Genomic DNA, 288358 nt, shown 5'->3' with positions numbered 1-288358 from the left:
CTTCCGTGCCACAGTTCCTGCAACTGTAGCACCCCTTTGGCTGAAATATAGAAGACTGGACAGAGTATATTGCACAATTCAGGGCACACCTAGCAGCCCACCAAATATCAGGTACTGTACACAAGTTTATTTCCTTTCCGTCTATGGTGTATCAGTGTATAGGATTTTTACAAAACTCTTCCCTACATTATGGACACCGAGCGAGGTGGCGCAGTGGTTAGCACACTGGACTCGCATTTGGGAGGACGATGGTTCAATCCCGCATCCAGCCATTCTGATTTAGGTTTTCCGTGATTTCCCTAAATCACTCCAGGCAAATGCCGGGATGGTTCCTTTGAAAGGGCATGGCCAGCTTCCTTCCCTAATCCAATGAGACTGATGACCTCGCAGTTTGGTGTCTTTCCCCCAAATAACCCAACAACAACAACAACCTACATTATGGACTGAAGACATCCCTTTTTGAGACATTAGTAAGTGCATTAAATAAATACTACGACGACGGTGGCAACATTGTGGCTGCCGGGTTTAAGTTTTTTTCGTTTAAAGAAGCAGCCAGGACAAACATACTTTCAGTGGGTGACTGAATTACAAGGCTTAAAGCGGAAATGCTAGTTTCATTGTCAATATGGAAAATAATACAGTGACTATATGATCAGGGACGCAATCACACAGAATGTGTCACACAATAGGATCAGAGAACAGATTCTGAAATATTACGATCCTATTCTTGAGCAGGTATTGCAGATTATCGATTACCAAGACTCTTATGATTTTGCTATAGACAGTTTTGAGCAGTTTGGTACTGTAACACTTGTGCTGTAGAACAGAAACCAGAAAATGGCTCTAGTGCTGTGCAGTTCTGTAAACAGCCACACAAACAGCCTCACAGACAGAAAAAATGGCTCTGAGCACTATGGGACTTAACTTCTGATGTCATCAGTCCCCTAGAACTTAGAACTACTTATACCTAACTAACCTAAGGACAGCAGACACATCCATGCCCGAGGCAGGATTCGAACCTGCGACCGTAGCGGTCTCGCGGTTCCAGACTGTAGCGCCTAGAACCGCTCGGCCACTCCGGCCGGCTCACGGACAGAACGCCATAACACGTTAATCGCTTAAGTGCAAGCTGTGCTTCGCTCACCAACAGCATGGTGCAAAATCTTGCCCCCAATGCTATACAGCACATAAACGTGAACATTGCTCGTCACGCCATGCCACTTGCTAGTCCTGCCACTGAAGTGGACATGTACAATGTGTGTGCTTAAAAAGATTAAATTCCCCAGATCACAATGTGAAACAATTGTGCCCTGCTATGGAAGTGCATGTCGTAGCTTCCGACCAGGTGCTCCAACAGAGCAATCTTGTGCAGTTATTCAGAACACTATTTCCCCTGTGGAAAGTCTCCCTAATAAACTGTATGTACCTTTAGTGTTTGCAGGAAATACAGTAAAACTTCAATTAGATACAGGTGCATGAGTGTACTTCTTGAACTATGAAACTTAAGAACTGTTATGGAAACCAAAACTTTGTAATCTACAGATATGTTTAGCCAGAACATTCCAGTAATAGGAAGACTTAACATTATGACCACGTATCAGTATCTGCAGAACACAATTTCTTATCAAGTCCTATGAAGCCGACAAACCGTTAATGTTTTTGGTCTCGACTTATTCGATTTGTTTAAACTAAACATTGTGGCCAATGTGCTAGCTTGTCTCGTTTCAATTCAAGTAACAGCATTGCTAAGTTCTGTGACGAATTTCAAGAATTGTTTGCTCCTGGCCTAGGTAAAGCCAATAACTTTGTAGCGCACGTTATGCTTAAAGACAACACACAGCCGCGCTTTTTCAAAGCACATGCGGTTCTATTGTGCTTCGTGAACAGGTTGCAAAAGAGCTGCCTCACTAGCAAGAAAATGGCATAATCACGCCAATCACTGAAAATCAGTGCTCTACCCCAGTAGTTAATGTTAGAAAACCATCCGGAAAAATTAGGATTTGTGCTGATTTCAAAGCCACCGTCAATCCTCAGACAGTTGTGGATACTTATCCATTGCCTCGACTTGAGTAACTCTCATGGATCGCTTAGGCGGAGGTCGCTATTTTTCCAAAACTGACCTTCGTGATGCCACCCTCCAGATTCCTGTTGATGAATCTTCGCAAAAATCTTTGTCATCAATACACATTTAAGACTTTTGAAGGTCCTTCGTTTGCCTTTCGGTAGCGCATCAGCACCTGCCATTTTTCAACACTACCTAGAACAGCAGACTACTTCTGTACCTTCATGGACAAATTACCTGGACGATATTGCAATTGCTGGCCTCACAGCAGAAGAACATCTCGTCAACTTGTGCACTTTGTTTCAAGATTTGTCAGCGGCCAGACTCAAGTGTATAAAGAAAAATCTGTCCTTTTCCAGATGGAAAAAGAATATTTAGGGCACATTATCAGTTCTCGGGGTTTCATGAGACACAGGCACATTTGCAAGCAATAAGTGATCTCAAACCGCTTCAGAATGTCAAAGGATTGCAATCTGTCTGAGGTAAACGCTGCGCTTCGCGATAAAAACAATCTCGATCTGATAGCAGGCACTTTATCAGATACTGTAACGGCAGCAGTATTGGCCAAAATGCGTGAAACTGTTGAGGCCAATACTGCCGAAATTACAGCACTAAAAAAGTCTGTGTCTGAATACGAGAAAAAGGCACGAGAGTTGGAAGTCAATATTTCTGTTTTCTACAGATGTGTTTGCGAAACAAAAACTAGAAATAACGATTAAAAATTATTTCCTTTTTATACTAATTTATTTGAGAAACCAAGAAACAGGAGAACATTTTATGATTATCTGCCGCAACTGACGAAAAGTACCAAAGGCGAAATAGTCTACGACTGTTTGGAGTAGTAGAAAATAAGGAAGAAGACACGGACAACCTGCTTATACAGGTTGCGCGTGAAAAATTAGGCGTTGAAGTGACCAAGGCAGACATTGACAGGAGCCATCGGGTGGGACGAAAATTACCAGGTGCCACCAAACCTCGTCCAATAATAATTAAATTTGTCTCGTACCGAAAAAGGGGAGAGATCTTTACCCAGAAGAAGAAGTTAGCAAGGACAGGGCTTACAATAAGGGAAGATCTGACACACGAACGGCTAAAGATTTTAAACAGTGCCATATCCCATTTCGGTCTTCAGAATGCGTGGACTCAGGATGGCAGAGTAATCATTAAGACAGCAGCTGGAAAGAAGACAGTCACAAACATGACAGAACTGAATAGTATTAAGTGAAGCTACTCGAGCCAAAAGTGCAAACTTAACACCATTTGCAATTGTAACAGCTCCAATACTCAGATATAGTCTTGTAATTTTATTAATTTTTTAATTATACCCATATTTGTACCTTCAACTAATTGTTTTTGTAACTGTATTAACTTTTCACTATTTTTTTGTGTCTGTAGCTCTAACCATTACTTAATTTTAGTTACTGCTAATTCTTTTTTCATTTTCTCAGTTTATTCTCTTCCATTCTGAAATAGTTCTATTGCAATTATTAGTCTCTCCTTTAGTTCATTAATCACCCATCTCTTTGGTTTAAATTGTTCATAACAAAAATCACTATCAGTATCACTTTAGCAAATTTCAATCTAATTGTAGCTTCCCACGATAATCACTACCAGTATCACTTTAGTAAATTTCAATTTAATTCTAGCTTCCTACGATAATCTATTAATTACTAAGCTTACTTCTCTCTGCTGGCAGCATCGGCCTCTTAAATCACTCCCTTCTCCCTTATTTCCACCCTAAGCTGTTTCAAATATGCTAATTACATTCCTCCTCGTACGACAGAGGATACACAGTGACACACAGCCGTCACTATTTTGGTCATATTCTCCTTGCACAGAATACCACTAATCCATTTTCTATACTCCCGCAACCTCAGGAAATCTTTAGCAGGCGCCTTTCTTTCGGCACTCGCGGTGTCACAAACAGGGCGTGCAAGATCTCGGACACCCCTGTGTTATGTCACTTGGCGGAAGCAGCGGCCAGTGCCCCTCGCGGCAGGTAGTGCCTAACAAAGGGACAAACCAGTCTGCCACCCTACTCCAGGCTGCTCGGCGGAACGCGTCAGAGCTTTTAGCAGCTCACTGCAACATCCAGTCTTTACCTGCGCATTACGAAGAACTTAGCCTCCTCTTAAACCAACTAAACTACCACGTAATCCTCTTATCCGAAACGTAGTTGAAACCACACATATCCTCTGCATCTTTTCATCTCCCAGGGTACACATTTCTTAGGGCAGACAGATCAAAAAAGCGAGGTGGCGGGGTCGGCGCGTATATACGAACAGATCTCAAAGCGAAAGTCTTATGTACGTCAAATCCTGCTGAAGAAAAAGAGGCTGAATTCATGTTTATTGAAATAAATATACAAAGTCGGAAATTCTTGACTGGCGTCGTGTACAAGCCGCCAAAAAAAGGTTAATGAGTTCCTTCCAGTCGGAATTACATTCACTTCAGTGTCAATACGAACATGTCATCGTAATGGGTGACTTGAACATAGACCTGCTAAGAGACACTCCCTCCGCAATAAACCTAAGAAGACTGTTTAGTTGCAATAGCATGAACATTCTTCCATTACAACCTACACACCATACGGCGCACAGTCATACTCTTATAGACGTAATCGCGACGAAACAGACTGACAAAGTAAGAGATGTTGGTCAAACATCGGCCCCTGGCCTCTCAGCACATGATGTAATATTCCTGGCCTACTCTGTGCAGCCCCCAAGGATCAAATCGCGTTACATAACTTGTAGGAACATGAAACGTATTGACCTTGACGCTCTAACAGCTGATTGCTCAGAAATCTCATGGCATCAAATAATCAGAAAACCCACAATCGACGGCAAAATTAATGAACTTGGTGATAAACTCACTGCCCTCTATGACAAACATGCACCTGTGCGCACAATCCGTGTAAGAAAATCTCCTGCTCCATGGCTGACAGCTGAATTACGTCAAATGATGACTAATAGGGATGCTGCCCACAGGCGTTTCAAGGCAGATCCGAAACCCGAGCGTTTCGAAGAATATAGAAAGCTACGGAACAGAGTGAAACAATGCATTCGCAATGCTAAAATCAGGCACGCTCGCTCCCTTGTATGCAGCGATCTGAAGCCCACGACTCTATGGAAGAATCTCCGTAGCTTGGGGGTCGGAAAGACAAAATCGGAAACTACTTTTCATGTGTCAGCTAACGAATTAAATGAATTCTTCTCTGCACCTCTGAATACCAGCACAGCTGATAATTACCGTCCACAAGAATCCCCAAACAGGATAACTAACAACGATACCTTCCATCTAAAACATGTAACAACAAATACGGCAAGAAAAGCAATAATGAGAAACTCTTCTGATGCAATAGGCAACGACAGTATCGGTATAACCATGATTAAGAATGTTGGCGATATCTTAGTACCTGTCTTAACTGACATATTTAATTTTTCCCTCGTGTACGGAATATATCCCACTGCCTGGAAAAGAAGCCTAATTCGACCCATCCCTAAGATCGAAAACCCGCAACTGCCTAGTGATTACCGACCAATTAACATACTGCCTGCTGTTTCCAAAGCACTTGAATATATTGTTCATGACCAAATCACTGAACACTTGCATGAATTCAGCCTATATGACAAATTTCAATCCGGTTTCCGTAAACATCACAGCACAAACACTGCTCTAATTAAAGTAACTGATGACCTGAAATATGCCATCGACAATCGAAAGGCAACAATATTGACGCTACTGGACTTCAGCAAAGCTTTTGACACTGTTAACTTTGACATATTGCTCAGAAAAATGCAACAGCTTAATTTCTCTGATAGTGCAATGAGATGGTTTGAAAGCTACTTAAAAGACAGACAGCAATGTGTTGTCTGCGTAAATGAAAAATCTTCCTGGAAACATGTTTCCTCGGGAGTGCCACAAGGATCAGTCTTAGGACGACTTTTGTTTTCTTTATATGTCAACGATATTTCGTCGGTTCTGTCCTCCTGTAAATATCATTTCTATGCCGACGACCTCCAGCTCTACCTAAGCGTCAGACCTGAAGATGTAAACACTGCAATCGCTCAGATGAATGATGATCTGTCTTCAGTAGTGAGATGGGCGAAAAACCTGGGGTTTAAACTAAATGCAAAAAAGACGCAAGTAATCTTAATAGCCCATCAGAAATTAATAAGTTCAGATTTCCGCGAGCGGCTACCTCCTATTCTGCTCGACGGTACTCCAATACCATATCAGAAAACAGTGAAGAACTTGGGTGTAACTTTGGGTGAGCATCTCAACTGGGCGGAGAATACAATCGCAGTGTGCCGAAAGACGTCTGCTTGTCTCTATGCTCTCAAAAAGTTTCGGAACATATTTCCACAGGACTTGAAACGCCAGCTCGTGCAAGCACTCGTTCTACCGAACCTCCACTATTGTGATGTGATTCAACAAGGCATGAGTAGTGAAAACAAAAGACGGCTAGAGCTAACCATGAATGCCTGTGTGCGTTACACCTGCAACATTCGCCGATATGATCATGTTAGTGCTTCATACTCCGAGCTAGGGTGGCTGCGGCCGGACAAATTGCGTGACTACCACATTCTATGTCTACTCCACCGACTCCTCATCGCGCAAGCACCCCAGTACCTTGCTTCAGAGATTAAAAACCTGTCATGTCATCATAATCGAAACACGAGGTCACTCTTATTTGGCATCCTAACTGTGCCCACTCACAAAACAAAAACTTTTGCAAACTCCTTCTCAGTTGCCGCTGTCCGCCTCTGGAACAAACTGCCCCTTACCTTGCGCAAAATTCGATCTCCTGCTGCTTTTAAGAAGAAGTTGAAGCATTTCCTACTATCATCCTCACAAAGTTCTCCACAAAATTAATGTACAAGGACAATCCCCTCATCTGTCAAATAGCAAAGCTAGCGTCTCCTAACTTGCTCCTGAGATGCCTTCCTCTTCATCTTTCTCTATTAGCCACGCAATCTTCTTTTCCTTTATATTTCCTCAATTATGTTTCATCATGTCTCTATTCTTCGCCTCCCTTCACCATGAGTCTCCCTCATACTCCCTGCTGCCGGCACTCCTATCTAAAATCTGTCTCTTCAATAATCTCTAATTATAACAGTACTTGTGACCTAAGAATATAAACTCTATATGTATGTATTTTTCCAGGTGTACCTTTCAAATTGTTTATTTCACTTTTTGTGCTAGATATAGTTTAACATGCCTACTAAAACATATGAATGTAAAATAAGTAGAATGCCTGGTTAGAGGTAAGAGAGGGCCTGATGGCCCTAATCTTGCCAGGTTAAATAAATCAATAAATAAAATAAAAATAAAATAAAAATCTGTCCTAGAGAAACTCAGTTATTACATTCGCTAAATCCCTAACGCAGCTCATATAGCGGCTCTCTTGCATCGCCGTCGCCACAAAAACGTTTCTTTTGTTTGGTCCTAAGATTGTGAAATAGCCATTCAGAACTTGAAAGCAGTTGCTCAGTGATCGATGCTTGGTTCCTTTTGATCCAAGCAAACATGTCATTTTGGCCACAGACACAGCATCCTATGAAACTGCTGCTGTTTTGCCCTTGCTTCCAAGTTTCTGAACAAAGCTCAGCAGAACTATTCCCAAATGGAAACGGAAGCTCTTGTCATCATTTTCGGAGTGACTGAATTTCACCAGTACTTATATGGTCGAAAATTCTATTTGGTCATGGACCACAAGCTATTTCAGTCATTCTTCAATCCCGCCAAACCGATTACTATTCGTACTGCTCAGAAATTGCAATGTTGGGCTCTTCTTCTCTCCCACTACCAGTGTGAGATCATTTATCGTCCCACTCCTAAGCATGCAGATACTCTCTCACATCTCCCTATGGGATCTGATGCTGTGTTCAACACTTCTGAAAAAGCATGTTTCAAACTGATGCATAAGAAACTAACACTGTCGAGCAGTTTCCCCTGGATTTTTGCAAACTAGTGCAAGCCACTTCTTCTGATCTCGATTTGCGAATTTTGCTCTGACACATTCGTACCGGATGGCCACCTTCTATTAAGCACACCGTTATCCCCAGCCGGCCGGGGTGGCCGAGCGGTTCTAGGTGCTACAGTCAGGAACCGCGCGACTGCTACGGTCGCAGGTTCGAATCCTGCCTCGGGCATGGATGTGTGTGATGTCCTTAGGTTAGTTAGGTTTAAGTAGTTCTAAGTTCTAGGGGTCTGATGACCTCATAAGTTAAGTCCCATAGTGCTCAGAGCCATTTTTCGTTATCCCGATTGTTCATTGATAGCAGATTCCCCTTTGTTGTTCCCATGACATCAACAACATCTCGCTCCTCTTTGCAAGCCCTTTTGCATCGAAGGTCTCATCATGGACAACAGACTTCAATTTGTCTCTGCAGAATCTGAAGATTTCTGCGCTGCAAACTGCATACACCATCTCACCGCAGCAGCATTCCACCCACAGTGGAATGGTAGGCTGAACGTTTTGTTCACACATTCAAACAGCAAATGGGCAAACTTTGCTTGCTTCATCCACATGAACAAGCAACAAGCCTTGCTTCACTTCTTGTCCACTTATCGTTCCCAGCCCCACAATGGCCCATCACCTGCAATATTGCTACATGGCGGACGCCACCACATGCCCTTGCACTTGCTCGATCCCCCGCTACAATCGGCGCCTACAGACTCCAGCCAGCCAACATATCAGATTAGCCAACCTGTTTTTTACAGTTGAAGGACGTCATGAGAGCACAGCATAATTACTAATTCAATTGGTTTGCATATGTTTCAAATTCGAGGTCCCGGTGGATTGCAGAAGAAGAACCTAAATGAAATTCGCCCTTGTCGCTTCCAGAGTTCTGCCACTTCTCGTATGTTCACAGATTCCTGGCCTTCCCAGCCTACACAACCCAAGCGCCATCCACCAGAGTGGGGTCACACGACACTGCTTCCGGACCTAGAGCAGATAGACCTCGATCCAACGCCACATCCATCCACTAGCAGACATCTGGCAGCACATGCCACGAGACCCCTGCTGGATCAAGCCCGCGCTGAGCCTACTGAGAGGCCTCCAGTAAACGAGATGCTGTTGCGGCAGCACGCCATCAACAAGATGTCCTGCTGATGGGTGCTGCGACGCACACTCTGCGTCATTTTTTGGCCAGTGTTGCCTAGCAGTCTCAAGATGGATGATGGGGTGTGAGCAGCAACTCGGTATTGGATAAAGCAGCAGCCGCCACTCCAACAAAGGCTCCAACAGCCACGCCTCCTCCTCACCATCGGTATGGTGCTCGGCCGTAAGTGACGACGATGTAGCGGTTTGGGGGTGGGGGAAGAGTGCTTTGTCGTCCAAACAAGACACAGACAAGGATAATGCACCACAGTTGCAAAGATACGAGCTGGTGCCAGAGCCATGGAGAATCGCCACTTGTGCGAGTTCCACCAACACCACAGGTGGCACTGAGGATGAGGATATCGACTTCGCATTGACCAATTGCCTATGACTGGACGACATTGGACGGAAGTCTACTTGGAAGATAGAAGAGCAGCTCTCGCCCACTTGGTTGTAGGTCACCATCCAGGTCTGATTTAGACAGGGAACATCGTTTAGTGAACTCTTAGAAGTTAACAGATACTTGTAAATTGCAGTTACTATGAAATGTAATGTTTACATATGATTATTTGCACTAAGCCATTGAGAGCCTTTTTTGTGTTATATTACATGTAGTGTTGCAGACTTCATTATTCAACAAGTCACAAAGGAAAGTAGACCTTTTAACTCTTATGTGTGATTTTGTTAGTAATTTATTGGAATGTTGCAGAACCTTTGTTCTCCTATCCTGTTACCTAACCCCGTGGCATAGCTGTGAAATAGATGCAGAGAGAAATTGTTTTAGCAATGTACAGCACCAGAAACCATTCCACAAACTCGGTCTACACAGCAGTAGTGATGAGACATTTACAAAACTAGCGACGAGGGTTTGGCAAAATATTCATTTACACATTGTCTACACATTGTCTACACATTGTCCTATAACAATCTTTTGTGTATTTTTGCTAGGTAAAATTATCAATTGACATCGCCTTGTTACAATATTTACAAAAATTGGATTTGACACAACACTTCTCTTGTTGTTGTTGAACCTGCTCCATTTACATAAAAAAATTCAATAAAAATGATTTCTGTTAAACAGAGTAGATTATAGGTCTATTCAACAATAAGCTTACACATAATAACAAGCAAGTGTTTATGATTATTGATGCAAATAATAAGCCAAAAAATATTTGTGATGTTTTAGAATATTCTAATTCTAGTGGTGCAATTATCTGAAGTGTTGATATGGGAGATATGCGAAATGCTAAAGATTAGTTAGATGTTGTTGAAAGTGACATCCGTAATATTAATAATCCACAATATGGCCTTTATGATTTAATTATGAGTTCAAAGCTATCAGTTGCAAAGCAATTCAAAAATGTGTTACTTATGAAGTTTACCTTCAGTGAGAAAATGTACAGAATATAAAATAAAAAAATAAAAGAGATGTATAAAGGTCAAATAAATCACTTAATAAATTTAAATAGAACTCGAGATCACATTCAAAATTTAACAGAATAGCTGACAGATCTATAAAATCTTTGTATGAAAGAAATGAAGAAATAAATAGTTTATTACCTCATCTTGTTCCTCATACTGCTAATGAAAATTTAAGACCAAACTTTATTCTTTTAAAATTATTTAATGAAAACTATGAACATATTTACTATGTCATTAGAACACTATGAAAAAATTTACAAGTATAGAACTGAAAATAGACATCCAAATTGTGCAGGGATGCTAAGATTGAAGTATAAACCTAATTCAATAAATTTATAGCAATGAATGAAAGAAACATTAAGAATCATTTGTTGGCACAATTATTTCAATATTTTAAATGATTACACACAAGAACAATTGATTGATGAAATAAATGCACTTTATCAAAACATTTTATACTTTCTAATAATTTTTCTACAATAAGACAAGTTTCTTGATCTGCTAAATATTTATCAACACACTCTTTATGAAAAAATTGATTACAGGCTGTTTTTATAAATTAATAATTTTCATTATTGAAGTTTATAGAACATTCGCAATCTTCTGTTCCAAAATTTCATAAGGTTTAAATATTTTTTTTCATGAAAGATTCAGATATATTCCCAATTAAATTTAACTTTAAATTATACTATAAAATCTTCAGATAATACTTGAGCACTTGATACACAATCTCAGTCAATTTTATCCTGAAATTGTCCAATAAAATCTGCTGACAATTTTTGATAATAGCAAATTTAACACAATCAACTTTATATTGAGGTCCTCTAATGAAATCTTCAGATAATTCGTGTTCACCTACAACTTGCATAACTAACCTGTTTCTGTGGGTTACTACATTAAGATTAGGGTCACCACCCACTATAGCCATACAACTAATCAAAGGTTTGGCCAAGTTCGAAAATAAATTAATCTGATCACAGACCAAAAACTAATAAAAATGCATACATTGTGATGTCGCTCATAGGGGATGCGATATAATTAATAGTACTGCCTGTGCACTCTTCACGAGAATCAAACATTTAAAACAAAATAGAAAATGTATGAACACTGTGCATAAGATCAGCAACACACCTGAAATAAGACTTAATCTAAAGCGTTTGTTTTAAAATAAAAGGGGAAACAAATCACTGGACCTGTGTGTAAGGAAACACGTTGGATGTGCTAACGGGAAAGGAATGAGGTGAGTGGCTTAGGTGCAAAAACATAACCTTGGAACACAAGAGAAAGTTGTGGATAAAATCGTTTATGTCTAAGATATGGATGTGGGGATGTACACAATTCCTACCGGACTAATGAAAGGTGGCTACAGGACCCTTTCATCACCCCAAACGTCCCAGAGAAGACTGTGGCGCGAATTTTCTCGCCATGCTAGGAGGTTCGCCAATAGTCTTCGAAACAAATATACCCTAATGAGCAACAATTGCATCAGGCAAACAGCAGCACAAAAGAATTGATTAATCTCTTATATCCAAATGAGTTTTATCTGTCCTTAGTCAATAATCGTGACCTCATGCAATCTGAAAGGCAAACAGAACAAATTCAATTAAGCATGATATTGTATGCTAACATCATGTCATCTGACCTACTATGACAACAAACATGAGATATTATTTTAAAACTGCTTTAACCACTTATCAAAAGTTAACATGGAGACATAGATGGTGAAAGTGCAAAAAATAATGTGCACAACAGTTACAGTGATACAAAATCATTAATTAACCCAATGGAATGATAGCTGCCAGCCGAAGTGGCCGTGCGGTTAAAGGCGCTGCAGTCTGGAACCGCAAGACCGCTACGGTCGCAGGTTCGAAACCTACCTCGGGCATGGATGTTTGTGATGTCCTTAGGTTAGTTAGGTTTAACTAGTTCTAAGTTCTAGGGGACTAATGACCTCAGCAGTTGAGTCCCATAGTGCTCAGAGCCATTTGCACCATTTGGAATGATAGCTGGTAAATAACCACCTATGGAAAATAAGACATGAATACAAAAACACATACAGAAACCAGCTCGTTGACACGCTGTCATTTTGCAATTTCGTCACAAGTAATGTCACTGGATATTCTCTTCAGGTGCTGGGTCAGCCGTCTCTAGAAGAGACTTAGAGGACTTAGAGGATAACCTACTAGGGGACAACAACACTGAACTGGGAGTTCGTGGCGGCGTTGATTGTAACGTCCGTTGTGACCCATGTTGTTCATCTAGACAGCACCCTGAGAAGTCGCCTCGTGCCCGCTTCCACCCTCTTGTGTCCATACTGTGGGATGGTTCGACGGTGCAGATTTGCAGGACATCGCTGCTTGTCGGCCCTGCAGGACATCGAGAAGGCAGCTTGGCGGTCGGCGTCCGCGTTTTGCGGAGGAATGTGTTTTACGATACACGTCCCCATCTCCTGTCATGTCAATGGAGAGACACGCACTCTTCTGCATCTCATCGAGGTCAACGTAAACTCGTGTGACACCCGCTTATCACCTCTTTGCACCATCTCAGCTGATGCGTCTGGGTGTTACCTCACTGCAGCGGCCATCTGGACTAGAGTCGCTCAGGGATCGGCGGCCTCGCCTGGTGTGCGTTATAGTTTCCCTTTCGCTTTTCATATGACTACCGCTTGGAGGGGAATGCCAGCCATCAGCTGGTGCTGCCGTGGTGACACATCTGCGGTGAGCCCCGGTGTAAACCTGGGGTTGGGGGAAGACCAGCATCCCCTCCCCTCTGATTGGGAAACAGCTGTGACCGCTCGTCACACCACTGCCTCGCCATTGATAGCAGGGTTCTGCAACGCCTGCCGGTGGACCGCGCTCTGTGCTTTCTGACGCGGAGGCTCCCTAGGTGGCGTTGCGCCCACCTAAGAACTGCGCTCACAGAGATCGTTGCAAAATATCGTGTGTACAGATTACCACAAAATCAGCGGAGTTTCTTATCCCTGATCAATACATGGCATATTGCCCAAAATTAACTTGACAAAATGGGCCTGCTTAACAATACTAATAAAACAAAACAATGCGGAAAATTATATAACCAATATTCAAACAAAAAAAAATACTTTTTATAGAATATAGGTCGATCATTATGTCTACTGTCAATCATTCAAGGTAGATCTTGTAAAACATTTGGTCGGTATTTGGATAGGATTTGGTACTGCTGCTAACTACAGACACAAAACTCTACCTACTCCTAACTACGCCCTCACACACAATCTACACAGCACATACTAGTCACCATCACAATATAGCCTGACTACAATTCCCACATACAAACAAAATATTCGTTTCAACACCAATACCCATATTGTTGTTCATTGACTGCTCCTCCAAGGTTTGCAGCACATGTTTGCTGATGTGTGAAAAATTTCCGAGACTTCTTTTCTATGGACATTTCATAATAAAAGTTATGATTAATGAGACACAGAAGGTTCATTCAAGTCACATCTGGAATGGTAAATGTTTCAACATCCATTCATCAGACTAAAGCAAAAGGTCAGTGGGCATAAAAATGGAAATAAAAATCATTCTATCCTATTAGCAAAGACATAAACACTTCGTCCTATAAGTACATACAAAAGACTGTCAAAAGAAATCCATTGTCCAGGGCCATGAGTACCCAACTTACTGCTGTCATGAGATACTCATAATAATTACATGATTACTCACCACATGTTCCCAGAGATCCTCACATACCATCATGTTACTTCAGCTTGGAGGTAGTCGCATTGATTCTCTATTAAATATCAAGTTGCTTGAGTTTATAAGCTGTTTCCATATATGTCTTCTGAGGTTCCACATTCTGGCGGCAAGTTACGCTTTCCAAACATCTTATAAGATGGCATCTCTGAAAATTAAACACTATTAATCTCTTTTCATACACAATCCTTCACCTACAAGTTACCAAGTCGCTTCATCATCATCGCATTACAGTTGCAAAATCTCACTGAATCATGCTCACCTAGGGAGAATAAGAACACTACAACCGCAATTTATCATCAAGAATTACCTTACGACCATTGACTTGCCACACCAACACACTCAATACCTTTTTAGTCATCAAGAAACAAAAGCAAACGCTTCATCTGAGCCTCATAATCATTCACATTCAGATGTTATAAAGCTGCACAACACTACTCTTTTCTGCTCAGAAGAAGAAATAACTACACATATATAGGGGGACCCTTTACAATTCATAGAAAATATACGCTTTAATTTTAATCACACCAGAGTGAATCAAAACATTGGAAAATATAAACTGTAATTTTACTCACAAAAGAATGAATGCAAACAAACAAAAAAATGGGCAATACGTCATTCTGACCACCGAGGGGCAAGATCTTCTGCTTCTTATTCAATATAAGGTTTTAAGTTGGAGATGTGGTGCAGGCCCTTCGACTTGCGAGAGCGGAGCTTTCTACTTCAAGCGGATTCGGATGTGGAATCCACTTGATTCTGTACGGCCCGTTGAATAAGAAGTAGAACTTCTTTGAGAACCCAACCCGTTTATTAGAGAGCTTGTGCGAGCGTACAAGTACTTTTTGGCCTACATGAAAAGTTACGCTCCGCACTTTCTTTTTGTAGGCTTTTATCCGAGACTCGGCGGCACTCTTTATATTTTTCAGGGCAAGCTCCACAATTGAAGATCTCCATAACCTGGCTTCTGCAGGCCAGAGAACCAATTCTTTTATTTTACTCGGAGGCTCCTTGTTTTTCAGGACCAGAATCGGTGGCAACATCATTGAGGCATTTGGCAACTCATTTAATATGTTCTGGAAACTGGTCAGTTTCGTGTCCCACGTCCGGTGGTCACGGTGGCAGTATAACCTACACAGTTTTCCAATCTCCTTCATCCACCTTTCACAAGGATTTGCTGAAGGGCAGAAAAGGGAGATAACGATAGGTTTCACTCGCTTTCTCCGAAGCATTTGCTCCCAGTGATGTGACCTGAATTGTGGCCGGTTGTCCGAAATCACACGCTTCACAGTGCCAACATTGTAACCTCCCCACAAAAATATTTAAATTTATATTATGAACCATGAGCCAAGTGCAAACTCCCCACAAGAAAATATTTTATAAGAGAAACCAAAAACCAAGTGTAACCTCTGCACAAAAATTAGTTTTAATATAACCTCTGAACAAAATTAATTTTAATATAATCTCTGAACAAAATTGGCTCCCATTTATGATCTCTATGCTGAAATGCATTCACATTTAATGTAACCACAAAATTCAATTCCTAAACGCGGAAATAAAAAATTCAGTAACCTGGTAAATTTTATGACGACAGCAGCGCTGCGCCTCGGCCCTGTATTCTGAATAAAAAAGGAAAAAATTCTTATCTCAATAAAAACTGCGAATATATATCTGCTCTTATGTAGAAATTTTTTGGCACAGCTTCGTGCAATGCTGGCGTATATTTTTTTCTGATTCTTGGAAGGAATGATCATGCATTGGAAATACTCTTTAAACTGAAATGAACGCTTTTCTTTAAAAAATTACTTTATATTATGAAAATTATTATTGGGGGCATTTTTTAAAGAAATTAATGACAGTTAATATACATTACTAGATATTCGCAAGGCTGCTTCTTTACCTTCTACAATAATACTCATCGTCCAGAGTCCTGACCAGAGCAAACTGCCGACACGCGCAGGCACGTGCCGACTACTACCGACTACTGCATACTAGCACGGACTGAAGACTACTGCTGACTCACGCAGCCTAGCCCGGACTGACTACTAATACAGACTACTACTACTGCCGACTGTCGCCGACTCGCGACAAGCAACAACTAACTACATACTGCTCTCTGGTCAGAGACTCTCCTATGCCTTGCCCATTGCCGGCAACACATATGTCTTACATAACCCTCCACTGGGGGGGGGGGGGGGCAAAAATTTGGCAGCAATGGTGAGTCAATTGGACTTGCCATGAGCAACAATTTTTTTCTTAATCAACTAAGTTTACAATCACAGAATATACACATATATGTGCAGAACATGAAATAAAATATAGTGCACATGCACTGAGTACATAACATATCAAGCAAAGACAAAATGTATACACAATGAGTACAAAACATATTAACAAATGGCAAAAGTGCACACGCACTGTAGAAGTCTTAAGCAATGAGTACAAATCATATTAACAAATGGCATAAAGTGCACACGCACTGTAGTTCAAAACATATCAGGAAATCACAAAGTATACGGAATGAGTACAAATCATATTAACACATGACATAAAGTGCACATGCACTGTAGAAGTCTTAAACATTTTATACAACAAATAAACATATCAAGGAGTGAAATAAAGTGTACACGGACTGTAAAAGTCTTTAGCATATTTTAGGACAACTGATCTTGTTAACAAATGAAATGAAGTGCACACACACTGTATATGTCTTTATCATTTTACAAGAACTAGGAAAGGAATGGGAAGGATTGCGTCATGGTTGTAGCACATTAGGTTGCACGCAGCTGCACTGAAAGTCCATATCTTTCTGCAGAAGCACAACACCAAGTGAGACAATCTGAAGTTCTCTTCCCTGAAGTATTAATCAGTGTCGTATTAATATTCCGTGTTATCATTTTGGTAGTACATTAGGTACACCAAACAGTTGGACCATAATAACATTTCCATCGCTCAAGGTGGTGGACAGCATGTCGTGTCAACACCACGTTCTTGTAAGGTACACCAACATAGAATTAGTGCAGAAAACCAAATATAGTGCTCCATGATCATGAGGATAGACAGGACAAACGGATATTGGAGTAATTTCTGGTAATTAGGTCAGAAGGTGAAGGACATTAAGTCACATACTAGTCGTCATTGAGAATTACACTAGTCTAACAACTGATTTTTAAGTAATTGGTGGCACTCATCGCCCAGTTACTGAACATTTCTGTACCATGCATGAATTATTACAGAATAATGTTCATAAATCATCTGATTACAGTGAACATTGGCACTCACTGACCAGTTATAAACCATCAGAAGTCATCATTCAGAACAAGAGCTAATGAGTGGCATAGTATTAACATAATTCACTTAGTTATAGTAATCATTGGCACTCATTGGCCAGTTACAAAGTATTCTTATATTTTTATAAAACTTTATTCAGTATTATTCAGAAGTTATCATTCAAAATGAGAGTCAATTATTGGCATAGCATTTATAGAGTATAACAAAATATTATTTACAGAAATTATTGGCATAGTATTTATGCATTATTACAAAGCATCATTCAGTATTACTCAGAACTGATCATGCCACTGACATAGGACATATTGAAAATGTATCATACTGTAACTATTATTCAAGGTCTGTGACTAAAAAACATTACTCAGTATTACTCATAATTCATCATTCAAGTGACATACTACTCAGAACTGATCAGTATTACTCAGAACTCTCTTAAACTGGTAGCATTATTTGGGACTGTTAATACATTTTTTTTATACTAACAATGCATTGCGTTGGGATCGATAATTAATTGCTGGGGCATAACAGTATTTACTCTTGACTTATTGCTGCAAATGAGGATAGGTAATGTCATTCGTCATGAGTCAGCTGTAGCAAGGTTACGAAACAAGTGGAGTATATGTGATCACATTTATGAATGACACACACAATTGGGTAAGAAAAAATGCAAGTACTAAAACAGGTTTAATGACCAACTGCTTATAGCACATTAATTTCATGAATAGCTTCTCCTGGAAAAATATACAAAATGGACTATTAAGCTGAAAGAAGAAACGCATATTATGCTGAAAAGTAGTGAATTTCGAATTAACAGGTAATGAAATGTGTATTAAATATATATGTTCTCTAGCTGTCCTTTCTAAAACCTACAGTCATCATAGCATGCGACATAAGACATACTGTCAAAACGAACTGCAACAAATACCTATATAACTACATAGCATTTCTTAACTAACAGTAAATATATAAACTTCACCATTATTTTCATCTGCAAAGAAAAACTTCATTATCCATATCATCATAACTCCATTATTATCATCATCTGTAAAGAAAAACTTCATTAACCATAGTAGCATACTCTTCATCACTATTCATCATCATTCATTATCATCTGCAAAAAAGTCACTTCATTATTCATTATACAACTATTCCTTATTTCTAGCATATTTCATCACTAAAACTAAGATGTGTAGTTCTGTCTGACAGTCTGCATCAATTGCCTCGTATTCTGAAAGAAAAAATTAGTTAAGACTGCTATTCTACGATGTGTATAGTATATTCTTGTTAATGCTTGTTAATTCTGATCCATTTACTCTTTGTGACGAAGTATTGCATCTTTTTTCGTTCATTCCGAAGGTGAAATTCCCATTTCTGTTTAATTTATTTCTTTTACATGTTATTTCTTTCTGAAAATGATGAACAAAGATTTATGTCTTGCATTTAAATTATATACCCATTAAATAAAAACTGGTTTCTAGTGATATAATTAAGCATACAGCATAACATGACAGAAAACGTAATATGTCAAAAAAAAACATAGACAGTGTTCAGATGCAAAAAATGTACACAGAGTATCACAATGTAGCAGCAAAAAAAAATGTAAAATAGTCACGATATTGAGATATCATAAGGCAAATGTGAAAGTCAACTGGTGTTTGTTATATCTTAAATATTTCATAGTCCATACAAACAAAACAGGAAAACAATCATACATACACGAAGAATAGAAAATGTGCACAGTCTGATGTGTAACGACAAGAAAAGCGACTTGCTAACCTTACCTTGCCAGGCACTTGCCAAGAAAAAATACGATAATCATCAGTAAGTAGTCACATAAATATAATTGCATAAGTGGTCATAAAAAAATTAGGAAATGGCATTACAGTGTGATAAATCATAAAGTATGTTCATTCAATTAACGGTTTGCTGTTGGAGATATGGTGATTCCCTTTGGTTTTTCTGGTTCTCAAAGTTTCGACGTGTACTACATTGGGGTGAGGAATGCTGCGAATTCGATATGGACCTGCATATAGGAGCTCAAATTTACTACACCTATTTTTTCCTTTGTTAGATAAATAATGTGTGCGTTCTAATATCTTCTGTCCAATGTGAAAATCACGGCGTGTACAAACCTGTTTTTGCTGTCTTTTCCGGCGCTCTGCGGCACGTTTGATGTTGTTCAGCGCAATGTCAATTTTTTCATGGTGTCGTAGTCGACGAGATGTAGGAAAGGTTACTAATTCTTTAATTTTGTTAGGTGGTTCAACATTTTTCAGTATAACAGTCAGAGATAGCATAGTAGATTCATTTGGTATGGAATTAATTACATCCTGGAATGAGGGTATGTGTGTGTCCCAATCAATATGTTTTTTATGGCAGTATATTCTGCACAGTTTACCAATTTCTTTCATTAGTCGTTCACAAGGGTTTGTAGAAGCATGGTACCTGGATATATAGATCGGAGAATGTTTCTAGCTCGTAACATACGTGTCCATATAGCAGATCGAAACTGTGGTCCATTGTCGGAAATTCCTTTCAATACATGCCCTACATGAAATAGAAAATGTTTTACAAATGCTTTCGAAACAGTTTTAGCAGTAGCTTTGCGTAACGGAGTGAAGGTAACAAATTTTGAAGTGAATTCAATAGCGACAAAGATGTAACAAAAACCTGGTAGTGAGATCGGACGTGTTCTTTTGTGTACCGATTCTACTTTGTTAGTATCCATAATAGTTTGCACATGTGAAAATTAATCATTTGCTGAAAAACATTTGTGTTGTGTTTTGTGAGTGTCGTAAATTGGTAGTGACAGCAAAACACAACACAGCTGACGGACAGAGGCATTAGCTCGCGCAGCTGACCAAAGCATGTGAAAGAAAATAAATAATACTATGTCTCGTAATGACGACGAAATGAAATTTTCAAATGCAACTTGTTGAATGTACATGACGCTGAAATTTGCTTTGCAGAAGTTGGTTGCGATGTCTTGCTGATTGTTGCTGAGAGAACGGGATAGTGCGTCTGCTACAATATCTTGTGTGCCGGGAATGTGAACAATTGTAAAATTAAATTCTTGTAAATAAAGTTTCCATCTACTTAATCTGTCGTGTGTAAATTAGGCCGAAAGTAGAAACTGTATCGCTCTATGATCTGTGTAAACGATCGTATGTCTTCCATAAAGGAAATGTCGAAATCTCATAAATGCCCATACAACATATAATGTTTCAAGTTCTGTAACAGAATAATTGCGTTCAGCAGGTGACAGAATGCGACTCGCAAAGGCTATGTTTTTAATTACTGTAATCCCATCTTCTTCAATTTCCTGAAAAATGTGTACGCTTAAAGCGGTGTTAGAACTGTCGGAGGCAATGGAAAAATTTCTAGTAAGATCTGGGTGCGATAAAAGTGGTGCATTCAACAAAGCTTGTTTCAGGTTCACAAATTCAGAATGTGCTTGCTTATCCCAGGACCAAATAGTGTTTTTACCTGTCAATTGACATAATCTAGGGGTGTCTAAAGCAGAATAATGAATAAATTTACGAAAAAAGTTAATTAAACCCAAAAAACTGCGTAGTTGTTTCTTCGTCGTAGGAACAGTAATGTCACGTAAAGCTTGAAGTTTTTCCGGGTCAGGCACAATGCCCTCTGCTGAAATTACATGTCCAAGAAATTTTATAGAAGTTTTGCCAAAGTGCAATTTACTGAGATTAACTGTGATTCCTTTTGCACGAAAAGTTCATAACAGTTGTTCAAGAATCAAATTGTGTTCAGACCAGTTAGCTTCTGCAATAAGAATGTCGTCTACGTACGTTGTGATTCTGTCTTTAAGTTCTGTCGGAAGTATTGTATTCAAACCGCGAATAAATGCTGCTGAAGAAATAGTTAAACTGAACGGTAATTTACAAAATTGATAACAGTCACCAATACAGAGAAAAGCTGTGTACTTTCTGCAGTCCAGATGGAGTTGAATTTGCCAAAATCCCGATTTCAAATCTAATGTGGAATAAATAGCAGTACCATGAAATTTTTGTAGAAGTTCTTCTAGTGTCTGTGGGCGATCTGTTTCACTAATAATAATGTCATTGATGTGACACGAATCAAGTACGAGGCGAAGTGAACCATCCTTTTTCTTAACAATATGGAGTGGGTTTATGTACGGCTAACTGCCGGTTCAATAATTCCTTGGTCAAGCATAGCTTGCAATTCTTTCTTAACTTGTTCTCTATGAATATATGGAATGGGATAATGCTTGGCTTTAAATGTGTCGTGCTGTTTAACATACTACCAGGAACATTGTCAAAAACTGGAGCTTGCTGTAAAAGAATTTTGTGTAGTTGTGTGCGTTCGTCGTCTGTATTTGCACTGCTCTGTTTAACTTTATCAGAAATCATCTGTATAACGTCATAGTCGGCTTCGTATGGAGTATTATAGTTGTGTATGTACGTATCTGTTGACAATGTGGAATGACAGTCTATGTTACGTAATGCGGAAATGACCTCTGTACGATTAATTGTTTGTTCTTCTGCAGATAAAGAGTGCTGAAATTCTAAAGCCAGTTGTACATTTTCATCCTTTAACATTAAATAGGAGTTTTCAAAGTCAATAATTGCGTCGTGTTGTACCAGAAAATTTGTACCTAAAATCACGTCTGTCGTCAATAAGGGAACAATCCAAAAATTTGAGTGAAATGTATGACCTGCAATACAAAATGATAAATGTGTCTGTAATTTTACATCTACTCCTTTACCAGATACTGCTCCTTTTACTTTCGTTTTGCCTAATGGTAACGTAGGATAAGTATTCTCTTTGTTACATTCGTTGAAAGTTTCCTCATTTATAACTGACATAGGTGATCCAGAATCGATTACTGCTGAAAATTTGGATAATCCAATTTTTACTTCGATGACAGGGTGTGAAATGGTTTTTTGAATGACTGGTCTTTCCTGCAAAAGAGTGTCTCGGATATCGTCAAAAGTAATAACATTTTGGTGAACAAGATTCTGCGTGTCAAAAGCATTGCTTGCGTTGCTGGAAGAAGCAACCAGTACTGTATTTAGTCAAATTCTATCTGATGTGCTATTATTTTCGGGAGGATGCTGTGGCATTTCCACTATTTGTACTGTTCTGTTATTTCTTCCTGACGTATTACGTTCGGGATGATATCTACTGTCTGGTTCATTCATGATAATATGTTGTTGCGGATGATTTTGCTGTTGGTAAGACCGACTGTTATTAAACGTACGCTGAAAATTGTGCTCATTACTTCTACGTCTGTCATGATGGTCATTTCTATACGGTGCATTGCGATAGGAATTGAAATAGTGTGTTTTCTGTACGTACTGATTTCCTTGTTGCTGTGAGTTTCTATTTGTTGGGGCCGACGCTATACGTGTACGCGGCGAAACATTAAAGCTTGGTTGACCTTGTGCATTACATTGTTGGTTAGGTATGCTAACCGGCTGGCTTTCATGCTGTTGCGGTGAAAAACGTCTATTGTTACCAAAATGTGGTTCCTGTTGCTGATAATTTTGTCGATACTGACAATTAAAATTTTGTCTGTTATTAAAGTTCTGGTAGTTGTCGTTCCTGAAGCGTCTATTAGATTTGCTATTGAAATTGCGTGGCTGATCGTAATTGCTGTATGTTTGTTGACCTATAACAGATCTCTGAATGCCGAAATATTTTCTTTCTGCTGACCCGTTAAAAGTGACACTCTTAATGATTGTGGTAATTTAGAAATACATAATTGAATAAGTGCAGATTCACTGTATGGTTCACTTAAGTAATGGTTTTGTTGGACCATGTGTTCAAAAAATTGCGTGACACTGGGAAAATTCGAGTTCTCATAATTCGGTAAACTAAGTAATTGATCCTTAATTCCGCGCTGTGTCGTCTTCGACCAATACGCTGACAGAAAAGCATTCTGAAATTCTTCTACTGAGTAGCATTGTCTCGTGATCGGTCTCATACGAGTTGCCGGTTCGCCTTCCAAAAAACTGCAAATAAATTCAAGTTTATGTGTTACGGGCCAAGTCGGTGGAAAAGCAAAGCTAAATTGTTGTATCCAATCCAAGGGGTGAATCTGTGTTCTGTCATTTTTAAATACTTTAAATTTTCTCACTGATAGAAAATGTTTGTAATAAAAATTATCGTCTCTGTATGTCTGAACAGGTTCACGATTGTATGAGAATCTATTTGTCTGTGACTGTTCGGAATCTAACTCACGTACTCTCTGTAAATTACCTAAATTATACTGGCTGTGTGAGTCTGACAAATGTTCGCAAAGTGGCGTCTGCTGTGATGTGTTAAACGCTGAAACATTTTTCATCTCTGTTACCTCTTGCTGTAAAGTTGACAATTTTCTACGTAATGTATTATTAGACGAATCTATCTCACTGATTGTCTGCTGTAAATTTTGGAATTCAGGTGTTTGATTAAGCGAAATCGGTGAAGTATTGTCTGATCTGCTGTCATTATTGCTTTCAATAACGTCAATACGACTGGCCAATTCATCATATTTTTCAGTCAGTATTTTTACCTGATCATCGTTTCTAGTGTCACAAGCATTAATCTGTTTTTGTATCTTACGTGTGGTTTCGTTCAATTTTTTAACGTCTGCTTTGATGACATCGGAATCCTGTATTAGTTCTAATTGTTCGAGTCTGTCGGTCACTGTCTGAAAGTCTACTGTGTGTGTACCGGTTTTTGATTTAAGATCGGAAATTTCATCACGCAATTCGGTGTTCAACTGTTTGATTGTATTAATTTCGTCTGATACTGTACCAATATTGTTGTCTACGTATGTTTTTGCTTTCGTAAACAATTTACGTTTATCTTCCTGTCTCTGTGCGGTAATTGTTTCCATGACTTGTCGTTTTACTTTATTTTGTTCCTGTATGAACGTACGGTAACGTGTTTCACTGTTTTGTAGGTGGTGATTAAAACGTTCGTCAATTTGACTGTTCTGTTGGTCGAATTTCTCGTCTACTTTTGCATCCAGTGTGCGCGAAAGTTCTGCTGACATTAATTTAAACTCGTCGCGTAACTGTGTTGCGTTTTCAGAGCATTGTTTACCGACTGCACTAATTTCTTCTCCAAGTGATTCTGTTGCAGCTGTTTGCATATTCCTTAATTCTTGTGCAACAGATCTAATTTCTTCACTACTTTCCCTAGCACAAGCCTTAATTTCCTCACGTAATTGTTCTTTTGTATCATGACACTGCTCGGCAACGGCTGTAATCTGTTCACTAAGCTGTCTGGAAGTTTTGTCTAGTTTTTCATTAAGGTTGTCATGTTTTTCATTCAACTGTTTGTAATTGTTGTCTAGTTTTTCATTAAGTTGTTTGTGATTGTTGTCTTGCTTTTCAATCGACTGTAGCAATAATGCCATAATTTGATCCAAGCCAAGAGCTTTTCAATCGACTGTAGCAATACTGCCATAATTTGATCCAAGCCAAAATTAGCAACTCTATTCTCTGTGCTGTGTGTTGGTGTATCTGCATTTGTCACGTTTTCTGTAACCATTTGGTCATTCTGTAATTCTTGAAAGGGTTTGCCAAACGGATATGCACTGTTAGTCACTACCTCGGAATAAAATAAATCTGTCGTACTTTGAGTACACTGTTCATTTTCATTAGAAAAATTTGTCTGTTCGTCACGTAAATTTTGCAAACCGGGTGTGTCAAACTGGGCAGCGTTCATTGTAACACAATGTCCCGCGTCATCAATTGTCATTAAGTTAACAGAGGACACAATTGAATTTATTTGCTCATCATTAGCATTAAAATCATTACTAGTGGTCAGTACGCACTGACCGTCTACAATTAGCGGATTATCATTAAGATACTGAATGTCGCAAGTATTATCGGTCAAATTATTAGAGTCGGCTATTTCACTCATTTCACATCACGATGTACTGTTAACAGTTTTTCGCGGCATTTTTCACAAATCAAAATTAAACACAAAATGAAACAAAGACAATGCAAAATGCAACAAACACAATTACAACAGAGAGCAACAAATTGCCGATGATCTGTGAAAGAAAGAGTGACAAATTAGTAAATGCGTTCCGCCAGATGCAAACTACGTTTAAGTAAATAAGAGCAGATATATGACTACTTCTCAGAAGATTCACAAAGAAATACGATCCTGGCCGGATGTCGCCAAGTGTAACCTCCCCACAAAAATATTTAAATTTATATTATGAAACATGAGCCAAGTGTAAACTCCCCACAAGAAAATATTTTATAAGAGAAACCAAAAACCAAGTGTAACCTCCGCACAAAAATTAGTTTTAATATAACCTCTGAACAAAATTAATTTTAATGTAATCTCTGAACAAAATTGGCTCCCATTTATGATCTCTATGCTGAAATGCATTCACATTTAATGTAACCACAAAATTCAATTCCTAAACGCGGAAATAAAAAATTCAGTAACCTGGTAAATTTTATGATGACAGCAGCGCTGCGCCTCGGCCCTGTATTCTGAATAAAAAAGGAAAAAATTCTTATCTCAATAAAAACTGCGAATATATATCTGCTCTTATGTAGAAATTTTTTGGCACAGCTTCGTGCAATGCTGGCGTATATTTTTTTCTGATTCTTGGAAGGAATGATCATGCATTGGAAATACTCTTTAAATTGAAATGAATGCTTTTCTTTAAAAAATTACTTTATATTAAGAAAATTATTATTGGGGGCATTTTTTTAAAGAAATTAATGACAATATACATTACTAGATATGCGCAAGGCTGCTTCTTTACCTTCTACAATAATACTCATCGTCCAGAGTCCCGACCAGAGCAAACTGCCGACACGCGCAGGCACGCGCCGACTACTACCGACTACTGCATACTAGCACGGACTGAAGACTACTGCCGACTCACGCAGCCTAGCCCGGACTGACTACTGATACAGACTACTACTACTGCCGACTGTCGCCGACTCGCGACAAGCAACAACTAACTACATACTGCTCTCTGGTCAGAGACTCTCCTATGCCTTGCCCATCGCCGGCAAGACATACGTCTTACAACCTCCCATAAGTGATTTGCGAACGCGGCAGCTACTGCCTTCCCGGAGGCCCTATGCAGCGGGGTGAGGCAGACGAATTTTGACGTCAGCTCTACTGCCACAAAAATGTACGCAAATACGTTCCTAGAACGCACTAGCGGACCGAATAGATCTACTGCAGCGAGATCCCTGAGTTTACTGGGCACGATCGGGTGTATTGGTGCGGCAATCGACACAGTGGGCGGCTTGGCTTGCGGACAGGGCATGCATACCCTAATTGCTTTACGTATACATCGAAGCATATTATTAAAGTAACAGGTTTCCCGCAGTTTCTCCAAGCATTTCCGCGCACCAAAGTGACCGTAGCACAGATGCACGTACCACACGAGCTTGTTCACCAGTTCCTCCGGAATCGCTAACAGCCGCCTGGAGTCATCCAGAGCTCGCCTCTTAAATAGGATGCCATTCCGTATAATATAATACTGCCTGATGGCCGCGTTGGATTTATCATGCCATTTATCTTTGATATCACGCAAGACTTCGTCCTTGTCTTGCTCCACCCCGATATTGCCTAGTGATGTAGTGACATAATTCTCGAATGCCACATTTTGAAGGTATAACACACTAAAATTATTTTCATCCATAGTGTTATTCTCAGCATGGGTGAGCCCGATAGGCATCCGAGATAGAGCATCAGCAACGATGTTCTTGTGCTCCGGCATTCCTGGAGGAGCACCGTCCAATGTCCGACTCTACTGTGATTGATTTTGGCGCTCATTAGGAATTGTAGTGCCCCGTGGCCGTTGTGCACCCTAGTCGTGTTCCCGAACAAATAGTAGCGGAATTTCTTGAACGCCCAGACAATCGCCAGGGCTTCAAGCTCCGTGACAGAGTAGTTCCGTTCACTCCGCGAGAGCACACGACTGTCGAACGAGATAGTTTTCCAGGTGGGCGGATCCTTTCCACCATCCGTCTGGAACAACACCACTCCCATCCCTGTCAGTGAACTATCTGCCATCAGGCAAAACTGCTGATTCAAATCCGGATGCGTGAGCAATGGAGCGTTAACCAATGCATTCTTTAATTCGTCAAATTCGCTCTGTGCTTGTTTGTCCCACATCCAAACGGTGTTCTCATCCGTCAGTGCACATAAACGAGGGGTGGACAAAACATTGCGATTTATAAATCTGTTGTAGAAATTGCAAAGCCACAAATAACCCCTGAGCTGACGCTTGGATGTGGGCGTCGCGCACTCCGCAATCGCTGAAAATTTTTCGGGATCCGGATGAATCTCATCCGCCGTCACAATATGACCCAGAAATTTTATGCTTTCACGCCCGAACTCGGATTTGTTCTGATTCACGGTCAGCCCTGCTTTCTCGAATACTTCGAGCAATCGATTTAGAACCCGGTTGTGTTTCTCCCACGACTTTTCTGCAATGAGAATGTCGTCCACATACATAGTTACGCGCGTTTTTAGGTCGTCAGGTAGTATGGTATTCAGGCCTCTTATGAAGGCTGCTGAAGAAACATTCAACCTGAAAGGGAGGCGTTTAAACTGGTAGCAACTCCCATAGCAGAGGAACGCCTGCAAGACGAATTGAGCATAATTTGCCAATAGCTGATTTGGAGGTCCACGGATGACAAAACTTTCACGCCATGAAACCTTTGGAGCAGTTCCTCCAGTCCTTCTGGCCTGTCTCGGACATGATGACCATATTTATTTGCCGCGAGTCCAACACCAAACGCACGGACTCGTCCCGCATTGGCACAACGAGTAATGGCGAGTTATAGGAACTCCTAGCTCGCTCTATTATACCATGCTACAGAATCCTACTTATTTCGGCTTCCGCACTGCTCTTGTGCACCAGTGGGATGGGGTAAGGCTTAACAAGGAACGGAAGGTGCTCGCGCACCGTAAAGCGGTACGGAAATCCATCAATTGCCTCCAGTGAATCCGAAAATACTCGGGCACGGCTTCTCAGAAGGCGACACAGTCCCATATGATTCGTTTCCGTGGCTCCCACACCAGCAATACACCTATCCACAGCGCTCGTGAAAATATCGTTCCTACCATGCTCATTAGGTTGTGAATCTAGGTCACTAATCAGATTGACCAAAACCTCCTGCCCAGGTCCTAAAGTGAAATTTCAGACAGCTCACCTCAGATTCCTTGCGCAAAACACATTCCTCGAAAATTAGACAGGGTTGCTCCCGGCAACGATAGTCATAACACAGCCAGACACGTCGATTACGGCGCGGTTGGCATTCATAAAGTCAGTCCCCAATATCATCGCCACACTCATTAGCGGCTGTTGTTGTTGTTGTGGTCTTCAGTCCTGAGACTCGTTTGATGCCGCTCTCCATGCTACTCTATCCTGTGCAAGCTTCTTCATCTCTCAGTACCTTCTGCAGCCTACATCCCTCTGAATCTGCTTAGTGCATTTATCTCTTGTCATTAGCGGCATCACAAAAAAATTGAATTCAAACTCATGAACTTGACAGACGAAGTTTACTCGAGTCTGTACTTTAATTTTAACACCTTTTCCATATATTGCACCCCTGACTGTGGTTCCTCTCACCTGGAAAGTGATCCCTTTGATTAGGGGCGTTTGGCGGATTGTACCGCGGGTTTGCGGGACGAATTTCAACACCCACTGTCGGACCACCCGTACTGTTTACGGCACCATTGTTGCTGCTTGTTCGATAATTATTCTGTGGTCGACCACGACTACCATTCCTAGGTCCGCTATAATTGCGCCTAAATCTCTGCTGATTGCCATATCTTCTAAACTCCCTGGGGTTTCTTTGATTTCCTCTCGGCGAATGATGACCATTGGCATCGTTTGTTTTGCCAGCGTTCCGTGAGGAGTCGCGACGCTGCCAACGCTCGCGCGCTCTGTAACTCACAGGCGACCCGTTACATCTGGATTGCCACCTGTCTCTACGGCTGCGGCTTCGCTCGCGCGGCCGCTGCTCGTAGGCGCTCTGACCGATGTCTGTGCGGTGCCATTCGCATCGCACTCAAGCTCTAAAAGGAGATTGCGAAAGCCCTCTATGTCATCCTTACATCGTCCTGCAAGGATAACGTGCCACAACTGCATTGGAAACTTTCCCAGGCAAGTAAGAATAATTTCCGCAGGTCCATAAGGTTCGTCAAGATGTTCATTCGCCTGCAGCATGTGTTCGAACATCTGCACAGGGCTGGAGAATTTCGACCGGTTTAACTCTGGTAGCATAATGAGTCCGTGTTTTACACGACTCTGCGCTGCCACTGATCAATAGATCGACAGGAAGTGTTGTCGAAAATCCCCGACAGTGTAGCAATTGCGTGCAATTGACCTCATCCGCGTCGCTGGCTCACCTTCGAGGTAGCCGCACATATACTCTATTTTGCGCACACTGGGCCACGTAGGAGGAAGGGAGAACTCGAACAGCTGTAACCAGGCCTGCGGGTGAATCCCAGTAGCCGAGTTAAGGAAAACTTCAAACTTCCTCACCGTCAGAAAATGTTTAAAGTCAAATTTGTGAGTTTCCCTTGGCGAACGTTCCTGAGGGTATCCGCGCCGTTCCCACCTGGTACGAGATCCGTGATCGTGACGATGATCAGATTCGCTATCGTTCCCGGAATCGTCGTTGGAATAATGGCCCTTTCGTTCATTTCTTTCAACTTCATGGCCCGTTAACCCTTTTAGGTGAAGTTCTAAACAGGCCATGCGCTCACAAAGTCCCTCTGTAACCCATCTTTGTTGCATATTTATTTCACACTGTCCACATGGACATTTCGTTATCGACTTTAGTTCGTCTGCATCCGCTGATGACGAGGTAATCGTTTCCCTATTATTATCAGACTTACGGGCTACTGCGTCTGAGATCCTGGATATTTCTTCTCACATCTCTCGGTGGGCCGTGTCTTGTTGTGTTTGCATATGCCCTTGCTCTCCCTCGAGAGCTATTATCGCCTCGTCGAGGGTTTCTACCTGCGCGCTAAGGTGGACCGGGCACTTGGCCGCAGTGTCCTCTATTCGGAACACAAGAGCCACGTGGTCACTCTGGCATTGTTCTGCTAACGCGCAGAGATCCCCAGCGGAACTTTGTACTACTCAGGACTCAAGAGCCACGTGTTCACTCCGCTATTGTTCTGCTAGCATACGTAGATTCCCAGCGAACCTTACTTCTTGCTCCATCACCCGCTTACTAATGAGTAGCTGCCCCTCTTCTAAAGCGGAGATGCGTTGGTCGATGATCGCCAGTTTCTCCCCAACACCCTGTACTATTTCACTACTCAATCTTTTATTTGCTTCCTCGATATCCCTCTTATTACTGTCAAGCAATTGTCATAGCATAGTCTGTAATGAATTCGCATCTATTGACTGATTCAAAATCACTGCAGCGGGCTCGGGATGGACAACACTTGTACTTGCATTTTCCGCGTTTCGTACTTGGTCGGACTCGAAGTTTTGGTCTCGCCCTTGTTCAGGGTTATCGTCTGGCTGGTTTTTCCGATTGCAGCTCCCTGAACAGCTACGCGTCTCCATCATAAGGGTAGTTACTCCATCCTCCAAAATATAAGATTACTTCCAAAGTCTCCTAATGGACTCACAGTCCCCACAAAGCACCCAAGATTTACTATATTACACCGATACACGCCACAGGACAAGAATCAACCCACACTTGTAACACAATGGAATACTAAATCACAATGTCTAGACAGTAATACATAAACAAGATAAAACATGGAAGAAAATGCACACCTATATCATAAATTCACGTAAATTCTGTGTTGCAGAAAGACAATATACCAATTAGCACATCCAACCGAAAATAACTAATCCTCACTGCGCATCAGAAGATCTCTGGTTTACCAACATCCATGAGCAGGATAAGCCAGGTGTAACTAACCTGTTTCTACTGGTTATTACGTTAAGATTAGGGTCACCGCCGACTGTAGCCATACAACTAATCAAAGGTTTGGCCGAGTCGGAAAATAAATTAATTTGATCACAGACCAAAAACTCATAAAAATGCATACGTTGTGATGTCGCTCATAGAGGATGCGATGTAATTAATAGTACTGCCTGTGCACTCTGCACGAGAATCAAATATTTAAAATAAAATAGAAAATGCATGAACACTGTGCATAAGATCAGCTCCCAGCAACACACCTGAAAATAAGACTTAATCTAAAGCATTTGTTTTAAAATAAAAGGGGGAACTAATCACTGGACCTGTGTGTAAGGAAACGCGTTGGATGTGCTAATGGGAAAGCAATGAGGTGAGTGGCTTGGATGCAAAAACGTAACCTCGGAACACAAGAGAAAGTTGTGGATAAAATCATTTATGCCTAAGATATGGATGTGAGGCATGTACACAATTCCTGATAACAAAAAAGAAAAAAAAGTTCAAATATGTGTGAAATCTTATGGGACTTAAATGCCAAGGTCATCAGTCCCTAAGCTTACACACTACTTAACCTAAATTATCCTAAGGACAAACATACACACACCCATGCCTGGGGGAGGACTTGAACCTCCTCTCGGAACAGCCGCACAGTCGACGACTGCAGCGCCCTAGACCGCTCGGCTAATCCTGCATGGCAATAACATTAATATCTAAAACATTAAAGAAAAGCATCAATACATTCACCGTTATAATCTACACCTAAAATCATTGGTGTAAATCATTCATACAACTGCTGTTGCCTGATAACTGATCGCAATAATTCGCGAAGCGGTACACGTTTTGCAGTACACCTGTGTGCCCATGTGGTTTGTGGAGACGCAATTTCTAGGTATCGTGGCCAAGTTGCAACAATATCACATCACACAATCATGAACAGTTAACATTTCGTAAAACAAACATGAGATCGGACAGTTAGTAATGACGGTAGCCCAACAAACTCTACTTTTCAACCACGTGGTTGGTTCCCCACAGACGAAAGATACATAAAACACGGAAAATTTACGAGAAGGCAAAGCTATTAACGTTTAGAAAAATAAAAGCTTATATGGGCACAGCTGAAAGCAAACAGACATTCATACAGAAACTAGTGTTCACTTCTTATCCACACCTTTGTGTGGCGCTCTTCTGGCGGATCCAAGTCTGCTATAGAAATTTACTAAAAGAAAAATCTGCCAAAGTTTTGTATTCCTTACTGTGACAAGGTAAAGCAATCTTTCAGAGTTGGAAAGTGAGACCAAAAGCTAACAGCTCTCCTCTTGCCAACTAACAATGCGCCATGGGGTCAGTCTAACTCACCCTTCTTCGACCGGAGCACAGCTGTGGACGCTTCCCATACTGGTGGCAGACTGCCTCCCTTTTTCTTATCCAGCCTCTTCAAAGCTCTGCATGGCCCGGAAAACCCAAAGATGCTATTTCCGCCATCAACCTAAAGCAGGTGGATTTCTCACAAGTAGTGCAAACCTCTTTGCCTACTTGACCACTATGAGAGTTGGCTATTCTGTACAACTGCTGCTGAATCTGTATGACTATCGAAGACTTTTTGCAGAAGACTACACCATGGTCTAGCAACGTGGCACACAACCACATTCATTCAATCACACCACTATGAGAGTTATCAGAAAAGAGAAACGAGGTAAAGAAAGAGAAAAGCTAGTGAAAATGGGCTCCTGGACTAATGAAACGTGGCTACAGGACCCTTTCACTTGTTCCTAATTAATCTTATCTCCATATTCTGTAATAAAATCTTTAGGTAATTCTTGAGGCATTGAAATACTTTTACAGTTAACTTTATTTTGAAATTCTTTAATAAATTTTTCAGACAATATTTTTTTGTGTGATATATCATTCCAATTTCATTTACCTTGCAATTCTGGCATAAAATCTTCAGATAATTTTTGAAGTGATGATATATAGTCCCAATTTACTTTATCCTGAAATTCTCTTATAAAACGGTCATATTATTTTTTTGGATCACAGATGAGTGATTCCACTTTACTTTATCTAGAAATTCTTTTATAAAATTTTCTGATATATTATAATATATTGAAATCTTATGTTTCCATTCATATTAAGAAAACGGATTTTCATTTTTGATATAGACATCAACTATATTTCCAAACATCACATATATTAAATACAAGTTGTGTAATTCATTAAAATTTAAATTTTTACCCATAAGATGAACTATCTGAATAAGTTGTTCTTCTCTAGTTTTTAGTTCAGTCAGCTCATTGTTATTATTATTGTTATTATTAAATTATTTCTGTTAGTGTTAATAAGGTCAATAATGTGTTTTTTTAGTTTAGAATAAGCTTTAAATCCTAATTCTATTCTTTTTAATTCATTTATTTTGAGACAGTTTAGACTCACTATATATTACAGATAATTTTTATTACATTTAACAAAATTAAAAAAAGTCATTTTCCTTTCAAAAATTTACTCCATTCTCTGAACAAACAAATGTGCTTATTACAGATATTGTATTATAAATATAATTATAAATTAATCCATTAGCTCTAGAGTAAAACTGTATTTATCAATGAATCTAGATCATAGTCTTTAATTAAAAAAATTGTAATAAAAATTATTATAATGATGGCGAATATTGTAATTACTTCTAATTCAGAATCATCTATGGTAAATAATTTTGAATTTATTGAGATAAAGGAATATCAACTAGATTTAGGAAGGATTTTTAAAGATATGTGGCTTCCATTGTTTGAGAAAAAGAATGTTTTGATTACAAATTATATTTTACCTTTTCTGCATGGAATTACTGGGTCAATTATTTGATCCCAGAATATGTTGAGCAAATTAAAAAACATTATGGTAAATTTCTGAAAGATAACAATACACAATGTATACAGAAATTAAGTATGATAATACATTGGCTTTAGAATACAACTACTTTTATGAATGAAATTAAACTATATTCTTTAATATAAAACTAAAAAATCTAATAAAACTTATTTTTAATAAATAGAAACAGCTTCAGTTGTCACATCATTAATGAACATATTTCAGAATAACAACTGAACTGTATATAACAATAAAGAAGTTCTTGTGATAATTGATGAAGAGACTAATCCATGGTTTACAGCAAAAGATGTATGTGATATATTGGAACATGTTAATTTGAGACATGCCCTGAAGAATAATAAAAAAAATATATATGTACAAACTATAAAGAACTGAAGTATAGCAAGCAGCTACACTTACATACAGATACTAATTTTATAAGTGAACCTGGATTCTATTCATTAATCATGAACTCAAAAAGGAACAAGCTGAACAATTCCAAGACTGAGTTTGTGATGAAGTTTTACCATCAATCAGAAAACATGGTGACTACAAAGTACAATCAGGAATTGAAACTTTACAAGAAGAAATTGAAGATTTACAAATTGATATAGAAATAATTATGTGTGTTCTGAAGAAAAGAAGAGACAAAATTTACAACTTAAGAGAACAAATTAGTAACACAGATGAGATAATTAGAGTAATAAAACCAAATGTTCTTGCATCTGAGAATACTGCTACTGTTACAACTGAGAATACTGATTTGAGACATATGTTTTTTATTCTAAAATTATCTTATGATGATTGTGAGGATAATTATTACATCATTAGCATACAAAGAAGAATTTTTACGAAGATAGCTATATGGAATTTTAGATAGACATCTAAACTGTGAAGAACTGTTAAGATTTGAGTAGAATTTTAACTGAACGAATTTATATCAAAGAATGAAAGAAAATTTGAGGATTGTCTGTCAACTAAAGTATTTTAACATTTTGGATATCTATACACAAGTATAATTGATCACTTTTATAATAAATCTTCATGAGACTGAGTGTAATGTCCCCACAGCAAATACCCTCTTCCACGCACCAATTAATCATTTTCAATCGAACCATCCACATTCATTCACTTTGGAAAAGTTATCTGATCTGATTTTCTCGTAATATATGCGGCGCCCCAGCTCGACGACGCCGAAGTATTTTCTAGTGCGTGTATTCTTTAAAATAATAGAGATGCGTATATGAATTCTTCATGGTTGTTGGAGTGGTAACTAGGACAGCTTCTGGAGTATCTGTTGAGGGATTGACATGTTTCTGAGAGATACATATTCTGCTTTTCTTCTCGCTAAAGCGAGCCAATTAACATTTGTGCCACTAGCGGTTTGTTTGAAGAGAAAGAAACTGTAAAAGGAAAATAATTAAGGCGTGGAATCACTGGAGATCCGGATATGTAATGGAGATGGATTTAATACACAGTTTGCTTCATACATAAGATTTGTGACTCTGGAGTGAATGAACGAATGAGTTTTTTCTGAATCATTTGATGATCACATTGGCCCTGTAATTAGTGGGGAAGCTTCAGCTGTGTCGAAGAGAGCTTGCAATCACTGAGTCTGTGTTAAATCGTCCAAAAAGGCTTCGTACACATCTGGAATTCGTAATCTTTCATAAAAGGAACAAATTGTCCACACGATTGATTTGACTTACTGTTAGATAAAACAGAAGTTAGTTTATAATTATTTTCATTAATTTCTATTGGTTTCAATCCAATTTTAATTTGTAGGTCCAATTTTGTCCATATCTTTTGTTTACTTATTCTGTTAAATCTTTCAACCACAAATGCTTTCACTTCAGTAAACGTTGAGTAGTGATTAAGGTTGTATTTATTCATTAATTTTTGAAAATCTTTCTTATGTAATCCTTTAACATTATATGTATGTAAATTTCTCAGAGTTCTCAACATAAATGTTTTTTTCAAAAACATCATCTACATTCTTACCTGTTATATCTTTAGCTGAAATAGCTCACGCAAATATTGAAAAACATCTATAACAGTTAATAAATATTTATATCCTGTATTGCTTTTGAAATTCCATTCAAATTACCTGAATCCATTTCTAATTGATTTGCTTGCCACAAATCTTCAGTAACAAGAGAAATTTCATTTCTTCTTTAAAATTTTTTTGGTCCTTGATTTACGTATTTCATTAATAATTTCTTCACGAATATTGGGAGACGCTAGCGCTTAGCTCAGCCTTCACTTAAAATTTTTTAGTTAAACATACTGTACCTTTGATTCATTGTTTTTCATTTTTAGTTGTTACTCTGCAAGGATTATGTGTACAGTAAATTTTTTACACTTCTCTGCTTAGAACAGGGTTTCCATTTGAGCTCTTGATATTCATGCAAATGGTTCTCTTTGACGATAAATAGTTTGGACAAGAAGAGAATAGAGGCTTTCGGAATGTGGTGCTACAGAAGAATGCTGGAGATTAGATGGGTAGATCACACAACTAATAAGGAGGTACTGAATAGAATTGGGGAGAAGAGGAGATTGTGCCACAACTTGACTAGAAGAAGGGATCGGTTGGTAGGACATGTTCTGAGGCATCAAGGGATCACGAATTTAGTATTGGAGTGCAGTGTGGAGAGTAAAAATCGTAGAGGGAGACCTAGAGATGAATACACTAAGCATATTCAGAAGGATGTAGGCTGCAGTACGTACTGGGAGATGAAGCAGCTTGCACAGGATAGAGTAGCATGGAGAGCTGCATCAAATCAATCTCAGGACTGAAGAACACAACAACAACAAAAAGTATCTGATAAACAAAATAATGAATTTACTTTTATGACAAAAATACATTATTTTTAGGATACATTTACCTTTAGAAAGTTATTGTCATTGGCAAAGGCATAGAAAAAGACGTATTTTTTAATGATTTCGATATTTTGTGGTGTATCTTTGATAATTAGTAAGAAATAACTAATGCTAAGCAATAAATAACAATATTAGACAATAAAATTTTATAACAGTAACATTAATGGATATAGTAAAATTATATTTGGTGGAATGATTTAAATCTTAAATGGAGAATCATTTTTACTGCTTGAAGCGTAAAAAATTTACTGAACATGTAATCCCACTTCTAAGCGAAGAAGGGAAAGCAGAAAGATGGGAGGAGTTTATAAAGTATCTATACAAGGGGGATGCTTCACTTCCATACATGGCTACACTCCATACAAATACTTTCAGAAACGACTTCCTGACACTTAAATCTATACTCGATGTTAACAAATTTCTCTTCTTCGGCAACGCTTTCCTTGAGATTGCCAGTCTACATTTTATATCCTCCCTACTTCGACCGTCATCAGTTATTTTGCTCCCCAAATAGCAAAACTCCTTTACTACTTTCAGTGTCTCATTACCTAATCTAATTCCTAGGCTTCCATCTGAGCTCTTGATATTCATGCAAGTGGTTCTGTTTTCTCCAAAGGTCTCTTTAATTTTCCTATAGGCAGTGTCTGTCTTACCCTAGTGAGATAAGCCTCTACATCCTTACATTTTTCCTCAGCCATCCCTGCTTAGCCATTTGTATTCTGCTTCATTTACTGCATTTTTATATGTTCTTCTTTCATCAATTAAATTCAATATTTCTTCTGTTACCAAAGGATTTCTACTACCCCTCGTCTTTGAACCTACTTCTTCCTATGCTGCTTTCACTACTTCATCCCTCAAAGCTACCCATTCTTCTTCTACTGTATTTCTTTCCCTCATTCCTGTTAATCGTTCCCTTATGATTTCCCTGAAACTCTGTACAACCTCTGGTTCTTTCAGTTTATCCAGGTCCCATTCTCCTTAAATTCCGACCCTTTTGGTAGTTTCTTCATTTTTAATCTACATTTCATAACCAATAGGTTGTGGTCAGAGTCCACATCTGCCCCTGGAAATGTCTGACGATTTAAAACCTGATTCCTAAATCTCTGTCTTACCATTATATAATCTATCTGATACTTTCTAGTATCTCCAGGCTTTTCCCATATATGCAACCTCCTTTCATGATTCTTGAACCAAGTGTTAGCTATGATTACATTATGCTCTGTGCAAAATTCTACCAGGTGGCTTCCTCTTTCATTTCTTCCCCCCAATCCATATTCACCTACTACATTTCCTTCTCTCCCTTTTCCTACGCTCGAATTCTAGTCACCCATGACTATTAATTTTCGTCCCCCTTCACTATCTGAATAATTTCTTTTATCTCATCATATAGTTCATCAATTTCTTCGTAATCTGCAGACCTAGTTGCATATAAACTTGTACTACTGTAGTAGGCGTGGGCTTCGTGTCTATCTTCGCCACAATGATGCGTTCACTATGCTGTTTGTAGTAGCTTACCTGCATTACCCCTATTTGATTTTGTATTTATAACCCTGTATTCATCTGACCAGAAGACTTGTTCCTCCTGCCATCGAAATTCGCTAATTCCCACTATATCTAACTTTAACCTATCCATTTCCCTTTTTAAATTTTCTAACCTACCTGCTCCGATCCACAGAACGCCGGCTTTCTTTCTCCTGATAACAACGTCCTCTTGAGTAATCCCCGCCCGGAGATCCGAATGAGGGACTATTTTACTTCCGGAATATTTTACCCAATAGGACGCCATCATCATTTAACCATACAGTAACGCTGCATGTCCTTGGGAAAAATTATGGCTGTAGTTTCTTCTTGCTTTCAGCCATTCGCAGTACCAGCACAGCAAGGCCATTTTGGTTAGTGTTACAAGGCCAGATCAGTCAATTATCCAGACTGTTGCTAGTGCAACTATAGCAAAGGCTGCTGCCCCTGTTCAGGAACCACACGTTTGTCTGGCCTCACAACAGATACTCCTCCGTTGTGGTTGCACCTGTGGTACAGCTATCTGTATCGCTGAGGGACGCAAGCCTCCTCATCAACGGCAAGGTCTATGGCTCATGGGGGTTATTTAAGGTTATTTATCTTGTTTAACCTTGGAGTTAAATCTCTTTTTGAGATATAATGTGAGAAAGCATGTCCAATTTCATGTTTTGTAAAGTAATTAGTTAAATTAATTTCTTTAAGTATATCAATCTTTCCTTTATAATCTTTTTTTCATAACAAGATTTTTTAATTCCATTACTAGATACTGTTTATTCACATCTTTTTTATAGATTCGATTACTCACACTTACTATACTTTAACCACTAAAAGTAGCTCTACTCTTACTATCATCAATGATTGCTTTTACATCAATGCGAACTTGCTTGATTATATAATTTATTTTTGCAACTACTGATGATTTTGGTTCTGTAACTGTTTTAAAATATTACCTAACTTATTAATAAGCTGACTGGTTAAGTTTGATTTTTAAACTTAATTCAGTCTTATAATTTCATTGTCGCGACAGTTAAATATCTTCAGATTGAGTATTATCTGTAAAATTTAATTTTCCAGAAAATGTTCCTTTATTAGATTAAAAATATTAGTAAATTTATAGTTAATTGAACACAGTTTAAAAAAAAGGACACAAATGACCACAAATTACTTCATCAAAGTTTTGTATTCTCTCAATATTGTATTATAGATAACTTTTTGCCGATAGTTAACTAGATGTTTAGCTATGTTTCCTCCACATGAATCAAAAACAAATTTCACATTTTTCCATTGATAATAACAAGCCCAGTGAGTACCAGCATGATCAGACATATCTAAATTATTATTCCAGATTCAAATTTTTTGATTCTTTACGTAATTCATCACTCATATATACTCAATGAAAAATTATTTGTTTAGCAAGTTTACCTGGGCCAATCGTGTATACGCCATGAAATCTGAATTTTTAATTGTTTAGCAAGTTTTTCAAAATTACTTAATGGATTAATTTATGTCAGGATGGCATTCTTGTAATTTTATTTGTTCCACTTTCTTTCGTTTCCATTGCTGAATTTTGTTCTTCTAATTCTTTATCAACTCTCTTTTTATTTCGACTGCATTTGCAACAACAACTGCCCAACATCTAATGAACCAATAGTTGTTAGACTGGTAATGCAGCTAATAGTAATGGAACAAATCCACCTGAATCTTCTTTATTTTTTGATAGACATTCTGTCCTTTTTTCCAAAACAGATTTTCTTAACATTATGAATTAACTGTTATTAACTTATTTTTTTCTCTTTTCTGCATCAGTTAAAAATTGACCGATACTTTCTGGTATAATACTAGCTTTAACATAAATTTCTTTTTCTTTAGTGTTGCCACTTGGTAGCAAAGTATAATCAAAGCCAAAATTACTAATTTCTACTGATAAAAATTTTATAAGGATTAATAATTTTACAGACCCCATCCATTTTCGTCTAGTTCAATACCCATACCTAAATTTCGTTTTCCATACATTATTGCTGTAATTGCTGTTGCTTCTAATTTTTCTACAGACTAAGTATCCTTAGCATACACTCTGTTTTGAAGTTTTTTATCAGCTCTATGTCTAGATTCTAAATTTTTATGATCTCAAAATGCAATATCCCATGTTGTTTGCATGCTTCATCTAATGTATTTATTTCTGGATCAGCAAGAGCTAGTCTTTCTTCTAGCTTAGTGAAAGGTCTGCAATATGAATATCCTGGTAGTTGCATCTCAGGCACAGGCAAATTATTTACAGCCCAATTTATTAAACTGTTTCCATATTTTTCACTTTTCGAAAATGTATATTATAAATTATTCATAAATCTCATTAAATACTGTATACCTTTTGGGTTTTGATAATGAAGTCAAAAAATTCATCTGTTAACATTTTTTATTGTTGCAACTTTTCATTCGGTAGCTTTTATTTTCGGCTACTTCTTCTCCATGAATTACTAATAATCTGTCCATTAAATCTCTAACATAATTCATCCAAACATATTCGATTTCTTTTTCTGAATATGTCTAGTTAGAAATTTCTTCCATATTCATTTTGATCTTGTTGATTTTCTTATTTTTGATCATATTAGAGTGATTAATGAATTACATTTCTCACTCCTACTTGATTTAGGGAAATAGTACAATGAACTTCAGTTTGAAAAATAGTATTTGGTGACATTAACATGTCTTTATAGTTATTTAAAGCATCCTCATCATATTTATCTTCAACATTAAATCATGAGCTGTTTTGTAATTTTTACCTTTGGTTAAAGTGTTAAATTTAACTTCAGAATCCCCAATATAATGTTTACCATTATCAAAAAGCAAATCAAAAACTTTATCGTTGAAAACAGCAATACAATTAAATTTTATTGCAGCAATATAGGTAGTTTTTAGGTAACATTTGTTTTTCTTTCTCCATTTTTTCTAGATTTTTCATCACTTCTTCAAGTTGTTTTCATACTTGTGGTGATGGGCTTTCAGTATGAAATAAATATTTTCTTCAATGAAGATTCTCGTGGTGTTCACGAAATAGGAAACGTATCAGAATTTTCTTTATGGTGATAAGGAACCATTTGTTTTTCAACCTCTCTGTTTTCTTTAGTATCTTTTAGTACATTATCACCTAAACCTTCGACTCCTTGTTTAACTTGTTCGATTGCTACTATAACAGGTTGATCTACATTTTTATATTTTTCATATTCTGTTCTTGGTTCTTTGAATTCATCAGCTTTCTTTTTATTTCATTTTCCTTTTTTAACAAATTCTCGGTCGTATTTTGTAAACATTTATTGGAGATAAAAAAGCACAAATCAATTATTTTTTAATTAATCGACTGTTTTTAACTTTTAATGTTTTTGTTACCCTTGTTTTGTTGGGAAACTCTATATTTTACTTCTGAACTTAGCTTCATTTGTTTTCTAGTCATGTCTATTGTAAAATATCCAAACTGGTCTTTCCAACATTTAATACATGTTTCTTGAAAACCATCAAAATTTAAATCACTCTTGATAAATGTGACCTAAATTTGTGTCATCTTGTCTGAAAATATTTTTAAAATTTATGTTATCTGTGATGGTTTTGATAACTTCACGTAAGTTTGTGCAAAATAAAAGCAATCTATTCCTTTATGACTATCTCTAGTAAAATATTCTAATGTAAATCTCGATTTTCAACAATGAAATCATCGAAGACTAGTAGGGAATTTTCTTGGCATTGGTTTAGTGGTATAATATCATCATTATTTTCGATAAAATTAGTTATCTTCTAGTTGTCTTCTTTTTTTTCACAATTTATAAATTCTGATAATTTTGGTTGATCGAAACTTTTGGAGTAAACATACAAATTAATAATTTTATCCTAATTCAACCAGCCTGGAACTAGAACACAACTGTCAATCATTAATGTATTTTCCCACAGCCACTTGGTCCTATTATTACACACGAAATGGAACTGGGCAAACTATTACCATGTTTATTTTTTGATTTCTTCTCTGGAATTCTTATATTTGGTTTTCAGTCAGTTTTCATTTATTAATAATTTTTTTGTAGTATTTGGAATGCAGTCAAGACTGCTTCAGCAAAAATAGTAGCCTATATTGCGATGAAGAAATGATAGAAATTCCTGTTGGTCAGTTCAGTTTAAGAAATTAGAAAAATTTATTTGTACTTAAAAGCAGATGAAATTTTAAGTAGAATTACTACTGAATGTGAAGTAAAATTGCATATAGATATAGAAGATAGTATTGGAAGTGTGCTTGGATTAGTGGACAAACTGTTGAAGCCAATAAAAAGACTGATGATAACGGTGTTCCTAAAATTATTCTATTGAAATTAATTAATATAAATTTTGACCTAGTTGATGGAATATTTGTAAAGCATATTGATCGTTTTCATAGAGAAACTAATATTATTGCTTCATTCAAGCCTAATGCAGAATATGGTTCACCAATAATTCATGAACGACATTATCCTGCAAATATTCCTATTTTTAATCCTAGTCAAGATTTGGAAATAACTATAACCAACAAAAATTACAATTTGATTGACGTTAATGATGCTTGTGTAACAGCTGTTTTAGAAATGTCTTAGTAAAATTTATCCTTAATAAATGATGAACAAAATCGAGAGTTATCAGTCTTACTCATTTCCTGTGAATTTGAAAACCAAAAACAATTTTTACTACACCCAACAAGTATACAGAATTTGAAACAAATATTGGTTATCAATGGCTTCATCCTAGTCTTGCACAGTTACACGTGAACCTCAGAACTGTTGTAGCTAATCTTGATGGATCAGAATCAAAGTATCAAACATATGATGGAAAATCCAATAAATAAATTAATCGATAATGATGTGGCAAAACTGTTTGATTTTATAACCATACAGAAGGGAAATAATATTTTATCTAGAAAAGAATTATTTCTTCATCAGTTTTGTTTAATTTGTTTTCTCTTCCTGATAAAATAAACTTGGAAGGACATATTCTTAATAATGGAAAAAGATTGAGGTACTTTATACACTTGGACTGCTTGGTGGATTGTTTAAAGATTATGAAGAGATTATGTGGGAAGGAGATTTAGCAGCAATTTTTACAAGATCTTCTAATTCCTGAGATGCAATTCTAAGATGACCAGATAAAAGTGTTGCTGGATTTGAAATTAAAGATACCCTTCCTAAGAAACGAAATGTTATAGTAGAATCGATGGAAATTCGTGTACCAGTTGTTAAATATAACCCAAATTACGAGCTAGAACAAAGAGAAAATATTCTGTAAAATCCAAAAATTCCAAAATCTTTATATGAACTACGAACTGTTGGATTTGCAGGATTAAGTGGAAAGAAAAATTTTGACTTAGATATCACAAATTATTATACCTCTGCAGATCATGATATGCTATATTTCGTATCTGTTACATTTCAGATAAATTCTAACTATAATCAGTTACATGACTCTTCATTATTCTACCACAATAACATACTCGAAAAATCGAAGAAACGAATTTTTCCCACAGGAGATGTGGGATAGTAATCCTCCCACTAATTCTGTCAAAGTATATGATGCATTTCTTATTATTTAACGAGTTACACTACTAAAATCAGATACTGACATAACTCCATATGATTTCATAACGATCTATCCTATCTGTGTGATTAACATGACATGTAGAAAAAATATTGATGCAAGTAAAAAGACAATTATGAAACTTTGTGCAACTTTTAATGATAAAATTCTGAATGAAAGACTTGCATATATTTGGTGAAAAGAATCTGACTTATGGGACACAGCACAGAATATAAAGGTAAAATTTTAATAATCCATTTTGTATAAATTGTGTTAATATTTTCAGTTTTTAAAATCGTTTGACATTTGGTTAAGAAATTAACATATATCGATCTGTTAGGATACTATGCACTTGTGAATCAGTCACTGCTAGTAAAGCAAGGACAGTGATTTCCTCATTGTGAGAGAGGAAATGAGATAGCCATAACACCAATGCTGGCAATGTGCAGCCACATTAACAGCGACTCACTGTGAATGTGATAAGAAATTAAAGCTTTGTAAATTGCCTAAGGTTGTAGCTCTTCAGGTTAGACGAATGTGATTCAAACCACGTAATGTTTACTAGTGACATTATGTGGTTTGAGTCTTGCAGAATACTGAGTTCATTTAAAAAATCCTGGGTAGTGTCACCCACGGTTTCTCCGTACAAGACAGGGAGTTTTGCTGAAAAAAATTGTGCTTTGAGTGCAAAATTTCAACTCGAAATTGTATTGTGTTTTTATTTATTTCCTAACATTCACCATTTATATAAAAAAAATACATTGAACTCTTGAGGCATAAAATTTTAATGTGAATTATTCTTTGTGAGAATGAGTTAATTTTTTTTTCTTATATTCATATTTCATAAAAATATTAAATTTATTTCCTTTTGTTCACCTTTTGCATGTAAAAATTATTTTTTATAATAGGTGAACGTGACAAGAAAAAATATTAATTTGTATTAATCTTCTATCTATTTTTAATGAAAATAAGTGAGTCCGACCAAAAAAATGGAATATAGTAACTACATTCTATAGGATCTAGGAAAGTTTTTGTGAGTTAGTGAACGAGTAAGTGAAATGAGTGAGTGAGCTTCTGTTGCAAGTGTCTTGATAAAAAATGCTAGCTTGCATCACTTACAGGTGTTATTAGTTGTTCTGATTATAACCTAAAGTGAAAAAAACATATTTAATTCTTACATGACTCTTTAAAGTGATTTTTCCTTATAAATGCGAGAATTTTAGTTTTTTGCTGTAATGCTTTTATTTTTTATTTGGTTTTGTTTCTGTAATTTGACCATAGATTTCCTATCAATGCAGCTCAACAGCACTCTGGTGAAAGTCACGAGGAGGAAATGTTGCAAACCGACCAGGTATGGTAATATATGTTTTCAGCATTTTCAAGAAGAGGGCACGGACGGAAAATTAGATTCGTGATTCCACATTAAGAAATATGCTGAACCACGAAGCAGCCTCTTCATATCACACACTTCACACCTTGGCTTGAAAGGTGTAACAAAAAGAAACTTACATTAAAGAGGCTGAATGCATTGCATTACTGGACCAAATATGCCTTTGAAACCAGAAAAAGTCTTAAAATGCCAGTGTTCTTCACGAAAGCGCTGTAACTTCTGCAGTTTAAAATGACTGATGCATGATGGAAATTAAAAACAAGAAGACATTGTAAGCCACAGTCTGCTACTGTTTAGGGCCTTCTAACATGGGCCTCAAACTAATGTAGGGAATGAAGCAGGGTTTACACAGATGTGAATTTCTTACATGTGCATTCTCTCACCATTACACTTACATGCACCTTATCGTTTCCACAAGTAGAATTAGGAAACAGCACTTACGCGACTATCAAGAAGGCAACAAGCGAAGTTAATTTACAGAAGTTAAGCAACCTTTAGCAGAAGAGCTTATAGTGATGTTCACGAACAAAAGTGGGACACACAAATGTTGCGTATGGGCATTGGAATCTCTTAGGAATGGTTTTAGAACATCCAATAAACCGAATTTCCACAGGAATGAATTTCTTACATGTGCATCCCATCACCACGACATTTACATGCATTTAGCATTTCCGCACCTTGAAGCTGGAAACACTATTTACGCGACTCTCAAAATGGCAACAGATGAAATTATTGGTACTGGAGTTTAGCTGCTTTCAGCTGAAGAGTTTATAGTGACATTAATGAAAAAACAACACACAAGCATTGAGTGCAGAACTGAACACCTTGAAGGCATCATTTAGGAATATCCAACATGCTAGTAAAGGAGTTACCTATCTTGGATGATGTTTCGTTCGAAAATCATTTTCAAATTAGTAAAATCAATTTTGAAGTCTTTTTGAGACTTATTTCTGGCTCTGCAAAAAGTCTAATACAAATGTGCAAGATGTCGCGCCAATTCGCATTAAATTACAAGTAACATTGCAAAGTCTGGCAACTGAAGTCACTTTAGTATATGTATTGCATTCTGAAAAGCAATATTTCTAAATTTTTCTATTATTTACAATACACTGAAGGTGCATCAGAAAACAAGGTTTTTGTCTCAACAGATCTGCTTTGTTTTTATTTTCAGAGCTAGCCATTGTTGTGATAGGTCACAGATGCTGTAGATATTCGTTTGTTTTACTGGTACTGTATTTAATTTCGTAACCAAACATTGCACTACTGTGCATTACTCAATGATAGCATCAATGTGAACAGTGTTATATTTACATATGATTTTAATGAAGGAAAGGAGTAGTTCTGTCTCTGTGTCAGGGATACATTTCCAATTCGCAGAAATATTTACTCTCAAAGACAAAAGCAAACAATTATTATTCCCATACTGAAATAAAAAAGATACCTTAACATTATTTACTACTCTGCAGTAAAACAGCCTCAGCAAGTTCACACTCTCAGTTTCAATATTTTATAATCCATTCTGTAACTTTGTAGGGAAGCAGCATACTCACGCCTTATAAAATTCACTTCAGTCTTTCCACTGTGTGCCAGCCTAGTCCGCTGTAACTAGCTCTGACGTCATAAATATTGCGCAATACTTTAAAATGAAGTAAATAACCTGAAACGTTTCTAGCATGTCAGGAGTAACACAAAATCAATATGTGTTGGATATCAGCTGGATGTTTTTCTGTAAAAATCATTGGCACAACAGAAAAGAGCTAGAAACTTAAAAATTTATATTTAGATTCCTTTTGCATAATAATTTAGTAGAAACAGTATTCTGGATCTCACAAATTAAAATTTTAGTTGAAATTCATGATTTTCTGGTTTTTGTCTTAGAAATTAAGGAAGCAAGATAGATGAAATAGGCGAATAAATAAAGCTAGGATGTTTAAATTTAAGCAGAAGTGAGATCCGCTATAATCATAAAGATGTGAGAAGTTTCAACTGAATAACTATAAAACTATAGTGATAGCGTATCTCCAAAGGGCAAGTTCAGAGCTCGTCTACTGCGTGTAGTGTAATTAAATTCATTATCGCGCCCAAAATATTTGACTTAGCCATGTCAGACTTTTATTATGATTACTTACCTGTGTGATGATTGCACATTTAAATTGAGTGCTTCATCGGCCATCAGCAAAGGAAGCAATGATTTATTCGATAACTTAAAGTGGTGCATTACTAGCCCAGCGGCTAGTCGGGAGAGCAGATTTGATCAGGCGTTCCCTTAGACGTCCGCACCGCGGCTTTATATGTAAGAACGCTGCGCGAGAGGAGAAAGGCCACAGTTCTCTCCAGACGCTGATTAGCGCACTACAAAGCCGGGAGTCGCGTCGCGTCGGTATTGTTGATATAAACAGCCTCGGATGCAGTAATAAGTTACTCGGGATACGTGTAACCATGAAATCGTTTTCGAGTGAAGTGTTAATTTTGGGATGACGTTAATGAGCTATCTTTAGTTTGCATATGTCGTATTTTCACGTGCCGCCGCAGGATAGACATTCTACTATTATTAGCGTGGCGTTGGATGAACATTATCATCAAATTATGGCGAGCATTCACTTAAACATTTAATTTGACAGTTATAGTTGCATCAGCGCATTAGACTCTGAACTGCTCTGGCAGTTGGATTGTGTGGATTCTTTTTAGTCTGTGACTTTCAGAATACAGTGAACATTTTAGAGAGAATGGTTTTTGATTATGAATCCCAGACAATCTCCAAATTCGTCAGAGCTATAAGCTGTAGCTATAAATGCATTTCTCAGATGAAGTGGGCACTAGGAATTCTAATTACAGGCTTCACGTTTTGCTAATCACTTTCTGGTTGCCAATATTGTAGTTAGAGAACCAGTGTTGAGAACGGCAAACAACAGCATTAAATAAATAATAGGAACATTTTAACAATTATTCCACCTTCCGCCCCACAACTTCAAACAATGGTTTGTTACTCTGCTACAAATAAGTGATTATAGGGAATTGCTGAATAATAGAGTGATACTCATGTTGCACTTTTTAAGAAGATTTTACCACTTTAGAAATTGATTATAAACTTAGTTGAAGTCGAAGCCCATTTTTTTGGCGTGACACTGGTTTCTATGTATATAAACAAATTATTTTGGATGTATGTTGTTGAACGAAGTGGAGCAGAATGAAAGCAGATCCATCTATCAACAGTTGCTGAAGCCCGTAGGCAATGTTGTGGGAAGCGCCACTGTGGAAGAGAGTTAAGTGTCTTACAGTTTTCGTAACTTAAATGTAAGTTGGCATCACAGTATGCTAGCAGGGTGTTTTCACATGTTAGTTGACTTCTGCAAGTGGTAGTGGCAGGATGCATGTGTAAGAAATTCTTGCCTGTGGAAACCTGGTTTATGTCTGTAGCGCCAGCTCCCTTTATTACACATCAAATGTGCTTCCACAAGTATGTTGGCTTACTCTAATGGTGGTGGGGGAAAATGCATATGGGTGAGTCATGCATGTCGAAACCTGCCTTAATTTCTAGCAGCACTGAGAGGTTCAATTACTAAACTTTGAAAAAACACAGTACATCCAATTTTCAGCTGCAAAAACTACAGTTCCTTCAATAAATATCAAAGATCAACAGAAGTCAGTAAACAGGGTAGAGCATACTAAGTTTTTGGGTGTACATATAGATGAGAATTTTAATTGGAAAATTTATATTTTGGATTTTCTAAAGCGACTAGATTCAGCAAATTTTGCGATCAGAATAGTTGTCAGTTTTGGAGATGTAGAAATTAGTAATCTAACATACTCTGCATGCGTTCACTCTCTGATGTCATACAGAATAATATTTTGGGGTAACTCAACATTTAAACAAAAAGTATTCACTGCTCAAAAGAAAGTGGTTAGAATAATGTGTGGGGTTCACAGTCGCACATCTTGTAGGCATCTTATTAAAAGATTGGAAATTCTTACAACAACCTCACAGTACGTTTACTCACTAATGAAATTTGTTCTCAACAACTTGGACCAGTTTAAAAACAACAGTGACATTCATGAGTATAATATCAGAAAAAAGAAACTCTTACACTATCCTTTACTGAGCCTATCTTTGGCACAGTAAGGGGAGAAATATGCTCTTTCTAAAAATTTTCGACAAATTACCAGATGAAATAAAATGTCTGACAGACAGCAGTAATAGCTTAAAAAATAAATTGAAATCATACCTCCTTGACAACTCCTTCTATACCATAGATGAATTCTCGAATAGGAATAAATACATCTATAAATATAGTGTATGCATTTATGGGAATGGGATAAATTATAGAAATATTAATCTTTAACTCTGTATATAATGTGCGTATATATATATATATACATATATATGTATGATGTATTAAAAAATCTTGTTTCATATGTGCATATCTTGTGCACTTAGCAAGTTCCAGATCATAACGGCTACCGTACCGCGTGATTGGTCAATGGAACACGCAACCAACTAACTAACTAACTATAATATTGTCAAACAGTCGATATATCTGCTGACCATGGTGCATATTGACGTGTTGTCAGTACCAAAAATATTGATGAGCAGCACTAATGGCCCTCAAAATATTCTCAGTATTGCCAGTACTTGCTGATCGTGTGAGGTCAAATATTGATGATTAGGCAATATTGTTCTTTCAGATACTGGAAAAGCTTCATGAACCACCCACATAGTGTAGTATGCATTGTTTGACCGTTTCCTACCTCATATTGAATATTTAAGTAGTCTTTTAACACAAAAATTTTTAATAGGCCTATGCAAGGGTAATCATTGTATATTCCAATTTATTGTAGTCATCAGAGGATTCTCTGTGAAAGTACTGACTTTATGAATTTGAAAATATAGTAGGCCTATAGGTTGGTTGTTTACATAGCTGTTTGGAAAAAGTCTTCCACTTCTAAAAATGCCTCGTATATCTGCAATGACTAATAAGAGGTCTGCGAAATGAATAATAGTTTTACCAAATTATCACAAAGCGTAAAATATATTTTACATTAGTTACATGAACATATCACTGTCAGGTAAATATAATTGCTTCTCCACTTTCCATACAATTTTATTTAATGTGTTTGTTGATATTACAGAAGTAAACTTTAAGCATTCAATTGACCTCCATGTCGCCAAAAATCTCGGAGTTGCTCCTAAATTCTCGTCGACAGTGATCCAGGACTGGTCCAAAAATAGTTCATGAAATTATTCAGGAACGTGATTCTGATTTCAGTCTGTAAGTTAACACGTGACAAGTTGCTCCTCTTTGTCCGTCATTATCTCACCAATTGCCTCATTTTCGTTATTTTCTGTTCTTACAGCAATATAATTTTGGCACACGCTTTCTTTTGGGTGTTCAACACCTTAGCGTTGTAAAATCGCTTTTCCAGCTGACCATATTGACAATAATATTAATGGTATGTGGCTTGCTTAAATATGTTGAAGCCGGCCGAAGTGGCCGTGCGGTTAAAGGCGCTACAGTCTGGAACCGCAAGACCGCTATGGTCGCAGGTTCGAATCCTGCCTCGGGCATGGATGTTTGTGATGTCCTTAGGTTAGTTAGGTTTAACTAGTTCTAAGTTCTAGGGGACTAATGACCTCAGCAGTCGAGTCCCATAGTGCTCAGAGCCATTTGAACCATTTGAAATATGTTGAAGGTCTGTCAAACTAATGTTGTCAATAAATATTGAAATCGCTTTGGCTGTGTAAAGCCCGGTCCACACGCAACGATCTGTCTGCGCAGACATCGGCGCAGATGTCTGTACGTGCAAAAGATCGCTGCAAATGTGATGTTTTCACACGACTCAAACCCCAATCTACTACTCGCTCGCCATCTGTCGGTGTAGAAATGAAATATCAGTGGCAAGCGACTACACTCCCCGTAAACGTCAAAAATTTAAATCAGTTATTTTGAAATATAGAAATGGAGGAAGTTCTGTTGTGATCTGTGTTCGCAACTTGTGTTGCAAAAAACATTCAGACCAACCGCAGGAAACAGAGAAAGCGGTCAAAATGGTGTAGACAGTGGCTGCTAAAGCGAAAGCAGTTTTCTCACGTAAATTTACTGCGAGAGTTGCAGGGCGAACCTGTTTTGTTTTACATTACCTCGTGTTTCATTTCCTCGCACATTGACACTCCAATTTCATCTTCAATTCTACTCCTGCTTGGTCTTGCGTTTCTTGATCACCAAGAAAGCCAAGCAGATCAAAATAACATAAAGTTGGCTGGTATACTTGATCTACTCCTACACCAGATCTTCTAGATTTCTGAACTTTGGATAACTCTTTTCGGTAAACAGTTCGCTGACAGACTTAATTTACTTGTCTTGCCTCCATGAACCCATCCTTCAGGACAGCGTAAATAGCTTCACATGTGTTGGGTATTATTTCACTCAACGCTTGTTTCGATATTGCAGTTGAAAATTCCAAATCCTTGTAGCTGCTTCCCATGCTAGGAGTCTTAATGTTACCGCCAGCCATTCATGAGGAGAAATTGCCCTTCTCATACAAGATTTTTTCTCATAATATGAGGGGTTACAAGCTTTAAGAGATAATTATAAGTTTCGACATCCATCCGTAAATAATTTCGCCAGTTCGCTACGTAATTATTTTTTTATTACCGTTTCTCTGTTTGCCGAGTCATCAACGGCCCGCAGTTTTTCAATTAGAGCATTGTATGCTGCCACAGATTTGAGAGGTTTTGCTCAAACCTCCAACTCCAACTTCCAGTTTTGCACACACCTCAGATTGGTGCAAATCTTCTGTCCGCCCGCAACGATCTGTCTGCGCAGATGTGATGTGCGCAGACATTAGAGCAGACAGATCGTTGCGTGTGGACGGGCCTTAACCGGACTATTTGAACCATGGAGGTAAGAATAAGGGGAGATGGCGCTACGTATCCCAGCCGTACTACGTTTTGAAGCCATGGGGGAGTGGCTCGCTGCCATGACACACTGACCAAAACATTGTCAGTGTGCTATAGCGCTGCGTGTATTACAGTCGCTAATTGCACCATATACGCATGTAACGTCATCAGATTGGTTGTTTCAAAGTTTTTGTTTAAAATAAAATCTCGGAAAGGCGAAATTCCGCATTTCTTCTGATTAAAAATAGTTTTTAATGTAATATTACGAACAGCTAGCCTTCAATGTAAACGATACAATGTTGTTAATTCAGTAATAAACGTGTATCACAAACTAAATAATAGAAACTGAAAACTAAGTTAGCTATACCTTCCCTCCAAAGCCCCATAAATACATCTTGTTTGTAATACGTACTGGGACATTTCAGTTACGTTACACTACTGGGAAACACTCTTCATTACCACCAATATTTACTGAAATGTGGTACATAGAATGGCAAATCTACACAGTGTCCTATTTAGGCCAGTTAATGTAGTGTTAGCTTTTAATTTGGTACATGATGAAGACAAAGTGAGTTACTCAACACTTCGATTATCGACGATACGTACGTATTATACTGAAACGTGAACTTGAAAACTAAGAATTTAATTCTTTGAATTAACATACCTTTTGCAAATGTTTTGGGTGTGTAGGGAAAACTGATGGTACAGCATTTTCTCGGAGCCTTACTGTTGAAACGGAAGTTCGGTCTATGTGCTCTTCTCGGAAATGCTGAGATCATATAGTGCTCCATTTAGACGCACACCAATTCTTCCTCCTCACGGCATTCTCCCACAGAGCTTTCCGACTTTCATTTTTAGGAAATCTACAGGAGAAAAACACGCTATAGTACAAGTACCGATGTAGCACACGTTCATTCACAATGAAGTTGTAAAATCACACTTAACGAGACAACTTACACATGAAATGTTATTCCCTTCAATTTCGCATCACAATCAGAAAGATTCGTACATCCGAACACCACACAAGTCACCATAATAGCGCAAAATCCTTCCAAAAGTGAGCGACAAGCCTATGCACACAAGCTTAAGCAGCAATGTTTTGGTCGGATTGAGATGGCTACCCTCGGCTTCACCTAGTTTCACAGCTGTGACGTCACGGCGTCTCCCTCTATTCTTAAGCCCGGTCCACACGCAACGATCTGTCTGCGCAGACATCGGCGCAGATGTCTGTACATGCAAAAGATCGCTGCAAATGTGGTGTGTTCACACGACACAAACCCCAATCTACTACTCGCCCGCCATCTGTCGGTGTAGAAAAGAAATATCAGTGGCAAGCGACTACGCTCCCCGAAAACGTCAAAATTTAATTCAGTTATTTTGAAAAATAGAAATGGAGGAAGTTCTGTTGTGGTCTGTGTTCGCAACTTGTGTTGCAAAAAACATTCAGACCAACCGCAGGAAACAGAGAAAGCGGTCAAAATGGTGCAGACAGTGGCTGCTAAAGCGAAAGCAGTTTTGTCACGTAAATTTACTGCGAGAGTTGCAGGGCGAACCTGTTTTGTTTTACATAACCTCGTGTTCCATTTCCTTGCACATTGGCACTCCAATTTCATCTTCAATTGTACTCCTGCTTGGTCTTGGCGTTTCTTGATCACTAAGAAAGCCAAGTAGATCAAAATACCATAATGTTGGCTGGTATACTTGATCTACTCCTACACCAGATCTTCTAGATTTCTGAACTTTGGATAACTCTTTTCGGTAAACAGTTCGCTGACAGACTTATTTACTAGACTTGCCTTCATGAACTCATCTTTCAGGAAAGCGTAAATAGCTTCACATGTGTTGGGTATTATTTCACTCAATGCTTGTTTCGATATTGCAGATGAAAATTCCAAATCATTGTAGCTCCTTCCTGTTGCTAGGAATCTTAATGTTACTGCCAGGCGTTCATAAGGAGAAATTTCCCTTCTCGTACAAGTATTTTTCTCACAATATGAGGGGTTACATGCTTTAAGAGATAATTATAAGTTTCGACATCCATCCGCAAATAATTTCGCCAGTTCGCAACGAAATTATTTTTTTATTACCGTTTCTCTGTTTGCCGAGGCGCCAACTGCCCGCAATTTTTCAATTAGAGCATTGTATGCTGCTGTCTTTTTGTCTCGGTCACTATATTCTTTACCTTTAATCTTCCACAAACATGGGTGGTTTCTGTATATTTCAATGAATTCACTTACAAACTCTCGAGAACACTGACGAGTATCAGCCATTTTAATGCCCTGTGCACACAAATACAAACACTAGACTGAGCAAACAGCTGTTTCGCGCCAGATTTGCGACGATCTCCTGTCCACACGCTCCAACTTGTCTGCGCAGATGTGGTTTGAACCGACAAATTTGAGAGGTTTCGCTCAAACCACCACTCCAACTTCCAGTTTTGCACACACCTCAGGTTGGTGCAAATCTTCTGTTCACACGCAACGATCTTTCTGCGCAGATGTTATGTGCGCAGACATTTGCGCAGACAGATCGTTGCGTGTGGACGGGCCTTTACCTCCATGATTTGAACTGACCGCCTCAATGTCTTTGGTCGTGCCACAGAGCAGGTGAATCTGTGGTATACCTCCTGAACAACGAAACGGGAGGGGGGGACAGTGGTTGTTGCCTTGTTTGAAAAACGGGGAAGATTGACGGCATGAATTGTGGTAAATGCATGTGTTGTAGAGATTGAGGTGATGTGTAACAGAAATTGTGAGCTGTAAGGCGTGGTGGAAGTCCTGTAAAATATTATTTTTTCGTTACACGTTGTTTTTGTGGCGAAGGCAGGTGTGTTTACTGCATAAGTAAGATTGTATAATTTAATATACAGTGTTTTAATATTGCCCCTCTCGTATCTAGAAGACATGGACGACTGGGACCCAATGTCTCATGACTTCACTGATGGCTCTTTCAATACATACATCGATGGACCGGGGGCGAGGATGGACCATAGCCAGCAACCGTGGGCAAGGTGAAAAAACTCAGTATTTAGATTTATGCCTTGTACAACGTGTGAAGAAAGTCCAGTTACTGTTACGGTCGCTTTTGAGCACTCCCGTTTGAGGTTGGCTAATAGTAAGAGATATTTTGACCACTTCGTAATTAGTTTGTTCCTTCACCTATTGTGTCAATGACAATAGAGAAAGATATGAGGGTCAGGGTTAACTTATGTTATAAGTATTACAAGTTATAAGTAGTACTTTTCACAATACATTTAGATACTAGTTTACTACGACTGTGTTGTTGTGACCGCCTGATTTGTAGTATAGCCCAAGGTCTTGATTAGGTTGGAAGTCGAGTTTGGTTGTTATGTAGCAAAACTATTGAATGCTTCATTTAATCCTTGGCTTTATATATGTAGATCTCTGTAGTTCATTTTGCACACTAGACCTATTAGCTGAATTTGTGGCATTTGAATGATGGAGGAAGAGATTAATATTCTAATTTCCAAAATATACTACTGAGAGAATTAAAAAGAATGTACTTAATCTGTTCATAGTTGTTTTACTGTTTCAGAAGTACCCGGAGTAAAGGACCGTTCAAGGTCTATGTTGGCAGTGTACCAGTGGGAATAAATAAGGTATTAATTTTTGTTGTTGACATGTGAACTTTTATTTGTTGTAGTTTCACAAACGGTAGTTATGTCTTTTATTGGCAAGTGTCTCATTGCTGCTAAAATTGGCAACATATAAATACTTGAGGTTTTACAGTAAGAGCTGGAACCAGTCACCTTTTGTTATGATTCGATTCTTATAACAACATAACCTATTTCAAATTGCCTAGTGACTTGTTTTCAAATAATAAACATTTACATTAATTGATTGTAGCATTGTGGAGGCCATTTAAAGTCACTGGTATCCATAAGTTTAATTCAGTCAAATAATACTGTGGGAAACATAATTTGTTTTGTAGTCATGTCACAGCATTAACTAACTTGCCAGCAAGCAGGAACTGTTGCTTGTGGAATTTTGTGTAGTGTTGTGATGTGGCTGGAAAACATGAGTGAATTAGGATTAAACTCATGGATGCCATTAAATTTACATAATCTCTGTAATGCTACAGTCAACCAATAAAACTGTGTACCATGTTAAAATGAGTCACTAGATGATTTGAAACAGGTCCTAATATAATAAAAATTTTGAACCAGCATAAAAGACGACTGCTCGCAGTCCCTGTACCCATCAGGCAGTGTTCCACACTCATAATGTATATAATCTGTTCATCATAAGAATAAACCTCATCTGAACAAACACAAATGCAATGATTGGTCAGAAGCCGTAGCACACATCTGCTGGTGTTATGTTCTAGAAAGTAGGTCCTACTTATGTATTAGTTACCTCATTACTAAGTTACGGTAAATGAAACTTCAAGGTTAATTTTAAATTGACAACTGCCTGAGTTGCTGTTGGAGAGAGTTGCTGACAGAGCCGCGAAATGTTGAAAATATTAAACTTCAAAGTATTCTAGTCACTGTCTCTCCACTGTTGTGCTCAGATTGTTGCACTGTTAATATGCGGTGTGAAAATGGCTGAGGCTGCTTCCTGCTCTGCGGTGAAACACGTGTGTAGAACACGGTTAAAAAGTTACAAGAAGTGGGTTGTTTTTAATGTTTTCATAAATTTACAGAAAAAATTAGTGAGAAAATCGGGTTTGAAGTTTTTTGAAGGACTGTATTGGACACAGTTCAGATTCAAATACACATGGATGTATAGCGGAATTGGTAGCATAGTAGATTGATAATCTGGTGCAGTTCATGGCTCACTGCTTAAAGTCTTGCCTTGGTCATAGTCTTCTTGTTTCTAATTTCATAGGCACACAGAATTCCTGTTTTCATTTCAAATATAATTTCTTCATTATCGATATTTAATGAAAGATTGTTAATAATAGCTGCTTAAATTGAGAAAATGTTCTTGTTGTTGTAAGCTAGGCGGAGTGGCCGAGCGGTTCTAGGCGCTACAGTCTAGAACCACGCAACCGCTACCGTTGCAGGTTCGAATCCTGCCTCGGTCATGGATGTGTGTGTGATGTCCTTAGATTAGTTAGGCTTAAGTAGTTCAAAGTTCTAGAGGATTGATGATCTCAGCAGTAAAGGTCCCATAATGCTCAGATCCATTTGAACCCTTTTTTGTTGTTGTTGTTGTTGTTGTTGTGGTCTTCAGTCCAGAGGCTGGTTTGATGCAGCTCTCCGTGCTACTCTATCCTGTGCAAGCTTCATCATCTCCCAGAACCAACTGCAACCTACATCCTTCTGAATCTGTTTAGTGTTTTCATCCCTTGGTCTCCCTCTATGATTTTTACCTTCTGCACTGCCGGCCAGTGCTAAATTGGTGATCCCTTGATGCCTCGGGTCTAGTGTAGCAGGGGATACAACCCGTCGGCTTTGGACAATGACGTCACAAGTCGCCAGAGAGCAGTTTACCATTTTCGCTTTTGCTGTTATGTTTCAGTTTCGTTTTTTTTTACTGATTGCTTAATAAAGTGGATCTGTTTATTCTATCTCGTGAGATTTTTTTTTTTTAAAAAGCCAAAAAACACTTATCAGCTACTGAAGGGAGCTACAACACTAAGAAGAATCGCTTCTCGTTTGGCGACTTGTGACGTCATTGTCCAAAGCCGACGGGTTGTATCCCCTGCTACACTAGACCCGATGCCTCAGAATATGTCCTACCAATTGATCCCTTCTAGTCAAGTTATGCCACATATTTCTCTTTTCCCCAATTCTATTCAGTACCTCCTCATTAGTTATGGGCTCTACCCATCTAATCTTCAGCATCCTTCCGTAGCACCACATTTCGAAAGCTTCTATTCTCTTCTTGTCCAAACTATTTATCGTCCATGTTTCGCTTCCATACATGGCTACACTCCATACAAATACTTTCAGAATAGACTTCCTGAAATTTAAATCTATACTCGATGTCAACAAATTTCTCTTCTTCAGAAACGCTTTCCTTGCCATTGCCAGTCTACATTTTATATCCTCTCTGCCTCGGCCATCATTAGTTATTTTGCTCCCCAAATAGCAAAACTCATTTACTACTTCAAGCATCTCATTTCCTAATCCAATACCCTCAGCATCACCCGATTTAATTTGACTACATTCCATTATCCTTGTTTTGCGGTTGTTGTTGTTGTTCATATCCTCGTTTCAAGACACTGTCCATTCCGTTCAATTTCTCTTCCAGGTCCTTTGCTGTCTCTGACAATGTCATTGGCGAATCTCAAAGTTTTTATTTCTTCTCCATGGATTTTAATTCCTACTCCGAATTTTTCTTTTGTTTCCTATACTGCTTGCTCAATATACAGATTGAATAACATCAGGGTGAGGCTGCAACCCTGTCTCACTCCCTTCCCAACCACTGCTTCCCTTTCAAGTCCCTCGACTCATATAACTGCCATCTGGTTTCTGTACAAGTTGTAAATGGCCTTTTGCTCCCTGTATTTTACCCCTGCCACCTGCAGGATTTGAAAGAGTGTTCCAGTCAAGATTGTTAAAAGCTTTCTCTAAGTCTACAATTGCTAGAAACATAGGTTTGCCTTTCCTTAATCTATTGTCTAAGATAAGTTGTAGGGTCAGTATTGCCTCACGTGTTCCAACATTTCTACGGAATCCAAACTGATCTTCCCCGAGGTCAGCTTTACCAATTTTTCCAACAATTTCGTTTTTAGAACAAAAGTGAGAAACCTTATACTCTTTCTTTGGACTATGTCCATTATTTTATACAACAGATGTAGTTCCTCTTGAACCAGTGTGATTTCGTATAAAAATGAAAAACAATAATTTTCAAATGGCTCTGAGCACTATGGGACTTAACATTGGAGGTCATCAGTCCCCTAGAACTTAGAACTGCTTAAACCTAACTAACCTAAGGACATCACTCAGATCCATGCCTGAGGCAGGATTCGATCCTGCGACCTTAGCAGTCACGCGGTTCCGGACTGAAGCTCCTAGAACCGCTCGGCCACTGCGGCCGGCAAACAATCATTTTCACAGCATCGAGCATATCAAACAAATACTGCATTTTTACATTTGCCACTGTACCATTATTATATGAATCCAATTGAACTGATCTGGAGTCAAGTTAAGGGATTTGTCGAGAGAAGTAACAAGACTGTTAACCTGCCAGACATTAGAACTAATACATGTAGTTTTTTCACTTGTCACTGCCTAATGCTGGTGGAATATAGAATCACATGTCATAAAAGTAGAGGATAAAATGTGGCACTTGGGTGGCTTCCTGGATTCTGTTGTTGATCGACTCATTATTGATGCAGCAGATGACAGTTCTAGAACTGAAATGTATTTCTTGGATTCAGATAAGGAATGAGCTAAGAGATTACCAGGCAACTTACTGTAATTAATACCTTCTGTGGCGTCAGTATTCACTAATATGGGGAAATGCCTGCGTTATACTTTTGCATCCTACATAGCGCACTCAGAAAAATTACGCTGTGTTTAAGTAGGGAATTTTCATCACTCTTGTTTGCAGTGAGACTGCAATGTGAGGTGGGAACAAGAGCATTTTATGCTTTTCGTCTGGCAACCCAAAAAGCATGCAGTAGTGGTGTTTTGATGAATATTATTTCATTTGTTTTAAAAGTGAAATGATATTCGAAGCTGTATTGTTGCTCTGCTCATCTTTTTTACGCCTGAACTCCCTAACTGCTCACATCATTGCAGGTTAGTGTGTCCAGCTGGCTGGCCAGTGCCGTCAAAGTTAAATGCGCTGGTAAAGCTGTTGGCCTGTATTATCACTGACTGTGTGCATGCAACATAGCATAAAGTATATCCTTATGATTGTAGTTGACTGTACTGGACACAGCTTGGCTATCGCTCCACGTGAAACGAAATCCAATGAGATTCTAGCAAATGCTGAAGAATACGTGATGTAATGTTTACATCAGGTTTATTCTTATGATAAACTTATTATAGTAGTTCCAGATATTGTTCCTGTTAAATGGAAGAAAGTGATATGTTTAAGTTGTGCTTGAAGCAGGATTGATTGTGACAGAAGATTATTTTGCTAGATATGTCAAAAATATACTTCCACTGCTGTTTTGGCAAGACTGTATATAAAACTTACTCCATTTGAATATGTAGAGAAGTCCATGTACAAATGTAGTTCATTTTTTCAGGAGGGGCTAACAAATATTTTCTCCAATTACGGAGATGTACAGAGTGTGTACATTCATGAACCACTCCCTGGTCAGCATGTGACGTGGGCGTTTATAGTTTTCCCTAAACACAGGTATGTTTCACATCTCTGTAGTTCCTTAACATGTGTTACATCTACATAGTATGCACCAGGCCAAAATATGTCTTATAGCTTTGCCTTGTAAATGTGGTGATCTATTGGTTGAGAATATATATTTAGCTGTGGTTTTTATAGGAACTAATGAATACAACCTTGATTAGCGTAACATTGTGACTGTTTAGAAACTAAATTTCATGCCGTGTTCTCTAGCCAAGCTGAAAGAGCCATCAGAGAACTGAACAATAAAAAACCATTGAATTTAAAAGTGCAGTTTGCACTGTCGGATGGTGAAAAGCAACGAATCCGTTCAGCAACGGAAAAGGCTGCTATTTGGGGAACGGTATCTGAATCTTTGGCAGAATCCGATGATTTTGCACTGGAATTGCCATGTAGAAGGTATGTATTTTAAATTAATTTGACGACTCTTTTTCATCCAAATATTTCCCAGGAATTTAGAAGTGTTTCCAAAGTTGAAATTATGAATTTCTCTGAACCAATTTTTATTGCATGGGAGCAAGTTTTACTTAAATGAATCACTTATTAATGATCATGCAAAGTTCAGCTAGGTGTGAAAATTACAAATTTGGAAGGCTTATAAAACTTCATTTACACTGAGAAAACCTAAGACTAGGTATACAGTCTGCGTTATTTTATCATATGGGCATTTTAAAATTTGTCTAAAAGTAAGTACAGAAGAATACGCATATCACAGCAGTGTTAATTTTGTGATTAGGTATAGAAACTTGAGGCATTGGTAACACTTTTATATACTGGTAAAAGAGTTACCTGTAATTCTTTAATATTGTCAGCTGGTCAATAAAGAAAGTGCTATTCGAAGGCTTTGATATTGTAAATAAAATTTGTCAAGTCAAAACTGCTATTATAAAGCAGCCAGACTTCAACATGATAGATAAAATTTCTGCAATTTGTACTTCGAAGTGGATACAAAACATGTTACATTATTTCTTTCTTAGTGACTGATTTTAGGTTATAAGTACGACAGAGCAGTAGATGGGCCATAAAATGAATTCCATAGCTATTTCTGAAGCCAGAGCAGTCTTTTCCAGGCATTCCAGACAAGTAGCCACGCTGTGGTTTTTCTGTGATGTCTCACTTTCAGTTATTAGAAGGTTATGAGAGATATTTTTAAAACTTTAAATTTATGTGGTCTGCCTTCTCAAATTCATTCTTGTATTCTGAGAAGAAAAGATCCCACATTTCTGGTTAGGAAAATTATTATTACAAGAATTAAAGGCTAAACTTCACAAAGGATCACCTGTGCACTATGCTAATTTGAGGTAAATAACAAATGTGGTATCGAGTAGATGTCTGTAATGTCTGGAGCCACCCAGTTGAATAGTATGTTTTAGTCATATGCAACTGTTAACAAGTTTCCTTTCTATGCTGTTAGCATATAAATAACTCGCATTGTGTGGATGACCCTTCCTCATGGCCTACTTTTGTCACTTGCATGCGTTTGTGGTAATGAAGCAGAAAATGAAAGCAGGTCAGTCCACCCAAAGTGAGTAATTCATATCAGTCTGTCACTATTATCAAGATTAACATTTCAGACAAAATTGTTAACAACATACCATGAAATTTCTACAGCCCTACATGTATCATGTATCAGTAGGAAAATAGCGTGTGTGTGTGTGTGTGTGTGTGTGTGTGTGTGTGTGTGTGTGTGTGTTGTATCATCCCATCACTGCATCAAATATTTCTTTTCTCACACAAATTCATTAATAACCATTTTGATATAAAAAGTGTAAATGTGCAGCAATAACAGAAATATCAAAGCTGGCAGAAATAGAAGTGGAGATGTTGAATCGCAGACAGTACTACAAAAAGACTGCTAAACAACTGAGCTTTTGGCCAAAAGCTTTCTTCTAGAACACGCACAGTGTCTCTTGCCTCTGAGGCCAGACTTTGAGCCTTAGCAGGCAGACTGTTGTCACGTGTGTGCGAGTTGTACTTGCATCCGTGCGTGCGTGCTTGCGCCCCCACACTCTTCAGTCTGTTCATTGTGCCTGTCTGCATCTCAACATCCCCACTATATAGTGAGCAGTAATCTATCTTTTTCATTATATTTTAGATTGTTTTTATTTTAAACTCTGTGATATGTGATAGACCGGAAAATGTGGCATCTGTTTTTGGCAGGGTGCATATTTATTGTTTTTATTTTAAACTCTGTGATATGTGATAGACCGGAAAATGTGGCATCTGTTTTTGGCAGGGTGCATATTTATTTTTTTGTTTCATTTTTAAATGATTAGATACACAAATTTAAAGGGTTGTCATTCTACATATGTGAAGACAAAGCCTTGGTGCTTTGAAATTGACTTTTACTGGAATGGTTGCTGCAGAAACTTCAACAGTTTTTTCCAATATGACACTTATTTTCTTCTTTTAGCTGTTTTATACTTTAAACAAATGATTGTTCTGCTAAGAAGCAGCAACATTTTATCGCTGTTGAACTGATTTAAAAAATTTCTCAACATTTTCTTTTCCTGCCCAATTCAATAATTACAAAATATACTGAATATTTTGTCCTTTTGTGGGCCATTCATAGCCATGTGACCCATACTTCCCAGTGCTACAGATAGAACTGTCAAGGTACTTCGAGTAGACTTAGAACTGAAAATAACTCTACTCTCTTGTTTTCTTTTCCATTCTTCAGTGTATTATCCTTGTCAGTAACATGGATGCATGAGATGTTAGGCTGGTTGTGCAATAATTCTCGCATTTATCTAATATTAATATTATAGGAATTGTGGGGATGATACTTTTCTGAAAGTGCGAGAACACCACACCAACTTGTAAAGTCATTTGATTGCAAGTACCCATGATGATGATAGATATACTGAAGGTCATTTGACTGCAAGCCTCCCAAGGTTCTGTCAAACACTGACTACAATACTGTCTCTACATCTACATATATACCCATCAAGCCAGCTTAAGTTGTGTGCCAGAGGGTACTCTGTACCACTAGTAGTCACTTTCTTTCCTGTTCCATGTGCAAGGAGAACCAGGGAAAAGTGACTGTGTCTCCTTATGAGCCCTAATTTCTCACATCTGTTTGGTCCTTACATGAAATGTGTGCTGGTGGCAGTAGAATTGTTCTGCAATCAGCTACAAATGCTGCTTCTCTAAATTTTCTCAGTGGTATTCATCAAAAAGAATGTTCCCTACTGTTAGGGGTTCCCAAAATTTGAGTTCCCGATTCATCCGTATTATTTGTGTGTTGTTTGAACTAGCTGGTAATAAATCAAGCAGCTTACCTGTGAATTGTTTGGTCTTATTTTAATCCAACCTGGTGTGGATCCCAAACACTCGAACAGTACCGTATTTACTCGAATCTAAGCAGCACTCTATTCTAAGCCACACCTGAAATTTGAGACTCGAAATTCAAGGGGAGAGAAAAGTTTTAGGCCTCACCTCCAAATCGAAACAAAGTTGGTCCATTGTAATACGAGACACAGTTTAGGTCGAATGAATGACGATACAGCTACAGTAATTTGGTTTGAGTCGTAAGCTTAGCAGTTAAGCTTTACCAGGTAGCCATTGCTATGTGTCAGGTGCTCCATCTGTATTTATATGGGTACCCTTCCTTTTCCACATGCTTCGTCTGGTTGGAATTGATTGTTTAATTTTCTTTGGTCTGATACAAGCCGTTCTCTTTGTTATAGGTGTTTACGTCACTCTAAGCTGAAAATGCATTATTGTACTGTGTCATCCATTGTTTGTCGCATTCTGATAATGTGTGTCTACGACCTGTCGCTGCTCGCGGCATGGCTTGCTTTTGTTCGCGCTACCGCCACTTACAATATAAAAAGAGAGGAATTGTCTCATAAGTGAAACAATGGCAAGAGACTGCTATTTGTTGTTACTTACACTGCTGCTTTCTTTGATAATGATCAACAAGAACCAAATAATAGACTGCGTATGATACAAGATGTTCTGAACGAGAGTTTAGCAAAAATTTGTCTCCGTTTGAAAATCTTTGCAGACGCCTCTTTAGTACATTACGTTCTGCACAGAAATTAGTCATCTTAGATTTAAAAATCTAGTCAATTGTCATGCTTCATTTCTGACTGTATCACTATTACGCATAAGAATAATACGAATATAAACATGACATGATACGTATATTCTTCCGTGTTTGCTGTTGTCACTCCAGTTTCGTAGTTTATTAGGCAGACAGAATTTAACTGAGATAGCAGCAAACACGAAAGAATACATGGCAAAATGTTTATATTCGTATTATTCTTGTGGTGAAGAGAATACTGCATGTGATTCACAATTCATAAAAGTTCCTATTAGCAACCATCTCTTCTCACAGGTAGGAAAAAATTCAGAACGTAGAGTTGGCCATATTGCCAGTCGGAAACGCTGCAACATTCGAAGATGAACAATACGGAATTTGTATTTACTTCGATGGATAATGTATGAAAATGCAGTGGTCGAAACTCAGAGTGGAGGAAAAAAAGCTCGTCTTCCACCTTTTTTTTTTTTTTTTTATTTATTTACTGACGCAGAGGTTTTGGCGCCAGTATTTATCTTTGTGCCTGCATAGCATGCCTGTGTAGCGCTATATATATTAGACAGCAGAAGTTAGTTGTGGCGGCACCTACCAACATTTTTCAGAACTTTTGCTTACTTTGTACTCGATTCTAAGCCGCAGGCAGTTTTTTGGATTACAAAAACCGGAAAAAAAGTGCGGCTTAGATTCAAGTAAATATGGTACTCAAAAATAGGTGTCACTGGTGTCGTATATGCAGTCTCCTTTGCAGATAAATCACACTGCTAAAATCCTTCAAATAAACTGAATTTGGCCATTCACCTTCCTTACTAGAATCCTTAAATGCTCATTCCATTTCGTATTACTTTGCAATGTTATGTCCTAATATTTAATCAGCATGTGTGTGTTGATCAGCACACTACTAATGCTTTATTCGAAAGTTACGAGATTGTTTTTCCACTCGTATGCATTACCTTGAAATTTTTTTCACACCCACTAGAAATTGTCTGTCATCTTTTATCCTCCTATTTCACTTGATGACGACAGCTTCCCCTTGACGACGACACCTTCCCAAACACCACAGCATCATCAGCAAACAACTACAGACTGCTGCTGACCCAGTCCACCAGACCAAATGTGTATATAGAAAATAAGTGGGCCTATCACGCTTTTCCTAGGGCACTTCTGATGAGACCCTTGTGTATGATGAACACTCCCCATTGAGGACAATGCACTAGATTCCTTTATTTGGAGTCTTTGAGCCACCAATGTAAGTGGGAATGTATTATGTATGCTTGTACTTTCGTCTGCTTTGGGGCACTATCTCAAATGCTTTTCAGAAATCTAGAAATATGGAATCTGCCGCTTGCCCTTCACCCATTGTTCGCAGGATGTCATGTAAAAAAAAGGGCAAGCATAGTTTGGCACAAGCGATGCTTTCTAAAATTCTGCTGATTTGTTGACAGAAGCTATTCTGTCTCAAGGAAATTTGCCCCCAGAGGCTCAGCATTTGGTTGCAGGCTACAGGCTTGCCGACTCCAGGTTCCTGAGCTTGGGGCTGGGCACCATCAGTCCTCTGTTACCGTAAGCACCAGACTTCACTGTGTGGTGCAGCGGTGAAATGTTGTGTGTTTTGGAGAACGGGGGGGGGGGGGGGGGGGGGCCTTGGCTTCACCACCTGGACTGTGGGGAGGTACACCTCTATAAAAAGCCCATCAACCTCAAGTTGTGCTATGTGCTGATGAGGTGAATGGCTGTTGAAATAAAAGTCTGTAGCCAGCAACCTTTGGGGCACCTTTGAGGTCGTCTCCCCTTTCTATATGCAAAAGGGATTGAAGGTATTGTTGGGTCCCTAAAGTGTCAAACGACTTCCTAATGGAACACTTCTAGTTGAAACTGCTAATTCAGACCAAGTATTGAAGCTTCTAGGATGTAAGGCCTTGGGTAACTACCCAATTGAGACTGAACTTCATAACACTCTTAATTTTAGCAAGGGAGTGGTTCCCTGCTTATATAGTGGAGGTGGACATGGCGGAGTTACGTGAGGAATGGAAAATATCAGTGTCACATAAGTGCAGAGCTAACTAAGGAGAGTCAACGGCAAATTGTAAAAATCTGCAACTCCAGAATTACCTGAACATATCCTTGCAGGCTATATACATCTTAAGGTTTACTTGTTCCTCATCCAGTGCAACGCTTCATAAGTCAAAGATTTGGCCAAACTTTATGGGAGGATTACGTGTGGCCATTGCGGAGGCTCAGCTTATGAATCGGGCAATTCTTGTACACATCCTCCGAAACGTATAAACTGTTCTGAGGATAACCCAGTGTGTAGCAGAAAGTGTGAGGTTCGTGAGGAAAGGGAAATTCAGGAGTAGGAAGTCAAGAGATGCATAACCTATGGTGAAGCTAAAAAAAAGCTTTCAAAGCTGTGTAACCTCCGATTTTTGCTGTTTCTTTTGCATCAGCCCTTAAGATACCAATCACCCAGTGTGATGCTTCCACATTAACTCAGATCACAGATTAAAGTAAGAGCACATGCACTTGTTGGTGTACCTGAGGGGGAAACACTACACTTGAAACAGAAGTCATTCAGAAGCTGTCGACAATGGGCTTACCACCAAAGCAACATACCACTGCCCACCATCAGAAGCCTACTAAGCCATCCCGTTAATGCAAGCAATCAACTCCTACCATTAGTAAATAAAAATGTCCTTTGAAAAGTAGTTCCAAGTCGAAGAAAGTGGTAGTTAAACCTTCGGATTGGCAAGCTCTCTCCCTCTATGATGGGGACTATGCTCTTGAGGATATGTACTTCAAAATTGGTGGAACTGGAGAGCCGGGAACTGGCTAACGTTCCCCCTGACCTCTCCTGTAAATCACAGTCTCTGAGGGAGAAAGAAAACAACAACCATCACTAAACTATGGCTCCCACAGGGACTTCTGTGTGTTGCAGTGGAATTTAAATGGGTTATCACTCACATTTGGAAGAATTAGCTGCTGGTGCAGGAGAAACTATTCAGAGCGACTTGTCCATTCTGTGAATATCGGCCTTCTGAATGTGGGTCAGATACCACACTCTTCCACAGCTACAGGGTTTTTTCAGCCATTGACTTTTGTTTTTGTTCCCCAGCTATTGCAGACTGAGTTCAGTGGGAAGTGGCTACAGATTAACGTTCTAGTGACCACTTCACAGTGTTGATCCCTGTGCCACCTAGGACGGTGCCTTGCCAGGAGACCACAAAGGTGGAGGATACAAAGGGCAAATTGGTTGCAGTACAGTAGAGAGTCTGTTTTTGAACAAAAGAATTGTGGACAGGAGACAGTGGCTCACATCTCTTGTGAGATCCCACGGGCTGCCACAGAGTTCATCCCCTGGTCTAGTAACCACCTCAGACGACGGACTATATAATGGTGGAATGATGACTGTAGTCTGGCATTCAGGGCCAGATGAACAGCTGTGCAGAACTTCAAACACCATCCAAATACAGAAAACCATGGCTTCAGATCTGCGAGAGCACATGCAAGGTGAAAAAAGAACGGAAAAGGGCTTCCTGGAAGGAATTAAAGACGTCCATTAATTGTACCACTTCCACTGTGAAAGTTTTGGACTCAATAAGGCGGATTTCAGGCAAGGGCAGTACACGTCCCCTTATGGCCTTGGCAAATAATGGGGTCTTGGTGGACACACCAGAAGACATGGCTCAGATTTTAGCTGAACACTTTTTAACTGTCATTACTTCATCCAGACAGGCTCCTGCTTTTCAGGTGTTTTGTAGGACAGCAAATACGAGGAAGCTCAATTTCTTATCGCATAATGAGGAAGTCTACAATGTTTCATTCTTCATCTGGGAATTGGAATCAGCTTTGTATGCAGCCAGAGACACTGCTTCAGGACCGGTTGAAATCCGTTAATGCTTAGTCATCTGTGCCCTGAAGTGAAAGGACAGCTCCTCTCTTGTTTCATTCAGATCTGATTTGCTGGACAGTACCCCATGACTTGGAAGGAGGCAATATTCATTCAATTCTGGAAACCAGGCAAGGACCCTAGTGCCTCTAACAGTTACCAGAGCGTAGCCCTTACCAGTTGTATGGGTAAGGCTCTTGAACGCATGGTCAACCACTGCCTCGTCTGGCTGCTCGAATCCTGATGTCACCTGAGCCACTCCCAGTGCAGTTTCAGGTGTTACCGTTCTACCCTTGACAACTTAATCCTAATGGAGACGGCAATACAGGAGTCCTCCTTATGCCGAAACCATTTGGTTTGTGTGTTTTTGACATTGAAAAAGCAAATGTCACTACTTCGAGGTACACCCTTTGCCAACTTCATGAAGGGGGACTATGTGCACCCCTGCCACTTCTTATCCAGTCCTTTCTTGAGGACCAGCCTTGTCTGACTGCTATTTTCAAGAAATAGGGTCCCCCAAGGCAGTGTCTTCAGTGCCACATTGTTTGCCATTGTTACCAATGGCAATTCCTGTGCAGTTAGGAGCCCTGTCAGATGCGATCTTCTTCTCTTTGTTTGTAATCTTCTTCTCTTCCTCTGATCTTATGATGATGGGGCAGCTACAGCTGGCCATTAAGAGGCTGCAGGGTTGGGCCAGAACAACTGATTTTCAGTTCTCACCAGAGAAAACTCTGTCAATTTTAACTATGCTCGTCAAAGTTTTAACCAAAATTAACTTGGCTCCCACATCTATGAACAAAGGATTTCCAGTCATTGAATATTTTGAAATGCCATAGTGAAAAGACGAGGAACTGACAGGTCCCACTTCTTGCAGTTTTATAGGGCGTTCGTTCGATAACGTTTAGACTATGGCAGCATGGTCTATGGATCTGCCCGTACTTCCTACCTCATGATGTTAGACGTTGTCCACCATGAGGGTATTATGATATCAACTGAAGCCTTTCGGGGCAGCCCTGTACGGAGTCTGCGTGCAGAGGCTGCTGAACCACCACTCTGGCTTGATAGGCACTGAAAATCTCAGTATCACCTCAGTCATTGGCATTTAGTGCTGTGGTCCAACTGACCTTTGAATGGCTGTTCAGAAATTGGGCCCATGTGACCCAGCCATGTGAGATATGCACTACAGAATGTCTCAAGGATCTGGATCTGTCAGACCTCCAAATACACAGTTTTTAAAGTGTGTTTTCTGCAGCATTTGGCTGTGGAATTAAATGATATTCTGATGGCACTGGAGAGAATTCACAGACATCACTGTAGAGGGTTTCTTGTCTGTTCAGACAAGAAACCCTGTACAGTGTTTTTTGTTTTGTGGTGTGCACAATCTCACATTTCTAAATAGTTAAACGCAATCTTTGCATCACATTGAAGTCTTGTCTTATCTGGCTGAATATTTTACCTTTTCTATATCATTACAAGTAACTGCTTTAAATGGGGTTACTACTAATATTATCTATCTGATCATTAATATAGGACATAAACAGCTTTGAGTCCCAACACACTTCCCTAGGGGACACCTGAAGTTAGAAACAACATTTGTCAATAATTCTTCTTTGAGGATGCCATGGCGTCTCTTTCCAATTTTTAGTTTGTCTCCTACATGAGTGTCTGGGCACTAACTTCAGTGTTATTGACAGCTTTTATTTATGACAAAATATTTTATTGGTTTTGTGAGAGCTCTTTCAATAAGATGTTGCATTTTTGACAGTTAGACAGGTTTCATTTTAGCCATTTTCTACCTTTATTCAAATGCTTGGTTTTACTCCCATTATACAGTTGTTGCTGACACTGAAGTGTTATTACTCAGTGGATGAAGTCATGCAGGACAAACTTGGAAATTTGAGCTGGATACAGTGTGTTACATATTCCAAGAAATATCGTAATGGTGTTGTTATTTATTGTAGTGCTATTATTTATTAATGTAAGAATCATTGTAACTGTGTTGTAGATTTTTGACCTGGCCCCTGTACGCAAACCAAATGGATTGCAAATGTACGTCATGAGATGAATGAAATGCAATTCACAATTTCTTGGAGGTTTCTTTGTAGAGACTTTATACCATGGTGGGTCCTTCTTGTCATGAACTTTTATATTAGATGCAAACGTATCCAGCACTTGGTCAACTACTCTTCTAAACTTCAGCCACAGTTCCTGGGTATGCTCCTGCCCACAGCTGTGTGTTCAAAGGCTTCTTATTGAGGTACGACACAATTGCCTCTTTATGTGGAACATGTAAATCTTTCCTTCTCATCCAATATGGTGAGTCTGCCTTGACCTGGGTCACCTTCCCAAAATCTACCCCTTCTCCTATACCTTTCCAGTCCTTTTGTTTCACCCTTCTGTCTTCCCCTTCAGCCCTTCTGCCTGAAGGAGCCGCTGGCTCCAAAAGCTTGCCAATCCCAACAGTCTTCTATGTGTGTGTTCTGCCACCACTTGGTGAGTAGACTTTTTATTTATCTAACTCAATAATTTTATCAGTAATTGTTTTCATTGTTATATTTCCAATTATTTCTGTTGATCTTTGTGCCCTGTTAATCATTGTAGCTATAATGCATAATGGTCACTAATACCAATTTATGTGGACATTCTGGAAAGAGCTATGTGCATTTGTTGTCATTAAATCCAATATATTTCTGCCATGAAAGGGCTTCAGAAGTATCTGTTCTATGTAGTTTCCACAGCATTTAGTATTGTTTTGCTGTGTGTATTGTTATGCACGCCACATACAGTGTAGTTACCACTATTTATTGTACTATTACTAAAGACTCCTCCAGTGGTGAAATTATGGTATTAGTGAACTTAGCTTTTTTTTGTAAAGGTTTTGGTTACTTGTGGAGAAGAATGTGATGGTCGGTAGAAGGATCCAGTTTTATGCCCAACCTTGATGTGAAATTGTGCCCAAACAATCTCACATTGAACTTTAATTTCTGTCTCTGTCTTTCAGTTCCGCATCTAGTTAGACAGATGCATCATATTTATTTCCCATTAGTTTAGCCTTTTGACATACAGTTTGATTCAAATTTCACTGCTAATAATTTTTGGTTTCAACCAGCTTTATGTACATGGTATTATCTGAGCTTCAATGCACTTTGCTGCTAATGCTTTGGCACTTGAGCACCAAGACTTTAATAATCTTGTGCATCTTTTCTTTGTATCATAAAGTAATACATCACAGTCTCATAAAGTTATCATCATCTGGACCCAGTTGTCAACCCATTGTGGAAGTCTAGGAGGTGCAGCCTAATTTGCCAGAGAATCTTCAAAGTCTCCAGTACAAGCCTTAGACTTAATGCAGAACCAGAGGACCACCATCAGTTATGGGGTCAGTGCTGCAAGTATTAATTTTTGTTGAAATTTTGTGGACGAAGTTTGAGCTCGTAGCCCAGATGACAGGCATCATGTGTTTCATTGCATGCCACAATCTGCAGTCGGTTGCACTATGTTCCCGCAGTAGCGGCCTACAACTATGAACTAAATGCATAAACAGATCCTCCTCATCCCTTGGTGCTATTTCTGCAATGGGTGCTATTACTTGCTATTTGTTCGAACTACCAATATTCAATAGAACCTTTCACTTCTGCATTTGCTTCCCCATGACATGTCAGCAGGTCTCCCAACAGTCAAAGTGTATCTCAGTGGCTCAGTTTCAGTGAAAGATAATGCCTCAAACTTCTTGTTTAGGGATCGATATACACCCTCTCTCCTCCCTGATTTCGCCTCTTACGTATGCCTCTCACAGTTATGTGGATGAGTGGTGATATGTCGCCTACTTCTGGTAGAGAAGACAGTATCTGCAGGATAGGACATTCCTTGAGGTACCTTTGATGTCTGCTCGTTAGCCCTCCCAACACATCCATTCACAGCAGCTTCCATTGTGCGATATGCGGGGAAGACTTGCAGTTGGGTATTGGTGACATCCAGCTCGTCCTGTACTTGATAACAGCATTCACAGTGGAGCATCATTGTGGCTGATGCATTGTTTTATGAAACAGTAAGCAAATAACTTTCATCTACACTTGCTGATCCTCTCTTAATATCTGAAATTGGTAAGCCACAGAGTTTGCAAATTCAACAGAGCCTTGTTATGACTAGAGACAAACTAGTGATAAAGTTTTCTGATTCCTTGAAGCTGTCTGGAACATTTTGCCAAGGCTATGCTCACACACACACTCAAAAAGTCAAGATATTTTTGATACATGCAGACAATATACACTCCCATTGAAAAGGACAACTAAAGTATGACAGTATGATAGTTATACTATATTGCAAAGCCATATTTCCTACAAAATACATTATCCCTGACACATGTAACGTTAATTCATGTCTTGATTTTTATAGCTCATGTTCATTTTCTTCCAAAATTGTTTCATCTGCCTACAAAAGGATATTAACTTATTTATTTCTATTAATCCGTATACCCATATTTACTCCCTGTTTCCAGTTTTTAATAAAATCATTTATGCATACATTAAACTAGGTGACAATGTGCAGCTTTGTTTGTATCATTTATTGGTTGTGATTTCTTCAGTTTTGTAATTACCAACATCGGTTATTTTTGTGGTCATGTATAAGCTCTTTATAACTTCAGTAAGATGTCTAGGATATCCATCTTCAATCACTATCTGCTATAGTTTCTTTCTGTTCACACTGTTAATAGCCTTTTAAAAGTCAATAAAAACTGTATGTCTCTCCAAGTTTAATTCTTGTTGTTTCTCTAAAATTCTTTTTGTGGTAAATACGTTATGACTGCATGAATGGCCTTCCTGGAATTCACGTTGTTCTTCTGATAGGAGAGTCTCTGTTACGATTTTTAAACAATTGATTATTTTTGAAAATGTTTTGAAGGCTGAGCGTAGGAGGCTAATTCTTCTTAAAACTTGGCCTAAAAGAAAATTGCAAAAATAATCAATAATAGAAGAACTGATGCTATAGCATGAAATAAATTTTTGCTGCAATCAACACAATAAGTACACAGTACCACAACACAACTACAAATTTTGGCAAATGAAGTTTAAATTGTATGTAAATTCTTAGCGTATAGGATATTGGAGTGAATTTGAGATGTGTGATGTAACTTGGAAACGTAGTAAATTATTAAGCTCAAATTTTTTTAATCAGTGACCTCTGATACCACAATAGGTTTCAATTACCTTCCTTGCCCCACAGAACTGTATGGTTACAAGTATCCAGAATGTCTTCAGAATGGTGGTAATCTAGTGCACATTCTAAATTGCATGTTATGACCTACAATATTTCCAATATGTCTGAAGACCAAAGTACTCTTGTGTCATTACCAGGAAAGTACAACAGCCAACCTATATGCTATTCGATGTTTTTTTATTTTGCCAGCAATTAAAAGAATTACTTTGAAACAGATTATAAAATAAATAAAATGTAACAATACGAGAGAAGGAAAGTCGCTACTCACCATATAGTGGAGATGCTGAGTCGCGATACGCACAATAAAAAGATTCACACAATCATAGCTTTGGGCCATTAAGGCCTTTGTCAGCAGTAGATATGCACACACACGCACACACTCAAGCAAGCGCAAGCGCAACTTGCGCACGTCTGTAGTCTCAGAGAGCTGAAACTACACTGCGAGCAGCAGCACCAGCACATGATGGGAGTGGCGACTGGGTGGGGGTGAGGAGGAGGCTGGGGCGAGGAGGGGGAGGGATAGTATGGTGGGACTGGAAGACAGTGAAGTGTTGCAGTTTAGATGGAGGGCAGGAGAGATGGTGCGGAGGGGGAGGGGGTAGGTATCGGAAAGGAGAGAAATAAAAATAAATTAAAAGACTGGATGTGGAAGTGAAATGATGGCTGTGTAATGCTGGAATGGGAACAGGGAGGGGGTTGGATGGGTGAGGACAGTGATAAACAAAGGTTGATGCCATGAGGGTTAAGGGAACGCAGGATGTATTTCAGGGAAAGCTCCCACCTGCGCAATTCAGAAAAGCTGGTGTTGGTGGGAAGGATCCATATGGCACAGGCTGTGAAGCAGTCCTTGAGATGAGGGGTATCATGTTTGGCAGCGTGTACAGCTACAGGGTGGTCCACTTGGTTTTTTTGGCCACAGCTTGTTGGTGGCTGTTCGTGCGGACAGACAGCTTGTTGGTTGTCGTGCCTACATAGAATGCAGCACAGTGGTTGCAGCTTAGCTTGTAAATCACATGACTGGTTTCACAGGTAGCCCTGCCTTTGATGGGGTAGGTGATGTTAGTGACCGGACTGGAGTAGGTGGTGGTAGAAGAATGTATGGGACAGGTCTTGCATCTAGGTCTATTACAGGGGTATGAGCCATGAGGTAAGGGATTGGGAGCAGGAGTTCTGTAAGGACGGACGAGTATATTGTGTAGGTTTGGTGTACTGTGGAATAAAACGGTAAGAGGGGTGGGAAGGATAGTGGGTAGGACATTTCTCATTTCAGGGCACGACGAGAAGTAATGGAAACCCTGGAGGAGAATGTAATTCAGTTGCTCCAGTCCCGGATGGTACTGAGTTAAGAGGGTAATGCTCCTTTGTGGCCGGACTGTGGCATTTTGGGAGGTGGTAGGAGACTGGAAAGATTGGCACGGGAGAGTTGCACGGGAGAGTTGTTATTGTACTAGGATGGGAGGATAATTATGGTCAGTGAAGGCTTCAGTGAGACCCGCAGTATATTTAGAGAGGGACTGCTCATCACTGCAGATGGGACGACCACGGGGGGCTAGGCTGAACAGAAGGGACTTCTTGGTATGAAACGGGTGGCAGCTGTCGAAGTGGAGGTATTGCTGGTGTTTAGTATGTTTGATATGGACTGAGGTACTGATGTAGCCATCTCTGATGTGGCGGTCAACATCTATGAAGGTGGCTTGTTGAGTTGAGTAGGACCAGGTGAAGCAAATGGGGGAGAAGTTGTTGAGGTTCTGGAGGAATGTGAATGTGTCCTCACCTCCAATCCGGATAGGAAAGATGTTATCAGTGAATGTGGACCTGGGTTTAGGATTCTGGGTTTGTAGGAAGGATTCCTCTAGATGGCCCATGAATAGGTTAGCATAGGATGGTGCCATGCGGGTGCCAATAGCCATACTGTGGATTTGTTTTTACATAGTTTTTCGGACGTAATTCTACTTTCTTACTTATTTTTTCGCATTTTGCTCCTTCTATCTGCGTCAATACAGAAAAGTTTCCTTATCCTTAGCCAGATCCCAGTCCCACATACTGTTCCTGCATTGTTTCTTGTCTCATGAAATCCCCCCCTAATGGCCTTACCATCAAATTACCCGTCTCTGGTTGCCACCCCTCCTTCCACAATGACCTCCACCTGTTCAGATTCCGCCAAATCTTAGCCCTCACCAACATAGTCCTGCAAAACCATATCAACTAAGCCCAATCCTCCTTGCAGTACCTTCTCTCCATCTGCTAAATTCTCCTGCTATGTAATCCTAAATTCCTGGAACCCATAACACACATTGACACTCTTGCCCTGCAGGAACTTGAGTAACATGCACAACACCACCTCAAAAAGCTCTCCATCCTGCTCACTTCCTACTCCTGCCTCGGAGTACCACTGTCCACCACTTCTACAACCACCTCCAAACCTCCCCCACGCCCCCTCATAGCTGACCAACCCTGTCTCGCAGACCTACTTCACTTACCCCACCCTCCAAAACTCCCTCCCACTGCCACACAGAACTCAAAACCTAACAGACCTGCAACTCAGTCATGTACATTTCTTCCAGAAGCCTTAGTCCCACAGAAATATCAGTCCTTTCCCAAGGCCTCACCTTTTGCCCCACTCCCAAATTCAACCATGCAGGACTAGGTCAAGACCTTCTCTCCTTCTCCCAGTCCATACAGTGGAAACACTTTTGCACCACCAACCCGACCAATCAGACTCAACCACAGACCAATATTGAACCTTGGCTAACTCAGTTCACTCCTCCATCCAACCTTGATCCACCCCCGCTACCTACAGACCACCCCCTGTTAGCCTTCCAGAATTTCTTATCCTTGAACCTTGCCCCACCATCATTCCCCAAATCCCTCAACATGCATACTAACCTTATATCCGCGGAAAGAACCGCAGTCGACCATCTAAAAACTGATCGCGACCTTATAATCCTACCTGCAGACAAAGGCTCCACCACCGTACTTTTGAACTGCAAGGATTACATAGCAGAAGGACTTCATTCCCATTCCACCAATCCAGCAGGATCTCCAATCACTACTCAAATCCTTAGGCCCATCCCAGAACCTCTCCTCTACCACTCCCCGCACTCCCACGTTCTACATGCTTCCTAAAGTCCATAAACCCAACCACACAGGATGCCCCATTGTGGCCGGTTACTGTGCCCCCACTGAGAAAATCTCTGCTCTTGTAGACCAACACCTATTACCCAGAACCTATCCTCCTATATAAAAGATACCAACCATTTCCTTGACCGACTCTCCAGAGTTGCATTCCCTTTACCACATAGTACCCTGCTAGTCACTATTGATGCCACCTTCCTGTACACTAACATTCCTAATGCCCATGGCCTTACTGCTATCGAACACTACCTTTGACGCCCTATGGATTCCAAACCAACAACCTTCTTCCTAGTCGCCATGACCAACTATGTACTCACCCACAATTACTTCTCCTTTGAAGGCATTACCTACAAACAAATCCGTGGTAAGGCTATGGGCACCTGTGTGGCACCATCCTGTGCCTGTGTGGCACCATCCTGTGCTAACCTATTCATGGGCCATCTAGAGGAATCCTTCCTACAAACCCAGAATCCTAAACCCCTCACCTGGTTCACATTCATTGACGACATCTTTGCTACCTGGATTGAAGGTGAGGACACCTTATTCACATTCCTGCAGAACCTCAACAACTTCTCCCCCATTTGCTTCACCTGGACCTACTCAACTCAACAAGCCACCTTCCTAGATGTTGACCTCCACCTCAGAGATGGCTACATCAGTACCTCTGTCCATATCAAACATACTAACCACCAGCAATACCTCCACTTCGACAGCTGCCGCCTGTTTCATACCAAGAAGTCCCTACCATACAGCCTAACCACCTGTGGTCACTTACATGGTTTTTCTGTATGACACAAAAACATTTGAATAACGCAAACTGAATAAAGGTGTAAACTTGCGCTACAAGTGGCCAAAAGGCGAAACACACTAAATATGGTTTGACAGAGGTGTGAAGACGATTATAACAAACACAGAACTGCGCATGCGCTGTAGAGACAGTTTGGAAATGGTTGTGATTGGTAATGATATCTTTATTTGTACGAACCTAGTTATTCGTATCAGCCACCACGCATAGTAGAGATACAGCACAAATTGTTCCGACTTTTACATGTTTACAGTTTTTAATCTGCTGAGTAGAGCAACCTGGTGTCAAGAAACATAAGCACATGATGTTTGTAAACACTACTTGATGGCCAACGTCATGCCAGCATCGTTTTACGTCAGCTTTTTTTTTTCCACAAACATTTTTTCATAAAGGGTGAATCATGGGAAAATTATAAATATGTTGATGCAAAATCGGGTGTGAATTAACATTGTGGTCATAGGAAATTTGACGGGAGTGATAAAAATGCTGTAAACGGTGAGAAAATGTTAATTTCAGGAATGTAAAAGCGGGGTTATACTGTATATGGTAACACAGTGGATTTGGAGTGTGGTTTAATCTTCTCATGACTCTGATTCATTATGTATAATCTGCTTTCATACCTGAATTGTAATGTTGGTGCAAAAACTGCCAGAAGTTATTTGTTTTAACCCTGACGGTTCCATTGTGTGTGTTTTTTTGTTTCCACTACAGATTTGTTGTTACATATGAATTGATTTTGCTGTTAAACTTGAACTTACTGTCAGCCACTTTTTATTTGTGTACTATCCATTGCTTTGATTTTATGTATGTGATACAATAACTTCTAGTTAGATTAGTATCAAAACAATAAGTGAAGTTCATAGCACTGATATTCGTTGAAAGTATTGGCATTAATTTGAAATTTGCATGTAATTGGCAACACTGAGCGAATAATTTATTCATGAATATTCTGCTGCATGTTAGTTCAAACGGTTGTCGTTGTTGCGTGAGGGAATGCTGTCAGCTCAAAAATGGTATCTGGTTAGATCCTGTTGTACACAGACATTTCTGTTGGATTCAAATGAGGAGATATCGTTTACCAGCAAATGGGGCCATCACACACAATACACAAATCTTCTATTTTCTCATTTAAATTATGTTGCACAGCAGCGTCATGATGTAGCAGCAAGACGTCCATTTGGACGTGACATTCCATAACTAGCTTGCATAGATACATTTAGCAGAAATGGAAAGAAAATCGTTTAGGAAAACATTGAATTGAAAGATAGTCAATCAGGAGCCACTCGAAAGCCAATCAAAATTCCAGCCGAAACAATAATACCCTGTTTGATTTTCAGTTTCTCTTTGCATATTTACATCTACTTGGATACTATGCAGGTCGTAATTAAGTGCCTGGCAGAGGGTTCATAGAACCACCTTCACAATAATATAGGATTATTCTAATCTTGAACAGTGTGTGGGGAAATGAACACTTGCACCTTTCTGTGCAAGTTCTGATTTCCCTTATTTTATTATGATGATGGTTTCTCCCTATGTAGGTTGGCATCAACAAAATATTTTCGTATTCTGAGGAGAAAGATTGATTGAAATTTCATGAGAAGATTCAGCCGTAGTGAAAAACACCATTTTTTTGAATGATATAAATCCCAAATCCTGTATCAGTTCAGTGACACTCTCCACCTTATTTTGTGATGATACAAAGCCTGTTGGTCTTCTTTGAACTTTGCCGATGTGCTCCGTTAATCCTGTCTGGTAAGAATCCCAGACTGCGTAGCAGTACTCCAAAACAAGACAGACAGACAGACTGACTGATTCTGTCTTTAGTAGATCTGTTAAATATTCTGAGTGTTCTGCCAATAAAATGCAGTCTTTGGTTTGTCACCTGACAATATTTTCTGTGTGTTCTTTCCAATTTAAATTGTTCTTAATTGTAATTCCTAGGTATTTAGTTGAATTTACAGCCTTTAGATTTGACTGATTTGTTGTCCAACTGAAGTTTAACGGATTCTTTTTAGCAGTCATGTGGGTGACATCACACTTCACATTATTTAGGGTCAATTGCCAATTTTCATATTAGATATATCTTCCAAATCGTTTTGGGATTTTTGATTGATCTCCTGACGACTTTACTAGACTATAAACGACAGAATCAACTGCAAACAACCCAAGACAGCTGCTCAGATTGTCTCCTAAATTCTTTATATAGATAAAGAACAGCAGAGGGGCTATAACACTACTTTGAGGAATGCCAGAAATCACTTCAGTTTTACCCTACAACTTTCCGTCAATTAGTATGAACTGTGGCCTCTGACAATCACAAATCCGGTCACATAACTGAGGTGATATTCCATAATGCAATTTGACTATAAGCCACTTCTGTGGTACAGCATCAAAAGTCTTCTAGAAATCTAGAGATATGGAATCAATTCAAAGTCTCTTGTTAGTAGCACCCAACACTTTGTGTGAGTAGAGAGCGAGTTTTGTTTCACAAGAACAATGTTTTCTAAATCTGTGTTGACTGTGTGTCAGTAGATAGTTCTTCTCTTAGAGGTATTTCATTATGTTCGAAGATCATACATATTCCAAAATCCTGCTGCGTATCGAAGTTAATGATATGGGCTTGTAATTTAGTGGATTACTCCTACTACCTTTCTTAAATATTACTGTGACGTGTGCAACTTTCCAGTATTGGGGTACAGATCTCTCATCAAGCAAATGATTGTATAAGATTGTTAAGTATGGAGCTATTGCATCACCATACTCTGAAGGGAACCTAATTGTTATAGTGTCTGGAACGGAAGACTTGCTTTCATTAACTGAATTAAGTTGCTTCACTAATCCGAGGACATCTGCTTCCAAGTTACTGATGTTGGCAACTGTTCTTGGTTCAAATTCTGGAATGTTTTCTTCTTCTTCTTTGCTGAAGGAATTTCGGAGGGCTGTGTTTAGCAACTCTGCTTCGGCAGCACTGTTATTGATAGTATTTCCATTGCTACCATGCAGAGAAGTGCATCGATTGTGTCTTGCACTAGCATGCGAGTGTATACCTGTCCCTTTTTCCCCCTAAGGTAAGTCTTTCCGCTCCTGGGATTGGAATGAGTCCTTACATCTACATCTGCTCTCCATTGGATCTTCTCTCTCTCTTCTATCAACCCTATCTGGTACAGATCCCACACTGCTGAGCAGTATTCAAGCAGTGGGCAAACAAGCGTGCTGTAACCTACTTCCTTTGTTTTCGGATTGCATTTCCTTAGGATTCTTCCAATGAATCTGTCTGGCATCTGCTTTACTGACGATCAACTTTATATGATCATTCCATTTTAAATCACTCCTAATGTGTACGCCCAGATAATTTATGGAATTAACTGCTTCCAGTTGCTGACCTGCTATTTTGTAGCTAAATGATAGGGATCTATCTTTCTATGTATTCGCAGCACATTACACTTGTCTACATTGAGATTCAATTGCCATTCCTTGCACCATGCGTCAATTCGCTGCAGATCCTCCTGCATTTCAGTACAATTTTCCATTGTTACAACCTCTCGATACACCACAGCATCATCTGCAAAAAGCCTCAGTGAACTTCCGATGTCATCCACAAGGTCATTTATGTATATTGTGAATAGCAACGGTCCTATGACACTCCCCTGCGGCACACCTGAAATCACTCTTACTTTGGAAGACTTCTCTCCATTGAGAATGACATGCTGCGTTCTGTTATCTAGTAACTCCTCAATCCAATCACACAATTGGTCTGATAGTCCATATGCTCTTACTTTGTTCATTAAACGACTGTGGGGAACTGTATCGAACGCCTTGCGGAAGTCAAGAAACACGGCATCTACCTGTGAACCCGTGCCTATGGCCCTCTGAGTCTCGTGGACGAATAGCGCGAGCTTGGTTTCACACGACTGTCTTTTTCGAAACCCATGCTGATTCCTACAGAGTAGTTTTCTAGTCTCCAGAAAAGTCATTATACTTGAACATAATACGTGTTCCAAAATTCTACAACTGATCGACGTTAGAGATATAGGTCTATAGTTCAGCACATTTGTTCGACATCCCTTCTTGAAAACTGGGATGACCTGTGCCCTTTTCCAATCCTTTGGAACGCTACGCTCTTCTAGAGACCTACGGTACACCGCTGCAAGAAGGGGGGCAAGTTCCTTCGCGTGCTCTGTGTAAAATCGAAATGGTATCCCATCAGGTCCAGCGGCCTTTCCTCTTTTGAGCGATTTTAATTGTTTCTCTATCCCTCTGTCGTCTATTTCGATGTCTACCATTTTGTCATCTGTGTGACAATCTAGAGAAGGAACTACAGTGCAGTCTTCCTCTGTGAAACAGCTTTGGAAAAAGACATTTAGTATTTCGGCCTTTAGTCTGTCATCCTCTGTTTCAGTACCATTTTGGTCACAGAGTGTCTGGACATTTTGTTTTGATCCACCTACCGCTTTGACAAAAGACCAAAATTTCTTAGGATTTTCTGCCAAGTCAGTACATAGAACTTTACTTTCGAATTCATTGAACGCCTCTCGCATAGCCCTCCTCACACTACATTTCGCTTCGCGCAATTTTTGTTTTTCTGCAAGGCTTTGGCTATGTTTAGGTTTGCTGTGAAGTTCCCTTTGCTTCTGCAGCAGTTTTCTAACTCGGTTGTTGTACCACGGTGGCTCTTTTCCATCTCTTACTATCTTGCTTGGCACATACTCATCTAACGCATATTGTACGATAGTTTTGAACTTTGTCCGCTGACCCTCAACACTATCTGTACTTGAGACAAAACTTTTGTGTTGAACCGTCAGGTACTCTGTGATCTGTTTTTTGTCACTTTTGCTAAACAGAAAAATCTTCCTACCTTTTTTAACATTTCTATTCATGGCTGAAATCATCGATGCCGTAACAGCTTTATGATCGCTGATTCCCTGTTCGGCGTTAACTCTTTCAAATAGTTCGGGTTTGTTTGTAACCAGAAGGTCTAATATGTTAGCGCCATGAGTCGGTTCTCTGTTTAACTGCTCAAGGTAGTTTTCAGATAAAGCACTTAAAAAAATTTCACTGGATTCTTTGTCCCTGCCACCGGTTATGAACGTTTGAGTCTCCCAGTCTATATCCGGCAAATTAAAATCTCCACCCAGAACTATAACATGGTGGGGAAATCTACTCGAAATATTTTCCAAATTATCCTTCAGGTGCTCAGCCACAACAGCTGCTGAGCCAGGGGGCCGATAGTCATCCAATTACCATGTCTGAGCCTGCTTTAACCGTGACCTTCACCCAAATCATTTCACATTTCGGATCTCCGTCAATTTCCTTCGATACTATTGCACTTCTTATCGCTATAAACACGCCTCCCCCTTCACTGTCCAGTCTGTCTCTGCGGTATACATTCCAATCTGAGTTTAGGATTTCATTACTGTTTACGTCTGGTTTCAGCCAACTTCCTGTCCCTAGACACCCTCTCCCTCTGTACTATATGGGTGTTGTGACCGTTTATTAATGAGAGCAGTTCTGGGACCTTCCTATAGATGCTCCTGCAGTTTACTATTAGCACATTAATATTGTTATTCCCTGTTGCACCGAGCGAGGTGGCGCAGTGTTTAGACACTTGACTCGCATTTGGGAGGACGACGGTTCAATCCCGCGTCCGGCCATCCTGATTTAGGTTTTCCGTGATTTCCCTAAATCGCTCCAGGCAAATGCCGGGATGGTTCCTTTCAAAGGGCACGGCCGACTTCCTTCCCGTCCTTCCCTAATCCGATGAGACCGATGACCTCGCTGTCTGGTCTCCTTCCCCAAAACAACCAACCAACCCTGTTGCATTTTGCCTACTCCTACCTTGCCACGTCTCAGGAGGCGTCTTGTCGGGCCTAGGGAGGGAATTCTCTAACCTAAAAAACCCCCATGTGCATTCCACACATACTCCGCTACCCTTGTAGCCACTTCCAGCGTGTAGTGCACGCCTGACCTATTCAGGGGGACCCTACATTTCTCCACCCGATAGCGGAGGTCGAGAAATTTGCACCCTCTCCCTTAAAACACACATCCTTTCGTCTTTCCCTCTCCTTCTCTCTTTCCTGATGAAGCAACCATGGGTTGTGAAGCTTGAAATGTGTGTGTGTGTGTGTGTGTGTGTGTTTTTTATTGTGTCTATCTACCAGCGCTTTCTCGCTTGGTAAGTCACAGCATCTTTGTTTTTTAATATATTTTTCCCATGTGGAATGTTTCTTTCTATTATATTCATATTATTTTATTCTGGTTGGCAAGAATGACCTCGTCTCATACTAACCCACAGGAACCATGTCCTTCAATTTTGGTATAAGATAAGCTACGTCTAACAGCAACAAACACGCCACCAGAACACTGGTTTTTCACAAAAATTTTAGCTGAACTTATTTATGGCTTCATCCAGCATTTAGTGCCTGTAACGATTTGAGCATCGGTGATTTCTATTAGTGCTAGGAGCTCTGGTACTAAGCCAACACAGCTGCGACAATTCACAACTGTTATACTGATGGTTCCTGGATCTATGTTCTTCCTGTGTTCAACCAGCATCCTTTGAGACTGAAGCCCTTTTTGTGTTTTCCCTAGACCTTCTAACTTAAAGTTCAGTCCTTACTACACAGTCCCTGCTACTAGTGTAGCTGCCTCCTGCATGTAGTGGACTCCTAACCTATTCAGCGGAACCGGAAATCCAACCACTCTATGGCGCAAGTCGACTAATCTGCAACATACGTGATTGCAGAACACTTGAGCATGTGATTCAGACATTCTGTTCGGCTCTACCAGTGGTCTGCAATTGGTGCTGCTGCCTATGCTGCAAATGGTGAGCGCTGGTTTCATCTCGCAAGCAAGACTGGCAGCCTTTACCACTTTTTTAGCTACTCGAAACCCGAGAGGATCTATTTCGATCTAAAGTGACACACATCATTGGTACCAATGTGAGCCACCACCTGCAATTCACTGGACACTGTGCTCTTCATTGCATCCGGAAGGACCCATTTCACATCAGAAATGACTCCACCCGGTGTGCACACGGAGTGCACTTTGGCTTTCTTCCCCCCCTTGGTAGCCACGTCCCGAAGGGGCCCCATAATGCGACTAACATTGGAGCTCCGAATTACCAATAATCCCATATTGCTCGAATCTTGCAGACTGAGAGATTCCCTCAGAAACATGACAAGCAACTGCATCTGGCTGAGGGACAGTGTATACCACAGACAGCACCTGTGACCTGTTTGTCAGACTAACTGAGGAGGCCTTACATGTGGTCCCCTGGGAAGTCTTTTGCCGCCTGCCATGTCCCGAGGTGACCTCCCACTCGATCCTGTTTTGTACAAATGATTCAGAACCAGGGGCTGACTCCTCAGAAACTGTTCCTGGATATTTGCTACAATGTCATTTGTCATCATGTCATTTGTTTTACTTAATGTCTTATGAGAGAAAATACTACCTGTGATGAAAATTGTGGCCATATGTCTTAAAACATGGTGATACACGTATTGTGACTGGGTGAAGTTTCACTATTTGACGTTAATGTGGATGTCTTACTTTAAAATTCAGTATTTAGCTTACTACGTAGCGTTTTTCAGTATAATTTGTGTTTTTGCTGCACATGGGGTCCCATCTTGCAGTTTGCCACATCACTCACTTTACAAGAGGTTTTCGTATAAACTGCGAATCCCATAATATTGTGACAAAGTTACTGTTTTTAAATTCCAGTGGCATTCATAGCTTAGTAAAAAAGTACAGATGAGTTTGAGGCACTCTGTTCATGTCTTGTAAGTATAGTAGTTTTATTTTATTCTCTTGTGCTTTAATCTCATTACTGAAAGTGACTTCCTGCTTGATCACCAACTAGTTTGTGTGTACAAAACAGTATGACTTGTAAATACCTTTTTGTGCTGTACCATCTTATTTCAGTAATTTTTATAATGGTTTTGCTGCCTTAGATGATGAAGTGTTTCTCATTGCAGAAAGAGTGGCATCGGGCTTGGAAGAGGCAGTTTCAGACAGGTGTACCTTCAGGAACACAGGACACCTACTGTGGGCAGAGGCAGTTTTATTGATGATTATTCTGATGATGAATGTTTAGGCTATGATGAAGTTAATGGAGTTATGTTGAAAGGAATTCATTGTAGCCTTCAGTCGGGAGGCAGCAGCAGAACTGTTTCTAAAGGGAGAGGTTTCTACAATGTAAGGTGAGCCATTTAGAAGTTATTCACCTACACTTATCACAATGAGTATTCTCATTCAGCCAAGAGATTTGCAATAGGTTTACTTATTTAAAATACTGCATATCTTGTGTGTGTTCAGTGGTTGTTCTTATCTTTTGCTTTCCAACTCAACTACTCTTCTTTTAGTGGTAAGAGCATAAGTATAAGAAATGTTGTTTGAAGGACCTGAATGTTACAGATGCCAAGAATTATATATTCGGGCAAGACATTTTGTAGTTGCGCACAAAGTTCCTAGACAAAATGCTGACTGCTCCAATTCTGAATGTTGGAAATATTGCAAATATTTTTAAGGTTTTCATTCTCTTCTCCAAATTAAATGTGACTTACGAAATGTGTATGAGAACTACCACCGCTAAATGCTTTATGGCTTAATCTTGTGCACTGGATAAACAATTATAAAGAGAGAATTCTGAGGAGACAGTGTCCTACTGTTAACTTAAGGTGACAACCACAATTTTCTATAGATTATTATTCTTCTCATGCATCCATTTTTAAACCTTCATTTTTCCCACACAGTTATTCCCATTTTTACTGTCATGTACATATGCACCTTTAAGTACTCTGTACATGACCAAACAATTAGTCAAACTTTACTAGGTTTCTCAAATATGTGACCGTGTACAGCAGTCTTCACGTCTCAGAGAGAAACCTGGATCAGTTGTAGAGGATTTTGTTCATGTCTGTTTCATTGCACATTTACTGAACAAGTTTTGTTAAACTTTATCTCACCGTCCTGTGAGTTTCCAGTGCTCTAGAAGCAGTCACCGTGGATAAAAACAAAGTAACCCTGGCAATTACCAAAACGGTAGAGGTGCCGTATTTGCCCAGCTACACACTACACTGAAAGATGTTAAGAAGGAATTCAGTATTCTATGCACAACATAAAACTGCAAGTATAAAAAAAAAGTCAAGCTCTTCGATTCTTCTGCAGATGATGTACAGTGAAGACTTGATTATCCAGATCTCAGTTATGTGGATTCATGTTTATCTAGATTGTGAACCATGAACAAATTTATTCGTAGTCTAGTTCGTGTGGGCACATACACGTCACGCTGGCACTGCCCACCTGCTCTCTTGACATACAAGTTCCATTATTGTTTGAGTTAGACAGCTACCAGTTGTTATGCCGTACTGCGTCTGTCAAAGTGCAAGAGTGTGGTATTATTGCTTAAAGATAAATTTTATTGCTCCTTTAAAAAAGGAGAAACTGCTTGTCAGTCAGTCATTAAGAATGGTGAGAGTTGAGGGTATCTCTGTGATACACACTATTAAAGAGTACTGATTCAGTTTTAAAGTACACCTGCAAACTTGACAGTGAAGGTGGGAGTAAACATAGGAAAGTGATGAAGAAACTGATTAATGAACTTTTGGAAGAAGCCTTACATTGCTCATTTTTACAAAATCAATCACCTAACATTATGTATTAACTGTAGAAAGATAACCATATGACAACTTACTTAAAAGATAATAATAATTTCTAGAGTTAATAATAAAAATGGTTTTTTTTCATACACTTATCTGAATTTTCGATCATCTGAATTACTTAAGACAACAATTATTTCTGGTAATAGTTCCCACTGCATATGTTCCCAAATTTTGGAATTTTAATGAATTTCATTACAGGACCAACTAGAAGAGAACAAATTTTTGCGTGCATGTATCTTCTTTTTCAATATGAGGGTGAAGTAACTGGGTTATTAGAGAGTCACTTGACATTTGGAGGAAGCTGACACAATGATTAGGTCCTGAATTTAATATCCCCTTTATTATGAAAAGGAAATTTGCTACTCACCATGTAGCGGAGATGCTGAGTTGCAGACAGGCACAACAAAAAACTCTGTCAGAAATAAGCTTTTGACCTACAAGGCCTGCCCCCCCCCCTCTCTCTCTCTCTCTCTCTCTCTCTCTCTCTCTCTCCCCCCCCCTCCGCCCTCTCTCTCTCTCTCTCTCTCTCTCTCTCTCTCTCTCTCTCTCTCTCTCCCCCCCCCTCCCTCTCTCCCTCCACCTCTCCCTCCACCTCTCCCTCTCTCCCTCCACCTCTCCCCCCCCTCGCTCTCTCTCTCTCTCTCTCTCTCTCTCTCTCTCTCTCTCTCCTCCCCTCCCCCCCTCCCTCTACCTCTCCCCCCCCTTTCTCTCTCTCTCTCTCTCTCCCCCCCCCTCCTCCCTCTACCTCTCCCCCCCTTTCTCTCTCTCTCTCTCTCCCCCCCCCTCCCCCCTCTCTCTCTCCCTCCACCTCTCCCTCTCTCCCTCCCTCTCCCTCTCTCCCTCCCTCTCCCTCCCACTCCCTCCCTCTCTCCCTCTCTCCCTCCACCTCTCCCTCCACCTCTCCCTCCACCTCTCCCTCCACCTCTCCCTCCACCTCTCCCTCCACCTCTCCCCCCCCACCTCTCCCTCTCCCCTCCCCCACCCACTCCCCCCTACCCACGCCTCTCCCCCTCCCCCACCCACTCCCCCCTACCCACGCCTCTCCCCTCCCCCACGCCTCTCCCCTCCCCCACGCCTCTCCCCTCCCCCACGCCTCTCCCCCTCCCCCACGCCTCTCCCCTCCCCCACGCCTCTCCCCTCCCCCACGCCTCTCCCCTCCCCCACGCCTCTCCCCTCCCCCCACGCCTCTCCCCTCCCCCCACGCCTCTCCCCTCCCCCACGCCTCTCCCCTCCCCCACGCCTCTCCCCTCCCCCACGCCTCTCCCCTCCCCCACGCCTCTCCCCCTCCCCCACGCCTCTCCCCACCCCCACGCCTCTCCCCTACCCCACGCCTCTCCCCTCCCCCACGCCTCTCCCCTCCCCCACGCCTCTCCCCTCCCCCACGCCTCTCCCCTCCCCCACGCCTCTCCCCTCCCCCACGCCTCTCCCCACCCCCACGCCTCTCCCCTACCCCACGCCTCTCCCCTCCCCCACCCCTCTCCCCCTCCCCCACCCCTCTCCCCTCCCCACCCCTCTCCCCTCCCCACCCCCTCTACCCTGCCTCACCCCCTCTACCCTCCCCCACACCCTCTCCCCTTCCCCACCCCCTCTCCCCTTCCCCACCCCCTCTCCCCTTCCCCACCCCCTCTCCCCTTCCCCACCCCCTCTCCCCTTCCCCACCCCCTCTCCCCTTCCCCACCCCCTCTCCCTCCCCCCTTCCCCACCCCTTTCCCCTCTCCCTCTCCTCTCCCCCACCCCCCTCTCTCACCCACTCTCCCTCTCCCCACCCCCACCCCCCCTCTCCACCCACTCTCCCTCTCCCCCACCCCCCACCCCCTCTCTCACCCACTCTCCCTCGCCCCACCCCCACCCCCTCTCTCACCCACTCTCCCTCGCCCCACCCCCACCCCCTCTCCTCCCCTCCACCACTCCCATCTCCCTCCCCACCCCCCTCCCCCTCTCCCTCCCCCTTTCCCTCCCTCACCCCCACACCAACTCCCTCACCCCACACCATCTCCCTCACCCCACACCATCTCCCTCACCCCACACCATCTCCCTCACCCCACACCATCTCCCTCACCCCACACCATCTCCTCACCCCACACCATCTCCCTCACCCCACCCCTCTCCCTCTCCCCCACCCCCCTCTCCCTCTCCCTCACCCCCACCCCCTCTCCCTCTCCCCCACCCCCCTCTCCCTCTCACCCCACCCCCACCCCCTCTCCCTCTCACCCCACCCCCACCCCATTCTCCCTCTCACCCCACCCCTCTTCCCCTTCCCCACCCCCTCTCCCCTCTCCCTCTCCTCCCCCCCACCCCCCTCTCCCCTCTCCCTCTCCTCCCCCCCCACCCCTCTCCCCTCCCCCACCCCCTCTCCCCTCCCCCACCCCCCTCTCTCACCCACTCTCCCTCTCCCCACCCCCACCCCCTCTCTCACCCACCTCTCCCTCTCCCCACCCCCACCCCCCTCTCTCACCCACTCTCCCTCGCCCCACCCCCACCCTCCCTCTCTCTCCCCTCCACCACCCCATCTCCCTCCCCACCCCCCTCCCCCTCTCCCTGCCCCTCTCCCTCCCCTCTCCCTCCCTCACCCCACACCATCTCCCTCACCCCACACCATCTCCCTCTCCCTCACCCCACCCCCTCTCCCTCACCCCACCCCCACCCCCTCTCCCTCACCCCACCCCCCTCTCCCTCTCACCCCACCCCCACCCCCTCTCCCTCTCCCTCACCCCACCCCCCTCTCCCTCTCCCTCACCCCACCCCCTCTCCCTCTCACCCCACCCCCACCCCCTCTCCCTCTCCCCCACCCCCACCCCCTCTCCCTCACCCTCACCCCACCCCCTCTCCCTCACCCCACCCCCTCTCCCTCACCCCACCCCCTCTCCCTCACCCCACCCCCTCTCCCTCACCCCACCCCCTCTCCCTCTCCCTCACCTCACCCCCTCTCCCTCTCACCCCACCCCCTCTCCCTCTCCCTCACCTCACCCCCTCTCCCTCTCACCCCACCCCCACCCCCCTCTCCCTCACCCTCACCCCACCCCCTCTCCCTCACCCCCACCCCCCTCTCACCTCACCCCACCCCCCTCTCCCTCTCCCTCACCCCACCCCCCTCTCCCTCTCCCTCACCCCACCCCCTCTCCCTCTCCCTCACCCCACCCCCTCTCCCTCACCCCACCCCTCTCCCTCACCCCCACCCCCTACGCCCACCCTCACCCCCACTCCCTACCCCCACCCCCTCTCACACCCCCCTCTCCCACTCACCTCCCCCCTCTCTCCCACCTCCCTTATCTACCTGTGACCCAGCATCTCCGCCATACAGTTAGTAGTTGCTTTCCTTATCATAATATTGTAACATTCCATGCAGGATCTTCCATTGTTTGATTTTTGCCTCAAGGCTTTTCTTCAATCCTAACCCAATGCTATTTTCCTTTGTTACTATTTTTGAATGCAGTGAGATGCCCGCTAAACCCGCTGGTCAGAACAGGTGATCAGGATTGTTGAAAGCGGCCAAATAAGGTTGGGGTCAGTTTCACCTTAAACTTGTAATTTATTGTAAGTTAATAACACATTTACAACCAAAGCAGCATATAGCTGAACCTTTACATCTACGAATTGCAAACTCCGAATTTTTCACAGCTGAAGGCCTCCAAACAAGAAGTCTTGACAATCAACAAGATGAAAATGCAGTCAAAATAACCACAGCTAGGCTGAAAGCCTTAAGGCAACGGTGAATAGATATACGTAAATCAGATGCAATACAATAAATTACCATAACCTTTCAAAGGCAGTAGGCTGCAATGTTTAAGCTTGAAAGGTAATTTTCAGAACAAGGTTCCAATGCTGAAGCCCCACAATTAATTTTCGATAATTTAAAAAAAAAATATAACCATTAGCTTTAAATTTTAGTGAGCTGAGACTGGACTAAAGAAAAGACAACATAATAGCAATAATCTTTCAGCAAATATCCACTTGCCAGAATTCAAACTTACTTCTATAAAAGACAGTAAAACCAATATTTTTTTAATCATTGACTATGATAGGTTATAAACAGACATTTAAACACTGGTGAGAAAGACAGTCGACAACAGCACTCAGGAGCTTCCAGGGGGTCTGTCTGCCCTTGTTCACTTAGGTGAGACAGGTGGTGAGCCCAACCTCACTTGATCCTTCGGAACCCAAACAAGGGACAGCCACGGACCGACCGACAAGCGACTTTCTCGCCACCAATCGATACATGAGAATTCAAACACAAAATGACAGGGCATGATTATCCACAAGAAATATGTATTAAGCTGTCAAAACTACACACCATGCTGGATAGTGAAAACAGGTGAGGAAAGGACACTGCCTGAAATTACGTTAGTGGCCAGGGCAGGTAACCAATGCACTAACGGCCACAAGGCAGAAAATTCTGCTGGTCCACTTGAATTGTAGTCAACCAATATGGTTATCAACTTTGACGTCCTGGGTCGGTGAGTTACGTAGCTTGTAGTGATCAGACAGCTCCACACATGCTCAGACACTGCGCAGGGACCGCCAGCGGACCCAGCCAACTGCACTGTGCGGAGATACCTTCCCTGGTCCGCAGCAACCGACTGACTACCTCAGAATGCCAACAACATCTAAAATAGTAGTCAGTGGAAATAAGGCCAACTACACACACAACCTGACAAACACTTGCACGAAGACCCCAACAGTAACTAAGGGCGCACGAAGACAAATCGGGAGTCTATGCGCATGCCTGCCTGCGCGCTTGCCCACACACACACACACACACACACACACACACACACACACACACACCTTACTCATGAATGATCAGCGAGCCATAACGCGTCGTCTGGTAGCATGACCGACCGATGACCCACCAAGACCGTGGCCTGGCTCAAGTGATGTGTGGCAGCAATGGTTGGGCGAGCCATGTTGATGCAGACCTCACTGCTGCTCCAGCCTGACTGCACTAGTGCCGCATTGCAACTCCTTGACTGGCAGGTCCGGACTGCGCTCGAGACGTGTTCCAACTGACTGGCCGCCCGAACTCGCGACCTAAACTCCTTATGACAGACAACAATTGGAAAGTAAATAGCAGTCGAGCAAAGATGCTATGAGATAGGATATATCGATACACGCTGCTAGTGCCGCCCACGGTCAGGCAAAGCAGCAACTCGGTGACAGTAGTAATTTAAATGAACGTAGTGAGGTGGAAGTACGTTAAAATCAGTGTGTAAAATACACGAAGGCAGGAACACGAGCCACACACGGCTCATGCATTTTTATACTCAATATCCATCCTTCTTTCTCTCCTTCCCTGTGTTTCTTTTGTTGCCTTACAAACTGCACTGCACGCTCTATTTTCAAACCACACTCTATCAACCATTGCGGTTGCACACAACAGATGGCTACAAGACCACGCTGATTGTTGGTTCAGTATCTTTAAGTCCCACATTATTCCTGCTGATATCATTAATCATATACCTTCAAATTGATCACTGTCCCTGTGTCACACTCCCGTATTTTCACGTGTTATTTCCAACACTTTTCCGGTGCCACAATATTTTGTATCTCATCCTACAAACCCCTCTCCATCCCCACTCTTTCTCCGTTCTATCCCTGTTCACACCCATTAATTCTGCCTCATCCAGTCACATCTGCTGTTCCCCTTTTTCACACTTACCCACCCTCAGATCTGCTACCCACAGTAATACGCATGTTCTTTGATATCATTGTGACTTCAAGCCAATTTTAGTGAGTTTTCACCTTTTGCCATTGTCAGCTCCTTCAGATTTCAGTGTTTCTCTCTTTTGCATCCATTTCATCCCTCATGTATTTGGGTGTATTTTTGCCAATTTCTGGATGTAATTCTATGTTATTTATATAATTTATTCAATTTTTTCCACCACCATTGATCCTTTCTCCTTCCATCTGCGTCAGTACAGAAAAGTTTCCTTGTCCCTAGATAGAACCAAGTGCCACATACTCTTCTTGTGTTGTTGCTTGGCTCATGGAATCCCCCCAGATGGCCTTACCAGCAAATTAATCATCTCCAGCTGCCACCCCTCTTTCCAAAGTGACCTCTTTGTGTTCAGATTCTGCCAATTCTTAACCCTCACCAGCATAGGCCTGCAGAACCATATCAACCAAGCCCAAATGTTTTGCAGTACCTTCTCGCCATCTGCAAAATTCTCCTGCTGTGCAATTCCAAACCCCTGGAACAGATAACACTTTCAAACTCTTGCCCTCCAGGAACTAGAGCAATATGCACAATACCACCTCAAAAAACTCTCCACCCTGCTCACTTCCTACTCCCTCCTCGGAGAACCACTGTTCACCACCTTCACAACCTCCAAGTCTCTCCCACATCCCCTCATAGCTGATGAACCCTGTCTCTTAAACGTAAAACATTTACCCCACCCTCCAAAACTCCCTTCCACTACCAAACAGATTGCAGTACCTAAACAGACCTGAAACACAGCCGTGAACCTTTACCCCAGAAGCCCTACCCCCACAGAGAGATCAGTCCTTTCCAAATGCCTTCCTTTCGCCCCACTCCCAGATTTAGTCATGCAGGACTAGTTAACAGACCTTCTCTCCTACACCCTGTCCCTACAGTGGAAAAACGTTTTCACCACCAACCCTACCAGTTGGACTCAACCAGAGGCCAATGTTGAACCCTGCTGGACTCAGTTCACTCCTGCATCCAGCTGTGATCCACCCCCAGTGCTCACAAATCACCCCCTCTTAACTTTTCAGAACTTCTTAACCTTGAACCTTGCCTCACCATCTTTCCCCAAATCCCTCAACGTGCAAACTAAAGTTACATCTGCAGAAAGAACTGCAGTCCACCATCTAAAAACTGACCCCGACCTTATAATCCTACCTGCGGACAAAGGCTCTGCCACTGTTGTTTTGAACCGCAAGGATTACATGGTGAGTGGACTCTGCCAGCTGTCAGATGCATCCATCTACAAACTTTGACACCATGATTCCATTCCAGAAATCCAGCAGAATCTCTATTCACTCCTCAAATCCTTAAACCCATCCCAGAACCTCTCCCAGGACTCCATCTCTCTGCTCACCTCTACCACTCTCCACACTGCTATCTTCTACATACTTCCTAAAGTCCTTAAACCCAACCACCCAGGACATCCCATTGTGGCGGGGTACTGTGCCCCCACTGAGAGAATCTCTGGTCTCACATAAAAACACATTCAACCTATTACCTGGAACCTACCCTCCTATATAAAATATACCAACCATTTCTTCCACAGACTCTCAAAGTTCCTGCTCTGCTAATCACTATTGATGCCACCTCCCTTTACACAAAATCCCTAATGCATATGAACACTATTGAGCACTATCTTTCGCAACACCCAACAGATTCCAAACACCGTCCTTCCTAGTCTCCATGACCAACTATATCTTCACCCACAATTACTTCTCCTTTGAAGGCATTACGTACAAACAAATCTGGGGTACGGCTGTGGGCACCCGCATGACACCATCTTATGCCAACCCATTCATGGGCCACCTAGAGGAATCCTTCTTAAAAACACAGATTCCTAAATCCCTTTCCTGGTTCGGATTCATTGATGACATCTTTGCTAACTGGATTGTAGGTGAGGACACCCTGTACACATTCCTCCAGAACCTCAACAACTTCTCCCCCATTTGCTTCACCTGGTCCTACTCAACCCAATAAGCCATCTTCCTAGATGTTAACCACCACCTCAGAGTGCTACGTCAGTACGTCTGTCCATATCAAACCTATTAACCATCAGCAATATCTCCACTTCGACAGTTGCCACTCATTCCATGCTAAGGAGTCCCTTCCATACAGACTAGCCATCTGTGATTGTCACATCTGCAGTGACGAGTGGTCCCTCTCAAAATATACCGAGGGTCGTACTGAAGTCTTCAGACTGTCATTATCCTGCCAACCTTGTAGAAAAACAAATCTCCCATGGCTTATCTTTCCAGTCTCCCACCATCTCCTAAAGTCTCATACTCTGGCTACAGAGGAGCATTCCCTTTGTAACTCGTTACCACCCAGGACTGAAGCAACTGAATTATATTGTCTTCTAGGGATTAGACTACCCCTCGTCGTGCCCTGAAATGAGAAATGTCCTGCCCACTATCCTTTCCACCCTTCCCACAGTGGCATTCTGCCATCCACCAAACTTACATAATGTACTTGTCCATCCCTACACAACCCCTACTCCCAACCCCTTACGTCATGGCTCACATCGCTGTAATAGACTTGGATGCAAGACCTGTCCCATTCATCCTCCCACAATCACCTACACCAGTCCGGTCACTATTATCATCTATCCCATCAAAGGTAGGGCTAACTGTGAATCCAGTCTTGTGGTCTACAAGCTAAGCTGCAACCACTGTGCTGCATTCTATGTAAGCATGACAACCATCAAGCTGTCTGTCCATATGAATGGCCACCAACAAACTGTGGCCAAGAAAAAAGTGGACACCAAGCCCAATGGCTCTCCAGTCCAAACTTCCTTCAGTGAGGAGTATCTGTTTTTACCCAATTGAAACTACCTCATGTTGCTTAGATGAGTTGATTGAAGCTAAAGGTGGAATGCCATAATATGCCAGTTTTTTAAGCAGAGTTGAAGCCTTTGCAGAGATCACAAAGTACAATTGACACTGGATTCTTACTTTCAAATGCAGTTAAAACTTGGTTATAAACTTCAGCATCAGCTGTAGTGGTATTTTTGCTATGTTGGAATCCAAATTGTGTGTTGTGCTTTCTGAAGTAGTTACGTAGCTTGTTGTTCTTTGGAGTCCCAAAAACTGTGAAGATATTTGGGACAGTAAAAATAGATCTACATTTTGGGGGCAGATGCTGATCTCCCTTTCTAAAGACTGGTATCTCTTAAGCAGCTTTGAGTGCATCAGGCAAAACTCTAGGTTCTAAACACACATTAAAAATGAAAGAAAGATGTTGACAGATAAAAATGTGTTGCTGTTTTAATTGTGTATAGGGAAGCAATAACAGTCCATATTTCTGCAGTTTGAGAATCTTGACACAGATTTTATATCCTTGGGGGTGACAAAATTCCAGTAGATGGCATACTTATTATGAGAATCAGCACCAAGATGATCTAAAGCACAAGCACCAGTTTGGTTGATAGTCTTTCAGCTCGTTCATTGATGGTAGAAAGTTCTTTGTGGACCAGCACTGCATCTTGTGTGTGAGTTTCAGACTTTACTTGAATAATTGTGTCCTACACAACTTTGCATTTGTTGGGAGCACCTTTTGTGTGATGTTAACATGAAAGTTTTTTGACCAGAATCAGTTTGTCTTGTAGTTATTTTTACATTGTAAACAAGCTCAGTAAGAAGTGTAATTCAGCTCAGGCCCTCCTCTACAAGAATTCTTATATTTTCTATACAGTCGGAGTATCTCATCCCTAATGAGAGCCACCTCATCTGTATAGTATTTTAGCTGTTTCTTTTTCTATTTATATTTGGGGCTAATTTTGATTAATGGTGCACAGTAGTACCATACTCCAGTGAGTTTTTTAGGAATTTATCAAAATCTGCTTGCCTGGTACCTTTCCCATGTTTCTTTTTTTTTTATACAGACCTCAGACAGGGTGTATACGACCCAGGAGATCCGGGAAAACCCGGGAATTGCTTCATCTGGGAGAAAACAGGGAAATGCCCGGGAATTGTTTAGAATTCCGGGAATTTTTCATTGCTTTAGTTTTCAGTTAAATTTTTGAGATTTTGACTGGTAAGAACCAATACTCCAACAAAGGATATTATTGTATCCTGCTACTGCAGAATAATACTGCAGCAACAAAACATGAACTGGAGAGGGGGGAAAAAAAACAACTTAAGTTCCAAAGGAAATGCGCCATATACAACAACAAAACAGTGCTCATACAAGCGTCTGCCAACAGTAAACCGTGTCAAAGGCTTTAGGAACACTATGCAAGCTTTATAACAAATTGCATCCGATGAGCGTGACGTGACAACTGTTTAAATTAGATTCGATTGAGCAGTTGCGGGCGGGCTCTTGTACATGTGCAGTTGAGTTGCATATGAGTAGTACCTTCTCCCGCTTCTGGTTACGGAAGTGTGGCTGGGCGCCACTACTTAATATTGCCACTGTTCGGAAATATCATAGATCCCGGGCTGATGCACAGAGCAGTCCGAGTTGTGATGGGGAGGTGGGTCATCTCCACGTGACCTTTGTTTATGTTCGGTGATTTTGTTTTTTCCTCTTCGTTTATTGCTCTCACGTTAAATGATAACAAAACGGATTTTTGTGGCCGGGAGCTGTCAAATGAATTAGTTCGCATAATTATAGCAGGCTAAAATATGTTAATAGTTCCAGATTTCATTTCCACCTTTGACAGTCAAGCATTAATCACCTTACAGAACAATGAAGTTATTTTTGCCGGTTTGCTAAAGAGATTTGGCTTTTATTAATTGTTTCTACTGAGGCAGTCAATTTATTTGAAACAAAGTGTTGGCTAGTTTCAACTGTTCACTTCATTTCAAGTGCACATTTTCCATCTTCTAGCTTGCATATTTCTTTCTCAGAGAAGGAAATGAATGGTTTGGGAAGGTTTGAAAATGAGCAGGTAACTCAGATCCCCTACTGAGAGGAACCCACATGTTCAGGAAAAGGAGAGAGGAAAAAAATCTATGCAAAGGCTTTTGTCTTCACAGCGGGTGGACCTCTCTCAGTATGAAGTCTGTGTGGCCTGTTATTCTTTACTGTCCTTCCCAAATCTCCCAGGTCTCCTCCATGAGGTAAGAAAGAGTAGGTCTGAAAGTTTGGCATGATTTTTGAAATGCATGCTGGTAGTCTGGAAATTTCATCTCCAGAAGGCAAGAACTGTCCAGTCACTTTGTTTCCTCATAAGAAAGTTTACAAGTATTTTTTACCAGGTAGTTCTGACTCCGCATTAGTGTGTGTGCTTAAACACAAATCAGTTATGGAAGAAGGCTGTTACTTAGAATTCCGTGGTGATCTGATGTAAGGGACCAGGGATACATGAATTATGTACATTTATTAGTGAGCTTAAAAAAATCGTAGTAGTTGACTGCATTTATAGATATATTTACTATGCACCTTTAGAGGAAATTTGAGCAGGTTATTAATTGTGGCAAAATGATGATTGCATATATGTAATATATTGATTGTATTAAATTATAGTGCGGACAGACCAGGTGTAAAGAGACAATCACTGTTTCACACTCCGGAGCCTGTGGTCAACAGTTCTGATGAGCTTGAAAATACAATCAGAAGACAAAGTGTACGTATGTTTTTATTATTATTATTGTTGTTGTTGTTGTTGTTTGTAAAGGATGGCCTCAATGGGTCATTATGAAGAAACTCTTTGTGTCCATCACTTACAATTAAAAATACAGAAATTAAGTCTTAAATGAAGCTGTGCTCTGCAGTCTAGAATCTGGTAATCTTAAAATGGTGTGCTTAGTATTCTTACTTGATAACTGAGTTGTATGGTAACGTGTCCCTTTGATGATAGCAAAAATGGTATATAAATGTGCACAATTTTTTTTTACAGGATTGGGTACTACTCAATTACAGACAAAAAAGAGAGAGAGAGAGAGAGAGAGAGAGAGAGAGAGAGAGAGAGAGAGAGAGAGAGAGAGAGAGAGAGAGAGAGAGAAAAAAAATAGTGTTACCTTCGGGACTTGTGTAACTATATTAAAAGTTTATAAATAAAAATGTCTTTAGGGAACTATAACTGATTGAAACATGCTTATGATTGGTTTTGAAAAATTACATTTGCTGCCTATCAGGCATACTGTTGAGATTTTGGTGGCCAGGCCTGAGCATAACTTGGGCCATGACACTGCATTTAAAAGACTGTGCCCTAGTATACCTTGGGCTGTGATATTTCAAGATACATGTCACCTATTGTTCAGTAACTGGACAGTTTTTGTATCAAGACAGTGTATAGACATCTCACGACCTGTCCTTTGACAGGTACTGCTCTCATTGTCAGTTTATAGAATTGCTTCAAGAAAATTAGTAATGAATGTAACAGCTCCTGTTGTGATGGAGTGCATTGTTCTAAGATTTGTGTGTGTACTCCTTAGATTTTGATGTTTTCTGTAAGTCTGCTGCAAGCATGCTGTATTTGTTGAGTGAATAAGGAATTTTGGGAACTTTATATGATGAATTGAATGATTCTGGATTGGTGGGAGAAACAGCTGAGTGAAAATAATCTGAAGAAAAGGGCAATTATCAGCAATTGACCTGCGGGGTGACACTTTCCGGGTAAAAGTTTTGTGACAGAGCAGCATCCAACACAGGTTTGAATGATTTGTTTGGAGAAGACGAGACAGTCTGCTGTAAAAACGGTGAGGGGGGGGGTGGGCAGTGAAGTTTGTATTTCCCTGGTGCAACATACCTCTCCGCATGTCTAAATGTTAAAAACTTTTCCTTACAAAAGCCATCAACATGTGAAATTGTCCAAGAACTTGTATCACATCTTTTTTGGAAGGTTAGTTATACTTTCTCATTATGGTAAAATTTGTAATCTATCATAGAGCTACAATAAAGGTAAAGAATAATAAACCTTGGAACTTTGTCTCCAGCGACGATGTGTTGGTAACATTTTAAGTAATGGCATACATGTCAGGATCTCTTAGCCTAAGTTCTTTAAAAGGGGAAGTGATGAATAGATGTATCAAGAGAGTGAACAACATATTGATCATTGGGTGGGAGGAATGCTGTAGGAGAGTAGCCTCCCATCTGCCTCACGCAGTACATAAACCCTCTGCTGACAAAAAGAATTGTGTATCATTTGAGTGATAGGTCAGAAACTGTTCCTTCACTCTCTCTCTAGATTAGAATAAACAGTTTGAATAGGACACTGAAATGAAACATCACATACGGCATTGGCTACTACAGTGCCTCTGCATACTTCGTTGGTTGAAGATTGAAGTTGACTGTGAATGGACAGTATTGGCCAGAAGATTTAAGTCACTTTCATAACCAAGAAATCCATAAGTTCACAGATTATGTCATTCATTAGTCCAATTTGTTTATTTAATGCATTAGTTTTCTAATGTGTGGATGTGTATAAGAGACACAAGTAATTCTCAGTGCAGGCAACTGTGCAGTGTGAATGCTCTTTGTGGTGCAGAAGCGTCTCTCTTCTTTAGTTTCTTTCTGCCAGTCCCACATTCATAATTAATTTTGCCTTTATATTCCTTTCCCTTGTTAAAAATTTCAATATGTAGAGACTGTCACATTTTTGTTGTGTTTTCACATATTTTCTGTTCACTTGTAATTTCTTTTCCACTTCTAATTTCTTTTCCACTTCTAACTGCCCCAAAACCTGATCCATCATTGATGGATGTTGTTTCTATTTATAATCATATGAGTAAAGAGACCTTCATCATCTTTCCCATTTGAATGTATTACTCCTACTAATTCTTAATTTAAGCACACATCTCCCCCCCCCCCCCCCCCCCCAATCCCCTCCCTCCTCCCTCTCGTCGATCCCTCCAGATTACGGAAGTGACCTGCATCTACAGAGATTTAGGAACCAGATTTTAAATTGTAAGACTTTTCCAGGGGCAGATGTGGACTCTCACCACAATCTATTGGTTATGAACTTTACATTAAAGATGAAGAAACTACCAAAAGGTGGGAATTTAAGGAGAATGGGACCTGGATAAACATAAAGAACCACAGGTTGAGCAGAGTTTCAGGGAGAGCATAAGGGAACAATTGACAGGAATGGAGGAAAGAAATACAGTATAAGAAGAATAGGTAGCTTTGAGGGATGAAGTAGTGAAGGCAGCAGAGGATCAAGTAGGTAAAAAGACGAGGGCTAGTAGAAATCCTTGGGTAACAGAAGAAATATTGAATGTAATTGATGAAAGGAGAAAATATAAAAATGCAGTAAATGAAGCAGGCAAAAAGGAATACAAAATTCACAAAAATGAGATCGATAGGAAGTGCAAAATGGCTATGTAGGGATGGCTAGAGGACAAATGTAAGGATGTAGAGGCGCATATCACTAGGGGTAAGATAGATACTGCCTACAGGAAAATTAGAGAGACCTTTGGAGAAAACAGAACCACTTGCATTAATATCAAGGGCTTAGATGGAAACCCAGTTCTAAGCAAAGAAGGGAAAGCAGAAAGGTGGAAGGGGTACATAGAGGGCCTACACAAGGGCAATTTACTTGAGCCAATATTATGGAAATGGAAGAGGATGTAGTTGAAGATGAAATGGGAGATATGATACTGCTTGAAGAGTTTGACAGAGCACTGAAAGACATGAGTCGAAACAAGGCCCTGAGAGTAGACAACATTCCAATAGAACTACTGACAGCCTTGGGAGAGCCAGTCCTGACAAAACTCTACCATCTGGTGAGCAAGATGTATGAGACAGGCGAAATACCCTCAGGCCTCAAGAAGAATATAATACTTCCAATCCCAAAGAAACCATTTGTTGACAGATGTTAAAATTACCAAGCTAGTAAGTCATGGCTGCAAAATAATAACGCGAATTCTTTACAGACGAATGGAAAAACTGGTAGAAGTCGACCTCGAGGAAGATCAGTTTGGATTCCGTAGAAATATTGGAACACGTGAGGCAATACTGACCCTACAACTTATCTTAGAAGAATGATTAAGGAAAGGCAAACCTATGTTTCTAGCATTTGTAGACTTAGAGAAAGCCTTTGACAATGTTGACTGGAATACCGTCTTTCAAATTCTGAAGGTGGCAGGGGTAAAATGCAGGGAGCGAAAGTCTATTTACAATTTGTACAGAAACCAGATGGCAGTTACAAGAGTCGAGGGTCATGAAAGGGAAGCAGTGGTTGGGAAGGGAGTGAGACAGGGTTGTAGCCTCTCTGTGATGTTATTCAATCTGTATATTGAGCAAACAGTAAAGGAAACAAAAGAAAAATTTGGAGTAGGTATTAAAATCCATGGAGAAGAAATAAAAACTTTGAGGTTCGCCGATGACATTGTAATTATGTCAGAGACAGGAAAGGACTTAGAAGAGCAGTTGAATGGAATGGACGGTGTCTTGAAAGGAGGATGTAAGATGAACATCAACAAAAGCAAAACTAGGATAATGGAATGTAGTCAGTTGATGCTGAGGGAATTAGATTAGGAAATGAGACAATTAGAGTAGTAAAGGAGTTTTGCTATTTGGGGAGCAAAATAACTGATGTTGGTCGAAGTGGAGAGGATATAAAGTGTAGACTGGCAATGGCAAGGAAGCATTTCTGAAGAAGAGAAATTTGTTAACATGGAGTATAGATTTGTCAGGAAGTTGTTTCTGAAAGTATTTGTATGGAGTGTAGCCATGTATGGAAGTGAAAAATGGACGATAAATAGTTTGGATAAGAAGAGAATAGAAGCTTTCGAAAATTGGTGAAGAATGCTGAAAATTAGATGGGAGGAGGTATTGAGTAGAATTGGGGAGAAGAGAAGTTTGTGGCACAACTTGACTAGAAGAAGGGATCGGTTGGTAGGATATGTTCTGAGGCTTCAAGGGATCACCAATTTATTACTGGAGGGCAGCGTGGAGGGTAAAAATCGTAGAGGGAGACAAAGAGATGAATACACTATGCAGATTCAGAAGGATGTAGGTTGCAGGAGGTACTGGGAGATGATGAAGCTTGCACAGGATAGAGTAGCATGGAGAGCTGCATCAAACCAGTCTCAGGACTGAAGACCACAACAACAATAACTATATACAGGAGTTACCTTTGGTTTTTTCCATTCGCTTGAGACTTTTTGCTGGGGGAGACACTCGCGTTAAATGCAAGCTATGGGGCCAGTGCTGCAGAGTACTCTCTGTACAATCAAAAGGGACTATAGGTTGACTCTTACATAGAAGATAACAGCAACCAGCCACTCTTCACAATGCTATCTATTTATTTAAATAGTGCTTTTGCCAGTTTTGAACCAACAGGTTCATCTTCAGATGGCTAGTTCACATTTTACATTAGCTTTGCCTTTTGTTTCACATCTTGATTTGGTTGCAGGGCACCGCCACCCCAAGAAAATTTTGTCAATTGGGGAAACAAAAGACGAAAGCTAATGGAAAAATGTGAACTAGTCGTCTGAATATGAACCTGTTGCTTCGAAACCAGTAACGGCACTGTAAATAAATAGATAGCATTGTAAAAAGTGGCTGGTTGCTGGTATCCTCATCTTATGTTTTGTTCACAGCCACAGGTCAAAATGTCAGTTTTTGACAAAATTACAAATAGGGGTACTATGTGGATCTGGTGACCTATTTGTTTTCGATTCTTTCAGTTGCTTCTCTACGCCACAAATGCAATTTCTATGTCCTCCATGCTGGAATCTGTAAAATGGTCAAACGATGTGTTTGTACGATCCTCTGGTGTGAATGATTTCTTAAATGTGAAATTTAGAACTTCAACTTTCCTCTATTGCCACTGGAAAGAAGCCTTCAACCTGCTTAGCGATTTTACCTTTGACCAGAATTTTCTTGGGTTCTTCGCTGGCTCTTTCACTATTGTATGTTGGAGGAAGTTGTTATAGCTTCATGCACTTATCTTCTACAGATGCATGCAGTTCTACTTACTTTTACCTGTCAACATTTGTGGACTGTTTTTTGACCAAAGAGTGAAACAGTCTGTTTCCTCAGCATTTTTGAAATTGGTTATTAAACCATAGAGGGTCCTTCCCATACATTCACGTACTTGGGACATATGTCTCTGCAGTGGGATTTACAGTCAGTTTAAACTTTGCCCGTAATCCGTCTATATCCATCATAATGAAGCTAAATGATTTCCATTCATTATCTAAGTGGAATGCTAACAACTGCTTATCTGCTTTTTCTAGCATATACTCACTTCTGGCCTTCTCAACAGATTTATTAACTTTAGTAACTGTCGTCACTGTGATGATACTGTTCCCATACTGAAATCGTCAATAAGATCAGGCCTGTTTGTAATTACAAGATCTAAAATATTTTCTTCAAGCATGGGCTGTGTAATTATTCAAGGCAGTTTTCTCAAAACATGTTCAGAAGTGTAGTGGCTGCTTTTGTCAGGTAGAGTGTAATTAAATTCTACACACATACCTGAAGACTCCTTCCTGATGAGATGTATGGAATGGGGTAGTTTATGGATGAAAGAATGACCAAATTCCTCACAAACTTCTCCTCATTCATTTTTATGAAAGTTTTAAATTTTTACTTTTTATTACAGGGTAAATATGTTTATGGTGATCCTGTACATTTAAGAGCAAGAGCTTGCCGAGCTTGTTTGGCATGTGGAAGATTAACGACTTCTGTATGTGCACGATGTGGGGATTTTTATTGTTCAGAAGAATGCCAAAGGAATGACTGGCCAAACCACAAACCCAACTGTGTAGCTCCACCGTAAGTATGTAGAATACTTGAAATGAAACTTCTCAGAGAAGTGTTCTTTTTCCAACTAAGTATCTGTATGTTCCATTAAGTGGAACACTTATTTAAATGGTTTCCTGCCCCTCACCTCCTTTCCAGCTCATGCTAATTGTCACCTGTTGGAAGTATTCTGAGACTGTTCGCTAAAGTAATACAACACATATTCAATCACTTTTCAGAACTCTGTTTAATTGCTCTACCTTAATTTGCTCATGCTTTCCTCATCCAGATTTTTTTTAAAAAGGCTGATACCTGATACTTAGTGTAGTAGCGAAGTAACTACTGTTTCAGTCGTCTTGCTGGAATCCACCATGCTACAGTCTAGTGGACTTGGAATAGTTCGTTATTGCTTGTTTAGTGGGCACTGATATTGACTGGTTAAATAAAGGTCATAATTACGAACATGTCTTGAACCATTATTTGAGCTAAGATGCAGTTCGCTATCTGCAGGAGACTGTTCTCTCTGCTGTGAACTGGATCCACTGGTACTCCTATCATAAAATTTTAAGTTTTTGATTTAAAAACGGTTTTTGCTTACTGCCTGACGAATGTGGTTGGTATACTGATTTAAGGAGCTATTGTGTAGATATCTCCAAGTTATACTTTCGCCACCCCAAAATACCATGCTATTCTTAAAGTAGAAAGGTATGGATTAAGACAGATAACACGAGTAGCTGTGCTTCTGTTCACTCTAACTCATCTTGTGACTTAACATGAATTATAACAGATTGTTAATCACCATATAGAGGAGGTGTTGAACAGCAGACAGCCACATTTAAAAATAGGCTATTGGCTATTTTTTTTTTTTTTAGCAACTAGGCAAAGTCCTTCACCAGATGAAGAAAGTAAATGCTTAGAAACCTCATTTGATTTACAGAGATTTATCGTTGTAACACACATTGTTTGTGAGACTACCTTGGTCACAGGCAGCAATAGAAGTGAAATACTTATTTTTAAATCGTGGATAAGACTTAGCTGCAATATTTGCCATTGGTTAGAAAGGTGAAAAGGCCTTCAAATTCTCTTGACACTTTCGGGATACAAAAGTTTGAAGCGTGTTGCAGTATTATGAACTTTATTCACTTGAACCTAGTGTATCTTCAGAAATTTTTGAATCTCAAGGCTCTATGTAATTGTGTAGGTGGGTGGTGTCTGATTGAAGAACTATTCCACATGCTAACGGCAAGCTCACTCAGTTAATCCTAAAACATTTCAGATGACTTTGGATGTCCAGCTGAATTCCATAAATGTTTTCGGAGACTTTAGATTCAAAGTCTGGTGATGTTAATCAGTAGGAACAACTGAGTTCTTGCTTGGTTCACTTATTATGTAGCATTACAAACACAAATTGCATAGTTATATCAAGGTGACACGCATATCCGACAGTGTTAACAATCTAAGAAAAATGTTGAAGATCGAGAGTTTTTGCCAGTTGCATTCTTATCGTAGGTTGCTTACGTAGAGTTCTTGTGCGTGTTAGTGGTGGGAGGTGTAGACAGGAGCCAGGCTGTGGCAGCCAGTAAGAAAATGACATGGATTGTAGCCCATGCTGTGGGTCACTGTGACTGAGCAAGATGGCGCAGTGGTTAGCACACTGGAGTCTCATTCGGGAGGATGACGGTTCAATCCTGTGTCTGGCCATCCTTATTTAGGTTTTCTGTGATTTTCCTAAATCCCTCCAGGCAAATGCTGGGATGGTTCCTTTGAAAGGGCACGGCCGACTTCCTTTCCCATCCTTCCCTACTCAGATGAGATCGATGACTTCGCTGTTTGGTCTCCTTCCGCAAGCAACCCAACCCCAACCCCATCACCTGGGTCACTGTGATTTCATGGCTGTGGACTGCCAGTTTTTAGCAGGTTATCTCTTGTAGAACGTATGTGGCTTCCATCACCTTTTCGGACATTATTTCATAAAACGTAGCATGCATTTGTTATGGCAATTGCAGATTGTTCTTGGAAATTCCTTGAGCGATGAAATATTGTCCATTTATTTGCGAGTGCCAAAAGTGCATTATATAAACCATCTAGTCAGAGACAGTTGTTAGGTAGAGGTTCTTGTATTGTTTGTTAACTCCATCCTCCATAAGGAAGAATTGAATCATCAGATGTACCAAATGCTCATCTGTGACAGTGGCGCATGGCAACGATACTCCCTTCTTTGGTATGGGGCATCTAACGCCTTGATGACTTAAGAGGGTGTGAAGTGTATGTGCAAACTCGCCACTTCTCTTACACAAGTTGACTTACTTGGGAATGCGCAGCCGATCTTCTTCTCTGGATAGCCAACTTCTGGAATCTCTATAAACTTCTTCTCCGAAGAATGATGCTAGTCACAGTAAGCCTTCTCTCTCTCTCTCTCTCTCTCTCTCTCTCTCTCTCTCATTGTGAAATAATGAGGTACTCGAAGAATATTTTTCAACAACTATCGGTACTTGAATGTCCACAAAGAACAAAATTCACACTTCTCACATAAACAATTGACTTCTTGTAAGTCACTTGTCGCCTCACATTAGAAACAGTTAAGTTACAATTACAACAGAGTTGTTTTGATAACCACAACTGTATTACACAGGAATCATACACATGTCTTGCCTTTAAGGAGTTCAAGTTAAAAGTAACTTATGTCTTCTCAACTCAAACGTTCTTTTGTCACTAACAATAGTCACAGTTACAAAACAGCACAGAATAACACAGAAGTTCCTTGGTGCTCCCGTGTGCTTTCATTAAGACTTCCATGGACCGACCGACTTTTCGATGCCGTTTGATCGCTGTGTCTACCGTCTTTGTATGACAAACTTCAAACCTGCTCAGACACAGGTGATGCGCAGTAGATAGGGTTTATTTCTTCCACTCACATCTAAAATATCATGTGTTCGAGATGGTGAAAGGCCGAATGGTTCTAGAATTTACGCCAAAATCCTCGAAGCACTACAGGTTTTCCACCGACTTTCATAATTTTTTTATTATAAAGATTTCTATTCAAAATTGATCAGTATCTGTGTATGTGAATTTATTATATGGAGTGAATAAACAAAGTAAGAAGACAGAAAAACCATTTTTTATAATTATAGTAAAGTACATTTGCTATCAGAAAAAAATTATAACATATTCCACATCAATTTCTCTTGACTGATCTGTTGGTACTGACAATCAGCTGACTGCTCAACGTTGCAGCTGCGTAGTGCATTACAGCTCATACTGCTGAGGCTGTTTGCCTAGAAGCATTTTTGTTTCATTTGTTACGCTGTAAATCGGGTAAAGCTTGGTGGACTCGAAGGTAGGTTTCAGCATTGCAGTGCTTTACTAGGCATTGTGGTGTGCCCCTCTGAGGAGACTTATACAGCCAGTTACAGTGGGATCTACATTTCAGCATGTAGTTGGAAATATGGTGCAACTTTACTTAGAATTATTGTTATTGTTAAATGTGAAAGAGTGATATGTAACAGAGAAAATAGTAAGACCAACCGAGATTGCGCCCTAAGCCTAAGTTTTGCTGCTTGGAACTTAAACCACTGAGCCACAAAGGCACATTTCTGAACAAACCACTAATAAGTTATTTATTAAACAGAAGCTGCACTGAGCCGAGGGAACCAAAACTGATTCTGCACAAGAAATAACCAAAGAAATGTGGTGGCATTATTTGTCACTTATTTAATTTTCATGTAATTTATTAATGAAAAAATTTTAGTTATCTATTTATTTGAATAATTATCCAGATAGAAATGTTCTTGTAACACCTCCATCTGCTTATGAGCCAGCGGTGGCTTGAAAACATGTTCATGTTTCAACAAACATTAAAAAAAGCTACTGGTTGCAGATTTATTACAAGATAAACCACCAGTTTAAATCATAGTCACAGTTAGTCATCCACAATGGATATATAGCAATCCATTTGAGTAATACCCATCTCCTCTCATTACTACATCTTATGCTTACTTTCTCTTTCTGTTCATATTATCAAGTCTGTAATAAACTGGAATTGTTGTAGGATTTCTCATATAACTAATTTTAGTTTACTTATATTTTCAAAAATTGACGTACTTACTTTAGTTTTTGTTTGAAATGTTTTTCCTGTGACATTTGCAGCAATTCTTTTTGTCTTTTTCAGGGGAATTGTAAACACTGCCACTGGAGTATCACCCAATAAAACATTATCTCTTCATTCACCACTGACGATTGCTGAAAACAAAGACAGTCACTCTGTTTTTGAACAAAGGAAGAATATAATGGATAAGAATAAAGTTGCAGAGTGTCCAGTACTTCCAGTCAATAACAGCTATCGTACCAGCACTCCAAGAAATGGTCAGGATAGTAATAGCATTGAGAGAGATTTCACTCAGAAGAGTGATGCTCAACGTGACATACTTCACCAAGGTGAAGAAAGAATTTCAGCAAATGCAGAAGTGTTGCAGACACCACAGCCTTTACTAAGAAATAATGAAAAGAGAGATTATGGCAAAAGATCGGATATCAAACCTTCATTGCAACACGGAGAAAATGTGTTGGCTAGTGAAAATGTGAAAGGGAGGAGTTTGGCAGATGCAGAAGTGTCTGGGAACTTGCCTTCACCACTGTTAGGAATCAATAATACAGGAAAGCAAAATACTTTACATGATCAAATTCAAAATAATTACATGCAGAATGAGACAGCGAAGCAATCTGGCAGTCAGAAACGTAATGCTCGAGGTAACAAAACAAGCACGTCTCCTGGCTTTGGCGATGTTAATAGAACACACAGTAGTGAAAACCAGAATAGACCTCATAACAGTTATGGCCAAAATGAAGCTGGTTGGAAGAGTAATGATCATAATCAAGGGAATCGTAACAGTTATGGACAGAATGAACCTGGCAAGGGTCGTAACAGCTATGGGCAGAATGAAGCCAGTAAAAGGAATGAACACAGTCAAGGAAATCGAAAACATGGTGGTGATAAAAGTGGTGATAGAAATAAAACGCAAAACAGAAACATCCATCAGAAGAATTTTAAGTCACACAGTCAGCACAGACCTAATCATTCCGAACAAGACTTAGGAAGGCAGAAAAAGGATGTAGAGGTATGTTTTATTAGACTAAACATTTGCTCTTCTCCGACCCTCCCACAAATAGTTCATTAAATAATAGGTCAGAAAGAAATTTTTGTCAGTGAGACATACTGTGGTCTACATACCAGCTGCCAACATGGGGTCCGCCTCTGTTTTATATGGATTATGATTATATCTGTGTATCTGCTGGCATCTCTCTTTCTCAATTTTTCATTTTTCTTACTTTCACCTACAGTACTCATTTTCCCTCTTACCATTCTTTTATTCATTTCCAGCCACTTCCCATAATCGCTATCCTGAAACCAGTCAAATCCTTTCCTGCATTTACTCTTCTGACCCATTAATTGCAGAAAGTTTTCACTGTCCAGTGCCACTTATACATTTTGAACTATTTTCAAAGCTTAGAAATTTGTGCTAGAGTGGTATTCAAATCCAAATCCAAATCTGAGAGGGGTGGCATGTGGGTAAGACTCTGGACAATCAGGATTCAAATCCATATTAATGGACTGAAAAGTACAAACTTCTATTTTGTGTCATTTATTATCGAAATATGAGTCATTGATAAAACATGCAGCATGATCTTGACATTATGAATGGGGAAGAAGCTGCTACTTCCATAGTCATAATGGAAAATGTGGTCACTGTTGACTAAATATAGCAAGGTTACAAGTTTCTTTTGCTACAGATATAATTTACTTGCATCTGATGTGCTTTCCCTTTATCAGGGTGTACACGTGCTGGGAAAACCCCAGGAATTCTTTCATTTGGGAGAAAACTGGGAAAAACACAGGAATTTTTTAGAATTTTGGGAATTTTTCATTGTTTTAATTTTCAATTAAATTTTTCTAATTTTGGTTGGTAAGAACTGACACTCTAACGAAGAATTTTACTGTATCCTTCTACTGCAGAAGTAAAACATAATGGGAGAAAAAACCAAAATACAGTCCACACACAAGTGTCTGCCAGCAGCAAAATGTGTCAAATGCTTTAGGACAGAGACTATGCTATACGTAATAACAAACTGCTTCTGAATACCTTGTTGTCACAACTATTCACATTAGGTTCGTTTGAGCAGTTGCCACTGGGCTGAAGTACATACGCTGTTTACTCATGTATGAGCAGTACCTTTTTCCGCTTCTGGCTGTTAGCTGTTTCAGCAGTAGCAACAAGCATCTAAATGATACCCAGAAAATTTTTTCTGTCACTCCCAGGCTACCAGATTCGATCATGTGCTGGGCTGTCTGAGTTGTAGTGGGGAGGGGTTAGTCTCCATGAGACCCATGTTTACGTTCAGTGCTTTTGCTGTTTCCTCTTTGTTTATAGTTCTCACATCAGGTGAAAACAAAATGGATTTCTGTGGCCGGGAGCTATCAAGTAAATTAAAATATATCAACATAATTACAGAAGGCTAAAATATGTTATTAGTTTGTTTCCCGATTTTTATTCCATTTCCACATTTTTGGCAATCGAGCATTAATCGCCTTGCAGAACAATGAAGTTATTTTTGTTGGTTTGTTAAAGAAATTTGGCTTTCTCTTTTCCGCGGAGTCTGTCAGTTTATTTGAAGCAAAGTGTTTCATTCTGCACTGTTGACTAGTTTCATTGTTTGCTGAATTTCAAGTGCATGTTTTCATTTTCTGGCACATGCGACATTATGCCATAATAAAGAACCAAACATGAGATAATACAGTACTGGTACTCAAAGAAAATTTGCATCCTGTAAACCACACTGAGAAGCTTAATATCAGGTTGAGGTCTGTTTTGTTGTGAATGTGGACATACGAATACACACTTCAAGCTGCATTATGCATTTTAGTATGGTTTATGGCATTCTGATGCTTGCGGAGTATCCTTTGGTGCCCTGTTTCTTTTATGACGTGATGTAATACCTCTTAATGCTATATATGTACGAACATACGGGTTTCCTATATCACTAAAGCTGCACATGTGCAATAATGCCTGTTTTCTGGCGCTCTCTGGCAATTGCTAAACTGAACTTATTTTTACAAGTCATGGGGAAAATATGGCAAACGGTGGCTTGAAGAGTGTTACTTTCAAAATAAATTTCCTTTTATGCGAGATGAATTACGTTAAGTGTCAGAATGTGTGATGAATTGCTTAAATCACAAAGTGCTTCTCTAATTTAAAACTTAACTCTTTGGGGTTCAGCCATTTAGAACAATTTGAAGCCCAGAAGAACAGACATTTATGTCATTATTTAAAAGTTTACTGCCACATTGTGTGATGCATCTTAAAATGCAACACACTCAAAAAAGGTACCAATATTATATACGAAAGCTTAGCTTTTCCTGTGAATTTTTAATTTTCAAGACTAACATTATATGTGAAATGATAGCTTTTCATGCAGCTGTACTGTGTGTATTAATTTAAACCGTTAACTTTTCCTATTTGTGTGTTCGCGCTACTTAACAATGATGTTGCTATCGGTTGACTACATCACGTGTCTTGTGCTCTGAATATCTGTTGTCATCAGCTGGCAAGATCATGTGACATGAGCTGTGATTGGCATACAAAAGTGCATTGCAATCTCGATTTTAATGCTTTGGAAACTAATTTGCTGTGTTGTTTGGAGTTCACTTTCATAATACGAAAATATGCAGCATACATGTTGCTGCACATCAAAGATCTTTCTGAAACACAATTTTTTTCTGATTTCATTTTCTAAAGTGCCGGGAAGTTCTACTATTTGAAGTATTAAGTTTTACAGTTCCAACGGAATTTATACTGTAACTTCACATGGAAAAGATGTATTTTCACCAGGGAAAAGCATATTTTTAATCGGGAAATCAGGGATTTTTTTTTTCCTTGTCCACATATACACCCTGCTTTTCCTCTCTTCATTTTGTGGTGGCTGTCGTATACGAACTAGGGTACTTTGCAAGTAATTTGCCACAGAGTCGATGGATCAAGAGGCATATATTAAATGAAGGTTAGGTATATACGTCTCAATATAATCACGTTAAAGAGATAGCAAGATGAAATGTTGTTGTACTTTCGGTGGTGAACATAACCTACCTAGATGTTTCAGCCTTAAGTTTTTATAGAATGTGGAACGAGGGGAAGGCCGCAGATCAGTAACAGAAAGGTAGAAATTCAATTTTTGTGTTTATTGAATCATAGATACAAAAGAAGGTTGAGGTAGCCTTCAGTGTCTGAAAACAGCCCATCCACAATGCTGGATTGCCCATTAGTAATCGCCTATCCTTCATAGGGTTTTGAGTTTATAAAATAATAATACAAAAAAGTGAATAAAAAGTTTGTCCAGCTCGCAAATAGTTCAGATAGGTAAAAAGTGCTCACAGAGCAGACTGTGTGCTCGCAAAATTTTGCTGATTTATTCCAGTTTTGGTGCACATGATTTTTGGCGTAGAGGACTACATTTTTTCATGATGCAACCTTGTTCTTCCGTGCAGTAATTGTTCTGTGCGCATCTGAGTCCAGGACAATGAGTCAGAACATGCTACCAGCTAAGGTGGTGGCAAACTTCTCTGCCAATCTTTGACAGATCCAAAGCCAAACAGACAAGGTGGGAGATTGCCTAAGAAGTGGTCTTGGGAATGTCTCTCTGAGTTTTATTTCCTAGGTGGTGTGTCTTCGACAGTAAATTGTAGTCCACACAGGGGTGGCTCTGCTGATCTCTCATACTGCTTTTTATGTTGTGGGACAGGGGTGACATAAAGGCTCTTAGCTTGGTTATTCTAAAGTGGTGCCACTCGAGGACTTCCTCCACACCATGTGGCTACAAACCAAATCTTAGCCAAATGGCTCTTTTTCCTTTGAGAGCCCACACATCTTAGGACATTCTCAGTATATGCTTATCAGATATTAAAATTATTTGACCTTATTATCTGATGGTCATATGCTTCAGTGACACATTGGTGGGTCAAGAATCTGTAGCAGAATTTGAGTTTATAAGGAGAAATTTGTACACAAAGTTTTTCCCCTTCTGTCGGAATCTGATTGGATTGTATATTGGTTGAATAATTCAGTACTCTTTCTTTGTAAGGGCCGGATGAAATCATTGCTAGGATCACTCCATGTGTGTAAAGAATTTTGGACACACACACACACACACACACACACACACACACACACACACACACACACTCTCTCTCTCTCTCTCTCTCTCTCTCTCTCTCTCTCTCTCTCTCTCTCTCTCTCTAAAATCATGCTTGTTATTTGCAACTGATAACAAACTGTTGATTGTTGATATCTGGTGTGGTACTGTAATACAGTCCTCCTCTGTGTAGCCAGAACATGGTGTATACACCCCAAGATCCATGAAATCTGGAAAAAACCGGGAAATTTTTTCATCCAGAAGAGAACTGGGAAAAACCTAGGAATTTTCCGTTGTTTTAGTTTTCAGTTTTATTTTTGTAATTTTGACTGTTAAGATCTGATACTGTAACAAAGAATTTTACTGTATGTCGCTACTGTAGAATAATACTTTAGCAATAAAACGTTAACGAGAGAAAAATAATAATAGTAATAATAAAACTTAAGTTCAAAAGGAAATTCGCCATTACAACAGAACACAGTGTACACATAAGCAACTGTCAGCAGCAGAATGAGTCAAAGAAGAGGACTATGCAATACTCCATAACAAAAAACTGATCCCAATGAGTATGACATCACAAATGTTTAATTAGGTTTGTTGGAGCAGTTGCCATCAGGTTCGTGCACATGCGCAGTTCAGTCGGGTATGGGTATACCTTCTCCGCTTCTGGCTACTTGAAGTGTGGCTGTTAGCTGTGTCAGCAGTAGCAATGTGCAGCCAGATGCTACCCAGAAAATTTTTTGCTGCCACGTCCAAGTTGCCACATCTGCGCATGTGCAGAACAGTCTGAGTTGGGAGGGGGGTAGTGTCTACGTGACCCGTGTTTACGTTTATATGATTTTAGTGCTTCCTCTTCGTGTATAGCTCTCATGTCAGATGGAAACAAAACGTATTTCTGTGGCCGGGGAGATATCAAGTTAATTAAAATACATTCATATAATTACAGTAAGCTAAAATATGTTACTAGTTTGTTTCCTGATTTTATTTTATTTCCACATTTTTTGGCAGTCAAACATTGATCTCCTTGCAGAACAATGAAGCTATTTTTGTTGCTTTGCTACAGAAATTTGCCTTTTAATAATCTCTTCCGCAGACACAGTCTGTTTATTTGAAACAAAGTGTTTCATTCTACACTATTGACTAGTTTCAACTGTTTTTTGAATTTCAAGTGCATGTTTTCATCTTCTGGCACGTATGACATTATTACCAACCATGAGATAATATAGTACTTATACTGCAAGAAAATGTCCATCCCGAGAACCACACTGAAAAGCTTAATATCAGGTTGGGGCCTAGTTCTTTGCTAATCTGGACATAGAAATTTGTATTTTAAACAGATTTACGCATTTTAAAGTGGTTTACAAAATTCCGATGCTCTTGGAGTATCCTGTGATGTCCTGTCTCCTTGTGACATTATGTAAGATTTAATGCTTCATACATATGAGCATGAGGGCTTCCTACTTCATCGTAGCAGCGCATGTGCAGTTTTCTGGTGCTCTCTGCACCTGCTGGAATGAATTATAAGAAGTTACGGAAAATATTGCGAATGGTGGTTTGCAAGGTGAATTATGTTACTTGTTAGAATATGCTTTGAATTGCTTACACCACAGAGTGTTTGACTCTCATTTAAAGCTTTACACTTTGAGGACAAGCCACTGAAAAGAATTTAGAGCCCATAAGGCCAGATATTTATGTTGTTATTTAAAATTTTAGTGGTACGTTTGTGTGATGTATCTTAATGTGAAACACATAAAAAAACCAATATTACATATGAAAACTTAGCTTTTCTTGTAGCTACACCGTGTACTCCTATATTAATTTAAAGTATCAACTTTTCTTATTTGTGTGTTCGCGTTACTTCACAGTGATGTTGCTATTGGCTGACTGCATCAAGTGTCGTATGCTCTGAATATCTGCTACCATCGCATGACAAGATCACATGACATGAGCTATGATTGACCTACAAAAATGCTTTGTAGTCTTGTTTTCAATGTGCTGTGTTGGGTGGAATTCGAGTACAGGTACATTTGAAAAATGAAAATATGTGGTTTATATGTTGTATATTAAACCTGATTAACATTATTGGTTCCGCTACTTACCCCCTCCCCCCTCCGCACCTTCTCTCCTGCCCTCCGTCTAAACTGCAACACTTCACTGTCCGCCACACCCACCATACTATCCCTCCCCCTCCCCACCCAAGTGTGTGTGTGTGTGTGTGTGTGTGTGTGTGTGTGTGTGTGTGTGTGTGTGTGTGTGTGTGTGTGTGTGTGTGTGTGTGTGTCTACTGCTGACAAAGGCCTTAATGGCCGAAAGCTATGATGGTGTGAATCTTTTTATTGTGTCTTATCACGACTCAGCACCTCCACTGTATGGTGAGTAGCAACTTTCCTTCTCTCGTATTGTTACATTCCATCCTGGATTTTCCGTTGTTTGATTATTGGTTCAATGGATTGATAAGTTTTACAGTTCCAAGGGAAAATATACTGCCACTTAATGTGGAAAAAGTACATTTGTAACCGGGAAATCTGGGGATTTTTTTCCTTGCCCTCGTATACACCCTGTAGAAACAGGCAATATAATGTGAAATTTGCTAATAATAGTAGCTACAAATTGAGATCATCCTCCACTTGTAATTTATAAATATATGGGTTATTGTGAAGAACACAGTAGTGAAGTGCAGACTTTCGGGCTGCTATGACATTCTGCATCTACATGGATACTCTGCAAACGTCACTTAAGTGCCTGGAAGAGGGTTTTGGTGGCTGTGTGAGGCCTGAATAACACGAAGTGAAGTTGCATAGTGGTGAAGGGGCTAGACATGTATTGGGAATAGTGAGGTTAAAAATCCCAGTCCAGTCATACAGAATTAAATTTTATGCAGTTTCCTTAATCATGCCTATGAACCCCATCCTCAAGATTCAACATGAACTCTAAATCTCCTTTACGAAGCAACAAGAGAAGTGAGTTTTTTTTTTTAGACTTACAAATAATGTACTAAATCAGCATAATTAATCTGGTTTGAGAAGGGCTGAGGTCTTTAGAGTTAATTGAGTAAACAATGGATTTACAGATATTTCCTTAGTGAATGCTACAATTATTGTACTTTTTCAATGGGGGTTTGTAAAGTGTTTCTGTACTAACAGGAGGATCTTATGGACTTAGATTTTCCTCATACTTAGAGATTTGAAGGTCAGTGCATGAGCACTAATTTTCCAAAGTGGTAAGATGTACTTCCTAAAAGAAAAAATTGCCTTTGACACTTCGAAGATTTTTTAGTACTGTTAACTAAAAAATATTTGCGTAGAGTATTTTAACATAGTGACTGGTAGTGCAGCCAGTATTTAAAAATAGTATTTAACGTAGAAGGCTTGTAATCCTAAACATTTTTTTGACTTTTTATTATCAGATGCAAATGTTTATCAACAAATATTGAATCAAAATTTTTAAATAAAGATAACATCTTTTATTACATGAAAATAAATTAATATTTGATACAGAAATCAAAAAGCCTTATTTTAAATAAGAATTTACATTTTTCAGTAATGCTATTCAATCTCTAAAAATAAAAATAATTACTGTTAAGTCCCTATTCTACATTTTTGTGCAGTCCAGAGTTAAATGCAAGATTGAGGTAAAAGCAGAATGTAATTGGTATACAGGATTAAAAATTGTAACCGCCCAAATACATTGTGTGAAAGGAAATTAAATGTATATACAATGTTTTATACAATAATCTGTGGTAATTATTTTCATCTGTTCTTAAATAAACCACAGATGTGTAACAGCAAGTAAAAAGTCATAAAAAATTTGAAATTGGTATCCGGGTACAAGACAATCGAGCTATTTTCTGATGTGCTACGACAACAAGTTATATGTCGAAATACGCATTTGTGGGACATCTTTCTTATTTGCTCACCCAGAAAAAAGCAGAAATTAATGAGCATGGCAAATTGACCCAAAAAGTGTGTGATACAGTGAAAGGTGTCAGATTCTAACATGTGGAGGTATGTCTCTTCCTTCTGTAGCCTATGACAGTGCAACATACTCTGCTAACATGAGCGCAGTGACCTGTAGTGTATTATGTGCAAACTTTTCCGTGTTCATTGTGTTGAGTAGTTGTAGTGGAGTGTTCTGCGGTATTGCCAGTGTGTGCCGTTTGCATTTCAAACTCATCTCTTATTGTATTGTAAATGCAGCAGGTTTCGAGAAAGCATGTTTACCTTCACCCTTGATACTTATTTATACCAGTGAACATGAAATAAGGTTAAGCCTGCTGTGATTTCAGTGTTTCTCTGTTCCAACAATCCGTTAAATTTTAACAGTTCTCTCTGCCATCATAGTGCATTAAACACCATTGAGGACTGCAACAAAGACGAACAAGCCATCTCACAACTGTTCACTGAACATGTTCTGTTAACTGCGGTGCCCCACGTAGCAAATGGAGTAGCCTATGTTGACTGCAGTTGATAGAGGCACGATACGTTCTGGCTCTGTTGACACGCTTCAGGCAGAACTACTATAAGTAAAATTGTTATTTTTGAGGTGAACTAGAAATGCAAGAACCCTCAAAACTGTGTGTGCAAGGTATAATTTTTTGGCATTAGTGTGTTGGGAAATGGCTCAGTTACCTCATACATCATTAGCAAAGGTGATAGTCTTTTCAGTTAGTACCCTACAGTATTACCTGTGGCAAAACCCACTTTTCGTAATAGGCCTATTATATGACATAATTTTGAAATTCCTTTGTTTATGGATTTGTGATTGAAATTTTCGCACAGACTTTGATTTACAGCTTCTGTGCTCACTACTTCATAATCCAATACTTCAAGAATTTCGAATGTTTAGTAGGCTGTCTATATAAGTGTGTGTGTGTGTGTGTGTGTGTGTGTGTGTGTGTGTGTGTGTGTGTGTGAAGTGGTTGCTCTGGCTGTTGGGTGACGTATCAGGTCACCAGTCAACTAGACCTCACTAGCCGGAATAGCCAACGTTTCTTTGATGTTGACCGAGCATATTCTTTTAGAGTCAGTGTTTAAATTTAAAAGATTGATGACTGATTTTTTGCTAAATACAGTTCTTTGGAAATAGATGCAAAAAGACAAGACAGAGTTATAAGTGCCACAAGGAAAGGTTACAGTTTTGAACGTGCCCCCCCCCCCCCCTCTCCCCGCCACACACACACACACACACACACACACACACACACACACACACACACACACACCTACAGTCTCAGGCAACTGAAACTGTGATTTGCGCGAGTGTGCGCATGCCTGTCTATTGTTGACACAAAGGCCCTGACAGCCGAACGCTATAATTGAGTTGTTTTTGTTGTGCCTATCTGCCCCTCAATGTCTCTGCTATATGGCGAGTGACAACCATAATATTACTTTTTGAAAGTACGCAAGTTTTTCTCAATGATGTCAATGGTTGGTTGAACAGGTATGTTAGTATATAGGTTCGTAATATCTAATGAAGACAATTTAGTGTCTTGGTTGCACTGCAGGTCTTTGATTTTACTGACAAGATTTTGACTGTTGACGACAGAATAATTATTTTGAAAAACAAAGGACTTTTTATTTTTTTGTGAAGAAACCTTGCTAACATATTATATGCACTGTTCGTGCTGTTCAAAATCGAACAAATCGGATGGTTATTGTTACGTACTTCCAACTGGGAATACAATTTTGGGGCCTGTAGAGTCATTTTAATGAGCTGTTTTTTATGAAATGATTTGAGCAAATGCATAGTGCTGTTAATGGCTAGCCTAATTTCTTTTTGTATCATGGGGTTTGGGCCCTCACCTAGCTCTGAAACATTGTTCTCCTCAAAAAATTGTAAAGTTTTAGGCACATATTCTTTCTGAGTAGCAGTGATTACAGCATTCCCTTTGTCACACTTCATTATAAGGGCATTGTTTGCTTTTAGCTTGACATAAATATTTTTAATCAGTTTCTTATCACAATCATATTGACAGGAGTTTTTAACTGCATGTTTCTCAAGAATACTACATACATCATGAGCTACTCTCGTTTGTCGAGAAGCATCCACTTTGACTCTATCAAGGCCTGTTTTAAGATCTACAATCGTAGTTTCTACGACATTTTTATGTGACAGGTTGGGCATTACGTTATATTTAAGTCCTTTTTCCAACAAGATAGTTTCTTTAGGTGTAAAATCTATTTCAGTCTTATTCAGAATTCTGTTGAAAAATTTATGCTCAGACCTTTGAAAACTACTAACAGGCTTTTCTGCAGGTAAAAAGCTCTTAAGGTTAGCCAGTTTCTTCTCATGTCTTTTTGCAATACAATTCTTACAGGTACATAACCATCCTTAATAAAATCCCAAAATGGATGTATTTGAAAATTAAAATGTAAGTGAAAAATTTTAGTGAGCTCAAGTTATGAAACATAGGTCTTTTCTTATAATTGGTCCTTTTCTGTATAGAGCACGGATTTTGTCAGAGATAATTTTTTTAACTAGGCACTGAAAAGTTTTTGGATCCTTCATGCGCTGTCTGATGTTAAAATAGGAATTAATGTAACTTGGCAAAAGTCCATTTTCTTCACAATGCTTATTAAAATTAAATGCCCTGCCTGTGTTTAACAGTTTTCTTCTTATGTCTTTGTATTTTGATACAACCTTAGACACCTGGGCTGGTAGAAATCTTACAGTTTTGAACATGGCTGTTATTCAGCAACCGTATGCTAGTTTCAACATAGGATTAAACAGCCAATAGGATGCACATAAATGTGCAAACCTATGTCAATGTAGCTACCATTTCATAATTGATTAAAAATGTTAATGTCAAACTAAAAGAAATCAATGCCTTTTGTAATGAAGTGTGACAAGGGAATGCTGCTGTAATCATTGCTGCTCAGAACGAATGTGTGTGTAAAACTTAACAATTTTTTGAGGAGAGTAATGTTTTGGAGCGAGTTGAGGGTCCAAACCCTATGATACAAAAAGAAATTAGGGTAGCGTTAACAGCGCTATGCATTTGATCAAACCATTTCATAAAAAAAACAGCTTATTAATATGAATCCACAGGCCCCAAAATTGTATTCCTAGTTTAAAGTACATAAGTCACCATCCGATATGTTCGATTGTGAACAGCATGAACAGTCCATATGAGCAAGGTTTCTTCACGAAAAAATGAGAAATCCTTTGTTTTTCAAAATAATATTCTGTCGTCAATAGTCAAAATGAGGTCAGTAAAGTCAAAGACCTGCAGTGCGACCAAGATAATAAATTATTTTCATTAGATATTACGAACCTGTGTACTAATGTACCTGTTCAAACAACCATTGACATTGTTGAGAAAAACTTTCAGTACTCTTAAAAAAGATATTTTCAGGAGCAAATCACTGATAAAAAAGATATTTTTAGGAGCAAATCACTGACATGATTTGTTTACTAGGAGTAGTAGTAAAATACAACTATTTGTTTTCAGTGATAAATTATAGCATCAGCCTGATAGCCGGGCAATGGGTAACCCACTGGCAGGCATCTTGTTCAGTATTTTCTTTCATTAATTCACTGGAAGAGAGATTCTTCAAGAATTTTTCAGTTGCTCATCTTGGTATTTTGTCTTATGCTCAGTACATAGATGACATTTTGATAATACACAGTAGTTCCTGGGAAGGAATTCTGCATTTGTTTGAAATTTGTGATAGTTTCACAAAAAAATTAGCTTTACTTGTGAATCAGAAAATAATGATCGTCAGCTTAGCTAATTAGACCACAGTAGTGCTATTGATGACGGCGCTTTCTTTCAGTATTTTTCGAAAAGCCACTAATACGAATCAAATTCTACCCATTAGTTCAGTGCAGCCTCATTTCCAAAAGGAAGCATTTTTCCATTCAGCCATTCATTGTGGAATATCTGTGCCTTTTTCACCTGACATGAGGAGGTGAACATAATAAAAACTATTGCAGTTAATAAAGACTGTGATCCCACATTAGTTGACAAGATCTTCTAAGTTAAAACTGATGCTAAAGTGGCCACTTTACGCAGCGATGCTATTCCTGACAGTAATGAGTATAAAAATGCTTTCTCGATACCATTTCTAGCCTCTATTTAGCATAAAATTCCTCATCTTCTGATTAAAAAAATATGAATTCAGAGTTGGCTTTTCCATGAGGAGTGTGTAAAACCACTTGTTGTGTGTGTCCCATTTATTATATAGGATAAGCTGGAATGTCTTTCAGTGTCAGGTACAACGAACATTTGTTGGGAAAAAGAGGCTCTAATGTACACAGTTCCACTTTTGCTGATTGTCTGCTAATTTCCGAACACAAACCAAAACGCGTTAAACAAATTTCTATTTTACGTAGAGAAAAGGAGGATCATAGGCTCGATGAACTTGAAGAGCTGGAGGACTTCAAGTGTGTTTCTAATAACGATGGCCTCATCCTCATTGAACAGTCACAACTACATAACATAAATTTTTTCAGCAGTTGCACTCCACTGCTCGCAGAATTTTGATTCCTCTATTTTTACTATACTTCGCGAGCTTCTGGATTCAAAACATTATTTTACTCTAATCTATGATATGGATATAATAGAGGGAAACATTCCACGTGGGAAAAATATATCTAAAAACAAAGATGATGTGACTTACCAAACGAAAGCGCTGGCAGGTCGATAGACACACAACCAAACACAAACATACACACAAAATTCAAGCTTTCGCAACCAACGGTTGCTTCATCAGGAAAGAGGGAAGGAGAGGGAAAGACGAAAGGATGTGGGTTTTAAGGGAGAGGGTAAGGAGTCATTCCAATCCTGGGAGCAGAAAGACTTAACTTAGGGGGGAAAAAAGGACAGGTATACACTCGCACACACACCCATATCCCCCTAAGGTAAGTCTTTCCACTCCCGGGATTGGAATGACTCCTTACCCTCTCCCTTAAAACCCACATCCTTTCGTCTTTCCCTCTCCTTCCCTCTTTCCTGATGAAGCAGCCGTTGGTTGCGAAAGCTTGAATTTTGTGTGTATGTTTGTGTGTCTATCGACCTGCCAGCGCTTTCGTTTGGTAAGTCACATCATCTTTGTTTTTAGATATATTTTACTCTAATCTCTTAGATACGTGCTGCTGATGTTACCTTCATGCAAATATTTTCTGGATTGTACAGCTGTTCGTGAGATTATTTCTATGTCCTTCTGTCCTTTATTTAATAGTAATTTCTGTAAAACCTAACAGATGGCTCTGTTACACTTAATTTGTTTGACTACTCTGTATTTTCAGTAAGACATTAAGCTCTCTATATTTTTTTTAAAATTAATTGTTGTTTTTTTTTCAAGTATTTTTGTTATAATGTTTCAAATTGGCACACGTTACTCTCCGCGCTTGTTAGGTGGTGCAACTCGTATTGTATTCGTGGCAGCGTTGTAAGCCACTGTGCCGATCAGTCTTATGTTGATCCCAGTTGGGCACTTGTAGCAAAGGCTAGAATATTATATTTTACTTTTGACAGGAGAATAGCTGCTCGAAATTCTGATTACTGCTTTTTAGCAATGATTGTGCATCATAAAAATTGTAATCTTGTTTAACGTGTTTTTGGTCATATCTCATTTGTTATGTTTAGCTTGCAAGATTTAGCGACATTTATTCTGCTGAAGCTACCACTAGTATGTGTCAAAACCTAGATCAATGTCCCTACCATTTATGTGCAACCTGTTGGCTGTTTAATCCTATGTTAAAACGAGGAAAGGTGGAGGCTGGGGCCCTTCATCATGTAGCGGCTCGGGCTGGAACACTTGGGGTCAACTGTCCTATTTTTCCATTACTACCGCATGATAGCAGTGATTGCAAGATGAAACTAAACATTGTAAGTTGGTAGGGAAATGCCGATCATCCATTATGTCTGCAGTTCCTCTCTCACGTCTCCCGTCTCCACTGTAATGGCCTAAAATTTCCATTAACTCCACCACCACCCGTGGCGTGAAGCCTCTGTTTCTTGTGCCACTTAATAACTCGTTCAGTCACATTATATGTCGGTAGGAAGAAAACTGGATGAAGTCAAGCGACATGTTGAGTAAGAATGTAGAATCGACATATATCTTACTAGGAAGAAACGTAAAATCAGGGAATTTTTATCATTTATCTTGTGGGTTTTTCACAGAGGCTACAAATTTATGATCTAGAATCACGAAAAGTGTAACATCGGACAACATAAAATCGAAGTTCTACTGTGTTTTGTATTTGATGTTTTACATTTTTGTGATTACTTGAATTTCCAGTTGATTCGTAATTAAATAAATCAATATTTATTTATTAACACTTGCTTTTTAATAAAAGTAAAAAAAGAGTTGGTACTAACAGGTAGTAACTTAGCAATTACAACACACAATGTGAGCTCTGTTACCACTTTGCCGTCTGCATGTCTTGTACAAATTTATTCACTTGGCGCCGGCAGCGCTAAGTCAGATTACTTAGCTTGTCACTGGCCGCTTGTCACCTTTCTGTTGATGACAAGCTTCAAACACATTGACTTTCGCGCTCTTTAATTTTCCGGAAATCCTCTGTTTTGCCGTATCATCCCACAAACTCGAATTTTCTTTTCAAGTAACTTCTCTGCAAGTTCTACACTGTTACAATAATTATCCATGCAGAGGTGATGCCACTTTCCATCAGAAGGTGTCAGTAGTTCCATCACTGTTTTTGCTAAAGGCTGTCCAGTGCCAGAATATATCTTGATTGAGGAAATGTACACCCATACTCGAATCACACAGCATCCAAATGAGTATGCCGTATTTTGTAATTTTCGACAGATTGTAAACTTTAAAATTTAAGCGTCCATGCTACGTCGTCATTCCTTCATCAATTGAGATGTTTTGACTTGGATTAAACGTTTCTTTAAACTTTTTGGAAAAATAATTAATTACGAATTGCGCTTTGACAAGCTGGTCAGCATTATCTGGTTTTCTTGTTGCTGCCAGAAAAATGTAAAAATGATAATATTTGTCTGAATCGGTTGCGTGACATCATTTTGCGGAATATCGGTGTGTCTATCAACGGATTCGTTGACCAGTAATCATCGATCCTTGCTTTTTTTTTTGCAATTCCCATAAGTATAGCAAGCCCAAACCATTTTCTAAGTTTGGGTCTCGTAATGTCGACAAATTTGGCATTTTTAAATCCAGTTTCCTTCTATTGCAATTTTGACTATAGTACTTGTTGGTTTTGTTGCTAAAATATTCAAATAGATCATTCCCAATGTATAATTCTATGATATCCTCGACCCTCTGTGTATCTTTGGAAAATAAGTTTGGACCCGGGATCTTTCAAATTTATTATTGGTCCTCGGTAAATTAAAGTCTGACCACTGTACATTGTCTTCTTCGTCTGATTCATCCGAATCAATTGGCAACCGTAGCGTCTCAGAATTCTTCTTGGACGCATTTCACTATCTTCCTACGATTCTACTACAGTTTCATTTTTTTTATACCCAATGTCTTCTTCCCAATCGACCAAGTCGTCCGGAACGTCAGACAAGACGTCCGTGCATTCATTGTAAATAATCCTATTATCTCTTTCAGCTGTTATGATGAAGGGGCACAAGTACTTAAAAAACAAAACACTTGTTGACGTGCTTAACTTATTGTTACCAATACAAAACACCAAAAGATTGCAAAAGATACTAAAGTGCTGTCGCCGGCCACTGCGCGATACTATTCTCGCGACAGCACTCTGGTGTCGCCGGCCGTTGACTGCTATTTCGCGCGTGACACCACTGTGGTGTCACCGGACAGGATAGTGTTAAATTATCTGAATGTTTTGTGCTGAAGTCTTTGGATTTCTTCAGAGGTGGTTATTTGACTTTTTTATCCTGTGTGCATCGCACTGCTCACAGGTCTGGACTCTGACAAATTGAAGGGGACTACTCCAAAAGGTTCCTTTGTAAGAAATTGCGAACTGAGCAAACTGTGTCCTAGAATCACAGAACTGGGAATAAGATCACTTGTGCAACTTAACAGAGCAGCAGCGTAGATTCAGAATTCAAGAGCGGTGGCTGTACAACTTGTCTGGTCATTGGGATTGATTAGTCGAGCAAAATTGTAATAAACATGTTAAGGTTCTTCTGGTAACATCCCTTATCATGAAACATTAGATTCTGTGATAAAAGATAAAATAAGGGCTATACTACACAAGTATGGACCAAAAAAAGATAGAGAAAAGGGAATTTAGTGTGTGTTGTACTTCTGTTGTGACACCTGAAGAAATGATAAAGTTTTAAAGGAAGCCATTGTAATTGAGCCAATACAGAATTTCTCTCTTCCTTCATTGTATTAATGTACGAAATTCAAGAGCACTAAACAAAATGTTAGGTGGTGATAAAATGAACTTCATGCGAGTGTATTTATAAAAGGGAGGCTGAGTGAAAAGATATTCAGAAGCAGATAGATTGAACAGACAAGGGTTGGAGCAATGGAGAGAAGAGTGATGTGATGGTGATGTACACAAATACACACAACTGGTTTCTCATGAAAGAAAAATTGAAATATCTATGACCATTTATTTAAAATATCTTCACCTACATATATACTATGCAAACCATTGTGAAGAACATGGCTGAGCATACATCCCACAATACCACTTGTTAGGGTTGCCAGTGAACATTAGGAAGAATAACTGTGTAAATGAGTCTGTGTGTTCTGTAATTAGTCTACTCCTCTATTCAAGATGTCTTTGGGGATACAACAGAGATAATAGCACATTCCTAGATTCCCCTCGTAATAAAACTTAGTGAAATTTTTCTAAATAAGCTATTGTCGGATAATTGATGTCTATCTTAGTCTACCAGTTAAGAATTTCTAATATTCTTGTGAAGTTCTACTGTGTGTCAAACAAAGTTGTTCCATTTGTGCCGTCCTTCTCTTCATACATTAAACGTAGCCAATTAGTCCTTCAAGGCATAGGTCTAAAGTCTTAGAGCTGTGTTGTAGGATAGTGGGCATGAGTGTCTTTTTCAGCAATATCCTTTGTAGGCTGGCTGAGAGAGACAGGAGGGATTGTAGTTTTTTTTTTTGTGTGTGTGTGTGTGTGTGTGTGTGTGTGTGTACTCTGAGGAAGAACAATGTTTGAAAACATAGAAATGATGTGTCTGGTTCCTCACTGAGTATGTGGAACATGGTACACATATGCACATGGTTTTTTATTTTAAGGAGAATTGAACAGTTCAGTAATTAAAATGTGGTTATTTTGTATGTTTTTGCCGTTTGACCTGATAACTAAAATCTTCACTAATAACTTACATTGAATTATTTCAGTGGGGCCAGTTTTCTCGTGTGTTTAATTTTACAGCTTATGTTGGCTCCTTAAGCTGTCTAACTGGCAGGTACACAACCTCATTTCATAGCAGTTGTAGTTTTATTGTCTTTCCTTACTGCCTCATTTTCACACTTTGCTGCTTCTTGCCTTTTTCACTGTTAAAATTTTGCCTTGGCCAGGCTGGCTTTTGTTTTCAGTATATCATTCTCCTGTCTTTTGACTTGACAAGTGTAGTTCCCTGTTACGTGCAACTTCTCATGCTTTCAGATTTTTGCGGTTTCTAACAATTTATTTGATGATATGTCCTTATCCTTTTCTGTGTAGTTCCATTTGATAGAGCATCTTTTATAGGTTTCAGCTTAATACCTTGTGAGTTTCCTCAAATAATTTTTCTCTCTTTTTCCAGATTAATGAAGTTGTTGATCTGTAGGCTTTATCATGATAACTTTGAATAAACTGCTTGACTTGCAGTGTCAAATGTTTCCTGTTGGTTTGTTCTCTACATTAATCTCACACTTAATCTATCCTGCATGAGTTGTCAGTAAAGGTGGCAGATCCTGTGATGTAAATACAATTCTTACGTTTGTCTCGTGAAGGATTGAATGAAATTATCAGTTAAATTCTCTTGTGTGTTCTTGCTATTATGTTATCAGTCCGCATCACTTAGAATCTGAGTTCTTTATTAAAGATGAAACAGATCCTCCCATCCCTGCCGGTCAACCACTTGCAATGTAATATTCATGGTATGCCATTGCCATTACTTTTCTGTTGAAATTCATGTATACATTGTTTATATCTTGTTTATATCTTTCTATAAAAGATGAGTTATTGCTTCATGCTTGCAGAATGTTAATGTAACTGTTTGTAAGAAAAATGCGGTTACAGCTGTCCAACACTTTTCAGTAACTTGTTACTTATCTGTTCTCGTCTCTCTATTTTCTCCATCATAGCAGTCTTCTGTTTATATTGGAGCTTGAATCATTGTTTCCTGTATCTCATTATTGTCAGCATTGGTTCAAATAGACATTTTGTTTTGGAGGCGTGGCTGTCGTGATTTACATGTTTACAGTTTTCCTAAACTACCTTAGGTTACTGCTTGGATGATTTTCTTGTAAATCTGTGGCAGATACATTTTGTTATTCTTAAATTGGTCTAGTGCCCCATCTCAGAGTTTGACATAATAGTTGACCTTCCTTATTTAATTAAATCATTCACTTACAAGAAAAAAATAATGAAATGGAATCGCTCAGCCTTATTTTGTGGTGTGGGGGAGACAGGGTAATTTACACATATCTTAGATTGTCAAAGAAGGAGAGTAGGACTCTTTTTGGGCTGCTTTTGTTTGATGACGACTTGCAGGGAAAGTTTGCCAAGACTGGACATCATCACTTCTGCGGATGATGCTGGCTAGACACTTCTCTCGCTGAGTTGGTTAGATGATGATACTACATCCACTAACTTCTAACTGCTACTGTACATTCACTACGTGCAGCCACTGTTGTTACTGATGGACACCTCTTGAAATGAAATGCCATGTAAGACACAATTAAAGTAATTTGCTAACGTTTTGGTGTGACTAAATTGTCATGACGAAGCAGTTTAGAGGACTGGTAGTAAAACATGAAATTCAGTGAAATATTAATTTTAAATAAAATTTAATATTCCTCAGTGTATAAAAATATTGAAAATTCTCAATGGAGCAGGACATAATAAGGTAAAGGCAACAACTCACCTATAACATATTGGTATATGGAGCGCAGTAACACATAACAGAAAATAGTATTTACAATAGCTTTGAAGTGCTGCTTTTGAATTGTAATTGGTGACTTGACAAATACTTTTTTCACACCAGAAACAAGAAGACACACTTTGTTACACTGATTTCTGACAGTTTCTACGATACAATGTAAACCGTGAATAAGGCAAGTCAGTTGAACAAATTTAGTGTTGTGAAATTTTATTATAGTTGCCACTTTAATATAAGGAGCAGGTTCACTGGGAAATAATAATACACTGTCATCCTGTATCCCTTCTGACCACAAGAAAGCTAGAATGTCATTGAAAAGTTTGACAGCAGTGGAATGGTTTCCTTGGTCAGTTTTTTGCACATTAAGAAGAAATGTACATTTTGTTGCATAACTACAGCACTACTCTCGCTCTGTGCCGATGGATTTGGGGTTTTGTCAATAGAAATCCATACCGTATTTTACAGACTATGATGCTACAGACTGACACACGTTAAATTTTAAGCAATTTAGAAAAAAAATAAGTTTTACTATTTTTGTTATTAGATTGCAAAGCCAGACTAAAAAAATACTCTTTGTTTTTAAGACTGAACTGACCTTTAAAATCGCTGAAATTCCTTATCTGAACTTTCTTCATCATCATCATCATCATCATCATCATCGTCGTCGTCGTCCTCTTAATATATAATGGACTTCACTGTCATCAAGAGCATTACTTATGCCACACTTTTTGAAAGATTTAAATGTTATGTCTTCCCTCACTCCAGACTGACCGTTTTATCCACTGACACACTTATTTGATTGTAGGTTGTTTTAAAGCTCATGTTGGGTTTCATCCATCACCCATTTGTTCCATTCCTCTCTCATATACTTTCAGTAGTTTACTTATCAGACATCAAGAGATTGCAGTTGTGAAGTAAGTCCTCACAGAATAACAGCAATCTCTGTATTTCCATGTATCAATTTTTCTTTCACAGAATTTTTCAGATGACTTCTAAACTGATCTAGCACAAGATGAGAAATCTTCTTCAATAAAGTACCTTTCCTTCTCTTCCACACTCTGTTAATCCATTATTTTACACCAGCCTCGTCCATTAATCCCCTGTTATGTACGTGAACACCACCACCTAGCAGTATTTCAGGTTTTGGCATTGTTTTGTGCTTGAAAATGATCATTGGATTAAGTGTAGCACCATTAGCAAAGCATGAAAAGGAAACAGTGTAGTGCATTTTTTCATGTACACTTATTTTTATAGTTGCGTTTAGTGTCTTTCATGGCAACAGTTCTGTTATTCAAATGTCAGAGGAGTTTTATCCGTATTCACTGTTTGGCTTAGTTCCACACTGGTTTTCTTTTGATGTTGAATAATAAAGTGACAGGAAGATAATATTTTCTCTTCATACTCTTGTGGCATTTTCTGAGATGTTTTGGTTCACATGCGAAGTGCATGACGCTTCATTAGCCCGTAGCACCAACCAACTCCATCCTTAAAGTCTGTTAATTTCCACTGTAGCACTAGCTTACATGTGTGTATTTCAATCATTTTTGTATTAGTTCCAATGTCTTTTGACAGTCTCCTTGAATCCATTTCAGCACATTGTCTACTAGTTTCAGCTACTTTGCATTCAGTCCTCTATTTGACATTTAGTCTTCATTTTTTTTCCAGTTCCTTTTTACTAGCCCACGAACTGTATAGGGTTTTTTCTGTTGGTGGAGGGCCAAAATGCCACTCAGCTGCTCTGTTTCCATGTTTTTCCACATATGCTATTACTTTAAATTTATAGCCTACATCATATGAATATCTTTTATTTTTTTCCATTACAAAAGTAGCTACTAACAAAAATATTGTACTATTACCTATAATACAAATCGATTTCAGTTTAAGTTCACTGTCACTTTAGGCTGCAATGATGCATCATGGGCTAGACAGTGTTCTAAGTTTCTGATTGGGGGGGGGGGGGGGGGGAGGGAGATAGTGTTAGCAAGCTTGTGAATTCCTGCAACTCGTGTTCGTTTCATTGGTCCGCTGCTGCTGCTGCCAGCTGAGTTGAATGTTGCCAGAGACAGACAGGTTTCTCGCAGCATCGAATATATGGCCATTTTTAAGACAGGTGGGAATTTTAAATCAAACACTTGAAATTGTTATATTAATTTAGAGTTTAAGACACACCTGAATTTTGGAGGTAGTTTTTCGAAGGAAAAAGTGTGTCCTATAGTCCATAAAATGTTTTTGTGCTTCATTGTATTCTGAATATTACAAATTATTTCTTGAAAACACTGTGGCGCATAGATTTTGCACAATGTAGATTGTCCGGTATCCTTTTGTTTTTCTACAATTATACGAAGCTGTACATTATTCAATCTCCACAACAGTGTGTTGGAACCCAATAATGCTAAGCACATTTGAAAAATGTATCACTAAAACTCAATTGTTTGCCAATATTATTTTCAATCAGATGTTTTTTAACTTATATTTTTAATGAAACCTCATGTTATGCCATGTGATTTTAATGCACTGCACGATGTCATATTTTTTCTATGGAGAATCACTCTTTTCAAACACCAAACAAAATAAGATATTGCCATCTTCACTGAAAATATTTCTTGCAAACTTATTTAAGGATTTGCTTAAGAATGCTGCTTGAAGTTTTTGTGGGTGACATTATATAATTATAACAGCGAGAAATTGTGCACATTTAAATCATTGAGAGTTGCGCAATGCACTGTAGCTAGGAACTCGGGGATTTACTGCTCATGCCAGTGACATTATTATGATGCAATAATGGACTGATTGATGACTTATCTGACCATTCACAGCAAGTTTTTCTCCTTGCAGTATTATTTCACAATATCCTGGATGTATCTTAGCATTGCTTTCTTATGCATTTGACTGAAGTTAATTTTTATAAGCTGATAAAAAAGAGAACCACTTACTGAAAAATAAGGGCTAGGAGTGAAATATGGGCTCTCAAAATCAAAGTTTTCAGTAAATACGTTGTTTTCATTAAAAAATGATAAAATAAGTAAGCAAAACATTTCCTTGGAGAATAATCAAAAATTAGCACAAACAAACAGTTAAAACTGCTTGTCTAGGTCTGTCTTAGGAAGTAACCTTCGTACTCATCCCTAAAAATGTAGAAAAAATTATGCATTTTGCTTAGAAATCTGTGCTTTAATAATCAGCAAATCTTCATGAATGTTCTTCTTTCACCAACGTACATTGGTCTACTGCTGTGATTCTATTGCACAGCAATATGTGGGGCCATCCATGTTGGAACTAGGATAGAAGACGGACATGTATACTGCTGCCATGTTCACATTGTGGTAGTGAATCTGCGCACCAGGTTGTTGGAATGGTTCCCTTATACTGCTCGGTGAGCACTTTCCAAGGAAGTGATACAAAAATGATCAGAAAGTATTTCGGCATTGTTCTGTTATGAACATTGACTGTAGAATAACACAGAATTCTGTGCTGTGTCAAGGAATTGGTACAATTTAGTGATTATAAAGTCAGAGTATTTTCTGTCACATTTCGTAATGTTAGATTTGCAGTTTAGTAGTGTCGCAGTCAGTTATTGTTATAAATATGTGAGAATTTTGTAATGAGCCTTATAGATTCCAGGAGGGGGCACGTGCTCCCTCTTGCTGCTGCCCTGGCATCACTCACTTCTGGATGCCAATGGGTAAATCCTTGAAAGGGATGGCATACTCCATCCAAGACCAAACTGCACAGAACCAAGAACTCCTGAAACGTCCTCCGCACTGCCGCTATATCTCCCAATGGGATTTATGTATCTTGGTTTATAGAAAAAAATCACCAAAGTGTGTTAACTTCTGAAACACAAGTGCTGGATGGAAATGGTGGAAACCTTTTCTCTGAGAGAAACTCCAGAATTCTTACGTGGCAGTCACCTCTTCCTTCTTACTTACTACAACCTGTTCATAAATAATGAAAGTCATGTGTAGCTGTAGTGCTGTAAGTGATTTGTAGTTACAGAATTCTTAAATCAAAATGTTTTGTCCATGATCCTTCAGGTACCTCGTTTGCACAGATTCCATCCTGATAAAGGCTGTAAAGCAAGGGATTTAGTGACTGTAAAACGTATCTATTGTAGAACTGGCAAGCAAATTCAGTTAACCAGTGAGTAAGTTGGAGTTAGAGTAGTGCACTCGACTTGGTTACCAATGGTGCTTCTGTAGGAGACAAGCTGGAGCAGTCATTTGACCAGAGCATGGTTTGCCAGCACCTGCGGAGTTGCCAATTGGTGTGCCATGTATGTTTATCAATAAATAAAAATGATCGCCCTCCTTAGATGAAAAAGAATGAAGACTTTCAAAGTGTGTGTCATTGTACACTTGTGCCACATTCTCTGAGAATACTGTTGTTTTTTGTAACAACATAATATATTGAGGTAGGTGTGGCTCAGTGCTCAAGTGTCGGACTCAGATCCATAAGATCTGGTGTTAGATTCCCAAATTGGTCATGGGGGGGGGGGGGGGTCTTCCTTTCTGTGACTAAAATTGCTTCTGTCACCTCTTGCCGTGGTACATAAATGTGAAAATGTCGAGTTGCAGTGTGGTGCAGAGTCCACATTAAACTGATTAAGTCAGTTACAGAGGCAGTAGGTCCGTGCCTTCAGGATGAGGACAGGTTTACATTTTTATGGCAAAATGGTCAGGTGTGTAGCTGGTGTTTTAAAAAGCAGAGAAGCCAAAAGTGCTTTTCTCTGTGTTGAAATGATGATAATTTGGCACTGCAAGTTTAATGTGAATAAAATGTAGTCGGTAATACTATTGGCTGTAGTCTGTAATATTATTAGCCAAAGTTGTCTGTAATTATTAGTGGAGAGTAATTTTCCCTCATTTTATAGAAAAATATTTATTTAATTTGTTCTTAATTTATATTTACTGCATTCTTTCAGAACTAAATATTCCTGTTACTTAAATTATATCATGACATTCAAACTTTTCCTTACCAGTTTACGTCTTAGAAAACAAAATCTGCTTATAGCCTACTAAACAAAAAGCCAGTTTTATACGTAAGTCACAGTTATAAATTTTCATGTTTTATTCCCATACATTAAAAAGATAGCAGTAGATGTTAAATGTTTCTTCTTTGCACTTCTAGTCCTTACACAAAAAAATGAATAATTTCTGGTAATCTATGTGCATCAAAATTCAGGGGAAAACCGAAGGCAGTCAGCCCAATCCACCTACTTGAACTTCCCGTGCTTCCTGTCCAATCAGAGCACTTAGATATGGGAGAGTGAGATAGGTCGAAACCTGTGTCTGTGCTCAGTCCACACTGTGGCCAGACTAGACTAGTGCCAAAATTTGATATACTGTTCTGATTTGTATGCAGGATCACTCAATTTGAACTGAAAAATTGATGGTTGGTGCTGAAGTGTTAGAGTTGCGAAATAATGCAGTGTGTTAGTGTAATGTTTGTAAGGTCAAATTTTATTTGCAGAAACCACCAACAAAACCCATTGAAAAGAAGCCATTAGTTCATCAGCAGCATAAATCCTCAGATGAGCAGCAACTGAAATCGACAGAAGAACAGCAGTCTAAATTTACAGACGAAAATCTTGCTAAATCTGTTAGCAAGCAGCTCAACATTGGATGTACTAGTAGGTTTCCTGACAGTTGTGCTGTATCAGGTGAAGGTAGCCCAGATAGTAAAACAGGTCATGGTTTGGGAAAAGAAGAGATTAAGTCAGATTGTTACACAAAGGTAAGCCTGTCTCACAAACTGTATCAGTTAACTTTTTTATTTCCTATTCTATCAAATGTGAAACACTTGGAAAAGTACAATAAATGACCCTAGCATACAGTTCATTTTGTTGTACAATCTCACAAGCAATTCTGCTACAGGCAGAATAATATGTTGAAATGATGATTTTATCAGCCTTATTTTGTTTTTTAATTTTTTTTTATTTTATTTTATTTTTTTTTTTTGTAGTTAACATTAGTTTAGAGAGAGCTTGTGTGAGGAGTGTCCATTTATCTTTCTTCTGTGTCATCTGTTCGCTGCAGTGGCAGCTATTGTGAATTGTACGTCATATTGAAATCAGGAGAAGTTAATGTGTATTTTCGAAATGAGAGCCAACAACCACAAGTTGAGAGACAAACAAAAAGTGAGAAACTTACTCTTTGTTAGTGCCAATATGTTGGTTTTGCTTTGTGCACACATTTACGCAATTCTGGAAATTTTGAAGACAGTTCATTAGCTTTTCCACATTTAAATTTACTTATGGGCCACAGAGTAGTGTAGAAGAACATTTCTGATCTAGGAAAAAAACTACTTGCAAAATGCTTTGCATACATTACACTACTATTTGTTGTGTTTACTGATGGATGATCATGTATATATATATTTTCTCCTGTTGACACTTGATGAGTAGATTTTATCTATCTAGTTACTTTCATGTCAGAAATTGATTATTTTTGTTGATATATTAGTGCCTGTTTTCTACAGAGTGAGATGGTGCAGAGGTAATATTGGTCTTGCATTTGGGAGGAGTGGGGTTCAAGTCCCTGTCCAGTTATCTAGGTTTTCATTTTCTGTGATTTCCATAAATTGTTGAGCAGAATGCCAAGCACAAATATTAAATTTGTACAATTTACTTGTCTTTTGTTGATGCATACCTCAAGGTTCTCCTTGATGGGATCTATATGTGATGTCTGATGGATTGATTGGACACTGTCTGAATCTTCAATGACCTTATTGTCAACAAGATGTTAATCCATAATCTTTTTTTCAACCTTCCTGTCTAACACTTACTCAAATAACATGACCAAGAGGAAGATAGAGAATTTATTGGCGTTCTTCCATAGAGGTTCCGTTATTCCTTTGCTGGGTTGCTTCTATTTCATCTCCATGCTTTCTATGATGTAAATTAAAGTAGCAGTTCTACCACACTGTTGCTTCAGTTCCATTATCTTTGCCTTGTGATGTAGATATTGCAATCAATTGTTTCAATAAGTTGGGGGTTGATATTTTAGGTTAAAAAAATAAAATAAAAATAGCATTGAAGTATAAAATTTTGGAGTTAATAGTTTATAAGTCAGTTTGCCTGTGGAAGGAACCAAAAAAGATTGGTGTGTGCTTCTGCCAGCTGTTAAAGGTCTTTACAAATATTTTTGTCTTACACAGGATTGATCAATTCAGCTCATTTAAATGTTCCGTGCTGTCTTATTTTGCAGGTTGGAATAGTTCATTGCTTTTGTTTGGTTTCTTACAGGTCAAGATTGTTTTGAAAATTGATAGTAGGCAATATATGGTACACAAAGCTGAAAATGAGGAAAAAATTATACAACTACTTCAGTTTCTACAGAGTGAGGGCAACACGGATCCCTGTACTCCAGAAGTAGGGAAACTTTGTGTTGCATCATATGAAGGCATTTGGTAAGTTTTTCTACCGTTTCATATGAATCATGAACCATTATTTTTAGCTGAGCAGTAGTGTTTCTCCATTTCATATGAATCATGAACCATTATTTTTAGCTGAGCAGTAGTGTTTCTCCACCGATATTGTGAGAAAGGATTCAAGGTCGCTGTTTGTATGCAGAGATTACAGAAGCCACCGACAGAAAATCTTTAAAGTTGTTTAGCAGTAAAGGAGACTTCTTATGAATAGCAGGAGTGTCGAGTCATTGATAGAACGTGCGTGTGTGGGCGCGCGTGCGCCCGCGCGCCCTCACACACACACACACACACACACACACACACACACACAAACTGTTCAATTGGCACAATGTAGGAGCACAGGCTTTGTGTGTGTGTGTGTACACACAAACTGTTCAATTGGCACAATGTAGGAGCACAGGCTTTGTGTGTGTGTGTGTGTGTGTGTGTGTGTGTGTGTGTGTGTGTGTGTGTGCTTTCTAATCAGAATTAGTGAAGTAAGGCATCTGTCTAAGTTAATGTTACACCTATTCTAAACTTATGCAATTGTCTACATTATTTTGATGTTACAAAAAGAAATAAAATAAACAAAATGATATTGCTTACATTAATTTTTATCTTCACTGCTTTTTTGTTTAAAGTTTCATCTTGTGTATCACTATTTTGAATCATCGCCATCATCCTAACAGGCCCGCTAAGAACTTTTCATCTTTGTTGTCACAAATATTTTGCTATTTCATCTGTATATGTTGTGATTTCGGAGGTTGTGGTTATGGTAGAGCCAGAGAACACAACTGTGTTTTTTCTGAACACACAGCTGATTTCTTGTGTACACAAGTGTGATAATGTTAGTGTCTCTTGCTTCTGGCTATATTTTCTGCTCGCTGCTCTCTCATTTGCTTTGTAGAAAGGGGCAGCTGACAAACCCCCTATCGTGTGTTGACAACATGGCTACACGAAATACGCGAACACACTACTGGCCCCAATCTAGACTTTTAGCCATTCCTGCTGAAATGTATGCTATTGTTGAGTAGTTGTCCAATTTGAAAGTCAGTTTGATTCCGAATACAAATGGATTCAGGCAAACTGCAGTTCAAAAATGGCAGATGTTCATAAAAAGCCAAAGCACACAGTACAGATTCATATGGTTTATGGAATAATGAAATTCGCTGCCCGCTAACCACTCTCCTCACTGCAGTCATAGCAGTTCCTCCTCCAACCCTACCATACTGCTGTGCTTGAGCGATAGTGAGATGTGGACAGCAATATCTTCTAGGGTGCAATGTCGTGTGTAACAATAGAAACTAATATACAAGTAAAAGATGGCAATCAAGATTCAGTGCCATTCTTGAACTGGTGCTCATCCTGCGGTGTAGTGACGTCTGTTGGTGCTTATCTCCACAATAGGTCTTTCCGCTGTAATTTATTCTTGCAATAACAGTTGCAGTCTGTGTAATTTAATTTATTTCACCTGTTCGACATTTGGTTCTGGATTAATTTTCTTTCTTGTTTCATCTTGAAGTCACCATATTGTTCTAAATATGATTAAAAGCTGGTGATGTTTTTCCCAGTAGTCTAATACATAAACAATGATTGAATTTGTGTGCGTGTTCATTTTCATCGTTCTCGATGTCTTTTTACCTCCCCTGAATTGCGTCTGAGGGACACCATTCTTCCTTTTAGCGACACTGTGCGGTTCCTGGGCCTCACTTTTGATTCCAAGTAGTCGTGGTTGCCTCACCTTAAAGACCTCAAGGTGTGGGCCCTGAAGGCACTGAATATTTTGAAGTGTCTGAGCCATCGGTCCTGGGGAGCAGATCGGGCGCGTCTGCTGCAGTTTTATAGGGCTTTCGTCCGATCGCGTCTTGACTATGGTTGCACCGTGTATGGGTCAGCAAGGCCTTCGTATCTGAAGATTCTTGACGCAGTACACCATGAGGGTATCAGGCTGGCCACTGGTGCCTTCCGTGCTAGTCCCATCCCCAGCCTGTGTGCTGAGGCAGGGGAACCGCCGCTCGCCATCCGGCAGAAACTTCTCGTGGTGCGACGGGTGTGTCAATTCCTTGCCTGTCCTACCTCCCCTGCGTACCCTACCGTTGCCCGACCGCCTATGGAACGTTTCTTTTTCCAGTCGTCCCAGGGCAACGAGACCATTTGGGATTCGTGCCAAGCATTTGCTCGAGTCCCTTGGTGTGGAGCGTGTGGCCCCCCGACGACAAGGTTTTACTCGCCTGCCTCCCTGGTTGCTCCAGGGGCCCAGCGTCCTTTTAGACTTGTCGGAGTACCGGAGGAGCTGCACTCCTGTGTTTGTTTATACGTCCTTATTTTATGATATTTTAAACCAGCATCCCGACCATGTACCGAGCAAGGTGGCGCAGTGGCTAGCACACTGGACTCGCATTCGGGAGGACGATGGTTCAATCCCGCGTCCGGCCATCCTGATTTAGGTTTTCCGTGATTTCCCTAAATTACTCCAGGCAAATGCTGGGATGGTTCCTTTGAAAGGGCACGGCCGACTTCCTTCTCCATCCTTCCCTAATCCGATGAGACCGATGACCTCGCTGTTTGGTCTCTTCCCCCAAACCAACCGACCGACCATGTACCAGTATTTACGGATGGCTCTAAACAGGGGGACTCTGTTGGTTGTGCTGTTGTTTTCCCTGATCGAGTCGTCAAGTTACGGCTTCCTGCGGCGTTTACCATCTTTGATGCCGAATTGTTTGCGATCTTGCGGGCATTGGAGCAGATGAGATGTGTTCCCAGTCTTCAGTTCCTCATCTGTTCTGACTCCCTGAGTGCTCTTCAGACAATGCAACACTTGTTCCCAGCGGATACGGTCGTCCAGAACATCCATGATGCCCTACTCCACCTGCAACGGCAGGGGAAGGAGGTTTCCTTCTGTTGGGTGCCGGGGCACGTGGGTATTAGGGGAAACGAACTGGCGGATGTGGCTGCCAAAGATGCATGTTCCCTTCCTCATATTGTTGCATGTGCGGTCCCCCTCCATGCTGTTACCTCCCTCCTGCGTTTTCGCGTTCTGCGTCAGTGGGAAGAGGAGTGGCTGGCAGTCGGTGAAAATAAGCTGCGTCTGGTCAAGGCCACCACGCGGCCATGGCGTACGTCCTACCAGTCATGCAGGCGGGATGAGGTTCTCCTCACTCGCCTCCGCATCGGGCACAGTCCGTTAACGCATGGTTTTTTACTCCGGCGGGAGGACCCCCCAATCTGCAGTGCTTGTGGCGTCCAGATTACTGTCCGCCACATTTTACTTGACTGTCTTTTATTCTCTGACCAGAGGGCGGTGGTTTCTTTGCCACCGGATTTGCCCTCTATTTTACAAGATGACGCAATGACTGTAGTTAAGGTCTTACGGTTTTGTGTCCTGTCCAATTTGTTGCCTCGGATTTTAGGGAGAGGGTTTTAATGTGCTGCTGGGTGACTGGCTCACCCAGGATTTAGGTAAGAGGTCAGCCAGTCACGATTACCTCCTTGTTTCCCTTCGGTTTCTGTTCTCTTTTCCTTGTTTCCCTTCCTTTTTAGTGTGTTCCTTCTCCTCTTGTTTTGCCTCTGTATGTGAGGATTTGGACCTGCGTCAGGTCTGTGTCTTTTAGCCGTTCTCCTTGTTCGCTGTTCGTCTTAGTCCCTTCACTGCATGTGTTCCTGTTTTTATGCGTTTGGGTGCTGATGCCCACGCTGTTTAGCGCCCGTAAATCTCAAACACACACACACACACACAGTGATTGAATTTCTCACTTACATACCATTTCGCAAATCACTACAGTTTCTCATAAACAAGCAGAGTACTGAATTGGGTTCAGAATCAAGTAAAGTTTTTTGAAAAAGATGATGAATGTTACCTTTACTTAAAAGCTGCATAAATGTGTGCATACGGTATCCATACAGCTACATCTAAATTTACGAGAAATTTTTATTGCAAATCTGTTCAAACACAACAAAAGTTTATAAGTTGACAGAATTAATGCTATTTCCTTGTCAGTGTTTAAGCAGGGCATTAGACTGTTGTAGTGGCTAGTTCGGTTTCTTGCATATCCCTTGCATTGACATGCCCAGTTAAATGTTATATGATTGTTCGAGAAAGATTGATACTGTATTGACTGCCTCGGCATATCAAGGAAATCTCAATTAGTTCCAGAATTATGACTTGTGAAAGAAGGTGACGTGACCCGGAAATTGCAACCCGCATTTGGCAATCTATTTTCAGACCCAACTTCAGGTCTTAATAACTTTGGAACTATTCCGCACAGTCCAGAGAAATTTCTACAACCCAGTAACATCCACTTAGAGAACACACTCTATGAATCAAAACACCAACAACATATTTCTGAGGGAAAATAAAAAATTCCAAAATGTGATTAAAAAATGTAATACGTTAAAAGGTACATATTGTAGGTGCCCCCTATACCAAATACAATTCACTCAAAAAGGGTATAATTTTTTTTGTGGTAAGCTTAATGTGTCCTAAACACACACAGAACTCATCTTGCCCATATCAGTCTCACAAACAGTGTTACATGCACACGAAAATACAAAAATTTGAAAAATTACCTGAAAAACATGGATTTTCGAAGTGTGGTAGCACAAAAGGGACAAGTGATATCCAAGCCAAATTTCAAACACTGCATAAGTAGACCATAATATAGTATGTGACAAAATTTCAGCTTGTTATTGCGAGGCATTTGTGTACAATAAAAGTTGACAGAGATGTAAACGATGTCAAAGTTAGCGTACGGAGGGCTATGCGTGAAGTGTTCAGTGAATTCGAGAGTAAAATTCTATGTACCGACTTAACAGAAAATCCTAGGAAGCTCTGGTTAAATCAGTAAGTGGATTGAAACAGCCTATCCAGACACTCTGGGATGATAATGGAACTCCAACAGAGGAGGATACGTGTAAAGCTGAAATACTAAACACCTTTTTCCAAAGCTGTTTCACAGAGGAAGACCGCACTGCAGTTCCTTATCTAAACCCTCGCAAAAACGAATAAATGGCTGACATCGAAATAAGTGTCCAAGGAATAGAAAAGCAACTGAAATCACTCAACAGAGGAAAATCCACTGGACTTGACGGGATACCAACTCGGTTCTACACAGAGTACGCGAAAGAACTTGCCCCCTTCTAACAGCTGTTACACAGAGTACGCGAAAGAACTTGCCCCCTTCTAACAGCTGTGTACCGCAAGTCTCTAGAGGAATGGAAGGTTCCAAATGATTGGAAAAGAGCACAGGTAATTCCAGTTTTCAAGAAGGGTTGTCGAGCAGAAGCGCAAAACTACAGGCCTATATCCTGACATCGATCTGTTGTAGAATTTTAGAACATGTTTTTTGCTCGCGTATCATGTCATTTCTGGAAACCCAGAATCTACTCTGTAGGAATCAACATGGATTCCGGAAACAGCGATCATGTGAGACCCAACTCGGTTTATTTGTTCATGAGACCCAGAAAATATTACATACAGGCTCCCAGGTAGATGCCATTTCCCTTGACTTCCGGAAGGCGTTCGATACAGTTGCGCACTGTCGCCTGAGAAACAAAATAAGAGCCTACGGAATATCAGACCAGCTGTGTGGCTGGATTGAATAGTTTTTAGCAAACAGAACACAGCATGTTCTCAATGGAGAGACGTCTACTGATGTTAAAGTAACCTCTGGAGTGCCACAGAGGAGTGTTATGGGACCATTGCTTTTTACAATATATATAAATGACCTAGTAAATAGTGTTGGAAGTTCCATGCGGCTTTTTGCGGATGATGCTGTAGTATACAGAGAAGTTGCAGCATTAGAAAATTGCAGCGAAATGCAGGAAGATCTGCAACAGATTGGCACTTGATGCAGGGAGTGGCAACTGACCCTTAACATAGACAAATGTAATGTATTGCGAATACATAGAAAGTAGGATCCTTTGTTGTATGGTTATATGATAGCGGAACAAACACTGGTAGCGGTTACTTCTGTAAAATATCTGGGAGTATGCGTACGGAATGATTTGAAGTGGAATGATCATATAAAATTAATTGTTGGTAAGGCGGGTGCCAGGTTGAGATTCATTTGGCCGAGCGGTTCTAGGCGCTACAGTCTGGAACCGCGTGAGCACTACGGTCGCAGGTTCGAATCCTGCCGCGGGCATGGATGTGTGTGACGTCCTTAGGTTGGTTAGGTTTAAGTAGTTCTAAATTCTAGGGGACTGATGACCTCAGAAGTGAAGTCCCATAGTGCTCAGAGCCATTTGAACCATTTTTTGAGATTCATTGGGAGAGTCCTTAGAACATGTAATCCATCAACAAAGGAGCTGGCTTACAAAACATTCGTTTGACCTATACTTGAGTATTGCTCATCAGTGTGGGATCCGTACCAGGTCGGGTTGACAGAGGAGACAGAGCAGATCCAAAGAAGAGCGGCGTGTTTTGTCACAGGGTTATTTGGTAAGTGTGATAGCGTTACGGAGATGTTAAGCAAACTCTTAAGTGGCAGACTCTGCAAGAGAGGCGGTCTGCATCGCAGTGTAGCTTGCTGTCCAGGTTTCGAGAGGGTTCGTTTCTGGTTGAGGTATCGAATATATTGCTTCCCCCTACTTATACCTCCCGAGACCACGAATGTAAAATTAAAGAGATTCGAGCACGCACGGAGGCTTTCCGGCAGTCATTCTTCCCGCGAACCACACGCGACAGGAACAGGAATGGGAGGTAATGGAGTGGCACGTAAAGTGCCCTCCGCTACACACCGTTGGGTGGCTGGCGGAGTATAAATGTAGATGTAGATGTATTTGGATACGTTTCTTTTAACACGATTTAGGAAGTAATAGTGCTGATGCAGACAGCTTGTTTCAGATACAGCTGCAGCAATTGTTGGGAACCATTAGGCAACAGAAACTTGAACAATGGTAGGGTTCAGGGACAGAATGAGTCATTGTTAAGCAGGAACAACAAAGGAAACAAGCAACAATTACAAGTTACTCATGTTTCTAAGATTCAAGTTCAGACTGATCACTACTGTTGTGGAAAGTCAGTATGGAGGCAGGAGAGAGTACTAGTGGTGCTTTTGTTCAACAAGTTGCAGTATTGGTAGAGCACAAGCACCTGAATGTCATAAAACAACATATGGAACAAAATGTGGCATTCACTTCGTACTGTATGATCTGGATGAATCGGACCAAGATTTGTTGCTATGGAGATCCGGGATACACCCTGTGGGCAAAAGAAGTACACTTCCAGGAAACTTTAGTGTTTGTTATCATCATATGAAAGTGTTTCTGGATAAGTATTCTTTCCTACAAAGAAGTTGTTTTGATCCATTTCGGATTCATAAGAAGACAGTGAAGTGTAGCCTCAGAGAAATTGATATAAAATCAGTATTGAAAGTGAATCGGTGCATGGGACTTAACATGAAACCAGGACAGAAGTTATGTTCCAGGTGTGTTACACTGCTAAAAAATGAAGAATATTCTGATAATTTACATGACAGTGATGAAAAGTATCTGTCACCTACAACCACAGCGGATGAGCAGTTAAGTACTTCAGTGACTGCTCTTGGTTTGTCTCCCATGAAGAGACACAAAGTTGGAAAAGAAAAAGGGCCGAGCTATGGTAGAAGAAAACTACAAGAAGCTCAAATGGAATTAAAACACAAAATAGCTGACACACAAATGTTGGAAGAAGAAGAACTATCTGCTCCAAAGGAACAGAAATCATGCCACAAATGCTCTGAGGTGGACAAAATTGTGCATGATTTGAAAGAAAAATGTGCCATATCCACACGCCATAAAAAAGTAGCTATTCTTACCCTTGCACCTTCCAGCTGGTCTATTGACTACGCTGCAAAGGAATTCAATGTTTCTACATATATGGGAAAGCAAGCTAGGAAAATAAAACGAACCCAAGGAGTGCTTTTACAACTTCAGCAGGCTCAGGGTAAGCAGTTGAGTTCAGAAATAAAGTTGCTAGTGTTGGAGTTTTAGGAAAATAATGACTACAGCTGAATAATACCTGGAAAAAAGACTATGTAATGGTGAAAATGGGAAATGTACATGTACAGATACAAAAAAGACTGTTGCTATGCAACATATCAGAACTATATGTAGAATTCAAGGAAAAGTATCCCAATACCAAAGTAGGTTTATCATCTTTTTTCAATCTTCGGCCAAAATGGGTTGTGCCTGGGTGCAAGGGGCACACACAATGTTTGTATGTGAGACCCATCAAAATGCTAAGCTGATGTTTGCTGCTATAAAGGATTCTGGTCTGGATTACAAAGGTGCAATGAAGCTGCTAGTGTGTGACTTCAGTTCCTACCGGTGCATGATACACAGGTGTGAAAAGTTGTCATGGTAAGGCAAATCTTGCAGAACATATGAATAACAAACTGTATGGTGAACTCCTTATGGATAACGATGAACTTGTTTCTAATAAACAATGGACACACATGGATCACACAAGTCTTGAAACAAAGCAAAGTACAGTGGAAGATTTTGTTGAAATGTGTTGTCAAAAAACAGACAAACTGACCACACACAGCTTCACAGCAACAGCACAATCGGCTTATCTCCAATTTTGTAAGGATAATTTGAAACATGATGAAATTATAGTAATACTAGACTTTTCTGAAAATTATGCATTCTAAAAATTATGCATTTGTAGTTCAAGATGCCATCCAAGGATATCATTGGGACGACAGTCAAGCAACTCTCCAGCCATTTGCGATTTACTATAGAGGTGAATCAGGTGATGTGTCTGTCATGAACCTGTGCATTTTTAGTGACTTTAATTCATGCCCACATTCGCACTGTCGTGGCATATGTGAAAAACAAGCTGCCTCACATACAATGTGCGTAATACTTCAGTGATGGGGCAGCTAGTCAGTGCAAAAACTGTAAAAATCTCAAAAATTTATGCATGCATTACCACGATTTTCAGATTCACGCAGAATGGAATTTTTTTGCAAAAAGTCGTGGTAAAAATGTATGTGATGGTATTGGTGCTACCATTAAGCACATGGCATCACAAGCTAGACTGCAGCACCCTATAAAAGGTCACATTCTAACATCTCTTCAATTATTAACCTGGGTACAGAAAAATATCTCTGGCATACAGTCATTCTATGCTTTGAAAGATGAGGTGAAATCAGTCAAGAGTTGCTAAAAAGCAGACTAGAACACGTTAAAACTGTTGCAGGCACAAGGAGCCATCATCACTTCTCTCCAGCGGACTCTGACAATGTGCGGATGAGCAGACTGTCCAGTTATAACTATAAGTTCATGCACAACATGTGTCTTCACAGTGTGTCTGACTCAGGATTCAGAAGCAAAAGCAGCAACATACAACCAGGTTGCTATGTTATTGCTGTTTATGATGACAAATGGTACTTAGGATGTGTTGCAGAGTGCTGTGACCCAGAAGGTGATGTATTTGTGAACTTCATGGCACCAGCAGGACCAGCAAGATCATTTCATTGGCCGCATTTGGCGGACAGGTGTTGGATTCCTTGTGAACATATTCTTATGACAGTTCCAGTCCCTACCACAGTGTCAGGAAGACAGTACAATTTGCCACTCAATGTACAGAGTACAGTAGCTAATGTGTGGGAGAACTTCTGTTCGAAGCAAAATTGACTGGTTTTTAGCAGTTAAGGTGCAGTAAATATTAATGATAGGTTGTGTTAATCTGTCTATATGTTGTTGCTTAGTGATTAAACAGTTGTGGAAGAGGATAAGAAGAGGCAGAACAGTTTACAATATGTTTTTACAAAATTGTATTGTGGAACAACGGCCACATCACCAAATACATCTGTCAACTTCCATTGTACACAAATGTCTTGCAATAACATGCTGAAATTTTGAAATATGTCATTATGGTCTACTTATGCAGTGTGTGATATTTGGCTTGGATACCACTTGTCCCTTTTGTGCTACCACACTTTGAAAATCCATGTTTTTCAGGTAATTTTTTGTATTTTCGTGTGCATGTAACTCAGTTTTTGTGACTGATATGGGCATGATGAGTTCTGTGTGTGTGTAAGCCACATTAAGCTTACCACAAAAAATTTATACCGTTTTTGAGTGAATTATGTTTGGCATAGAGGGCACCTACAATATGTTCCTTTTAACGTATTATATTTTTTGGAATTTTTTATTTTCCCTCAGTAATATGTTGTTATTGTTTTGGTTCGTGGAGTGTGTTCTTTAAATGGATGTTACTGGGTTGTAAAAATTTCTCTGGACTGTGTTTAATAGTTCCAAAGTTATTAAGACCTGAAGTTGGGTCTGAAGATAGATTGCCAGATGCAGGTTGCAATTTCTGGGTCACATCACCTTCTTTCACAAGTCATAATTCTGGAACTAACTGGCAGGGGAAACTAGTACTTTGTACATGAGTGTTCCACATATGGTAGAATTAGTGTACTGAATTTCAGTCAAATCTGAGACTGAGCTGGAGCCCCTGGTTGAACTGACATGAAATGACCCTAATACAGGGTGTATACGACCCGGGACAACCGGGAGATCCGGGAAAAACCCGAGAATTTTTTCACCCGGGGGAAAACCGGGAAAAACCCAGGAATTTTTTAGAATTCCGGGAATTTTTTAGAATTCCAGGAATTTTTCGTTATTTTAGGTTTTAGTTAAATTTTTGTAATCTTGATTGCTAAGAATCGATACTCTAACAAAGGATATTACTCTCCGCTACTGCAGAATAATACTACAATAATAAAACGTGAACGAGAAAAAAATATGAAAATAAAACATAAATTGCAAAGGAAATGCGCCATATACAACAACAAAACACAGTGCTTATACAAACGTTTGCCAATAGCAAAATGTGTCAAAGGCGTTAGGAAGACTATGCAATGCTTCATAACAACAAAATATCTCTGATGAGCAAGACATCACAACTGTTTAACTAGATTCGTTATAGCAGTTACGAGCGGGCTCATGCGCATGCGCAGTTGAGCGGCGGGGCAAACCGATGTATTTGACCCAAATGACAATTGCGGGGGGAGGAGGGGGTGGCAAATTCATATTCTTGAGAAGAAAAAAAATCATATTTCACAAAGAGCCTAGCATCCAGCGCATGTTGGCCTACCGATTACTCATAATTTTGAAAAGCATCCCTGTTGGTTTTTGAACACACTCTGTAAGTTGATTTCTGAATGAATCATGAGTTAATTTTTGAATGCGTGCCTAGTGTACGTGATGCCTGTCAGGGGAATCCTCATCACATCTAGAAATGAACTTTCCTGCAAGCAAAAGGGGACCGGGTTATACGAGCGGAGCAGAGTAAAGCCGAACGAGTGAACGCCAACCGCTGTCTGATTATGTGGTTGATTGGGTTTGGAATGATCAGCTTTGTTATAATTACTAGCGAAATCCATAGAGTCAGACTACCAGAGTGGAAATAAACGACTAACAGGAATAACGGATAAGAAAGATTATGTATTATCTTCTCAGTGTAGCCAAGAAAATGAAATTTTGTCAAAATTTTTAGCCAGATCACTACACTAGTAAGGGCCAGTTGTACAGTCCCCGTCTAGCAGCCGCTTAACTTCTATTCTGGAAGTAGCGTGGAAAGTTGTTTGTATGAACATAACAACGCCTAACCGGAGAATAATCAGGGATAACTAAACTGGTGATTCTGGCAGGGTTAGTGAAGTTAGCCGGCGACTAAATTTTGACAAAAGGCAGGAATAGTTCCAGAATTAGTCATGATAAGATTGTTTGTTAGAACGAGGAAGGAGAAGAAACGGGGACATCGCACCAATTGGGGAAGAATATGACGATTCCAAATTTAAGTAAAAATCTTGTACTACTACTTTTCTATCTCATGCTCGAGAAACTGGGGCGTATGAATGAAATGTGAAACTATTTTCTAATATTAAACTATTTGCTTGTAGTAGGCCTAATAGGCATTTTATGTTGGTCTTTGTGAATTATATTCTGTCGTGTTATAAAAATGACCATTTGTGCAAAAACAGTCTCGTTTATTTTGTGTGTGTTACAATTTCTGCAGTGTTAGAAAGACCTATTTTGTTTTATCTAGCAGACAGTGACAAAATAAACGTAATCAGATTGAGAAACCACGCCAGTCGTGGGTAGTATTTGTATTAACAGCTTACGCAGTATTAGACAACCATATTTCGGCCTCTTTTCTTTTATGACATAATGTAAGATCTTTTAATGTTTTACACATATGAACATACGGGCTTCCTACGTCATCGTAGCTGCCAAAGTGCGGTGGCGCCTGTTATCTGGCGCTCTCTGACGACTGCTGAAAGGAACCTATTTCTAACAGGTCGCGGGAAAATATTGCGAATGGTGGTTTGAAAAACGCTACTTTCAAACCAAATTTCCTCTTCGCAAGTGGAACTTTGTGTGAGAATGTACAATGAATTCCTTAAATCACAGAGCGTTTGATGACAAGCCATTAGAAGTATTTCGAGCCCAGATCAGACAATCGTGTCGTTATTATGAGCAAATTGATGTAGTGCTACGGGAAGCTCTCGCTCCTCTGCGGTAGCTAATTTATTTGTGGAAAACTTTGAGAACAAGTCACTGGACTCTGCTAAAAATTTTGCTGGCACATTTGTGTAATGTATCTTAAAGTGTAACACGGGCAAGAAAAATCAACATTATATGTGAAAACTTAGCTTCTGTTGCAGCTTATTAACCTTAGAGACCAATGTTGTACGTGAAAGCTTTGCTTTTCTTGTAGGAACACTATGTATATTAATTTAAAACATTAACTTTTCCTGTTTGTGTATCCGCGCTACTTAACAGTGATGTTGCTATTAGCGGACTACATCGCTTGTCCTACGCTCTGAATATTCGCTGTCATCGGCTGGCGGGATCACGTGACATGAGCAATGACTTGCTTACAAAAGCGTATTGCAGTCTCGATTACATGGTTCGGAAAGTAACATGCGGTGTGTGGTGGGATTCGAATTTATACTTTCGTGATACAAAAATATACAGCGTACATATTGCTGCAAAAAAAAAAAAAAAAAAAAAAAAAAAAAAAAAAAAAAAAAAAAAAAAAAAAAAAAACACTTTCCAAAAGGGGTTTTCTTTTCTGAGTTTTGTTTTTTTTTTTAAAAAATAAAAACATAACCATTCAAAGAATTGATATGTTTTACAGTTCCAAGGGAAAATATACTGTCACTTAATAAAACGGAAAGAGTGTGTGTTCATCCGGGAGAAAGTGTATTTTTAACCGGGAAATCCGGGAATCCGGGAATTTTTTTTCGTTGTCCACGTATACACCCTGTAATAACAAATAAAAATTTCACGCTGTTATCTTGTAATTGGTGAGCGTGCTACAAACAGCATGCAGAAAGGCCCGTAGGTGGCAGTACAGTGCGGATGCACACGTACCTTCGCAGTATCAGTATAAAGATGGCTGCCCCACTTGCGACTTGCACCAGGGAAGAACAGCGTTCTGTTATTTGGTTTTTGCGTAGTGAAGGTGAGAAACCTATTGAAATTCATCGGCAAATGAAGGTTCAGTATGGTGATGAATGTTTGTCACAGCAGCAAGTCTACGAATGGAGTAGGAAGTTCGCAAATGGTGTGACTTCAGTGGAAGATGCTCCTCGTCCAGGTCAGGCACAACGAGTTGACTGCACGGAACATTGTAGCAGTTGAAGCCATAGTGAAGGAAAACCGCTGAGTGACACTGAATGATATTGCAGCATGTTTACAGATTAGTCATGGGTCAGCACACCACATTGTGCGTGATGTGCTGCAGTTTCACAAAGTGTCTGCAAGATGGGTGCCATGGCAGCTGACTCCTGAAATGAGAGAACGACATGTCGATGCTTGTGAAGAGCTTCTTTGGCGCTTTGAACGAGAAGGTGATGGCTTCCTTGCAAGAATCGTTACTGGGGATGAAACCTGGGTTCACTTCCATCAACCGGAAACAGAGAGCGAGCAAGGAATGGTGCCATGCCTCATCACCAAAACCAAAGAAGTTCTGAGCAGAACCATCAGCAGGGAAGGTTGTGCTGACACTCTTTTGGGACGAAAAAAGCATCATTTTCAAGCATTACATGCCTAGAGGGATCACTGTTGCCAGTGCATCATACACAGATCTCCTAAAAAATCATCTGCGGCCTGCAATCAAATCAAAGCGACGTGGATTGCTGTCAGTAGGTGCCCTTTTGCAACATGACAATGCAAGGCCCCACACTGGCCGTACAACAGTTGCAACAATCACAGACCTGCATTTTGAGTGTCTTTCTAATCCACCATACTTACCAGACCTTGGCCCCATGTGATTTCCATATGTTTGGACCACTCAAATGCAATGGGAGGAAAGAAGTTCCGTTCTGATGAAGAGGTACGCCATGCGGTGCATGAGTGGTTGTGCTAACTACCAAAATAATTTTTTTATGAAGGAATTTGTGCACTTAGTAAGTGCTGGAGGACTTGCATTGAGTGTGAGGGCGATTATGTTAAGTGATACAGCTTTGTACCTCATCTTCACAATAAATAATATTTATAAAAATATTTAAGGTTTTCATTTGACTCATCCTCATAATTTGGACTCAATATTTAAAATATATTTTGTTTTAGTGTAAAATTTTCGGTGTTGGTTGTTTCAGGCGTTACATAATAACATAAGCACTACGATAAACTCATTGGTTCTTCTTTTTGAGCAAAGAACCGTGTGTATCTGTGGAGAGAAAAACTTGTTACAACTTCTAGACATTAAGTTCGGTGAAATGAAACTGTTCGTGAAAATTTTACCCAAACATGGATAATGTTTAAAGTATTTCTCCAAAAAGTTTCATCATCCATCAGAAGCCAAGATGCTTGTTCATTAAATCTGACATTAGAAAAATTTCCAATTAAATTGACTGAGATAGTCTTGGATATCATTAAAAGATGTTTTTGGTATACTCTTAGACAGTAAAAAGTGCTAAAAGGTGCACTTGGCATGTTCAGATTGTAATGAAACAGTGGGAAAGTTCATGAAGTCAGGCTGTTTAATGAGCCTCAGGAGTCACTCTGAACTATAATTAGATTTCCTCGCCTGAGAATATGTGTGATACCTGTGAAGAACCAGGTTAATGCTTCTATCAAGACAAGAAAGTGATCGAAAATACAAGCTCAGGGTTGTTGCAAGGTTGATGGTCGGAGACTATGGTTGATCACTTCTGTAAGACATTCATAGGAGAAAAAGGTAAATATTATGATTTCAGAAGAAGACAGAAAGAAAATATAAGCCAATAGCTGTGCACTTCCTATCTGATGTTTCCATGTTTATAATTCAATAAAATATCTGCTGAAATTAACATAAACAATGTTCCAATTCCATGATTTTGCCAATCTTGAAGTTTATGACGAAGTCACCTTGTGACAAAATTGTTTCTGATAGAGAGAAACTGATGTCAGATATGGATTCGGTGCTCGATACATCATTTGACTGATATATTACCCAGCAAAAGGTGATAATTTTTTTTCCTGCATTGCACTTAGTCACAAAAAATTTTGTATTGTGGTCATCCACAGATGTAGAATTGTATCATGATGAAACAGACCATTTCAGCTGTATAATAAATATTTATTTATGAACCAACTAGTTTCACGCCATCTAGTCTTGAAATCCAGCTCAAATGCAATAGATCCATTATCTGCAGTGACATTCAAAAATTTTTACTAGATCGGGACTTGAACCTGGAGTTACTCATAACTTATTTCAAGTGATGTCCAGTAGAGAAGCCAGCATTCTGTGTCCAGTTGTAATAAAAATATTCAATCATCAAGAAGTTTAGGTTTAGGGTTAGCGTCTTGATCAAAGGTTCGAACCCTGACACCACTTAAATTTTGAATAGAAATGATTAGCAGTGACGGCCAAAGACTTCCGGCATAAAAAGTCATCCTTTATTCAGCCAATGGCCATGTCAAAGAGGGCAGAGGAGCAGACGGAGGGTCAGGGCATTCTCTTACTTTGGTGTAGGACACTGAGTGGAAGAATCGGCAATGATTAATGGAATGGGGATGCAGAAGGCAATGGAAACCACTACATTAAAGACAAATAATGTGTTTCCACAAGACGTGTGGCCTATAATCGAAAATGTGTCATGATGATCTTGCCATTGGCAAAAGATTTCTGAACCGTCCCCCATTCAGATCTCTGGGAGGGGACTGCCAAGAAGGAGATGACAATGAGAAAAAGATAAAATCACCAACGGAAGGATAATGTTCTATGACTCAGGGTGTGGAATGTCAGAAGCTTGAACGTGGCAGGGAAGCTAGAAAATCTGAAAAGGGAAATGCAGAGCCTCAATCTAAGTGAAATAGAAAGAAGACAAGGATTTCTGTTCGGATGAGAATAGGGTAATATCAATGGCAACAGAAAACATTATAACAGGATTAGCATTCATTATGAGTAGGAAGGTGGAGTACAGTGTGTGTTGCTGTGAACGGGTCAGTGACAGGGCGGTTCTCATCTGAATCGACAGCAAACACTGACAACTTTAGCTCAGTTATACATACCTACGTCGCAACGGAAGATTGAGAGATCAAATACCTGAAGATATTGAATGGGTAATTCAGTATGCAAAGGGAGATGAAAATCTAATAGTCGTGGGAGACTGGAAGGTGGTTGTAGAGGAAGGAATAGAAGAAAGGGCTACAGGAGGATATGAGCTTGGTGCACGGAATTATAGCAGAAAGATCGAGTTATTCAGTAAATTTTGACAAGTAACTGCGAATACTCTGTTCAAGAATCACAAGAGGTGGTGGTATACTTGGAGAAGGCTGGGAGATACGGGAAGATTTCAGTTAGATTACATCATGGTCAGGCAGAGATTCAGAAATCAGATATTAAATTGTAAGGTGTACCCAGGAACAATTAAATATACGATTTTGGAATCTCTGCCTGACCATGATGTAATTGTAAGGTGTACCCAGACCCAGGACCCCCCCCCCCCCCCCCCCCCCCCCCCCCCCCCCCATGAACCATGGACCTTGCCATTGGTGGGGAGGCTTGCGTGCCTGAACAATACAGATATCCATACCGTAGGTGCAACCACAACAGAGGGGTATCTGTTGACAGGCCAGACAAACGTGTGCTTCCTGAAGAGGGGCAGCAACCTTTTCAGTAGTTGCAGGTTGCAGTCTGGATGATTGACCGATCTGGCCCTGTAACACTAACCAAAACGGCCTTGCTGTTGCGGTACTGCCGGAACGGCCGAAAGCAAGGGGAAACAACAGCCGCCATTTTACCCGAGGGCATGCAGCCTTACTGTATGTTTAAATGATGATGGCGTCCTCTTGGGTAAAATATTCCGGAGGTAAAATAGTCCCCCATTCGGATCTGCGGGCGGTGACTACTCAAGAGGACATCGTTATCAGGAGAAAGAGAACTGGCATTCTACGGATCAGAGCATGGAATGTCAGATCCCTTAATCGGGCAGGTAGGTTAGAAAATTTAAAAAGGGAAACGGATAGGTTAAAGTTAGATATAGTGGGAATTAGTGAAGTTCGGTGGCAGGAGGAACAAGACTTCTGGTCAGGTGACTACAGGGTTATAAATACAAAATCAAATAGGGGTAATGCAGGAGTAGGTTTGACAGTGAATAAAAAAATAGGAGTGCAGGTAAGCTACTACAAACAGCATAGTGAACGCATTATTGTGGCCATGATACACAAAGCCCACACCTACTGCAGTAGTACAACTTTATATGCTAACTAGCTCTGCAGATGATAAAGAAATTGATGAAATGTATGATGAGATAAAAGAAATTATTCGGGTAGTGAAGGGAGACGAAAATTTAATAGTCATGGGTGACTGGAATTCGACAGTAGGAAAAGGAAGAGAAGGAAATGTAGTAGGTGAATATGGATTGGGGCTAAGAAATGAAAGAGGAAGCCACCTGGTAGAATTTTGCACAGAGCATAACTTAATCATAGCTAACACTTGGTTCAAGAATCATGAAAGAAGGTTGTATACATGGAAGAACCCTGGTGATACTAGAAGGTTTCAGATAGATTATATAATGGTAAGACAGAGATTTAGGAACCAGATTTTAATTTGTAAGACATTTCCAGGGGCAGATGTGGATCTGACCACAATCTATTGGTTATGAACTGTAGATTAAAACTGAAGAAACTGCAAAAAAAAATGGAAATTTAAGGAGATGGGACCTGGATAAACTGAAAGAATCAAAGGTTGTGCAGAGTTTCAGGGAGAGCATAAGGGAACAATTGACAGGAATGGGGGAAAGAAGTACAGTAGAAAAAGAATGGGTAGCTTTGAGGGACGAAGTAGTGAAGGCAGCAGAGCATCAAGTAGGTAAAAAGACGAGGGCTAGTAGAAATCCTTGGGTAACAGAATTGATACTGGGATTTAATTGATGAAAGGAGAAAATACAAAAATGCAGTAAGTGAAGCACGTAAAAAGGAATACAAACGTCTCAAAAACGAGATCAACAGGAAGTGCAAAATGGCTATGCAGTGATGGCTAGAGGACAAATGTAAGGGTGTAGAGGCTTATCTCACGAGGGGTAAGATAGATACTGCCTAAAGGAAAATTAGAGAGACCTTTGGAGAAAACAGAACCACTTCCATGAATATCAAGAACTCTGATGGAACCCCAGTTCTAAGCAAAGAAGGGAAAGCAGAAAGGTGGAAGGAGTATATAGAGGGTCTATACAGGGGCAATGTTGTTGAGGACAATATTATGTAAATGGAAGAGGAGGTAGATGAAGATGAAATGGGAGATATGATACTGCGTGAAGAGTTTGACAGAGCACTGAAGGACCTAAGTCAAAACAAGGCCCTGGGAGTAGACAACATTCCATTAGAAGTTCTGACAGCCTTGGGAGAGCCAGTCCTGACAAAAAACTACCATCTGGTGAGCAAGATGTATGAGGCAGGCGAAATTCCCTCAGACTTCAAGAAGAATATAATTATTCCAATCCCAAAGAAAGCAGGTGTTGACAGATGTGAAAATTACCGAACTATCAGTTTAATAAGTCACAGCTGCAAAATACTGATGCGAATTCTTTACAGACGAATGGAAAAACTGGTAGAAGCCGACCTCAGGGAAGATCAGTTTGTATTCCGTAGAAATGTTGGAACACTTGAGGCAGTATTGACCCTACGACTTATCTTAGAAGAAAGATTACGGAAAGGCAAACCTATGTTTCTAGCGTTTGTAGACTTAGGGAAATCTTTTGACGTTGTTGACTGGAATACTCTCTTTCAAACTCTAAAGGTGGCAGGGGTAAAATACAGGGAGCGAAAGGCCATTTAAAATTTGAACAGGAACCAGATGGCAGTTACAAGAGTCGAGGGTCATGAAAGGGATGCAGTGGTTGGGAAGGGAGTGAGACAGGGTTGTAGCCTCTCCCCGTTGTTATTCAATCTGTATATTGAGCAAGCAGTAAAGGAAACAAAATAAAAATTCGGAATATTAATTAATATCCATGGAGAAGAAAACATGAGGAAATACAGTACTGGTACTCAAGAAAATTTACATCCGAATCTCGACATACGAATGTGCACTTAAGCCCAATTATGCGTTTTAGTATGGTTCACGGAATTCCGATGAACTTGAACTCTGATGTCTTGTTTCTTTTGTGACATAGTGCAACATCTTTTAATGTTTTACACATACGAACATACAGGCTTCCTGTGTCATCGTAGCTGCAAATGAGCGGTGGCACCTGTTATCTGGTGCTCTCTGGTAACTGCTGAAACGAATCAGTTTCTAACAGGTCACGGGAAAACATTGCGGATGGTGATTTGAAAAGCGTTACTTTCAAAGTAAATTTCCTTTTACACAAGATGAACTACATGCGAGAATGTCCGATGAATTTCTTAAATCACAGAGCGTTAGACTCGCAGTTAAAAATCAACTCTTTGTGGACAAGAATTTCGAGCCCAGAAGATCAGACATTAACGTCGTTATTATAAATTTCACTGGCACATTTGTGTGATATATCTTAAAGTATAACACGTCCAAAAAAGATCAAGATTATATGTGGAAGCTTAGTTTCTCTTGCAGCTTATTAATCTTAGAGACTACGATTATATGTGAAACCTCTGCTTTTCTAGTAGCAACACTATGTATATTAATTTAAACCATCAACTTTTCTTATTTGTGTGTTTGGGTTACTTAAGAGTGATCTTGCTATTGGCTGACTACATCACGTGTCCTATACTGTCATCAGCTGGCGAGATCACGTGACATGAGCTATGACTGGCTGACAAAAGCGCGTCGCAATCTCGATTTCAATGCCTTGGAAGGTAACATGCGGTATTTGGTGGAGTTCAAATTTATATCTTCGTAACACGAAAATATGCAGCGTACATGTTGCAGCCGCACATCAAAGATCTTTCCAAAACATGCCCCCCCCCCCGAGTTTTGTTTTCTAAAGTGCCGGGAAATTCTACGTCGGCGCATAAAACCATAAACATTCAAAAGACTGACAAGTTTTACAGTGCTGAGGAAAAGTATGCTCTCACATATCAACCGAAAAATCCAGGAATTTTTTTTCCTTGTCCATGTATACACCCTGTAAACACCATGAAGAAAATGATGATTTTAGTTCTGACACACATTGTTGTTTGACTTATCCTCTGATGCATTGCACATCATGAGGTTGAGGTTGTGGCAAAGTTAGGAGATGGGTTTAAATTGAGGGTAATAAAACCCTACTTCTGTCACAATTCAGGTTGCCAATTTGTCCAAAAGTTAATGATACATTACATCTTTGTCTTATGAGTAGCTTCTTACATTTGAGACCATAGTTGATTTTTGTTGATCACAACTGTCTTCCTACCCATTATTTATTGTAACAATATTATGAGAAGGGAAGTTGTTACTCACCATATAATGGAGATGCTGAGATGCTGACAGGCACAACAAAAAGGCTCTCACAATTATAGCTTTCAGCCATTAAGGCCTTTCTCCACAACACACACACACACACACACACACACACACACACACACACACACACACAGACGCTTACAGTCTCAGGCAACTGAAACCACACTTTGAGCAGCAGCACCAGTGCATGATGGGAGTGGCAACTGGGTGGGAGTAGGAGGAAGTTGGAGTGGGGAGGGGGAGGGATAGGGATAGTATGATGGGGGTGACAGACAGAAAAGTGCTGCAGGTTACACTACCCCCACCCAGTCGCCACTCCCATTGTGCACTGGTGCTGCTGCTCACAGTGTGGTTTCGGTTGCCTGAGACTGAGGTCGTGTGTTGGAGTTGCACATGTATGAAGTCCTCAATGGCCGAAAACTATAATTGTCTTTCTTTCTGTTGTGCCTATGTGCGACTCAGCATCTCCACTATATGGTGAGCAGCAACTTTCCTTCTCATAATATCGTTACATTCCATCCTGGATTTTCCATTATTTATTATATTTGACAGGTTGACATTTTGTGATATTTCTGTTTTGTTTGTGACCTATAGGTACCGAGCAGAAATAATTCAAGTAGTTCCAGAGATAAGGGTGTTTTATGTGGATTATGGAAATGAGGAGGCTTGTGCTGCTGATGAACTGAGAAGCTTACCAAAAGAAGCATCAGAGCTGCCTGCACAGGTATAGAATTGATTTCTTATTAGTAGCAATTTTTTTTCCTTAGTAAATTAGTGATCGTGGTCTCTTCATACTACTTCATTGATACATAAATGGAATTTAAGTGCAAAAGCTGTTCAAAACTGAGGGTTACTCAGTGAGCAACATGGAGGTGCATTTTAGAAATAACAAGAAATCAAAAAAATTGATTAGGTAATGGAGTGAAACAGAAGATGTATCTATGATCACGATGAAAGTAAAATTGAGGTGCACAGAACATGTCACTATGCTAATGGTTGGTAGGTGGACCAGGTGGTAACCTGCTAGTTTCAGAGAGAGAAGAAAAGGTAGAGATGGAGACTAATGGCAAGTATGTAGGTGACATTACAAGACATACAGGAGCACAATGGGTGCCTACAGTTGAAGATTGTACCCCAAAAAATCTTAGAGGCGTCATTTATCAAGCAGTACGTTTAAATTGGTGGTGGTATGTAAAATAACTGTTGTTGCAATATACCAATAGCACATGGGAATGTAGCTGGGAATAATCGTCACACATTGTCTACATTTTAACAGATAACTTTTGTCATTCTTGAAGTATGAAATGCTGTATGATTTCTTTGTGAGGCCCAGTTTAAACCCATGATTGACAGTGCTGTGCTGACATGAACAATACGAGAGAGCATGCAAGAAGATAAACTCCATACAAATTAAAGATAACTATTGTCAAAGTTATTGACAATAAACATTTGTAGGGTATAGAGGATGTAAAGACTCTTAAATGATCCATCTGTTTCATAGGAAGACAGTGAGATTGCTTGCAAGATTTAAAACAGAATCCTGTTTATAAGGCCACATGGACAAATTGATGATCTCACCAGATTCTCTTAGCACACTGGTCATAAGAATGGTGCCTAAAATCTTCAACATATTCTCACATTAAAATTGCTTTGTGGCTGACAGATTGCAGTGGTGGGGAATGGAGTTGCTGAGCCATATACAATGTATTACTTGTTCATATCTATAGTTGTGTGTATAAAAAAAAAAGAAACTAGTGATCTGCTGACTGACTTTTGCAAGCATTTCATATTCTTGAGGGGGGAAAAACCTTGTTTCACAAAGCGCCTAGCATCTAGTGCACGTTGGTCTATCGATTATTTAGATTAATTTATCAAAAAACAAAGATGATGTGACTTACCAAACGAAAGCGCTGGCAGGTCGAAAGACACACAAACACAAACATACACACAAAATTCAAGCTTTCGCAACAAACTGTTGCCTCATCAGGAAAGAGGGAAGGAGAGGGAAAGACAAAAGGATGTGGGTTTTAAGGGAGAGGGTACGGAGTCATTCCAATCCCGGGAGCGGAAAAAAAAATTAAACTGGTCAGAACAGTGTTTTGTGTAGTTGTGAGTGCATTATACTGGAGCTAAGTGAGTTCAAATGTGGGGAAATTGTTGGAACTCATTTGGTGGGTGCTTCCGTAACCAAGGTAGCTGAGGTGTTAGGTGCTTTTAGATCTATCCCACATACAGAGAAAGTGAAATATCATTCTCCTCCTTCAGTCACAATATGGATGAAAGTGTGTGCATACTTTGTGGTTATTATCAATTGCCAATCTAGCTGTATAAAGTTTTGAATGATGCCAAAGTCGTGGTACACATTTTATCTTCAGATTTTATTATTTAAGTACTCCTGCCATCTAGGACACCAACGGCCTTTCTGCAGTAGTGGTAACACTGGTTCCCATTACATCACTGAAGTGAAGCACTGTCAGGCTTGGCTAGCACTTGGATGGATCAAACAGCCAGGAGAGTGGTGTGCTGACTACTACCCCTTCATATCCATAGTTGGTGATTCCTAAGGGCTGAGGATGACACGGCAACTGATAGGTATTGTTGGGCCTTCAAGGCATGTTCGGGTGTTTTTTATATATATTTTTTTAATCTAAGACGTCCTGTTATTCTGGCATGCCATGTCAGGCATTCCGTCTGAGGTACATGTACATCAGGATGGGCTACAGTGTTATTTTCAGGCAGCTGGTGTTCAAATCGCTGCTTTAGACTCAGCAGAATGTCCTCACTTACTGGGTCCATTGTCTGAAGTAACAAAGGGCACACGCGAAATAGTACCTTACCCAACAGACCCAGTACCTGAGGACATTCTACAGAGTCACAAACAGCCTAAAAATAGCATTACAGCTACTCCTAGTGAGCATGGACCTCAGACGAAATACCCAACACTGCATGCCATGGTAATAGAGCTTCCAAGATCACAGGAGGTCTTAAATGATAACTGACAGAAGATAAAATATCTAGCACAACTTGAATGTCATTCAGAACTCCATACAGCAGGATTGACAATGGGTAATAACCACAAAGTATGTGCACAGCGTTTAGAACAGTCGCAGCTAAAAAAACACTATAGTCACTGCTGGAAAAACACTACAGTCAGTGCTATTGGTCAGCACATACTGTGGACAGACTATCTGACATGGTGTAGACTGCCTATCACAACATAGGCATAAATACCAGATTCGTTCCACACTAGGATCAGTATCAGCCAGCACCTGAAGAAGACTGCAAGTCATGAAGTTGAAATATTATGCATGAAATTGCAAGTAACCAGCTTAATCCAGATTGTTCGTGACAGTGCCTTGCTGGAAAAGCCTGAAGAATTACATTACTTCACACTGTTCCCAACTATTGGCAGAGTTTATGTCCCAAGAGTGAGATATAAGAGGGGTTTGGTGGTGATTTGTGCAGCTGTATCGTGGTATTCCATGGTCCCCATAGGTATTCTGCAAGGCTGCATTACTCTCCAGACTTATGCAATCATTTTGGATGATATGGTCCATCACATAGTACAGTGTTTGTTCCCAAGTGATGATGCTGTGTTCCAACATGACATGGCCCTTGTTCGTACAGCTTGCATTGTCCAGGAGTGACTTTGTGAGCACAATGCTGAATTGTGATTGTGAATCTGCCATTTTACTTTGTGCACAAAAATATTGAAAAGGATAAATATTTATCCCTCCCCTCCCATTTGTGCGGCCTGCCCACTTGATCACCTTCCAAACCATGCACGTTGTCACCTGGCACTTGCCATATAGCGGAGATGCTGAGTCGCAGATGAGCACAACAAAAAGACTTTCACAATTAAAGCTTTTGGTCATTAGCCTTCGTCAACAGTACACACACACACACACACACACACACACACACACACACACACACACACACACACTCACTCACTCTCTCTCAAATGCAACTCTCACACATGACTGAAGTCTCAGACAGTGGTTTCAGTTGCCTGAGACTGCAGTCGTTTGTGAGAGTTGCGTTTGTGTGAGCGAGTGTGGGTGTGTGCGTATGTGTGTGTATTGTTGACGAAGGCCAATGGCTGAAAGCTTTAATTGTTAAAGTCTTCTTGTTGTGCCTATATGCAACTCAGTGTCTCTGCTATATGACAAATAGCAACTTTCCTGCTCATAATATTGTTACATTCCATCCTGGATTTTCCAAAGTATAAGACCAGAAAGAGAAATTAACATTCTCTTCAACTAGGACCAAGGTGCTCCTCGGCAGGCCAGAGGCCATGGGAATTGGATTTCAGGAATAACGACTGTCTCACTGCAAGTACATTGTACAGTGTCCAATTTTGTAGACATTTTGTTTATAGTAGTATATTTTGGCACTTTGAAAGTAGTTTATATGTTACGAAGTATGGTTCATGAGAAGAAGAAAATTGTGGCAATCGCTGGCGGTTTGTACGCTATGTACTCAAATATTTCTCGAAAGAAAGTAACACAGTGGATAATAACAGACAGTAACGAACATAGTAAAACCAACATTTTATTGGCGGTCGTGTTTGGTGTTGGTTTACACAACTCTTCCCAGTTTTGTACACTTCTTTCAAGAGGCTTGTTTTTTTTCTGAGGCTGTTTCCAAAATCAGTGAAGAAATTTTAAATCTGCCTTGCGACTCCAAGGAAATGCTTGTCACCAGATGTGTTTTGTTTTATTGATATAAAATAGTAGCAGTAGTCTTAACGAAACACCATTTGGCTTGCTTTCTCCATCTAAAAGCAGTTCATTACAAAAGATGTTGTTAGTACTTAAGGTTTTTGGTCACATGGGGGAGAAATACAGAAGTCCTTAAATTCTTTGTCAAGTTATGTCTTTACTTACTTTTGAGAAACTTGGGGCAGCCCTGAAAGTGTCCCATTTGACGCCATTGGCTAGTTCCAACTGTTCGCTGGATTTCAGTGCATGTTTTCATTTTCTGGCATCTGTGGCATTATGCCATAATAAAGACTCAAACGTAAGGTAATACAGTACTGGTACTCTAAGAAAATTGGTGTCCAAGAAACCACACTGAAGAGCTTAATATCAGGCATGACTCTGGACATACAAATGTGCACTTTAAATTGAATCATGCATTTTAGTATGGTTTACAAAATTCTGGTGGGCTTGAAGTATTCTCTGATGTTTAGTTTCTTTTATGACTTAATGTAATATCTCTCAATGCTATATATGTACAGACATATGTAAGTGTTCACTTGAAACTGAAAAAGTGGGCAAATTTGGTTATTAGTATTGAATAAAATGGTTTGTTTTGAACATATTGACAGGCTTAGCAGAATTTTACACGCTTTCCTTGAAACAGTCTCTTTCGATCATGAGACGTGTTTCAGCATTTGTCTGGTACCTTCTCTAGATGCGAGATTATTTCTTAATTTATGTTGTTTACATCTTAAATTTACAGAATGCCAGTCTTCAGTAAATTACAGATAGCCAGCACTCTGTGTTTTATCATTGTGACTAACCACAAGGCTTTGTGTGTGTTCCTGGAGCACAATATAAACTGCGAGTTATATAGTTTCTTGGCCCTACAGTTAATTTTTTACACAATTTGAAAAAGTTAAGTTCTGGTGGGATGTAAACCTGATTGGAAATGCTACATAATAGTACTGCAGAGAACGAATAAAAAAAAAAAGCTTTGTTAAAATCACTACACAGCAAAATGTTAGGGTACTTGGAGTCGTAGAATCTAGTTATGAAATGAATATTAAGCCAAGGGCTGCTTCTTATTTTGCGTTCCTTATCTGGATAGGGTATGATAAAACAATTGCCCCACATACAATAACTGAAAAAAAGAAAAAAAAAAGACAGTGCTGCCCAAACAGAAATCCAACAAAAGGCATATGAGTGGAGCAAACACTAAGCGTGGGCTTCCTATGTCATTGTAGCTGTGCTTGTGCAGTAACATCTGTTCTCTGGCGCTCTCTGGCAACCGTTGAAACAAAACTATTTCGAACAGGTCACAGGAAAATATTGCAAATGGTGGTTTGAGAAGCATTTCTTTCAAAGCAAATTTCATTTTACGCAATATTAATTTATTAAATCATAGAACATTTGATTTCCATTAAAAACTGAACACTTTGAGGGCCAGCCACTTAGAAAAATTTTGGGCCCAGATGACCAGACATTTATGTCATTATTTAAAAGTTTCCTCTGCACATTTGTGTTTGGGTATCTTCAAGGATAACACACACAAAAAAGACCAATATTGTATGTGAAAGCTGAGATTTTCTTGCAGCTATACCATGCGTTTATTAATTTAAACTATTAACTTTTCTTATTTGTGTGTTCCCACTACTTAGCAGTGATGTATGCTGTTGGCTGACTACATCAGATGTTGTATGCTCTGAATATGTGCTGTCGTTTGCTGGTGAGATCATGTGATGTGATTGATTGGCTGACAAAAGCACATCACAATCTCTGTTTCAGTGCCTCAGAAACTAATGTGCTGTTTTTGGTAGAATTCGTATTTATAGTTTCATAATACGTACGAAAATATGGAGCCTACGTGTTGCTGCAATCAAAAATCTTTCCGAAAGGAGGTTAGGTTGCCCCTCCCCCCTCCCCTTTTGCCTTGTTTCATTTCCTAAAGTGCCAGGAAGCTCTATGCCATTGTAGGAAACCATTACCATTCAAGGGGTTGGTAAGTTTCCCAGTTCCAAGGGAAAGCATACTGCCACTTAACATGGAAAATGTGTATTTTCTTCTGGAGGAATGTTTTTTTTTTTGTCTGCTTATTCAGACTGCCTGTTATCCTTTCCCCTTGCCTCACTCTGGATTGTGCTTTTGTTAAGTGGGAGAGTTGCATTCTTGCCGCAACAGCTGGAAATAGTGTGAGTGTGTGTGTGTGTGTGTGTGTGTTTTCCCTTCTGAAGAAGGCGTTGGCTGAGAGCTCAATGCATAACAATCTTTTCATTTTACCTGTCTGCAACTCAACCTGTCTTCCTTATGGTAAGTAGCAATCTATCCTTTCCATGATAGTACTGATCTCCAACCTGGACTTCCTATTATTTAATTCTGTGTTTGGTCATTAAGAGAATAATAGCATGTTATTACTAATCAAAAGGAACTATAATTTTATTCTTTTATGATTCAAAATAAGAACTGATTGGGTTTCCAGATGATGAAGATGTTCACCACAATGTTCATAAAATCATTGAAGCATCCTGCTACTTATTATTAGATTAATAGTAATTTCTGTTGACAGGCCATAAAAATCAAACTGGCAGAAGGGACGTCTAAAAAGTTTGAGGACCTGTCTGAAGATAATGAGATTATGGTGAAGTCGTTCAGAAAGGTGAGTAACATTTTGCAGCTACTGTGTGAAGTGAATTTGTTTATGCAGTGTCAAATGTTGTTGTCAGTATGCGTACACAGTTGTATCACCATTCTTGCATACGAGACATATCGTTTTGTTGGAGATAGTTCTGTCTATGTTTGAGTAGTTTGTATTCCATAACAATAAAAGTTAAACACAAATTTAAAAAAAAAATTGCCATGATTTTAATTCATATTCTGGTAGAAAGAATTAGTGAACTGGAAACTGGGTACTTTAATGAAATTTTGAGCCAGCATGCTAATCTTTCCTGTACAATTGTATATCTCTACAAATAGAGAAAAATTGAAAATCTTAATATTGTGTAATACTTCAGTTTCCCAACCGGCGGTGTTCTCTGATGGGACATTTGAGTTTAATCTTCCGTGTTCTAACTAGTGGGCACATTCATTGGTAAAACAAAGAACCAGTCAACATATTTTGTAAATCATGGGTTGAATGTAGCTTTGAACTGCTTGGAAAAATTCAGTCAGTACTAATATGCAATGTGGAAAAATGCTGTAATATATATTTTACTCCGCAACAGTTTTATTCTTTAATGAAACTTCCTTATGGACTAGTTAGGTGATCAACTCTCTCTCTCTCTCTCTCTCTCTCTCTCTCTCTCTCTCTCTCTCTCTCTCCATTTGCTGCAGTGCTGTTGTGTATTCGTCAAGGTCCATCTCAAAACTGCAATGTATCAGAACTATCCTACATATTCTGTTAGGTGTGTATAGATTTGTATCTACATCTGTAATGCATTTTTTACATGTTGGTAAGTATGGAAATGGTCCAATTTGATGAAGCATTTGTGTCCCATGGATTACTGATGAAATTGTTAGTTTTCACTTCGGTATTATAGAAGGTGGTGCAAATTTCTCAGTAACATGTCATACAAAGATCTGTGGTATGATAAATCATTGGTGTCATAAAAGCTCCTCACTCTGTGTGAGAAAGTCCTGAAATCATATTTCAGAGTACTTGCCTTTACTATGGAGTCTGCTTCAAATAATGTGAGGTATATAAAGAAGATTGGGACAAGCACAGCCACACTCAACATCTGCAACTGCACTCTGCAAGCCACTTCAGCATGTGACTGAGGATACTTTAGGAACTCATATCATTCCTTACTTTCCCATTCCATTTGCTAATGATGCGTGTGAAGATCAATAACCTGAAACCTCTGTATAGTCTTAAATTTCTCTGCTTTTCCTGTAATTGTTATTTCGTGAGACACCTGGAATGTAGTAATACTTTCACAATTTCGTGAATTTTTAACAGTAAACCTTTCTGTGATGCCCGCAGCCAGGCAATGGCCTGCAGTTGAAGCTGAGAAGGAATTTCTCATGCTCTGCCACTTGCAAAATGAACCCATTATGAAGTATACTGCTCTTACTGTTTCCATTGATTTATCACCAATCATAGACTCAAACAACAATGTGCCTATCGGCATATTCATATGCAATATTTTACGTATCTTTACGTTGAAGGTCAGCTCCATTTTGCAATAATTTGCTGTTATTACTTGCCCATGAACAACAGTATCATCAACAAGAAGCCTTCTGGATCCTCTGAAATACGCCAGCAGCCCATATACATGTGCGTTGTAAATAGTAACAGCACAGTATGTCTCCATCAGTTAGGCTTAAAGCTACTTTCACTCCTGAGCATTTCTCATTGTAAAATGTGATTTGCCCTGTTCTGTTTAAATTTACTAGCAAGTCTTTAACCCAGTTACAGACATGGCCCATTAGTCTGTAATTTAGATTTAGTTCACTGGACTGCACTGTGGAACTGTGTCAAATGCTTTCTGGACATTAATGAACAGACAATCAACTTATGTGTCGCTATCTACTGTGTAATGGATCTTGTAGACAGACAGAGTGAGCTAAACTGGGTAGAGCCGACTGTTATTAATTGCTCACAGTGTGCCAGAATAGGCAGCAAATTACCACAAATTTTTAAAGCAGAGTGAGGCTCATAACCAGCAAAAGGACACATATTATCAGTGAGACTTGTCTGCGGTAGTCTTTGAGATAGTAGCAGGTTTGCACACATGTTGTTGAAGGTATCCAGCTAACAAGGAGACACTGATATCAGAGCCAGAGGTAGTATCCAGACTTCGATGCAAGAGAGTATCTGAAATCACAGAGAAGTCAAATTGTGTCTACAATAATATGTACTACTACTGTTCATTTTCCACTGTCAAAGATTTTTCATTGAGGTGTGGCAGACTCTGAAAAGAACTCGTTATTAATCTCACTTGAATGGATCATGCCTTACAGGTACTTTGTTTCACTGGTGCTGACAGTCCTATTGATTATTGACATGTTGTTGTTGTTGTGGTCTTCAGTCCAGAGACTGGTTTGATGCAGCTCTCCACGCTACCCTATCCTGTGCAAGCTTCATCATCTCCCAGTACCTACTGCAACCTACATCCTTCTGAATTTGCTTAGTGTATTCATCTCTTGGTCTCCCTCTTCGATTTTTACCCTCCATGCTGCCCTCCAGTACTAAGTTGGTGATTCCTTGATGCCTCGGAACATGTCCTACCAACTGATCCCTTCTTCTAGTCAAGTTGTGCCACAAACTCCTCCTCTCTCCAATCCTATTCAATACCTCCTCATTAGTTACGTCATCTACCCATTTAATCTTAAGCATTCTTCTGTAGCACCACATTTCGAAAGCTTCTATTCTCTTCTTGTCTAAACTATTTATCGTCCCTGTTTCACTTTCATACGTGACTACACTCCATGCAAATACTTTCAGAAACGACTTCCTGACACTTAAATCTATACTTGATGTTAACAAATTTCTTTTCTTCACAAACGCTTTCCTTGTCATTGCCAGTCTACATTTTATATCCTCTCTACTTCGACCAACATCAGTTATTTTGCTCCCCAAATAGCAAAACTCCTTTACTACTTTTTGTCTCATTTCCTAATCTAATTCCCTCAGCATCACCCAACTTAATTCTACTACATTCCATTATCCTCGTTTTGCTTTTGTTGATGTTCATCTTATATCCTCCTTTCAAGACACTGTCCATTTTGTTCAGCTGCTCTTCCAAGTACTTTGCTTTCTCTGACAGAATTACAATGTCATCGGCGAACCTCGAAATTATTTCTTCTCTGTGGATTTTAATACCTATCCCGAATTTTTCTTCTGTTTCCTTTACTGCTTGCTCAATATACAGATTGAATAACATCAGAGATAGACTACAACCCTGTCTCACTCCCTTCCCAACCACTGCTTCCCTTTCATACCCCATGACTCTTGTAACTGCCATCTGGTTTCTGTACAAATTGTAAATAGCCTCTCTCTCCCTGTGTTTTACCCCTGCCACCTTCAGAATTTGAAAGAGGGTATTCCAGTCAAAATTGTCGAAAGCTTTCTCTAAGTCTACAAATGCTAGAGACTTAGGTTTACCTTTCCTTAATCTATTTTCTAAGATAAGTCGTAGGGTCAGTATTGCCTCACGTGTTCCAACATTCCTACGGAATCCAAATTGATCTTCCCCAAGGTCTACCAGTTTTTCCATTCGTCTGTAAAGAATTCACATTAGTATTTTGCATCTGTGACTTATTAAACTAATAGTTCGGTAATTTTCACATCTGTCAACACCTGCTTTCTTTGGAATTGGAATTATTATATTTTTCTTGAAGTCTGAGAGTATTTCGCCTGTCTCATACATCTTGCTCACCAGATGGTAGAGCTTTGTCAGGACTGGCTCTCCCAAGGCTGTCAGTAGTTCCAATGGAATGTTGTCTACTCCCGTGGCCTTGTTTCGACTTAGGTCTTTCAGTGCTCTGTCAGATTCTTCACGCAGTATCATATCTCCCATTTCATCTACATCCTCTTCCATTTCCATAATATTGTCCTCAAGTACATCGCCCTTGTATAGACCCTTTATATACTCCTTCTGCTTTCTCTTCTTTGCTTAGAACTGGGTTTCCATCTGAGCTCTTGATATTCATGCAAGTGGTTCTGTTTTCTCCAAAGGTATCTTTAATTTTCTAGATATCTATCTTACCCCTAATGAGATATGCCTCCACATCCTTACATTTGTCCTCTAGCCATCCTTGCTTAGCCATTTTGCGCTTCCTGTTGATCTCATTTGTGAGACGTTTGTATTCCTTTTTGCCTGCTTCATTTACTGCATTTTTATATTTTATACTTTCATCAGTTAAATTAAATATTTCTTCTGTTACCCAAGGATTTCTATTAGCCCTTGTCTTTTTACTTAGTTGATCCTCTGCTGTCTTCACTATTTCGTCCCTCAAAGCTACCCGTTCTTTTTCTACAGTATTTCTTCCCCGCCCCCCATTCCTGTCAGCCGCTCCCTTATGCTCTCCCAGAAACTCTTTACAACCTCTGGTTTAGTCAGTTTATCCAGGTACCATCTCCTTAAATTCCCACCCTTTGTTAGTTTCTTCATTTTTAATCTACAGTTCATTGCCAAAAGAACGTAGTCAGTCCACATCTGCCCTGGAAATCTCTTAAAATTTAAAACCAGGTTCCTAAATCTGTCTTACCATTATATCCGAAACCTTCTAGTATCTCCAGGCCTCTTCCATGTATACAACCTTCTTTTATGATTCTTGAACCATGTGTTAGCTATGATTAAGTTATGCTCTGTGCAAAATTCTACCAGGCGCTTCCTCTTTCATTTCTTAGCCCCATTCCATATTCACGTGCTACATTTCCTTCTCTTCCTTTTCCTACTGTCGAATTCCAGTCACCCATGACTATTAAATTTTCATCTCCCTTCACTACCTGAATAATTTCTTTTATCTCATCATACATTTCATCAATTTCTTCATCATCTGCAGAGCTAGTTGGCATATAAACTTGTTCTACTGCAATGGGTATGGGCTTCGTGTCTAACTTGGCCACAATAATACGTTCACTGTGCTGATTGTAGTAGCTTACCTGCACTCCTATTTTTTATTCATTATTAAACCTACTCCTGCATTACACCTATTTGATTTTGTATTTATAACCCTGTATTCACCTGACCGGAAGTCTCGTTCCTCCTGCCACCAAACTTCACTAATCCCCACTATATCTAACGTTAACCAACCCATTTCCCTTTTAAAATTTTCTAACTGACCAGCCTGAGTAAGGGATCTGATATTCCACGCTTCGATCCGTAGAGCGCCAGTTCTTTCTCCTGATAGCGCTGTCCTCCTGAATAGTCTCCGCCCGTAGATCCTAATGGGGGACTATTTTACCTCCAGAATATTTTACCCTTCATTAAACCATACAGTAAAGCTGCATGCCCTTGGTAAAAATTACGGCAGTAGTTTCCCCTTGCTTTCAGCTATTCGCAGTACCAGAACAGCAAGGCCGTTTTGGTTAGTGTTAAAAGGCCAGATCAGTCAAATCATCCAGACTGTTGCTCCTGCAACTACTGAAAAGGCTGCTGCCCCTCTTCAGGAACAAAACGTTTGTCTGGCCTCTCAACAGATACGCCTCCGTTGTGGTTGCACCTACAGAATGGCTATCTGTATCGCTGAGGCATGCAAGCCTCCCTACCAACGGCAAGGTCCACGGTTCATGGGGAGGATTATTGACATAGGGACAGGAAATTCAGATCTACTTACCCTACCCCCTCTGCCCCACACGCACCTCTCCCCTACGCACGCGCCCATCTCCCCTGCGCTCTGCTGGTTGTTTCAGAGATGCCATATTAGATTCGGTAGTTGGTAGTTTTTGTATTGTTACTTCTGTATTATGAAAGTATGCTGTTGCAAGGCAATGGCACATTGACAGTTTATAAAAACAGATCATTATTGATTCTGTTTGTTTTAATTATAATGTCATGTAATGACATCTCGCTTGTTAAAGCCTTTGAGAGACCTGTGTTACTGTACAAAGGCCAGAATTTTCTATCATCATCAAGGTGTTTCAAGCATGAATTTACAATGTGTGAAGTAAATAAGTAGCTGGTTCGCATATTGTTGTATCCAAAAATATTTTTTTTTTCACTTTTGCATTTCTGAAAGATTCTTCAACTTCCTGTTTAATTCAATTTAAGAGAAGTGTGTACTATAATATCCAGTGTTGTGCACGTATGGGGGTCTCTCTCTCTCTCTCTCTCTCTCTCTCTCTCTCTCTCTCTCTCTCTCTCTCTCACCCACACACACACGGGAATGAGTTGTCATTGTCAGTAATTAACAAATTAAGCATGAAACACACACATGTGGCTCAACTTTTTCAGTAAGTTTTGGACTTAATTCTTGTAAATAATTTAGTCTCTCCCTTATCCGCAGCGTTGTCGATGTGAATCTGCATCTTCATCCATACTCTACAAGCCACCGTTTGGTGTTTGACACAGGGTAGCAAACATACCACAACTACTCATTTCCTTTCCTGATCCACTCGCAAATACGGCAAGGGGAAAGCAATTGTTAATAAGGCTCCAAATGAGTCCTAATTTCTAACACCTTATTTCCGTGGTCCCTAAGAGAAATATACGTTGGCCGCAGTAGAATCATGATGGAGACCTGGCTTCTGTCACCATGGACGGCGGTGTCTTCTCAGCACAGTGGGAGAAAGCAGTACTGGCTGCAGGAAGCAAACCCACAGATGGTGCTGATGAAACCCTGACCGCTGGGGTAGGCATGCATGATCATACCTGCTTGACCCCAAAATAACTAGGGCCAATGAAGAACAAGGTGTCATGCCCACTGCCCAAAGAGGAGCCCCTTACCCATCCTGAGCTGCAACTGGTAATGGTGGCATACCATGAGTTATTGTTATGAACCCTAAAGGTATGAGGACTGCACTGGGTGTTGATGATGGCGGGAATTTAATGAGGGTGCTGTCCAAATGCCCTGGCTCAGACTGATGAGCCAGGTGTGAACGTCACCAAAACCATTGCTGCTGGGAGTCTCTGCCTGACAACAAGAGATTGAGCAGCATCCACAGCTGATGGTCATGCAGGAGTTAGGTGGAATTTTTGTCCCCATGTCATTCTGTGAGAGCATAAATTCCTCAGCCAGGAAATCTTCTGCATACTTGAGCATCTACATCTTAAACTTTTGGACAAGGCATTCCTCCTCACCCTCATACTGCTGATGGAAGAGAGGCATTGTGACTTGGTGAATACCATTGTGGGTACTAAAATCCTTGAAAGATAGCACCACAAACTGATGACCATTCTCCAAAACCAGGGTGCAAGGCAAACTTCCATGGAGGTTACCTACAACAAGTCCTTGCCAGTCATGTCTTGCTGTCACAGGTAAACAACAAACAACATAAGGTAAATGACAAAAAGCATCAATTGCTAATAACCAGAAAGTCCGTAAAAAAGAAAACAGCAAAATCAATGTGGACTCTCCACCAAGGGTGTGTCGGGGCCAGCCACTGCAAAAAGCTGTGTGCAGCACTGCCTTCTGATGACAGCAAGGTGTTCCACATCCCTATTGATGTCTGACAAAACCACATGGCGCCATTCCAACAGTTTCATGTGAGAGGTCCGCATACTCTCTGATGTAATAAGCCCAGGACATCCTGCCTTGGAGCCACTGGAACCACAACAAGGGGAGTAAATCCTTTTGCTATCAGGAGAATAATGCCATACAACAGGGGGGAGGTGATGGCGCAACACACACACATTCTGAAGTGGGGCTGATGTTTGGCCCTGCAAACGATTGGGCCACCCAAGTTGTATCAAGTGCACGATGTGCTGGATCACTGGATCTGCCGCCACAACAGAGGTAATAAGGGAACTCACGATGGAGAAATCGTCCACTATGTACCCCACCTCAATATCCAGTTGAATACAAAGCAGTTTCTTCTGGTCGAACGAGAGTCCGACTTCATGGGGACCTCCTCCTGCAGGTCCAGGGGTAAGAATAGGCCTTTATGTGATGGTCCCCTGTAGGGTTTGACCTCCACTCTTCAAAATTTTCCTGAAGACAAGCCAGGGTGGGGAAGGGTGCCTTACATGGTGCATCATACACATCGTGCATTGAGATCTTTAGCCTGCTTTCTTGTCGTCGCATTTCAATCCTGCTCATTGTCTCTCTCTTGGATGAGGACACCTTTGTGGGTGTGTTTTCCACCATGCACTATGCAGTGTCACCTTCTACGTTGATGATGACCATGAACTTCTTAGCATCTCATATCCAGCATGCTAGCCAGTCCGTTGTGGTGGGGCTGCCATGTACCCTGTTGGCTGTAGCCCCCTGACCACACAGGGACCACTCTGCTGATGCCTGTGCCGTTAACTCCCCACATATGCCAAGGGGTAGATGCCCATCGGGACTCCTGGCAATGGCAATCCTGCCACGTGGCCTTTGCTACGGCTGGGTGGCACCCATTGGGAGGGCCCCTGGTTGGAATGGGTGGCATCAAGGGCGGATGACATGTGATGAAGCGTAGTCGTCCATCTCTTGCTGGTGGTGAAACACCAGCAGTCTCTAAGCATTCAGGAGCTCAATTCAACATACAGAAGCAAGACTCCAAATTGTTCCCCTCCCTGGCCACACCATGGGAGGAACGTCAGGCTAAGGATTGCAGCGGATCTTATTCGCCCCGGACCTTGTATGTTAGAGATCTGATGGGGAATCTTTCATGATGATGAAGCCTCCGTTTGGGGAGATGGAGGGCTTGTCCAAAATGAGATCTGGGTCAGTCTTGATCAAAACAGCATCCTCTGCCCAGTCACGGATGTTACTCATTTGTGACAAGCTGGGGGATGTTTCTGTAACCATTATGCCCCATAAGAGCTTTAAATATGATCCAGGGTATTATATTTCACAGGGACCTTCTTTTGCATTCTGACGATGAGCTGTGTGCCAATTTAGAGCGGCAAGGTGTACGTTTCGTCCGGTGTGTCCACCGGGGTCCAAGGGAAAATCGGTCCCTTGTTCCTAATAAAGCAATGCCAAAAGTGCGAGAATAAAACAGACAAGACATATAACACAAAACTGAAAGAAAGGAAAAACCACAAGAACGAAGGAAAGGCAATGAACACTAAAAGGAACAAAAGAGGACAAGAAAACGACAGAGACGCTAGAAACAGATGAGAGAAAAACATAAAAGCATATTACAGTGGCTGGCCGGTCACGAGAATGCAAAGGAAAAGCCACTCACTCTGCAACACATTAAAAAAAATGGTTCAAATGGCTCTAAGCACTATGGAACTAAACATCTGAGGTCATCAGTCCCCTAGACTTGGTAGGGAGCATTTTCCTCTCTGTTGCTCCTGCACCACCTACTTTGGGAGCAATGCCCCCACCATTGGGGACATTCGTCCCCACTTCTAAGCTGTAGAAGCATAAGTCATCTTCAGCTTGTCTTGCTAGGGAATCCATGGCTCACTCCCGTCCCAGATTTCTGCTAGTGGGAAAGATGACACCTGCCAGTGGCTGAAGAGCTCAAAAGCAGCTGGGCTTGAAACTCGTTCTCAGTCCTGGAGACTGAGCCAGTAAAGTCCTCCCAGCCAGGGAAACCCAAGGAGCATTGAGGGAAATCCAAAAAGAATACCCCTAAGACCAAGGAAATTGCATTGGCACCCACACCACTGCTACCCACCAGCTCTGCGCCTGAGGATGAGGTGGGGATTCTGGTGTCCACTGAGGACCTACATCTTGCCAGACCCTCAGAGACAATGGATATAGACTGCTCAAGCAATAAGTCTGCGGCAGCAGGTGACGTTCGAGGTGTAAACTGCCTCATTGAATGTTCCATGCCTTAACAGTCTCACAATGACGTTATCCTCCTGTGGAAAAAACTGCCGCAATTCCACTGCCAGGCTGAGCTACGGCAACTGTTAAGCTTTACACCTGCTACCTGCGTTGCCCTCCAGGAAACCTGGTTCCCGGCAATGCGAACCCTTTGCCCTCCGCAGCTATAAGGGATATTACAGGAACCGTAGCGACTATAATTGAGTGTCAGGTGGAGTTTGCATGTATGTCCTAAACTCAGTCTGTAGTGACAATGTGCCCCTTCAAATTGCGCTTGAAGCTGTGGCTGTCAGAATACGGATGACACAGGAAATAACTGTCTGCAATGTATATCTTCCTGCAGATGGTGCAGTACCACTAAATGTATTAGCTGCACTGATTGATCAACTCCCTAAACATTTCATACTTTGCGAGATTTTAACGCCTGTAACCCCTTGTGAGGTGGCACTGTGCTTACTGGCCGAGGCAGAGATGTTGAAACTTTACTGTCTCAGTTCGACCTCTGCCTCTTAAATACTGGGGCCACCACACATTTCAGTGTGGCTCATAGTAGTTACTCAGATATTGATATGTCAGTTTGCAGCCCAGGACGTCTTCCATCTATCCACTGGAGAGCACATAACGACCTGTGTGGTAGTGGCCACTTCCCTGTCTTCCTGTCACTGCCCCGGCATCACGCCCACAGACGCCTGCCCAGATGGGCTTTAAACAAGGTGGACTAGGAATCTTTCACTTCCACTGTCACCTTTGAATCTCTGCCACACGGTAACATTCATGTGATAGTTGAGCAGGTGACTAGCAAAATTGTTTCTGCAGCAGAAAACTAGGTCCCTCGATCTTTAGTGTGCCCTAGGGGTAAGGCAGTCCCTTGGTGGTCGCCGGAAGTCGCTGAAGCAATTAAGGAGTGTGGGCGAGATCTACAGCAGCATAAGTAACACCCTTCCCTGCCCACATTTGCCAACTGATCAAACAACATAATCAGGAGTGTTGGGAGAGATATGTCTTGACCATTGGGGTGCCATATGTCATCTTCCCAAGTCTGGGCAAAGATCAAACGTCTTTTCGGGTACTAGACCCCAGCAAGTGTTCCCGGTGTTACCATAAAAGGCGTGTTTCTACCAACACAAACTCAATTGCTGAGCATTTTGATGAGCACTTTGTTCGAGCCTCTGCGTTGGAGAATTACCCACCAGCCTTTCGCACTCTCAAACAGTGGATGGAAGGGAAAGTCCTCTCATTCAATACAAGCCACAGTGAATCCTATAACACCCCATTTACAGAGTGGGAGCTCCTCAGTGCCCTTGCACATTGCCCCGACACAGCTCCTGGACCTGATGGGATCCAAGCCAGATGATTAAACATCTCTCTTCAGACTAGGAGCGACATATCCTCGTCATCTTCAACCACATCTGGTGCGATGGCTTCTTTCCATCGCAATGGCGGGAGAGGACCATCATTCCGGTGCTCAAACCCGGTAAAACCCCGCTTGATGTGGATCAGCCTATCAGCCTCACCAACGTTCTTTGTAAGCTGCTGGAATGTATGGTGTGTCGGCGGTTGAGTTGGGTCCTGGAGTCATGTGGCCTACTGGCTCCATGTCAGGGTGGCTTCCGTCAAGGTCACTCTACAACTGATAATCTTCTGTCACTAGAGTCTGCCATGTGAACAGCGTTTTTCAGATGCCATCACATGGTTTCCATCTTTTTTGACTTACGTAAAGCATACGACACGACCTGGTGACATCATATCCTTGCCACATTCTATTAGTGGGGTCTCGGGGGCCAGCTCCTGATTTTTCTCTGAAACTTCCTGTCGCTCCGTACTTTCTGTGTTGAAGTTGGTGCCTCCCATAGTTCCATCTACATCCAGGAGAATGGAGTCCCACAGGGCTCAGTACTGAGTGTCTCTCTATTTTTAGTGGCCATTAACGGTCTAGCAGCAGCTGTCGGGCCCTCCGTCTCACCTTCTCTGTATTCAGATGACTTCTGCATTTTGTACTGCTGCTCCAGTACTGGTGTTGCTGAGCGTTGCCTACAGGGAGCTATCCACAAGGCGCAGTCATGGGCTCTAGCGCATGGCCTCCAGTTTTCCGCTATGAAGATGTGTGTCGTGCATTCCTGTCAGCATCGTACTGTTCATCTGGAACCAGCTCTTTACCTTAATGATGATCCACTCACTGTAGTGAAGACATATCAGTTCTTAGGTCTGGTTTTCAATGCTCTTTTGACTTGGCTTCCTCATCTTCGGCAGCTTAAACGGAAGCGTTGGCAGCACCTCCGCTACCTGAGCAACACCAACTGGGGTTCAGATCGCTCCACACTGCTGCATCTCTACAGAGCCCTTGTTCAATCCCGCCTTGACTATGGGAGTCTGGTTTATGGTTCGGCGGTGCCCTCAGTGTTGCATGTGCTCGACCCAGTGCACCACTGTGGTGTTCACCTAGTGATGAGAACTTTTAGGACGAGTCCGGTGACCACTGTCCTGGTGGAGGCCGTGAGTCCTTCTATTGCAAATCCGATGTGCACAACTGCTCACCAGTTACATTGCACATATTCGTAGTTCTCCTGAGCATCCAAATTACTGTCTCCTTTTTCCACCCACGGCTGTCCGTTTCCTGCATTGGTGGCCCAGGTCAGGGCTAATGATTGCAGTTTGTGTGTGATCCTTTCTGTCTGAACAGGAGTCCTTCCCTTTACCACCTCCCATCCAGGTCTGTCTGCATACACATCCATGGTGTACACCTAGGCCACAGATTGGTCTGGACCTTTCACATGATTCTAAGGACTCTGTTACTCCTATCACTCTCCACTGTCACTTCCTCTTGATTTTTGAAGTGTTCTGGGGCTCTGAAGTTGTTTACAACGATGGCTCGATAGCTGATAGTAATGTTGGCTTTGCCTTTATCCACAGAGGCCATATTGAACAGCATTCCTTGTCCGATGGCTGCAGTGCATTCACTGCAGAGCTGCTGGCCACATCTTGTGCACTTCAGTATATCCGTTCAGGCCCCAAAGAATCGTTTCTTCTGTGTACTGACTCCTTGAGCAGCCTACAAGCTTTCGATCAGTGCTACCCTCGCCTTCAGTGGAGTCCATCCATGCTCTGGACTAGTCCTGTCATTCAGTGGTGTTTGTGTGGACCCCAGGACATGTCGGCATCCCAGGCAACGAACTTGCCGACAGGCTGGCCAAACAGGTTATGCGGAAACCTGACCTGCGTTCTGATGTATGACACACGGTTTTTCGGCTTTGGGAGATGGAATGGCATTACAGTACGCACAACAAACTGCATGTCATTAAGGAGACTACGAATATCTGAAAGTCTTCCATGCGGGCCTCTCGAAGGGAATCAGTCGTCCTCTGCCGGCTCCGCATTGGCCACGCTTGGGCGACCCACGATTACCTCTTGCACCATGAAGACCCACCTTAGGGTCGGTGCCGCACCCGGTTGACAGTGGCCCATATTCTTGTGCACTGTCCCACTTTAACTGCCCAGCAATGAAATCTTGGGTTACCAGACTCGTTGCCACTCATTATATCTGACAACGCCTCATTGGCTGATTTAGTTTTACGTTTTATTTGTGAAGGTGGGTTTTATCATTTGATCTAAGTTTTAGCTCATGTCCTTTGTTCCTCTGTGTCCTCCACCCTAGTGCTTCCAGGGTGGAGGTTTCAATGCGTTAGGCCGACCGCCGTGGCAGAGCGGTTCTAGGCGCTTCAGTCCGGAACTGCACTGCTGCTAAGGTCGCAGGTTCGAATCCTGCCTCAAGCATGGATGTGTGTGATGTCTTTAGGTTAGTTAGGTTTAAGTAGTTCTAAGTCCAGGGGACTGATGACCTCAGATGTTAAGTCCCATAGCGCTTAGAGCCATTTGAACCTCTTTTTTTTTTTTTTTTTTTTTTTTTTTTTTTTTTTTTTTTTAAATGTGTTGCAGAGTGGCTGGCTTTTCCTTTTCATTCTCATGTGGTCGGCCAGCCACTGTAATATGCTTTCTTGTTTTACTCTCATCTGTTTCTAGTTGTCTGTTGTGGGGGGCAAAGCTGTAAGGGCAACAGCATGTTATTCCATGGGTCGCACACCCAGTTGGGATATTTTGTATCCCAGATAAACAATAGAAGGTGGGGAAATGAGAGATTTCAGGAGATTACATTTGAGGCCCATTGCCTGTAGAACAATAAACAAAGATCTGAGGTTCCACAGGTGATCTTCCATGGGAGCACCTGTCATGTCGATATCATAAAGATAGTGAATGGTTAAGGATAGTTCAGGGTTTGAGGATGATGTATGCCCACGAAATAGTCTGGAAAACTTACCCCAGGGCAAATGGATCAAAAAACTGAAATCATAAGGACTCCAAATTGTAAGGCACTTGGTCCGACACCAGATGCATGGCACCTGCAACAGAAAAATGAAAAGTAACAGTCATCTAACCCTGATAGATTTTCAGTACTCACATTGCTAACCACAAAGTACATGACAAAGTGGACAATGACTTGTAAACTGTGTTGGCCATGAATTAACTGAGAAGAGGAATCTGGTGTTTGTCACAACTTACAAGCTGATACTCAACGTGTGCCAAGATGGGGCATTGGAGGTGGGTGAACAACTGTTGGTTGAACTCAGGTCATGTAGCTAACAACTTTTTCAACACAGCAGTACACACCTAGTGTTACAGAAATGACTGGAGCGAAAACTCCATACAAGAGCCGAATGGCAGAAAAAGTACAGAAAACGAAACACATGAAAGTGCAACCTTCAGTGTTGCCACTTGTGTTCTACTAAGGAACACAAGGATATGTGTGGCAGTAAAAGAGAGAAAAGTTATTGGGCCATGTGGTGATTTCAACAAGAATACAATTGAAAGTAGTTTACTTAGAAAGTCTCAGAGCCATTCACATATCTGAAAACATACTCCATATCTTGGACCTTCAACAGTCTTCAGTGAGGCACCATGTCAAATGCTTCCCAGAAATCTAGGAATATGGAATCTACCTGATGCCCTCCATCCATGGTTTGTATGTTACCATGTGAGTAAAGAGCAAGCTGTGTTTTTCCTTAACAGTGCATTCTAAATCCATGCTGATTTGTGGACAGAAGCTTTTCTGTCTCAAGGACATTTATTATATTCGAGTTCAGAATGTGTTAAAGAATTCTGCAGCAAACCAACATTGAGAATATTGGTCTGTAATTATGTGGGTCCATTTTTTACCTCTCTTCTATATGGGAGTCACCTGCAATTTTTCAGGTTTTGCTAGGGACTTTGTGCTGGCTGAGATATTTGCAATAAATGAAAGCTAAGTAAGGGGCAGTGCCACTATAAAACTGATGTGTGATTCAATCTGGCCCTGACAACTTACGTTTTCTACTCGTTCAGTTGCATTTGAATGTCAGGGATGCCTGTTTCTATGTCCCCCCTGCGGGCATATGTGTGACAGTCAAACGACGGTATATCTCAAAATTTCACACGTTCATAAAAAATGTAACTTCGAGGTTAGCATACCCTGCAATAACAAAATAGCTCAACTTACAGCTCTCTCTAATTGAAGTGAATGTTATTGTTTTGAGTGCCATGTTCGGTGTTGACATGTTGTGAACTGAATGATCATGACAGTAGACAGACATCCCCTTTTGTCTTTGATACACCATGTGCTGTCAGAATGACATCATTCTTTCATGAAGTCTTGTGAACTGTAGATTACCCTTTCAGAAACTATAGCTAACATCTCCATGTATCATACAGGAAAAAACAATGTTTGAAGTTTTAATAAAAAAGAAGTTCTACTACATCTACTGGCACAGCTATATGTATGACATTACATGCATGGTAGATGAACTCAGATAAAAACACAATAATTAAGCAGAGAATACAAATTTTACAATAGAAAATGAACAAGAAAACGCTGAACTTTCTACATACAACCATAAGAAAAGAAAATCACAACCACACCTTAGGCATATACAGAAAATGCACGACAGATGTAATAACAAATGCAATCTCAAACAACCGACAGAATTACAGACAAGCTGCAGTCATATAAATGCTAAACAGACAGCAAGATTCTTCCAAGAAGGCTTTGGCTGAAAGGTGTTGTGCAGGTGTCTGCCTGCAGCTCAACATTTTGTTTTTCCATATATTGTTGTTATTCCAACCTGGAGTTTCCATTGTTTGATACAAAGAAACACTATTAAATAAACTTCATATAAAAATAGACACAAAAATTGAGACAGACCAGACCACACCAACACATACAAGCTGTAAAATCACAAGAAAATGGCTTGCAGCGACCTAAAACAATAAACTCTTATACAAAATAGGTAACGTAACACCTGTTTGAAAAGTTCAGAGACTGATTTAATTTCTGGCATGTAAGTGATATCACTGCTGTAACTGTGGTACAGCTTGAACTAACAACTGTGAGCACTGTATATGCATTTGACCAGAAAGGCAATGTGAAGTAGTGGATGTGCGGCATTAGTGTGTCGTCGTTGATACGAATCATTAATGGAGTACATCTCTAACTCGCGTTTTCAAGATGTTCTCCAGAATGTTGTGAAGAAGAAAAATGTGTGTGACTCCCAAACAGATGATGACAGTGGACATGTGCTGTGACTCGATTCAAATGAAAAATGCAGACAGTTCTCTTGTGGAAAAAATCATCATTGGTGACGAGAATTTGTGTTATTAACGTGGGCCTACCCCAGAATGAGAGCGCAGAAACTCATATGAAGAGTCTACACTTTGCTGACATAAACAAATTCAAGCCAGTGTGTGTGTGATTTGCACAGCATGCTAAATAAGGACTTTTTTGACAGTTTCACAAGATTGTATGAATGAATGTTCTGTTTGTTCTTCTCAAGTGGGGAGACACTATGTAGAACATCTGGAGCATTAAAACAACCATGTTAATGAAACTTCGTGGCAGATTAAAACTGTGTGCCGGACCGAGACTCGAACTTGGGACCTTTACATTTCGCGGGCAAATGCTCTACCACCTGAGCTACCCAAGCATAACTTGCGCCCCGTCCTCACAGCTTTACTTCTGCCAGTACCTCGTCTCCTACCTTCCAAACTTTACAGAAGCTCTCCTGCGAACCTTGCAGAACTAGTATTCCTGAAAGAAAGGATGTTGCGGAGACATGGCTTAGCCCCAGCATGGGGGATGTTTCCAGAATGGAACCATCTTAATTTTTTTCTATTCTTTTATTAATTCAGTCTCGCAAGTTTTTGGACCGATCGGGTATATTTTTTTTTTAAAAAAAGCATAAACATTATTCAGTACAAAAACATGTCTCACAACTAACTTGTATCTGTCATTTCAATTGCAGGAACTGTTATAAAACCTACATTGGGATGAACAGCAGGACACACGCGCACACGCACACACGCGCACATGCACACACACACACACACACACACACACACACACACACACACACACTTTCATGAAAACCACCACATACACAAGGTACCAGAACACAATAAATAAGCAGATACTTAATGATCATTGAAGTAGTGGAAACCAGACACTGTACAAAATCATTCAGATAGAGGTTAAAAACTTATGCTGCCAGCCCTTTCTTTCTCTCCTATTGTACCATCCCTTATTGTTCATCCCTTATTGTTCACTTATCTTTGCCCAGGTCCTTACCTCCACCCCTTCAACTCATCACTACCCCCTTCATTTCACTTACACATTAAATAAATACATAGCAATGTAAGTACATCATAAAATGCACACATGATGAACCACAGAGGAAGAGAACATTTTGAGATCAAGGGATAACCAAAACTGGCGGTTAAGATGGCAACACTTCTCACAAAACACATATACACACTTGTAGCCAGAATATGCAAATAAACAGTAGGGGTGCTACATTGTTTAATGTTCCACATCAAGGAATGTATAGTGCTGCAAAACAATCTGGGATTAGGCAAATAAATAAATAAATAAATAAAGAGCCAAGTGAGGGAATACCTAAAGACTGCACAAACAATGCTGTTTCCTGATGGGGTGAGAATTGAACATAAAAAAATACCTTAAGTAAAATGTGCATCTTTTGTATCAAACTGTTTTTAGATCTAAAAAGCAAACCAGATTGTAAATATATATCATTGCAGATCACCGATGTTTTTGTATTAATAAACACAGATACACACTTACTTAAAATTATACAGACATATTTAAAATACCTTCAATAATTATGAAGCAACTATGGACAATATGATCACACGAATGAAGAATACAACTACTTGAACACATCAGTCAACATTACGGTTGTAACAGTATTTCCTCCTAGGTATTGTACATCCTAATACTATTCAAGACTAGCATGACGTTTCCTTATCAGCGTGGGAACCCCAAGTATATGATCTAGTTACTGGAGGCTAGTTGCTTGAACAGAATGTAACTTGTCACAAAAGTGATGTTACTGCTGTAATACATGCCTTGTTATGCTAAAGCCAGTATTTAATGAATACATCAGTATTATTGCTCATCTTCTTATTTTATTTATAGATAATACTAGTGTGAAGCTAATTGAAAGTACGGTAATGGCAGGTAGCATTTGATGGATTTTTTTTTTTCCAGGAGCAAATTAGGGAGGTGTATTGCACTGGTGCTCCGATACTACAAGGGTAGCTCGTTGAATGGAGTCTTAATTTCAGAATGAATTCAAGTGGGGTAGTCGTAATAAAATGAAATTTGCTTAACTTGAAACATTGTATAAAGCTTAAAAGGGAACCTACATTTGTACATTTGGGTAAAGTGGTTCACAGTACTGACTGGAATATAGTATTTTAAATTCTGCAGGTAGCAGGCATAAATTACAGGGTGCGAGAGGTTACCTAGAACTTGTATGGAAATGAGACTGCAGTTACGAGATGAAGGATATGAAAGGTAAAGAGTAGTCAAGACTGATCCATAGCTAAGAAACATTGAAATAATTACGTATCTGTGATGTTAACAGAAAGAAACAATGCACTTCTCAAGGTGCAGCACTTGAACACAGAATGCTGCCCATCACAGAGGCCAGAATGCCAGGCAAACAGTAGGTGGCATATTTAGGTGGTACACTTTCAAAACAGTGTAGTCACAGTTATCTTTACAATCAATACTGTAGAGGGTACATCATTCAGCTGCTGAGAATACACTGCCACCTGGGGCCGACTGTCAGGTGGTGTGGCCTATTTGACTTCGAACGCAAATTGGAGGCGGGCAACTGTGGTTTTGTGTTAAATCAGCAAACATGAACGTTGACCATGAATCTCAAAGGCTTCCTGTGAGAGCAAAAGTTTCAGTAGTTCAGATTTTAAAGTCACTGTTATTTGATGCTAAAGGAACAGAACCTAGAGAGCAGTAGCGGTGTGTACATGGAGGTGACAGAAGTCATGGGATGGTGATATATACATATACTGATGATGGTAGTGTTGCATACACGAGGTATAAAAAGGCAGTGCATTGGCCCAGTTCTCACTTGTATTCAGCTGATTCATGCAGAAAGGTTTCCGACATGATTACGGCCCCCCGATGGGAATTGACAGACTTCAAACGCAGTATGGTAGTTAGAGCTCGACATGTGGGATGTACCATTTTGGAAATCATTAGGAAATTCAGTATTCCTACATCCACAGATACCAGACAATGCAGTTGCCGAAGGCCTTTGCTTAATGAATGAGAGCAGCAGCTTTTGCGTAGAGTTGTCAGTGGTAACAGATAAGCAACACTGCTTGAAATAACAGCAGAAATGATTGTGGGACATACGATGAACATATCCATTACAACAGTGCAGTGAAATTTGGTGTTAATGGGCTATAGCAACAGACAACCGCCCCAAGTGCAATGGTAACAGCACATCATTGCCTGCAGTGCCTCTCCTGGGCTTTTGACCATTTTGGTTGAATCCTAGATGGAAAACTGTGGCCTGGTCAGATGAATCCTGATTTCAGGTGGTAAGAGCTGTTGGAAGGGTTTGGGGCGCGCACCCCACAAAGCCATGTACCCAAGTTGTCAACAAGGCAGTGTGCAAGCTGGTGGTGGCTGTATAATGGTGTAGGCTGTGTGTACATGGAATGAACTGGTTCCTCTGGTCAAACGAACAGATCATTGACTAGAAATGGTTATGTTCCGGTACTTGGAGGCCATTTGTAGCCATTCATGGACTTCACGTTTCCAGACAATGATGGGATTTTTTTGCTTGACAGTGTGCCATGCCATCGGGCCAGAATTGTTCTGGACAGTTCAAGCGAATGATTTGGTCACCCAGAATGCCTGACATGAATCCCATCCAACACCTATGGGGCATAATCAAGAAGTCAATTCATGCACAAAGTAAAGCAATAGCAACACTTCTGCAGTTACGGATAGTTGTAAAGGCAGCATGGCATTTCTCTTGAGAACTTCCGATGACTTGTTGAATCCATGATGCGTTGAGCTGCTTCACTACGTCTTGCAAAAGGAGTCTGACATGATATTAGGAAGTAATACCATGACTTCTGTCACCTCAGTGTATTTGCATTGTCAACCTTGATTGAGATGTCATCAATGCAAAAGTTGGTTTGAGCGTGACAGTAATTTAGTAAGCATGGTCTCTTTTCAGTGGACATACCCTTGTCTCCCGTATAACATTGAACAGGATGAACAAACCAGATGGAGGAGGACCTACAGTTTAATACAGGTTCCAAACTATGGTGCAGTGCTGTATTTGGCTCATTAACGTACAGTACGAGAGCCCCCCCCCCCACTCCGTGCTCACCGCTATTTGGCGGGTTCATGCTTGGCTACCATGGGCCCCGAGCCTATGCGGCATCTTTTCCCTTCTATGCCGCGTGTCTATCCTCTTGCTGTTATTTTTCCTCCTTCCTTGGGGAACATGTCTGGGCTGTTTTTGGAAATGTATTCTGCATTTTCAGTAGTCAGTATCAGAGCACTCTCCACTGTTTTTCATTCCTCTTTTCTTTCTTCAGTGTTTGCGGTTCCTCTTTTTCTTCTGCCTCCCTGTGTGCTCCTTGAAGGCCAGCCTACAGGTCTTGTCGCGTAACAGGTGATTGGGTAATGCTTAATTCCCAGCCGTGGGTCGACAGATAGGGTTCGCATGTACCTCCTGGTACAGGCCGGGCTCGGGGAGGGGTGACTGCCTGAGCTGCTACCTTCCCACATTGCCGATTGGTCCCTCTGTCTGGTGTTTGGGAGGTGTGACCTGAGGTGTGAACAATCACCTATGATGGTTGTGCCCTCCTTCGGAAGGTGGCCCCCAGTTGGAAGGAGCATACCATTGGAGATGCAGGCAGTCGTGGAGATTTTCTCGCAATGAGCCACTCCTCTTCGCAGTCAGCAGCTATGAAATGCAAATGCAATGAGGCTAACGATTGAAAGATCCTCTCAGCTGCACCACAGTTCCTCCTGGTTTCACTTACAGAAGACACTCAGTCCTTCACTACAGTAAATCTGTTAATTATTCAGAAAGGTGTTGATGCAATTGCTGGCCCTGTGAAATCATGCTCTCATTTATGCAGTGGCACTTTGCTTTTAGATACTACTTCAGATTCTCAAGCCCAACAACTGCTTGCAGCTTTGCTCCTCCATGGCTATCCTGTTTGTGTCGAGGCCCATCGAATGCTGAATTCTTCCTGTGGTGTTATTTACTCTTGGCTGCTCGATGGTCTGACCGAGGCAGAAATTCAAATGTACCTTGCTGATCAGGGTGTCATTGCAGTCCATTGGTTGATGAAAAAAGTATATAACTTCATAGTGCCCGCGTGCACTCTCTCTCTTACTTTTGATAGTGGTTCTTCCGTCAAAGGTCAAAGCAGGTTATGAAGTTATCACAGTCAGGCCGTATATTCTGAACCCGATGCACTGCTGCTAGTGTCACTGTTACAACCACACTCGAGAGTCCTGTCTACACCCAGCCATATGTGTAACATGTGGTTGGAATGCTCACGAGGGCACCTGTCCGCCTCCTCCTCCCTTCTGCATCAACTGCAGTGGTGACCATGCAGCCTCCTCCTGTATTGTCTGTGTTTCTCGATGAATGAGCTGTCCAGGAGATCCGGATGAAGGAAAAAGTGCCTTACCCAGGCGCTCGCAAGTTGTTGGCTAGCCGGAAACCATGTGATCTGTCATCTGGCATGTACAGTACTGTTCATGCTACATCTCACTCCACAAAAGACACGGCCACACAGACATGCGACTTCTAATTTAGCACTGTGGTTGTGAACTCGTCCAGTGTCATGGTAGTGTCCCCATCCCCACATCCAGCTGTGCAACACGCCACCAAACTTTCGCCTGATGGGGTGAAGTCGTCAGCTACACAACTGGCAGGCTGGAAAGGACAGAAGGAATACTTCCATGAAGACTTCCTACGTCCCTTCAGCCAACCGATGTCCGAATCTTCCTCTGCCAGCAGGAAAGGCTCCAGGAAGGTAAACAAAGGCAAATGGTCTTCTCCTTCACTGACTTCACAATCCTCTCCAACGGTGTTGACACGTGATACCCTCATGCGGCCAACCTCCATGTCACCGGTGTGCACCACCAACTATTTTTCTGCCCTTGCTGATGCTTCTGTAGACCTCGTGGAGAAGATGTCCTGCCTCCGTGCCCTGTAGCAGAAAGTCTTCGAAGGCTGGCTCTCAGCAGCCACTGAGCTGACACTCCTTCATTTCTTCCTCGTCATGACACTGCACCCATGGAACGTTCATGATCTTTGATCCAACAGACCTCTTTGTTTACGGCTGTTCTTAGAAACGCAGTGCCCACATGTTCTATGCCTTCAGGAAACTAAATTGCATGCTCACGACTGCTTTGGTCTCTCAAATTTCTTCCCAGTCCATTTTGACCCCCCCCCCCCCCCACCCACCTGCGAGGATGGCATTCCATTTCATGGGGGAATCGTGCTGCTCTTGCAGGATGGGATTCATAGTCCACCCATCTCCCTGAGTACCTGCTTTCAGGCTGGTGTGGTTCACCTTTTCCTTCCTCACTTTTCCCTTTTTATTGTTTACATACTTCCGTCATTTGATGTCATTGGGGCAGACTTCCTCCAGCTTATTGGGCAGCTAACTCATTCCTTTCTGCTGCTCAGTGACTTCAATGTGCATCATCTCCTTCGCGGTTCTCCCAGAACCTGTCCAAGAGGTGCCTTCTTGGTTGCCTTCTCAATCAACTCAACCTCTTCTGCCTTAATGCAAGAGCACCCATGTTCCTTTCAGACTCTACGCCCACCTGTTCCCATTTGGACCTATCCTTCTGCACTGCCCAGCTTGCCCATCATCTAGAATGGTCCGTGCCCTCTGACATATACTTGAGCAACCATTTCCTGTGTGCTATCCATTTGATTGACCCCACCTGCGTGCACATCCAAATGGCGGCTTACTAAGGCTGAATGGAAGCTTTACCTCTCCCTGTCGACCTTTGACGAACATCATTTCCCTAGTTGTGATGACCAGTTGGAATATCTTGCAAACATTATCCTTACTGCTGCAGAAAGTTCCTCTTTACAGTGCCGTGTCCTGGTCTCCTGGTGGACTGAGGTGTGCTGTGATGCAATTCGTGTGTGGAGATGGGATCTGTGCATTTTTAACCATCATCGTACGATGGCAAACTGCATACATTATAAACAGTTGCGTGCACAGTATCATCACATTCTTTGGGATAGCAAGAAAGCTAGCTGGATTTCATTCACTAGTTCTTTTAACAGTTCCACTCCCTCTTCTGTAATGTGGTGCAACTTGGGTGCTCTCTGGGACTAAGATCCATTTCCCAATTTCTGGCCTGACAGTAGCAGATGATTCATCGTGGACCCTATTGCTGTCTTCAACACCTTGGGCCGTCATTTTGTGGAGATTTTGGGCTCCTCCAACTATAACCATGCCTTCCTCCATCAGAAATAAGCAGAGGAGTCTCAGAATCGTGAGTGCTGCAAAGCTGCCTTTACTGTGAGGGAGCTAGATCATGCTCTCACTTCATCCCAATCCTCCACACCAGGGCCAGATGATGTTCACATTCATAGGTTGCAGCACTTTTCTCTTGTGGGCAAGCACTTTCTGCTTCATATGTACAACTGCATATGGGGAGAGGGCCCATTTCCCAGTTGCTGGTGTGAAGCCACTGTCATACCCATATTTAACCGCAGTAAAGACCAACCCACCCTTCTAGCTACTGCTCCATTTCTCTCACCAGCTGTGCTTGCAAGGTGATGGAACATGATTCATGCCCAGCTGGTGTTGTGGCTCGAGTCTTGCAAACTATTAACCACTAGAGTGTTTGGATTTAGAGCATGATGTTCTGCAGTTGGTCATCTTGTCACTTTGTCCACCCGTGTCGTGAATGATTTTGTGCAGAAATACCAGACTGGCCGTATTTTTTGATCAGGAGAAAGCCTACGACACCTGCTGGAGGACTGGTATCCTCCGTACTCTTTACATGTGGGGCTATTGTGGTCGCCTGCTCCATTTCCTTCAGGAATTTTTAAAAGTTTGAGTTTTCAAGGTAGTTGTGGGTTATGCCTTGTCGGACACCTTTATCCAGGGAAAATGTGTGCCTCAGGGTTCCGTTCTGAGCGTCATCCTCTATGGCCTGTCTCCTCACAGGCATCTTTGACTCCCTTTTCATTGACGATTTTACTATCTATTGCAGTTCTCCACGGGCCTGTCTCATTGAGTGGCACCTCCAGCGATGTCTCGACAGTCTTTACTGATGGCACATAGTCAATGGCTGTGGTTTTCCAATTGATAAAACCCGTTTGTATGAATTTCTGGCAGCACAATTCGTTTCTTCCACTGTCTTTACATCTTGAGCCTGTTGCTCTTCCATTCATTGAAATTCCTGGGAGCAGATCCAACCACCCTCCTCTGTTTGTACTGGTCCCTTGTCCTTCCAAAACTAGACTAAGGGTGTTTCATTTATGCATATGCACATTCTTCCCTCTTACACAGTCTCAGTACTATCCACCATCGTGGCACCTCTTTGGCTAGTAAGGCCTTTTACACTAGCCCGGTTGAGAGTCCGTATGCAGAAGCTGCCAAACTACCGCTGTCCTGCTGCTGTGACTTTCTCCTTAGCAGATACACATGCCATTTGCGATGCGTGGCACCCATCCTATGCCTTCTTCTTCGATGACTCCTCTGATCACCAGTATGGGTGCTTCCTCGCTTCACTGTTTCCTCATGGAGGTTGCTTTTGGCTCTTGCTTAACTTCATGCTACCTGCAACTTTTCCAGTGGGTATAAACCCTTCACTACCTTGGCTTTGTGTGGCAGCCGATATTCACCTTGGCCATCATTCGCTTCCTAAAGACACTACTCCAGCCTTGCTCTATCACCCTCAGTTTCATGACCTTCGCACGGAACTTTGCGGTAGTACCTTTGAGTACACTGGTGTCTCTCAGACTGACCATGGCGTTGGGTGTGCCTTCATCATTGGCACCAATGTTTTTCAGTATCAGCTTTTGGAACACTGCTCCAGTATTTATAGCAAGAGTTCTTCGCCCTGTATCAGGCCACACAGTACATCCGGCCACACAGGCTTTACTATTGCGTCATCTGCTCCGACTCTCTGTGTGGCAAAGCCTCTGTGTACTGTACGCCATCCTTGCCTGAGTGCAACGGGTCCAGGAAAGCTGTCACTTGCTCACTCTTGATGGAGCCACTGTGATTTTTTTATGCAGTTTCCTGGTGACGTCGGTCTGACAGGAAACGAGGCCGCTGACGGTGCTGCTGAGGCCACAGTCCTTGGACCTCAGCACGCAAGTTCTCACATTCCCCCTGATAATCTCTGTGTTGCTGTCTGTCGACAGCTGGTGTCACATTGGCGTCAACACCTGATCCTTCCTTCATGGAAACACTCAGGTTTATTAAGCCCCTCCCAGCAGTTTGGACAACCTCCTCTCGGCCCTCTCACCATGAGGAGATCATTTTAGCTAGGTCGCATATCAGGTACTTGTCTTTTTAACCATCACCATATGTTAAGTGGTGCTCTCCCACATTTTTGTACTCATTGCACTTAACCTTTGATGGTCCGCCATTTTCTGATGGAGCGCTGAACACCTTGCTGTTGTGCGCCCAAAAACCCCTCTGCTATTTTCTGATGGAATGCCATTTGTTTAACCACTTACGTTCTCGTATGTGTTTCCCATCTGAGTTATTGGCCGTTTCGGTGAACACTGCGCAGGCTGTCGACTGCGTTTTACTTGTTATCCGTCGTAGCAGTTTGGGGAAGGCTTGGTAGACCTTTCTCCATGTCGCTGGTTTTAGCTGTCTTCTCTTCCGTGAGTTGAGGTTAATGTGTAGTCATATTGAACTCCTCTCTTTGTCTTTGTGTTGTACAGTTCTGATGTGGGCATGTAAGACCCTAGTTGTTTTTGCGCCCTAAAACAAAACAATTACAAGAGTGTCGAACCGTAGCTCTTTAAATCCACTGTCCAGAAACAACCTCTGAAGTAGTGAGACACGCTTTCATATTGATTTTGGCTTATACATATGATATCACAATGTGCACCCAGTTTTCGTAGCATTTTAAGCACATAGGGTTATTCAGTAGTTAAATTATGGTCATCCTGTGACCACTGACTTGCTAGAATTCAGTGATAATTGTGTAGTGACTGCTAGTCAATCCCTCCTGTTGTTATATTCTGTTACCTATTGTTAACTGCAAGAAGTTTGAATTTCCGTTTCTTACTCTGCCAGTGTGTACAAAGTGACTTTACTCTTTTCAACATTGAGTTGTCTCTGAGAATTCTTATGGGAGTAATTATTCCCTGCATTCATTACTTGCATTCCCAATATTCTCATTACTCTAATCTTACAGAGCGAAAAAATTATTTCGAATGTTGGCAGTGTGGGAGTGTTAACAACTTCTTCTTCATTATTATTTATTTTCCAGCTTGTATTTGTGTAAAATCAGGTCTTTTTGTTTGTACCTTCACTAGGTTGTGAATTGATGATTACCATTGATTTTTACTGATCTGCGAAATTTTGACACTCAAAGTTGATCAAAGTTCCGAATGAAATAATCAGTTTTAACCAGCCAGGAAGCTTCTAATAAGTGCATATTCCTTTGCAGGATGGAAATTAGTTCTGGAAACAGTCCTCTGCGTTCTGACTGTCATTTCTCCACAGTATCCATTCTTGTGGTACTGCTTGTCCCGCAAGGTATGCAGAAGAATTTGTGTAAGTTGAAGTGTTTGAAAGCTCCTCCCCATCCCCCCCCCCCCCCCCCTCCCCCGCCCATCCCCCCAAGAGCAGTGGACTAGAGTATAGCTTGTATAGGGGTGAAACTTCGAAAATAAACAGTACATGTATGGAGATAAGAGGCTTATGGAATGTGGTGCCATGTAAGAAAATTAAAGATAGGGTGGGTAAGGCATATAACTAATGAAATGTACAGAATAGATTTGAGGAGGGAAGAAATTCATGGCACAACTTTGGTAAAAGAAGGGATTGGTTGAGAAGACACATCCTGGGTCATCGAGGAATAGTCAGTTTGGTTGCAGCGAGGGGGATTGTAAAGTGCGAGACCAAGGATTGATGTAGGTTGCAATAGTTATGCAGAGATAAAGAAGCCTGTACTGGATAGACTACTGTGTAGAGCTGCATCAAACCAGTCTTTTGATGCAAAACAGCAACATCATCATCTGCCAAGAAATACTGACAGTTTGTACAGTTGAGATATTTCACAGATTTGAAACAAGCTGCAGTGCTTCATATACAACCTTGCCCTTGCTTTAATTACAGCCTTTCTTCAAATTTTAACTTAATAACTTATGTTAAACTATTTCACAAGAGACTTATTCTTGTTTTTTGAAATTTTGTATTTTTTTAATAGGACGACTGTGGTGTTACAATTGTCATGGTCGAGGGAGAAAATTATTCTCAGCTAGAAGTTAAAAATTCAAAGCAATCAAAACAGAGTCCAGCTGCCAACAAAGACAATACTTCAAGGACAATGTATGTATTATTGCTGTTGTAGATTAAATGTTCACATTTATTCTTAGAGATACTTAATCAGCTTTGTTTTGTACATTTTACTCAAATATGTGAACTTATTTTTGTGTGTTATCGTACATAATTAAAGGAATAATGCTTCTTCTCAGGTGTTCGCAGGATTCTATCATCACCTTACTTCCAACTGGTGCAGAGGCAGTCATGTGTGTGAGAGGAATTGAAAACACTAACCAGTTTACTGGAACACTTTTGGCAGAAACATGTGTAGATATATATAAAAAACTTTTTGAAGATTTGGGTAATGGAGAAGGTTCATATGATGGTGGTTTCAAGTAAGTTTGTTTTCTAATATGAGGACATCAAATAAATGTTTCCTTCATAGAGATGAGCTTTATGTAGAATGGAAATTTTGAGGAACTCTTGCTTCTCTATTGCATCTCCTGTTCTGATATGATACATATGCATGGATGTCCTGGTTTCCTTCTTTTGAGCTATGTAATACTGATGTGTATCAGTTTCCAGTTCTCTGGCAGTTTGTGACTGAAAATATTAAACTGTCACAAGTAAGTATTTTGTATACGTAAAATAACAAAAACTTCCTAAGTTTAGCCAGCTACTGACCTAGCCTTAGAAAGTCCTAGGGGGAATTTTCTGTTAGTTCTTTATATTTAGCTGTATTGCATTAAACTGTTGTAACATTAGTCTAGTTAAAAGCTGGATGGCTTCTTCAGGACACTTCTGTTTCAACACCAAGAAATACAAATATATGTGTGTGAAAAATGAGTGATAGAATTCATCTTATCTGGTGGTTTCTGTGGAAGTGCAGCTTTTTTCCTTGTATGGAGAACATGTAATTATATAATTCTTTTCCTTCAGTTGCCATCTACCCATCAAACTTGAACATTCACATTCCACCTCAGATTTTACAATTAAATCCTAAGTTTATGCATATTCCTTCAGCTTCATACATTCATTTTGCGAAGACTTATGTCTCTGCAACTGTTGGCTATCCTTTTGAGTAATAAATATTTATGTAGCTGTAGCAAAACTTTGTAAACAGTCTTCTTGTTATGCCTGGCTATGACTCAGCATCTCCTCCATATGTTGAGTAGCAATCAGTCTTCATAATATTGTCATTAATTAGGATGTTATAGATGTAAGTTACATAATATGCATTAACCAACACTGGTTGCCACATTGTGATGTATATCCTTTTACACACTTGAATTATCATACTTACAGTGAAGATACAACCTAGTCTTCTTTTATTACCGAAAAGCGACTGGTTTCTGCAGGCAGTAGATCGCTTCACTCCATTTTGGCCATTTCCTGAGATACCCCTTTATCTTGGCACCTCAGAATTCATCCTTTCCATATTGATAAGTAATTTCACACATGTGGAATGAAACCATTTTATATTAACATACCTCAGTTAAGTCACTTCTGTTTCACAAAGCCACATCAGTGTAGGTTGTTACACTTTATTTGTAAGCATAACATTTATCTTAGATTTATTGAATTGCTGACAAACTTCAGTTCTCAGCCTGTGTGTTGTGAAACATTTTATTATTTCTTTCGTGGTTTGCTACAAGAATTCAGTAGAAAGGTGACTATCGTTCATCCAACTATTTTGGCCAAATGCCTGTAGCAGTTGCAAGCAAACCTATATGACATCTATCAGCTTATCTATTTGCCACTGTGTGGAGTCATGAATACATGCACTGATAGGATGGCAGTGAGACTCAATTTTTAATATGCAAACAGGTTGTAATTTGAAGTAACTGGTTATTTATATAAATCGACAAATGACGTATGATAAGAGGTATTCGCAGATAAGAAATGACAACAAAGATTAGAATGAATGAAATGTACTGGACAATTCGGAAAGAAAACTTATTGAAAATGGTGACCAGAAAATGATTTACTGAAGTGGTCAAATCAGGCTGTAAGAGCTGAAGAATAAAACTCTTATTTAATTTGCTTTCCATTTAATGTTGTGTATGTTCTCTCTCTGTGGTAATCGGCATTAAATTTTTTAGGATGACCAATGTATTCTAATTCCAGCCTCCCTTACTCACTCAGACTTGTTCTCCACCAACTTTTATTTTGATATAAGGTTCTGCTTGTGTTGCCTTCAGAACCTTTGAGCCCTTTCTCTGTCCTTCTGTGCCAATAGAGAAAATATTGCTGCCCTTCATGGAATCCTATCCCACTTGCTCATTAAGTACTGTCCAATCTACAGAATCAACTCTAGTGACATTAAAATAAATTCGATATTGGGGTGCAACCTGTTGTACAGAGGCCTACCTGTATATAGGTCCAGTCAGTCCCTATTAAGCAACAGTGCAGTTCTACATTTTACCATGACTCAATAATCCCTGAAATGTTTCCACAAGACATCTTTATTCTGTAATAAAAAATTATAATGCCCTATTATCCAGATCAAAACCCTACTGTTGCAATACTAAAAAGTCCACCTGAAAAACTATTTAAAATTTTGGCCTCCTATTCTGTTTTAGAACGTTACTACGAACCAGAATCACACAACTAGTAGTAAAGAGCCATTCACAGATTCAGTAACTTGCCTGGATGACCTACTTGACATGGCTTTCCTCCAGAGAGTTATTTCCACATGCTTTACAGTACTCTCGACCTAAGCATATCTTCAACTTAGTGTTTTCAAACATGAATCCCTCAAAAAATTCTGTTCAAAGTCCTCACCTTCATACACCCCACTTCAGATGTACTGGACTGGTAAAATATCTGCTTCAGTTCACCTACTCTGTACAGTGTAAAAAACTTCTTTGTCACTCACTTTACTTACCAGGAAAAAACACAAAGCCAATATCATACATTGCCTCCCACAGCACAGGTGCAGAACAGCATCATATGGCCTTGTTGAGTACTCTTGATGCGTCCCACACACAGTCGGCTACTTATCTAGTTTCCTCTGATGTATAGTGCACACCTGGCCTATTTAGGGGGGATGCTGAAACTCCCAAACCTATGGCACAAAGCCGCAGCCCAGTTTGTCACAAAAACTTCATTCAACTAAGAACCAGGGAAACATGATTTAGCTTGTTAGTCTACTTCTTCCAGTTGTACAGTCATTTGTCATCTGCCCTATATTGACCTGTAACTCTTCCATCCTAAATGCTTCTCAGTTTCATTCAAAGTGAATTTTATGTCTTCCTTACATTTGGCAGGATGGCTTTATTGTCTGTAAACCTTTGTTGGTATTTGACAACTTTGCATTACTCTTACAAAATTTTATTACATTTTTTTTAGATAGCTGCTATGGCAGTGTGATAAGTTGAAATCTTGTCTTTCCCTGTTCTTTGTTCTTGATTTTATGTTGTTCCCTCTTGAATTTTGTAGATATTGCAGATTACACTTCTCTCTGTTCTTCATCCAGAATTTCAAACCTCTTTCCTAATCTGACAATTACCTTAGTTCTCAAATACCATGACTGTGTGCTGGATTTTCTTTATTCATACTTCTGTTGTTAATGTGGGATCGGAGTTGTTTCTGGTACCTCTCTATTTTCTGATGCCAAAATCTTTGTCTTGTAGCACCTTGTCAGTATTTCCTTAATTTCTTTAGGATGTTACTGTTGACATAATTTCAGAAGCTTCAAGGGACATTAACTGGGTGAATGGTGAGTCTCACATTTTTCTGCACTTCCCATTATAGTACTGCGTTGTTGTTGATGCTGATAATGTGAAATTGTATTGATACATCTCTTGTTTGTAGAATTTGGGTACCAGACCAAATGACACTATGCCCTATACCTGCCAATGGTTTTTAATAGTCCTGAATGCATGCTATATAATGCTGCTTGGTTGTTTGAGCTTAAATCATTGGTTGTTCTGTCATGCTCTGGCTGCAGTACTACTGATCACAATTTCTTCCATATCTGTATCTTGCCTGTCTTCTGGCACAATGTATGCAAGCTATCCTTCACACAGACTCTCACAGTCTATTTGTCCTTTCTTTTGCACTTAACATACAAGTTGAAGATGAGACTATTCTGTTGTTTTTGTGCTCTGTTTTCTTGTTTTCTAATATGTATAAAACAGAGCACAAAAACAACAGAATAGTCTCATCTTCAACTTGTATGTTAAGTGCTATAAAACAGAGCACAAAAACAACAGAATAGTCTCATCTTCAACTTGTATGTTAAGTGCAATATATCATTGACGAGGCAACCATTGGTTGCGAAAGCTAGAATTTTGTGTGTATGTTTGTGTTTGTTTGTGTGTCTATCGACCTGCCAGCGCTTTTGTTTGGTAAGTTTCATCATCTTTCTTTTTAGATATATTTTTCCCACGTGGAATGTTTCCCTCTATATATATATATATATATATATAAAACACAAACATACACACAAAATTCTAGCTTTCGCAACAGACGGTTGCTTCGTCAGGAAAGAGGGAAGGAGAGGGAAAGACGAGAGGAAGTGGGTTTTAAGGGAGAGGGTAAGGAGTCATTCCAATCCCGGGAGCGGAAAGACTTACCTTTCTGAAATCTTAATAGTGAACATTACTAAATAATGGTCCATCATACATCACATCCTCTTTCTTTGTTGACTGTGAAGAAATTTTCTTGTGTATGATTGATTATGTAATCATTTATCTTCACCATTTCGTGGCACATGTGAACTACTTAACTTTTATTTTAAAAAAGGTGTTGATTTTGTTAGTAGGTTAAATACTTTAAATCGCCTCCGTATTAATTTCTGCAATTGTATGTTTTGTTATTCTGAACCACGTAAATTGTCACATGGTCCACTCTTATGTTCATATTCTCTGCTAGTTAAGTTACCAGTGTTGCCCAGATATGCATTTGTTTCAGTTCTAACAATTGAAACTCCAGTTTGGCATATCAACAGTGTAAAGCCCCCAGGGGCTCAGCATTCATTTGCTGGGTATGGGCTTGGCAAACCCGGGGTTCCTGAGCTGGGGACTGGTAAGCGCCGCCCGTCCCCTGTCACCGTAACCTCTGAGCATACTTCAGCGACCACCGTGCGGCGCGGCGGTGGAACGTTGTGTGTCTCAGGGAATGGGGATCTTGGCTTGACCGCCCGGATCGCGAGGATGGAATAAACCTCTATAAAAAAAACCTCAATCTCAAGGTGTGCTGCGCGCTGATGAGATGCATGGCTGTTGAGGTGGAACAGTCGATAGCGGGCAACCTCTGGGGAACCTGCCGCACCTCAGTTGTATAAGGCTTACCTAGGCACGCGGCGCTCTGTCTAGGTGGACTTCTAGTTCCCTAGCTGCTCATAGGACCGCGATGGATCCTTCGAAATCCTCTTTTCTTCCTCCCAGCGGAAAAGGTGGGCTGCTGGAAGGTTCTAACACCCAGTCTCTTAAGAGGGCCCATGCAGTCAGTCCCCCTGACTCCGGCGCTTCTTTAACAAGTCCAGTCTTAGGTAACAGAATGCATTCTGGTAATCTGAATGTGTTTCTCATTGTGAAACGGAAGGAGGGTAGTTTTGAGAAGGTTTCGCCCTTCTATATACAAAAGGGATTGGAGGGAATCTGTGGCTCCTTAAAATCGGTGAAGCGCTTACGTAATGGGACCTTGCTAGTGGAAACTTCCACTTCCCAGCAAGCAACTAACCTCCAATCTGCTAAATGCCTTGGAGAGTATGCCATAGACACTGAACTGCACAGCACCTTGAACTACAGCAAAGGTGTTGTGACATGCCGGGATCTAGTTGATATTCCCAAGGAAGAACTGCAACGTGAGTGGGCTCCAGAAGGTATCGTTGATGTCCAACACATCATGAAGAGGGTTGATGGCACTCTTGTCAAATCCGACTCCTTTATTCTAACCTTCAGTAGCACAAAACTTCCTGAACATGTTAAAGCTGGCTTCCTTCGCCTTAGTGTGAGGCCTTATTTCCCGGCCCCAATGCGCTGTTTCAAATGCCAGCGTTTTGGGCATACCACCCTCGGCTGTAAAGGCGAAGCGACTTGTGGAAACTGTGGTCAGGCTGCTCATGAAGAAGTTGGTTGCTCGTCTCCGGCTAAATGTGTTAATTGCTCTGGGAACCACCCTGTTTGGAGTCGGGACTGCCGCATATTTTTAGAGGAATGCAAGGTCCAGGAAATAAAAACGACCAAGCGTATCCCCTATGGTGAGGCCAAGAAGATTTATAAGTCGATGCAACCTCCCACATTTGCTACATCTTTTGCATCCCTGGTACAGAAGCCTACTCCAAAAGTCGATGCCTCGACGCAGACTGAGGTGGTGAGTGTTGGCACTAACACCTGCAGCTGTCAGTGCACTTGCACCGCAGCTGTTGTTTCAGAGCCAGTAGCCCCTACTCAAACGGCAGACAAGGGTACAGTGACGAACTTGGTCCAGCCCCTCGCGCCTCCAACAGCTGAGGTTGTCCCCAAGCCCAGTGCGCCAATTACCACTCCCACATCAGCTCCCTCAAAGTCCACCAAACCACAGAAAGCTACTGTGCAGCAGCAACAGCGGGTCAAATCCCGTGGTAAACCATCTGACCATGCGGATGTTGTTTTACGCGAGGCTTCATCTGATTCTTCCCCAGAGTTGATGCAATACGATGTATGTGTGGGGCACTCATCTCGTCCCACGCCTGCCCCTCCACCTGCTGCGGTCTCCCCGCCCCGTCGGAGAGACAGTATGAAGGTACTACCCCCAACATAGATGGCTCCCATACTCCAGTGGAACTTGCAAGGGTTCAGGACGCATGTGGAGGAACTTCGTCTACTTTCTCAGGGTAGACCACTGTGTCTCTGTCTCCAGGAGACGTATTTCCATCCAACATACTCCCCTGAGATACGAGGCTATACACTCCACAAAAAGGACGACCTGCGTGGAGAGAGAGCTAGAGGAGGCGTAGGTATTTTCGTCAGGACGGACTACCTCTCCTCGCCTCTCTCACTTACGACGACTCTACAGGCCGTCGCTGTGTCCGTGCACGTGCGTCATCCATTGACTGTATGTTCACTTTACTTGCCCCCACATGATGCTCTTGATGAAGCGGCCCTCACCGACCTTCTTACACAGCTCCCCCAGCCATTCATTATTTGTGGTGATTTTAATGCCCACAATGTGCTTTGGGGCTCTGCAATTACCTGCCCCAGGGGTAGAGCAATTGAGAGGCTTCTCCTGTCATCCTGTGCCTACTTGCTGAATGGAGGACAGAGTACTCATTTCTGCACGGCGACTGGGTCGTTCTCTGCCATTGATCTCTCGCTTTGCTCTCCAGCTCTTGCTGCCAGTGCTCACTGGGAAGTGGTCGCTGACTTGCACGGCAGTGATCATTTCCCAATCTGGATTCACCTGCCAGATGGCGTGGGCCCCGAAAGGCGACCACCACGATGGGTGCTCAGTGGAGCTGACTGGACACTTTATAGCCAGTTGGCCCAATTCGAACACTGTGCGAATGTTGAGATGTGGGTGGATCATATTACCAACACGGTCCACCACGCCGCTGCAGCATCCATTCCACAGTTCACAGGCCACCGGAAAAGGCCACCTTTGCCTTGGTGGAGTGCCGACTGCTGCTCTGCAATCAGGACCAGGCGTGCGGCTCTGAGTCGGTTCAAGTGTCGGCCGACTGCTGAGAATCTTGCAGCCTTTCAGGTGGCGAGGGCAAGATGTCGCCGCATTATTCGTGAGAGCAAGAAGAGGTCATGGCAAACGTTCCTGAACACCATTAATCATTCCACCAAAAGTACCATTGTGTGGGAGACCATCCGGAAAATTTCTGGCAGAGGGAGGTGCCCCATAGCTGCTGTAATGTCTAACGGCACTCTCCACATGGATCCGCGAGACATTGCCCAGACTATGGCAGCGTATTTTGCCACAGTTACTGCAACAACCAGTCAGGATCCAGGTTTCCAGCGCCATAGAGCGGTTGCTGAGAGATGTAGTCTGAACTTCCAGTCCACCTCTCATGAAGTTTACAACTGCCCATTCTCTATGTGGGAGCTGGATTCTGCATTGTCTGGAGCTCGTGACACATCCCCTGGTCACGACAGGATCCATTACAGTATGCTATGGCACCTCACAATGCGCAACAGAGAACTCCTCCTCGCACTTTTTAATGACATTTGGGCGTCGGGTAACTTTCCTGACGCGTGGCGTGAGGCAGTTTTACTCCCTTTTTTAAAACCTGGGAAAGACCGCACGAGCCCAAGTAGCTACCATAGTATTGCCCTCACTAGTTGCATAGGGAAGACCTTGGAGTGGATGGTCAACTGCCGCCTTGTTTGGATGTTAGAATCCCGGCAACTCCTTAGTCGCTTCCAGTGTGGGTTCAGGAGGTTCCGTTCCACCTTCGATAACCTTGCCCTCCTGGAGGCGGCTATACAACAAGCTTTCCTCCGCCGTCATCACCTTCTAGGTGTATTTTTCGACATCGAGAAGGCCTACGATACCACTTGGAGGCGCCTCATCCTGGCGCAGCTTCACGAATGGGGTTTTCGTGGTTGTCTTCCTCTTGTTATTCAGTCTTTCCTCTTGCCACGATATTTTAGATACCGAATTGGTGACGTCTTGTCTGATCGCTTTGAGCAGGAGAATGGTGTCCCTCAGGGTAGCGTTTTAAGTGTGTTTGCCATCGCTATTAATAGCATTACGTCCATAGTGAAAAGTCCTGTCCAGTGTTCTTTGTTTGTGGATGATTTCTCTCTGTTCTGCTCTTCTTCAAGCCTTGCAACGACAACTCGTCAGTTGCAACTTACGATTAGGCGTTTGGATGACTGGGCGCAGAAGAGTGGATTAAAGTTTTCCACCGAGAAGTCTGTATGTGTTCTTTTTAACCGTTCTCGTTCGATTTTAACCTTTACTGAGTTGCGCTTGAGGGACACTATTCTTACTTTTCAAGACACGGTGAGATTTCTGGGGCTCATTTTTGACTCGAGGCTCACGTGGTTACCTCATCTTAAAGACCTGAAACGGCGGTCGCTTCAGGCTTTAAGTATTTTAAAATATCTTAGCCACAGTACATGGGGAGCTGACAGGACTTGTCTGCTCCAGTTTTACAGGGCGTTTGTGCGATCTCGGCTCTATTATGGGTGCACGGTGTATGGGTCTGCGAGGCCTTCGTAATTAAAGATTTTGGACGTTGTCCACCATGAAGGGCTTCGGTTGGCCACTGGGGCATTCCGAACTAGCCCCATACCAAGCCTCTGTGCAGAGGCAGGTGAACCGCCACTTCATATGCGGCGACGGCTACTTACGGTACGCCAGGCATATAAAACTTTGTCCACACCCTACACACCTGCATACCATACCATTGCTCAGCCTCCTCTGGCACGGTTATTTCATAACCGGCAACGTGCGACGCAGCCCTATGGGATTCGCGCACAGGATTGCCTCGCTGCGATGTCTGTGGCTGGTCTTCGTGTTTTACATCGCGGTTGGAGCAGATCTCCACCTTGGCTCCTCCGGTGTCCCAAACTTATTTTAGATTTGACTTGTTTTAAGAAGGATGGCACGCCAGATTTTACATTCCAGTCACTGTTTTTTAACATTTTAGATGTGCATCACGGTTTCACTGTTGTTTACACTGATGGCTCCAAACAGGAGAATTTCCTTGGCTGTTCTGTGGTGTTCCCTGATCATGTTACCCGGATTTGCCTCCCTGCTGAATATACCGTTTTCGCAGCGGAGCTCCATGCGGTCCTGAAGGCACTGGAGCAGATGCATCGTGTTCGGGGCGATCGATTTCTTCTCTGCTCCGATTCTCTTAGTGCCTTACAATCACTGCAGAACCTATACCCGACTGAGGAGATGGTCCAGCTGATACATGACCAACTGTACTTGCTCCAACAGCGGGGTAAAGAGGTATCCTTCTGCTGGGTGCCTGGTCATGTCGGCATATGGGGCAATGAACAGGCTGATCGGGCTGCCAAGGAGGCCTGCAGAGAGCAGGATGTGGTCCAGTGTCCTATCCCCTTGCAGTCAGTCATCGCTGCACTCCACAGGAAGTGCATGGAGTTGTGGGAGGACGAATGGCTGGCGGTGACGGCCAATAAACTGCGGTCGGTAAAGTCAACCACTCGGCCGTGGCGTTCCTCCTGCTGATTGCTCAGGCGGGAAGAGGTGGCCCTCACACGTCTTCGGATCTGGCACTGTCCTCTCACACATAGCTTTTTATTACGGCGGGAGGATCCTCCGTTTTGTGATGCTTGTGGTGTGCACATCTCTGTCCGGCACATTTTAACATACTGCATTTTATACCGTGATGCACGGGCAGAAGCACAAGTTGATGGGGATCTACCTTGTGTTTTAGCTAACGATGAGGCGTGTGTGTCTAGGGTTTTTAAGTTTTGTGATGTGTCTGGACTCTGGCCTAAACTTTTAGGCTGGAGGTTTTAGTGTGTTGCAGAGTGGCTGACTCCTCCCTTTTTTCCTTGCGGTCAGCCAGCCACTTCCATCTGCTACATTGTTTTAGCTCCCTCTACCATTTTCTTCCTGTGTTGTCCATGTTTTACTGCTGACGCCCTGCTTCATCCCACGCTTTGGTGTGGGTGAGCACATTTTTTCAATGATTGTTCCCCGTGTTTTATGTTCTGTTTTATGTCAATGTTCTGAGGTTTTTTTTCTTGACACCCGTCTCACTATGATACTGCACGGGCGCTGAAGACCTTGCTGTCGTGCGCCCACAAACCCCTGTACTACTATCAACAGTGTAAGGACGAGGATAGATTGCTACTCATCTAAAGATCACATGTTTTTGCCTACGTGCAACTAAATGTGTCATCTTTATGGTAAGTAGCAAGCTATCCTTTTCATTATATTATTGTTTATTTCAATTCTATTAGCCAGACTCCTCCTGCCCCTTCCTCTGCGCTGTATAAAGTGATTTGTTAGATATATTTAGTGCCATACATGCATACTGTCTGCTTAACATGTTGCAAATAGTTAGTATCAAAGAAATAATAAATTAAAACATACTACTTTATGCGGCAGTTTTTCATGCAGCTTAATGTTTATGATGTCATACTCCTGAACTGTGCTGTACAATGATATAACCTTGCATGTACATTCAGTGCTACATTTGAACACAGTGTGTCGTGAATACCGTTTGTAGTAAAGAAGTGACAAATTGAAACATCAGCCTGATGTGACAGTTCTATTGCATGAACAATGAAAACATAGTTAGCGATAAACTTCTTTTCCTTTCATCATTTTGTAGGGGGTGGAAGTGACACTGAGTAAAAGTTTCAGGAAAGTTTGAAATTATGCTTAAAGTTTGTTGAAAGTCGCTAAGTGCTCTCTTCTCAAATACTGGATGAATAAAATCAGGGTATTCACACTTTGTGGCCTACACTACTACTTCACCCTCACCCTTACCCCTTTGATAGGTAGGTGATTCTAACCTGCAGTGATTCTTTCCAAACAGTAAGTGACATGTGTACTAGGTGTGGTTGAAACTGGTCCATTGGCTTTGGAGGAGATATGGACTATACGGATACATAAATTCATGCATTCACATTTATTATATTTATACATATCTTTTTTTCTGTGATCAGATTTTGATGAACATAAATATATAAGGTGCCCCAAGTTATGTTAAAGGTTTTGAAAACCTCATGAAAACTAGTCTGCCGCTTTTGGAGATTAGCGTGATCAAAGATGGACAGACATGACAGATTGACAGATGTATTATTAATATACTGGTAAGCGGTACATGATGATTTTCATCAATTTGGTCCAAAAGTTTTGAAGAATTTTCAATTTTAGCCATCTCTTTACCCCAGGTTGCCTCCCTCATTATTTGTTCCTTTCTATATTCCATTTGTCTCTACTCCATCTGATAGCAGTGTCTTTCATTGAAATATTGTCACAGGTCATGGAAATATTATTTGATCCACAGCATGTACTTTTTAACTTAAGGAAACTCTTGTTGTATGTGATAGTTATTCACCTTTTGAGGATAATACACCATATCACTTTTGCTCACACTATTCCAGATTTGTTTTAACATGCTTAGCATGAGTCAAGACTAATAGAAGATTTGTTCTGTTTTCTGTAGCAGTAAGAATATCAGACTGTTATCCAACTTAGTGGTTGTCTAATACTTTTGATAACTGCAAAACTTTTTCCTCACTGGTGTGTTGCAGCAAGAGTCATGTTGGCAGTGGTTTGTTAAAACTGTCATTGAACTCTTCTTGTGGAACTGAAATGTTCTTCTAGGCTAATGAATTTTAGTATTTCTTTTTCTGTGCCAATGATCTCCTTTAAGAAACAATATCCAGCCATTCTCCATTGCTTAGCATTGATTCCTAGCATCTGTTTATCTTATTTGGTCATGTGTGTCTACAGTATATTTATTCTGTTGTAACAATAAAAGCTCTTTAGAGACAGCAGCTGAAAAAGTCCACCTTTACTTTAGGAGTATTAAATGTACTCACTCATAAATGTACTCACTCAGTTCACTAGTTTTGAAGTTGTGAAATCTTCGTAGGTTTTTTGTTTTAGAAATGACAGCTTCGGAGTGTTCATATTACTTTATTACTGTATACAGTAAGCAGACAATGAACTTTGCTAAGCTAATGGTGGTGTAATGAAATGGGAGAGGTGGAGGCATAACAGGAATACTGAAAATTGTTAGAAAGCTGGTAATAATTGCTGTTAAAAGTTTGTTTGTGGATTTTTACCTCTTATGGTTGGTGCCTTACTAGCAGGTAACTTCGCTGTGTTGGTAATCAGAGTACTTATTTCCTCCTTGAATGTATATGGTCCTGTTACTCAATGCATCACGATTGTTTCAGAAGGAAAAAAGAGTCATTGTCTACGTGTTCACTTACTTCTCAAAAATTAATCTTTAGAAAATGGCTTTAAGTAGAAGTAGTTCCATTTACATTCCCTTGTGTAGGAAGTTTGTAGTTATGCATGACATTAATAGTAAATTGCTAATGACAGTCCTTCATGCTTCCACAGACCAGCAGTTGGTGAAATGGTAGTAGCTCAGCTTCCCACAGATCCGTTATGGTACAGAGCTAAAATATTGTCAGTACTGCAGAATGGTTACCGTGTTGCTTTCTGCGATATTGGTATTTCACAGAAAGTAGAGAATGTGAGAAGAATCCCTGAGGGATTTGTAAACTTACAACAGATGTCTGTAAGGTGTGAAATTGTTAAGTATTTCATGACGGAGAGTGAGGTGTGGGAAAACTATATAAAGGTTAGTCAAAATGTTGTTGATTCTACCATTATCTTAACTACAAGTGTTTTTGAAATGATGTCTATACAGATTCAAATATAAGTTAGGTCCCATTCATTGTAAAATTATAGTACCTAGAAATACTGAAAAAAAAGTTCAGATAACAGTAAAAGGCACAGTATTGTGCTGTAATTGTGGCTTCTTGGTTTAACATAATAGCTTGTTGCATATTTTGAAGTAAATTTCATCTACTGATCTGTTAAATTAGTTGGTTACCACTCCACTCTTTTGAAATGCTCTGTAACTACGTATCTACTAATGTGAACAAATATTTGTGTTTTACTGATTCACTACTACTACTACGACAGCACTCTGATATGAATTTATATTTATTTTTGGTGATACAGTGATACAGTGATTTGGTGATACAGTGACTTTGCAGTGTGATCAAATCCACATCTTCTATTTTCAACAAATGTACATGATTCATTATTTTGCCAAAAGTTATTTTCTTCGCTTATCTGTTGTTTTTTCCTTTGTTTTTGGTGTTTTCCTGATAGTTCACATGTTTTTTCCTTTCTTTTGTTTTGTTTTAATGACTGCTCATGTCACCACAGTCATGTCATTTCCTGTTTTCTGCATTACCTTTTTGAAAATTTTTTTAGAACTTTATAGCATGGAGCTTTTTGTACAATTATTACTGCATTCTCCTTAAAAAACATTTCAGTGTATATTTTAACATTTTGCTGTTTGGTCGTTTTGTGATCAAATAATAGTTAATTTATAAAAATATTTGACCTATTTTATGCAGTATCGAGTTTGTTTTGAATTACTTCTTCTTCACATATGCTTGAAACAAATAAAATGTTGTATATAATATATAATTTTGGCTATTGTATAACCACTGAAAATTGTGCTTCAAAATCGTAACGTAGTGGAGGAGGAAAAGGAAAAACCAGGGGAAGGGGGGGGGGGGGGGGGGAGGAGGGGGAGAGGGGATAAATGATGACAAAAGGGTAGGATGCAGCAAAATGAAGGGGAAATAGGAAACAGATTATCCTTAGGAAGCTGTGAAATAAGTGGAAGAGAGAGGAAAGCAACAGGATAAAACTTGCAGTATGGTTGTTAGGATTTGCTGGATGGAGGTAAGCCAGATGAAATAGCTGGTTATGTGTAGAGACATTGTTTAAGAATTGACAAGATGTGTTACTTCTAAGAAATTTGAGTGATTTCTTTTATTGTCTCACGTGGCCAGGTCACCGTAATTACTGCTAGAGTTATGCATATTTTCTCTCTCTCTCTCTCTCTCTCTCCCTCCCTCTCCCTCTCCCTCCCTCCCCCCCTCCCCCCTTCCATCCCCCACTATCCCCTCCATTTCTCATCTATATGTTGTCACATTGTGTTGACTTCATTGAATATCTCTGCGTATCACATAACTTACAAATTACGAAGTTGTTGCAGCAATTCTCATTTGAGAGGATGGCCGTTCAGGGCCCTGTCTGACCACCCAGCTTTATGCTTCCTGCGGTTTCTTTAAATTGCCAAAGGCTCTAGATCCATTTCTAAGAACTTTGCCATTGACTGTAGTAGTTAAACAGTTTTCCTTTCTTTTGCAAAAACTTGTCGAGAGAATACCAGCTAATGTCTGACCTTGTGATACTGCATTGCTTTAAGCTTCAATTTGCATGACATGGTTGAATATAGAAACTAAGCATTTAAAATGTATATTTCTAAATTTAGGTAGCTGGTTGGCTATTGTTTTCATTGAAAGTTTTCTTTTTCCTCAGATTGGTGGGAACCTGAAAATGACTATTGTGGGTGCTTATCCCACAAAAGTTATTGCGGATGTTGTAGATAATGTTGTTATCTGTACAGTTGAAGTGAAGAAATGGGATGCTATCGCAGAAGACAAAGGCATTAAAGTTGCAGAGTTGGAGAATAACAGCTTCGTCATATTGTCCACGTTTAACAGTCCAAGGACAATGTTTGTAAGACCAACCTCAAAGAGCATGCAAGAAAAATTTAATAGGATCCTGCAGGATGTTGCTGGTCATGCTTTCAAAGGTCTGTAGGAAAATGTGTGAGGTCATGTATTGTTATGCAGACAAGTTGTACGTTACTTGAAATTTATTTTATCAATTTGCAGCACCACCTATGGGTAGGTTGCCAATTAAAGGTGAAGTCATTGCTTGCAAATACAACAAGGATAACAACTATTACAGAGCAAAAGTGACTGGTTTTGAAAAAGATAAAGTGGTTGTTACTTATTTAGACTTCGGAAACACTGAGCTGGAAGACCTCAGTGATGTCAAAGAACTAAGTGAAGAATTGAAAAATGTATGTACTTTGTTTAAATATGTCTTTATTTCAGCTTAATTATTTCAATAACAATTTAAAAAATACTTTACTTTTCCTCTAGGTTCCTGCATGTGCTGTCAAGGTACACTTGAAGGATGTACCGGAGCTTCCACTTAACACACAGATTGTGGAATTTCTTAGTGAAATTACTTTGAAGGAAACAGATCTCAAAGTGGTAAGACAAGCTGAATACAATTCATATTCATGTCAGATTCCTTTAGTGTAACAGAAATAAAAGTCTGGAACACTAATAATGTGGCATATTACTCTTGACATTTCAAAACAAAACAACTAAAAACTAAGAAGATATTTGTAAGCTGTAGGTGGAAATAATGAATGAAACCATGCAAGCCAGGGAAGAATAAGGAGGTGGTAAATTCTTCTTGTCCTTTAGCATAGTTCTTAAGGTGGTAATGACTAGATGCTGTCCTTGTTCCTCTATCTTGTCTCTCTCCATCAATATGCTGGTAACTTCCTTTCAGGACTCTTAGTAGCGGACAATTTTTGGCAGTATACATGGTGTTCCAGATAAGCTGTTCACATGAAATGTTTCTGGAGCCACTTAAAATATTGTAATTCTGTTTTCTCCCAGGTAAATTGTGGAAAGTCATCACTAAACAACGTATGGTCTCTCTTTCACGGTTATTAGTTACAGTGGTATCAGTAAAAACATTTGCTTTTGTATATGGAACTATGGTAATGTCTGCTGCTAGTATCATAGTTCTAAAGGAAACAAATTCAAAAGCAGTCACCTTTTTAAAATCCAATTAATAGTTCCACAGAAGTTACAATGCATAGAAAATGAACATGAAATATATAGCTGTCTTAAGGGGAAACTTGTTATTTCCTACCAAAAGAAGGAAATGAGGAAACTGCTGCGATACTACTATAAAAGGGCACAGAGAAACTGTGAACTGAATCTTTCATTCTGTCTGTTTTGTTCACATGTATTGAGTGTTGGTCAGGAAGAAAAAAAAGTAGAATGCCTCTGCTGTACAGAATACCCACCTAAATTTCCTGATGCAGTTGTTGTAATAGGGGTAAGACTCCAGTTTGTCAGATACAAAGTGTGAGAGCCATGTGATGAAAACTGTTGCCAGAGACTGGTACCTGTGGTGAGACTTTCCTGAATGTATGCATGGGAAATAGAGAGTAGTTACAGAACAGAGTTGGGAGGGCAATGTATTAGACCTTCTATTAACAGACCTGTGCTTTCAGATTCAACTAACAGATTAGAGCATCAGTTATCAACAGGTTGTTACCACATCAGCGACTGCAGGAGTTAAAAGGAATGCAAAGCAAGTTAGCAAAATAGTTTTGGTTTGTAAGAGTGACGGAAAACATATTGCAGAGTACCTGAGCGGTCAACATAAGAGGATAAAATTGTGGAGACCAAATGGTTAAAGTTCACAAGCATTGTACTATATGCCGTACAGCAACATGTGCCAAATGAAATTGTGAGGCATGGAAAAGAGCCTGTAGTTGGCCTCATGCTGGTTCTCTACAAACTAACGGTGTAAGAAACCAAGAATTTGGGTAGATTGTCTGACATTAGCAGATGATGTGATATTGTCGTAGACCTGCTTTAGCCAATATTGGCTAAAGCAGGTCTACAGGTCTTTACTGAGAAGACACAGTACATGACAAACTTCAAGTCAGCTTCTAAATGGAGAGAAATATCCAGAAGATGGAGATGTTTAAATACCTGGTGGGAGAGCGTTAGGAACTGGTCTGACGACAGGAAAAGAAACATTGTGAACATTGCATTACCAGACAGAGATCTGGCCTCAAGCTTTAGATGTAGCAGGAAGTATGAATATAGTTCTTAAACACGTTCACTGTAACTGACACTTATAAGTGCTACTAACACGTAAAACAGTTTCCACGAACAAGAAGACATTGTTGCAGATGCTTACAAGCATGGTGGATTATTCAGTGTAGTTCTGCAGCTATGAACACGTGCTTGCACAAGGAACAAAGTCTCCAGGAACAATCTTTTGTGCCTACAGTTTTGTTTTCTTGTGCTTAGTTGCCTGTGACATACAGGGTACAAAATCACAGCTAATCAATGAGCACCAGGATCTTCTAGCACTAAACGGAGTAGGAAGAAACAAAAATTTGCTACTGATCAGTTACTGACTGTTTTAGAAAAGTGATTTTGTATTTGACGTTAAAGAATCAGAGGAAGACACCTGGAATCTTGAGAATGCATGAACTCTTGTGTAGTCACTTTTCAAGTAGTTTTGTGACAGTGTAGAATTGGGACATATGGACCTTGAAGATGATGGAATCATTGATGGTGGATAATCCCCACTGGCAGAAGTTAGTATCTCAGGAGAAATGTGGCATGATGAAACACATGATTTGCAGTATCACCCGTCCACAAAACAAGAATGTCTGTTTATTCATCTCACCAGAATACATGAATGGATTTTGTTTTGCTATTAAATACAGATGACGTGAGAGGATAGTTGAAGAAATGAATGACTAGGCTGTAAATTTATTTTTAAGCAATAATACAAAGAACAAGTATAAGATTTGTAGCTGGAAACATGCTTGTAAAAGTGGAATACTTGTCGTCTTGGGTATTTCATTTCATATGGGCAATGTAGGTCGTACCCGTGGTCTAGGGGTAGCGTCTTTGATTCATAATCAAAACGTCTTCGGTCCCGGGTTGGATCCCCGCCACTGCCTAAATTTTGATAAATAATCAGCATTGGCAGCCGAAGACTTAAGCCTCATTCTGCCAATGGCCTTGTCAAAGAGGGCGGAGGAGTGGATAGAGGTTCAGGGCACTCTTGTCCTAGGGGTGGGAAATTGCCCCTAAAGGTGGAAGAATCAGCAATGATCAACGACATGAGGATGCAGAAGACAATGGAAACCACTGCATTAAAGACACATAACGTGTATCCACAGGACATTTGGCCTGTAATTGAAGAAGTGTCATGATCATCTCTCCATTGGCAAAATATTCCGGAATAGTCCCCCATTCGGATCTCCGGGAGGGGACTGCCAAGGGGAAGGTTACCATGAGAAAAAGATTGAATAATCAACGAAAGGATAACTATCTACGAGTCTGGGCGTGGAATGTCAGAAGCTTGAACGTGGTAGGGAAACTAGAAAATCTGAAAAGGGAAATGCAAAGGCTCAATCTAGATATAGTAGGGATCAGTGAAGTGAAGTGGAAGGAAGACAAGGATTTCTGGTCAGATGAGTATCGGGTAATATCAACAGCAGCAGAAAATGGTATAACAGGTGTAGGATTTGTTATGAATAGGAAGGTAGGGCAGAGGGTGTGTTACTGTGAACAGTTCAATGACTGGGTTGTTCTAATCAGAATCGACAGCAGACCAACACCGACAACGATAGTTCAGGTACACATGCCGACGTCGCAAGCTGAAGATGAACAGATAGAGAAAGTGTATGAGGATATTGAAAGGGTAATGCAGTATGTAAAGGGGGACGAAAATCTAATAGTCGTGGGCGACTGGAATGCAGTTGTAGGAAAAGGAGTAGAAGAAATGGTTACAGGAGAATATGGACTTGGGACAAGGAATGAAAGAGGAGAAAGACTAATTGAGTACTGTGACAAGTTTCAGCTAGTAATAGCGAATACCCTGTTCAAGAATCACAAGAGGAGGAGGTATACTTGGAAAAGGCCGGGAGATACGGGAAGATTTCAATTAGATTACATCATGGTCAGACAGAGATTCAAAAAATCAGATACTGGATTGTAAGGCGTACCCAGGAGCAGATATAGACTCAGATCACAGTATAGTAGTGATGAAGAGTAGGCTGAAGTTCAAGCCATTAGTCAGGAAGAATCGATACGCAAAGAAGTGGGATACGGAAGGACTAAGGAATGACGAGATACGTTTGAAGTTCTCTAACGCTATAGATACAGCAATAAGGAATAGCGCAGTAGGCAGTACAGTTGAAGAGGAATGGACATCTCTAAAAAGGGCCATCACAGAAGTTGGGAAGGAAAACATAGGTACAAAGAAGGTAGCTGCAAAGAAACCATGGGTAACAGAAGAAATACTTGAGTTGATTGATGAAAGGAGGAAGTACAAACATGTTCCGGGAAAATCAGGAATACAGAAATACAAGTTGCTGAGGAATGAAATAAATAGGAAGTGCAGGGAAGCTAAGACGAAATGGCTGCAGGAAAAATGTGAAGACATCGAAAAAGATATGATTGTCGGAAGGACAGACTCAGCATACAGGAAAGTCAAAACAACCTTTGGTGACATTAAAAGCAACGGTGGTAACATTAAGAGTGCAACGGGAATTCCACTGTTAAATGCAGAGGAGAGAGCAGATGGGTGGAAAGAATACATTGAAAGCCTCTAAGAGGGTGAAGATTTGTCTGATGTGACAGAAGAAGAAACAGGAGTCGATTTAGAAGAGAGAGGGGATCCCGCATTAGAATCGGAATTTAAAAGACCTTTGGAGGACTTACGGTCAAATAAGGCAGAAGGGATAGATAACATTCCATCAGAATTTCTAAAACCATTGGGGGAAGGGGCAACAAAACGACTATTCATGTTGGTGTGTAGAATATATGAGTCTGGCGACATACCATCTGACTTTCGGAAAAGCATCATCCACACAATTCCGAAGACGGCAAGAGCTGACAAGTGCGAGAATTATCGCACAATCAGCTTAACAGCTCATGCATCGAAGCTGCTTACAAGAATAATATACAGAAGAACGGAAAAGAAAATTGAGAATGCACTAGGTGACGATCAGTTTGGCTTTAGGAAAAGTAAAGGGACGAGAGAGGCAATTCTGACGTTACGGCTACTAATGGAAGCAAGGCTAAACGAAAATCAAGACACTTTCATAGGATTTGTTGACCTGCAAAAAGCGTTCGACAATATAAAATGGTGCAAGCTGTTTGAGATTCTGAAAAAAGTAGGGGTAAGCTATAGGGAGAGACGGGTCGTATACAATATGTACAACAACCAAGAGGGAATAATAAGAGTGGATGATCAAGAACGAAGTGCTCGTATTCAGAAGGGTGTAAGACAAGGCTGTAGCCTTTCGCCCCTACTCTTCAATCTGTACATCGAGGAAGCAATGATGGAAATAAAAGAAAGGTTCAGGAGTGGAATTACAATACAAGGTGAAAGGATATCAATGATACTATTCGCTGATGACATTGCTATCCTGAGTGAAAGTGAAGTAGAATTAAATGATCTGCTGAACGGAATGAACAGTCTAATGAGTACACAGTATGGTTTGAGAGTAAATCAGAGAAAGAGGAAGGTAATGAGAAGTAGTAGAAATGAGAACAGCGAGAAACTTAACATCAGGATTGATGGTCACGAAGTCAATGAAGTTAAGGAATTCTGCTACCTAGGCAGTAAAATAACCAACGACGGATGGAGCAAGGAGGACATCAAAAGCAGACTCGCTATGGCAAAAAAGGCATTTCTGGCGAAGAGAAGTCTACCAATATCAAATACCGGCCTTAATTTGAGGAAGAAATTTCTGAGGATGTACGTCTGGAGTACAGCATTGTATGGTAGTGAAACATGGACTGTGGGCAAACCGGAACAGAAGAGAATCGAAGCATTTGAGATGTGGTGCTATAGACGAATGTTAAAAATTTGGTGGACTGATAAGATAAGGAATGAGGAGGTTCTACGCAGAATCGGAGAGGAAAGGAATATGTGGAAAACACTGATAAGGAGAAGGGACAGGATGATAGGACATCTGCTAAGACATGAGGGAATGACTTCCATGGTACTAGAGGGAGCTGTAGAGGGCAAAAACTGTAGAGGAAGACAGAGATTGGATTACGTCAAGCAAATAATTGAGGACGTGGGTTGCAAGTGCTACACTGAGATGAAGAGGTTAGCACAGGAAAGGAATTCGTGGCGGGCCGCATCAAACCAGTCAGTAGACTGATGACAAAAAAAAATGGGCAATGTGAAATGTGGGCAAGTGCAAGATTACTGGAAAAAATCCTCTGCTTCAAAATAGAGGAACAACAATGCGTTTGAGCAGTCATTTTAAGCTCATTACATTTTGTTAGAAATCCTCAGCAAGGATGCACAAAACGAGATGATGAGAGTATATAAAATATGACCTAAAATAAATTATTTTAATAATAGAATGTCATTTGTATTATCCAAGAAGAGACCTTATCATTAGATGAATTAATGATTATTTTGAGGGGGTGTTTGTCCTTTTGGCTACATATGTGAAACTAAAGGCACAAATATGGCATTACAATGGTTTTATAAATAAGTGTGCCATGTACATTGGAATGCTTATGATGTGTTTGAAACTCTCATGCTGAAAAGGCTTTTTTACAGTTTGTTTTTATTTTTTATAGAAATACATGTTGGACACCATATTCATATGGGCAGTTATTACAACAGTTTTACATTATCTAAAACCTTATTGTATCTGAAAACGCATTGCAATTGGAGACTAAGGTTATATTGGAGGAACACCTGCAAAGAAATTGAATCTTTAAAGCTGCATAAAGGAATTAGATTTCGCAGTGGACAAACTGGTTTCATGCAGGAATTACAGTTGCTCTCTATATGCAAAGCATGATGATCGGAAAGTAGAAGAGTGGAGGAGAGGTTGGCCACACTTCCACTGAATTTCACATTAGAATGCTAAAAATGAAGAATTGATGCCAGCATATACTTCCAAAACCACTGCCATTTGTCAATTGCAATATGAATATGTCTGGGATTGGTAGGCCACATCCTACATAAGCGACAGAAGAGGCAGACAGCACACGACAGCTGATGAGACACCACTGCAGGAATGTTTACGGAAGTGTCCTACGTGGGTGACGTTCTTGGCGCTGCCTGTCCTCTGCTACAACTAGCGACGTTTGAATTCAAACGTGTTTGAATCTTGTTGCTGCAGCACGTGTGACGTTGAGGGCAACAGCCATGTGTCTTTTCGGCAAAGCAGTGGAGAGTGGACGTGACGGCAGCTGTGAAATACTTACCATCTAGTTTTAAGAAAACTATTTGTTGAAAAAATTTGATTCTTCCACATCTTATAGCTTGATATCTTTGCTTGTTAAAGGTCTGAATTTATTTTCGTTATTCATTGTAGTTACTGTGCTGCACAAAACTGAGTACATGCCTGCACACAATTTTTAAGAATGTGCAGAGCTAAAATCACATTGCATAGACTTTCTGTATAGTTCATTTAGACCATACATTATTGCATATGAAATATAACAGACATGTCTAAACTGAATTTAAAGTTGAGACTGGAATAACCTCTCTTCATTCTTTAGGTATTTGCAGTTATATCTGCGGACAGGTCGCATCAGTGCATCCGAATCCTTTCGTGCTCTTCAGGAATCAAGTGGTTGTAAAAATCGTTGAATCTCATAAGTGGGTCAAGATATCAAAATGATGTTTTTTGGAAAGATAGATAGATAGATAGATAGAGAGAGAGAGAGAGAGAGAGAGAGAGAGAGAGAGAGAGAGAGAAAGCAAGTCATGAAGTGTAAAAAGTGCATTGAACTGGGCAAGCATACAGTCACAACTAATGAGTGCAGAGACTGGTGAACAATCCTGTAAATTGTTGGACAGCTGTGTAATTAAACATGATTAGGGACCGTTTTGTTTTATAACATGTATTCTTAATAATTTGAAAGGATCCGTCCCGCCCCCCCCCCCCCCCCCCCCCCAAATATAAAATTCGTTTTTTGTTTAATGTTTTATAATTGTTTCAGTGTTTTCAAAGCCAAGTTTTTTCTTCTTCACCAAAGACCTGCATTTGTTCATTATTTAAAATATAGTTTCTTTGCACTGGTAATAAATAAGAGACTCTAGAAAGGTTGTTTGAAGTAATGTTAGTAATGTTTGCAAACAAGTGCAAAAGATGCTTGTGTGTGTTAATTTAGCTGTCAGTGTTACATGTAAAGAACACTAACTTCAGGGTTTTGCTAGAGTACGATTTCAGCTACCAGCACAAGCACAATTAAGTTACCATTTTGTGATTAATGGCTCATATTTACGTCTTCGGTGAAAGTGTTAAAAGACTAGAACTTGTGGAACAAAGAATTCCCGAGAGGATATTGGGTTCTCGAAAAACAAGAGATAGTTAATATAGAAGGCGAGTGAACCAAGAACAGTACACCCAGTTAGGGAGAGTATTGGACAGTATCAGCAAAAGGAGCAGCATGTTCTTAAGAAACTCGTTTAGAATGGGACACAGGACATTAACTCGCCAAATTAAACAGTTTCTTGGGAGTAAGAGAACCAAAGTACATTGGATCCAAGAGATTCAAAAGGGATCGGGAAGAAATGGGAATACAGGAACACAGAGATTTACAACAGGCCGAATTTCAAATCCAGTATTCAGGCTCTCACAGGTTTCAAGGACAGCAAAATCGTCATGGACAGAAGAGTGAAGACTCTTGCAAAATATGAGGATAAAGATGGCCAAAATCAGTGTGCCCTGGAGACCAAGTCAAGAAACATTAAAAGAGTGCAGTAGATTTAATAAATAAGGCATGGTTGACCAGTGATTAAGACAACAAGTTTACAGCTTTTATTTGTATTGTATAGTCAGGGTGTATACGACCCGGGACAACCGGGAAAAACCCGAGAATTTTTTCATCCGGGAGAAAACCAGGAAAAATCCGGGAATTTTTCGGAATTCCGGGAATTTTTCATTGTTTTAGCTTTCAGTTAAATTTTTGTAGTTTTGATTGCAGAATTGATCCTCTAGCAAAGAATGTTATTATATCCTGCTACTGGAGGATGATACTGCAGCAATAAAATATAAACGAGAGGGAAAAAAATAAAACTTTACTGGCAAAGGAAATATTAGGTTCGTTTGACCAGTTGCCAGCGATCTGTTGTGCATGCGCATTTGACTCGCGTATAAGCAGGACCTTCTCCCGCTTCCCGCTACTTGAAGTTTGGCTATTACCTGTATCGGTAGTAGCAGCAATCAGCCAGATGCAAATGAGAAAAAATTTTCTCGCGCGCCCTAGCTGCCAGATTCGCGCTCGCACAGAGTTGTCTGAGTTGTAGTGGGGAGGGGGCTAGTCTCCACGTGACCTGTGTTTACGTGAAGTGATTTTGCTGCTTCTCTTCGTGTGCAGCTCCAACGTCAAATGAAAACGAAACGGATTTCTATGGCCGGTAGCTATCGAGTGAATTAAAATACATTCACATAATTACGGAGGACAAAAGTATATTATTAATTTCAGTTTTCCGATTTTATTTTATTTCGACGTTAGTAGCAGTCAAGCATTAATTGCCTTGCAGAGCAATAAAATTATTTTTGCAAGTTTGCTAAAGAAATTTGGCTTTATTAATCTTTCTGCTGAGACAATCATTTTATTTGAAACAAAGTGTTTCGTTCTACAGTATTGGCTAGTTCCAACTGTTCGCTGAATTTCAAGTGCACGTTATCATCGTCTGCCGTGTATGGCATTATGCCATAATAAAGAACCAAAAATCAGATCGTAGAGTACTGGTACTCCAAGAAAATTTACATACCAAAAACCACCCTGAAAAGCTTGATGCGACCTACTTCATTGTGAATCTGGAAAAAGCCAATTTGCGCTTCAAGCCGAATTATGCATTTTAGTATGGTTTACGAAATTCCGATGCTCTTTGGAGTATCCTCTGATGCCTTGTTTCTTTTATTGTGTAATGCGAGCTCCCTTAGTGTTTTATGCACACGAACATGCGGGCTTCCTACACCACCGTAGTTGCACACGCACAATAATGCCTGTTTTCTGGCGCTCTCTGGCAACTGGTAAATCGAACCTAACAGTCTCCAGATAGTATTGCGAACGGTGGTTAGAAAAGTGTTACTTTCAAAGTAAATTTCTTTTTACGCAAGATGAATTATGTTACGTGTGAGAAAGTGGGATGGATTTCTAAATCACAGAGTGTTCGAAACTGAACTTTTTGAGGTCCAGTCACTTACAAGAATTTCGAGCCGAGACATTTACGTCATAATTTTAAATTTACTGGCACATTTGTGTGATGTATCTTAAAGTATAACACACGCAAAAAAGATCAACATTACATGTGAAAACTTAGCTTCTGTTGTTGAGTGTTAATCTTAGAGACTAATATTATGTGTGAAAGCTTAGCTTTTCTTGTAGATATATGGTACTGTATATATTAATGTAAACCGTTAACTTTTCCTCTTGTGTGTTCGCATGTAACCAGTGATCTTGCTATTGGCTGACTATAACACGTGTCCTATGCTCTGAATAGCTGCTGTCATCGGCTGGCGAGATCTTGTGGCTTGAGATATGACTCGCTTACGAAAGGACATCGCAACCTCCGGAGACTTAACGCGCTGTTTTTGGTGCAATTCGAATTTATACTTTCGTAATACGAAAATATGCAGTGTATATGTTGCTGCAAATCAAAGGACTTTCCAAAACTTCTCTCCTTTTTTATTAGAAGTCTCTCCAAAACTTCTCTGCCCCGTCTTTTCTTTTTTTTTCCGGGAGGTTTTACATGATTGTATAGAACGTTAACCATTCAAAGGATTGATAAGTTTTACAGTTCCGAGGGAAAATCTACGGAAAACCTACTGTCATTTAGCACAGAAAAAGTCTATTTTCGCCAGGGAAAAAGCATATTTTTTAAACGGGATATCCGGGAGAAATCGGGGAATAATCCGGGAATTTTTTTTCCTTGGCCCCGTATACACCCTGATAGTTCAGCGATTATCCATTTAACATATTGCCAATGAGTTTTGTTGATGCAGGTTGCGATAATTTACCAGATCTGAGTACGCACTAGCCCTCTTCCTTTTTACCCGCCACTAACTCCCAACCACCTAAACTATTCCATGGCACTGTAGCCATTTGATGTACTGATCATAATTGATGTGTATGATGATATTTGAATTGCTGGCATTACTCCACCCTTCTAGTGTCCCCCTCTTTAGTATCAAGCTGCAGTGCTAAGAAACCATATGATCACAAAGTAACAAAGTCAATTAATATGATTTCTTGCTATAAGAATAGCCATTCAGTTTACAGTTTATTCGGATGTGCTCATGATAGTTCCGCATGTGATATAGCCCAGGTTTCAGTTATGAAGAAGCGTGGAGGTGTATGTATTTTAAACGTCTGGTACTGAATTTTTTCTCATCAAGAATGGTAATTTCTGGTGACACTGATTAAAATCAAACAATTATTTATATGTCATTAAAAATGTTAATATGCTGATAAATTGTGACCCGTCCATGCCCATGCCCACGCGCACACAATAGCTGTGTTATCACGAAGCCAGTGAGAGTTTTTATGGTCTTTGGAATTACTGGTAATGGAGCATATCTTTGATTCTGTTGCAGAAATTTGGTGACATAAAAGACGGGGTGGATTTGTTCATGGATGGAACACACATAAATGCAAAAATAAAATCCTTGTTAGACCCATCTTGGCAGCAACTTAATAAGACAGATGTGCCAGGTAAGTTGAGACTTCACTATGGGATTAGTCTTGTTTCATAAATCTTTTTGTATACTGTAATATTCTGTCGATAGTTAGTGTTTTTTTGACACCACAGTTTATTTTTCTCTATAAAATATCCACCACAGGGAGATGAGATATTAGTAAACATTAGCACATGGCAAGTAGTGTATTGTCAGTACTGTTCCATTTATATTAATATTGTAAAATTTCAGTGAGAAGTATTGAGACTAATTTCAGCAGCTGTTCAGATTAGCTGGGTATACAGTAAATGTGTGTTGTGTTATTTTGATATTTAATGGAAGAGTAGCATGTAACTCTATCAGAAGAGAAATTCACATGAGAAAATATGGAGACAGAATTGCTGGACATTGCTTCATTTTAGGAGGCAAAATTTTTAGTACTACTGGTGGACTCATTGAAACTCCACAAACCCAGCCTTGCCATTCTTACTTATCCTCCCAATACCAGCACACCTCCCATCCAAGCACAACCTTACCCAACTCACTCTAACACTTCACAATCTTGACCAACATTCAGTCCTAAATCTCCCATCTAGATCTCTCTCTGATTCTCGGACATAAATTCTTTCTGAGGGCTAACATTCAGTCTCTCACCAAATGGAAATACCATTTCACCGCCGACTCCCAACCCAAAATCAACAAGGTTCATATCAAACCCTGCCTAAAACATTTCCAGTCCAGATCCCAGAGGAATCCTCCTCATCTTTCCCAAAACCATTCTCTCTAGGCAGTGTGCACTGCACATTCATTTCTGAAAAATATCCGTGAAACCCCAAACCTTAGAATAGTCTGCCTTGAGGTCACGATTAGTTAGATACTCAACTTTACTGTCATCCTTAATGTGAACAAGTTTTCATGACGAGGGTACTTAAACATGTGAAATGTATGGCAGAGGGGTATCATGAGCCCTTGGACACCATGATACAGATAATATTCCTACTGACCCCACTCGTTTCATGCACACTGAGCTGGCATAAAATCCGTAAAGTGCTAGGTTCCTCATAAGGACCCATAACTGACTATAGAATTCCTTACATCTCCTAATTAATGCAGTGCCACCTTTTATCTACTTCCCAAAATACAAACCATCTTGTGCATCCTATATTATCTGGCTCCCAGGCTGCCACTGCTGGTTGACCAGCACTTGAAGTCCATCACATACAGCCTCGGAATGTCTCAAATCCATTCCCATCCCTTTCCAACATGCAACTCTTCTTGTTACTGTTGATACAGCCTCACTCTATGCCAACATCCTGTATATGCGCAGCATCTCAACCCTAGAATACCATCTATCCAACCTGAAAGTTTTCCTAAAACCACATTTATCAACCTATTTAACTCCATTCTGACCAGTAACTACTTCACCATTGAGGGCCCAAACCTACAAACAAATTGGGGGCTTCTACGGGAACCAGTACGGCCCTGTCCTGCACTAACATTTTCATGGATTGCATGTAAGAGACATTCCTCAAGATTCAGAAACAGGCCCTTGGCTTAAAACAGATTTGTATAGGATGTATCCATAGTCTGGACTCAGCAGTGTAAAGGGTGGGGTGGGGGGAGGGGGTGGGCTCTTCTAGTTATCCAACAGCTTAACTCCTTTTCCCTGCACATTTTTTCAAATCCAGAGCCACCTTCCTCAACATTGACCTTGACCCCACTGAGGATGACATCCAAATGTGCGTCCACATAAAGCCAACCATTGAGAAACATTACCTACAATTTGACAGTTGCCACTACTTCCACATCAAACGCACCCATCGCTACAGCCTAGGAGTTTATGCCAACTGTATCTATTCCACCACCAAATTGTTCAATACTATTTTCCAAGCTTTCCTCTTCTGTAACTGCCACAAGGATATTATTCTCAAACATATCTCCCATGCACTATTCCTCTCTTCAACTGTCTAATAAACGATATGACTTTGTCAGGTGAAGCCCCAAAATGAGATCTTTTCTCAGATGCCCTCCACATGCCACCTACTGTTGCCATCTTAACCTCCTAGTCAAGCCACTTGACATTCCAGTTATATTATCCCTAACCCAAAGAGCCTACCCCTGCAATTATTTTCACTGTAAAACCTGCATCACGCATCCATTTGCTCCATCCCCTTCACAAGTAAACCGTAAAATTCTTGAGAAACCACACGTTGTTGACCTACTAATTTGCATCAATCACACAGTCTTCTACGTAGGAATGATTATCGCTACATTAGCTTGCTGCATACACAGCATATAATTAACTGTCCATCTTGACACGAAGTACACAGTTGTTCAATATGTTCTGTAGCATGACTCAGGTGATTAGAGTGTCTGCTACCTCACAGGGGGCTATTTGAATCTAGTTCCCATAAACTCTGGAAAAGGAAACTTGCTCTCCAACATACAGTTGTATCCTGACTCTCTGGGACTTAATATTTGTTAACTTACAATCTCCCCTTTTCTCTCTTCTTGTCCATCTCCTTTTCCTCCTGCTTTTAATTTCATTATTATTTTCATTTCTCTTAATCCATCTTCATTTCTCTCTCTCTCTCTCTCTCTCTCTCTCTCTCTCTCTCTCTCTCTCTCTCTCTCTCTCTCTTTCTCTGTCCTCAAGTACCGAGAGGTTGACACAATGTGTACCAATGAATGTATTATCATTGACCCCCCACCCCCAAATGCCTACCCTTTCATCATTGTCCCTCCTTGCCCTTACAGGAGGGCTGTCTTTCTCATCCTGGCTGACACGCCCTTTCTTGTTAGCATATCCATTTTTCCTCACTGAGGAAGGAACTGACAATTCTGAAACTAAGATAATTTAATGTGCTATTGTATATTTTTGTCACTAGTATCAGAACTTTTGCCTCTAGACGGTAAGTACTAACCATCAGTTCTCTTGTAGTTGTATAATATGCAAAACTGAGCATTTAGTGCTCCATTTCATTAAGTGCATTCATTGTATGAGAACAGCTGTTCTTGTCATCGGGTACCAACCTGGTACGTGTGCCAATCACTCTGACATACGTATTTGCAGCCTGTCGTATTTTAATAAATAGTAATATGGAAATGAGAACTTGTTCGATTGCATCACTTCGAGCTGGGAAAAAAAGGTAGTCACTAGAGTAGGGCCATCTTCAATTAACAAAAAAGAAGACATTCAAGGCAGCTGTCTTCGATAAAAGGTCATTGCGACAGTCCTTTTGGGTTAAACAAACTCAAGAACCTTTTACAGTGTGTTTGGTCCGACAAGAATACAAAAGAAATCTTACTCCAACATGACAATGCGTGCATATGCAGAAGTCTCAGAACCCAGGCACTCGGTCATGACATTGGGCTGCACATCATTGCATCATCCACCCTGTTGCCAAGACCTGGTGCCCTTCAGTTTGGTTCTGCCACTTAAAGGATTCTCTGCACGGAACAAACTTTGAAGATTATGAAGCGTAATTCATGCTGTGAAAATGTGGCGATGAGCACTAGACAAGACCTTTTACCAACAGGGAATACATACTCTTATACAACTCTGGCATAAGGTCATAGAATGTGATGGGGACTGTGTTGGAAAATAGTACATGTAAGAGAAATGTTGGTTAATATTGTCATCAAATTGTAACTATCAGAATAAAGATGTTCTGAGGAGGAAAAAAAAGAAAAAGTGAAATTGTCTCGTACATCCAGGCAAGGCCGATGACCATTTTAAATGCATTCACATGCATAGAAGCATAAGATAGTGATCTGGATCCACATAAAGTTACATAGCAGTCTCCTGTTTGCTGCATCTCAAAGAAGATGAACAGTGGAAGATAATCACTTCTTTGATCATGTGGATTTAAGGAATGTTCCTTCACTGAGAACAAACGTAAAATAAATCTTGGGTCAGATGAAGGCAAGGAAACAATACTTGAAATAGGAACATACCTAATAAAGCTATGCGTCATTCAAACGACTATCCAGATTGATAACTACTTGCAGTGTTAATATTATCTTTTGTAGCTTTTACACCTTGAAAACTATACAGCTCATTTTGCAGGTGAGCTGAATCCATACTTGGTGTGTTCTATTTGTGTTTTAATTACAACAGCAATTTTTGACATGTTTAATCTTACTCATTATCAATCCATCTATGCCACATGACTTGTTTTGGTATCTGTTGCAATCATTATGTACATTACGTTGTTTTTTTTTTATTTTTCCAGCTCTATACTTCTATGAAAACTTGAAATTTGTTGACCTGAATGTTGGGGAAGAAATAAGTATGGCAATTTGTCATGTGCAAGCTCCTGACATAATTTTTGGTTTTAAGGAAGGCAGTTCTGTTATGCAGTATATCATGACAGTTATGCAAGAAAAGGTGGATGAGTATTGCAACCAAGTAGACAAAGAAAGTTTCCTACCCAGGAAATATGAAATGTGCTTGGCAGAGTATGAAGGTAAGAGGAAAAAGTATTTGTATACAAAATGGTCTTGTAAAAATGGTGCTATCTTTCAGAAAGATTCTTAGAAAGTTATCGAAAATCGACGTATTCCTTTTACTTGCAAAAAGAGTTACCTACATTCACCATATCTACACTGAGGTGACGCAGATCATAGGATTGCAATAAGCACATGTACAGATAGCGGTGGCATCGCATGTGCATGATATAAAAGGGTGGTGCATTAGCGGAGTTGTAATTTTGTACCCAGGTGATTCACGTGAATAGGTTTCCGAAGTGATAATGGCCTCACAACAGGAATTAACAAACTTTGAACATGGAACGCTAGTTGGAGCTAGATGCATGGGATATTTTGTTTTGGAAATTGTTAGGAAATCCAGTATTCAGAGATTCACAGTATCAAGTGTGTGCCGAGGATACCAGAATTTACTCATTACCTCTCACCATTGACAATGCAGTGGGTGATGGCCTTCACTTAACAACAAAGAACACTGGCATTTGCGAAGGGTTGTCAATGCTAACAGACAAGCAACACTACATAAAATAATGGAAAAAATCGATTGGGGACATACAGCAAACATATCCGTTAGGACAGTGCAGCGAAATTTGGTGTTTAAGGGCTATGGCAGCAGAAAACAGACAGGCAACAAAAATTTGATTTTCATATACACATCAAATTACAGGAAAAAAGGCCCTATGAACATGTCTGGAGTTGGACAGTGTGAATGCAATAACAAAATATTACCCTGGAACACAGTACAGAGCTGTGTCACATCCATGTCACAACAAATGTTCAAAGTGGCCTTCATGGATGCAGCGTATGCATTCACACATCTCATCATAGATTGCTGCACTCTTTTGCACATTCCGGCCTCTCTCCGAATAGCGTCACAGGTGTTGTGAACATGCTGATGAAGGGTCTGCAGATGAGGAACTGGTTCGGGATATACAACACCGTTCAGATGCTCCCAGAGATAAAAATCCAAGGGGTTTAAGTCTGGCGATCTAGCAAGCCATGCTACAGGGCCTCCTTGTCCTATCAAATGTCCAGGGATGATGATGATGATCTGTTGGCAAACTTTAATGCAGAAAGGGGGTGGTGCTCCATCATGCAGAAACCACATAACCTGTCTTACTGGCGAATGCAGATACTTAAGTAACTCAGGGAGAGCATTCCACAGGAGGTCCAGGTACATTCCTCCATCAATGCTTTGTGGAATAATAACTGGTCCATTTATGTGGTTCTCAAGAATCCCATTGATGCTGAACCGATGCTGATGAAATTCCTCAATCATTCTCCAAGGATTGTCTGTAGCGTACAGATGATAATTCTTTAGATTAATAATGCCAGTTCTGATACAGGTTGCTTTGTCGGTAAAGAGGACTGATGACAGAAATCCCGTAATTGTGATGGTCTGGTGCAAAAACTATTGATTAAATCCTACCTGTAGAATGAAATTGCTGCTGATAATCCTTGTATGGTTGTCATACAGGGTACACATAATTGTACTTTGGGTACACCATGTTGGTGGGCTACTTGCATGGAACTAGTACTAGATTTGTCTCAATGTCCTGTAGGACCCCGTCCTCCAAATTGGTGTAAGCACAGTCTGCCACTTAAAGGCACATTTGTCTGTCTGAAAGGACTACACAGAAGCCCAAAAAGGGCTTTAAATTATGTCTGATGTGGTTGGTGTCTGTGAGGGTGCTTGTTTTGGTATAGCTGTACTGCACCTCAACCGGTTCCATCTGCTTGCCTGTACACAAATGCTACCTTGACTTGTTCCCTGATATGAACACTGGGCGATACTGCTGCTTACAGCAAGGTGCAACAATCACACATCTTGCAATACACAAGGAACACATGGCACATGGTCAGAGAAACATGCATTCGTCGGCACCATCTACTGTGGCAACAATGTATTTCTGGACACATGTTTGTAGGATCTTTTTTCGTCCATTTCGAGTCAGGAATAGTTTGTCATTTATTAATGTTCGTTATATGTATATGAGGATTGTCAGTGAAAGAAGGAAGAAATGATGTGAAGGAACACCAGCAAGGAGTAGTATGTTGCATTGGTTAGGGAGTACTATGATAGTAGAAGAGATAGTGATGATGGAACAAAATTGCTTAATCACAGAACTTGACTGCAACAATATCTGGTGTCTATTACCTGTAACACTGAAGCTGTACAAGTAGATTTATTGTAAAGTAATGCGGAAATATGCAAATGTGAGTATCAGCAAAAAAAATGTGAGAAATGTTCTATGGAAAGATTGGTGTTTGATTCGACCAAAGTGTAGATTTGAATTATTTTAGTAAAATACAGACTGCTGGTGCAAAATGCCACCAGCAACAAATACTTTTTAAAATGCTTTATTCCTGCACAGTAACTAGTTTTGCACTATAATGACCTCATTACATTAATGTTTTGTCAGTGGCATTTTGTTCACTCCTGCATTGCTCAAGAATATTTGAATATTTAGCATCGGTTTGTATGTTGTTTTGATAGTATAAACATGCTGATGTGCTTGCATTTGGTTAGATATAAGGCAAAACACTTCTTTACATTTAAACGTGTTCAGTGGATGGCACTTTATATTGTTTGGTCCTTGTGCTCTTTCTAATTAATTCACAGACAATTGCAGTGCAAACAGCACACACATTTTGAATGAATCACTATAGTACACAAACACTTTGTAATGTTTTTCATGTTAGTTCCAGCCTCAGATCTAGGCTTTGCATTTGTTGGTTTTGTTTACAATCTAAATTTAATATTTAAGAACTATAGGACAAGTTGTTTTTAGGTGGTGTTTTGTTGCATACTATAAATTTCACACACACATTTGCATGCTAGACCATAACAAGCTTTGCTATAATGTAGCATGAACAGAGATACCATTAGACAAAAAAATTGAAGTAAATTTGCAATTGCCACACAGATGGATAAACATGAACACACTGGTTCTGATATAGAAGATAACTTAGTTACTACATACTACTAACAAAGGTAAGAAAATGGACCAAAGGTAAGAAAATGGACCTCTAGAACGACTATAAATATACATTGTCACCCTCAGTTCACCCCAGTTATATTCTAAATGAGCAACTGGAATTAGCTAACAAACGATTTCTACATATATTTCTTGGGATCTTCACATAAGTTACACACTACATGGAACGAGGACACACACCAGTCAGAAATCTGAACTAGAATATCCACACTGCAACAGAAAAACACATAAACTACTTACGGCCCTATCAATGACAATAGAAGAAAGGAAACAGATACCAAACTCAACACACTAGATACACACACTGTGTAGCCTAATGACAAATATTTTTAACATTTTATAAAATACGCTGTAACTTAAATACACTTACATTGGAAATAACCTGTTTATATTGTCAGTATTATCAGTTTGAAGTTAACTAAATCCAAGCTCTTAATAGATAGAAGTTTCCTCCTCCCTGTCCCCACCTTTTTAATTATGTGTTTTCTTCAACATACTTCAGCTTTAATGACGTTAAAAAATCCCCCCCCCCCCCTCCTCCTCCTCCTCCTCCTCCTCCTCCTCCTCCTCCTCCTCCTCCTCCTTCTCCAGTCTCTAGTGTAGACTGTTCCATGTATACCATATTTTCAACATGTCAGGAAAGTAGAGTATGTCTCCTGAACGGTGTCATGGTTCATTCTCCCACTGCTCCCTTCTTGCAGTTTTTACTTTGAAAGGTTTATTGAAGCACCTGGAAATTACTGTATTGTCAGCTGGCATTTTCCTGACCATTCCTATATTTATTGTGCTCACTGTATTGGTGTGAGATTATGGATATCTAAGAGGCGTCCAGTTATTTCCAGTTCTGATGTGATGGGGCATGTCCAGCATGGTCTCTATCCAAGTGATGGGTGTGCTGCCAACTCCCGGATACTCTGTTAATGACACACTTTCCCATGTGCCATGCATCCCTTGGTACAGATGGCGTCTTATCTTGGATTGGGTTTCTTTGCTTAATGGATTCTCTTTGGATTGTAAACAATGATAGGATGTAAAGCACACCTGAGGCTGAAACTGATGAAGAATAGTGTGTGTGTGTGTCACAGTGCCATATTTGTAATGTGTGTGCTGTTTTCCCTGCAACAGTTTGTGCATTGTCTAAAATGCGCATAAAGACTGAACGAGACAAAGTGCCATACACTGTATCATTGTAAGTGTATACAACTGTTTCACCTTGTATCTATTCAAATCTTCATGTGCAGTGTAAGAGTGGAAAACATGTTGCTGACGAAAACATTAATGTAATCAAAAACATTAGCCATATGAAGCTGGGCATGATACCCTGAATCTGGTTATGTCATTAAAGAATTTTTAAAAGTATTTGTGACTGATTGAGTGCCAACAATCCTTAAATTCTCCAGAATTCACAAGGTCAAGCATGGCCAAAATAATATACACGTTAGTTTGTGGAAGACGTGCGTGATCAGTTTCAGAAAATGTTAAGGCAAGACAAATTACAAAAAAGCGAAAACCTTATGGGGTCTCTTTATAGTGGAAAGTATTATGGACTGTAAATTGGAAAAAAAAAAATTCCTGATTTGGAGAAGAGCAAGAATACTCTCAGTAGGTAGCCGTATATGGGATAATGAAAAGAAGTCAAAATTGTGTTTAAAAAGGGAGGAGGTACAGCTGCAACTGAACACCAGTGCTATTAAACTCTTATGTTGAAGAGACAACGAATGAAATGAAGACGAAGATGAAGATGAAGAAGAAGAAGAAGAAGAAGAAGAAGAAGTGAATCCAGAGAAGAAATGGAAGTGTAAGGGAACAGTGTTGGCTGTGAGTAGGATTACGTAAAAAAAAGAAACTATCAAATACAACGAACAGGTAGCTTGGCAGATCCAAGAAAAGTTTACGTAATATTCAAAACTGTAAAGAAATATATGAATGCTTTATCTGTTGTTATGAAGCACCTTGCTACATTTTTTGTCATACAAAGTGTCTGCTTAATCTATAAGACGCACATACAGTTACAGTTTTGAAAGTATTGCACTCCATTACAAGTTTCTTATTATTTCTGAAATTTTTGTCTTAGATACTTGTTACTTCACAATTATGACTAATTATTATTATTTGACCCAAAAAGCCGGCCGGAGTGGCCGAGCGGTTCTAGGCACTGGAACTGCGCGACTTCTACAGTTGTAGGTTCGAATCCTGCCCAAGGCATGGATGTGTGTGATGTCCTTAAGTTAGTTAGGTTTAAGTAGGTATAAGTTTTAGGGGACTGATGACCTCAGTTGTTAAGTCCCATAGTGCTCAGAGCCATTTCAACCATTTAACCCAAAAAATCTTCATATTCTGTATGTAATTATTATTGAGTAAAAAGTAACTTTTTGGCATTTACTCATATAGTGTTAGAACATAGTAAACAAGATTTTGATACACACAAGTATAATGTAAGAAAAGGCAAAACTTCATGAAAGTGGCTTACTTTGAGGTTATGTTAGGGTTATAAATTTATTATTACTTTCAAGTGAAAGTTGCCATCAATCTAATAGTAAAACTTCCATCAAATTCTAGGTGCATGGTACAGAGCAGCTTGTTTAGATGTAGAAAGAAATCTGGTAACAGTTATCTTCATTGATTATGGCAACACAGAGGAAGTGTCCTTCAAAAACATCAGGAAAATGCCTCCAGATTTCATGGATACCCCAGTAGCTGTTGTTGCCTGTACAATTAAAGGTGAGATTATAATTAATATCATGGAAATTTTCAGTTTATTCTCTTAAAATTCTACATTATTTTTGTAATAGAGGGAGTAGATTAAATGTGAGTAGCATTTTAGATCAAAATGATAAAACTTAGTTATGGAATAATAGACTTAGGAGAGGGAATTCCCTCCACCCACCACCTCTCTCTCTCTCTCTCTCTCTCTCTCTCTCACACACACACACACACACACACACACACACACACACACACACTATATATATATATATATATATATATATATATATATATATATATATATATCAATATAATGGAAGGAAACATTCCACGTGGGAAAAATTATATATAAATACAAAGATGAGGTGACTTACCGAACAAAAACGCTGGCAGGTCGATAGACACACAAACAAACACAAACATACACACAAAATTCAAGCTTTCGCAACAAATTGTTGCCTCATCAGGAAAGAGGGAAGGAGAGGGGAAGACGAAAGGAAGTGGGTTTTAAAGGAGAGGGTAAGGAGTCATTCCAATCCCGGGAGCGGAAAGACTTACCTTAGGGGGAAAAAAGGACAGGTATACACTCGCACACACGCACATATCCATCCACACATACAGACACAAGCAGACATATTTAAAGACCAATATGTCTGCTTGTGTCTGTATGTGTGGATGGATATGTGCGTGTGTGCGAGTGTATACCTGTCCTTTTTTCCCCCTAAGGTAAGTCTTTCCGCTCCCGGGATTGGAATGACTCCTTACCCTCTCCTTTAAAACCCACTTCCTTTCGTCTTCCCCTCTCCTTCCCTCTTTCCTGATGAGGCAACAATTTGTTGCGAAAGCTTGAATTTTGTGTGTATGTTTGTGTTTGTTTGTGTGTCTATCGACCTGCCAGCGTTTTTGTTCGGTAAGTCACCTCATCTTTGTATTTATATATAATATATATATATATATATATATATATATATATATATATATATATATATATAAGGGAAACATTCCACACGGGAAAAATATATTTAAAAACAAAGATGATGTGATTTACCATACGAAAGCGCTGGCAGGTTGATAGAAACACAGACAGACACATACATACACACAAAATTCTAGCTTTCACAATCAACGGTTGCTTCGTCAGGAAAGAGGGAAGGAGAGGGAAAGACGAAAGGATGTGGGTTTTAAAGGAGAGGGTAAGGAGTCATTCCAATCCCGGGAGCGGAAAGACTTATCTTAGGGGGGAAAAAAGGGCGGGTAATATACAGACACAAGCAGACATATTAAAAGGCAAAGAGTTTGGGCAGAGATTTCAGTCGAGGTGGAAGTGCAGAGGCAAAGATGTTGTTGAATGACAGGTGAGGTATGAGTGGCGGCAACTTGAAATTAGCGGAGATTGAGGCCTGGTGGATAACGGGAAGAGAGGATATATTGAAGAGCAAGTTCCCATCTCTGGAGTTCAGATAGGTTGGTGTTAGTGGGAAGTATCCAGATAACCCGGACGGTGTAACACTGTGCCAAGATGTGCTGGCCATGCACCAAGGCACGTTTAGCCACAGGGTGATCCTCATTGCCAACAAACACTGTCTGCCTGTGTCCATTCATGCGAATGGACAGTTTGTTGCTGGTCATTCCCACATAGAATGCGTCACAGTGTAGGCAGGTCAGTTGGTAAATCACGTGGGTGCTTTCACACGTGGCTCTGCATTTGATCGTGTACACCTTCCGTGTTACAGGACTGGAGTAGGTGGTGGTGGGAGGGTGCATGGGACAGGTTTTACACCGGGGGCGGTTACAAGGTTAGGAGCCAGAGGGTAGGGAAGAAGGTTTGGGGATTTCATAGGGATGAACTAAGAGGTTACGAAGGTTAGGTGGACGGCGGAAAGACACTCTAGGTGGAGGGGGGAGGATTTCATGAAGGATGGATCTCATTTCAGGGCAGGATTTGAGGAAGTCGCATCCCTGCTGGAGAGCCACATTCCGAGTCTGATCCAGTCCCGGAAAGTATCCTGTCACAAGTGGGGCACTTTTGTGGTTCTTCTGTGGGAGTTTCTGGGTTTGAGAGGATGAGGAAGTGGCTCTGGTTATTTGCTTCTGTACCAGGTTGGGAGGGTAGTTGTGGGATGAGAAAGCTGTTGTCAGGTTGTTGGTGTAATGGTTCAGGGATTCCGGACTGGAGCAGATTAGTTTGCCACAAAGACCTAGGCTGTAGGGGAGGGACCGTTTGATGTGGAATGGGTGGCAGCTGTCAAAATGGAGGTACTGTTGCTTGTTGGTGGGTTTGATGTGGACGGACGTGTGAAGCTGGCCATTGGACAGGTGGAGGTCAACGTCAAGGAAAGTGGCATGGGATTTGGAGTAGGACCAGGTGAATCTGATGGAACCAAAGGAGTTGAGGTTGGAGAGGAAATAGTGGAGTTCTTCTTCACTGTGAGTCCAGATCATGAAGATGTTGTAGTGTTGGCAGAAGAGCCAACACTGTGTTTCTAGAGGAGGCCGAAATGCACGCATTTAATTACACGCTGACTGGCGTGAGGTCTGGAACAGGACAATATCTTGAGAATTGCAAATAAAGTACGTAGATGATGTAATACTTAACTTTAATCCACAATTGTAGACCATCACTCGTTACGGTACATGCTTCATAATATTAATTATCAACCGCTATGACGCCTTGCTAGGTCGTAGCAAATGACGTAGCTGAAGGCTATGCTAACTATCGTCTCGGCAAATGAGAGCGTATTTGTCAGTGAACCATTGCTATGAACGTCGGCTGTACAACTGGGGCGAGTGCTAGTACGTCTCTCTAGACCTGCCGTGTGGTGGCGCTCGGTCTGCTATCACTGACAGTGGCGACACGCGGGTCCGACGTATACTAAGGGACCGCGGCCAATTTAAAGGCTACCACCTAGCAAGTGTGGTGTCTGGCGGTGACACCACAGATGTCATCAATAAATCTGTACCAAACTTTGGGTTGGCAAGCCTGGGTAACCAAGAAGGCTTCCTCTAAGTGACCCATGAATAGGTTGGCATACGAGGGGGCCATCCTGGTACCCATGGCTGTTCCCTTTAATTGTTGGTATGTCTGGCCTTCAAAAGTGAAGAAGTTGTGGGTCAGGATGAAGCTGGCTAAGGTAATGAGGAAAGAGGTTTTAGGTAGGGTGGCAGGTGATCGGCATGAAAGGAAGTGCTCCATCGCAGCGAGGCCCTGGACGTGCAGGATATTTGTGTATAAGGAAGTGGCATCAGTGGTTACAAGGATGGTTTCCGGGGGTAACAGATTGGATAAGGATTCCAGGCGTTCGAGAAAGTGGTTGGTGTCTTTGATGAAGGATGGGAGACTGCATGTAATGGGTTGAAGGTGTTGATGTACGTAGGCAGAGATATGTTCTGTGGGGGCTTGGTAACCAGCTACAATGGGGCGGCTTGGATGATTGGGTTTGTGAATTTTAGGAAGAAGGTAGAAGGTAGGGGTGCGGGGCGTCGATGGGGTTAGGAGGTTGATGGAGTCAGGTGAAAGGTTTTGTAGGGGGCCTAAGGTTCTGAGGATTCCTTGAAGCTCCGCCTGGACATCAGGAATGGGGTTACCTTGGCAAACTTTGTATGTGATGATGTCTGAAAGCTGTAGCAGTCCCTCAGCCACATACTCCCGACGATCAAGTACCACGGTCGTGGAACCCTTGTCCGCCGGAAGAATGACGATGGATCGGTCAGCCTTCAGATCACGGATAGCCCGGGCTTCAGCAGTGGTGATGTTGGGAGTAGGATTAAGGTTTTTTAAGAAGGATTGAGAAGCAACGCTGGAAGTCAGAAATTCCTGGAAGGTTTGGAGAGGGTGGTTTTGAGGAAGAGGAGGTGGGTCCCTCTGTGACGGAGGACGGAACTGTTCCAGGCAGGGCTCAGTTTGGATAGTGTCTTGGGGAGTTGGATCATTAGGAGTAGGATTAGGATCATTTTTCTTCGTGGCAAAGTGATATTTCCAGCAGAGAGTACGAGTGCAGGACAGTAAATCTTTGATGAGGGCTGTTTGGTTGAATCTGGGAGTGGGGCTGAAGGTGAGGCCTTTGGATAGGACAGAGGTTTCGGATTGGGAGAGAGGTTTGGAGGAAAGGTTAACTACTGAATTAGGGTGTTGTGGTTCCAGATTGTGTTGATTGGAATTTTGAGGTTTTGAAGGGAGTGGAGCTGGAAGTGGGAGATTGAGTAGAGGGGAGACACTGTGTTTGTGTGCAATAAGAGGAGGTTGAGGTTTGCTGGAAAGGTTGTGAAGGGTGAGTGAGTTGCCTTTCCGGAGGTGGGAAACCAGGAGATTGGATAATTTTTTGAGGTGGAGGGTGGCATGCTGTTCTAATTTGCGGTTGGCCTGTAGGAGGATGCTTTGAACAGCCGGCGTGGATGTGGGAGACGAAAGATAGAGGACTTTGATTAAGGATAGGAGTTGACGGGTGTGTTCATTGGCTGAGTTGATGTGTAGGTGAAGCATTAGGTGGGTGAGGGCAATGGATTGTTCAGTCTGGAACTGGTATAGGGACTGATGGAAAGAAGGGTTGCAGCCAGAGATGGGAACTTTAAGTGTGAGGCCTTTGGGGGTAATGCCAAATGTCAGATAAGCCTGAGAAAATAAAATATGGGAGCGTAATCTGGCTAGGGCGAAGGCAAACGAATCTGCTCCAGTCCGGAATCCCTGAACCGTTACACTGACAACCTGACAACAGCTTTCGCATCCCGCAACTACCCTCCCGACCTGGTACAGAAGCAAATAACCAGAGCCACTTCCTCATCCTCTCAAACTCAGAAACTCCCACAGAAGAACCACAAAAGTGCCCCACTTGTGACAGGATACTTTCCGGGACTGGATCAGACTCTGAATGTGGCTCTCCAGCAGGGATACGACTTCCTCAAATCCTGCCCTGAAATGAGATCCACCCTTCATGAAATCCTCCCCACTCCACCAAGAGTATCTTTCCCTCGTTCACCTAACCTTCGTAACCTCTTAGTTCATCCCTATGAAATCCCCAAACCTTCTTCCCTACCCTCTGGCTCCTACCCTTGTAACCGCCCCCGGTGTAAAACCTGTCCCATGCACCCTCCCACCACCACCTACTCCAGTCCTGTAACCCGGAAGGTGTACACGATCAAATGCAGAGCCACGTGTGAAAGCACCCATGTGATCTACCAACTGACCTGCCTACACTGTGACGCATTCTATGTGGGAATGACCAGCAACAAACTGTCCATTCGCATGAATGGACACAGGCAGACAGTGTTTGTTGGCAATGAGGATCACCCTGTGGCTAAACGTGCCTTGGTGCATGGCCAGCACATCTTGGCACAGTGTTACACCGTCCGGGTTATCTGGATACTTCCCACTAACACCAACCTATCTGAACTCCGGAGATGGGAACTTGATCTTCAATATATCCTCTCTTCCCGTTATCCACCAGGCCTCAATCTCCGCTAATTTCAAGTTGCCGCCACTCATACCTCACCTGTCATTCAACAACATCTTTGCCTCTGCACTTCCGCCTCGACTGAAATCTCTGCCCAAACTCTTTGCCTTTTAATATGTCTGCTTAGTCTGTATATGTGCGGTTGGATATGGGTGTGTGTGCGAGTGTATACCTGTCCTTTTTTCCCCCTAAGGTAAGTCTTTCCGCTCCCGGGATTGGAATGACTCCTTACCCTCTCCTTTAAAACCCACATCCTTTCGTCTTTCCCTCTCCTTCCCTCTTTCCTGACGAAGCAACCGTTGGTTGCGAAAGCTAGAATTTTGTGTGTATGTATGTGTCTGTTTGTGTTTCTATCGACCTGCCAGCGCTTTCGTGTGTGTGTGTGTATATATATATATATATATATATATATAAAAAAAAACAAAGATGAGGTGACTTACCGAACAATACCGTGTCTGTATGTGTGGATGGATATGTGCGTGTGTGCGAGTGTATACCTGTCCTTTTTTCCCCCTAAGGTAAGTCTTTCCGCTCCCGGGATTGGAATGACTCCTTACCCTCTCCCTTAAAACCCACTTCCTTTCGTCTTCCCCTCTCCTTCCCACTTTCCTGATGAGGCAACAGTTTGTTGCGAAAGCTTGAATTTTGTGTGTATGTTTGTGTTTGTTTGTGTGTCTATCGACCTGCCAGCGCTTTTGTTCGGTAAGTCACCTCATCTTTGTTTTTATATATAATTTTTCCCACGTGGAATGTTTCCTTCCATTATATATATATATATATATATATATATATATATATATATATAAAATGATTTGACTTACCAAATGAAAGTGCTGACAGGTGTGTATGTTGTGGTTGTTTGTGTGTCTGTCGACCTGCCAGCACTTTCATTTGGTAAGTCAAATCATCTTTGTTTTTAGGTATTTATTTCCTACGTGGAATGTTTCCCTCTATTATAACCATATATATATATATATATATCCTTTTGTCTTTCCTTCTCCTTCCCTCTTTCCTGACGAGGCAACCATTGGTTGCGAAAGCTAGAATTTTGTGTGTATGTTTGTGTTTGTTTGTGTGTCTATCGACCTGCCAGCGCTTTTGTTTGGTAAGTTTCATCATCTTTCTTTTTATATATATATATATATATATATATATATATATATATAGGGAAACATTCCACGTAGGAAAAATATATCTAAAAACAAAGATGATGTGACTTACCAAATGAAAGTGCTGGCAGGTCGACAGACACACAAACATACACACAAAATTCAAGCTTTCGCAACAAACTGTTGCCTCATCAGGAAAGAGGGAAGGAGAGGGAAAGACGAAAGGATGTGGGTTTTAAGGGAGAGGGTAAGGAGTCATTCCAATCCCGGGAGCGGAAAGACTTACTTTAGGGGGAAAAAAGGACGGGTATACACTCGCGCGCGCACAGACACATATCCATCCACACATATACAGACACAAGCAGACCTATTAAAAGGCAAAGAGTTTGGGCAGAGATTTCAGTCGAGGCGGAAGTGCAGAGGCAAAGATGTTGTTGAATGACAGGTGAGGTATGAGTGGTGGCAACTTGAAATTAGCGGAGATTGAGGCCTGGTGGATAATGGGAAGAGAGGATATATTGAAGAGCAAGTTCCCATTTCCGGAGTTGAGATAGGTTGGTGTTAGTGGGAAGTATCCAGATAACCTGGACGGTGTAACACTGTGCCAAGATGTGCTGGCCATGCACCAAGGCATGTTTAGTCACAGGGTGATCCTCATTACCAACAAACACTGACAATGAGACATACTGTGGACAGATCAAATGAAGGGTTACATTGAGGTACACAACAACTGATTACTATTATAAATTCTGTTTATGATTAACAAAAAACTTCAGTCCAGCTATACAGTAGGCTCTTTTGAGTAAATTGAACAACTGAACTAATAGGACTTGCTACAAGTTGATAATATTTGCACTGACTGTAAAGACTAAGTGGAAGGGGTAATGGTAAGGGAAGCACACTGTGAATCTGCACACTACCAGTTCCATCATGTGTGCAAGTGAACGTGAGTACATGACATCCTCATGGCTGTGGACAATGTTCACTCAGCGGTTTCACTTCGAGAGGTACACGAGTCATCTACGGCCCTTACCCCAGGGGGCTCAATGTTCTTCTTACCTCCTCTGAATGTCCTTGATTGTCCTTTTCTTGTAGACGCTACTTAGACTTTTCACGATTTTGGTCCCATTGTGGGGGTGGGGGGGGGGGGGGGGGAAGGGGGCGCAGGGGCGGGGTCGTTAAGTACCTGCTTAGTGGTAACTCTCTGACCATGCAGGGATTGCACTGTTGGTGCCTGCGCTGCACATTCCCTATGTGTGCCATGGAGAATGAGCCCATCATGACTGGGGCAAGGGGATTCCCAGCAGTAGATTACTGGCAAGGTAGCTGTTGCTGAGGCTAGGTGGCGTGCGTGGGGAGAGCCCCCATTTGGAGTGGGTGGCACCATGGCAGATAGTTCACACATGAAGTGACTTAAGCTTTCTCCGACAGGTGACCACATTGTCACAGCAGTATCTTCGAATGGGAAGGCCCCGTACGGTACAACAAAATATCATCCCGATGCGTTCCCTGGCCATGGTGTGGGAGGGGTATAGGACCAGACTACGAGTAGAAAGAGACTCCCCCCAATACCTGGTCCAGGACCGACAGGGACACCTTTTTGGCCACAAAGTCGTTCTTTTCTGTTGAACATATTGAAGTCAAGACCGAGGAAGCTGCAGCCATCCCTAAGATGAAGATCAGATTAAAACATCACCTGTCCAGTCACAGAAGCTGCTCTCTTGTGAAAAGTTGGGTGACATTCTCTTGACTGCCACTCCCCACAAGAGTTAGAGCGATGGGATGTGCACTTCATCCGTCATGTCCATAGGCTACACCTTACAACTTTTCAATCCGAGCCATTCATTCTTGGTCGTCCACTCTTATTATTCCCTCGTGGCTTTTGTACATCACTCCCTACAGTATACCCCTATTTTTTTCTCAGAATTTCAAACATCTTGCACAATTTTACATTGTTAAACACTTCTTCCTATGAACGTGTCGTGATATTTCTTTAGTCGCACTTCCATTAACTACAACATTAGAATTGCCTCTCTGGTGCCTTTACCTTTTCTAAAGCCAAACTGATTGTCATCTAGCACATAGTCAATTTTCTTTTCCATTCTTCTGTATATTACTCTTGTCAGCAACATGGATGCATGAGCTGTTAAGCTGATTGTGTGATAATTCTTGCACTTCTTATCTCTTGCAGTTTTCAGAATTGTGTGGATGATATTTTTCCGAAAGTCAGATGGTATGTTGGCAGACTCGTACATTCTACACATGAATGTGAATAGTTGTTTTGTTGCCACTTTCCCCCAATGATTTTAGAAATTCTGATGGAGTGTCATCTATCCCTTCTACCGTATTTGGTCTTAAGTCCTCCAAAGCTCTCATTAATTCTGATTCTAGTACTATATCCCCTATCTCTTCTTAATCAACTCCTGTATCTTGTTCTATCACATCAGATAAATTTTCCCCTTCGTAGAGGCCTTCAATGTACTCTTTCTACCTATCTGCTCTCTCATCTGCGTTTAACAATTGAGTTTCTTGCACTCTTAATGTCACTGAAGATTGTTTTGACTTTCCTGTATGGTGAGTCAGTCCTTCCGACAATCATTTTTGGATTTCTTCACATTTTCATGCAGCCATTTTGTCTTAGCTTCCCTGCACTTCCTGTTTACTTCATTTCTGTGATTGTCTCTCTGTAATTATGAATTTCCCTGAACATTTTTGTACTACCTTCTTTCATTGATCAACTGAAGTATTTCCTGTTACCCATGGTTTCTTTGCAGTTACCTTTTTTGTACCTATGTTTTTTCTTCCCAAGTTCTGTGGTGGCCATTTTTAGAGATGTCCATTCATCAACTGTACTGAGCTATTCCTTATTGCTGTATGCAGCCTTAGAGAACTTCCAGCAGACCTTGTCATTCCTTAGTACTTCTGTATCCCGTTTTTTTGCATATTGATTTTTTGCAGCCTAATCTCTTCAACTTCAGCCTAATCTTCATTACTACTACATTTTGTTCTGGGTCTTTATCTGCCTCTGGGTACGTTTGACAATCCGGTGTCTGATTTTGGAATCTCTGTCTAGCCATGATGTAATCTTTGAAATATTCCTGTATTAACCAGCCTTTTCCAAGTATACTTCTTCCTCTTGTGATTCTTGAACAGAGTATTCGGTGTCATTAGTTGAAACTTATTACAGTATTCAATTAGTCTTTCTCCTCTCTCATTCCTTGTCCAAGTCCATATTCTCCTGTAACCTTTTCTTCTACTCCTCCCCCTACAACTGCATTCCAGTCCCCCATGACTATTAGATTTTCATCTCCCTTTATGTGCTGTATTATCCATTTAATACCCTCGTATACTTTCTCTACCTCTACCTCTACCTCTTCCTCTTCAGCTTGTGGCGTCGGCATGTATATCTGAACTATCATTTTCGGTGTTGGTTTGCTGTCGATTCTGATCAGAAAAATCCTATCGCTGAGCTGTTCACTTTGACACACTCCTTCTCCTGCCATTCTATTCATAATGAATCTTACTGCCATTGCACCATTTTCTGCTGCTGTTGATATTACCCTGTACTCATCTGACCAGAAATCCTTGTGTTCTTTCCATTTCATTTCACTGACCCTTACTCTTTTCGTTGACTATACAGTCTTTCTCCTCCCTCTTGCAGTCCCCTCCTGGAGATCTGTGGGAGGCTATTCTGGAATCTTTCACCGATGGAGAGATGATCATGACACTTCCTCAGTTACACCCCCCTGCGGGTCCGGGGGTTAGAATAGGCCCGAGGTCGTAAGAGGCGACTAAAAGGAGTCCCTCCCCCTCAAGGGGGTAGTTAGCGCCTGCGTCCGGAGAGGGATGGTTCCACGACCTATATTTGCGGTCATTTTGGTTTTTCACTACTTCTTGTTTCTTTCTTCCTTCCTCTGGTTGGTTCCTTTCTTTGTTCTTCTCCATCTCACTGTCTTACTTACTCTTCGCCTTGCCTCCTTCGCCTTGCCTCCTTCGCCTTGCCTCCTTCACCTTGCCTCCTTCACCTTGCCTCCTCCACCTTGCCTCCTCCTCCTTGCCTTCTTTGGTCTCAGCCTCGGCGTTTGAGACAGTGTGTCCTCTCTCTCTTATTTTTCCTCTTCTTCCTTCCTACCTATGCGCGCCTGAAGGCCGACCCATGCGTTAGCATGCGTAGCCGGTGACGGGGTAACGCGTAATTCCCCACCCTGGGTAGACAAGTAAGGCACGCAAGTACCCCCTGGTAAAGGCCAGGCCCAGGGAGGGGTGATTGCCTGAGCTGATACCTTCTGACCATGCCGATTGGTCCTTCCGTCTGTTTCTCGGGAGGTGTGACCTGAGGTGTAAACATTCACGTAAGGGGGGAGTGCCCTCTGAGAGGGTCCCCACAAGGAAGGAGCGCGCCATCGGAGACGCTGGCAATGGATTTCTCTTCTTCTTCTTCTTCTTCTTCTTCTTCTTCTTCTCTCTCAACTTCTGCCCACAAACGGAAACTTCACCAGCCGCCAGCCCCACAGTTCCTCGTAGTTTCTCGATCTGAGGATGGAAAGGATTTTTCCTCTGTCAACCCTTTCGTTATCCAGAAGGGCGTAGATGCCATAGCCGGATCTGTCATGTCTTGTACCAGGTTGCGTAATGGTACCTTGTTACTAGAAACGGAGAGCGCCTTTCAGGCACAAAAACTGCTTCGGGCCACACTCCTGTACACGTTCCCTGTCCGGGTGGAGGCTCACCGTACTTTGAATTCGTCTCGTGGTGTGGTATATACTAGATCACTCGACGGATTGACTGACGAGGAGATTCAGTCTTTCCTCGCTGAGCAGGGCGTGACGGCTGTCCATAGGGTCATGAAAAAGGTCAACAATGACCTTGTACGGACCCGGACACTTTTCTTGTTCTTTGATAGTGTTCAGCTGCCGTCGCGCATCAAAGCGGGCTATGAGGTTATTTCTGTTCGCCCCTATGTCCTGACACCTACGCGCTGCTACCAGTGTCAGCGTTTTAATCACACTCGCCAGTCTTGTTCCAATGCGGCTAAATGTGTCACTTGTGGCAGGGATGCCCATGAGGGTGACTGTCCACCTCCGTCTCCTCGTTGTGTGAACTGTCAGGGTGACCATGCAGCGTCCTCCCGCGACTGTCCCATCTACAAGGAAAAATGCTGTATACAAGGAATTCGGGTCAAAGAGAAAGTGTCCACCTTGGCTGCTCGCAAGCTATTTGCTAGTAGGAAGCCCACGCTGCTCCCAGCTGGGAAATACAGTACTGTCCTCGCCTCTCCTCGGACTACCAGGGAGGTGGCGACGCAGACATGCGATCTGACCTTCAGCACTACGGTCGTCCGTTCGGCCAGTGCTAAGATCGCGCGGTCGATGTCTCCTCTTCCTCCCGTCATCCCTCAGACACAAGCACATTCATCAGCTTCTGCCGAGACGAAGACTCAGAAGTCAGATTCACGGGCCTTCAAGAAGGAACCGTCCCGTGCACACTTCCTATGTACTTCGAACTCCCAGCCATCGACCAGTACTTCCACTAAACGACCTTCCAAGAAGGCTCATAGGAAGCACAGTTCTCCTTCTCCGCCGCCACGGCGCATTTCTTTTCCTGCGCCACCCAGCGGTTGCCGCCCCAGGCCGTCATCCGTTTCGCCTGGTCACACCGCTGGTAGCCGAACATCTGGCCGTTCACCTGCAGAGGAAGCTCCCCCTCCCGGCCATCTTAACAAGATGGCCGATGAACCTGTAGAACCAATGGACGATGACTGTCCGCCTACTGATAGCGGCGGCAGTGCTCGCTCGAAGCCAGGCCGTCAGTGGCCTTCGAGGTGACTCCTTCTCTCATCTTCCTTTTCTTGTCACGACGGCACTTATTCACTGGAATATTCGCAGCATTCGCTCCAACCGAGAGGACTTGAAGTTGCTGCTCCGCTTGCACCGTCCGCTCGTCGTAGCCCTCCAGGAAACAAAGCTACACCCATTCGATCAAATTGCCTTGGCACACTACACCTCTGTGCGTTTTGACCTACCCCCTGTGGCAGGTATTCCGGCTCATGGAGGGATTATGTTGCTGGTCCGGGATGATATTTACTACGATCCCATCACATTGCACACCGGCCTGCAGGCAGTTGCCGTCCGAAGTACTCTCCCCACTTTTACATTTTCCATTTGTACCGTTTACACTCCATCGTCGTCTGCCGTTACCAGGGCAGACACGATGCAAATTATTGCTCAGCTACCTGCGCCATTTTTATTAACTGGAGACTTCAATCCCCCCCATCTCCTTTGGGGCTCTCCAGCATCCTGCCCGAGGGGCTCCCTGTTAGCAGACCTTTTCAACCAGCTCAATCTTGTCTGCCTCAATACTGGCGCCCCTACTTTTCTTTTGGACACATCTCACACCTATTCCCATTTAGACCTCTCTATATGTACTACCCAACTTGCACGCCGGTTTGAGTGGTATGCACTTTCTGATACATATTCGAGCGACCACTTCCCGTGTGTTATCCATCTCCTGCATCATACCCCCTCTCTGTGCTCAACTAGTTGGAACATCTCCAAAGCAGACTGGGGGCTCTTCTCTTCCAGGGCGACTTTTCAGGATCAAACCTTCACAAGCTGCGATAGTCAGGTCGCACATCTCACGGAAGTCATTCTCACTGCTGCTGAATATTCCATCCCTCACACTACTTCTTCTCCACATCGCATACCGGTCCCCTGGTGGACCACAGCATGTAGAGACGCTTTACGTGCTCGTCGACGTGCTTTACGCACCTTTAAACGCCACCCTACAGTGGCGAATTGTATCAATTATAAACGATTATGTGCGCAGTGTCGTCGTGTTATTAAAGAAAGCAAGAAAGCCAGCTGGGCTGCTTTCACAAGCACCTTCAACAGTTTTACTCCTTCTGCTGTCTGGGGTAGCCTGCGCTGGCTATCTGGCACTAAGGGCCACTCACCAGTTTCTGGCTTGACGGTCGCGAATGACGTCCTTGTGGCCCCTGTGGATGTCTCCAATGCCTTCGGCCGCTTTTTCGCAAAGGTTTCGAGCTCCGCTCATTACCACCCTCCCTTACTCCCCCGAAAACAGGCAGAGGAGGCTAGGCCACGTAACTTCCGCTCCTCGATTCGTGAAAGTTACAATGCCCCATTCACCATGCGTGAACTCGAAAATGCAGTTGCCCGGTCACGATCCTCCGCTCCAGGGCCTGATTCTATTCATATTCAGATGCTGAAGAACCTTCCTCCTGCAGGTAAAGGTTTCCTTCTTCGTACTTATAATCGCATCTGGATTGAGGGACATGTTCCCGCATGCTGGTGCGAATCTATTGTTGTCCCGATTCCTAAGCCGGGGAAGGACAAGCACTTGCCTTCCAGTTATCGACCCATCTCGCTTACCAGCTGTGTCTATAAGGTGATGGAGCGAATGGTTAACTCTCGTTTGGTTTGGCTGCTCGAATCTCGACGCCTACTTACCAATGTACAATGCGGATTTCATAGGCGCCGCTCTGCTGTTGACCATCTGGTTACCTTGTCGACCTTCATTATGAAAAACTTCTTGCGGAAGCGCCCGACCGCGGCTGTGTTCTTTGATTTGGAGAAGGCTTATGACACCTGTTGGAGGGCGGGCATTCTCTGCACCATGCATACATGGGGCCTTCGCGGTCGCCTCCCTCTTTTTATTCGTTCCTTTTTAATGGATCGACAGTTCAGGGTACGTGTGGGTTCTGTCCTGTCAGACACCTTTCGCCAGGAGAATGGGGTGCCACAGGGCTCAGTTTTGAGCGTCGCTCTCTCTGCCATAGCGATCAATCCAATAATGGATTGCCTCCCAGCTGATGTATCAGGATCCCTTTTCGTGGACGATTTTACCATCTATTGCAGCGCGCAGCGTACATGTTTCCTGGAGCGCTGTCTTCAGTGTTCTCTTGACCGTCTTTACTCCTGGAGTGTCGCCACTGGCTTCCATTTTTCTGCCGAGAAGACGGTCTGTATTAACTTCTGGCGCTACAAAGTGTTTCTCCCACCGTCCTTATGACTCGGTCCCGTTGCTCTCCCATTCGTGGAGACAACAAAATTTTTAGGTCTTACATTTGACAGGAAACTTAGCTGGTCTCCACATGTGTCATATTTGGCTGCCCATTGTACCCGTTCTCTAAATGTCCTCCGTGTTCTCAGTGGTATGTCGTGGGGAGCGGATCGAACTGTCCTACTTCGCCTATATCGGTCGATCGTCCGCTCCAAGCTGGATTATGGGAGCTTCATGTACTCCTCTGCACGGCCGTCCATCTTACACCGCCTCAACTCCATACAACATCGGGGTTTACGTCTTGCGATCGGAGCGTTTTATACTAGTCCCGTCGAGAGTCTTCATGCTGAAGCCGGTGAATTGCCACTCACCTACCGGCGCGATATACTGCTTTGTCGGTATGCCTGTCGGCTACTGTTCTTTTGACGACTCTCTCGACTGTCAATACGGGTTGTATGCCTCTGCCCTGCTACCCCCTGGAGTTCGCTTTCGTCGCCTCCTTCAACACCTTGATTTTTCACTCCGTACAACCTTTAGAGTGGGCGAGAGCCACACGCCACCTTGGCTCCAGGCTCAGGTTCGCGTTCACCTTGACCTCAGCTCGCTCCCAAAGGAGGTTACCCTCGGTTCAGTATACCACTCCCGTTTTGTCGAACTTCGTTCGAAGTTCATTAATATGACCTTCATTTATACAGATGGCTCTAAGACCAATGACGGGGTCGGGTGTTCTTTTATTGTCGGGGCACGAAGTTTCAAATACCGGCTCCATGGCCATTGTTCGGTCTTCACAGCTGAGCTCTTTGCCCTCTGCCAGGCTGTTCTTTACATCTGCCGCCACCGACGTTCTGCTTATGTCATCTGCTCCGATTCCCTGAGCGCCATCCAGAGCTTCAGTGATCCGCATCCGGTTCACCCTTTCGTACACCGGATCCAACGCTCTCTTCAGCAGCTGGCGGACGACGGTTCTCCAGTTAGCTTTATGTGGGCTCCTGGCCATGTCGGTATCCCTGGGAACGAAGCTGCAGATGCCGCGGCCAAGGCTGCGGTCCTCCAGCCTCGGACAGCTTCTTGTTATGTCCCTTCATCAGATTGTAGCAGGGTCATTTATCAGCGCATTTTATCACTGTGGCATGCTGATTGGGCTGCACTTACGGGCAACAAGCTTCGGGCCTTGAAACCTCTTCCCGCTTGGACGTTGTCCTCACACCCTTCTCGGCGGGAGGATCCTCACACCCTTCTTGGCGGTAGGAGGTAGTTTTGGCCCAGTTACGAATTGGACACTGCCGGTTCAGCCATCGCCATCGGGTGACGGCTGCGCCGGCGCCGTCTGCCCATGTGGGCAATTGCTGATGGTCTGCCACATTTTAACGTCCTGTCCGGATTTTACTACACTGCGTCTTGATCTTGGCCTGCCATGTACTCTAGATGCCATTTTAGTGGATGACCCAGGAGCAGCTGCTCGCTGATGACCATTGAAGTTGTGCGCCCTAAAAACACAAAAAAAAAAAAAAAATTCTTCAGTTACAGGCCACATTTCCTGTGGATACATGTTGTGTGTCTTTAATGCAGTGATTTCCATTGCCTTCTGCATCATCATGCTGTTGACTATTGCTGATTCTTCTGCCTTTAGGCAGTTTCCCACCAAATGACAAGAGACTGCCCTGAACCTCCGCCAACTCCTCCACTCTCCTTGACAAGGCTGTTGGCAGAATAAGGGTGACTTGTTATGCTACAAGCCTTCGGCCCCCGATGCTGATAATTACTCAAAATGTAAGCAGTGGGGTGGGTTTCAAACCCGGGACCGAGGACGTTCTGCGTACTAATCAAAGGCGCTATCCCTAGACCATGGATAGCTTTAAAAAAAAAAATCTTAATCCCTTACAAATGACACAATCTTAAGCTACAGCCCCGACACGTCTTCTCTGTCAATAGTGCTTTCCTCTGTTGTGCTTCATGTAGTGGGCTATCAGAGTCGTCTGCTAATGAGTGTCTCCTCCGCGGTTTTTGGTGGTCCACAGCCAGGCGGCAGATGGTGGCTCGAGGAACCACAGGCTGCTGGCCGTTGGACTTACCGTTCTTCCTCTGTCTCTGAAACCGGTTAAGGGAAACCTTCCCAGTCCTCATTGTCTGAGGAGGAGGAGGAGGAGGAGGACAAAAGGAATCTGCATATAGTCTTTCTGTACCCGAGGTGGAGATTCCTGTGGTGTCTTAGGCACCATACCTCGCCAGGCAATGTGCCGCAGAATCTATTTCAGTGGATCCCCTGACGTCTCAACTGGTGGAAGCAGATGACTCTGGTTCGTATCCTGGCAACCCACCACCCCTCACCCCACACCCCTCACCCCACCCCCCACCCTGAGAATTATGCTCAAACATCTGCATCTGTGAACTAGCACCCTGCCTTTTGGCTCATAAAACAGCGGGAGGAGTAAATGTGCTTTCCTTTACTATGTGCCAACTGCAGTCATATAATTCTCCATTAAGTGAATGGGAGCTCTCCAGTGCCCTTCCCCATTGCCCTATTACGGCCCGAGGGCCAGACCACACCCACAACCAAATGCTGATCCCCCAGGGGGTCCACAATTTTTTTGTGGATGTGTGTGTAGCTAGCCCGGCACCCAGAACTAGTGTGGTCCTCTTTCCTTTCTGGGCTGCGTAACTTCTTTTTCCACATCCTTCTCCATCACCCATCTTCCTCTCCCCCACCTCACCTCTGCCTCTCCCCCACCTCACCTCTGCCTCTCCCCCACCTCACCTCTGCCTCTCCCCCACCTCACCTCTGCCTCTTCCCCCCCACACCTCACCTCTGCCTCTTCCCCCCCACACCTCACCTCTGCCTCTTCCCCCCCACACCTCACCTCTGCCTCTTCCCCCCCACACCTCACCTCTGCCTCTTCCCCCCCACACCTCACCTCCGCCTCTTCCCCCCCACACCTCACCTCCGCCTCTTCCCCCCCACACCTCACCTCCGCCTCTTCCCCCCCACACCTCACCTCCGCCTCTTCCCCCCCACACCTCACCTCCGCCTCTTCCCCCCCACACCTCACCTCCGCCTCTTCCCCCCCACACCTCACCTCCGCCTCTTCCCCCCCACACCTCACCTCCGCCTCTTCCCCCCCACACCTCACCTCCGCCTCTTCCCCCCCACACCTCACCTCCGCCTCTTCCCCCCCACACCTCACCTCCGCCTCTTCCCCCCCACACCTCACCTCCGCCTCTTCCCCCCCACACCTCACCTCCGCCTCTTCCCCCCCACACCTCACCTCCGCCTCTTCCCCCCCACACCTCACCGCCGCCTCTTCCCCCCCACACCTCACCTCCGCCTCTTCCCCCCCACACCTCACCTCCGCCTCTTCCCCCCCACACCTCACCTCCGCCTCTTCCCCCCCACACCTCACCTCCGCCTCTTCCCCCCCACACCTCACCTCCGCCTCTTCCCCCCCACACCTCACCTCCGCCTCTTCACCCCCCCACACCTCACCTCCGCCTCTTCACCCCCCCCAACTCACCTCCCCCTCTTCACCCCCCCCCCAACTCACCTCCGCCTCTTCACCCCCACCACCCCTCACCTCCGCCTCTTCACCCCCACCACCCCTCACCTCCGCCTCTTCACCCCCCCCTCCCCTCCGCCTCTTCACCCCCCCCCCCCCCCACCTCCGCCTCTTCACCCCCCCCACCTCCGCCTCTTCACCCCCCCCCCCCCCACCGCCGCCTCTTCACCCCCCCCCCACACCTCTGCCTCTTCACCCCCCACCCCACACCTCTGCCTCTTCACCCCCCACCTCACCTCCGCCTCTTTACCCCCCCCCCACCTCAACTCCGCCTCTTTACCCCCCCCCCCCCCCCCACCTCAACTCCGCCTCTTTACCCCCCCCCCACCTCAACTCCGCCTCTTTACCCCCCCCCACCTCAACTCCGCCTCTTTACCCCCCCCCCCACCTCAACTCCGCCTCTTTACCCCTCCCCCCCACCTCAACTCCGCCTCTTTACCCCCCCCCCCCCCCCCACCACCACAACTCCGCCTCTTCACCCCCCCCCCCACCTCAACTCCGCCTCTTTACCCCCCCCCCCCACCACACCTCCGCCTCTTTACCCCCCCCCCCCCCCACCACACCTCCGCCTCCTCCCCCACCCCCCAACACACCTCCGCCTCCTCCCCCACCCCCCAACACACCTCCGCCTCCTCCCCCCCACCATGCCTCCGCCTCTTCCCCCCCCCCCCCCCCCCACATCACCTCCGCCTCTTCCCCCCGCCCCCACACATCACCTCCGCCTCTTCCCCCCGCCCCCACACATCACCTCCGCCTGTTGCCCCCCCGCCCCCACACATCACCTCCGCCTGTTGCCCCCCGCCCCCACACATCACCTCCGCCTGTTGCCCCCCGCCCCCACACATCACCTCCGCCTGTTGCCCCCCGCCCCCACACATCACCTCCGCCTGTTGCCCCCCGCCCCCACACATCGCCTCCGCCTGTTGCCCCCCGCCCCCACACATCGCCTCCGCCTGTTGCCCCCCGCCCCCACACATCGCCTCCGCCTGTTGCCCCCCGCCCCCACACCTCGCCTCCGCCTGTTGGCCCCCCGCCCCCACACCGCTCGCCTCCGCCTGTTGGCCCCCCGCCCCCACACCGCTCGCCTCCGCCTGTTGGCCCCCCGCCCCCACACCGCTCGCCTCCGCCTGTTGCCCCCCGCCCCCACACCGCTCGCCTCCGCCTGTTGCCCCCCGCCCCCACACCGCTCGCCTCCGCCTGTTGCCCCCCGCCCCCACACCGCTCGCCTCCGCCTGTTGCCCCCCGCCCCCACACCGCTCGCCTCCGCCTGTTGCCCCCCGCCCCCACACCGCTCGCCTCCGCCTGTTGCCCCCCGCCCCCACACCGCTCGCCTCCGCCTGTTGCCCCCCGCCCCCACACCGCTCGCCTCCGCCTGTTGCCCCCCGCCCCCACACCCCTCGCCGCCGCCTCTCCCCCCCCCCCCCACCGCCGCCTCTCCCCCCCCCCCCCACACCCCTCGCCGCCGCCTCTTGCCCCCCCCCCTGGCCTCCGCCTCTTGCGCCCCCCCCACCTCTCCTCCGCCTCTTGCTCCCCCTCTGCCCCCCCCCCCCCCCCACCCCACAGTCTGCCTCCGCCTCTTGCTGCCCACAGTCTGCCTCCGCCTCTTGCTGCCCACAGTCTGCCTCCGCCTCTTGCTGCCCACAGTCTGCCTCCGCCTCTTGCTCCCCACAGTCTGCCTCCGCCTCTTGCTCCCCACAGTCTGCCTCCGCCTCTTGCTCCCCACAGTCTGCCTCCGCCTCTTGCTCCCCACAGTCTGCCTCCGCCTCTGGCTCCCCACACTCTGCCTCCGCCTCCCCCACACTCTGCCTCCGCCTCTTGCTCCGCCACACTCTGCCTCTGCCTCTTGCCCTCCCACACCCCGCCTCCGCCTCTTGCCCCCCCCCCCCCCCACACCCCGCCTCCGCCTCTTGCCCCCCCTCACCCCGCCTCCACCTGTTCCCTTCCCTTTCTCCTCCTCTGGGACTATGTTCAGTGCCTATGTCCAGAGACGGATGCTTGAAACTGTAAAAGAGTCTCTCTTCTTCTCTTTCTCTACTGGCTAGACTCTGTCCTTACTTTGTCCTTCTCTTTTCCTTACTTCTTCTCTTCGCCCTCTTCTCCGCTGTGGCGTTGGAGACCTCTATTCTTTCCTTTCCCTTTCCCTTTCCCTTTCCTCCCTGTGCATGTCTGAAGGCCGACCCACACATTCCCTCGCGTAGCCGGTGGTGGGGTAATGTGTAATTCCCCGCCCCCGGGTAGACAGGTAGGACACTTACGTACCACCTGGTAATGGCCAGGCCCAGGGAGGACTTATTACGTGAGCTGCTACCTTCCGAAAGTGCCGATTGGTCCCTCCGTCCATTTCTCGGGAGGTGACCTGAGGTGTTAACAATCACCTAAGGCCTACAAAGGAGGCAGCCATGCAGACTTGTGATCTCACCTTTAGTGCCACGGTAGTCAGATCGGCCAGTGCAAAGATCGCCCGTTCAACCTCCCCACTATCACCTGCTCACATGTTCACCCTTCATCGGGTTCTGCTAAATCATGAGCCCCAAAATCAGACCCCGGCATTCCAAAAAAGAGCCTACTCGTGAAGATTTTTTTACATACCCCGACTTCAGAACCATCACTTCCTCCTCCATCTCACCATCCTGTTTCTAAGAAGGCTAATAAGAGACGCAGTTCCTCTCCTTCTCCACCACGGCGTGTCTCATCTACAGCACCACCTGGCAGTAACCACCCTTGGCAGTCTTCTGTGTCGGCGAGGCACACTGCTGGCAGCTGATCAACCAGCAGATCGCTGGTGACAGGAGCTGCTCCCGAACAACGTATGGATCAGGATCTTCTGCCTTTGGCTGACTGCCGTTCCACACTGTCGGTCGTAAGCTCTTAGCAGTCGTTGAGTTGAGGGCAACCTTGGTCACATTCTTCCCTTTTCTGTCCACCCTATGTCCATTATCCATTGGAATATCTGCGGCATTTGAGCCAATCGGGATGAATTCTTGATCCTCTTAGGATCCTACTTGCCGGTCATCTTCTGTCTTCAGGAAACAAAGCTGCGTCCCCACGATCGCTTTGTTTTCCCTCATTTTCAGTCAGTCTGATTTGATCTCCCGTCTGTTGATGGCACTCCAGCACATGGAGTACTCGTGTCCATTATCACCCAGTTCACTTAAACAGTTCCTTCCAAGCTGTTGCGTCCATCTTTCCCTTTGTGGATACACCTTCTCTCTTCGCACTGTATACATTCCGTCGTCCACACCAATGGCAAGAGCTGATCTCCTTCATCTTCTTGGTCAGCTTCCACCCCCCTATTTGCTGGTTGGGGACTTCAATGCCCACCACCCACTTTGGGGATCTCAGCGTCCTTGTCCGTGCGGCTCACCATTGATAGAAGTCTTCCACCAAGCGGATCTTGTTTGCCTCAACACTGGGGACCCTACATTTTTGTCTACCTCCACGACAAATTTCTCTCATTTGGACCTTTCAGTCGGCTCTGTTCCACTAGCTCGGTGCTTTGAATGGTTCGCTCTTGCTCATACACACTCGAATGACCACTTTCCATGTGTCCTTAGATTGCAGCCACAACTGCCACATATGCTCCCGAGATGCTGGAAGTTTGCCCAAGCCAATTGGACACTTTTTTCATCTCTGGCGACATTCGATGACCATCAGTTTCCTAGTGTCAACGATGAGGTCACTCATATTACAGAAATTATTATTGCAGCTGCAGAACATTCAATACCTCTCACCTCCAATCTGCCCCCCCCCCAATGAGGCATGCCTTGACACAACACATGAGCGACGATGTGCTCTTCGCGTTTTCCGCCACCATCCTACTTTGGCCAACTGTATCCACTATAAGCAGTTCCGTGCGCGATGCCGTAGCGTCATGTGAAACAGCAAGAAGGCAAACTGGGACTTCTTTACTAGTTCATTTGACACCTTCACTCCCTCCTCGGAAGTTTGGAGTCGGATTTGACGGTTATCTGGTGCGCCTAGTTTCTCCCCGGTCTCTGGGCTCACTATCGCGCATAATACCTTAGTGGACCTCGTCGCAATTTCTAACACATTGGGTCAACACTTTGCTGAGATTTCGAGCTCTCCTCTCAAAACCGCGGAAGCTATAATACTGTTTTCTCCGTGCGGGATCTCCAACACGCACTCTCTTCTTCTTGCACTTCCGCCCCAGATCTGGATGGTAACAACATCCAAATGTTGCTGCATTTATCATACCATAGTCTGCGCTATCTCCTTCACCTTTATAATTGAATTTGGACTGACAGTACTTTTCCCAGAAGATGGCGGAAAGCTATCGTCATTCCTGTTCCGAAACCTGGAAAGGACAAACATCTCCCCTCTAGTTATCGCCCCATTTCTCTCACGAGTAGTGTGTGTAAGGTTTTGGAGTGTATGGTGAATTGCCATTTAGCTTGGTGGCTGGAGTCCCGAATTCTTTTAACACCTGCCCAATGTGGTTTCCGAAAGCATCGTTCTGCCGTTGACCATCTTGTTGCTCTCTCCACTTATATCATGAACAATTTCTCAGGAAACGCCAAACAGTACCAATACTGTTCGACCTGGAGAGAGCATACGATACCTGTTGGAGGACAGGCATCCTCCGCACACTGTTCTCTTGGGGCTTTCGACGTCGACTACCCCTTTTTCTTCATGAATTTATGGCAGAGCGCACGTTTAAAGTGCGGGTTAACACTACTTTCTCCCTTACATTCTCCCAAGAAAACGGGATACCACAGGGCTCCGTGCTGAGGGTTGTACCGTTTGCCATTACTATAAATCCAATTATGGATTGTCTCCTGCCTGATGTCTCGGGCTCCCTCTTTTTGGACGATTTTGTGATCTTCTACAGCTCTCAACGGACCAGCCTTCTGGAACGTCGTCTTCAAGGATGTCTCGATCGCCTCCACTCTTGGAGCATCGAAACCAGCTTCCGCTTTTCTCCCAGTAAGACCGTTTGTATCAATTTGTGGCGTCGTACGCAGTTTCTTCCGCCTTCCTTACATCTAGGCTCTGTCAACCTTCCGTTCACGGACGTCGCTAAGTTCTTGGGTATTATGTTTGACAGAAAACTGTGCTGGTCCTCCCATGTTTCCTATCTTTTGGCTCACTGTCTGCGATCCCTCAACACCCTCCATGTCCTGAATAGTACCTCCTGGGGAGCAGACGGAGTGGTCTTTCTCCGCCTCTATTGCACCTTAGTGCACTCGAAATTGGACTATGGGAGCATAGTTTACTCCTCTGCTCTGCCGTCTATTCTTGGGCGTCTCGACTCTGTCCACCACCGTGGATTACGTTTAGCATTTGGAGCTTTTTACACCAGCCCTTTGGAAAGCCTTTATGCTGAGACTGCTGAACCTCCGCTGTCCAATCGGCGAGCTGTCCTTCGGAGTCGTTATGCTAGCCATCTGTCTTCCATGCCTGCTAATCCTGCCCATGACATTTTTTTCAACGCCTCCTTGGATTTAGGGTATGCAGGCTGCCCTTCCTCTCTACTACCACCAGGAGTTTGTTTCCGTTAACTGCTATGTTCTCTTTCCTTCCACTTTCCTAAATTTTTGTTGACAACTTGGAGTACAGCACTGCCTTGGCTCCGGCCCCGGACCTGCTTGTTCCGTGACCTTTGTCAGTTTCCCAAGGATGGTACCCCTTCTCTTGTTTATCGTTGGGCATTTGCTACTCTATGCGCACAAATGAAGGATGCCACATTTATTTACACTGATGGCTCAAAAAATCGTTTGGTGTTAGGAGTGCCTATATTGTTGGCGACACCCCCAAACGATTTCGGCTTCTCGACCAGTGTTCGGTTTTTACTGCGGAGCTTTACGCTGTTCTCCAGGCTGTCCAATACATCCGTTGCCATCAGCAGATACAGTATATTATATGCTCCTATTCGCTCAGCTCTTTCCTCAGTCTCCAAGCTCTCTACCCTGTCCACCCTCTGGTCCACTGGATTCAGGACTGCCTCCACTTGCTCCACTTGGGGGGCATCTCTGTGGCATTCCTCTGGATCCCAAGGACATGTTGGTATCTGTGGAAATGAGGCAGCTGATATAGCGGCCAAGGCTGCAGTCTCTCTTCTTCAGCCTGCTGTTCGAATTGGTTCCCTTCGCTGATCTATGAAGTGTTTTACGTCGTCATGTTGCTCTTTTATGTCACTCACATTAGTCGACACTTCCCAATAAACGTGACGTGAAAGCTCTTCCCTGTGCTTGGACCTCGTCCTCCCAAACTCATCGTGGGGAGGAGGTAATTTTAACAAGACTCTGGATAGGGCACTGTCTTTTTAGCCATCGTCATCTTTTAAGTCCCCACTGCTCTCAACTGTGGACGGTGAGACACCTTTTACTTGAGTGTCCCTATTTTACTCCGTTACGCGCCCGTCTACAGCTGTCGCCTGATATATCTTCCATTTTAGCAGATGACACGCGCTCAGCTGATTGTGTTCTCAAGTTTATTAGTGTCAGTGAAATGACATCAGTTATTTGAAGCTCATTTTGGGGACAAACAACCCCTCTTCTATAGCGGTTTTTTAAGCATTCCTTCTGTTTTTAGTTTCCCCACTTTTTTGAGTTTTACTACCATTGCTGCTGGTTTCCAGTTTGGTTTTTTTACCTTTTCCTAAGTCACAGACCAGGCGCTAATGACCATAGCAGGCTCTCTAGAGATGGGCAATTATCACTCAATCTGCCTTACTGGTGTTTTCTGTAAGTTGCTCGAACTTGTGGTGAGTAAACTGCTGTGTTGACTCCTTCAGTCTCGGGGCCTTTTGGCTGCATCTCAGGGCGGTTTAGGCAAAGACTGAGCCACTGCTGATAATTTGGTTCTCCAGGAATCAACCATCCGGACAACCTTTGCATGCTGTCAGCATTTCATTGCAGTCTTTTTCGACCTACAGAAGGCTTATGACACATGGTGTCACCACATCCTTGCTACATTAAATGACTGTGTTCTTGGTGGTCCACTCCCGGTTTTTTTCCAGGTTCAAGTGGGTGCTTCACTCAGTACACCTTCGCCCCCCATATCTAAGAGAATGGGATCCTGCAGGGCTCTGTGCTGAGCTTCTCCACCACTCTAGTGATGATAGATGGTCTAGTGGTGGCTGTGGGGTCTTTGGTATTGCCCTCCTTATATGCAGGTGACTTTTAATTTTATTGCTGCTGCTCTAGTGTGGGTGCTGCTGAGTTGCTTACAGAGTGCGATACGAAAGGTGCAGTCATGGGCTGTGACTAATGGCTTTAGATTTTTCAGCTGCCAAGACTCGTGTCATGCACATCTGTCACCGTCTTACTGCTCACCTACACCCAGAGCTTTATCTAGACGATAAATTACATCTTGTAGTTGAGACGCGCCTCTTTTTGGGAATGGTCTTTAATTCCTAGCTGATGTGGTTTCCCCACATTCACCAACTTGAGTGAAAGTGCTGGTGACACCTCAGTACACTTTGCTCTCTCGGTAACATTAGGTGGCGTTCAAATTGGTGTACCTTCCTGTGTCCCTAAAGAGCCCTGATTCTGTCATGTCTTGATTCTTGACTATGGGAGTCTTGCAAATGGTTCAGTGTCATCCTCAGCATTGCAGATATGGGAACCCATTCTTCATTGTGGGCCCCGACTTGTGACAGGAACCTTCCGAACTAGCCATGTGAACAGCCTACTAGTTGAGGCTGGAGTCCCTCCATTACCTATCGTGCGCCAACAACAGCTGGTGAATTACTCTGTATGTGTTCATAGTTTCCCTGAACATCCCAACTACTGTGTCCTTTCCCTGAAGGGGATCTGTATCTCCCACAACAGTGATCTGGAACTGGCTTTACAATTGCTACATGTCTGCAGCGTCTCTGTTCGGACTGCAGCTTCCTCCACGATCACCTCTTGGTGAAGGAGATTTCGCCTCTGCCCCTTTGGCTTGTGACCACACCTCGGATTAGTCTCAATGTATCCTTTGGTCCAAAAGATTCCGTTGACCCCACAATTTTTCGCCACATGTTGTTGGCTGTCCGTGAGAGATACCTGGGTGCAGAAGTGGTATTCACTGAAGATGGCTCAACAGTTGACAGGTGAACAGGTTTTGCATACACACATACACCGTGTATTGAACTCCCTTCTCTGCCAAGCGGCTGAATTGATGGCCATTAAACTAGCCGTTAGCCATTTTCATTCTTACGCTGGCAAGAGTATCCTAGTTTCTAGTGACTCCCTTAGAAGACTTTGTGCTATAGACCAGTGCTACTCTCGTCACCCACTGGTTATATCTATTGAGGAGTTTATCTGTGACCTCCATCAAGTTGGACGGCCAATTCTTTTCATTTGTATCCCCGCTCGTATTGGGATTTTGGGAAATAAACGACCTGACTGGTTGGCCAAGCTGGTCACCAGGATGCCAATTCTGGGAATCCGAAACTGGACCTGAACTTGGAGTGGTCTGCCCTGAACAACCCCCCACACAAACAAACAAACTGCAAACAATTAAGGAGACCACGGACATGTGGCAATCTTCCCTGCATGTTACTTGGCTGACTCCTGGCCACACTATCTGTCAATGCAGAGCCTGCCTGATGGTGGCCCACTTACTCATAGACTTCCCTAATTTTTCACTGTGAAGTGACATCTTAATCTCCGTGACACACTACCTCTGGTGCTAGCAGACAACGCCAACGCAGCAGGTAGTTTTTAGTCATCCTTGTAAGTAGGGCTTTTTTTGCCTCATTGACCGCCCAATAGGTTGGTGACACCCTCCCTCCTGGTCCTTTAGCGATCTATGCTTGGTGGCCCAGCCTGGCCCCCGCTCTTCCCACCTTTATATTTCCTTTGACTTGTGTGTACTGTCTTTTTTCTGAGCTTTCAAGGATTTACCTTTCACCTCCTTCCTTTGACAACCACTCCTGATTTGCCACTTAATGGATGAGCATGCAGTTTAATCCCTTTCACTCCAAACCAACTATGTACAACAACTTGTGCCAGACTATGCGAAGTGTTCTTGCACTCTATCTTGCACACTGAAGACACATGCTGACAACTTGAATGAGCCACACGCCTGCAGGGCTTTAGCAGATACCATTGTACAGCTTTCGATTCAAAAGGGAGTCAGATGTGTGAATTTTGAATTGATGATATCAATTGCTTTCAGAATTGTCAAATGCTTCCTAGACTATGGTGCAGAGTTGGGCTGTTTGTGGTTTGATGGCTAAAGCTGATGATATAATTTCGTTATCTATGAGTATATCATTAGTAATTGGTCTGCTCATGACTTTTGCTGATTTAATATTTGTATCTGTATTTAAGGGTAGCAACAGAATTACTTACGCTAAATTTCCTTGCAGATTTTTCAAAGAATGGCGCCAAAACAGAACTTAGGTTACAAGAACTTGTGAATAAGGTGAAAAAGGTGAAAATTCTGAGCATGGCAAAGCAAGGACATTGTGAAGTTCAAATAATTCAGTAAATTTGACGACTTATTGTGGTGAGTATTCTTGAGAGTTAGCTGTGTGTACACTGTATCTGTCCACTAGTTATTCATCATATCTTGTATTATAAATAACATGTGCAAAACAAAGGTGGTGTTCAATTTGTAATCTGAGTATTTGATTCCATACTTTCGTTAAGTAGTGAGCTTTAATGTCCTTTTTTTCTGGTTTTCATTGGTTTCACTAAATCAGTTATGGCAACTGGAATAGTACCTTTGAAAAAAATGTTTAATTTTCTTCTCCAATTTTGCACAATATGAGTTTCTGATCTACTTCTGATGACCTAGTAAACATGGTGCTGCTCTATTTAGCACAAGTAGAGCAAATAATTTAGGAAGAAACCTAACAACTGGCCAAATAGTAAAGGCATTGAGGTGTTAACAGCTACATAGTCAGGACTGAAAATTTTGCTACCTTTTGAACATACCGTTTTCAAGCTAAAGCTGGAATGAGCAGTCTCCCCTTCCACTCGCACACGCACAATTAATTACAATGTACATGTGTGTGGGGAGGGGGAGCTAGCAAAGTTTTCAGCCTTATATGTCTCTTGATGACTCCACACCCATATCGTTTGGTGAGTTGTTATCTGTACTCTTAAATTGTTTACATTTTGTCAGAACTTTCCGCACCTTTAATAGTAAAGTTGTCATTAACACGAAATAGTTTGAACACCACGGTGCTTTACTAGGAATGGTCTTATTATAGGCGATTTGCTGTTGCCTGTCTTTGAACTTTTGAACTAATCTAACTAGAGATGGGCAAAACTGTTCTTTTCAGAGATCGGATCAGAACTGTTCACTCCCTGAAATGAATTAGCTCTTTTTCATGACTCACCACTCATTTACAATAGAAAATAAATGGAAGGCACATTGCCCTTTAAACTTGGTTTATTCCACTACTATACCTGTATTTTGATCTTATTTGATCCTATTTTGAAGTAACACAGATAATGAGTAAGAATTTTGTATTGTTTATTGAAATTTCCACGATATGACAAAGTTTTTGATTATTGATTTATTTTGCACTATCGTGGTTTTTTGGGTGATCGGAAAATGTTGTAACTTCAGATTTACATTAACAATATATTTGGCTACAATGTATTAAAATTTCATTAACCTCATACAAATACATCGCAAGCCATATATTTTTAAAGTGAACGTTTCCTTCCGAAGACGCCTAAAATCGCAAAATCCGTACCAGAATAAGAAAAAAACTATAAATTTGACTGTAAAACGAAAGTGCTGCATATAGCCTTACGCAGAATAAAACAAGGAAAATATTGGTGTATCACATTTTGCGATACGTTTATCGGTTCGCTCGTAATTAAAGCGTAAATTCGAGAGTCCATAATAAAAATCCTATAGTAAGAGGAGTCGTCAGGAACCTAATCTAATCAGTTTAAACAAATAAAAATAAAATAAAAACAAATGATGTATACATAACATAATAATGTAATATACGTAGCGGTATTACTACGAAGAACAATATCCAGTAGAGACGAACTCCGATGCAGAGCCGCTGAGTCGAGCAGGTCGAGCCGCGAGCTGTATTACTGCGTGAGCCGAGACCGCAGAGACCAGAGTGACACCTGAGTCGCTTTGCTCAACGCTCTGGCTAGAGTCGAGACGGTGGAGCGAGCGTTGAGCGGGCGAGTTCCGAGGGTGGGGGGAGCGGTGAACTCACCCGCTCCGAGACAAATCGTCTGTTCTCTTGCGAGCAGGTTGTTGCAAGTAGTTCCTATGTTATCCGCTAGGTGGCTCTCTGTCCTGTTGCTCGCATCAACTGCCCAGAGGGCAGGACGTGCGACTGAAACGATCGCCGACAGAGTGCGATGCGAAGCCAAGCTGCGCCAGACACTGCGCGCGGCAGACGACGCACAGAGACGGCACGGCATATGTGAAACACAAAATCCAATGGGGCACTGCACAATGCAGGCAGCCAAGGTAGAAGCAGGGCAGAGGCCGGCGCTGGCTGTGTTGTGTGGCGTGCACTGTGCTGTGACCAGCAGAGGCGCCGCTGATATGCTCTCTCTCTCTCTCTCTCTCTCTCTCTCTCTCTCTCTCTCTCTCTCTCTCTCTCTCTGCCGTCGGAAACGTTTGGAGCTACCGTTCTTTTTTTCTGAATCACTGATTGTTCACTCCTTTGAAAGATTCAACTCTATGAATTAGTTCAAGAGTGCATCCCCCATCTCTAAATCTAACCAGCTGCTTTGATATTACTTCCTTCTTAGTATGCATGGGATTACCTTCTGTGATGAGAGATGTGCAGTCACTTAAGTGATTGTTTCATTAATGGAATAGGAAAAACATTGTTAGACCTATCTGTAAGTTGTGCATAAGTTGCCTAGTATCTCTAGATTATTAACAATGTAATAGAAATAAAAGCAACCCGAGATAGGGCCTGGATCTGTCAGATCATCACACTTCTGGTGTCTGAAATGTCACTGTACGTAGATTTAAATGACTCTGTGACATTTCAGTTGGTGGACTGGTAGATACCAGCTGCCAGCCAACCCCAAATCTTTTTATAGTGCTCACTGTGTAGCCTATTTCATAAGTAGGTAGGTCTTGTTGAGTTAGGATGGCTTCATGTCAGCAGCATTAACCCTTGTTGTCGTAAAATGTCAGTTAAAAAGTTATTTTATTCAAGCTATAATGTGTTATGGATGGTTTACTTGCATTACACACACTTGGGAACACTTGCAACTCTTTTGTAATGAAAGTCTAAATATTGTTTCTGTATGTTGAATCTATCTTTGCAAGGGCGATTTCTTTTTAGATTCCCTCATACTTCACTGTAGTCATGTGGAACAAAACTGTATTAGTAACAAAAGCCATCCTGTGTCTTTTCATTTGGAACAATAAAAACCAGTGAGAAACTAACTCAGAAGTATTTCATTGATAGTCAGATGAATTTTAATCATCATGATCAATTAATGGTAATAATGAAAATGATTTTACCAAATGTTTACTATCTCGATTTACAGTTAACTTAATCTTCACTTTTTTTGGCAGTACTTTCATGTGCTCTTGGAATACTCAGAATTTATTATATGATTCTGTCTTTCATTCTGGTTTTTGTACTACACTTAGGGAATAGTAAATCAGTTATGTATTATAAGTAATAACGTAAATAACAACAACTATGTTTCTTTCTTATTCCTATTCCTCACATGAAAACCTTAAAGCCTGGGATGCAGGCAGTAAGGTGAATGCAATATTGACTGACTGACAGGCAGCATTTGACTCTGTACCAATCCAATGATTCTTAACAAAAGTCGTATTATATGAAGTATCAAAGTAAGTTCGTGACCTGAAAATTTCTTGGTAGGGAAGACACAGCGTGTTTGCTTGCATGGTGAGCCATTGACAGAATTGTATCAGGATTTACTTCTCATTCTGGAAACATCCCCCAGGCTGTGGCTAAGCCATGTCTCCACAGTATCCTTTCTTTCAGGAGTGCTGGTTCTGCAAGGTTCGCAGGAGAGCTTCTGTAAAGTTTGGAAGGTAGGAGACGAGATACTGGCAGAAGTAAAGCTGTGAGTACCGGGCGTGAGTCGTGCTTCGGTAGCTCAGATGGTAGAGCACTTGCCCGCGAAAGGCAAAGGTCCCGAGTTCAAGTCTCGGTCGGGCACACAGTTTTAATCTGCCAGGAAGTTTCAGGATTTACTTTGTTCATGTTGTATTTTAATGACCTACCAGTCAACATCGATAATAATCTTAGACTTCTTGAAGATTCTGAAGTTTTCTATAAAGAAGTAACACCTGTAAAAAGCTGCACAAATATGCAGTCAGATATTGATAAGAGTTCAAAGTGTTGCAACAATTGGCAACTTGTTTTATCATTCAGAAATATTAAATAGTGCATTTCACAACAAAATGCAGAAAAGAACTATCCTGTGACTGTATCATCAGTTGCGCACAGTTGGATTCTGTGGACTCTTGGAAATACCCGGTTTTAACAGTGCCTAGGAAATGGCATGAAATGATCACATAGGCTCAATTGTAGGGAAAGCGTGTGGTAGGCTTAATTTCATTGTTCGGGTATCATCTTGGAACGTTACTTAAGTGTATGGAACGCATTCTATTTAGTATTAACAGGAGATACTGAACACACACAAAGAATGGTGGTACAAATGGTTACAGTTTTGTTTGACTCACAGGAGATAGTTATAGTAATATTGAAGATACTGAATTGATAGCCGCTTGTGTATGGACACTGATTGCCCCCACGAAATCCTGCTTACAAAGTTTCTTGAACCAGTATTTAGCAAAGGATCTAGAAATGTTCTTTACCCACCTATGTATTGCTCACATAGGTGCTGTAAAGACAAGATTAAACTAAATAGTACATGTGTGCCTCCCCCCCCCCCCCCCCCCCACACACACACACACACACACACACACACACACAGTGGTTTAGAGAATATGTGTGTAGCTATGTTAGACTGTTACCTACCTGTTACGTCGTCTTTACTTGTTACATAATGTAAACTTCGTTTTTGTTTCAGCAGAGAGGTACACAGCATCACATCAATGAGTGTCTTATATTTTTACCCAAGAATTGTTGTATAGTATTTCTAATAAGTGTAATCATGTGATTTTTTTATGCTCTGATTTGCTGTGTGATCTGAGCAATAAGGACACAAGACTGAAATATGTAAGAAGTTTATGTATGTTCATTGTGTTGACATTTAATGATAGTGGTTCTGATAGTGGTTGTCACAATGCTCAGACTCAGAAAATAGATGTGTTTGCATTATTTTGCAATAAAAAGTAGACAGTTTATTTCATTAAGACTCGATTGTGCCAGTTAATTAGTGCACAGGGAATGCTTTCATTTGCACTATAGCAGTCAACGTGCAATGTCACACATGCGGAAAACTCTGAATGACAAACTGTTCAGTGAATTGATGCCTTGCGAAGATGGTAAACTGAAGAGAAGACAAGTTTGTAAGAAGGCTTTTAATAAATAGAATACTGGTTTTAGTAACTTACAATACTGTGTTAAATCATTCATTTAGAAACCTTATTAAGCAAGGACAGGAGAACGTTAACAAGTAATAGGATTGTGAGGCTAAATAAGAATTGTTGACATGTAATGCCATTTTAATTGCCTGTGCATTCTCATCAATTTATTCAAGGGCCCAGTGATGAGGTAGTCATAGATCTAAGGTTGGTAAAACCATCATAAGTAATACAGATTGTTTAGTAATTCAATCATATGGATGTACTCTAATCTGATGCTTCTCTATGGTGATTTATGACAAGTTCAGGCTGCTGCCATGAGAAGTTTTCCTGTTGCCTGGTTTCTTGTATAGCACTTTGTGTTTGAATAACATGATGTCCTGTTTGTACAGGCTTATTCTTTTTTTCTGTATGTTGTGTAACACCAGTGATCTTTGTGGTTTGGAGTTGATCTTCCTTCTTCCACTTACGTGAACTTTTAATTTGAAGGAGATGTGTGGTTGCTGTGTAGATGATAGTGGATTGGATAGCCTCATCGTCTGCCTCCTATCGTTTTATCTGAAACATTTCGCTCTGTGAAGCACATCAATCTTGTAGTGGTTTGTGATCTGAACTGTGGTGACAGTCACAGGTTTTGCTTTGTCAGCCGTGTTTTCTCCTATGCACATTTTGTCCAATTGACAAAGGCCTTGTTAAATTGTGGTGGATAGAAGCAGCACCCAGTGCTGTATAAAGAGGCTAAAGTGTTTCCAGATTGATGGCGGGCAAAATGTGTGATGAACGACAGTTAATAAAACCGACAATGCAGCTGATATAAACACAAGAAGAAGAAGAAGGAGAGCAGCAGTGTGAATTTTGGACTTACAGGTTCCTTATTAAGAAAAAAATTTCATTGTCTGGTAAAAATAAATCATGATTCCGGCAGTAAGGAGCAAAGCTTCTCTTTTGATTCATGTTTCCAGAATTATATATTCTTGTACCATAGCATTTACTATGTAGGGGCACCACAAAAGTCGGACACTGTCTGTAGGGAGTTAATGAAAACATAAGACACATTGAAAGGAATGTGAAACTTGTGAAGACTATTAAATTCTCAAATTTAAAGCTTCTAGATGTCTTTATGCATCTAATGACCATTAACTTCATTGACTTCACGGAATAGAGATGCCTCTGCAATTCTTATCTTCTCGTAACGTAATATAAAAAAAGGCGTATTTGTGTTGAGAAACTGTGGTTCCATGTCAGCATTCAGATGAAGTTTGATGTACAAGTCTTACTTAAGATAGAGCATCTTATCAGCATGTTGAAGAAAATTATTTATAAGAATATATGTACTGCCTTTATTAATGAACAAGGATGATATAGACACACAGACATAGGAGAAAATCGGAAACTTTTATGTCAGTAGATTTTCCTTTACCATATCTGCAACGTTAATGTACATGCTAATATTTTTTTATTGAATTAATATAAATACTACACTAATTCATAAGTGTAATTCCCAGTTTTCACTTACGTGTTTCATCCCTGTACATCGCCTGATAGGCTGTTCTGTTCATTATGCTTCTCTTACACCCTGCAGCCATATTGAGCTTACGATTGAAACTGAGCAATACACATGTGGAAGATATTGTCTGTTCTAATCTTTGCCCATTGAATGCACGGAAACGCACAAAACTAGACATTTGATGAGCAGATTCCTTTTCTTTCAGAATTTGTACTTCATCAAATTTCTTATTTGCAATAAGTATGCTTAAATACAAAATTAAACCAGACATTTTCACTTGATTGAGCTTAAATCATGCTGAGCTATGTTGTTGGAGTTTATTGCACTTAGTTGTTCTGTATGTACAAAATACAATGTCTACCGCATTGTTTGCCCCCCCCCCCCCCTCCTCCTCCTCCTTGTGTCCTACCACCAAACTGCCTGTAGTGCTTTAAAAGAAACCATGAAAGGCATAGACAAAGGTGGCTGAACCTTGATTTACACTATAAACCTGATTTGTTTTTATTGCTGAGTCACCCGATTTAATATGTCAAGCTATAACCAGCTGTCCTTCGTAAACTTCGAAGAAATAGTTGGTGGTAAGCTTATCATCAGTTGCCAGTTCCTGAAGTTTGATGAAGCATTCTTTGATGTCCAATGACTGCTTGCTACATTTAATATTGAGAAATGTTGGAACATTTCCATGAGAGATTGCCTTTTTGACACATGTAATAAATTATGAGACAGAATTCCTGATCAGTAATTACCTTCTGGAGGTGAAATGTTTTGTCCTGCTGATAGATGTGTGTCAGCTTCTTCCTTGTCCTCACTACGGGTAGGTCCCTATTGTCTTGGGGTCTGAGTGGTGTGCCCTCCCTTTTTAACTTTGCCACTCTGTTCCCCTCATCTCTTCTTCCAGAGGTAAATAAGTACTGAACAGAAATTCTGTCTCATAATTTATTGTGTGTTGTTGGTAGGATTTTGCTATTACACAGACATTAGGACAAGTACAGTGATGTAGTTCGGAAAGAAATGGTGCCAACAGGAAAAATTGAATATGGATGGCACTTGTCATGAAGTATGCTTTCAGAATACAAATTGTGATACAATAAGTACATATACTGGCACAACCAAACTAAATGGAGGATGTAATTGCTATTGTATCTACCACATGCTGAAGAGCACTACTGTTTGGCCAGATCCTACCTTCACTTCGATCTAGCTTAAATAATTATGTAAATACTATTGCCCAGAACATTGATAGGTATGACTTGCTTTATGCATTAAAAAACTAAAAATAAAATAAAACTTGTATCCAGCGGAGTCTCTGAAAATTTCAGAGCACATAACAAATGATTAAACAGTAACAGTCACATTTTATTACATATATTGCCTTAAATATTCTTTGATACTGATCAAAAGTTAAGCTATTCTAAAACTATTAATATTTGAAGTGTGGCATATGGGCAGACAAGTTGTACACTGTCCACTTCCTCAACATTACTGTTTAAGGAACACCTGAGTGCAAAAAATTGTGATTGCCTTACTATATGTGGGGAAATTAATGTTTTATGGCACCTAACTAAACCTTGAGAATATCTGTGCGATTCTTGAGAAAATGTCATGTTTGTTTATGTCAGCAGGCTCTGATGATGATGAGGAGGAGGAGACTTGTATTATTTTGAAATGTTGCTCATCTTTAGAGAAATCACAGATGAAAATCTGATATGCTTACATTAACTATGTTTTGAGTTACTATCCCAATACAGTTCCATGACACTTCCCCCAAGTTACTATATGCTGCATGGCAGCATAGATGATGGATCAGCGATAATTGCCTGTCCCTGCCCCCCTCCTGGCATGGTGATTCAAATGTGCTGTGCAGAAAGCGTTTTATTGTGGAGGTATGTGTATATGAGGAAATAATGGTTTTAAGTCTGCACAGATTTTTGGAATTTTAAGAACAGTTGTTCAAGTACCACTTTTCCGTAGAGTCCAGACAATGTCATTAGTGTGTACTGAGAATTTCTGTGACTTGACTGACAGATAAATCTGTCACAAACTGTGCAGGTCTTCCTTGAACTTTCAAGGTCCATAAACTGTACATCTTGATATCAGTTAAAGGAAAAAACACAATATTTAAGGGTGTCTTGCAAGTACTTTTTTTTTAAATTGCTTTGTCTTCTGTTATATTTATTTGAAGCTGCCAATGGTCATTCTAAATATCTTCATAAAGGTGTTCAGTGCCTTAATCTGATCCTGCAAGTGAATTGCAGCCATGGTGTTTCATTCATAATATAAGGTTCACGTGGACGTTCTGATTTATAACATTCTGCATTGTAATGTCAAAGTATTTTATATTTTGCAGACATAATATTCAAACAATACAGAGGACTTTTGTCCATGTGTGCTAATTACTTTGTATTTGATTAAATGAAAAGGAAACTGGTGGAACTGTATATCAAGCGTGGTTGTGCTGCAAATGTTTTTGCATGTCAGAATACAGACTACGGGTGTTAACCATACCTGTATGTGGTGTATCATCCAATCTTCTAGAGCTACTGATTTTATCAATTGAGTCTTTTATGTGTATTGTATATAATAGCAGCTCTCTGACATGTCTCTAAGGCACACTCTTGTTGTGTTTGCACTCACTGCCAATTTACCCCAAAATAAATACCCCACAACCATTGTGTTATGTGGAACACATTGATCATCAGTCTAGTTAAAGTGATATGTGTATCCATGACCAAGTAGCTTTGGCTCAGATGGTCCCATAGATCATGAAATGAGAAAAAAGAAATTTGCAACTGTTTCAGTGACACTGTTCATTGCAAGCAAAAGTTATCTGCTTAGAATGGTGTATTGACATAGCATTGTTTTACTACTCATCTGTGGAATGTCAAAGGAGAAGTTCTACAGAATGACTACATGCTGTGGACTCTCTCAGTAACATGGTTTTAAGACATTATTCATTCATCTACAAAGGGATAAATAATCAACAATTGCTGCTAAAAAAAGTGGCAATTTAACACATCTTATGTCAGAATGCTCTTTTCTGTTTGGTTTATATGTTGCCAGGGTCAATAATAATGAAATGCTGATTATTTCTTCAAATGCTAACTAAATATTTTGTGGAACAGTGTTACTGTTCACCACTTTAGTGTCATTATGGCACACCTTTCTCTTTCTCATACTCCACGTTACAGTTACACAAGAATATATTGCATGACAAAACTGTCATTATTAGTCATTGTTTTTATATTATGTTGATCTACTTTAAAGTATAGGACATGTTTTATGACTTCATTGTTTGGTACACTTTCATCAGCACTTTCATAATATAATTCCTTGAAGAATGTGTGGCTGTTGATGAAAATTGGGTCATTAATATGCCTAACCCAAGGATGAAATTTGCTAGAAGAAATGATGTAATGGATGTTCTTTGAATTGAATGAAAGGTTTAATGTTTCGACATTGTAACTTCAGTGGCAAATAAGAGTTACTTTGTTTCCATAAAGCGCTAACTGCACGAGATATTTTATGTTGCTGAAGCAAAATATTCTATGTAATATCCAAATACAGAGTACATTCATGTGTTTACTATTATAGTGACAATTACAGAAGTAGGTCTGGGACTGCATATGTAATTGTAAATAAAATGGCATGCATGTGCAAAAATATTGTTTCAGAAAATTTCTTTCTGAGAATTTGTGTAAATATCTGACTTTTGAAACTATTTTTGTGAAAGATTTGAGGAATGTTCATCTACTACTTACATTAACTTTGGACCGCTATTTGTTACAACAATTTCTATAAAAGTGACATCCAGAAATGCACATAGGATTAATATATCTTATTGAATGGTACTGCAGATGTCAAATTGTATCAAACCTGAGTGCAGACTGTGGCACTTAGCCTTCTTTTGGCACTCTCAGTATTTGTTATTCACATTTAATTTTCAGTTCTGAAAAAAGCATTGTTACTCTGTGTTCTGTTTAAAGTTATTGATTGTAAAAATATTGTAAATTTCTTTGTAACACTACTGAGAAAATAAAGTTAGTTCATATATGTCCTGTGGTTCGTTTCTGTTCTTGAATTTATGAGGTACTCCAGTTGTATTGTGAGCTATACCGTATGTTGAAACTTTGGAAAACTGTGCGCCAGAGCAGAACTCAAACCCGAGACATTTTGTCTTTGATGGACAAAGTGCTCTTGTCCATGAAAGGCAAAAGGTCCCAATTGAAGTTTTGGTCCTGCACACTGCTTTAATCTGGCAGGAAGTTCCAAATTGGTAAACACTCATCTGCAGAGTGAAAATTCATTCTATGCCACTTACTTAGGCGACCATACTGTTTAAAGGGTATAGGCAGTTGTTGCCTCATTATTTTCTATTTTTACTCTATATCAGAAATTAGTTAAATCTTACACTTACTCTCTATCAACAATTAGTCAAACCTTACACATGTTAAATCAGTTGACATGGATGGAAAGAAAGGAAGAATGTGTGGAGGAAGATAGGGGTAATGTAGTGGTTGAGGTCACAATTGTGTTGATGGGCCCTGGCAGATGATCTAGACACTTGTTTTTTTATTGTTATAGCAATATAAGAACAAAAATGGTCAACCGAAATAAAACCCAGAAAACTAAGGTAAATCAGTCATTTTCTTAACTATAAAATTATAAAAATTCATTTGTTTTCTGTTTACACTTTGGTATCCTGGAAAAGACATAACATACGAAGTGAAAGTAATATATGCGGAATACATTTAACACTATCACAGTTAAGCAAACTTCTGAAATCCAAACCATTTGATAATATCAAGTTGGCACAATATATTGAATTATATTTGCTTTTATAAACTTCCTGAAATATCGGTAAGAAAGAGCTCAGTTGTAGGATCTTTCCTTATACATTTTTAAAATATGAGTGAAATACCCTCTTGTTCCTCTGCTTCGGTGTTTGGGGTTCCACTTTTTCTTCTTCCTCCCTGTGCGTTCCTGAAGGCCGGCCCACGTGTGTGACACGTAACAGGTGTCTGGGTAACGTGTAATTTCCAGCCCCAGGTTGACAGGTAAGGTTCGCACGTACCCCGTGGTACAGGCCAGGCCCAGGGAGGGATGATTGCCTGAGCTGCAAGCTTCCCAAACTGCCAATTGGTCCCTCTGTCAGTTGTTCAGGTGGTGTTACCTGAGGTGTGAACAATCACCTAAGGTATGTGCACCCCATTGTGAAGGGGCTCCCAGGTGGAAGGAGCGTGCCTTCAGAGATACTGGCAGTCATGGGAGATTTTCTCGCAGTGAGTCAAATATGTTCCCAATGTATGTCTACTTAACATAAACATAAAGAGGCTAATGATTCAAAGACCCTTCCTGCTGCATCTCAGTTCCTTGTGGTCTCACATTCTGAAGACAGTCAATCCTTCACCAGGGTAAATCCATTTGTTATTCAGAAAGGCGTTAATGCAATTGCTGGCCCAGTGAAATCCTGCTCTCATTTAGGAGATGGCACTTCACTTCCTTTTTCTGACCCTCAAGCACAACTACTGCTTGCTGCCACACTTCTTCACAGATACCCTGTTTGTGTCGAGGCCCATAGAACTTTGAATTCTTCCCGTGGTGTAATTTACACCAGACTGCTCAATGGTCTGAGGTGGAAATCCAGTCTTACCTTTCCGATCAGGGTGTCATCGCTGTCCATTGTGTAATGTAAAAGGTAGATTCCTCCTTAGTACCCACCTGCAATCCTTTACTCACCTTTGATAGATTGTTGCTTCTGTCCAAGATCAAAGCAGGCTATAAAATTATCAGTGTCAGGCCGTATATTGTGAACCCGATGTGTCATCGTTTCAACCTCACTGGAACGCCTTGTCGACACCCAGCCAAATGTGTCTCCTGTGGTAGGCATATGCATGAGTGCGATTATCCACCTCCTCCTCACTGTACCAACTGCGATGGTGGCCATGCTGCCGCCTCTCGGGATTGTCCTGCATATCTTGACGAGTGGGTTGTCCAAGAGATCTGCGTAAAGGAAAAAATGTCTTACTCTGTAGCTTGGAAGTTACTGGCTAGTAGCAAACCCTGCATTCTCCTGTCTGGCTCATACAGTTCTGTTCTTGTTATCCCTCGCTCCATGAAGGACACGGCCATACAGACTTCAATTCAGCTCGGAAGTTGTGAAATCACCCAGCGACAAGGCAACATCGTAGCTGTGCAACAAGCCGTCAAACTCTCGCGTCAAGGGGCGAAGTCACCAGCTACACAAGTGGTAGGCCGGAAAGAACAGAAGGAGTACTCCTGTGAAGACTTCCTCCAGCCAACCAACACACGAGTCTTCCTCTAACCGGAAAGGGTTGAAGTAGTCCACCAGACCCAAATGGCTTCTCCTTCGCCAACTCGGAGATCCTTTTCGAGAGCGTCACAATGTGATACCTTAGCCTGGCTGGCCTCTGTGTCGTCAGCACCCACCACCAACTGTTTTTCAAGAGACCTACTGAACAACCAAGCCGGTGCTTCTGTGCACCCCATGGAGCAGGATCCTCCTGCTCCTGGGCCCTGCAGTAGCAACTCTTCACCAGATGTCACTTAGCAGCTGCTGTTGCGGGGTGTCGGGATTGTCGAACCCGGGACTACAGATGGCCGAACTGAAGCTGGGACCCGCCACCGTCTTTCGTCAGGAGGCCGAACAAGCTCAAGAGCATCAAGGGGCAGTGCAGAGTGATACAGCAGTTACTTTATTCTCAGCAGCATAGTGTCGGCGGCCGCCCACGCACTGTGCCGCGAGTCCAGATGTCTCAGCAACCCCTGGTATGCCGACACCGCTGCTGCCGTGTGCAAGGCCGTAACTCGGCCACGCTTGCCCGGTCAGCCTTGCCTTCTGCGGCGTAGCGCCACTGCCTGCTATTTCGGAGACTGCTATAGTCCCTGGTCCTCGCTGCGCTCCACCCCGTTTGACCTGCTCTGTCCAAACATGGGACAAAGGTGGATGTACTGGTGACCTGTAGCCCTTGGCCACTGCTGCTCACAGGACAGGACCGTACTGGAACCTGCACCCTCCTGGACACTGTGCCGCAACTGGCCACTAGTGGTGCTTGACGGATGGCAACCCACGCTACTGTCTCTGGCGCTGCTCCAGCACTGCCGCATCTCCCATAGTGTAGGCCTCGTCCAGACCCCGGAATGCCAGGTGGGAAGTGGACGTGGCCTGTCCTGGATGCTGCAGACCGCTGCCACAGCCCTCCTTCAGGCTGACCGTGCAATCTCGAAGTACCTGGCTGCCGTTCCGTTGTGCCCCGGTGTTGTGTCCCCGGAGGCAGAATATAGCCCGAACAAGTGCATAGAAATAAAGTAAGGATTACATAGAATATTTACAACATTGCTGCCAGACTGGCCCCTATAAGTGTGGACCAGCACACCCTGTCCCAAGGTAAAAGTACCTCTCTATTTAAACAGCCTTTCCCCTCGCCCCTGACGTAATGTCAGAGAGAGACAGAAACTATGGCAGAGACAAATTCCCGAACGTCAGCCTTCTACAAGTCTCGACTTGGCTCTGGCCTAGTTACTAACCTCATATCGCAATAACTTCAAGCAACACTGCAGTTTCCTGCCACATTGATGCTTCACACAAAGCAATTCGTGCGCACAATAGCGCCGCCGCAGCACTGCGCTCGCGAGTGCCATTTTTGCATTTCCTGCCCTACTAGCTGTTCACTGCCAGTGGCCCCAGATTCCATCGTCCAACGTTCACTGACTTTTAATAAAATTTCCTCTTTCCTGGGGGTCAGACTAATACTAGCGCACCACACTTCCCTCCTTTCAACAAGATTCGTCCCAAATCGAAATATAACAGACGTGGCCTGTGGTTGCGTAACACACCTTGTTCACAAAACTTACGTTCTACGGACTAAAGCTAACGAGAACATCAAAACATTATACACCTATACACTGTTCACACTGATTACCCATGCCGTAGGCAACTGATGTGTTGGCATCTCCTCTACTGGTGCACGTCTCCACTCTCTCCACAAAGCTATACTCAAGATAAAATAGAAAAACAGCACACCCTGTGGCTGAAATGCTCACTGTCATTATCCTGTTACTCCAATGCTGTTCTAATACTTTATTAACCGTGATAGATCCCTCTTGTGCATGTGCAATGCAAAGTTTCCAAAAACTCTGGATTTAATGTGGAGTTCAAATATGTCAGATTCTGCATTGGTAATATCTCCAGAACCCCTCCCGGATAGCTATCCCCATGGCTATCATCCAGCACGTCCACATACGTAGACCCTGCGAAGAAAAGGAACGAACATGTTTGTACCGCCTCTTTTCCACTACAAGTTACTACAACATCGTACGACATCCTCGAAAAATTCCCGTTAGTACACTAAAAAAAAACCGCAACTATTATCTGATCCACCAAAACACAAAAAAACGCATATTATCCCTTGATACAAAACTCAAAACGTAAACAAGGCTTGCAGTGTTACACATACAATATTTTACTCCCTCCGTGACCGTAAAGCATACGGAACGTTGAGTGTCTGCTGTTGTCCCTCCACCGCGACCTCCTCCTTCCGTTTGCTTTGCCTAGCCACTGCAGTTGGGTCACTTCCTTGTAATTGAGGTAATCCGTCCACCATTCCTTTAAAAGGCTTTACCCTACTCACGTGGATAATGGATGTTTTTGTTGGCAGCTGCACTTTAACATTTACAGGCGAAGTCATATCCACGACCTGGTATGGTCCGTGGTACTTTGTCAAGAATTTTTTCGTCTCTCCCTTAGGTGTATATGGATTCGTGATCAATATCCATTGACCTACCCTGTACTGTGGTAAAGGTCCCAACCGCTTATTCGGTTCTTCCTGCCTTTCCAATCCTATGTATTGGCCTTCTGTACCCTCTTTCAGACTTCCCGTATTGTCCGTGCAAATATCCTCACTGTGTCCCTTTAGCTCCCGATTTTGGGCATAGAAAGTCAAATGGTGATGGCATCTGTCTTCCATAGACCGTCTCGAATGGTATTTTGGTGTTATAACTTGATACCACGTACGGAAGGTAAACGTCCCAGTTATCATGGTTTCCATTCATATAACAACTTAGCATTTTTGAAATTGTCGTATGTACTCGCTCCGTTCTCCCATTCGCCTGCGGATGAAATGGTCTGGTCCATAATTTTTTAATTCTCAATAACCGATACAAGTGTGACATTAATTCGGACATGAAGTTCGTTCCCTGATCCGTAATTATGGTATCCGGCACCCCAAACTTCAATGACCAGTTATTGAGTAAACATTATGCTACCGTACTTGCCTGTTGGTCTGGCATTGCGGCCATGGCTAGAAACCGCGAAAAGTGATCAATTATGATTAAAACGTAACGATTCCCTGTCGGTGCTTTGTTATATGGCCCGCAGATATAAAGTCCGATCAACTCTGAAGGTTTCGAAGCCTCTGGTAACTGTTGCAATGGAATTCTTGCGCGCGTCACATCCACTTGTTGCGCACACGGTACACGATTTTGCTACGTATTGTTCCACATCTTTTCTCCGAGTGCACAACCAAAATCGTTCTCCTACTCGTCTTTCCGTTGCTCGACGACCTCCATGTCCTGAAAGCACATGATCATGGGGCTGCTTTAAGACTTCCTCTCTCAAACTCTTTGGTACCACTACCCGTGGTCCACACCTGGTAACTCTACACAACAAATTTCCCTCCACAATGAAATGTGGTTGAGTTCTAAAACCCTGGCACTCCTCATCCTCTGCTTGTGCTGTTTGCCTTTCCGCGACACTCTTACCCACTCTTTCTAATGCGTCTAACTTGCTGACTTAATGCATCTGCATTCCTGTGTTTCTTCCCTGGCGTATGAATTACTTCAAAGTCAAACTCACTTAATTTTAGGGCCCACCGTGTTAACCGACTAGAAGGATCCTTGAGTCCCAGTAACCATCTCAACACTGCATGATCTGTCACGACCTTAAACTTCCTACCATAAAGGTAACAACAAAAATACGTTACTCCATATATTACAGCCAAAATCTCCTTTTCCGTTGTGGAATAATTCCGCTCTGCCCTATTTAATTGTCTGGAAGCATACGCCACCGGATTTTCCTGTCCATTCACCATTTGTCCCAAAACACACCCTACTGCGCCATTTGAAGCATCACATGATAAGATGAAGTCTTCTTCAAAATTCGGAAACACCAAGACCGGACCAGAAACTAATCTCATTTTTAATTAATCGAAAGCTTTCTGGCATTCCTCCGTCCATTGACATTTAACACCTTAAGCTTTGTTAACGGCTCGGCTATTTTAGCAAAATCTTTTACAAATTTACGATAAATGAACATAAACCAATATACGATTGTAACTGCTTCGTGGTACGTGGTGTTGGGAAATTTTGAACTGCCTTTGTTAACCAAGGATCGGTTTGAACCCCTTGTTCACTAATTACGCGACCTAAATATTTGACCTGCGTCTGCTCAAAATTACATTTTTCTAAACTTAATGTTAACCGTGCCGACCGCATTCTTCTAAAGACTTCTCTTAACCGTGATACGTGTTCTGGTATATCCTTTGAAAATACTATAATGTCATCTAGGTAAACCATACATGTCTTTGGCTTCAATCCCCTTAAAATCCCATCTAATAATCGCTGAAAAGATAGTGTCTCGCGGAAACAGTAAAAGCTGTCTTTGCCCTATCCTCAGGCGCTACTTCCAACTGATGGTATCCACTCCGTAAATCCATTGTCGTAAAATACTTAGATTGACCCAGATTATCCCATGTGTCCGTGATATTTGGAATCGGATATGCGTCCGAAATGGTTTTCGCATTCAGAAACCTATATTCACAACAAAACCTATATTTCCTCGTACCATCCACCGACTTCTTAGGTACGAGAACTACATTGCTTGAATACGGACTATCGCTATATTCTTTGATTCCATCCCGTAGTAGTCGTTCTATAAACTCCTCCAGTAGCGGTTGCATATGACGTGCTACCCTATATGATTTCCTAAACACTGGTGTATTATCCTCCGTTGGTATGTGATGCTAGGTAATCGGTGTTGCCCGTAACCTACCCTGTGTTTCGAACAACTCGCTAAATGTCAATAGCAATTCCTCCAATGCGACACTGTCGTCTCCCTGCAAATGCTTTAATTTTCCCCTCAGTTGCGCTGCATCGACGTTTTGCTTATGGCTCGCCTCCAAATCCTCCGTATCGTGGTCATCTTCATCAAAAACCCCCAATGTGGCCAATAACAACCCTTTCGACAAGCTAAAATCCGCTCTGCCGAAGTTATCTGTACTTACAGGAATCCTATAATCTCCTTCCACATAACTTGCGTGAGCTAAACTCCGCACAAAACAGCGCGCATTATCCAACTCCTCATTACTCGGAGTGGCTCCACCATGTACAAAGTTTCCCTTGGTAAGTGTATTTATCGAAACCCAGACTATCTTCCCCGTACCTGCCGGTATGTTATCCTGCTGATCGACCTTTAACACTTTCCCTGTGGCATCGGTGCGGCCCGGCAACGTGCGAGTGCGGGCCGGTAACACTCTGAAACGGCAGGTACCGTCGGGGCCGACGCTCCTAAGCACACCTGAGCAACAGGCTGACGCCAAGACCTTGTAAGATCTGTAGGATCATGTTCTATACTGACTTAATGATGACACCTTAGATGCATTACTTCAAATAAGCTTCGACTTGATTGTGGGCATGTTTCAAAGTCTGTTTGCTGTCTGAGACCTATAGGGGTGACAGGCGTCATTCAAATGTTCGTGATTTGTTGGTAATGCAACAAAAAATACAATTCAAATAAGCAATAAATCCACTGCATTCAGGAAAAATTTGGATTCCGAAAGGTAAATTCTTAAGATTGAAAAAACGGAAAAAGGGAACTGGATTCACTTGAAATTATATTTACTTCAAATGGGCATTTTTAAGATTAACTATGATAGACGACGTCAATTTAGTAGCATGTTTGGTCCTGGTATGAGAGAATTAGCCGCCTACATTTATCATAGACGCCCAGGGGACGCTCGGATGTGTAGAAATTAGTAGGCGAAACACACCCTACGTGGAGGCTTCTCTCGTGTCCCCCATCACTTCAATTACGGTGCTATTAAAACAAATTTAGCTCAACAGATTCTTTCGCAGAAAACCGAAGTGAATGCTTTACAACGCAATAAGAAATAAGTCGACTTAACACAAAAGAAAACCTCATTTTCTGAGTACTCCTGAAAAAAACCCTAACCTTTCATGTCATGAAAAGAAACCATGCAATGTCAAAAGAAATAAAAGAAGTTGTCTTTGATAATGGGAATTTCCCCGATATTATAGCGTTTTTGCTACTAATGGGAAATTATACAGCAGTTCAAGCAGTATCCAGGTTTGTCTGGGCAGGTTGTACACTCGTATCGTGTATCAGTGCGCTTGCCTTGTTCCGCGCACTTCTTACACCGTTTCCTCATAACTTGCTTCTTTCGTGCAGTAGCTTCCCGCTTTTGCACATCGTGTGTTTGTGATGTTTCTTGCTCACATGTCGTGGAAAGTCCATTGGTGGAAGGAAGCCCTTTATAATGTTCATTCTGTAATCGTACAACGTCATTTTATTTCGTGAGTATTTGTTGTACAGATAGAGAGAATTGAAAACTAGCATGTCAGTGACATGAAAGTGTAGTTTTTTCGGCCAGCGGATAGTCTTTCGTTCACATAAATAATACGATAACATCTGATCTTGTTTATCAGTCCCAGACATACACGCATTGTACCTAATAATAGCCAAAGATTTCGTGACTATTTGCTGGCGCGCATTCGCCACTTGCTCCGTAACATTTAGATGTTCTGTGGAAATGTAGGAAACCTCTCGTCGATCCTTCCATTTTCCAATCATAACTCCATAAGAATACCACTCCTCTCCCAAGTTTTGCCGATACAACGTCTTCGGGGGTATATTCCCTATTTAATTTCAGAGTACCTGTGGAAAGTGTTTTTAGGTTCAACAGAGTTGCAGCTAGATGAAAACTGTTAATATATTTGTCCAAGTAAATGCGATGACCAACATGCAGATTTTCTGCCATCAAATGCAAAACGACCTTTTCAGCATGACATTTTTCCCCATATCTCCACTACTTCCCGTGTACACAGCGAACTTATTTATGAAACCGTCTGGGTTGTTAAGCATGTACATCTTAATGCCATATTTATTACGTTTGCTTTTTATGTATTGTCTAAATGACAACCTTCCTCTCCAAAGAATCATTGATAAATCTCTTCCGGGTAATACACGTGTGACATTCTCATGTTAAAATAATTCAATGTAGGTCGTATCTTGTATAAACGATCGTCTGGTTTCGGGTTTCCTGGAAGTGGATTTTTTGTAAAATGCGGAGAGCGTAATAATGATCAAATACCGGTCCCTGCTTATACTTATCGCTATTCCTCTGTTCTCAAACAGCGGTTCTTTCTTCCAGTAGTCTTGTAATCGCGGATACTTTAACGTTACCCATATGTAACGAAACACCCAGGAAAACTAGTAATTCGCCTATACTTAGAGGTTTCCATTTACAGATCCTAGATCCTTTCGCTCAGCAGTATGTTGACTGCGTTATCGTTCGCTTCGTCAACTGCAGGTTGCAACACTTCGTCTGTTACCAATAATCTGAAGTAATCCATAGGAGAATTGCCAGCAGGATGAATTTGCAAAACTTCTTCCATTGTAAATGAGTGATATTGCGTATTATGTGGTTCTTTATGCCAGGACTCACCTGGATTATTTCCGTGTGACAGGTCAGGAGATGCGAAAGCTGTGCTTCCACGCTGTCATCAGTCTGCAATTCTTCTGCAGCCTCTAAATGACAATCTCTGTGGTATGCTTCGTCCTCACTACACAGAAAATCACTGTCGTCTAGTATACTAAGTAACTGTTCCTTTGTCAATTTAACACTTTTCCTGCTCCTTTTCACATTATAAGGTCCAGGTGTCCGTTCATCACCCGCCATTATGAACAACATACGTTCGATAAGTGACCACAAAAAACAAAAGTTTACACGCATTGATCATAGCTTACACGCTGCAACTAGACTGAGTAATCCGACAGTTAGTGCGGTCGCTTATAAGAGTCAGTCGCACTGGCTTGTGGGTTGTTGTGACGCTTATAAGTGTCAGCCGCAGCGAAAGTGTTAATGAATCCGTTCGCATTTTAGCTGGCGTCACCTTCGTGTTAAGTACGCATTGCGACGTTTGTCCATTTGCAACCGTTTCTCCCATGCAAAAATTGTTCCACTGAGTTCCACTATTTGTTGCCAAAGATCTATCTTCGCACGATGTTTTTCAAGGAAGCCCAGTCCGAGAATCACCGAATACCCCTCACCCACACATGGTAACACTTCTACCTGCTCACTAAACTTAGTTCCTGCGATCACAGATTGAAGTACCGTCGTACCCGCTTTATTATCGCCCAATATACGTAACCTATAACATGGTGGCTCAAGCCTTCTCCTGCTAACCACGTCTAGACTAATAAGAGACACGTGTGCCCCCGTGTCAACCAGAAACCTCTGTCCCCTTCTGTTCACCAAGCCTAATTAGCAGCATTCTGTCTTTGCATCTACAAGCGCATTACCTAATTTCACTGGGACCACCCTCCGACAGTTGAAGCAGTCCCATTCTCGTTTAATGGCTGCTGTCAGCGAGGTTCCGCTCTACTTTTACTCCTGCAGTTCACTGCCCGGTGACCCATTTTCCCACATGAGTAACACCTCAACTGACACTGACATTGCCTCCTAATGTGTCCTACCTGGCCACAACCAAAACACTTAATTTCTGCTGCCAGAACTTTATGCTCCACCCTTTGCTTCGCTGCATAATCTACCTCCTCTAAGTATGTAGCAATACTTAGAGCCACTGCAAGATCACTGGGATTCTCCATTCTCACCCAATGTGACATCTCCGGCAGTACTCTCCGCAAAAACACATCTAATGCCCTGTTCTCGGCCTCTTGTAACAGCACTTTATTAGTGTCCCCATTCTGTGACAGTTCGTACGTTTGTGCATTCAGCTTTCGAAGCCTGTCTGAGAAAACCTCCACAGTCTCATTTCTTCTCATAACTAACGCACTTAATTTTTCTAGAAAAAACCTGATACTATTCTGTTTTTGGTACCTCTGGTGTAAACCAGACTCAAGCTTTGCAAACTTCCCCACATTGTTCAACAAGTCATGGTACAGTACATACAACTTGGCATCCCCTATCAAGTGTAACTTCGCCACTCTCAACATTACAACATCCGACCACCCATTGGCCTCAGCTGTTGTGATGTCATTAAGAAATACCGACACATCCTCCATTGTTTTACCCGAAAAAGGGGTTAATTGATGCCGCGATTGCTGGGTCAAACGGTCTATGACACTCCCCGACCTGCAATTTACTTTCACCCGACGTCCCTTCCCCTACTTGCAATGCGTCAAATCTGCCTGCTAATTCTTAACATTTTTCCGCGTCATGTATCCTCACCTCTGACAATACCCAAATTTGCTCTGTTAGAGCGGCTACAGCTTCTGCTGTAGTCACTGCTGCTGCTGACCGTGTTTCCATTATTCTTGCTTACAGATCCACTGTTGCCATTAATTTCACTCTGACACTCTTTAAACATAGTCCTTGCGGCGAATCATCGCCCATCTACATTCTGAACAATTACGCACCAAATGGCCAAATCTCTCACAAATAAAACAGTGCCTTGGCAGCCACTTTGTACATGGATATCCGTGGCCTGACAGGTTACAAAAATTACATCGCTTAGAATCCAGATAAATCTAAAGGCTATTCTCGTCTTACAAAAAAGACCTTCAAAAAGTCATTTGGAATGGACACTTAACCCCCTAAAACACAAAAAACACACATAAACAGTAGATCAAACGTCACTCACCTGTCCCCATTGTGCCCGTGTCCAGGTGACAGTCCTGCTTTCCTCCCTATCATGGTGTGGACGAACACTTCCCAAACGACAAGATGTAACAAGAAGTGTGCGACCACCTGTCACAAACGCAACCAAACACATCAACTACCCCTCTACACAGGCGCACCTCAACGTTATTTGCACGACATAAAATGTGGGAGTGGAAATTCGGTACCAGCGTTGTAACCGTCACCACTCCTGGCAACACTGTTGCGGGGTGTCGGGATCATTGAGCCGGGGACTCCAGATGGGTGAGCTGAAGCTGGGACCCACTGCCGTCTTTCGTCAGGAGGCTGAGCAAGTTCAAGAGCATCAAGGGGCAGTGCAGAGTGATACAGTGGTATTTGCTGGCATTACTTTATTCTCATAATTTACAGCACTTCAATGAGTGCAGCGTAGTCTCGGTGGCCGCCTGCGCACTGTGCTGCGAGTTCAGCCGGATCAGCAACTCCTTATATGCCAACACCGCTGCTGCCGTGTGCAAGGCAACTCAGCTGCGCTAGCCCGGTCAGCCTTGCCTACTGCGGCGTAGCGGTTGGCGTACTGTCGCTGCCCGCTATTTCGGAGAATGCTATAGTCCCTGGTCCTCGCTGCCCTCTGCCCCGTTTAGCCTGCTCTGTCCGACCATGGGACAAAGGTGGATGTACTGGTCACTCGTAGCCCTTGGCCGCTGCTGCTCACAGGACAGGACCAGACTTAAAATCGCGCCCTCCTGGACAATGTGCCACAACTTGCTGCTAGTGGTGCTTGCTGGATGGCGACCCCGCTGCTGTCTCTGGCGCTGCTCCAGTGCTGCAGCGCCTCCCATAGCGTACGCCTCGCCTGGAACCCGGTATGCCAGGTGGGAAGCGAACGTGGCCCATCCTGGATGCTGCAGACCGCTGCCACTGCCCTTCTTCAGGCTGACCATGCAATCTCCAAGTACCTGGCTGTCATTCCATCGCACCCCGGTGTTGTGTCCCTGGAGGTGGAATACAACCTGATCAAGTACATAGAAATAAAGTAAGATTTACCTACAACATTTACAACATTGCTTCCAGACTGGCCCCTATAAGCGTGGACCAGCACAGGTCCATCCCAATGCTTTACTGGTAAAAGTACCTTACTATTTAAACTGCCTTTCCCCTCGCCTCTGATGTAGTGTCAGAGAGAGAGAGAGAGAGAGAGAGAGAGAGAGAGAGAGAGAGAGAGAGAAACTATGGCAGATACAAATTCCCGAACGTCAGCCATCTACAAGTCTCGACTTGGCTCTGGCCTTGTTCCTCACCTCACATCACAATAACTTCAAGCAACGCTATGTTTCGCTGCCTCGTTGTTGCTTCACACAAAGCAATTCGTGTACGCAACAGCGGCGTTTCAACACCACGCTCACAAGTGCCATGTTTGCATTTCCTGTTCTTCTGTCAACTGTTTCCACACACTGCCAGCAGCCCCAGATTCCATCGTCTAACCGCACGTTCATTGACTTTCAATAAAATTTCCTCTTTCCTACAACTAAGACTAATACTAGTGCAGCACTGCCGAGGTGACACCCTTACATCTCTTCCTCATCATGACTCTCCTCCAATGCAACGTTCACGGCCTTTGGTCCCACAAAGAGGATTTACGGCTGCTTTTAGCATCGCAGTGCCCCCTTGTACTCTGCCTTCAGGAAACGAAAATGCGCTCTCACAACCGGTTTGAGCTTTCACATTTCCTACTGATTTGTTTTGACCTTGCCCATGAGGTCGGCATTCCATCTCATGGGGGTGTCATGCTGCTCATACGGGTTGACATTCATAGTCAACCCATCTCCCTGACTACCCATCTTCAAGCTGTTTGTTGCAGTTTGCCTTTTCTTTCCTGTCCTGACTTTTTCCCCCTGTACCATTTATGTCCATCATTCGATGTCACCAGGGCAGACTTTCTTCAGCTTATTGGGCAGCTACCTTCCCAGTTTTTGCTGCTCAGTGTCTTTAATGCGCATCATCCCCTTTGGAGTTCTCCCAGGCCCTGTCAGAGAGGTGCCCTCTTGGCTGACCTTAATTAACCTCTTCTGCCTTAACACTGGAGAACTCACTTTCCTGTCCAACCCCTCGCACACCTATTCCCATTTGGACCTTCCTTCTGCATTGCCCAGCTTGTCCATTGTCTTGAGTGGTCCATTCTTTCCGACACCTACTCGAGCGACCATTTTCCGTACGCTATCAGTTTGGTGACTCCTACCCCATCCACATGCATGCCCAAATGGCAGCTTACTAAGGGTGACTGGCAGCTTTGTTCCTCCCTAGCGACCTTTGAAGAACAAGATTTCTCTAATTGTGGTGACTAGGTGCAATATCTCACAAACATAATTCTTACTGCTGCAGAACATTCCTTCCTCTTTACCATGTCATGTCCCACTCCCTTGGTGGACTGAGGCATGCCGTGACGCAATTCGCACATGGAGATGTGCTCTCCGCATTTTTAACCATCATCCTACGATGGCAAACTGCATTCATTATGAACAGATGCATGCAAAGTGTGGTCGCTTTCTTCAAGACAGCAAAGAAACTAGCTGGATTTCTTTCACTAGTTCTGTTAAGTTCCATCCCTTTGTCTGTCACACGGGCCAAACTCTGACGGCTCTCTGGGATCAGCATCCATTCCCCAATTTCCGGACTGACAGTAGCAGACGATGTCCTTGTGGACCCTATTGATATATCCAACACCTTGGGGTGCCATTTTGCGGAAGTTTCGAGCTCTTCTCACTTTCACCCTGCCTTCCTCCACCAGAAACGAGCGGAGGCGGCTGAGGCTATACCCTTCTCTTCTCACAATCATGAGCACTACAATGCCACCTCTACTACGAGGGAGCTAAATCATCATTTCAATTCATCCCAATCTTCCGCCCAAGGGCCAGACGACATCCACATTCACTATTGTAGCACCTTTCTCTTGCGGACAAGCACTTTCTGCTTGAAATCCACAGTCGGTTCTGGGCAGAGGGCACATTTCCCAGACACTGGCATGAAGGCACCATCATACCCATACCTAAGCCCGATAAGGTCAAAAACCTTCCTTCTAGCTACCACCCCATCTCCCTTACGAGCTGTGTTTGCAAGGCGGTGGAACCTATGGGTCATGCCCAGTTGCTATGGTGGCTCAAGTCTTGCAATTTACTGACGAATGCACAGCGTGGATTTAGAGTGTGGCGTTCTGCAGTTGACCATCTCGTTACTTTGTCCATCCATGTCATGAATGGTTTTCTATAGAAAGCCCAGACTGTGGCCATGTTTTTCTATTTGGAGAAGGCCTACGACACCTGCTAGAGAACTGGTATCCTCCGTACTCTTTACACATGGGGCTTCTGTGGCTGCCTGCCCTGTTGCCTTCAGGCATTTTTAACAGACCGAGTTGTCAAGGTGCGTGTGGGTTCTGCCTTGTCAGACACCTTTATCCAGGAAAATGGTGTGCTTCAGGGTGGCGTCCTGAGCTTCATCCTCTTTGCTATCGCTATTAACCCTATAATGGCCTGTCACCTGCTGGGAATCTCTGGCTCCCTTTTTGTTGACAATTTTACAATCTATTGCAGTTCTCCACGGACCTTTCTCACGGAACGGCGCCTTCGGCGATGTCTTGATCGTCTTTACTCATTAGACATTGTCTTTCGATTTTCCACTGACACTGTACTAATTTCTAGCGACGTGATTGGTTTCGCTCACCATCTTTGCATCTTGGGCCTCGTGCACTTCCGTTCATTGAAACTACGAAATTCCTCAATAGGAAACACTCTTGGTCCTCCCATGTATCTTACCTGGCAGCCTGCTGTATGCAGTTCCTCCTCCGTTTGTACCTGTCCTTTGTCCGTCGAAGCTCGACTATGGATGCTTTGTTTATGTGTCTACACGTCCATCCATCTTACACCATCTCAACACTATCCACCATTGTGGCATCCATTTGGCCACCGGTGCCTTTTACACTAGCCGGGTTGGGAGTCTGCATGCTGAAGCTGCTGAACTACCACTGTCCTAGCGCCATGACTCTTCTCACCAGGTATGCATGCTGTTTGTCTGCCATGTGTGGCCGCCCATCCTACACTTCCTTCTTCAATGATTACTTTGATTGCCAGTACGAGGTGCTTCCCTCTTCCCTGTTACCTCCTGGAGTCCACTTTCGGCCCTTGCTAAGGGACTTAACTTCACACTACCTGCACTTTTCCCGGTGGGTGTGAACCCTTCACCACCTTGGCTTCGTGAAGTGACCCATATCAACCTTGGCTTTCATTCGCTTCCTAAGGACACTACTCCAGCCTCAGTCTATCGCCTTCAGTTTCATGACCTTCGCATGGAACTTCACGATGGTACCTTTGTATACACTGATGGATCTCGGACTGACCGTGGGATCAGGTGTACATTTGTCATTGGCACCCATGTCTTTCGATATCCACTACAGGCTCACGGATCAGTATTTACAGCCAAGTTCTTCACCCTATATCAGGCCAAGGAGAACATCCGGCGACATAGTCTTTTCAGTTGTGTCCTCTGCTCAGACTCACTCAGCGCCCTTCAAAGTCTGTGTGTGCTGTACACTGCTCATCCCTTAGTGCAGCGGGTCCAGGAAAACTCTTGGTGGAGCCATTGTGACGTTTCTGTGGGTTCCTGGTCATGCCAGTCTGCCAGGAAGCGAGGTTTCTGATGCCACTGCCAAGGCTGCAGTCCTTGTAACTCAGCCCGCGAGTTCCTATATTCCCTCCGATGATCTCTGTGTTTCCATCTGTCAGGAGGTGGTGTCCCTTTGGCATCGCCAATGGTTCTCACTCCACGGGAATAAGCTCCGGCTTATTAAGCCCCTTCCAGTGGCTTTGGTGACCATCTGTCGGCCCTTCCGCCAGGAGGTGATCATTTTAATATAGGCTGCGTATTGGGGACCTCCTTTTTAGCCATCGGCATTTGCTAAGTGGCACTACCCCACCACTTTGTACACATTGCGCCCAAGTTTTAATTGTCCGCCACTTCCTGACAGAATGCCAATTTTTTAACCATTTACATTCCCATTTGGGTTTGCCATCTGAGTTATCGGCCGTTTTAGTAAATGACGCACGGGCTGTCGACTGCGTTTTACTTTTTATCTGCCAGAGCAATATGGCGAAGGCCATTTAATTTTTAGTTTTGGACGTCCGTTTCTGTATGGTGTCTTTTTCTAGCCCTTTTTCTACTTGCCTATTTTTGCTATCTAATATTAAGTCAAATGGAACTGACGTATAGTCGATTTTTAACTTCTTTTTGTCCTTGTGTCTACAGTTTTGACTTGGGTGCGTATGACCCCAGTTGTTTTTTGCGCCATATAGCAAAACAAACCAAACCAACTTGATTTTCTTGTTCAGAAATGATAATGGGCAATACTCAATTTGTTTATGTTTTATTGAAAACTACTTTCTCGAGTTATTAACTAGTTTTTCTTTTCTTTCTGTTTTTGATTGTTTGATTGACTTTTGTTCCACACTCCATTTATCGTGTATTTAATCCCCCAATTGGTCTCTGGGTTTCTTACTCATTTTGTCCCTTGGAAGGTGTTTCTAAATATTTCTGTAATATTACGAATTAGCGTCACTTACTTCCTTGGAAGCTCCTGCACAGATCTTAACTGTATGTTGTTTGCCTTAACTGTGATACACTGATGAGCCGAAACATTATGACTACCTATTTAACAGCGTGTTTGTCTGTATTTGGAATTAAACATAAATAAATCGTTGATTCTGCATATCAGGGATGCGACAGTTTGTTGGTAGGTTTGTGGAGGCATGTAGCTTTAGATGCCTATGCACAGGTCATGTAATTCACACACATAACAAGCCGCCGATTTGTGTACGTTGTATTGGCACCCGATAGCAGTGCAGGTGAATTTAGTAACAGAGGCATCAATGTGAGTTCACTATAACATTCCTCAAAGCACTGTTGCAATGTTCTGGCTCCTAGACACAGACAATTATACTACTGAAAGATGACATATCTGTTGGGGGAAGACTTCAGGAATGAAAGGATGGAGGTCGTTCACATCTGTCAGCATGTCTTCGATGTTGTTGGGTGAACATTAGGGATGGTCTGCTGCAGAGCTCTTTGTTCATCAATGTATGATGAATGGTGTACTCCAAAACATGTGTGAGTGAACCAGCATTGTGCTCTTTCAGCAGGGATGCCACATCTGTCTTACTTTACAGAGCAGACAAGCCTCTGAACCACTTGTTCTGTGAAGAGTCGTGTAAGTCCAACCATTTAACACCTAGTGGTAATTTCACTGTTCTACCTCTTTCTATAGGTGGTCACGACAGTAGCACGTGAAAATTTGACCAGCTTCGCCAGCTTCGAGATACTCTTTCACAGGGTCTGCATAGTAATAATAATAATAATAATAATAATAATTTGCACTTTGACGAAGTCACTATTCTCAGTGGATTTCCTCATTTGTGGCCTATATATTTGCTAGGGTGATCCCTCTTCCGCATCTGCTCCTGTTACATACTTCTTTACCGCATCGCTTGCTCGCAGTATCATCAGGAGGCATTCAGTGTCATGATGGGCGGTGGTCTTAATGTTTTGGTTTATCAGTGTACAACTGACATTTACTTTCTTGCACATTGTACAAGCTGTCATGTTTTAGTTTTTCCTAAATTGCTTAGTTTTAATGCAGATGATACTGGGCACAAGGACATTGTCCAAACAATGTTTGTGATACCTTAACATCAGTAGAACATCGTCTCCATCAGACATAGCATAGAGAACAATGTAAACATATGCTTGCTTAGAGTTTTATCGCTGAAGATGTTATCAGTGAGGGTATTTTTGTATTGTTCATTGTGTTGAGGACATTATTTTTGAAGTTAAATTTTCCACACTACAGTGAAACCTTGCTTTTACACTTTTGAAAGAACTTCAAGAAAGTGGTGTAAAATACGGGAAATAACTTTTTAAATGGTATAAGTCAAGTGTAGGATCCTTCCCCCTATTTTCGTAGTTCATTTTGATATATGTAAATAATAGGTATCAAGATACCTGTTATGAGCTTGTTTATTATCCGGGAAAGGATATCTGAATTTTCTGTTATGTGTACTGACTGATGTAAGTGGATCTGGTTAGCTATCTGGGAATTTGAAACGTTTGATTTAATTTCGTTCACCATAATCAATGTTTTTGGAAAACCTCCAATTGTGTCAATCATTATTTAAATAATGAAACATCACACCAGTTATGTACTTTTTCAGGCTTAGCTTGAGGCTTTGCCGGCCGGTATGGCCGTGCGGTTCTTGGCGCTTCAGTCTGGAACCACATGACCGCTACGGTCGCAGGTTCGAATCGTGCCTCGGGCATGGGTGTGTGTGATGTCCTTCGGTTTTTTTTTTCTTTTTTGGTCATCAGTCTACTGACTGGTTTGATGCGGCCCGCCACGAATTCCATTCCTGTGCTAACCTTTTCCTCTCAGAGTAGCACATGCAACCTACGTCCTCAATTATTTGCTTGACGTATTCCAATCTCTGTCTTCCCCTACAGTTTTTGCCCTCTACGGCTCCCTCTAGTACCATGGAAGTCATTCCCTCATGTCTTAGCAGATGTCCTATCATACTGTCCCTTCTCCTTATCAGTGTTTTCCACATATTCCTTTCCTCTCCGATTCTGCGTAGAGCCTCCTCATTCCTTACCTTATCAGTCCACCTAATTTTCAACATTCGTCTATAGCACCACATCTCAAATGCTTCGATTCTCTTCTTTTCCGGTTTTCCCACAGTCCATGATTCACTACCATACAATGCTGTACTCCAGACGTACATCCTCAGGAATTTCTTCCTCAAATTAAGGCCGGTATTTGATATTAGTAGACTTCTCTTGGCCAGAAATGCCTTTTTTGCCATAGCGAGTCTGCTTTTGATGTCCTCCTTGCTCCGTCCGTCATTGGTTATTTTACTGCCTAGGTAGCAGAATTCCTTAACTTCATTGACTTCGTGACCATCAATCCTGATGTTAAGTTTCTCGCTGTTCTCATTTCTACTTCTTCTCATTACCTTCGTCTTTCTACGATTTACTCTCAAACCATACTGTGTACTCATTAAACTGTTCATTCCGTTCAGCAGATCATTTAATTCTTCTCCACTTTCGCTCAGGATAGCAATGTAATCAGAGAATCGTATCATTGATATCCTTTCACCTTGTATTTTAATTCCAATCCTGAACCTTTCTTTTATTTCCATCAGTGCTTCCTCGATGTACAGATTGAAGAGTAGGAGCGAAGGGCTACAGCCTTGTCTTACACCCTTCTTAATAAGAGCACTTCGTTCTTGATCGTCCACTCTTATTATTCCCTCTTGGTTGTTGTGCATCTTGTATATGACCCGTCTCTCCCTATAGCTTACCCCTACTTTTTCAGAATCTCGAACAGCTTGCACCATTTTATATTGTCGAACGCTTTTTCCAGGTCGACAAATCCTATGAAAGTGTCTTGATTTTTCTTTAGCCTTGCTTCCATTAGTAGCCGTAACGTCAGAATTGCCTCTCTCGTCCCTTAACTTTTCCTAAAGCCAAACTTATCGTCACCTAGCGCATTCTCAATTTTCTTTTCCATTCTTCTGTATATTATTCTTGTAAGCAGCTTCGATGCATGGCTGTTAAGCTGATTGTGCGATAATTCTCGCACTTGTCAGCTCTTGCCGTCTTCGGAATTGTGTGGATGATGCTTTTCCGAAAGTCAGATGGTATGTCGCCAGATTCATATATTCTACACA

The 288358-nt window shown here is 41.5% G+C and overlaps 1 protein-coding gene across 1 annotated transcript; it reads left to right on the top strand.

Annotated features, from left to right (window-relative positions):
* Nucleotides 1-55324: 55324 nt before the first annotated feature.
* Nucleotides 55325-267732, top strand: LOC124794622. Its single transcript, XM_047258114.1, has 24 exons — nucleotides 55325-55363; nucleotides 55560-55668; nucleotides 56214-56277; nucleotides 60831-60943; nucleotides 61160-61345; nucleotides 86005-86229; nucleotides 98861-98960; nucleotides 104889-105061; nucleotides 109197-110142; nucleotides 134700-134963; nucleotides 136474-136637; nucleotides 158077-158206; nucleotides 164752-164841; nucleotides 192376-192497; nucleotides 192644-192826; nucleotides 205434-205677; nucleotides 207444-207720; nucleotides 207803-207993; nucleotides 208076-208189; nucleotides 219343-219460; nucleotides 223659-223892; nucleotides 229470-229631; nucleotides 257065-257204; nucleotides 261719-267732. The coding sequence occupies exons 1-23, from the start codon at nucleotides 55354-55356 to the stop codon at nucleotides 257184-257186; spliced, it is 4341 nt and encodes a 1446-aa protein (XP_047114070.1). The 5' UTR covers nucleotides 55325-55353; the 3' UTR covers nucleotides 257187-257204; nucleotides 261719-267732.
* Nucleotides 267733-288358: the final 20626 nt, after the last annotated feature.

This window comes from Schistocerca piceifrons, chromosome 4 (assembly GCF_021461385.2).
Source record: "Schistocerca piceifrons isolate TAMUIC-IGC-003096 chromosome 4, iqSchPice1.1, whole genome shotgun sequence".
Lineage (NCBI taxonomy): Eukaryota > Metazoa > Arthropoda > Insecta > Orthoptera > Acrididae > Schistocerca > Schistocerca piceifrons.
The sequence above is the reverse complement of the archived record's forward strand: the minus strand, read 5'-3'. Positions and strand labels throughout refer to the sequence as shown.

What these genes read in the sequence shown, in the direction of transcription:
- LOC124794622 (XM_047258114.1), top strand. An exon ending in TACCAGTGGGAATAAATAAG is followed by an intron (nt 56,278 to 60,830) that starts GTATTAATTTTT and finishes TCATTTTTTCAG; the next exon opens with GAGGGGCTAACAAATATTTT. An exon ending in GACAATACTTCAAGGACAAT is followed by an intron (nt 192,498 to 192,643) that starts GTATGTATTATT and finishes GCTTCTTCTCAG; the next exon opens with GTGTTCGCAGGATTCTATCA.